Genomic DNA, 288,358 nt, shown 5'->3' with positions numbered 1-288,358 from the left:
TACCTGTGTTTTCTCTAAATAAGTGACTTTGCTTTCCTGTTAGCTTTCCTTCATGACCTGTTATGCTGCACAGTTCTTACAAAAAGAAAAAAAAGCAAGCTAAAATGCATAGTATACCAGGCAAGTCAAATATTCCAAGTTGTGGAGAGTCATTGGGATATTTCTACATATCTATGTCTTTACTTGCCTTGCTCTGAAATGGCTGTTTCTCCTTGAAGCTGCAGGAGCTTGTGAAGTGGCTGTTAATAAAGGTGATGTTGAAGGTGAAGAGAGACTGCTAGTAAATCTACTCCAGTCTCCTAACCAAAAGCTGTATCTGTTTCCCCACTGTGTGTCACAGGTTTTGGCTAAATCAGATTTTCTGGTAAGACATCCTGTCTTGATGTGAGGATAACAAGAGACTGGGAACCTTACGCTTCTTTTTCATGCTTCGGTAGCTTTATTTGGATAGGGTTAACCTGGTGCTGATACTGTGCAAGTGTCCTACATTTCTAAGGCTGGTATCCTGACTGTAACTCCCAGCTGTTATATTGTGATATTTTCCCTCTGAAGATGTATTTACATTGTAATTGTCACCTCACAATGTTTTCACAGACTGAACCATTTAAACACCTTAAGGGCATATCAGTACAGAAGAGTAGATGTGGTCTCCTGGCACAATTACACCAGTAAAATGAAGTGCCAGGCACCAACAGAGCTCCCTACAAGGACACTGTTGTTTTGCGGTAGAACTAGTTCTTTTGCTTTTTTTTTAAACTTCTTCCAAAGGGATCTTGGAAGGTCTCCCTGTGCTCTCTTCTGCCTGGGGGAGGATTTGGAGGCGGGTGAGGAGCACCTGAGCCTCAGAGGCAGCTTCACCTCAGCTGCCACATGTAAATCAGGAGATGCCCCAGGTCCACAACCCTCTTGGCTGTGGGACATGAGCTTTCATGAGTACTAAGGAAAGCTCATGACGGTCCCTGGCGCTTCTTATCCTTCTAGGTAAGCCCAGCACCCTGAGCCCCATTGACACCCCACTTAGCCCTCATAGCTCATGAGACTCATTAATTGAACTGCTATAACATTTTTTCAATCACTTATACAGAATAGCCATTTCTGATTTAAAACTTAAGGATAGAGCTGCCTCAGAGGTTTGGGGTTTTTTTGGTAAGTTAAAAGCAACCTGAATATACAGGCATGACAGTTCACCAGAGCCTGTTTCAGCCTGTAAGTGGGTCACAAGACACCAAAGCGCTGAGTGAATAACACCCACACAAATCAAATAAGAGAGTAGCTAAACTGTATTAAAAAGAATAATCTTTCTGGATGCCTTAGTCATAGATGTCTTAGCCATGAAAAATTCAAGACACCAAGCACTTAGTGGGGAAACAGCCATAAAGGATGCCTCCAAACCTAGGCACAAAATTATCAGACTGACATTAGCAGGTAAATCACCTCCCCTTGATGCTCCAGGGACCTGAGATACATGCAATTTCCACCGGAAATAATGAAATTCATGAGTATGAACCTTGGAAGTGGTGTCTAGTGAGGGCTTTAGTGGAGAAAATCTTACCAAAATATCTCATACAGAAGTCCGCCTTAAAAAACAAATAAACAAAAAACTTGAAGAACTGGTGAGCAGGTAAAACTGTGTGAAGCCCTGCACAGACGGATGCTGCTGCAGAGAGTGCTGCTAAGCTGAGCGGACTTGTAATCTAAATAGCTTGAGAGCCTGCTCAGAGGTTTTATCTTTGCTGCTGGTAATTACAGCACAGACCCAACCAGCACCTCAGTTTGTCTGCAATTACTGTGGGCCTACAGGGTTCCTATAGGAAATTTTACATATTCTGGTGACTGGGTCTGACTGTTAAGAGTCTGTAGGCAGACAGACAGCCGTGGGTGTGTGAGGCTGAGCAGTGTGGAAGGATGGGGATGCTTGCAGGATGCTTGCAAGCATGTCTGCTTGCAGGGGTCAGGCATGAAGGAGGAGATTGGGAAGGGAGAGATGGGAGGTGGTGAGCCCCATCCCAAATGCCCAGAGGGATTAGCTAATATGATAACAGCCTCACCCTTTCTGGGGATGGCAGTTGGTAAACCCTTGGCACACCTGGCCCAACCTTGCACCCTTTGCTTATGCTGCGTTCTTATGGGTTTGCCCACCAGATGCCTGTGGTCTCTCCATTGGTATTTTCCCCAGTCGTGCTGCCCTGGGTGAGGAGGACTGGCTGCCTCCAGCTGTTGTGTTGCAGTACACCTTTTGGGTTAGGACTTCCCTGTGTTACTTCTCTCAGTTTTGACCAACAAAGATGGGACAGCCTCTGGAGTGAGCTCCCCTGCTTGAGCAGAGTTTGGCTTTCTCTTACCAAACCTGCTGAGTTCCTGTTTACCTCTGCAGCAGTGGGATGTCAATCAGGGCAGTGAGTTGCTTGGTTTTAACTTACCTCTGCTGGGAAATGGACGTAAATGGAGATAATGCAGTTATTCTTCTGCTCTGGGCTTGCCCTGTCATCATCCTGTGGTTTCGCGGTGAAAGAGAGGAGAGAAGGGTACCTCTCCTCTTGTACAAATACATTGTACCTGGGCACATCTACAGACTTCTGGGTGTTTGACAGAAAGGAATACTGTCCTCCCATCAGCACTACCCCTGATTTAATTTTTTTTTAATTAACAGTAAAAACCAGAATGGAATAATTTCACAGTAAGTGAAAATGACGATAAAATGGTAACAACTCATGTATAAGACAGCAGGGATGTAAGATTATTTGCACCTATTGTAACATTCTGCATGCATTGTGGCAACAGAAGTGGACCTTCCTCAGAGAGAGAGAGAGAGATGGTTTCCCACCATCTGTTTGAGCCTGAGCTTCAATGTGTCCTGATGCAGCAGCCCATGAGCAAACCCAGGGTCAGGGCCCCCCACCTGCACCATCTAATCCAGCTCCCCACACACTGATGGTATAAAAGACCAGGGTACAGACTGGGTAAAGAAGACAATGCTCTGTATCCAAAATCTGGAACACCAAAAGAAAAACCAACAACATGTTATAGAAATGTTTTTTGTATTTGTCAAAATAGCTTCATGTTTGGCATCAGCTTATTGACGTGCAGAAACAGACTCCACAATCAGTGAGATTGTAAAGTAGGTATGTTCATTCAGCACTGGGCAGCACAGGGGGTAGTCCCACCAAAGTCGTGCGTGCCTGACTCGGCAGTTCGCTTCAAATTTATACAGTCAAGTGTTACATATACATAGAGTTTCGCAATACGCCTATACATAGGCATGACCTATCCCCGCTTCATATTAAAATTAGTTCCAAGAAGTCATTTCCCTAAGTTCTTCCCAACTGCGCCTGCGCAGTGCCTCCTTGCGGTGGTCGTTGGGGGTCGTGAAGATGAAGGGTGTATGTCTTCTTCACGGTGAACTCTTAACCTTCTGTCCCTGCGCAGACTCAGTCGCTCTTTGGCATTTATCCAAATCACAAGGCCGGTCTTGGCTGGTTCTTGGGGTTGACTTCTGCTTCTTATCAGGGACTATCTCTTGCCCCAGCCAGCCTCAACAATGCAAACGTTAAACATCACCTCTCATCCCCTTGGGCCAATGTCTACCTCTACTGAAATTTCTTTAACTTCATTATAAGCTAGATAATTATTAAACAGTTCCTATCTACATCCATATATCTACTATGTTCTTTTGGCTCCCCGTCTCATTATGGTCAATGCTTTCATGGTCCCTCAATGCATGAAGGATGTGTGACTGTGGAAGTGCAATTAGTGGGGCTTCTCTCATCAAGCTGTGGTTCAGCTCTGGTTTTGGATGCTGATGAGAGCACAAAATACCTTTATTGCCTATAAATATGGACCCTGAAATCTGTAGGAAGCCCACTTTACCAGCTGAAAACCCACTTTAGGAAGAAAACTAAACCTCTTGACCTTGAAATAGCTTCCAAATTCTAAAAGCAGCACATCTAGCTGGCTAGCTGCCTTAGTTACAGACATTAATCACTTCTGTATTTTACACAGATGTCCCATCCCACTTGGTGGGCTCGGGGGAGGTGATCTTTTAGATAGTCCATTGCCGCACACAGGAGTCACGACAATGACTCAGGAGGGACAGGGAAAATTTCAACACCCCGTTTCGCTCAGCGAATCCCAGGGCAGGAGTCACGACAATGGCTCCTAAATGCTCGAAATATGTTTTATTTAACATTGACTTATAACATAAATGTGGCTAAATTTGGTGTAGCAGATATTTTGAATAAAAAACTTGACACCTAACAGCCATAGCAAAATATTCCTAACAACAAGGTAGGAGGAAAAGAAGAGATAAGGGAGAGAGAAAAGAAAGAGAAAAAAGGAGAGGTAAGTATCACAACCCTTGGATCCAGAGAGGAAAGAGTCTCAGTAGTAGCTGTCTGGATTCCTCAGGCAGTGGGTGAGTGTGCCTGGGGGTTGGTCTCTCCCCCCTCCCTTTTATACCCTCCTCTGAGAGCCCTTCCTGCATGTGTTGGGGTTTTCTCAAAAGTTCTTTGAGGGGGGGGGGGAAGGGGGTCACTGATGCTCCCTTATCCCATTTAACTTGTTTACACAACTGCTGTGGTAAGGGCCTGGGGCAAAACTCTGAACCTGTGACAAAATGTCTGAAGCGCAACCGCTAGAAAGCCTCCCAGAAACAGTTCACTACCCCACCTCTGCAGGGCATGTCCTGTTTCGGCTGCTTGCAGCTACCTGCTTGGTTGTTTGAGACAAAATGGTTGCCAGTTTCTCACAGTCTCTTGGTCCCTCACAACAGCATGTAAAATTTAAGTAATAGAATCACTGTCCCCATCACCATATTTGCAACTAAAAGCTGATAAATAGAAGTACTGACCTCAGCTGGTTGATTTAACCTGATGAGTCATGGTCTTGGGGCCACATATGCTTCCTCTGCTAATATTCTTGTTCCTATTTATTTTTTAAAGTGCACTGGCATGCTGTGTACCACAGAATAGCTTCTCTAATGGGCAATTCCAGAAATAGAAATATCCCATTTGTTCCCTCTCCTTTGTCAGGGTTTCACAGTCACCACTTATTCTATAGAGTCGCAGCATCTCAAAGAGATAAGGGCAGGAGCTCTGCTGGGAGAGAGGGAGAATAGGCAGTTAGGCTGTTGAGCAGTGAATTCCTCTTGAAGTTCTCCATCTGAGAAGCACCCTGGTATCTTCTTGCTTTTTGCATTACGGGGAGCTAAGCTGTAGAGAAAGATGCAGCAGATGCAGGCTCCTCCACTTCAGCTGCTCTGGGTAGCTATTGTACATGCCACAACAGAGGGATCTGCCCACAGCAATAGCTTTAGTATTGCTCTTGATAAGATTTTTTTTTTTTTTCTCTGCAAAAAGCTGGCTTTTTTTATCACAGCTGATAAAGAGAGAGAGAATTGAATCACAGTCAGTATGGTGTTTCAGTCAGCAGGGGTGGCCTATAGCAGACCACTTGCCTTGGACTGGGATCCCCCTGGGCTGTGTGCTGTGCAGAAATACAGAGCAGAAAAGCCCTCTTACTCTCCCAACCAGATGTTGTTTGCAGCTTAGCTTCCTAACTTTGCAAGTTAATATCCACATGTATAATATTTAAATGAATGCCAGCTGATCTCATCATCATATCTCTGTTGATCTAAGCTGGCGAATCATGGTCTTGGGACCATGTGTGCTTTCTCCACCACCATTTGGATGGGTACAGGCAGGGGTGACTGTACAGGGAAAGGATGAGACAAGGCTGGGCAGAGACAGGTGCTCAGCACCCCTGGCCATGCAGATGCCCCGCAGCAGATGGGCCGCCAGGGTAAGAAGGGATGTGAAGGAGGACTGTGGTACTTTGCAGATTGCTCTGCATTAAGGAGCATCAAGGGGAGAAATACAGAAGTGACTGATGAAAGGTGTACTACTAGTGCGTAATCTGGCACCATCAGAAATGGCATTTGCTCAGTGACCTTCCATCAACTCCATAATTACGACCTCAACAATACTGCAATCAATATAGTTACCAAATGTTGTATCTGTATCCAGCCATGGGCCATGCTCCAGAGGTCTCCTTCACACAGGCAGGCCCCTGTCTGGTTTGCAAGACAAAGACTTTGCAGATCCCAAGCTGTCACACAAGGCCCCAAAGGCCATTGCTTTCATCAGCCTGTACATGCTCCCATGCAAATCTGGCTCCTTGCAATAAAGATCTGATGGGGACTATTTCTCTGCTGGCCTCCAGCTGAGAAACCAAGCAAAAGGCAGGTAGCTCACATGCCTCCACTCCATCCCCAGCTCACAAAGTGGGTACATGGGACCTAGCCTGGGAGTCTACATCACTGCATTGCCTTTTCCTCTCCTGCAGGCAGATCCATGGTGCTGCAGCTCCCCAAAGGAGTGAAGCAAAAGTAGCCACTTGCACCCAGCTCCATCTCCCCCCAGAGCAGCATCGTGCTGGCAGGGAATGGTGGGTTTGTACCTGGGTGCCCCTGCAGCCCTTTGGCCCAGGATACCTGTTCATATTGCAAATCAGCAATGAAGTATTTTTAAAAGGCAAAATTCTTTGGCTACCTGCATAACAGTCCCTTGTATTACACAAGTTTCATTTAGACCCCTTTGGTATTCATGGTGTTTATGGCCTCAGACTTCTTTGCTCCAAGAAAATTAACTCAAAATCAGGCTAGGCCTTCCATTAAACCCAACAGATTCACAATAGGGAGAAGGCTTGTTCATTTACTGCTCTTGCAAAGAAATAGGAGTATAAACAGGTATTGTACTGACTCGCTTCCATCTGCAAATTCACCAGGCTGGAGAGCATAATGGGCTGCTAATTCTGGCTGTTAGCTGGATCCTTGTCTCTTCAGGCATATCTCCATTTTCTTCCCTCTCCTGCTCAGCTCCCTGGATGGTAATTCTCTGTCTTCTGTCTCTTTAATGTCACTGAAATGGGATTAATATGGGGAATATTTAGCAGAATTGCATTAGTATTTGGCATTTCAGCTCCTGGAAATTTTCAATGATGTTATTTGCAAGGATGTTTTTTATTGCTATGAATTGCAATTCTTCAAGAGTGGTATAGCAGTTTAGTTTTCTAGGTCTGTCTCTGCCTCTCCCTCTCTAACAGGACTTCTGGTGATTTATTTGATTCACTGATCCTTTGGATTTCTTATGCTTGTTACAACACACCTGTGTCTCAATGATATAGAAAAATGTTCATTTGAAGTAACAGCTCTGACTTACATTGCTTTGGATTTGATACAAAAATAGAACTGTTTAGAAAAGTTCTTTAATAGCTTTTTCGGAATTCTAGACCCCAGGTAGTTCAAGCTGAATAACAGCATGTTTTACTTAAAAAAGGAAAACAGATATTGGTTGCTTGAAATGGCCACTGAAGCAAGATCTGGGAGCACTTTTGCTGCTTCACAAGACTTCACATCACATACTCTGAGGAATACAAAAATTCAAGTGTTCAGCTTTTTCCATTAGCCAGTTCATATTTTGTTAGCCTTGGATCTCTCTCTCTCTTTTTTTTTTTTTTTTTGAGTAAGTACAAGAAATACAAAAGGAAATATTACACTGCAAAACCCTAAATGAAAAGATGTTCAGAACAGGCTGCTGTGGATATGCAATGTGTGTGTGATAAAGAAATACTAACAGCAGCCCGGGTAGTTAGTGGTAGGTTTCAGGTTTTTTTTAGAAAACTCTTCTGATGAAGAATTTCCAGCTGTAACAAATATAATTTGAGGAGGAACACAGCCAACTCTAAGAACAACAACAACAAAAAGATGCTGCACTGTTGTGGTTTAACCCCAGCCAGCGACTAAGCACCACGCAGCTGCTCGCTCACTCACTCCCCCCCCCCCCCCCCCCCCCCCGCCCAGTAGGATGGGGGAGAGAATCGGGAAAAAAAAAAAAAGGTAAACTCGTGGGGTGAAATAAGAACAGTTTAGTAGAACAGAAAGGAAGAAACTGATAAGGATAATAATAACAGGATTGGAATATACAAAACAAGTGATGCATAGTGCAATTGCTCACCACTTGCCGACCGACACCCAGTTAGTTCCCGAGCAGCAATCTGTGCCCCCCAGGCCAACTCCCCTCAGTTTATATACTAGGCATGACTTCACATGGAATGGAATACCCCTTTGGCCACTTTGGGTCAGCTGCCCTGGCTGTGTCCCTTCCCAACTTCTTGTACCCCTCCAGCTTTCTTGCTGGCTGGGCATGAGAAGCTGAAAAATCCTTGACTTGAGACTAAACACTACTTAGCAACAACTGAAAACATCAGTGTGTTATCAACATTCTTCTCATACTGAACTCAAAAACATAGCACTATATCAGCTACTAGAAAGAAAATTAACTCTGTCCCAGCTGAAACCAAGACATGCACATACCATAGTGCATTTCATTTCTGCCTTGCCTTCATTTAACAAGATTATTTTGCCTTTCTTTAGCACTTTACATCTAAGATTCCAAAAGTCTTGGAAAGCACTTGCCATATGGACCCTGGCTAGATAAAGATGTATTATTGTCCTTATTTGACATGGTAGAATACTAAGACATCAAGTTATGGAGAATTCAGAAACCTGTTAAATATGACCTGCCTTTGGAAACGGTACGTATCTTTCAGAGCTGCTGAAATTGCTGTTGTTTTGAGCAAAAGGATTAAAATATGTCTCCCTCCTTTTTTTCCAAGCTTAGAAATACAGTTACTGGCAGATGGCCTTTGATGCTCAGTGCTCATTCAAATAGTACTGAAATATTAGGAATTTCTTTCCATGTGTACAGGTACACACAGACCCACATGCACACAGAAACAATTCTAGGCAGAGTTTTAACATAATTTTCAAATCAAAGCATACTTCAAGGCAGACGCCAGACCAAATCCAAGCTAAATTTCTAAGCTGAGCTCATCAGATGAACAGTACTGTCTGACGCAAAAAATTATAATGAATAACGTGTGACAAGTATTTTATTGAACAACAAGTAGACTGTTTATGGGCTTTGTCCATGGCAAGTGCTTGCTGCTCCAGCGAGGAGAGGACATCAGACTGGTGGTTTATGTTATGAAATCAGGCTAATCCCCTCAGTCCTGGTGGGCTACGAACGTGGTCGTTTTGGGGAAAGCAGGAGTGCTGCCAGTACCTGGGAACAGGGCAGTGCTGGCAGCTGGCTAGCTATGGGGCAGTGCTTCTCCAAAACTTGGCTAATCTCTTAAAACACTTCTCTTTGCAGAGCCCTTGATTAATATAATACTGGTAAGGCACTGACTCTACTATCTGTGCATTAAATATATGGACATTTCCCTGGTGACAGATTACTTTTTGGCAATGTTTAAGCAGGACTTAGTTATCTATTGCACAGAGTTATTTTACAACTCCTTGGTGCTGGTTCCATGCAAGAAAGGGTTTTGTCAGTGCATTTCTTACTATCCTGTCAAGACAGCACACGCTCAACAGCTATTGTGAATAAAATATTCTGGTTTCTCCTACAGGTATGTGCAGATACGGATTTTCATGCAAAGATAATGTTCAAATTGAAGAAGGTGCTTTGAAACAGTAAATGACTCTGTATGCGCCCACATATTTAACAATGAAATCTAATAAATCCTAAAACACACAGGAGCACTACTGTAGACAAAGGGAGGAATGATGAGTTGATCACCTGAGAATAGAAATCAAAGACATCTAAACTTTATTACTTCAAAGAAAAATAAACACAGCATCAGAGCAGGTTTGATAACCACTGCACAATATAAAGAGGATGACTAGTTTGCTGAAGAAATTAGGAAAAAATCTTATCCTGTTGAGAAGTTGTATTGGGTCTGGCTGAGATGGAGTTAATACTCCCCATAGCAGCCCTCATAGCACTGTGCTCTGCATCAGTAGCTAGAAAGGTGTTGATAGCACACCAGTGTTTTGGCTACTGCTGAGCAGTGCTAGCACAGCATCAAGGCTGTCTCTCCAACATTTTTGCCCTCCCCTCAATGGCAGGCTGGGGCAGGGCAACATCTTGGGAGGGGACATAAGCAGGACAGCTGACCTAAACTAACCAAACAGATATTCCATACCATATGACGTCAGCTCAGATATAAAAGCTAAGTGAAGGGAGACGGAAAGGGGGGGGCATTTTGTCTTCCGGAGCAACCACTACGTGTACTGAAGCCCTGCTTCCCGAGAAGCGGCTAGACATCGCCTGCTGATGGGAAGTAGAGAATAACATCATTTGTTTTTTCTTTGATTTCGCGCGCGACCTTTGCTATCACTTTATTAAACTGTCCTTATCTTGTGTTGGAGCGGCGGAGGAATGCACATAAGTCGACCCAATATGAGTGATAGAAGTGATTCAACTTTATTTGCACGGATAGCTCATATTTATACAGTTTGCGATAATTATGCCTACTAGTCCTAATATGATTGGTACATTGCTAATGTTTATTCATTACTAAAACACACCCACTTGTGGTTGGCAGCTACGCGTGTTCAGTAACTTTCTCATGAGAACTTCTTCAAAAGTTACTTGTGAAGTTATGCCAAGGTCACACCGTCCCTGTCTTTCTCCTGATAACAGCGAGACCAGCTGTTGTTTTTCTCCCAATATCAGTAAAGCCAGCTATTTTCGGCCAAGGCCTAGTCTTGCTGCTCAAACTGACATTCTTTCACACAGAACTCTGCTCGCACAACTTTTCCACAGGCCCATGTCCTTTTTCAGCAAGCCACTTCCCAACAATTCCCCCTTTTTCTTTTTGTGCGAGTAGAGCTTGGTGTGTCAGCTTTGAGACTCCTCTCATCATGTTCCCATATGCAATTTTAACTATTACACAGATTAATATCAATATACCCAACCATCGTAAGGCTTCCTTAATCAATGACATTAGCCGTGGTGTTATCCCACCAAATATTGACTCTAACACCCCATCAAACCAACTAGTTTCTTGCTGGATCTTTGTGTATGTTTCTTCAGCCAATTTATCTGTTTGTGAATAGATTGAGGTAAAGTTTTAACACCTGCTGTATTGCCCTTTGCAAAGATCTGTGAACACAATTAATTAAACACAGTAAAAACAACATTATACCTAATAAAATACATAAGCACACAAAAACAGATTTGATTAATAGCTTTAGCTAGTGACACCCAAACATTCTTACTGTCCCACGGCATTAACCGATGTGGATCAATCACCGGTGTCACTGTCATGCTGCTTAAAACAGTCAGTGTGTTCCATATCAATCTCAGCATAAGGTTTCAAATTTATGGGTAAATCAGGAACGTATCTGCCAGACATGGAGGATGTGACTTCTTTTTTTTGTCCAATTGCTGCCAAGGCTTGCCATCCCGGTGCACTTAGTTGTCTTGTAGAAGTTAAGCTATCGCTGCCCCTCAATAAATCCAGCAGCGGCTGTAAGTCTGTATTTGTAATACCAAAACAAGGTTGAATCCACTGTAGGTCTCTGTTTAAATCTTTCTCCCTCTTTTTGTTTTTGAGCAATCCAGGCTTGCTTAATCACTTGGGATGCCATTTTCCTTAATAAGCTGAACAAGGTAAAACTATTACAATAGCTACAATCACAGTAACTACAATAATGCCCATAATTCTTTGAGCCAACCTGTTACCCCTAATGACCCAGACCATGAGGACTATGAGGAAAATGAACCATCCATACATTCTTGTGCCATCTTGCTCCACGAACTCAGCCCAGCAATCGGTAGGTGCCAGCTTTCCGTGGGCGTCCCCACAGAGGCAACGATGGCCTCACCGTACACCAGCCCGATGCTCTTCGGAAAATCCCGGTATTTATACATTTGCAGAGGAACGGGTTTTAGCACACGTGGCCAGCGGGTGCCAAAAGTCCGCCTCGGTTGCAATCTATGACGCATGTGCTTGCTGGCCAGGCGCGCTGCACGAGTCATAGCCATCTTGTCTAATTGGTTCGTGGGCTTTACGATACAGTTGCGATGCACAGAGAATCTTGACCTGTTATGTTAGCCAAGGTGACCTATACATTAGTTTTTGGCTGAGGTGGTATTCATATTGCCACATCATCTATGATGCTCCAGATGATGATGGTCGTGCAAATCGAACAGGAGTCCATCGTGGGCCTGTATCTGTGGAAACACAATCAAACTCGTTCCCAGGTTATTAATGGAAATAGACCTTACCCCTAATTTTGGCTTTAACTAACTTTTACATTTACCACACACTGTCTTCCCGTAATCACGCTATGTTTAATCAAATTATGCTTAACACACTTTTTACCTAAAGCAAGTTCTATATACAATAAGGCACGCTGTTCTAAAAACCTCTCTGAAGGACTCAGTGTCCGCTAATAATACTCTATTAGTTAGAATCTGTCGGATCAGTGGCTTCAGCACCCGCCAGTGCCGTGCCAGTTGCCATTGGGACAATTCTGGGTCCAGCATCAGTGCGAAGCCATGGCTTGACCCACTTAGCCAGGATCTCCCAGTAAGTTTTACTTCTGCTGATCCGCACCATTTCCCGGATTCTGGGTCCTTATACATTACCATGATTCCTGTACTTTGTTGCGTCCTTTCTGCCTGTAAAAGAACATGATGCACTACCATTGGTGGGTCTTTGTGATCACCTGTCAATCTAAGATAATTTAGCACAAATCAGTCTTTGGCCAATCGTTCCTCTGGGAGTAAGCCCTGGGTTCCCCCTTTTTGTTTTTGCAGCATGTTCTTTTAGGGTTTGGTTGGCCCATCCGACAATAGCCTGTCCTGTGGGAAGATGTGGAATACCAGTACCATGATGAATTCCCCACAAATTACAAAATCGAGCAAATCATGTAGAACCATAGGCTGGGCCGTTGTCCGTCTTAATTTCTTTAGGCACACCCAGCACTGCAAAAGAAGCATGAAGATGTCATTCAATACGTAAGGCCTTTTCTCCAGTTCATGCCGTGGCCCACATGGCAGCAGGATAGGTATCAATACACACGTGCACAGAACGCTTTGCACCAAACCACGTGACATGGGTGACATCCATTTGCCACAACTGCAATGGCAAAAGACCTCATCGGTTAACCCCACAGCCCAAGCCGAGCCCCTCCTTTTGACAATCAGGGCATGCTTTAAAGATACGTTGGGCGTCAGTAAGTGGTAAGTCAAATTGCTTTGCTAACATCCTAGCGGGTTGGTGCAAGAGCGCATGTGATTGCCGTGCTTTGTTGAAAACGATTCCCTGGAGGAGGCTTCCGTGGCGCTGCAACCAATTGGTCAGCTCTGTCATTTCCCGTTTCTCATCTGCACAGTGTTCTCATACCCAAGAGTTCTACCAGAGGGGTCATATCGCAATTAGTGATACCGCAAAGATTCCGCACCCACTGGATATCTCCCACAAGCTTCTGGACATCATGTAATGTTGAAATTTCTCATGTTATTTGAACCTTCTGAGGTTTAACACTGCTTACATCTATGTGCCACCCCAAATACTTCCAAGGTGCTGCCTTTTGCACCTTTTCAGGAGCGATTATTACTCCGCAATGGCTTAAGATGTCCTGCAATTGAGTTAAAATTTCATCCTGTGGCAAGTTACTGAGGTAACTGCTTTCTTACAGGCTCTGATGCCCAGGCCACATACACCTGACGCATTGTGGGGGAATTGCGCATTCATTGCGGTAACACGACCCAATGGTATCTCTTATAGGGTTCTGCCTTGTTAATTGATGGTACCGAAAAGGCGAACCGTTCAGCGCCATCTGGGTGCAATCTTTTAAATTTATAATTAACAAATCCCATTCTTCTGGAAGCATAACTGGAGATGGCAAACCTGGCTGCAGGGCTCCCATACTGTGCGTCACCACATTCACAGCTCTGAGATCATGTAACAGTCTCCGCTTCCCACTTTTCTTGGGAATGGTAAATATTGATGTATTCCATGGACTAGTAGAAGGAACAACTTGTCCCGCTCTCAACTGGTCCTCAACTAACCCTTGTATTTTTAGTAGCCTTTCAGAATTTAGCAGCTACTGATAAATCCAAACAGGTTCATCTGTTTTCCAGTTAATTTTCAGAATCGGCTACCCCTCAGTGACCGCTCCTAAAAAGGATGCGTCACTAACATTGCCTTCATTTGGCTCAATAAATCATGGCCTACGAGGCCAAACAATTCAGTTGGGGTAGTCATGACATACGGACACGTCGTAATGTGTTCACCATCGGGGAACACAAATGTAATCGGTAGCTGATTTACTAAGGTGGCTTGTGTGCCCCCTATCCCTGCAATACCAAAGTTTGGATTGATCGATGGCCATGATGGAGGCCAAATGCATCATAAAATAATCGTAACATCAGCTCCTGTATTGATTGTCATTGGTTTCTTGACAACAACTCCATCAGGCCCTTCCAATTGCACTACCTTTTCTGGTTTACCTCTTGTTGTGTCCATGGCAAAGTATACCTGCGGTTTCCCTGTGGAGCCGAATCCACCATCTCCACGTTGTACTTCACCCAGGTTCGGAACACACGACCTGAATGGAACTAATTGTGCTATTCTGGTACCTTTAGGAATAGAAACAGGAGGGATTACAACATGAATCATAATTTTCACAGTCCCACAATAATCTGCATCAATAAGCCCTGGGAGCACCAGAATTCCTTCTAGAGCTGTTGAAGATTGCCCCATTAAAAATGCACTAAGTCCAAACCCCAATGGTCCCTTTATGTTGACTGCGGTTTCCACATCCACTCCGGAGCTTCCTGCGGTGGCGGATCTGGTGGTTGCGAGGCTGCCTGAGGGCTGGCAGCTCAAGCCCCTTGCATTCGTGTCGCCGCGTGAGGGGCCTTCGCAGTCGGTGTAAAGTTTCCCTTCTTCCTGTATTCTTGGTGGTATGGTTATCTTTCTTACACTTGTTGCAGCACTTACTGTTAGCAGGAACTGTACATTTGCTCCTAATGTGTCCACATTTGCCACAGTTAGAACACTTGACCAAGGGTGTCTTACTGGCCTTGTGTTTCTTTGTAGCTCCTTGGAGAGCTGTGGCAGCATAGGCTACTTTCTGTGAGTCCACTGATCGATCCGTGTATTCTATCATATCAACGACGTCTGAATTTTTCGTCAAACTACACAATGCTTTGCGTGTCTTTTCAGTAGCATTTTCAAAAGCGAGTATTGAGGTATCAGCGTATCAGCAGAAAAAATGAATTGCAGTATTTGGTGAGTTAACGCAAATTTGATTCCGTACTGACTCACAGCATTCCTTAATTTCTCAATGACCTTCCAGTCAAACACCTCCCATTTTTTCTGTCCATTTGATGCAATAACTGGGAATGCTTGGAGCATAGTCCCTTCTATAATGGCATCTTTTATTACTCCCCTCCAATGTCTCTGCCTTTCTTCTGCAGTGGCTATTACAAGCGGCTATTACAGGCGGCTCCGCGTCTATCACGGGTGCGGTTGGTTTCCCCGTCTCTTTTCTGCATTTCCTTTAACAATTCTAACATTGTCTCTTTTTGTTCTATTATTAGAGTAGACAAGTCCTTGTTTGCATTATTTGAATCAGGGTGTATGCTAGGTATAATTTGTTCATGTTGAACGGTGGTATCTGGGGGCTGTGTTTTCGTAGGCAGATTTTTACTCACTCCCTGATTCTGTAGGGTTTCCTTTAATCGTACGGTTAGGGAGGCTTAGGAACTGTCAGATGGCTGATTAATATCGGCAGTCCCAGGGAGTGGAGCAGAAGTCAAGGGCACAAGAGCAGGCGAACAAGCTCCAAAAAGTCTCTCTCGCTGCATTATGTTTTTCTCCCCGCTTTTCCCTTTCGCTTGCGGTTGGAGAGAGAGAGCAGCAAAAGCAGACGCAGACGCTTTACGATCTGCTTTCATTTCTTACAGAGTTGTCTTAATCAATTTCCATAAAGTTGCAAGACCTTTAACTTCTTTAGACCCGTCACTAATTTCATCCCATAGGGAGGTTCCGATAGCATTCCAGGTACTAAGCTCAAAAGCTGTACCCACACTAATTGAAAGGTTTCTGTCCTTGCTTCATTAGTTTTTTAGCTGATTTCTCATCGTCAGTTACCATATCCCATAATACGTCTCCTAATCTACGCCATGCACTCTCCTCAAATAATAAATCCGGATTCTTAAAGCATGCCTTAACACGACCTAAAGCAACTAATCCCGAAACTTGCTTAACGCAATTTACCCCCCGCTTTTCTAAAAAGCACTGTAATAATTTTAGGGCTACCTCTTGATCCATTGCCGGCCGGCTTCTTGATACTCCTTGGTGCTACCTTGATTAAGGCACCTCGGTTAAAAAGTCTTTGCAGCCTTTTTCCAGTAGCCCTCACTGACGGCGAACCCCTTTTGGACGGTCCAGGCACGAGAGTTAACACACCAACCAAGACGATCAGCGTTCGGTTAATCTTTTGCCCCCCGGTCGCTGCTACCGGTGCTTCTCAGTGTCCGTCGCTCCAATTCCCCTTTCTTCGGTCCCCGTTCGGGCGCCATTTGTTGGAGCGGCGGAGGAATGCACATAAGTCGACCCAATATGAGTGATAGAAGTGATTCAACTTTATTTGCACGGATAGCTCATATTTATACAGTTTGCGATAATCATGCCTACTAGTCCTAATATGATTGGTACATTGCTAATGTTTATTCATTACTAAAACACACCCACTTGTGGTTGGCAGCTACGCGTGTTCAGTAACTTTCTCATGAGAACTTCTTCAAAAGTTACTTGTGAAGTTACGCCAAGGTCACACCGTCCCTGTCTTTCTCCTGATAACAGCGAGACCAGCTGTTGTTTTTCTCCCAATATCAGTAAAGCCAGCTATTTTCGGCCAAGGCCTAGTCTTGCTGCTCAAACTGACATTCTTTCACACAGAACTCTGCTCGCACAACTTTTCCACAGGCCCATGTCCTTTTTCAGCAAGCCACTTCCCAACAATCTTGAGCCACGAGCCTTTTGTTATATTTTCTCTCCCCCGTCCAGCTGAGGAGGGGGAGTGATAGAGCAGCTTTGGTGGGCACCTGGCATCCAACCAGGGTCAACCCACCACAGAAGTTCTAAGATGATCTTTAGTACCTGATTTATTTTTAACCTTAGACTTTTCGTATATACTTCTTTGGTCTCTGCAAATATTCTATCTACAGTCAAGTTCATCCAATGGATGAATTTGACCTATGATATACCACTGAAATCAAAACAAGTGTTGATCTTGGAATTATATGGAAGAGTCTTTAGAGAACTGTATCTTATATATATAGTAAAATAATTTTAAAGAGGCTTTTACCCTCAGGAGCTTGGAAAATGAATGTTTCTATGAAGATTTGTAGCTGAGTGTTTGAATCTGAGACACTTTGACCATTATTGACATATTGACTTATTTTGGTCTGTTAAGGGTAGTATTTATATAGAGTACATATCTTAGACTTTTGCAGCAAATGAATAATTTAATGGATGGTATCCACAAACAACTTCTACTAAACGTATCTAAGAGTATATTTTCTCACTTTAAAGTTTAGATCTTGTTGATAGCAGTATTTATGTTTGAGGCAGTTATGCTTCTGTTTCATGCTAATTTAAGTAATTCTTAAGGGTTGCCCACTTTTGTGCTCTGGGGGAAACCCATTGCATCTGGGGAACTACCTGAAAGGAGGTTGTGGAGAGGTGGGTGTCGGTCTCTTTTCCCAAGTAACAAGTTATAGGACAGGAGGAAATGGCCTCAAGTTGTGCCAAGGGAGGTTTAGACTGGATATTAGGAAAAAATTCTTCACTGAAAGGGTTGTCAAGCATTGGAACAGGCTGCCCAGGGAAGTGGTTGAGTCACCATCCCTGGAGGTATTTAAAAGACTTGTAGACGTGGCACTTGGGGACATGGTTTAGTGGTGGATTTGGCAGTGTTAGGTTTATGGTTGGACTAGATGATCTTAAGGGTCTTTTCCAACCTAAATGATTCTATGAACTTTACATCATAGTAAGGCTTGCAGTTAGTCTATGAAAATACAGGAGGAAAGACATAAATGGAGAGAAATCCCTGCTGATGAATTCACAGCTATTAGCTTTTTTCCCCCCCTTTCTGTAAAGATGTAATAGGATTTCAAAAGGCAATAAAAAAGTATTGGATCAGAATAATTATTTTTTTTTTGTTGCTCCCATTTGTAGTGGGTGATCCAAATTAAAGCTGGGACAAAGTGGAGTGTCATTGTTACAGATGATATAAGGCTGTGTAGAGCCAAACTGGCTGTGGCTCTGAACCTGGCTTGACTGTTCACTTTCTGTGTGCGGCTCCATCCAACTTCCAAGATTTTTCTTATTCAGCCCTTTTAGTCTCATATTTACTGCAGCATGTTATGGAGGAGACATATGTAATGTGTTCTCTCTCTTGGGCTTTGCTTATGCAAAGCAAATCATTGTCACTGCTGCTACAGTGGAAGCTGTACTGATATGCTCTTTCAGAGTAAGACACTGTCCTGGAAAAATTACTCTGCTTTTGAAGTAATTATTTCCAAATAAAATTGGAACAGTGTCCACCTGAGGACCAAGATAACGCTAGGTTATTACTGTAATCATGCTGGTTAACTTTTCCATATAGACAAGGAAATCAACAGGACAGTTCATTTTAGTCTCCTTGCAAATGGAAATTATAATAGCACAGCCAGTGGTGGCTTGTCCTTGGTCTATTTTATACCAGCTATATACACGGGAGAGTGTGTGTGTCTGTGTAAAGGGCAGAGAGAGGAGCAATATTAAAGATGAAGGGTCCTAGTTTTGTTCCATAAACACAGGAAAACACAAGTCTTGCTAGTGGAGCTCACAACGTGTCTGGAGTCATGCTGCAGTTTTAAAATCACAGCCTGAATTTTGGAAGCTGCTGGGTAGAACTCACAATTCAGGTTAATCAGCCCCAGATACTTAGCAAATATTGCCCTGTTTTGTACTGTCAGTGATGGCAGTGTTCCATACATCCCACCTGGATATGAAGACATTGTGTTTTTTCATTTGCAGTTTCTGCTCTACCTACTGCCAGACAGTCTGTCCCCAAGCCACTAAACTATACCTGAGCAGCATCAAATCATCTACAGAAAAACTTCAGAATAATGTGAACCCCTGCGTCTGGGGATTTCAGGGAGACCCAAGGGCAGGTGATAGCTCAGCAGATCTGCCTGGATTGCTGGATGTTGTCCAGCCATCCCCAGAGTGCAGCAGAAGATGGACACTGTCAGGGAGGCACGGGTCAGGGCAGAGAATCCTGCTTGCACTTGGAAAATGTGACAAAATTACAGATTGCTGAAGCTGGCATTGGGATAAAATGTTGTTAGGATGACTAAAATCTGCTGTGTAGCAACTCTGAAAGTACTCCAGGTTTCTGAAAATACACTACTGAAATTTGATCCTGTTGATACAGCCACACGAGGTTATATGATCTGAGCAGTGTTTGAATCCCAAAAGCTGAATATTACTCCATCACCTTAATCTGATCTTTCTCCCTGCTTTCTGGTTTCTCCCCTTTTTCTTGGGCTCCAGCTCCTCTTCCAGGCTCCTCTGGGGTCCAGATAACTGTTTTACTTTCAGCATCCTTCTCTTATCTAAAGCAAAATAAAATGAGATTTTGGGCGCTCTCTGGGAGGTGAAGTGTGGAAAACACTAAAGGATATACTTAATCTCTACGCAGCTGGTGTCCAAGAAAAACACAGAATGCTATTGATCCTTCGACATCTGACCAGGTTGCAAAATACAAGTATTGCAAATCCTATATATCAATGTTGGGAGATCCATACTCATGAAACCACATTTAATTAGGATTTTGATGTTCACATTGCAGAAGAGGTGCATAACCTTCAGGAAGAGCAGTAGAAAAATAATATTTCTCTCAGATGTGTAAGGAAAATGTAAAATATTGCTGGCAGCCTCCAAAATTACTGATTCCAGTTGTAGATAAAGTTGACCATTCCATAGAGATCTGTGGAATAAACCCAACACATATAGGACAGTATCTTTTCCACCTTTTGGCCTGATATCAGAAGATATAAGCAACAATTGATTTACATTACAAAACTGAATGTCAACAGCTGCCTATGAAAGTACTTAGCAAAAGACGTGTATTGGCTTTGTGTGGCAAGGTTTTTGGTAGCGGGGGGGGGGTTACAGGGGTGGCTTCTGTGAGAAGTTGCTGGAAGTTTCCCCTGTATCTGACAGAGCCAATACCAGCCAGCTCTAAGACAGACCCACTGCCAGCCAAGGCTGAGCCAATCAGCGATAATGGTAGCGCCTCTATGATAACATATTTAAGAAGGAAAAAAGTTGCTGGGACACAGAAACGGCAGCTGGAGAGAGAGTGAGAACATGTAAGAGAAACAACCCCGCAGACACCAAGGTCAGTGAAGAAGGAGGGGGAGGAGACGCTCCAGGTGCCAGAGCAGAGATTCCCCTGCAGCCTGTGGTAAAGACCATGGTGAGGCAGGTTGTCCCCCTGCAGCCCATGGAGGTCCACGGTGGAGCAGAGGTCCATGGTAGAGCAGATATCCACCTGCAGCCTGTGGAGGACCCCACGCCAGAGCACGTGGATGCCCAAAGGAGGCTGTGACCCCATGGGAACCCCGCGCTGGAGCAGGTTCCTGGCAGGACCTGCGGATCTGTGGAGAGAGGAGCCCACGGAGCAGGTTTTCTGGCAGGACTTCTGACCCTGTGTGGGACCCACGCTGGAGCAGTGTGCTCCTGAAGGACTGCACACTATAGAAAGGACCCATGCTGGAGCAGTTCGTGAAGAACTGCAGCCTATGGGAAGGACCCATGTTGGAGAAGTTCATGGAGGACTGTCTCCCATGGGAGGGACCCCACGCTGGAGCAGGGGAAGAGTGTGATGAGTCCTCCCCCTGAGGAGGATGAAGCGGCAGAAATAACATGTGATGAACTGACTGTAAACCCCATTCCCCATCCCCCTGCACTGCTGTGGGGGGTAGGTAGAGAATCTGGGAGTGAAGTTGTGCCCAGGAAGAAGGGAGGGGTGGAGGGAAGGTATTCTGAGATTTGGTTTTATTTCTCATTACCCTACTCTGGTTGATTGGTAATAAATTGAGTTAATTTTCCCCAAGCTGAGTCTGTTTTGCCCATGATGGTAATTGGTTGAGTGATCTCTCCTGTCCTTATCTCAACCCATGAGCCCTTTGTTATATTTTCTCTCCCCTGTCCAGCTGAGGAGGGGGGAGTGATAGAGAGGCTTTGGTGGGCACCTGGCATCCAGCCAGGGTCAATGCACCACAACATGGTTTATGAGTTTTCCATAGTATAATCCTGCCAGAAGCCAAATGCTCTGCAGCAGGAGCACCAAACCTTCAGCACTTTATAATGTTATCTTACAGCTGATGTAGAAAATGGGGGAAACGCATATGACTGATTTTAGAGAGTTTTAAATGATATTGTTACGTGGGGGGATAAGAAAGATTAAGCGAAGTCCCTTTTCATGCCATTTCTACTTTAGTGTAACCCCTGAAATGAATAGAATTGCTCTGATTTGAATGAGAAGGGGTTCAGGCATAATCTGCTCCCTTGTCTTAGTGACAAGCTGTACAAATAGGCTGGACCTGTGGACCTTTAAAAATGAAGATAATGGATAATCAGAAGTTAGTGCATGTATTATTTTTTTTGTGATTCTGATCCATATGCTGTTGCTACTGAAGTTAATCATCACATTTGCATGGCTATTGGCTATTATTTCCTGCCAGAATTGATCACAGGGAACAGCCATGCTCTGAAATAAGGGCTCAGCACTTTAGGCTGCTATCCTGAGGTGTGCCACTTGTTTCTGCTGTGGGATGTCTGGGGATTTTTTTGTGTCCTACTGGGAGATAATCACATTTTTGAACTTGGGAGTCAAAGGGAATAATTCTCAGAAGTTCTCTTGCTTCACCCCATCATCCATCTTGCTGTTGTTTTCAACTGTTTTCAGAGAGCTACCTGGTAGCATGGAGGAATCGTTAGCAAGCATGGCTGTTCTCATGCAGATAAATAATGAAAAGAGCATTGTTCAAAGGCAGGTCCCTAGAAACAGGGTGGAAAAATCACAGACAGAATCAGTCTGATAATTCAGTGCTTCTGGAGGGGCCTTGATCCCCTGTGACCTGAAACTGGCAGGGGCACAGGGCAGCATTAATCACCTGGGATCTTGACTGGTGGCAGAACTCCATACACCCCCAAATCTGTTTTCATTGAAATTTCATTTAATTGTGTGCTGGATTAACCCTGTCCCTGCGGGGAACCACCTAACGGGATCGTACTTCAGCATGAAGACACGGGGAAAACCACAGTGGGACATGGTCCTCCTGAGTGCTGCTTGGTTAACTGTGACCTAGCATGGTGTCAGCGTTTGCTGTCAGCACTGGTGGAAAACTCGGCGCGCTGCTTGCCGGGAGCTGCTCTCCCACCAGCCCCAGCAGTCCCAGCAGTTATTACTTGCTCCATGTCCCTGAGATTTCCTCAATGAAACAAGGTCACTGGCAGGAATCACACACCTATTTTTTTTGCACCTCATCCCAGAGTTCAGCAGCATGGAAGTGGTTGGTTGTTTTTTTTTCATCGTGTGATATGGCCTGGCTGATACCACTGAAAAGCTCCCTGCTCTTCATGGAGGGTGGTTGTGAGTGCACTCTGTGATTACTGTTTTGTTTGCATGGAAGTATTCTGCATTCACAGAACAATTCAGCTCAACTAACAGCATCATTTGAGTGTTGAAGAGTCCTAAGGCACTACCTGGTACCTTGTGCCAAGCCTGTTACTGCCAACAAGTGCCTCTAGACAACCCTCCACCTTAAATGCTGGGCTTGATTTAGTTATCAGCACAGACACTGTAGTCATGAGCAATCTTCAAAGGAGTGATAGGTAGAGCATTTGGGGCAAATTGTAAAGTGATTACCTGACAGAGCCTTTAAAGACAATACTTTAGAGACACTTCAGTTGATTTGAATACTTTTTTTTTAATTTTTTTAATTTTAGAACAGCAGTACTGGAAACGCATCCCTGACCCTTGTATGGGGGCATGAGTCAGTAAGGGACTCTGGCTTGAAAGAAAACAGAGCTGCTGACCATTTCCTTTTGCAGTGCCTAGGAAAAGTGAACCTGAAAAAGCAACCAAACATTTTAAAATGTACTTTCATTTTAATAATCTTAAGTTTCTAGTAAAAAAGGAAACTTTTTTAAAAATAAAAAAAAGGATTCTTTTAGCTCTTTTTTTAAAAAATGGGTAACATGTCCAAAAATATTAAAAACCTGCACAGAACAACGCCTGCTCCTCGAGGGCTGGAGATTTTAAGCAACTCTTCGAGCGCCAGGCGACACCCCGCAGCACGCTTACTTCCCCCGGCTCGCCGGCAGCCCGAGGTGCTGTCGGTGCCGCCCGGTCGGTCCCTCCGGATCCCAGGGAGGTGGGGGAACCCCGCCCGGGCAGGTTTCGCGGTATCGCCCCGTGTTATAGACGCTCGTGACAAATTGGAGGAGCCAATTTGTAGTGAATAAAAAAGGTCGAATTTATTAGCAAGTGATAAAAGAGCAAACCAGCGCTGGGCGGCCGGGGAGGCAGTGCTCTGCCACAAGCTCGCAACTTTAGGTTATAGTTACATTCCTTATATACATTCCATGTATCTCTTTCTTGCAAGTCTCCACCTTGTCCTGCTGCTTCTTTCTTCATTTGTGCAGGTCTGTCACTAGGCAGATTCGGTCTATCTTCTCAAGGACGGGTGTCTTTTGATATAGAATGTCCTTTGATGTAGAAAGGTGCAGTCTTGGTGGAGTCCATCCCGTTACCTGGTAGATTATAGTTGTTGTTCTTTTCCCTCCTTAGCTAGTAAGTTATAGCCGTTGCCCTCTTCCCGTGACCTTTACGCACCAATTAAGCAAGTTTTGTTATTTACACAAGGCATCTGCTAACTCTCAATATGCCTCTTCTCCCTTCCCGATTTCATGAACAAAGTTAACTCGTTCATTACACCCTGCACAGGGCTTCCGCGCCGTCTGCCCTGTCGGGCCGCCCCTTGCAGGATTCCTGCGCCGCCCCTCCCGTTGGGTCGTGCCGGGCCGGGCGGGCGGTGCGGCACGTGGCGTGGGAGCGGCGCCGGGCCGGGGGCCGCCCTGCCCCGGGGCCGCCGGGAGGTGTCGGGGCGCTGGGTTCCCTGTCACCGCCGAGGTGAGTGAGGAGCGCGGCGACGGTGGCGCGGGGCTGCGGGCCGGGGGGGATGGCGAGAGTCCGGTGCGTGCCCCGCGGCGGCGGGGCTGGGCTGGGCTCTGCGGCCCTCCCCGCGCTGTCGCAGCGGGGCAAGCACGCAGCGGGCCGGGGGAGCCTCCATCCCCGGCGATTGGTGGGAGTCATCCCCCCGCCCTCGGCACCGGGGGGGCTTCATCCTTCGGCGGTCGGTGAGGTGCAGCCCCCACCCGGGTGCCAGCAAGGCTTCATCTCCTGGGGGTCAGTGGCGGCCTCCCCCATTACCCTGGAGGCTCCATCTCCTGGAGTCGGCAAGGGTGCATTCTTCCAGCCTGGGACTGGGGCACTTCATCTTCCCCCCGGGGGTTGGTGGGGTGCAAACCCTCTTCCCCGGGTGTCAGTGGGGTGCCTTCCCCATGACCTTTGGGGCTACATCCCCAGAAGGCCAGAGGGGTGCATCCACCCTGCAGGGGGTCATTGAGGTGGATACCCCATAATCCTGGGGGCTTTATCCCCAGGGGGTTGGTGGGGTGCATCCCTTTGTAGGTCAATGGAGCAGGTGGCAATAGGGTTCACCCCTGTTATAGATGCTCGTGACAAATTGGAGGAGCCAATTTGTATTAAATAAAGGATTGAATTTATTAGCAAGTGATAAGAGAGCAAAACAGCGCTGGGCGGCCAGGGAGGCAGTGCTCCGCCACAAGCTCGCAACTTTCTGTTATAGTTACATTCCTTTTATACAGTTTATGCACCTCTCCCTTGTCAATCTTCACCTTGTCTTGTTTCTCTATTTTTTTTTTCTTTGTTCGCGTAGGTTCATTATTGGGCGGATTCGGTCCATCTTCTCAAGGGGAAGTGTCTTTTTGATGTAGAATGTCTTTTGTTGTGGAGATGTGCAGTCCTGGTAGAGTTAATCCCCTTATCTAGTAAATTATAGCTGTTGTCTTTCCCCTCCTTATCTAGTAAGTTATATTTGTTATTTTTTTTTTTCCCTCGTGACTTTTACGCAACATATAAGCAAGCCCTGCTTTTCTTTTTTTTTTTTTACACAAAGCATTCGTTTAATCACAATGTGTGTCTTCCCCCTTCCCGATTAGTATGTAAGTAAATTATCATATTGTTGTTTTAACACCATTAGCTGAATTGATTCTATTCTGTTTTGAACAAGGGTTACAACTTTTATCTAAAATACACGGACCAAAGGTCAAGATTAGCAGTAAGACTTTTAGGGGTAATTGTGGAGAATGTCTCTACCCCCATGTGCGATTTCATGAACAAAGTTAACCCGTTCATTACAACCCCCCCCCAGGGTCGGTGGGGTTTCATACCCCTGGGGGTCAGTGGGGTGCATCTCCTGGTCTGGGAGTGCTTGCAGGGGCCCCTGCCCTGCCCTTGCTCTGCTGACCCTGGTGTGTATGGGTGGAGGGCAAGGGGCAGCTCCATTGCCTGCTGTGACACTGTGCCACCTCCCTGAGCTGTGGATTAGGCTGTGTTGTGACAGTGTGTGTTACTGTCTTGCAGAGCAGCAGGGCCTGGGGATATGAGCAAGAGGGGAGGCAGTCACATAAAAACAACCACCACCCCCTTCCCTGTATGCAACAGTCTAATAAAATCAAACAGCATGAAACATCCAGTTGATTTCCCCCCCCCCCCAATCATCAGAAGTAGTTCTCTGTGTCATTATATACTCTTGTCTGCACAAAGCAGGCTGTGATATATGCAATGTTGTAAGCCCGGGAGCAGTTGTGGATGAGATACGCAAGAGGAAAACATCAAGAGCTGACCTCAAACTCTGAAGTTAACTGTGCTGCCTCTCCTTCAGGTGGCCTAGGGTACTCTGATAAACCTATCTCAGTTTGTAACTATCTGACCATTATACTTTGCTGCAGAAAGCTTTGATGCCCCTTTGAAGCTGCTATAAAGCTATAAATTGGCTTAATATAGCCCATCCTGTTAACCTCAGTACTTTCCCTCAGTAGCCTTTTAATGAACTGCAACGTTTATGAATTTCTCTCAACTGGCTGTCAGATCTTCTCTGCTTCTGTCTGGACAGAGCACGGTGGGGCCATGCAGGAGGAGTCATCCCCAAGCTACCTTTACTCCCTCATCCCTGGGAGCTGTGGGACTTGGTGGGGGATTGACACAAGGGGTTGGTGCACTCTGGCCAACGCAGCAGCAGTGGGTTCAAGCACCATTCCTGGCATCCCTTCATTAGCCTCTCAGTTTCAGTGGAGCCATCAGGGCTCAGGCTTCATTTTGCTCCTGGCAAAAGGAACGGCTGTGAGCAGATCTTCTTGTTAGAGCACTCATGCTCTATCGCTTTGGTCCAAATACCTCTACCTTCATTTTAAGGCAAATGGTGATGCCTGTACACCCTCTGCAACCCTCACTTTCATATCCAGGATGCCTTTCCTTGCAAATATAGTGCTAATCCCTTGAGATGACTCACAAACTTTGCCATTTGTCGAGTTGCTTCTCCCTCTCTTGCATGGGTCTTGCACTGGACAAATTATCTTCTGGGTAGCCAAAGCTCACAGTGCATGGAAGAATAGCATGAAATATTACCAAGGTAATAATTTTCTGAAAAACAAAATGCCTGAATGCAAATAGAATGTAAAATGTGTCTTTGAAGGTGTTTTTTTTTCCCTTTAAAATTATTCAGTGCCTAGCCTGGAGTAAACCTATTTTTTCACTTTTATAAAACTCACGAACACTTTACAGAAGTGGGATGTGAATTTTTTTCTTTTTGTGTATTGGGTCTGGCTGAGATGGAGTTAATTTTCCCCATAGCAGCCCTCATAGTGCTGTGCTCTGTATTGGTAGCTAGAAAGGTGTTGATAACACACCAGTGTTTTGGCTACTGCTGAGCAGTACTGGCACAGCAGCAAGGCTGTCTCTCCAACATTTTTGCCCCCCCCCCCCCCCCCCCAATGGCAGGCTGGGGCTGGGCAAGATCTTGGGAGGGGACATAGCCAGGACAGCTGACCTAAACTAACCAAACAGATATTCCATACCATATGACATCAGCTCAGCAATAAAAGCTAAGTAAAGTGTCATGGTTTCAGCCCAGCTGGTAACAAAGGACCACGCAGCCGCTCGCTCACTTCTCCCGCCCCCCTCCAGAGGGATAGGGAGAAGACGGAGGAGAGAAAAGGGAAAAAAAACCAAACCAAAAAATGGAACCTCGAGGGTTGAGATAAAGGCAGTTTACTGGCCAAATATGAGTGGTCTTTTTCCAGATTCCTGAGTTGGATTCAGTAACACTAGGCCCCGGGCCAAGAGCCCTGGGGTCAAACACAATAAATGTAGACAGCTGCCGGAGGCTGGATACAGCGTGACATTGGTGTGGAACCACCGCGTCTCTTGGCTAGCCATGGTTATATCTGTAGTGCTTTGCACGGTGTATCCACCGCCTTGGGGTGTAGCTGTGAAGGCCATTCCTTGTAGGACAGATATTCCTGGATTTGCAACCTTTGTGGTTCTGATCTGCTCTTGCTTCATGCATAGGATGGGGGTCGAGCTCTGGCCAATGATACGGTTATTCAAGATGCGTACTGCTTCAGTTAGATGGTCTACCCACCCAGTGAATGTACCACCACCCAAGCGCTTCAGCTGCTCTTTCAATAATCCATTAGTGCACTCTACTAATCCTGCCCCCTGGGGGTGGTAAAGAAGATGCCATGTCCACGCAACTCCTCGGTCACTGGCCCACTGTGCTACTCTGGTGTTTTTGAAATGCGGCCCATTGTCAGATTGGATCTCTACAGGGGTACCATAATAGAGCTCTATCATTTCTAAGCATTTAATTGTGGTACGTGCATAACTATAGCGGCTGAGAACTCATACTACTACTCCCGAATATGTGTCCACAGCTACGCAGATATAGGGCTGTCGCCTATGTTCCCGCAAAGGTCCAATATAGTCAATCTGCCATACTTCACCCCCAGTTGTGCTGCGCCGTATGCGCCCTACTGGTTGATCTAAATAAGGATGTCTTTTTAGCAGTTGGCAAGTTTCACATTGAGCAATACATGTTTGAACGTCTTTTACTGAAAGTTGTACACCCCGGGCCTTGGCCCATGCTATGGTGGCATCCCTTCCTCCATGACCGGCTTTCTCATGGGCCCACCGTGCTAATGCGGCGTTACTCTGTTCCTCTAGCTTTACTGATTGAATCTTTGCGAGGGCATTGGCTTGTGCATTCCCCAAATGTGTTTCAGATTGTTCTTTTGTGTGTGCGTCCACATGAAATACACAGACGTCCCTGCCTGGAGGAGAGCCCAAATACACTCCCAGCAACTTTTTTTCTTTTTTTTTTTTTCTTTCCTTCTTAAATATGTTATCACAGAGGTGCTACCACTATCGCTGATTGGCTCGGCCTTGACTGGTGGCGGGTCTGTCTTAAAGCCAGCTGGTATGGGCTCGCTCTCTCTCGAACACAGGGGAAGCTTCCAGCAGCTTCTCACAGAAGTCTTTCTGTAACCCCCTCCCACTACCAAAACCTTGTCACACAAAGCCAATACATTCCACCCCTGGCCTCTGTGCATCACATATTTAAGAATTATCATTAAAATCTACATTCATCACACAAAATCTTCACAGTTTTCACAAACTTGACTCACATCAACAAATAAGAATTCTCCACATCATAATCAAAATAATATCATCACCACACCGACAAAATGTGGACAATTTATGCACAATCCACCCCTCATCCCTTCACCACAATTACAACAACAAAAATTCCCTACTTGTCATGCAGCTCTTCACACTCTAGCTGTGTTCAGTCCATGTTTTGCCTGTTACCTCACTCGGTTACTATCCTTATCTTGAATTCCTCACATTCCCAGGTTTCAGCACTAAAAAAGACTGTGGAGGGTTGACCCTGGCTGGATGCCAGGTGTCCACCAAAGCCGTTCTATCACTCCCCCTCCTCAGCTGGACAGGGGAGAGAAAATACAACAAACGGTTCGTGGGTTGAGATAAGGACAGGAGAGATCACTCACCAGTTACTGTCACGGGCAAAACAGACTCAACTTGGGGAGAATTAACTCAATTTATTACCAATCAACCAGAGTAGGGTAATGAGAAATAAAACCAAATCTCAGAACACCTTTCCTCCAACCCTCCCCTCTTCCCAGGCACAACTTCACCCCCAGATTCTCTACCTACCCCTCCCCAGCGGCGCAGGGGGACGGGGAATGGGGTTTACGGTTGGTTTGTTGTTGTATGACTGTAGTTGCTTTAAGCTCCCACAACTGATTCTCCAGCTGCTCGACTTTTGCTTCCAGTTTCAAGCAACAAGGACTCCGTCCCGTGGTAGACCTTGTTATCGGATTTCTCTCTAATCCTTCATGCGGAGAGCCTCCCATTCACTCCCTCCGCAACCGAGTGGCGCAACTGACAGATAGCTACCAGCTCCACTATCTGTGTCCCACCCACTTGTGTCTGTGTGCCTCCTTCTTTATGGGAATCCCATCCTCGTCGCCAATTATGTTTTAGGGTGGTTTCGAGGATTCCCGAGAAGGTGAACAAACACACACTGACTATAAGGGGAAAAAAGCAAGCATTTATTAACTACAGATGTGCATTATGCTAAGGGTATCTTGTAAAGCAAATTAACATAACGACCCGAGGACTGTGAGGAAGATGGACCATCCATACATTCTTGTGCCATCTTGCTCTGCGAACTCAGCCCAGCAATCGGTAGGTGCCAGCTTTCCGTGGGCGTCCCCACAGAGGCAACGATGGCCTCACCGTACACCAGCCCGATGCTCTTCGGAAAATCCCGGTATTTATACATTTGCAGAGGAACGGGTTTTAGCACACGTGGCCAGCGGGTGCCAAAAGTCCGCCTCGGTTGCAATCTATGACGCATGTGCTTGCTGGCCAGGCGCGCTGCACGCGTCATAGCCATCTTGTCTATTGGTTCATGGGCTTTACGATACAGTTGCGATGCACAGAGAATCTTGACCTGTTATGTTAGCCAAGGTGACCTATACATTAGTTTTCGGCTGAGGTAGTATTCATATTGCCACATCATCTATGATGCTCCAGATGATGATGGTCGTGCAAATTGAACAGGAGTCCATCGTGGGCCTGTATCTGTGGAAACACAATCAACCTCATTCCCAGGTTATTAATGGAAATAGACCTTACCCCTGATTATGGCTTTAACTAACTTTTACATTTACCCCACACCGTCTTCCCGTAATCACAGTATGTTTAATCAAATTATGCTTAACACACTTTTTACCTAAAGCAAGTTCTATATACAATAAGGCACGCTGTTCTAAAAACCTATCTGAAGGAGTCAATGTCCACTAGTCCTCTAAAGTGTAATACTCTATTAGTCAGAATCTGTCGGATCAGTGGCTCCAGCACCTGCCACTTGCCATTGGGACAATTCCGGGTCCAGCATCAGTGCGAAGCCATGGCTTGACCCACTTAGCCGGGATCTCCCAGTAAGTTTTACTTCCGCTGATCCGCACCATTTCCGAGATTCTGGGTCCTTATACATTACCATGATTCCTGTACTTTGTTGCGTCCTTTCTGCCTGTAGAAGAACATGATGCACTACCATTGGTGGGTCTTTGTGATCACCTGTCAATCTAAGATAATTTAGCACAAATAAGGCTTTGGCCAATCGTTCCTCTGGGAGTAAGCCCTGGGTTCCCCCCTTTTGTTTTTGCAGCATGTTCTTTAGGGTTTGGTTGGCCCATTCGACAATAGCCTGTCCTGTGGGAAGAAGTGGAATACCGGCACCATGGTGAATTCCCCACAAATTACAAAATTGAGCAAACTGTGTAGAACCATAGGCTGGGCCATTGTCCATCTTAATTTCTTTAGGCACACCCAGCACTGCAAAAGAAGCGTGAAGATGTCATTCAATATGTAAGGCCTTTTCTCCAGTTCATGCCGTGGCCCGCATGGCAGCAGGATAGGTATCAATACACACATGCACAGAACGCTTTGCACCAAACCACGTGACATGGGTGACATCCATTTACCACAACTGCCATGGCAAAAGACCTCATCGGTTAACCCCATGGCCCAAGCTCAGCCCTTCCTTTTGACAATCGGGGCATGCTTTAACGATACCTTGGGCATCAGTAAGTGGTAAGTTAAATTGCTTTGCTAACATCCTAGCGGGTTGGTGCAAGAACGCATGTGATTGCCGTGCTTTGTTGAAAACGATTCCCTGGAGGAGGCTCCCATGCCGCTGCAACCAATTGGTCAGCTCTGTCATTTCCCCTTTCTCATCTGCACGTGCGCTCGTACCCAAGAGTTCTACCAGAGGGGCCATATCGTCATTAGTGATACCGCAAAGATTCCGCACCCACTGGATATCTCCCACAAGCTTCTGGACATCATGTACCGTTGAAATTTCTCATGTTATTTGAACCTTCTGAGGTTGAACATTGCTAGCATCTATGTGCCACCCCAAATACTTCCAAGGTGCTGCCTTTTGCACCTTTTCAGGAGCGATTATTACTCCGCAATGGCTTAAGATGTCCTGCAATTGAGTTAAAATTTCATCCTGTGGCAAGTTCCTTCCCACTATCACAATGGCATCCATATAATGATAAATGATTAACTGAGGAAACTGCTTTCTTACAGGCTCTGATGCCCAGGCCACATACACCTGACACATCGTGGGGGAATTGCGCATTCCTTGTGGTAACACGACCCAATGGTATCTCTTATAGGGCTCTGCCTTGTTAATCGATGGTACCAAAAAGGCGAACCGTTCAGCGTCATCTGGGTGCAAGGGAATGGTGAAAAAACAATCTTTTAGATCTATAATTAACAAATCCCATTCTTCTGGAAGCATAACTGGAGACGGCAAACCTGGCTGCAGGGCTCCCATACTGTCCATCACTGTATTCATAGCTCTGAGATCATGTAACAGTCTCCATGTCCCACTTTTCTTGGGAATGGTAAATATTGGTGTATTCCATGGACTAGTAGAAGGAACAACATATCCTGCTCTCAATTGGTCCTCAACTAACCCTTGTATTTTTAGCAGCCTTTCAGAATTTAGCAGCTACTGGGTCACTAACATTGCCTTCATTTGGTTCAATAAATCACGGCCTATGAGGCCAAACAATTCAGTTGGGTTAGTCATGATATACGGACGCATCGTAACGTGTTCACTGTCGGGGAACACAAATGGGTAATCGGTAGCTGATTTACTAAGGTGGCCTGTGTGCCCCTATCCCTGCAATACCAAAATTTGGATTGATCAATGGCCATGATGGAGGCCAAATGCATCGTGAAATAATCGTAACATCAGCTCCTGTATTGATTTTCATTGGTTTCTTGACGATAACTCCATCAGGCCCTTCCAATTGCACTACCTTTTCTGGTTTACCTCTTGTTGTGTCCATGGCAAAGTATACCTGCGGTTTCCCTGTGGAGCCGAATCCACCATCTCCACGTTGTACTTCACCTGGGTTCGGAACACACGACCTGAATGGAACTAATTGTGCTATTCTGGTACCTTTAGGAATAGAAACAGGAGGGATTACAACATGAATCATAATTTTCACAGTCCCACAATAATCTGCATCAATAAGCCCTGGGACTACCAGGATTCCTTTTAGAGCTGTTGAAGATTGCCCCATTAAAAATGCACTAAGCCCAAACCCCAATGGTCCCTTTATGTTGAATGTGTACTGCGGTTTCCACATCCACTCCGGAGCTTCCTGCAGTGGCGGATCTGGTGGTTGCAAGGCTGCCTGAGGGCTGGCAGCCCAAGCCCCTTGCATTTGTGTCATTGCGTGAGGGGCCTTCGCGGTCGGTGTGAATTTTCCCTGCTTCCTGTATTCTTGGTGATATGGTTATCTTTCTTACACTTGTTGCAGCACTTACTGTTAGCAGGAACTGTACATTTGCTCCTAATGTGACCACGTGTGCCACAGTTAAAACACTTGACCAAGGGTGTCTTACTGGCCTTGTGCTTCTTTGTAGCTCCTTGGAGAGCTGTGGCAGCATAGGCTACTTTCTGTGAGTCCACTGATCGATCCATGTATTCTATCATATCAATGACGTCTGCATTTTTTGGCAAATTACACAATGCTTTGCGTGCCTTTTCAGTAGCATTTTCAAAGGAGAGTATTTTGAACATGTTTTCTTTCATGCCCTCGTTCATGTCAGGGTGGTCATAGATTGCCCTATGCAGTCTATTAATAAACTGTGCAAAAGGTTCGTTATACTCCTGTTTCACCTGGGTAAAAGCATGGCTGCGCATATTGTCTGGTATGGTAAGAAAAGCTTGATACGCCAAGAACTGTGATAGATGATGAACCTCAGTGATACATTGTAACTGGGCGTTCCCTCATGCGAAGGGTCCAGTACCCATCAGCATCTGCATGGTTACTCCCCATAAGGGATCTGTTTGTTGTCGTGGCATTGCTTGTTCCCTATCACAGAACGTCTCCCACTGCCGGAAAAACACTAACATTTGGGCGGGTGTCAAAACCAACTGTCCTAGCTGTTTAATATCTTGAGGTATCAGCGTATCAGCAGAAAAAATGAATTGCAGTATTTGGTGAGTTAACGCAGATTTGATTCCATACTGACTTACAGCATTCCTTAATTTCTCAATGACCTTCCAGTCAAACGCCTCCCATTTTTTCTGTCCATTTGATGCAATAACTGGGAATGCTTGGAGCATAGTCCCTTCTATAATGGCATCTTTTTTTACACGCCTCCAATGTCTCTGCCTTTCTTCTGCAGCGGCTATTACAAGCGGCTCCGCATCTATCGCGGGCGCAGTTGGTTTCACCGTCTCTGGTCCCGAGAGGCGGGATGGATGAACAGGCGGTGGCGGGGACGCGGACAGTTCTGCCCGGGAGCCGGCCGCGGCCGCGGCTGGCGGCGGCCACTCCATGGTCGGCTGACACGCGCCGCTGCAAACGGGCGGAGGGGGGGGCGGATAGGGAGGGGGGAGGGAGGGGGCGGGGGAGGGGAGGGGAGGGAAGGGGCGGGGAGAAGGGGGCGGGAGGGGGCGGGGGAGGGGGCGGGAGGGGAGGGGCCGAGGGAGGGGCCGGAGCGGGTGGCGAGAAGCGGGGGGGGAGGGAGCGGGACTGGTATACGGCCAGTATCTTCATTCTCTTGCCTTCTCGTTTCATCCTTTCGGGAGAGTGAACGTTTCTCCCTCACTTCTGGCTCTCCAGACCGTACTGTTGACGTGCGGAAAACAGACTCCACAATCAGTGAGATTGTAAAGTAGGTATGTTCATTCAGCGCTGGGCGGCACAGGGGGTAGTCCCACCAAAGTCGTGCGCACCCGACTCGGCAGTTCGCCTCAAGTTTATACAGTCAGGTATTACATATTTACAATACGCCTATACATATGCACGACCTATCCCCGCTCCATATTAAAATTAGCTCCAAGAGGTCATTTCCATAGTCCCCTCCCAACTGCGCCTGCGCAGGGCCTCTTTATGGTGGTCGTCTGGTGGTTGCAGAGATGAAGATAGATGACTCCTCTTCGTCACCGCTAGTAACCTTTTTCATTGCGCAGGCTCAGTGATTTCTTGGTATTCACCCAAGCCGCAAGACCAGTCTTAGCTGGCTCTTAGGGCCTGCTCCTGCTTCTTATCAAGGACTGTCTTTACCTCATTGGCTGGTTCTTGGCACCAACTCTTCTTACCAATGACTGTCTCTACCTCAGCTAATTTCAACAATGTAAGCACTAAACATCATCTTTCAGCCCCCTTTATTATGTCTACTAAGATTCTTTTGACTCCCCTTGTCTCACTGTCATTTTTTGTAATTGGTGCACCACCTCCCTTAGGAGCTCTTCCGACCGTACTGTCAGTTTTTGTAATTGGTTCACCACCTCCCTTAGCTCTTCCATCGCACTACCCGATGGAGATGGTTCCCTCACCCCCGCAATCTGTTTATCCGCATTAGTCACCCCTGAGTCTGTCGGGTGCGTATCTGTCGGGCGACAATCGCCCCCCCCCTAATTCCCCTGTTTCTTGTGGAGTAAAAGACGGGGGAATTTTTTCAGCGCCAACGGCCTGGCTGGGTATAGGCAAAGGCTGTGTCTGTGCAGGCGTCTCAGCGTTAACAGAAATGGATGTCGGGGGGGAGGGGGAGATAGTTGTGTAGAGAATGTCCCCCCAACTCCAGCGGGGTAGGCTGACGCGGCAGCCGTGGAGGCAGCAGAGGGGGTCACGGCCGGGCGGGCAGCGGCGGCTACCTCCCAGTCCGCCCTCATTGCCTCCAGCATGTCTCGAATTACTTTCCCGAGCGCTGCATATTTTTTCATCTCCTTTACCTTACCCCCCTTGCAGTTAGCAGTGTCCCACAGCGCCTTGCCTATATTATCCCAGGTCGCTTCTTCAAATGCGACATTTACATTCGGGATAAGTTCTTTCTCCCAGGCCCATAAAAGTAACCCCTTTAACACAGAATTATCGCATTTCAGTCCTCTCTCAGAGAGAAAATTATGAAGGAGCTTTAGGACTGCTTCCTGCCTTTTGTCCAACCCCATCTCCTTCTCTGACCGCTCACCTAATCAGGGCGAGATTCAAGCTTCCGCGCGTCTCCTCGTTTTCCCAGCTCAGGGCAAGATTCAAACTTACGTGCGTCCCAGCTCAGCTGAAGCTCATGTCGTGCTTCCCAGCTTAGCTGAAGCTCATGCCATCCTGCCGGGGCAGCAGGAACACTTTCGCCCGGCTCCTCCTCTTCCTCATCGGTTCAGCTGCACCAGAAATTCCCATAGAGACGATAAAGTGCTGATCTGAGGGTCCCTGTTCGGGCGCCAAATGTTGCGGAGGATTCACAGGGGAAATCACGCACAGACCAATGTGCTCAAGTGAAGCCCATTTACTACAACTTTTAGCACAGTTATATACCTTATGTTCTTGTGCACGCACCTTATACAATACTCTAATTGGTCCAATACCCCGGTTCACACGACACTATCTTATCTTCTATTGGCTGTGCAAGCTTCTTCACGAGGTGTCCAGCAGTTACTTATCTCATCCTTCGGCATCCAGGAGTTGCTTGTCAGGCTCTTATTATCTTCCTTTTTCCCAGCGTACAAGGACACAGGGTCCTTGTCTGCTCCAGCACTTTGTAAACTTATGCTTCGTTCCCACCTAACGGCTGGATTGCTCACATGCCCTCGCGCAGCCAAGAAATCCTCAACATAAAGTATCCATTTTGCACGATATATTATTTGTCGTGTCCATCTCTACCGCGACAAATGGTGACCCCGATGCGCCTGAGCGAACAGATCATCTAACAGCGATAAATCCAGCACTGGCGAGAAGTATACCAGCGGCAACGAGAGCTGCGAAAGAGTATACTGGCAGCGAGAAAAGCTGCGGAGACGGAGCCCGGTGAAGCTGAGAGCAGTGGAATCTGCCTGGTCCGGACCTGAGCCTAGACACCTAATAAGGTGAGCCACCGGGGACTAAACTGTTAGAATGGGGCAGCAATTAACTAAGGAAGAGGAGACAATTTTGTCTACCTGGAAAGCCCTATTAAAAAGAAAAGGGGTTAAAACCTCCGAACAAAACCTGAGAAGGATTTTATTATGGTGTAAGACCCAAGGCTTTCAAGCCACAACACTTACTGCGTTTAGTGTGGGTGCATGGCAATCTGTGGCCTTGAAAATGTTTGATGAGATCTCTAAAGGGCAGAAAGACCTGTGCGAGTTGGCTGTCATATGGCGTTTATTAACTGAGACTCTGAAAGAATGGAAAGCAGAATGTGATGCAAAAGATCAGCAAAAGAAAGATGAGAAATCAGTAAATGTTAACAAAGAAAAAGCTTCGGCTCAAGTAACAGCTGTGGCCGATGCTGCAATTTCAGCAGTTGCGGGCAGAAAACCCCTCACGAGCAAAATCAGATCATACCCTTATTCACCTCCTCCTCCTCCGCCATTAATTACTTTACCGGGAGATGAGGGGCCCTCCTCACCTACTGGTGCGGCAGCGGAAGGGGTGACTCCATCAGCCCCCCCCGAAGAGAAAAACGTGGCGATTAACGCTGAGCCGGAAAGCGCGGGGGGCCGTAATGAAATTGAGGGCCGAAAGGATGGTGAGAGTCAAACCGAATGTGAGGGCCGAACGGAAAGTGAGAGCCAAAATGAAACCGAGGCAGAAAAATCTCTAATTGACGCTATGCGATCCCTGTAGCTCGCAGATAAAACCATACCAAAAGAACCCCTGCCATGGACTCTCCCTCCGTCCACAGTAACTGTAGTCCCGAGATCCCCTGATCATTTTGGGAGGGAGTTAGAAGATATGCTACCGACTCCGGCAACTGGGATCTAGTAGAACACCTCAGCCTGTGCTCTCCAACACCTGCATTTTTAAAGCCTCTAGATAACGCAGCAGAGGCTCCTGTTACATTTCCTGTTTTCAAAGCTGCTGCAGGCACAAACCAGCACGATGAGCACAATCCAATCGGCTGGAGAGTAGTGCAGGACTTGCAGAATAAAGTACAAAAATATGGAATCAATTCTCCTGAGGTGATGCAACTTATTCGTATAATCAGCACAGATCTGCTGTGTCCATATGACATTATGCATCTAGCACAAGTGCTGTTTCAGCCTGTACAATTGCAAATGTTTCAATCCACCTGGAGGCAGATGGCATGTGCGGCGGCGCTGCATAATTCACGACTGCCACAGGGTGACCCGAGATTAGGCCTTGGAGAGGATGCCTTGCTTGGTGAAGGGCAGTATAGTAACCCTCAGCTACAGGCTACGTGGCCTCTGATGGCTCTTGAACAAGCACAAAATATAGGCCTTATGGCAATAAAGCGAACCATGGATATGGCAGCTCCGAAGCAAAAACGTGCCACTATCCGCCAAGGCCCCACAGAACCCTTTTTACAATTTGTAGAAAAAATATCTGCTGCCCTGGAAAAACAGGTAGAAGATGAGGTCTTACGGCAAATGCTATGCAAACAGTTGGCAAGAGATAATGCTAATGAGGACTGTCAAAAGATCATACAGGCTTTGCCAGGAGATCCTTCTGTCCCTGACATGGTAGCTGCATGTTCTAAAGTTGGGACACTGGAACACACAGTGACTACCCTAGCCAATGCTATGAGAAATTCTGGAAAGTGCTTTGGGTGTGGCAGTGAAGGGCACGTCGATGCAACTTCTCCACACAAACTTCACCACGTAAACAACCGGTGCACCACTCACCGGAGGTTATTTGCAAGAAATGCGGAAAATTAGGACATTTTGCCAAACAGTGTCGTTCCAAATTTCATGCTAACGGGCAGCCGCTACAGGGAAACCACAAAACGAGTGCGAGAGGGCGCGCGAGGAGAACAAATCCCCTTCCAACAACGAGCCAACTCCCCTCTGCGAACAATTGTCAGCCGCAACAGCTGGCTCAGCAGGGCTGGATGTATCCACCGCTGACACAGTAACTCTAGTCACGAAAGACATCGTTAAGGTCCCTCTTAATGCAAGGGGTCCTATCGGACGAGGACTGAGTGAGTGCATTACTATTGGGAAGATCAAGTAGCACGTTAAATGGTATAATTGTACATGTGGGAGTTATTGATGATGATTTTACAGGTCAAATTTGCGCGATGATTTCAACCCCCTACCCACCAGTAACAATCCCTAAAGGTACTCGTATTGCTCAACTTGTTCCTTTTTTGAGTTCTGTTTCAAAAGCAGAACAGCGACTGCGATGTGATGGAGGCTTCGGCTCTACAGGACCCCCTCAGGTCTGCTGGTCTCAAACTGTCTCATCATCCCAACCACATATGACGTGCACGCTGTTGAATCATCAAAGATTGCCGAATACAGTAAGGCTTGCAGGGCTCCTGGACACCGGAGCTGATGTGAGTATTATAGCCGACTATCTGTGGCCATCCACCTGGCCCACAGAGGAGGCTGGTATGGGAGTAGTGGGGCTGGGAGGGTCCACACGTGCAAAGATGGCAGCCACTCCAGTTCCGATTACCAATCCTGAGGGCCAACAGGCAGTTATTAAACCATATGTGACGGCAGCTCCCCTCAATTTATGGGGGAGGGATTGCTTGTCGCAGTGGGGGGTGAGAATTACCACGGATTTTTAACGGGGGCCACTGTGCTGCAGGGTGTTAGACAACCCACGGTTGTTTTAACTTGGTTAACAAATAACCCTGTGTGGGTGGATCAGTGGCCCCTACCAATTGAAAAATTAAACGCCCTGCAAGAATTGGTAGCGGAACAACTAGCTGCCGGACATATTGAACCATCTCATAGTCCGTGGAATGCTCCAGTGTTTGTGATAAAAAAGAAATCAGGAAAATGGCGATTTTTGCATGACCTGCGGCAAGTCAATGCTGTCATGGCCACGATGGGGGCTCTGCAACCAGGTATGCCTTCACCTGCCATGATCCCTCAAGATTGGGAAATCATTGTCATGGACCTTAAGGATTGTTTTTTTACAATTCCATTAGCTTCCCAAGACAAAGAAAAATTTGCATTCTCTGTGCCTTCTATCAATCATGCAGAACCAGCAAAAAGATATAAATGGAGAGTTCTGCTGCAGGGCATGAAAAATTCACCAACCATTTGTCAATGGTTTGTTGCACAAGCTTTGTCACCTGTACGGGAAAAATTCCCTACTAGTTATTGTTATCACTATATGGATGACATTCTGTTAGCATCAGACAACAAGGAGCAGGTGAATGACATGAAAAATTTGACCACGAATTCACTACGACAATATGGGTTAGTTATTGCCCCTGAAAAAGAGCAAGAAATAGCACCCTGGAAATACTTGGGAATGAAAATTACGAACAAGCAGGTTGTGCCCCAACCTGTGAAACTTAACCTTGCGGTTAAGACACTCAATGATGTACAGAAATTAATGGGATCCTTGAATTGGATCAGGCCCCCTGACTAATTCGCAGTTACAGCCTCTATTGGATTTATTTAAACATTCCAATGATCCAACAGAACCCAGAATATTAAATAAGGAAGTGTTAAATGTAATTCACAGGGTGGAACAATGTATACACCAGAAATTTGTTTCTCAAATTGATCTGTCTCAATTGATACAATTCTTTGTACTAATTGACAAAACTGTGCCATTTGGTGCTTTGGTGCAGTTGAACTCTGAGTGGGATGATCCATTACATATTTTAGAATGGATGTTTTTGTCATTCCGGCCACGAAAAACTGCTCCTGGCTTGTTTGAACTTATTGCTGATGTAATCATAAAAGCCAGAAAGCGATGTGTAGAACTAACAGGACGTGATCCGGCTACGATTGTTTTACCTGTTCAAAATTGGTACTTTGAATGGTGTCTGGCGAGCAATTACGAGCTACAAGCAGCTATGGCGGGTTTTCAAGGACAGATCTCGTATCATCTACCATCGCACCCGCTCCTGAAATTTGCTCGAGATATACCATTTGGTCAGAAAAACTTAAGCCAGCCGGAACCTGTGAAAGGCCCTACTGTCTTCACAGACGGTTCTGGAAAAATGGGTAAAGCAGCAGTAGTATGGTATGAGAACAACAATTGGAACAGCAAAGTAGTACATCAAAATGGTTCTCCACAAATAGTAGAGCTACGTGCAATGGCTGTTGCTTTTTCTATTTTTTCTACTCCTGTAAATATTGTAACTGAGTCAGCGTATGTAGCTAATCTAGTTTCTCGACTAGACAAAGTGGCTTTGACCATGTCAGACAATCAATTATTATTTGATGTGCTTTTAGAACTTTGGAAAAGTATTCAATTACGAACAGAACCTTATTTTATCATGCATATCCGGAGTCATACCACTTTACCAGGTTTTTACACGGAAGGTAATGCCAGAGCGGATGCTCTTGTTTCTGCTATGGCTCTGGCTACTGTTCCTAACATCAAGCAACAAGCTATATTATCACATCAATTTTTTCATCAAGGTTTTCGAGCTTTACGAAGGCAGTTTTGTTTGTCCCACGCTGAAGCTCGTTCTGTTGTAGCTGCTTGTCCTGATTGTCAAGGAATTCACACTCCAGTGTATTTTGGTAGTAATCCCATAGGTATACAAGCTTTACAGATTTGGCAATCTGATGTTACTCATATCAATGAATTTGGCAGACAAAAATATGTTCATGTTTCTATTGATACTTATTCTCATGCTTTGGTAGCAACAGCACATAATGGAGAAACAGGAAAAGATGTAATTCGGTATTTCCAGAAGGCTTTCGCTATGCTCGAGGTGCCTCGCCAAATTAAAACGGACAATGGCCCGGCATATGCTTCACGAAAAGTTCAAACATTTTTTAATGTCTGGGGTGTTACTCATGTCACAGGAATTCCCCATTCCCCAACAGGACAAGCAATTGTTGAGCGTGCACATGGCACACTGAAGCAGCAGCTTCAAAAACAAAAAGGGGGAATGGTTGGGGAACCACCACAGGCATGTTTAGATAAAGCAGTTTATGTTCTTTCTCCATTATGGGGATAATTCTTCCCTACCTCCTCTTTTTCAACACTTTTCTCTGTTCAACACAGAATTTACAAAAGGGTATCAAAGTACATGTTAAAGATTTAATTACTGGTCAGTGGAGTGGACCATGTGAGCTATTAACCTGGGGAAGGGGTTATGCTTGTGTTTCCACAGATGCTGGTCCTCGCTGGGTTCCTGCCCGGTGTGTTCGGCCTGTATTGGAACCTGCCTCAGGGTGAAGGATGGGTGATCTCACAACCTAAACAAAATGTCTGGATCACTTTAGCAAACATGACACAACAGGACACCTTGTGTCTCGCCACCGCAACCCCTGAAAATCCATTCTCTACATGCTTGGTAGGACTACCCGTGGACACCTGGCCGAACCCACTGCGGATCCCAAATCTCTGTGATTCTCCAAAAAGTTGTACAAAAAACTGGGATCATGTGTATGCGCATCTTTTGCCAGTCACCCAGGAACCCCAAGAGTTAGAATTATTAGGATCTGTAATGATGGATGCTTGTGTGTTCTTTAATTACTCTTATAGCAATATTTCTCACCAGGGTCAAAATGTTAATGCAACTAGTATTCTCTATCATAATGCAACTGCATGGTGTAATTATACTGCACCTAATGCTTCGCGATCTTCTGTTGTTCCTCTTGCGCTACCTCCTGGCGTGTTTCTAATCTGTGGAGACCGTGCCTGGGGAGGCATTCCATCTAAACTGAATGGAGGCCCGTGTAGCCTCGGATGCCTCACATTATTAACACCAAATATGTTAACGATTCTGAACATGACTCGAAAGCATAGACGAGTCCAAAGGTCTGTTCATCAGTTTAGTAGTTCCTGTCAAGATGACATCGAATTTTGGAATCGAGGCCAGATTTTAACAGCCTCCATATTGGCACCAGGAGTTGGCGTTGCAAATGCCTTAAGAACTTTAAATAAGTTAGGATGTTGGCTTAGTAAGCAATCTAAGGCTACCTCTTTAGCTTTAAGTAACCTTCTAATTGATGTTGGTAGCGTTAGACATGCTGCGTTACAAAATAGAGTTGTGATGAGTTTGAAGGGATGTGTTGTATGAATCTGTCCGACCATTCAGAATCCATCTTCAGTAGTATTCAACAATTAAAGAAGGGAGTCAGGAAGCTGACAGAAAGCGATGAATTAGATTGGCTAACAAAGATGTTCGAGGGTTGGGGATTGTCTGGATGGTTGGTATCTCTGCTCAAGACTGTGGGGGTAGTTATCTTGGTTGTGATAACTGTGCTCCTAATGTTGCCCTGTCTTTTCAGCCTTCTGCAAAGGGCCCTGCAGAGGGCAGCCAGGACAATATTTTTAGCACAAATACAAAAAGGGGGAATTGTCGGGGAATGTAACGAGTCTACGGAATTCCTGACAGTTCAAGAACAGCGCGACCTCGAGCAGCTTGTAGTATATCCTTGAAGAGTCTGGAAAGATCCGAGAAGACCGGTACAAAAACAAGATAGTGATAAGAAGAACTGTCCTAACGAACTCACCGATCATGAATTGTTGGTTACTAACCGAACCAATCATATACTAACACATACTCTAAAGAAGGGTATAAAAAGGTGTGTTAGAACAATAAAGTAGCCATTTTGCGTGATCTATTACTTGTCGTGTCCGTCTCTACCGCGACACAAATCCAATAAGCAAGGAAATAACCATAAAGATGAAGCCCTGGTTTCCATTCTGTCCATCAGCTCACTGCCTGATGGGGCAGCTTTGCACTAAAAGTTGGCTGTGGACCATATGTTAGAAGTATGAAGACTTCTTTTTTTCCTCTTTAAGCATGAATCTGTGAATAGATGCATTTTTTAATCTTATAGGAAAATCACATTATTTTCAGGGATGAGCTTTCAGGCAGTTTGGATTTTTTTTCTCTGTAATGGGATTAACAAACAGCAGCAAAACTTACACTTCTCTGTCTAAATCCCTGTTCAAAACAGAAGGGAGGTTGCCCAAGCTCAGGTTTTGTTATTTTGAGATATAACTGAAAGAGAGTTTCAGTGAGGGAGTTCTGATCATGTGTCGTGGTTTAACCCCAGCTAGCAACTAAGCACCATGCAGCCGCTCACTCACTCCCCCCCATCCAATGGGATGGGGGAGGAAATCGGGGAAAAAAAAGTAAAACTCCTGGGTTGAGATAAGAACGGTTTAATAGAACAGAAGAGAAGAAACTAATAATGATAATGATAACACTAATAAAATGACAACAGTAGTAATAAAAGGATTGGAATGTACAAATGATGCGCAGGGCAATAGCTCACCACCCGCCGACCGACACCCCGCCAGTCCCCGAGCAGCGATTCACTGCCCCCCCACTTCCCAGTTCCTAAACTAGATGGGACGTCACATGGTATGGAATACACCATTGGCCAGTTTGGATCAGGTGCCTTGGTTGTGTCCTGTGCCAACTTCTTGTGCCCTGGCTGGGCATGAGAAGCTGAAAAATCCTTGACTATAGTCTAAACAATACTGAGCAACAACTGAAAACATCAGTGTTATCAACATTCTTCACATGCTGAACTCAAAACAGCACTGTACCAGCTACTAGGAAGACAGTTAACTCTATCCCAGCTGAAACCAGGACATCATGCAAGGTATTGGCTTTCATGAAAATTAGCAGAACAATTTTGTAAAAAATATTTGCATTTTAAGTGAATGTAGATTAGTAAGACTTTTACAGTGAAAATGTTTTGTGAAGAAAACAGGTTCAATGATTTCTTATTTGTTCAGTTTGTGGGGAGAAGAGGACTTTGAAAAAAAAGCAAAAAAATACCAAACCCAAAAACATGGCTACTGTGAACATGGCTGTGGGGGCACATGATGTGATCCAAAAATAAAGGGTGTGGGGGATCCATCCACAGTGCCAGGAATGGGTGCTGGAAGCAGGGAGATACTTACTTCTGGAGAAGAAGGGAATGGGTGCTGGAAACTCTGTGGTCCCCTTAAATGGCAAAGCAATATTTCTCTTCTGCAAGGGCATCCCAAGGGAAAACTGTTCTTACAAGGTTTAATCAGGCAAATTTTAATTTTATTTTATTGAACAAAAAAATCTGGAAATTCACCAGTATGAGGAGGATTAAGTGTGGATAATCTGTTTTTGTGACTCATTCTGATAAGAAAAGAGGTCATCAGCTCCCTGTAGCCTTGCATCTGAAGACAATTGCTGACAGATTGCACAAAACATGTCTCTGCATTTTTAGGACTCTGAGACAGCATCTTGTGAGCAGATAAAACCAAATAAAACCTGACAAACCATCTTTGTAGTGGAGAGATAAGAAGGAAGATGCAGATAGGTTCTGTTGGAGGATTTGAATATGAAGCTATGAGGAAAGGCATTGAGTTATAACTTAAACTCCTTAAATGGTCTCTTAAACATGAAGGATCTCAGTTAATTAAAAGTTATTGCATAACTGTTGCTGGGGAGTGAAAAAATTATTTTTAATTATACTGTGTTACATAATGCTTGCAGGATGACAGAGGCAGCATGATGAAGTGATAGAGATTTAAGTATACCTTTTTTAATACACCAAAATTAAAAAGCAAGGTGTTGGTGCATTCATTCATCCTTGACTTATACCACCCACCTAGATCTGTTTCATGTCCTGTGCTTCAGCTCTAATTTTTTGAGGACAGTATCGGTTTGTTCTGTACTTGTACAGCCCACAGCTGTGGTGAAGACTTCTTGAACATGGTGTTCATCAAGATAATAAATATTCTAGTCTGTTTTCAGCTTCTCATTTGATCTTGAAGTGTTTTGGCCAGCAGACCTGTACACACGCATCTGTAACTAATATGCCAAGAAATCACTTCTATAATTTATCATAATTGTGGAAAACATATTTAAGTGGGATGATTTCTTAAGTAATTTATTTAACAGTGGTTCTAAAACTATATTTTCTGCCTTGATACAATGAACCATTGGTTTTAAAAGCTGAGTGTGCAACGGGGCAATGAAGTTTATTGGTTTTAACCAAAAAGAGCATCTACAGAAAAGTTGCTAACACAAAAAAGGAATGTGAGATAGATGGGAACTAAATTTTTGCTTATAACATAAGTAAAAGGCAAACTTCCTTTTTTGTCTCATTTAAAAATATCACCTATAAAATACTCCCTTCTTTCCCTACTTTGAAATCTCTGTGTGTCTACTCTGTATTTACCAGTGTTGGAGGTGTGTCAGTTTGGTGCTTTGGGTCATTAGAAAAACTTGCCCTCTTCCTGCACGCTTGGGGATGGGGACTGCTGGTGGCAGCAGGGCCCTGCACTGGTCCTCAGCCCCATCATCCAGCCCCCAGTGGGGGACACATTGGGGTCCTGATGGCTGAAATGGTGTGATTTGAAGTGCAATGTTCAAGTTCAATGTATATAGCCAAAATATTAACCTGGAGGAGTCACCAGGAGTTGATCAAGCGGAACAGAAAACCAGCCAGGAAAACAGGGGCTTGTAGAGTGGTCCTGACTTGACCTTTTTAGACTTAAAAAGACTTGTTTCTAGCTTGAGCAAACTACTGTCCATTTGCTTTTGCTTTGACAAGCAGCTTTCCTACAAAAGGACTGATGATGATGATGATTATTGTTGAGTTGTCCTATATTGTGAAGGGTTTTTAAGCTAAATGATGATAGACACTTGTAATAGCTCCAAGGAAATCTGGTGTGAGACTCCTCTTCTTTGTGACCTCAGTCTGCCCTTCCCCCTCTCCAAATTCTGTAATTTCTGTAAGTACCCAAGACTTTCTTGAGTTATAGAGGAAAAGCTGGAATTGATTTACAAGCTGACCTAATGAGGCTTTCATCAGAAACACCCAGTTATTGAGTATTTCTGGCAAAGTCTTGTTAGAGGTTTAGAGCTTGTTTTGTGAATACATTTATTAATTAATGTCTGCCTCTCTTTCATGGCTTTGATTATTTTTTTTAATGGAAATGGAAACCATCACAAAGGATTAAATTGTAGTAATTTTTTAATTCTTTTGTCTTAAAAGCATTTGTAAGCAAAAGGATATGAAATTGAATGGATGTAAAGATGAATAACGCCAGATCCTTTCAATAACAGGAAATTAATGTAAAGAAGATCTGCAATATCAGGTTGGATCTGTGGAGTCAGACATGCAGAGATCCCTATCTGAGGTACATGAAATTTTATAGCTGGGGCTAAATTTATTGGGAATGATGCGACTTTCTAACTATTTGTGATGTTATACATGAGCATGCTTTCATCCTGTTGTTTGATGGGGATGTTAACACTCGGAGCGGTACCGTGTGCCTGGTGTTAACATACACCTGCGTGGACAGCAAGCTTGGTGCACTGGCCTTCCTTTTTGTGCTTGTCTGTGATAAATGAATTTAGTCTCAAATAGGATTCCAATCAAAGTTTTAAAGGCAAGCAAACAGCACTGGGCACGCCGGGAGCTTCTGCTCTACCAAGACGCGCGCCGTGAAAAACAACCCAGCTTCTTTTATAATCTAACATTAGTTACATATTCATACTAGGCGTGTTCTTCCAAAAGACTCTCCACCTCCTGGTTGTGTGGGTGCAGTAGTTCTCCCAGAAACTTATCTCTGACCAGGCTCCCCACTGCTCGGGCCAGACAGCAGACATCCTGTTTAACAGCTGACACCTTGCACAACACCAGCTGCGATCACCAGAACCCAAACAAGTTCACAACAGACACCTCCCCCTATTGCCCATCAAGACCCTAAGTACTGCAATCTCTGAGGCTAAATAAATGCCTCAGTTCTCCCCTATGATCTCTTGTTTAACACTGTGCAGTTAACAACAAAACCGGTTTTGGGCTGGATACATATCATCTGTCTCCTCCCAGCCTGCGGTTATACAAGGACCGACAAAATGGTTAAAGATTACATATACAGTGAGGGTCACATTTTATTATGCGGCCCTAGCACTGTTTATATTGACACGAATCAGATGATTACATTTCACATTGTCCATATATCTTCGACTGTCACATAAGTATTACAAACAGAAAAGCAGTGTTTTAAATATTCATTTGTGAGCTATATAGTCTGGCTGCCAAAAGTATGTGCTTCTTGTTACTGTCCTTTTGAAGGACTTCATAAAATTCTTTTCAGGTACCTGGAAAAAGGACAGGAAGGCAGGGTGTCAGGTACTCTCTAAACCAGTCTGTTTTCCCATGGCCAGGGTAGGTATTGGGAACCCTTAACTGTCATTAGGATGCCCGTATGATTTTGAGGGCAGTATGCTACAATCCTGCATCCCTGTATTGGCAAGGAGTGTACTGTAGTATTAGGATTACATTGTGTACTGTTTATCTTAATTATTTTTCTTAAATATTACAGGGAAGTATGTGCCAGTTGTAAAACTGAAAGCAGAGGCTTAACAGAGAGGTGTTGAGGCCAGCAACATTGTTGGTGGTGGGGGAAGGACTTGATGGGAGGAATGGGTCAGCTCCACATCCTCAAACTCCAGAAATATGTTAGCAGGGAAAAGGACACTGAGGAGTTGCAAAAAGCAGCAAATAAGCCCATCCAGCTACGTACCCCAGGAATACATAACAGTGTGCATTTGGATGTGATGTTAGATGGAGTGTGTAGGCACAGACTTACAGGACAGGGTTGCAATAGAAGCCTGCAAAGAGTAAATAGTGCTTAGCCCTGACAAAACCCCATCAGTCCAGCCAGCGCACCAGAACCATTGCATCCTCTAAGGCACTAAAAACTTTTCTTTCCTCTTTGTGAATTAGTTGACTTTCCCCAGCAGTGAGGAAAAAAAAAAAGTCTCCGTTTTAAACTCTGGCTCACTAAGCTCAGCCCTGCAAATTAAAATCTGGTTGCAACTGTGACTAGTTGACTTCTGCTGTGTGCTTCTTTAGGGGAAGAGCCAATCACTCTCATGGCTGGTTTATCTGGGGTTTGGCTGAAAATACGCTGCTGCCGTCACCTTGTATGTGTGTGTGTGTGTGTATCCCTGTGGTGGGTAGTGCTCAGTGCCTTGCTGGCATTTTACATGGGAGGTTTATAAGTTTTAGATCAATTAAAAATCAAGACAAGGTAGAACTTAGGTTCATTTGAGAGCTTTTGTCAGGGTGCATTGCTGATCTTTAATGGTCTGTTTTAGCATTTGAAAGCCCTTTTTCTCAGGGGTAGGAGACCTTTTGTGGGATGGGAGTGACCAGTGATTTAGTCATTTGTTTTCCTAACAACTCATGAGTTTCCTTCCCCTAAAATGTAACCAGAAAGGAGGCGGCATCATTTGGCAAAGGAACATTTAGGTTAAGTTTCATTTTGCCAGTAACATTTTTGCTTAGTTTAAAAACAGGTGGAGGTTTTTGAACAGCACAATGCAGTGTCCAGCCCATGTGTGGGTGGCAGGGAAGACTTTGTAGGGGGGGGACAGATGTTTTCCTCTGCCTTGGGGAATTTCTTTGAAAATATTCACCCTTTTGGTGTGATCTGCTGCTGTGCAAACTGCAGAAACTTATGTGGATCCCAAGCATACACGCTGTCTGTGGACAGCAAGCCAGCATTCATATACACCAGGAGCTCAGTAGGAAGCCAGGAGATCTTCCCACTTGATTTGGAGCTCCAGGACCAGCTGGGTCTCTGAGTCATCATCTCCAGTGCATCGCTACTGCAAATGATATGAGTTTGATGTGGGTCAGTAACAAAGGTAATGTTGCTCGTGGTCGCTGGTGGGGTTGGCTGTCATGTTTCACTCATGGATTTTCTTGCCTCTGATGGTACTATGGGAATGGTTGTCTCTGGCTAAAATATATGATCCCTCCCAAGCCATTTTGCTTGGGGATTGGAATCATCTACTTTGCTCTTGCAGTCAGAGCAGAAACTTTTCTTCCACTGATGTTTGTTATACCCTGTTTTAGGGTGGTTTCGAGGATTCCCAAGAAGGTGAACACACACACGCTGACTATAAGGGGAAAAAGCAAGCATTTATTAACTACAGATGTGCATTATGCTAAGGGTATCTTGTAAAGCAAATTAACATACCGACCTGAGGACTGTGAGGAAGACAGACCATCCACCGCGAGCTCAGCCTAGCAATCGGTAGGTGCCAGCTTTACATGGGCGTCCCCACGGAGGCAACAGTGGCCTCGCTGTACACCAGCCCAATGCTCTTTGGAAAAATCCCAGTATTTATATATTTGCAGAGGAATGGGTTTTGGCACACGTGGCCAGCAGGTGCCAAAACACGCCTCGGTTGTAACATAGGGAGCCTATGACACATGTGCTTGCTGGCCAGGCGTGCTGCACGAGCCATAGCCGCCCTGTCTATTAGTTCATGGGCTTTGTAGACGTGGCATATTGTCATAATCCAGCAGTCACACGCCAGTCATGCTCACAGCTGTGCTGTGCAACAGCCTGCTGCCCGTCCTCCCCCAGTATTGCTCAGCTCTCATCTCTGTGGTCAGCATTCCAAGTAACGGGCAACAAACCATCCATTTTCTCTGCTGACTGCATTTTTTTCAGCTATCTACTTCTCCCCCAGTGTTCATCCACAGACCAAAATCCCATCTTTTAACCCCTCCGTATACATACCCATGCTTAGTTACCTTAAGATGGGTATTGAGTGCAACTACGTGAATATCTGTTTTCCCGCACTGAGCTTTGGGGTCAGTATAGAAAAATTATGTCTGTGTTCTTGGTGAGGACACAGCATTCAATAGCAGTGCGCTTGGCCATTGAGGTGAATTGTGTCTGTTTTCTGCGGGATATCTGATTTTGCTACAAGAAGGCATATGGACCAGACAGTTAACAAAATAAAGGACCAGAGGGATATTGGGAAATGTGAGATCCAACTGCCCATCTGTATTGGTTTTGTTTGGCAAGGTTTTGGTAGCGGGGGGGGGGTTACAGGGGTGGCTTCTGTAAGAAGTTGCTGGAAGCTTCCCCTGTGTTCGAGAGAGAGCGAGCCCATACTAGCCGGCTCTAAGACGGACCCGCCGCTGGCCAAGGCCGAGCCAATCAGTGATAGTGGTAACGCCTCTGTGATAACATTTTTAAGAAGGAAAAAAAGTTGGGACGGGGAGAAACTGCCGCCGGAGTGAGGAGTGAGAACATGTAAGAGAAACAAGCCTGCGGACACCAAGGTCAGTGAAGAAGGAGGGGGAGGAGATGCTCCAGGCGCCGGAGCGAAGATTCCCCTGCAGCCCGTGGTGAAGACCCTGGTGAGGCAGGCTGTCCCCCTGCAGTCCAGGGAGGTCCACGGTGGAGCAGATATCCACCTGTAGCCCGTGGAGGACCCCACGCCGGAGCAGGTGGGTTCCCGAAGGAGGCTGTGACCCCATGGGAACCCCGCGCTGGAGCAGGCTCCTGGCAGGACCTGCGGATCTGTGGAGAGAGGAGCCCACGGAGAAGGTTTTCTGGCAGGACTTGTGACCCCGTGGGGGACCCGCGCTGGAGCAGTGAGCTCCTGAAGGACTGCACACCGTGGAATGGACCCATGCTGGAGCAGTTCGTGAAGAACTGCAGCCCGTGGGAATGGCCCACGTTGGAGGAGTTCGTGGAGGACTGTCTCCCGTGGGTGGGACCCCACACTGGAGCAGGGGAAGAGTGTGATCAGCCCTCGTCCTGAGGAGGTGAAGTGGCAGAAAATAACGTGTGATGACCATAAACCCCATCCCTGTCCCCCTGTGCCGCTGGGGGGGCTTGGTGGTGAAATCCGGGAGGGTAGTTGTGCCCGGGAAGAAGGGAGGGGTGGTGGGAAGGTGTTCTGAGATTTCGTTTTATTTCTCATTACCTTGCCCTGGTTGATTTGTAATAAATTGAGTTAATTTTCCCAAACTGAGTCTGTTTTGCCCGTGACGGTAATAGTGAATGATCTCTCCTGTCCTTATCTCGACCCGCGAGCCTTTTGTTATATTTTCTCTCCCCTATCCAGCTGAGGATGGGGGAGTGATAGAACGGCTTTGGTGGGCACCTGGTGTTCAGCCAGGGTCAACCCATCACACCATCCTGGAGCAGGACCAATATACATGGGCCATCTCTGAATGAATGGATCCTAGCTTGCTTAGCCTGTTCTTTAAAAAATCTATGGAGAGGACATTATACAACATCTTTTAGTAGCTTATTCCTATGCACCCATCCTTGCAGGTTTTTTCTAATGCGTAGCCGAAATGTTCCTTGCAGGAAATTAAGCTGAATAATTTTTGGTTTACTCTCAATGGGCATGGAGTACAACTGACTGCTGTCCTTTTTATAATCTTACACAGCTTTGAAGACTATTACTGTGTTCAGACCTTGCTTTCTGAGAATAAATATTTTTTTCTTCTAAACTTTGCTCAGAGGGACACACAGCCTTGCAGTAAAATATCCAAAATCAGAAATATTTCTATTGGTCAATGTATTGGGTTCGCATGGCAAGGTTTTGGTAGCAGTGGGGGCTACAGGGGTGGCTTCTGTGAGAAGATGGGACTATTAAAGGGTGAGTGAGTCTTGCTGATCACTCCTTGGCTCTCCAGTTGGCGAATCAATTTGTGGATGGGAATCAGAGAGTCTCGGTTGGTGCGATATTGCCGCCAGTGCACCGTTGTGGTAGCAATTGGCACTTGTTGTTCTTCAACCTTCAGCAACCCCACAATCGAAGGGTCTTGAGAAAGACCAGGCAGGGTAGACAGCTGTTCAATGCCCTCCATCTCCAAGGCAGCTATACCAGAAGCCCATTGATACCCCTTTGGGTCCTTGACATACCCCCTCCTGAGATAGTCTATGCCAAGGATACATGGAGCCTCTGGACCAGTCACAATGGGGTGTTTCTGCCATTCATTCCCAGTTAGGCTTACTTCAGCTTCCAATACAGTTAGCTCTTGGGATCCCCCTGCCACACCAGAAATACAAATGGGTTCTGTCCCTTTATAACTTGATGGCATTAGAGTACACTGTGCACCGGTGTCTGCTAGAGCCCTATACTCCTGTGGGTCTAATGTGCCAGGCCATTGAATCCACACAGTCCAATAGACCCGGTTATCCCTTTCTTCCACCTGGCTGGAGGCAGGGCCCCTCTGATTCTGGTCAGAGTATCCAGTATTCACTTCTTGTAAAATTGGCTCAGAAGTCCCTTTGTGATGGGTTAACCCTGGCTGAACACCAGGTGCCCACTAAAGTCGTTCTATCACTCCCCCATCCTCAGCTGGACAGGGGAGAGAAAATATAACAAAAGGCTTGCGGGTCGAGATAAGGACAGGAGAGATCATTCACTATTACCGTCACGGGCAAAACAGACTCAGTTTGGGAAAATTAACTCAATTTATTACAAATCAACCAGGGCAAGGTAATGAGAAATAAAACAAAATCTCAGAACACCTTCCCACCACCCCTCCCTTCTTCCCGGGCACAACTACCCTCCCGGATTTCACCACCAAGCCCCCCCAGCGGCACAGGGGGACAGGGATGGGGTTTATGGTCATCACACGTTATTTTCTGCCGCTTCACCTCCTCAGGACGAGGGCTGATCACACTCTTCCCCTGCTCCAGTGTGGGGTCCCACCCACGGGAGACAGTCCTCCACGAACTCCTCCAACGTGGGCCATTCCCACGGGCTGCAGTTCTTCACGAACTGCTCCAGCATGGGTCCATTCCGCGGTGTGAAGTCCTTCAGGAGCACACTGCTCCAGCGTGGGTCCCCCACGGGGTCACAAGTCCTGCCAGAAAAACGTGCTCCGTGGGCTCCTCTCTCCACAGATTCGCAGGTCCTGCCAGGAACCTGCTCCAGCGCAGGGTTCCCATGGGAACACAGCCTCCTTCGGGAACCCACCTGCTCCAGTGTGGGGTCCTCCACGGTCTGCAGGTGGATATCTGCTCCACCGTGGACCTCCCTGGACTGCAGGGGGACAGCCTGCCTCACCAGGGTCTTCACCACGGGCTGCAGGGGAATCTTCGCTCCGGTGCCTGGAGCATCTCCTCCCCCTCCTTCTTCACTGACCTTGCTGTCCGCAGGCTTGTTTCTCTTACATGTTCTCACTCCTCACTCCGGCGGCAGTTTCTCCCCGTCCCAACTTTTTTTTCCTTCTTAAAAATTGTTATCACAGAGGCGTTACCACTATCACTGATTGGCTCAGCCTTGGCCAGCGGCGGGTCCGTCTTAGAGCCGGCTCGTATGGGCTCGCTCTCTCTCGAACACAGGGGAAGCTTCCAGCAGCTTCTTACAGAAGCCACCCCTGTAACCCCCCCCCCCCGCTACCAAAACCTTGCCAGACAAAACCAATACACCCTTCAAGAGGATCAGAAATAAGATCAGCCCTTCTACTCTGTTTGGAAACTGGAGTGGCATTTTTCCTGGTAGAATCCCCTTTTGTGGTTGCTTTTCCTCGCAACTCACCTACCCGTGCATCTAGGGTCAAGGTCGGTCTTCCATCTGACTTCCTCATGTCCTGTCCGTGGTGCTGCAGGTAAAACCACAGGGTACCCCGTGGTGTGTACCTGTATTGGGTTTGTGTAGCAAGGTTTTGGTATCGGGAGGGCTACAGGGATGGCTTCTGTGAGAAGCTGCTAGAAGCTTCCCCGATGTCTGATACAGCCAATGCCAGCCTGCTCCAAGACAGACCCACCACTGGCCAAGGCCAAGCCAATCAGCAACAGTGGTAGCACCTCTGTGATAACATATTTATGAAGGGAAAAAATGTTGCTGTGAAACAGAAACTGCAGCCGGAGAGAGGAGTGAGAACATGTAAGAGAAACAACCCTGCAGACACCAAGGTCAGTGAAGAAGGAAGGGGAGGAGGCGCTCCAGGCTCCAGAGCAGAGATTTCCCTGAGATGAAACATCCAGAGATGTCCCTAAGCACCATGTCTACACATCTTTTAAATACCTCCAGGGATGGTGACTCAACCACTTCCCTGGGCAGCCTGTTCCAATGCTTGACAACCCATTCGGTGAAGAAATTTTTTCTAATATCCAATCTAAACCTCCCCGGCGCAACTTGAGGCCATTTGCTCTTGTCCTATTGCTTGTTACTTGGGAGAAGAGACCGACACCCACCTTGCTACAACCTCCTTTCAGGTAGTTGTAGAGAGCCATAAGGTCTCCCCTCAGCCTCCTCCAGACTAAACAACCCCAGTTCCCTCAGCTGCTCCTCCTAAGACATGTTCTTTGGACCCTTCACCAGCTTCATTTATCTTCTTTGGACACACTCCAGCACCTCAATGTCTGTCTTGTAGTGAGGGGCCCAAAACTGAACACAGTATTCGAGGTGCGGCCTCACCAGGGCTGAGTACAGGGGGACGATCACTTCCCTAGTCCTGCTGGCCACACTATTTCTGATAGAGGCCAGGATGCCATTGGCCTTCTTGGCCACCTGGGCACACTGCTGGCTCAGATTCAGCTGGCTGTCGACCAACACCCCCAGGTCCTTTTTCACCATGCAGTTTTCCAGCCACTCTACCCCAAGCCTGTAGCGCTGCGTGGGGTTGTTGTGAACCAAGTACAGGACCCGGCACTTAGCCTTGTTGAACCTCATACAATTGGCCTCGGCCCATCAACCCAGCCTGTCCAGATCCCTCTGGAGAGCCTTCCTTCCCTCAAGCAGATCAACACTCCCACCCATTTTGGTGTCATCTGCAAATTTACTGAGGGTGCACTCGATCCCCTCGTCCAGATCATCGATAAAGATATTAAACAGAACTGGCCCCAATACTGAGCCCTGGGGAACACCACTTGTGACTGGCCGCCAGCTGGATTTAACTCCATTCACCACAACTCTTTGGGCCCAGCCATCCAGCCAGTTTTTTACTCAGCAAAGAGTATGCCCATCCAAGCCATGAGCAGCCAGTTTCTCCAAGAGAATGCTGTGGGAAATGGTGTCAAAGGCTTTACTAAAGTCTAGGTAGACAACATCCACAGCCTTTCCTTCATCCCTAAATTGGGTCACCTTGTCGTAGAAGGAGATCAGGTTAGCCAAGCAGGACCTGCCTTTCATAAACCCATGCTGACTGAGTCTGATCACCTGGTTGTTCTGTACATGCCACGTGATGGCACTCAAGATGATCTGCTCCATAACCTTCCCTGGCACCGAGGTCAGAGTGACAGGCCTGTAGTTCCCTGGATCCTCCTTCTGGCCCTTCTTGTAGATGGGAGTCACATTTGCTAACCTCCAGTCAACTGGGACCTCCCCGGTTAGCCAGGACTGCTGATAAATGATTGAAAGTGGCTTGGTGGGCACTTCCACCAGCTCCCTCCATACCCTTGGGTGTATCCCATCCAGCCCCATAGACCTGTGTGTGTCTAAGTGGTGTAGCAGGTCGCTAACCATTTCCCCTTGGATTATGGGGGCTTCATTCTGCTCCCCTTCCCTGTCTTCCAGCTCAGGGGGCTGGGTACCTGGAGAACAACTGGTCTTACTATTAAAGACTGAGGCAAAGAAGGCATTAAGTACCTCAGCCTTTTCCTCATCCTTTGTGACTATGTTTCCCCCCACATCCAATAAAGGATGGAGATTCTCTTTAGTCCTCCTTTTGTTGTTAATGTATTTATAGAAACATTTTTTATTGTCTTTTACGGCAGTAGCCAGATTAAGTTCTAGTTGAGCTTTGGCCCTTCTAATTTTCTCCCTGTATAACCTCACGACATCCCTATAGTCCTCCTGAGTTGCCTGCCCCTTCTTCCAAAGGTCTCTTTTTTTCCTGAGTTCCAGCCAAAGCTGTCTCTTCTGCCACGCTGGTCTTCTTCCCTGCCCACTCGTCTTTCAGCACATGGGGACGGCCTGCTCCTGCGCCTTTAAGATTTCCTTCCTGGAGAATGTCCAGGCTTCTTGGACTCCTTTGCCCTTCAGGACTGCCTCCCAAGAGACTCTGTCAACCAGGCTCCTAAACAGGACAAAGTCTGCCCTTTGGAATTCCAAGGTGGCAGTTCTGCTGACTTACTTCTCCAAGAATCGAAAACTCTATCATTTTATGGTCACTATGCCCAAGATGGCCTCCATCCATCACATCACCCACAAGTCCAAATGTTACATGGAAGCCCAGTCCTTTTCTTTAGAAAACCTTGCAACTGAGAAATTTGGTTTTGTGGCTATCAAGGTGCAGATGAATGCTTATTTCAAGATCATATAGGAGCAGGTGATAATTTTTATGGCCCTCCTCTGGACCCGCTCCAACAGGTTCATGTCTTTCCTGTACTGAGGACTCCAGAACTGGACGTAATACTCCAGGTGGATTGTCAGCAGTGTGGAGTGGGGGGGGGGGGGGGAATCACCTCCCTTGACCTGCTGGGCATGCTTCTTTTGATGCAGCCCAAGATGCGATTGGCTTTCTGGGCTGTGAGTGCACATTGCTGGCTCATGTCCAGCTTTTCATCTAACAGTACTATGTCTAATTCTAAGGGTCCAGCTGTGGAGACATACTGACAAAGTTCTTAAAAAGAATTTCTTAAAGGAATCATAACACCTTTTAAAAACATATTTCCAAAGGCACTCAAAATATTCAAAACATAAGACTCTTGATATGGTCTTTCATATAACATTTTATAATGATTTAAATTTTCTTTCTCTTCTGGTTATAGTCTGATTCTTAATAGAGCCATGGGTAATGTGAGTGAGGTTTCCTGACAAATTTTGCTCAACTGTTGCTTAAGGGTATAGTTCATTCTTTCTTTTTTTTTTTTCTTCACTTGCTTGTGGTCTATATGGGGTGTGATAGTCTCAATCTATAGGTAATGCTTTGCTCAACTTGTCTCATAATCTTTGCTATAAAATGAGGGCCATTGTCAGATGACATTCTTACAGGCACACCAAATTTTGGTATTATCTCTTTGAGCAAGACTTTAACTACATTTCTTGCTTTGTTGGTGTGACAAGGGAAAGCCTCAGGCCACCCAATAAAATATCAACTAAAACTAGGATATATCCTTCTTTTCAAGGCAATTCTATAAAATCAATTTGCTAATATTGTCTTTAAAAATTTCCTTATTTAATAATTCCAAAGATAATCTTATTACTCATTTGGGGATAATTTTATATATAAATTCACATCCGCTTCTAATTGTTTAAACAATCTTTGTCATATTTTACTTTCTGTTCCCCAATATACTTTGTTATGTTCAGCTCAGGCAATTTCTCTCATTATTGCGGGTGGGACTATTATTTGACTCATCGGTGTTACGGCCTATCCTGTTTCATTTTGTTAGTCTATAATTTAATAATAAAGTCTTCATCTTTTTCATTATAATTTGGAGTTTCTTTAGACAATTTTACACCTTTCTCTGAATCTAGTGTTAGGATATCTTTTTCTGCAGCCTCTTTAGCAGCTTTATTAGCCAATCGGTTACCTCTTTCAGGAAGTCTTACTTAACTGATGTGTTTTACAGTATATTATCGTGACTGTTATTGGTTTTCGGATGGCTTCTAACAATTTCAGTATTTGTTCTTGTCCTGGTTTCAGCTGGGATAGAGTTAACTGTCTTCCTAGTAGCTGGTACAGTGCTATGTTTTGAGTTCAGTATGCGAAGAATGTTGATAACACTGATGTTTTCAGTTGTTGCTCAGTAGTGTTTAGACTATAGTCAAGGATTTTTCAGCTTCTCATGCCCAGCCAGGGCACAAGAAGTTGGCACAGGACACAGCCAGGGCACCTGACCCAAACCGGCCAATGGTGTATTCCATACCATGTGACGTCCCATCTAGTATAGGAACTGGGAAGTGGGGGCAGGGAATTGCCACTCGGGGACTAGCTGGGTGTTGGTCGGCAGGTGGTGAGCAATTGCCCTGCGCATCATTTGTACATTCCAATCCTTTTATTACTACTGTTGTAATTTTATTAGTGTTATCATTATCATTATTAGTTTCTTCTTTTCTGTTCTATTAAACCATTCTTATCTCAACCCATGAGTTTTACTTCTTTTTCCCGATTTTCTCCCTCATCCCACTGGGTAGGTGGGGAGTGAGTGAGCGGCTGCGTGGTGCTTAGTTGCTGGCTGGGGTTAAACCACGACAGTTCTGCATGTTGAATGGTGGCTCCTTGTGCAGATAACAGTCCTCTTCCTCTCCATATTGTTCCATGTGTATTTATTACTCCAAAAGCACTTCGAGTCTGTCCAAATGTTGACTTGTTTTTCTTGACTTAGTTCCAGTGCTCGAGCAAGAGCTATCAATTCAGTCTTTTGGGCAGATATTTGAAGGCAAAGCTCACGATTCAATTACCTCCTCAGTAGTAGTTATTGCATATCTTGATAAACGCTTTCCTTCATGGATGAAACTGCTTCCATCAGTATATAGTTCCCAATCTGTTTCTTTCAGTGGCGCATCGCAGAGATCCGGTCGGCTGGAGTAAACTCCTTCGATTGTCTGCAAGCAGTCATGTTCCAGTTCTTTAACTTGATCAGTTGTTGAAAACACAGCAGGGTTAACAATGGTAGTAGTTTTTAAGTAAATATCACCTTGTTCCAGCAACACCACTTGGTATTTCAGCATTCTATTAGGGGATAACCAATGCCCCCTTTCTGTTTTAACACAATAGTTATCATATCGGGAACATACACAGTAATCCTTTGCCTTCAGGTGAACTTACGAGCTTTCTGGATCAGTAGCACAGTTGCAGTGATAGCTCTCAGACAACCAGGCCATCTCAGACTCACATTGTCTAATTGCTTCGAGAAGTAGGCTACAGCTCACCAACTTGTCCCTAAATATTGGGTCAGGACACCCAGAGCTATACGTCTTCTTTCACGAATAAAAGGTTCAAATACCTTTGTGAGATCTGGCAGGGCTAGGGCTGGTGCCCCTATTACAGCCTGTTTCAATTCTTTGAAAGTAGCTTTCTCGGCATCAGTCCAATCCATTGTTTGAGGTTTTGAGCTGCTTATATAAAAGTCAGACCAGCAAGCCACAATTTATTATTTACAGGTGACACCACTCAACCATTCCCAGAAATGCTCATAATTAATTTTTTGAGCCTTAGGTTCAGGGAGATGACAAATTGTCTCTTTTCTCTCAGTTCCTAATGGTCTCTGTCCTTTTAGGATTTCAAAACTCAAATAAGTTTCTTCTTTCTGGGTTATTTGGGTTTTCTCTTTTGACACTCGACATCCACTGTTTCCCCAAAAGTTCAAAAAGTTAATAGTTAACTTTGTGCATTGTTCTTCTATCTCAGCTGCAATTAACAGATCATCCATATATTTCAACAAAATTTCTTGATTATTTTCTTTCTTCCAAATTTCTAATTCTCATGCCAATTGATTTCCAAAAAAGGTAAGACTATTCTTAAAGCCTTGAGGCAAGACTGTCCATGGATATTGTGTTTTTCTCCCAGTCTCAGGATTTTCCCATTCAAAAGCAAAAAGCTCTTGACTATTGGGATCCAAGGGAATACAGAAAAAGGCATCTTTTAAGTCTAACACTGTGAACCATTCTTGTTTCTCTGTTAGGGTTGTTAACAAAATATAAAGATTTGCTATTACCAGATGAATATCTTGTACTATTTGATTTATTGCTCTGAGGTTTTAAACTAACCTGTAATCTTTTCCATTAGCCTTTTTAACAGGCAAGATTGGGGTGTTATATTTGGATTCACATTCTATTAACAATTTATATCATAGAAATTTTTATATTATTGATACAAACCCTTTCCGACTTTCCAGTTTTAGGGGGTATTGTTTAATTCTTACCAGATTCGATCCTGGCTTTAAATCAATTCTCATAGGTTCTGCTTTTTGGATTTACCAGGAACTTCCCAGTCCAGATGATTGGAATTACAGCATTATTTACTTTGACTGGTATAATCTTCTGCTTTCGGTAATTGTCCTGTAACAACAAAGCCACTGCTTCGATATGTTTAGTTTCTGGAATTAAAATTTTAATCTCTCCATTTTTAAAATTTACTTTCTGCCTCTAAATTCTCAAATAAATCTCTCCTTAGCAGGAGTTTAAGAGAATTTGGCACATACAAAAACTGATGAGTGACACATTGCTTTCCTAATTTCATTGTTAAAGATTTAAAAAAAGGGTCTACTTTCTTGTTCATTTGTTGCACCACCACCACCAATTTCTTCAAAACTTAACTCTCCCTCTAAGGTATTTAAAACTGAAAAGGTGACTCTAGTGTCAATTCAAATTCAATTTTCTGTTCTCCCAGTTTAGCTGTAACCAGAGGTTCTACTGGGAGACTCCCCTCCGGTCCTTGTCAGATACTTTCACTTAAAAGAAAAAAAGAAATCTACATATGGCACTTTATTCCATTTACTCTCTCTCCTAAAAAACAACATTAATTGCAATATAGTATTATAACTCAAAGTTCTGTTTGTTTACCATTTTTCCTGCAATTCACCCCAATGTGCCAATAAACATCCCAATGGTGATGGTTTTGGTATCTTTTCATCAGCAGTTATATTTCCTACACTCTTATTCTTAAACAATTTTGCTAATGCCATTATACTTATATACATTTAAATATCAAATACCAAATATCAAATACCAAATACCAAACAAATGCAAATGACAATTATCCCAAATACACAAATGTCCAACCCAGCAATAGCTTTTGTTTATGACTTATGGGCAGACGCCTAAGCTTCCAATGCAAACGGGTACCCTCTGAGCCCCAACCCTGTGAAGCTTTCGCCGCGCCTTACGGGCAGGCTATCCAAACAAATTCCAAAGAAGAAGTGCCTTACCTTTTCTCCAGGGAAAGTTGCGAGGAGCTTTGTGAGTCCAGAGTGATGGTTCTCCCCGAGAATACCTTGGTGCTGGCTGGAGTTCGATCAACACTCAATCTCGTCCAGTCTCATTCTCAAGGTCCCATCTGGGTTGCCAAAACTGTTACCGAAATCCAGAATAAAACTCCTTAACAGCAATGAGAAGTTAAGAAGCAGGCACTTTATTATTGCACACGCTGGGCAACGCATCCCTTCTGACCAGGAGATTGAATATATAAAATCACTAAGTAGAAAGGACTGTATCAAGTCATTTTAACAACACTTATAACAATTAAGGTCTGGGAGAAGAACCTTGGCTTCATTATTGTATTGGTTTTGTCTGGCAAGGTTTTGGTAGCGGGGGGGGGGGGGGGGGGGGGGGGGTTACAGGGGTGGCTTCTGTAAGAAGCTGCTGGAAGCTTCCCCTGTGTTCAAGAGACAGCGAGCCCATACCAGCTGGCTCTAAGATGGACCCGCCGCTGGCCAAGGCCAAGCCAATCAGTGATAGTGGTAACGCCTCTGTGATAACATTTTTAAGAAGGAAAAAAAGTTGGGACGGGGAGAAACAGCCACCGGAGTGAGGAGTGAGAACATGTAAGAGAAACAAGCCTGCGGACACCAAGGTCAGTGAAGAAGGAGGGGGAGGAGATGCTCCAGGCACCGGAGCGAAGATTCCCCTGCAGCCCGTGGTGAAGACCCTGGTGAGGCAGGCTGTCCCCCTGCAGTCCAGGGAGGTCCACGGTGGAGCAGATATCCACCTGTAGCCCGTGGAGGACCCCACGCCGGAGCAGGTGGGTTCCCGAAGGAGGCTGTGACCCCGTGGGAACCCCGCGCTGGAGCAGGTTCCTGGCAGGACCTGCGGATCTGTGGAGAGACGAGCCCATGTTGGAGCAGGTTTTCTGGCAGGACTTGTGACCCCGTAGGGGACCCACGCTGGAGCAGTGTGCTCCTGAAGGACTGCACACCGCGGAATGGACCCATGCTGGAGCAGTTCGTGAAGAACTGCAGCCCATGGGAATGGCCCATGTTGGAGGAGTTCGTGGAGGACTGTCTCCCGTGGGTGGGACCCCACGCTGGAGCAGGGCAAGAATGTGATCAGCCCTCCCCCTGAGGTGGATGAAGCGGCAGAAAATAACGTGTGATGACCATAAACCCCATCCCTATCCCCCTGTGCCGCTGGGGGGGGCTTGGTGGTGAAATCCGGGAGTGAAGTTGTGCCCGGGAAGAAGGGAGGGGTGGTGGGAAGGTGTTCTGAGATTTCGTTTTATTTCTCATTGCCTTGATCTGGTAATTTGTAATAAATTGAGTTAATTTTCCCAAACTGAGTCTGTTTTGCCTGTGACGGTAATAGTGAATGATTTCTCCTGTCCTTATCTCGACCCGCAAGCCTTTTATTATATTTTCTCTCCCCTGTCCAGCTGAGGATGGGGGAGTGATAGAACGGCTTTGGTGGGCACCTGGTGTTCAGCCAGGGTCAACCCATCACAATTATTCAAGAATAAAGAAAGTACCAACAGTTAATTAAAAGTCTAAAGAAACTGGCCCTTTGAAATTGTAAATCTATAAATAAATTTCATGTTATCTATTTGGGAAAACAACTGTGTAAATTTTATAATATTGGGGTTGCTATTAGGAATATTGTTAAGGGCAGTAATCTTTTTGTGTGTTATAGGGTTTAAGTATTTTTTAAGGGGTTCTAAACATAAGATAAACAAAATGAAAGAATTATTGTTAGAGCTATTAATTTTGATATTAACCGGTTTTGTAATTTTGATTTAAAAGAAAATAAATCTAGTTTTAAAATTGATTTAAAGTTTTGTAAAGACACAAAATTTATCCTCAATAACAGCCTGTCTTCTGATTCCAAAGTCAAATGAAAATCTAGTTCCATCAAGAATACTGACGTTGAATTTAACCAAAACTTGAAAAAAGATGTAGAACAATGAGAATCATTTTAGCAAATTAAATTAGATGGATTTAAAAGGCAAATTTTTTTAAAAATTTGAAAGAAGGAATTATAGCATTTTGAATTATAACATTACCAAACTATCTACCTCATGGACAAAAGAATTAATTTATCGCCCTTCGGGAGAAACTTGTACAAATATCCCTTGGGGCTGCTAATTGCCAAAACCATAGAGACAAGTACAAAAAGGAACTTGGGATCATATTTAAAATATAAAATGATGTTTAGAATTTACTGGAGTTCCAGGATCCTTGTTAGATCCACCCGGAGTCAGGACCATCTATGAAAATTTAGATTGATTTAAACAAACAGAAAAAAATCACACATCCTAAATAGAACTGTATGAAAGTTTATACTCCTAGTAGTTGGTATAGTGTTATGTTTTGGGTTCAGTATAAGAATGTTGATAACACACTGATGTTTTCAGTTGTTGCTAAGCAGTGTTTAGACTAAGTCAAGGATTTTTCAGCTTCTCATGCCCAGCCAGCAAGAAGGCTGGAGGGGCACAAGAAGTTGGGAGGGGACACAGCCAGGGCAGCTGACCCAAAGTGGCCAACGGGGTATTCCATACCATGTGATGTCACATCTAGTACATAAAATGGGGGGAGTAGGGGGATTGCTGCTCGGGGACTAACTGGGCATCAGTTGGCGGGTGGTGAGCAATTGCACTGTGCATCACTTGTATATTCCAATCCTTTTATTATTATTATTGTCATTTTATTAGTGTTATCATTAGCATTATTAGTTTCTTCTTTTCTGTTCTATTAAACCGTTCTTATCTCAACCTACAAGTTTTACTTCTCTTCCTGATTCTCTCCCCCATCCCACTGGGTGTGGGGGGGAATGAGTTGAACGGCTGCGTGGTGCTTAGTTGCTTGCTGGGGTTAAACCACGACAGCACTTCTAACTGTGCTGTTTCCTTGCAGGACACGCTGGTATGGTGACCATGGTGGAAAAGAGACACTGTTCCCAGTGGAGCATGGGGACCCTGACAGCAGGCATATCTGGACAACTACAGATCCTCCCCACTGCTTCATCCACCAACCTCTATGTGGGGCCAGCTGTGATGTGTTCACACCAAATGTCCTGCCTTGGTTGTGCTTTTGGTTAATTGGTGCCCAAAAAAACGTCCCCATGAGATCAGATGGGGCTTGCTTTGGACCTGCAGCCCCACTCCAGCATAGTCCCAGGGGCTGCAGGAGGCTGCGGCAGGCAGCAGAGCCGAGGTCTGGGGAGCCAATTGGGGCCGGGGCTGCTGCCATGTGGGGATGCACAGGGATGGTGATGCCCATCACACAGGACAATGTAGGGGTCTTTGTGGGAGCAGCTTGGAACATCTGGCATTTGTTTTCAAGAGTGACCGTTAGAATTTGTTGTGCTGCATGTTTGCCAAGCCTTCGAAGAACTAGTTTCACAAGGTCAGGTTGGAGGATGGCCTTGTGTAGGCCTGGGAAGATGTGGCTGAAGACAGTCACGGGTATGTGTATGGAATGTTTTTATCTTTAACTGTTCTGAGGACTGGCAAACATCCCAGCTGAGCCAGCTATGCCCTCCTGTGTTGGTAGTATTGGCTGTATGCTGTTAGTTCTTTCTAGATCTTTGTTGAAACATATATAAGTTTGATCTTTTAGTGAAATAAGGGGAATCTTGCACAGAGAGCTTGAGCGCTTGATTCAGTTGCTGCAGATGGTGACCCCAACGTGATCAAGAGAAGACAACGACGTGATGGAGAGAAGAAGCTGGAGCGATTAAGAGAAGAAAACAACATGATCAAGAGAAGAAGAAAAGGGGTGATTCCCCTCCACTGTGGAGACCACACAATCTAACAGGGAGAGTTCTGAAGAAGTGGCCACGAGTCTGAGAAAATACAAGACAGCAACCCCTGTGGAATGGGTGAGTTGCGAGATTGCGGTAGCATGGGGCAATCAGCTTCCCAGGAGCATAAGCTCTACTTAAACACTTTGCAGCAGATTTTATGGGCCTCTGGGTATAAAATAACAGAGGGACAAATTGCTTCGCTTTTAATATGGGTAAAGGATAATTGTAACTGGTTTCCCACAAAGGGAAATTTTGATAGCAAGGTTTGGGAAAGAGTCAGGGAACATTTACAAACACGAAAAACTTTGGCATTTGGTGTATCAGAAAATTTAATTGTGACATGGAAGTTTATTTATACTGTGCTGGTGCATTTACAGCCGGCAGAGAAAAATCATACCAATGCAACCTGATACTGCTTTTGAGGAGACAGTCTGTAAGCAGGCCACTAATGAGCAGGATTCTGATTCCGATAATAATTTTTTTGAATCAGGTAGGGTGGACTCTGAAAAAGAGCTGGATTTATACCCCTCATTTCCTCCACCACCGCCCGCACCAACACCGTTAATGCACACACCCCGCTGGCAGTCAGCGGGCGGGCAGCATGGGCTCCGCGGGGTTGCTGACCCTCACCACTGCATACAGGTCCCCGCCGCCCCGCCGCTGCCTCCTGCCACTGTCACACCCACTTCGCCGCCGCTGCAGCCGCTGCACCCACCCCACCGCTGCCTCCCATGGCCTCTGCGCCCGACGCAGCCGCCATGGCCGCCATAGCACCACCGTCCTCCACCCACCCACCCACCCCAATTGCCTGGTACTACCTCTCCAGGGTTTGCAGAACTTAAAACAGAACCTGGCTTTGCTGCACTGCCTGTATTTCCTTTTCCTGCTAATCCCTCTAACTCTGCCTCTGTCGAATCCTGTGGCTCCTGCTTTACAGCCGTGCGGAGAAAAAACTGGTAGTGCCTTCAGCTCTGCCTTTAACAGACTTTGATGCTAAATGTGACGATTCACTTAATGATTTGGGAAAAAATACACATAGCTTAATGCAATGCTGTCGAGAAAAAGCTCTACAGCAAGGAGATGCCATGTTTACTTTTCCTGTTATATACAAACACCATAATCCCGCACAGTATGAGGGTTTACCTGCAGGAGCATAATAATGGACTCAACGACAGATCAATATGATCATAGTTGAAGACCCTTTACTAGAGCATCAGACATCATTTTTATACATTGGTTACATCCGTACATGCGTTTAGCTATTTTACTTTTTGTTACACACATTATTCATGCGCTGTCCACGCACCTAGTTACACTTAATGACTGGTTATATCAACACTGTACACGCGCATAAACATAAGACATAATTGGTTATACTAACTAAAACATGCGAAACTTGTCTCAGTCTAATTGGTCAAGATAAACTGCCGAATTGAGGTTCTTTGTGCCAAGTTCCCTTTATCGTGGAATGCGCACCTGTGTTCTTCTAATTGGCATCTTTCTTTTTTTGTTTTCTTGTTTATTCTGTTCAAGGCCTTCTAAAGGCATCTGGAATGCTCTTGCGACTGTTAGCTAAATATGTGTCCACATTTACCTTATGAAATTATAAAAGAACTACAGAAATCAATTTGTGAAAATGGGTTACACAATTCATTTACAATGGGACTAGTGGAAGCAATTGGAGGCACTTATACTATGACTCCTTGGGACTGGAAATTGCTTATGAAAATGGTGTTGACTTCTGCTCAGTATTCTGTATGGCAATTAGAATACAATGATTTGTCAGTGGAACAAATTATGGACAACTTGTCATCAGGGATACTTATAGATCAAAATATGCCACCACAAGAACAGCTAGATAATGCTATGTTTACTTTGAATTTTTTAAATCACTCACCGGACTTAATGGCCAGCACAGTGATAGATTGGCATTTTAAAACTCCTGATTCTATTTCACACAGACCCAAAGTACTGTATAAAGATCCTTTTAGTGGACCTGGTTGGAATGGACCTGTGGAACTAATCACTTGGGGGCGAGGGTATGCTTGTGTTCTTCTTCCTGTTGGGAATTGGCTTGATGAGAAAGGACATGGGTCTATGGAAAAGTTGTGCGAGCAGAGTTCTGTGTGAAGGAATGTCAGCGTGGGCAGCAAGACTAGGCCTTGGCCGAAGACTGCTGGCCTTGCTGATATCAGGAGAAAAACAACAGCTGGTCTCGCTGTTATCAGGAGAAAGACAGGGACGGTGTGACCTTGGCATAACTTCATAAGTAACTTTTGAAGAAGTTCCCATGAGAAAGTTACGCATAGCTGCAAATCACAAGTGGGTGTGTTTTAGTAATGAATAAACATTAGCAATGTACCAATCATATTAGGACTAGTAGGCATAATTATCGCAAACGGTATAAATATGAGCTATCCGTGCAAATAAAGTTGAATCACTTCTATCACTCATATTGGGTCGACTTATGTGCATTCCTCCGCCGCTCCAACACTTCCCACAGGAACCAAGTGGATTCCAGCTAAACATGTGAATCCATATCATGAGCTGGCAAAACCACTTGGACAACCCAATCCTGCAGATGAAGACTCTGAATTTGAAGGATGAGAGATGAATGAGGAGGAAGCAGCGCATCGAGAATGAAAAAGCTATCACATAGGGACATTTGAAGAGAATGCAACAAGCTAGAAAGATGATGCAATGTGTATCCTACTCCAAAGAATACCTTTTTAAGCATACCTGGCAATAGTGGCTAGCAACAGTATTGTAAGAATTCTGATCCTTTTTTCTTTGTGGGGTCACTGTGTCTCAGGTGCAGCATTTTTATTGGTCCCACTGGAGGTGTTGAGCCTAAGCCACGGTGACTATATAAAAAAACATTTCTTGTATAAGTTTAAACCTCACACAGAATCACAAAGATTCGGTGATGATATGTACTTCACATCCTTATATTTTTGTAGCAGCTCAATTTGTAGATATCGCTTTACGTAACCATGCTTTTGAAACTAATCTGAATTAACCTTATGTGATAGGGTTAACCCTGGCTGAACACCAGGTGCCCACCAAAGTCGTTCTATCACTCCCCCATGCTCAGCTGGACAGGGGAGAGAAAATATAACAAAAGGCTTGCGGGTCGAGATAAGGACAGGAGAGATCATTCACTATTACCGTCACGTGCAAAACAGACTCAGTTTGGGAAAATTAACTCAATTTATTACAAATCAACCAGATCAAGGTAATGAGAAATAAAACGAAATCTCAGAACACCTTCCCACCACCCCTCCCTTCTTCCCGGGCACAACTTCACTCCCGGATTTCACCACCAACCCCCCCCAGCGGCACAGGGGGACAGGGATGGGGTTTATGGTCATCACACGTTATTTTCTGCCGCTTCACCTCCTCAGGACGAGGGCTGATCACACTCTTCCCCTGCTCCAGCGTGGGGTCCCACCCACGGGAGACAGTCCTCCACGAACTCCTCCAACATGGGCCATTCCCACGGGCTGCAGTTCTTCACGAACTGCTCCAGCATGGGTCCATTCCACGGTGTGCAGTCCTTCAGGAGCTCAGTGCTCCAGCGTGGGTCCCCTACGGGGTCACAAGTCCTGCCAGAAAACCTGCTCCAACATGGGCTCGTCTCTCCACAGATCCGCAGGTCCTGCCAGGAACCTGCTCCAGCGCGGGGTTCCCACGGGGTCACAGCCTCCTTCGGGAACCCACCTGCTCCGGCGTGGGGTCCTCCACGGGCTACAGGTGGATATCTGCTCCACCGTGGACCTCCCTGGACTGCAGGGGGACAGCCTGCCTCACCAGGGTCTTCACCACGGGCTGCAGGGGAATCTTCGCTCCGGCGCCTGGAGCATCTCCCCCTCCTTCTTCACTGACCTTGGTGTCCGCAGGCTTGTTTCTCTTACATGTTCTCACTCCTCACTCCGGCGGCTGTTTCTCCCCTTCCCAACTTTTTTCCTTCTTAAAAATGTTATCACAGAGGCGTTACCACTATTTCTGATTGGCTCGGCCTTGGCCAGCGGCGGGTCCATCTTAGAGCCGGCTGGTATGGGCTCGCTGTCTTTTGAACACAGGGGAAGCTTCCAGCAGCTTCTTACAGAAGCCACCCCTGTAACCCCCCCCCCCCCGACTACTAAAACCTTGCCAGACAAAACCAATACACCTTACTCATAAGAATATGTCTGAATTAAGTCTTACAGTAATCATGCCAATGTGATGTCATGCTGAATTGTGGATCTGTGTAAATATGACCAAATCGTGGGAAAGGGAATAAGGATTAAGTCAATTATCAAGGCTTTTAAGGCGGACAATTAGTTACCCAAAACAATTTATAGGATGGCTCATTGCCTTTATAATATCAACTATCATTATTGCAGCTACTGCCGCCGTTGCTACCACAGCACTTGTGAAATCCCTTCAGACTGCTCACACAGTAGCTAATGTATTAGAAAATTTTACAGCTGAAATGAATACCCAGGTACAAATTGATCAACAATACTAGCATGATTGGATGCTTTAGAAGCAGTGGTAAATTGGCTTGGAGTGTATTGGGTTTGTGTGGCAAGGTTTTGGTAGTGGGGTGTTACAGGGGTGGCTTCTGTGGGGGCTACTGGAGGTTTTCCCCTGTGTCTCACAGAGCCAATGCTGGCCGGCTCTAAGACGAACCTGCCTCCGGCCAAAGCTGAGACAATCAGTGATAGTAGTAGCGACTCTGTATATTTTAAAAAAGAGAGAGAGAGGGAGGGAGGGAGGGAGAGACAGAAAAGAAGAAAAAAAACCCACCAGCTGGAGAGGGGGAAGAGAAATGCGGTTGCGGAACACACAGAAACGGCAGCTGAAGAGAAGAGTGAGAACATGTGAGAGAAATAACCCTGCAGACACCAAGGTCAGTGAAGAAGGAGGGGGAGGAAATGCTCCAGGCGCCATAGCAGAGATTCCCCCGCAGCCCCTGGTGAAGACCATGGTGAGACGGGTTGTTCCCCTGCGGTCCATGGAGGTCCACGGTGGAGCAGATATCCACCTGCAGCCCGTGGAGGACCCCACGCTGGAGCAGGTGGGTTCCCGAAGGAGGCTGTGACCCTGTGGGAAGCCCGTGCTGGAGCAGGATTCTGGCAGGACCTGCAGATCTGTGGAGAGAGGAGCCCACATTGGAGCAGGTTTTCTGGCAGAACCTATGACTCTGTGGGGGACCCACACTGGAGCCGTATGCTCCTGAAGGACTGCACGCTGCAGAAAGGACCCATGCTGAAGATCTTCATGGAGGACTGTCTCCCGTGGGAGAGATCCCACGCTAGAACAAGGGAAGAGTGTGATGAGTGCTGCCACTGAGGAGGATGAAGCAACAGAGATAATGTGTGATGAACTGACCGCAAACCTCATTTCCCGTTCCCCTGTCCAGCTCTGGAGGAGACAGTGATAGAATAGCTATGGTGGGTGCCTGGTGTCCAGCGAGGATCAACCCATCACATGGAGATAGACAAAGTGCATTGCAAAATAGAATGAAATTACATTGCAATTGGGAATTTCAAAAACAAGGGCTCTGTGTAACTCCTTTACAAGGGAATGAAAGTGTATAAGATTGGAATTAGGTGAAGGCGCATTTGCAAGGTGCATTTGCTACTAATATTGCAGGAGAGATCCAAGACCTTGCACAGATTTTACAAGATCAAATGGGAAATATACAAAATTAGCAGAATAAGGTGTTTTTCAAAGAACTGTCTAATAGTGTTAAATGGTTAAATCCAAAAACATGGTTTGAAGGTTTAAATCTGTGTATCTGAATTTGTATTGCTATTGGAGGGTTATTAATCATTTGTGTGTTTGCAGCAATCAGAATCATCTGAGGAGCAGTAAGAGGATTGCACCAGTTCGAAGCTAGAGTCCTCACTGCCTTCCTCATGAATCTGATGTTCCTAAACAAAAAAGGGAAAGATGTGGGAGCAGCTCAGAACACCTGGCATTTGTTTTCAAGAGTGACTGTTAGAATTTGTTGTGCTGCATGTTTGCCAAGCCTTTGAAGAACTAGTTTCACAAGGTCAGGTTGGAGGATGGCCTTGTGTAGGCCTGGGAAGATGTGACTGAGGACAGTCACGGGTATGTGTATGGAATGTTTTTATCTTTAACTGTTCTGAGGACTAGCAAACATCCCAGCTGGGCCAGATATGCCCTCCTGTGTTAGTAGTATTGGCTGTATGCCGTTAGTTCTTTCTAGATCTTTGTTGAAACATATATAAGTTTGATCTTTTAGTGAAATAAGGGTAATCTTGCACAGAGAACTTGAGCGTTTGATTCAGTCGCCACAGTCTTCCTCCCCCATCCTGTGCCAGTGGCTGCAGAACAGCTGGCGGTAGGGGGCTGAGGGCACCAAGCAGCAGCTGTGCCGCTTGGCTGTCCAGAAGCTGAGTGAGTACATCCAGCTCAACTTATCTGTGGATGAGAGCAAACTGCAGCCAGGGAGCTGTGGGACTTCAGATACAGAGATCTGCACCATGTACCTGGCCCAGGAGGTGCGAAAAAGCAAGGTTCTCGGTTTGAGCTTCGGGAACATCCCCACTCTGGGGGACTACAGGGAGAAGCAGCAGAGAGGGAAGAAGAGGAAGGGGCATAAGGGGCCAGTGCTTGATGTTGCATGCATCTGGGTGATGGACTTGAAGAAAAACATCCCAGCCAGGAAGTGTGGGAGAGTGCACCTGAAAGATGAGATCCTTTCCTTGAATGGCCAGTTAATGGTTGGCGTGGATGGCACCGGTGCGAGGTTAGGGTGGAAGAGCAGCCGTTGGCAGCTGCCTCTCATGGCATGTGGTGTAGGTCGCAGTCGGTGCTGATTTATGTCCAAGAGCAGAGGTTTTGACCTCTGCTTTTCAGCTCCCAGGAGAACTCTGGGTTCCTTCTTAAGGTCTGTAGAAAATAAGTAACAGAAGCAAATCAATAATTTGCTACTTGCACATCCACTGGAAAATTTTGAGGGGTCACTGTGTCAAAAAATAGCGCGTCATAAGCATCAGAGGGTCTCCACTAAAACAGGACTCTTCCTGGATTTGGAGAAAACTTTTTTTTTATTGAAAAGGAGCACACACTGAGCAGCATTGGAAGATTTTTTTGCAGGTGCATCTTATTTTTGTTGAATCATGTGAGTTAAGGGAAGCTTTTTTTGACAGCTAAATGTTGGCTGAGACTTTTTCAAAGCAAGACATTTTTGTGTTTTTTTCAATTGGAACAGCTTCATTTTAATAAATTCCTTTTGCTTTTATTGCATTTGCTCTCTTTTGCTGTCTCCTGTCCCAGAAAACTTGAAAACTTTAAGAGTTCAAATCAGAAATTAAGGTTCTTGCAATGATATAGATTATTCTTGCTTTTTTTATTTCAGTTGCTGCATACTGTAAAATTAGTTATTGGCTCAGCTTTGTTCTTTGTGGGCAAGAAAACTTGTTCACAGTTCCCTTTGCAAAGATGTCATGGCCCAAAAGGAGTCGTTTAGGATGACCTCCCTCCCCTTGGAACCAACAACCAAGTTCGTGATCCCCCTGGACTGAATTAAGGTGAAACGACACCAGCCAACCAGTTTAGCAATTTATTAATACAAAATGCAAGGCATGAGGTTAGATACAATAACTAAATGGCAACTACTTAACTGGACAACTCAACTAGACAAACAAGTCCTGTGCCACATGTATAAAGAGAGAAGGGGAGAGAGAGGCAGAGACAGGGACAGACAAAGAAGATATCACTACCCATGGATCCAGCGGCATCCCGTTGGTCCTCTTGATTGTTGGTGTCTTGGTGGTGGGGGATCCCACCCCTAGCTCCTGATGGCACCATTTTATATAGTCTGAGTCCCAAAGTCTCCGCCTGGCTCCACCAGTCCATTGCACATGCGGATATGTCGCCAGGCTGTGGGTTCTTGTGCAGGGCTCGGCAGTTATTGTGCCAGGCTGTGAGGTTTTGTGCAGGGCTCTGCCCTGTAAACCGGCATCTTGTGGTTTCTTCTGTGCCAAGAAATGTTTAAGACAAATGTCTGTCCCTCACAAAAGGCAAAGACCTTTCTCTGCTAAAGATGAGGATGCAAATGTTCATTCATACCTGAGGTTGCAACGTACCAGAGGGCATGAACTCCTCCCCCTCTTGCCATCTTGGGGATGGACAGTTCTGGAAACAAAACACAAGTGACCCTTCTTTAAAAGGAAACTCTCCCTCATCTTGATCTGCAGCCTGGGTAATCCAGCGCATTTTATGGGCCTTGGGAGCAATATGCCATTTTAGACCAGCTGAGAAAGTGCTCCAGCGAGTGAGATTTGCAACAGGGGCAAATAATGGGTTTTAGCTGAAATGAACTCTATACTGGAAAAAAAAAAAAAAGTTTAATTTTTACAGATTCCTCCAATGAGAATATAGCATTGATGGGAAGACTCATTGGTTATTTATCTGCTGCTTTAGCTGTTGGGCTTGCAAAGCCACAATGGCCTTGGGGTGGTAACATTTGCAAGTTATAATCCTGCAAAGTCCATGGCCTTTGCTCCCAAGAGGCAGTGAATGTGGCAGCAGTTTGGGGTGACCATTGCTCCCAATACTGCCATGTGGCAGAGTAAAAGCAAGTGACTCCTCTATCTGTGGGTGCGGGGAAGGTGAACCTGGCTGTGGTTTTCAAGTGTGATAACAGCCCTCTGTAATTTCAAGCCTGTAATTCAATGAGTGTATAAATATTGGTATTGTGGCAATATCAGTCAGTGGCACCCCCAAATTTGAGAGGTTTTTGTGGCAAAAAAGTAGTTAGTGTGCTGTTTCGCCTTTGCCAGATGTCACTGTTCCTAAAAATCCAAGGGGATCAGTTACAGAGGCCAGCAATAATGTTATATTATTATTAATGCAAAATGAAAGATAATACCTAACAGAGTCCAAAATGTTTGCATATCTGTTCTTATTATCCTATCCTTGAAGGTTTCATTTTGGGGTTGTTCCTTTCAGAAAGCTCTGTTATTAGACCAGCAAGCTGTGACTGTTGCTCCATTTTCCTTAGTTAAGATTATTTTTCGGCCATTATAAAGGCAGCGTTTTAGTGGTTTGGGGCCAGTGTTATTGTTTGAAATATCCTGGTTTAGAATCTTCTACATCCAATTTAGGCCAAAATTTAGGCCATCTCTTAGTCAAAACCTGATTTATTTTCAGCATCCAAAGCATCCTTGCCTAACTTGCTGTCAACTGCTATTTGACAAGGGTGATGTTGATGGATGACAGTTTGGGACCTTGAGGATGCTTTCAGTTTGGAGTGCTTGGTTTTACCTCTCAGGGAGCTGGCTGGTAGCCCCAACCCCATGCACCACCTTGTTCATCTGATCAGCTCCAGGATGCTTTGGGAGTCTTTCAATAGGTTTCTCTGTTGGGGTGCTCAGAAGGGATATTCTGCATAGGTTTATAAGAGGCTGAAAGGAAAAGTCAGCTTGCCTTTTGGGAAGACTGTTTCAAAGAAGCAGCTTTCCTAGAGTATTTCCATATTGCTGCTACAAACAGAGCCCCTTCCCCATGATTCTTCAAGGTGTTGGGGCAAGACAGCACACTGAATAGTAGTCCTGGCTTGATTTCTGTCTGCCTAATTATTCTCTGGCTGTGATTTGCGGTGTGACATACTTTGTGTAGCCTGACCTTTGTGTAGGTCAGAGAAATTAAAATTCTGCCTGTAGCTCCAGGCTGGATTGGGAAAGCTGTATTGGGTTTTGTGTGGCAAGGTTTTGGTAGCTGGGGGCTACAGGGGTGGCTTCTGTGAGAAGCTGCTAGAAGCTTCCCCTGTGTCTGACAGAGCCAATGCCAGCCATCTCCAAGACGGACCTGCCACTGGCCAAGGCCAAGCCACTCAGCAACAGTTATAGCACCTTTGTGATAACATATTTAAGAAGGGGGAAAAGTTGCTGCACAACGGAAACTGCAGCCAGAGAGAGGAGTGAGAACATGTAAGAGAAACAACCCTGCGGACATCAAGGTCAGTGAAGAAGGAGGGGGAGGAGGTGCTCCAGGCACCAGAGCGGAGATTCCCCTGCAGCCCATGGGTAAGACCATGGTGAGGCAGGCTGTCCCCCTGCAGTTCATGGAGGTCCACGGTGGAGCAGATATCCACCTGCAGCCCATGGAGGACCCCACACTGGAGCATGTGGATGCCTGAAGGAGGCTGTGACCCTGTGGGAAGCCTGCACTGGAGCAGGCTCCTGGCAGGACCTGTGGAGAGAGAAGCCCACATTAGAGCAGGTTTTCTGGCAGGACTTGTGACCCCATGGGGGACCCACGCTGGAGCAGTGTGCTCCTGAAGGACTGTACCCCGTGGAAGGGACCCATGCTGGAGCAGTTCGTGAAGAACTGCAGCCCGTGGGAAGGACCCACGTTGGAGAAGTTCGTGGAGGACTGTCTCCCGTGGGAGGGACCCCATGCTGGAGCAGGGGAAGAGTGTGATGAGTTCTCCCCCTGAGGAGGATGAAGCGGCAGAAAATAACGTGTGATGAACTGACCGTAAACCCCATTCCCCGTCCCCCTGTGCCGCTGGGGGGGCTTGGTAGAGAATCCGGGAGTGAAGTTGTGCCTGGGAAGAAGGGAGGGGTGGAGGGAAGGTGTTCTGAGATTTGGTTTTATTTCTCATTACCTTGCCCTGGTTGATTTGTAATAAATTGAGTTAATTTTCCCCAAGCTGAGTCTGTTTTGCCCGTGACGGTAATAGTGAATGATCTCTCCTGTCCTTATCTCGAGCCGCAAGCTTTTTGTTATATTTTTCTCTCCCCTGTCCAGCTGAGGAGGGGGAGTGATAGAACAGCTTTGGTGGGCACCTGGTGTCCAGCCAGGGTCAACCCACCACAGCAGGTTTCTGTGGGTTTAATCTCTGGATGCTCTTATGGCTTCCTGGGATGCTTTATGCTCATGTTTTTCAAGAAGAGGATCTATCCTACCATATTCAAAGTGAAGAGCCTATAACTTCTCTAATGTTTCAGTTAGACAGTGAAGTTCATTAAAGACCTTCTATAGGCTCACAGAATAGTATTAGCCCCACCAGTGTTTATTCTGGAAACAACATAGTTTAAACTGAAGTAGTTACATTTTGTATTTTGTTTAGACAATTGGACTCTGCCAAAATGCAAGGCGGTAGCCTCCATAAATTTGTCTTTAAAATTATTTGCCTGTTCATGTGATGACTGCATCAAAAATAGTCATCGTGAATAAGCTTTACAGCATAAAACTTCATGTTCCTGATCAGGCTTTGAATCTGTTTGGCCCATGCTCTGTGCACTTGGATAGTTTTCATGTCCCTGGGAGGAGGACTTGGAAAGGCAAGCAATGGTGAATCCAATCTGTGCCATGTTTCAGGTAGTCTCAGAAAAGGTGTAAATAAGTGAAGTGTTCCCCAGCAGCTCCCTCTGGGTGTTATTTGTTGGTATGGGAAAGCAGCCTTGCAATTTGGCCTGGTGAGTGCTCTGAACACAGGATTTGTTCTGAAAGTAATAAAATGAGAGTCTGTCTCGCTCTGCTTTTGGTTGATGCACATGTTTGTCTCCTGGAAAACGTGCTAAAGACTGGAAACAGATCCTGAAGCATTAGGACTGAGTTGGTAGAGGATCGGTGGGTCAGTTTTCATTTTGTTCTCCTAAGTAGTGTTGTTGGTTGATTATTCTTATGCATGTAGATAGATATACGTGTGAAGGGAACATCCACAGGGAGGGAGGGAGAGCACAAGTGTGATTTGGGATGTAATTAAATGAGCACTGAGGTCTGTAAACTCTTGAATCTGCTTGCAGTGACATTTAATAAACTCAGAGTGGGAAGGAGCAGGCTGCTGGGGAAGCATTTATTTTAAATTCTCCTTTATGAAATCTAAATGTTTTAGACGTGTATTGGCCTGTGTTTGCTATATATGCACTTTAAAACCAGGTCTTCTTTTTATAACTGGACCATTAAAGTTTGAGCACATGGAAGTGTGTAACGAGGGGAGGATTACTGGGGAGCTATCACTGGGCAGGTGAAATGGAGCAGTTTCACCATGACTTTGGTGGTTTTCTGTATGTGATGTAACATATTTTATTGTCTCTCGGGTAGGAATCTGCTGAAGGGGATTTTCTGAAGTACCCATCTACCAGTTTGTCAGACTTGCTTAGCATTTGCTCAGTCCAAGACTCTGTCCCTTGCACTGACAATAAAGAAAACGAAGAGCCGCCAGAAGAAGATGTGAAGGGAGTGAATGTGTCTCCTGAAACATTAGTTGCTGTAAGTGTGACTTGGGTGTGATATTTTTACTCTCTCCCTTGACACCCATTTGCATCTGTCACATTGTCCTACAGCCTGACACAGAGCAGGTCCTCAGGACAGGGCGATCCAACCCAGCCCTCCTTTGCATGGGAAGGGGGTGACAAGCTAAAATGGAGATGGCATCTACTGCAGCATCTGCTGTCTCTGCTACTGTGCTGTAGCAAAGCAGTGGCATGGGGAGCAGGAGCTCTTGTGTCCTCTAAGCTATGTGGCAATCATGTTTTTGGTTTTTCTCTCTGCCATTGGATTTTTTTCCACCCACTTCCAATGCTTTTGTTGGATCTGATGCAAAGTCTCTTGCAGTGCTTATGTGGTAACACTCTTTTTTCCCCTCCTTTTCTAACTAAACTTCTTCAAGAGTTTATGATCCAAGTCTTCAAGTTTTTATTTGTTCTGTTGAAGCCAACAGATGCTTTTAGGGGGAGGGATATGAATTTCTGTCTGTGAACTGTAACTGAAGTTCTGCTGAATAAATGTTGCCAGTTGATAATCTCACTTGCTTTCCTTTCAGAGCTGCATTAAGCAGAAATTAAGTGGATTACTGTTATTTATTTGTAATGTAGCAGCACTCTGAAAGTTCGTCAGTGTCCTGGGCCTCTGTTGTATTATACAGACAAAGAATAAAATTATGTTTGCTACTCTAAAGAGCTCGCAGGCTGGTTTTCCGGCAAGACAAAGCAGGTGGATTCACTTGAAGCTTTTTCTCTTTTTTTATTTTCTCTTCTTGACTTTTTTCCACTCTTTTCTGCAGCGATTTTAATAAATCTCTTAAACCTTTGGACGGCTCAGACATGATACTGGTTTGGTGATTTGGTTTGATTTTGTATTCTTATACTTTCCCTTTTCTGAGCAAAAGACTGCTCAGCAGGATGAGTCTCGCACTGCGGTCTAGCTGATGCGGGTGTTCACTTCATACCTGCATGTTATCTCCAACTTTCTTTGAGTCTATGCTTATAACAGTCCCCACTCTCACACATCTCTTTACTGTGACAAGTTTTGTTTTCTTGTTACTTATTTCTGCACTGTCCTCTCTTCTATGTGCCAGGATGCCTTTTTGGAGGGAGGAAGGGAAAAACAAATAAATCAAGCATGCTTAGTGCTGATGACGTCGTAATGGTTGTGTGCTAACTTGAGTGGGCACCTAAGCATTCTTTTCGCTATCAAAATACTTAAAATTCTTCTATATATCGTGTTTCAGATTCTGGTAATTTTTCATAAGACTGTGGCTCAGCAAAGCTTAAACATAAAATCAATTTTGTCAAAACTTAATTATGTGCAGCTTCAGGATGCAGCTCCCTGGCATTCCAGTGAATCTTTTGGCACATACTAAGAGTTATTTGTCACTTGGTATGCTCCTGAGTTTCCAGCAAGGCTCTGCCTGGTTTTCAGCGATGGCTTTTTTTGTTGGGTGTTTCCTTTCCAGATTAACATAATACTAGGGGAAACTCGAGGTAGATGAGATGAACACCACCGTGAAGACCCAGCCACATGAGCCTGCCCAGAGCCCTTCAGCATGGACCTGAGTTTGGAGCCTGACCTGAAGTCCATCCCAGTGCTGCTGCATCTGGCGGTGGTGGTATCCTGATGGAGACCCAGTTTGATTTGCCTGCCTATCTGGCACTCTTGCCTCTGATGGTAATAGCTCTGTGCTTTCATAATGCATCGCTGGGGGATGGAGGGGAAATCACAGAAATCTGAGTACAATAAACACGTTAGAAGAATGGCAGGAAGATATTTTTTTTTTCTCTTTTCTCTGTTTCTATTTTTGTTTGGTTTTGTTGGAGGGGGTGTAATTCAGAGGGATGTAATAAGTTATTAGTGACTCTCAGGACCTCTTCTTTTTTGCTTGAGCTGCACATGAAATCCTTCCTCTTCTAATACAAAGATGTCCTGGTTTCAGCTGGGATAGAGTTAACTGTCTTCCTAGTAGCTGGTACAGTGCTATGTTTTGAGTTCAGTATGTGAAGAATGTTGATAACACTGATGTTTTCATTTGGTGCTAAGTAGTGTTTAGACTATAGTTAAGGATTTTTCAGCTTGTGATGCCCAGCCAGCGAGAAAGCTGGAGGGGCACAAGAAGTTGGCACAGGACACAACCAGGGCACGTGACCCAAACTGGCCAACGGTGTATTCCATACCATGGGACGTCCCATCTAGTATAGGAACTGGGAAGTGGGGGCAGGGAATCACCACTCGGGGACTAACTTGGTGTCGGTCTGCGGGCGGTGAGCAATTACCCTGCGCATCATTTGTACATTCCAATCCTTTTATTACTACTGTTGTCATTTTATTAGTGTTATCATTATCATTATTAGTTTCTTCTTTTCTGTTCTATTAAACTGTTCTTCTCTCAACCCAGGAGTTTTACTTTTTTTCCCCTGATTTTCTCCCCCATCCCACTGGATGGGGGGGAGTGAGTGAGCGGCTGCGTGGTGCTTAGTTGCTGGCTGGGGTTAAACCACAACGAAAGCACAGGATTTCTTTGCATTCCCCACATAATTTATGTCTTGGCCTCAGGAGTGCACATGGGTATCTCTGCAGCTTGGGGTAGGCAGTCAGTACAGCGTAGACCCCTCAGCTCTACCTGCAGCCTGATCCATCCTCATCAGATCAGGGCAGCCAACTGGGAGAGCTGAGCCGGACTGTGCAAATCCTGCATGCCACCAGGCAAGATGTAGGAAGGTAAATGTATGGAAAAGATAAACTTCACACGTGGCTTTTTTCTGCCTGGAAAGATGGGGAGGATTTTTCATAGCAAGGCTTTGAAGCTGATTTCAAGGTCAGCATGAACATGAAGAATCACATGATTTAAAAAAAAAATATAAATGTTTATGTTGTGGTTTAACCCCAGCCAGCAACTAAGCACCACGCAGCCGCTCACTCACTCACTCCCCCCCACCCAGTGGGATGGGGGAGAAAATCGGGAAAAGAAGTAAAACTCGTGGGTTGAGATAAGAACAGTTTAATAGAACAGAAAAGAAGAAACTAATAATGATAATGATAACACTAATAAAATGACAATAGTAATAATAAAAGGATTGGAATATACAAAACAAGTGATGCACAATGCAATTGCTCACCACCCGCCGACTGCTGCCCAGTTAGTCCCCAAGCGGCAATCCCCCCACCCCTGCTCCCCCCAGTTTCTATACTAGATGTGATGTCACATGGTATGGAATACCCCATTGGCCACTTTGGGTCAGCCGCCCTGGCTGTGTCCCCTCCCAACTTCTTGTGCCCCTCCAGCCTTCTTGCTGGCTGGGCATCAGAAGCTGAAAAATCCTTGACTTAGTATAAACATTGCTTAGCGACAACTGAAACCATCAGTGTGTTATCAACATTCTTTTCATACTGAACCCAAAACATAGCAGATTACCAGCTGCTAGGAAGACAATTAACTTTATCCCAGCCAAAACCAGGACAGTATAATCATATAGATTATTGCAAAATTGCTTTGGAAATTACTGTTCTTTGCTGCTCCCACTCCCTTGATGATAATCCCGTGTCTTCTCTTTCTCTCATTTATATTCCATTATATTTGTACTGTAGATAAGGGATGGCAGTGTGACTGATGATTAAAGCAGGAACTAAGCTGGACCATTTTTTATCAGTGCAAATATAATTGTTTTAGACTTCCAGAGGGGATGCTACTCAATGTCTGGACCAGGTATACTGAGACTGTGGTCTCAGTTTAAGCATCAGACCTCTTAGATTTGAAACTGATTCTCTACCCAGCTCTGGCCAGGAGTTATCTTTCTTACCACCAGTTTCTCACCTCTGACAAGGGGTTAATGAATTTTCTTGTTTACTGTGCAGGGCTTTGTAGAGACTTAAAGGGATGCTGTCAGGTGCTGGGTGGTTAGGTAACAAAAAATAATTCAGATTGATTTATCATCAGCTGAAACTTTGCTGTCCCTTTTTGTAGTCCCAAAGCCTGACCCCACTTCTGTAGTTTCATCCCTTGTTGCTGTTTTGTGAAAGGCTGAGACAACAAGGAAAACTTCAAAACTACCTGAGTGCAACAAGCCATTGCAGACTTGTGAAGCTGAGAGGCAGGCTGCCTCCCATTTGTTTAGGGTCTCGTTACTATGGGAGATTTTGGAACAGTAACAGGAACATGTTTTCTGACCAGCATGGTGTATATCTAATTCTTGAGTCTAAGTGTAGAAGATACTACAAAATTTGCAGGAGCTCTTAGCATTGTCTAAGGTCTTATTTCATTAACCTTGGTAGGAATATAGTTCAGTGCTGAGTATTCAGAACCATAATTTATAGCCCTGATGAACTTGCTGTTAGTACCTTAGCACCTGATCACTTAAAGGCTGAACCAGGAAGAAAAAATAATCACTTGGAACTAAGGTGTATATTCAAATCTTCATCCTTGTAGTTATTCAGAACTCAGCTTTAATAAAACTTGTGCTACCAGGCAGAAAAAGGATTACATTAATATCCTTAAGGTGCATTTCTTTCAAAGCTACTTTGGCCAAAATGTTACTTAACTTCTGTCGTGGTTTAACCCCAGCCAGCAACTAAGCACCACGCATCTGCTCACTCACTCACTCCCCCCCCCAGTGGGATGGGGGAGAAAATCGGGAAAAGAAGTAAAACTCATGGGTTGAGATAACAATGGTTTAATAGAACAGAAAGGAAGAAACTAATAATGATAATGATAACACTAATAAAATGACAACAGTAGTAATAAAAGGATTGGAATGTACAAATGATGTGCAGTGCAATTGCTCACCACCCACTGATCGACACCCAGTTAGTCCCTGAGCGGCGATCCCCTGCCCCCACTCCCCCCAGTTTATACACTAGATGTGGTGTCACATGGTATGGAATACCCCATTGGCCAGTTTGGGTCAGCTGCCCTGGCTGTGTCGCCTCCCAACTTAGAATCATAGAATCATTTAGGTTGGAAAAGACCTTCAAGATCATCGAGTCCAACCATTAGCCATGCCCACTAAACCAGGTCCTGAAATACCCTGTCCACTCGCTTTTTTAATATCTCCAGGGATGGTGACTCAACCACTTCCCTGGGCAGCCTATTCCAATGTTTGACAACCCTCTCAGTAAAATTTTTTTCCTAATATCTAACCTAAATCTCCCTTGCCTCAACTTGAGGCCATTTCCTCTTGTCCTATCTCCAGCCACCTGACAGAAGAGACTAACACCCACCTCACTACAACCCCCTTTCAGGTAGTTGTAGAGAGCGATAACTTCTTGTGCCCCTCCAGCCTTCTTGCTGGCTGGGCATCACAAGCTGAAAAATCCTTGACTTTAGTCTAAACACTACTTAGCAACAACTGAAAACTTCAGTGTTATCAACATTCTTCTCATACTGAACTCAAAACATAGCACTGTACCAGCTACTAGGAAGACAATTAACTCTATCCCAGCTGAAACCAGGACAGCTTCAGATATGAAATACTGGATCACAGGGTCGTGTTGTGTTAAATTGTCCTGAGGCACTTTGGGGATTTTAACACCCCCCCCCCCCCAATCCATATTTTGCCTTGTGCAGTTGACATTTGCTATTATAAAATATCATTATTTATGTCCAAGTGAAATAGGATGATATGATAGTATTTGCCTTTGACAATTTATTTTTAATTCTAATTCACTTTTCCTAGTATTTCTATTGCTTGAAATTGAATCTGTCACTGTATTGTTGGATGGTGGAGCAACCTGGGAAATGAACTCTAAAGAAAAAGCGGGTTGGCCAAGAATTTGCAAAGCATCTAATGAATTTGGGGCATTTTGGGTCCCCAGACAGAGGTATGTGCCATTCTTAGTTGCTTCAAAAGTTTTTTGCCTTCATTTCTGGTGGTGCTATGTTGTTCAATATATGATGATCCGAGTACTTTCTTTTGGAAATGTTCAACTTCAGTGACCAGCTTCATATTAATGGGCTGTAATTCTAAAAAGTTTCTAAATACAAGAAGAGGGTGTCTGCCTCGGGAGGTTTGGATCTGTAATTGCTGGAAGCAGGGAGGGAAGGCTGGGCACTGTTCCTCTGTACTTCGCTTAATCTTGTGCTCTCCCCTGGGTATCTGCCACTTGTCACACTGGAGGCAGGACCCTGAGCCAAGTCTATTCTGTGCAGAATAGGATTATACAAAAGAGATATTTCCTATTTGGGAAAGGAGGCCAACATTATCCCTATCTGTTGGGGAGAGCTGGGAAGGGAGACTATTTGTCTCCCTGTGCCCAAGCCCACCACACAGGCAAACCCTAGGGAAGCAATCTCTGGCAGCATCCCCAGCTGTGTGACCCTCTGCTGTGGGGCAGCAAAACCTTTTTGCTCATGTTTAATCATTTTACGTTGACCTGAAGTGCTTGATGTGTACCTCCACGCGAGCTGTGGGTGCATTGCATACAGAGATGGCCATGACCCACCAAGGTCTTGATACTCCTACAAGTAGCAGAAATAGCATGTCTCCAGCTAAAGGTTTCTTGCATGAGCCAGTGTATTGGTTTTGTTTGGCAAGGTTTTGGTAGCGGGGGGGGGGGGGTGGGGGGGTTACAGGGGTGGCTTCTGTAAGAAGCTGCTGGAAGCTTCCCCTGTGTTCGAGAGAGAGCGAGCCCATACTAGCCAGCTCTAAGACGGACCCGCCGCTGGCCAAGGACGAGCCAATCAGTGATAGTGGTAACGCCTCTGTGATAACATTTTTAAGAAGGAAAAAAAGTTGGGACGGGGAGAAACTGCCGCCGGAGTGAGGAGTGAGAACATGTAAGAGAAACAAGCCTGCGGACACCAAGGTCAGTGAAGAAGGAGGGGGAGGAGATGCTCCAGGCGCCGGAGCGAAGATTCCCCTGCAGCCCGTGGTGAAGACCCTGGTGAGGCAGGCTGTCCCCCTGCAGTCCAGGGAGGTCCACGGTGGAGCAGATATCCACCTGCAGACCGTGGAGGACCCCACGCCGGAGCAGGTGGGTTCCCGAAGGAGGCTGTGACCCCGTGGGAACCCCGCGCTGGAGCAGGTTCCTGGCAGGACCTGCGGATCTGTGGAGAGACGAGCCCACGGAGCAGGTTTTCTGGCAGGACTTGTGACCCCGTAGGGGACCCACGCTGGAGCAGTGAGCTCCTGAAGGACTGCACACCGTGGAATGGACCCATGCTGGAGCAGTTCGTGAAGAACTGCAGCCCGTGGGAATGGCCCACGTTGGAGGAGTTCGTGGAGGACTGTCTCCCGTGGGTGGGACCCCACGCTGGAGCAGGGGAAGAGTGTGATCAGCCCTCGTCCTGAGGAGGTGAAGCGGCAGAAAATAACGTGTGATGACCATAAACCCCATCCCTGTCCCCCTGTGCCTCTGGGGGGGCTTGGTGGTGAAATCCGGGAGGGTAGTTGTGCCCGGGAAGAAGGGAGGGGTGGTGGGAAGGTGTTCTGAGATTTCATTTTATTTCTCATTACCTTGCTCTGGTTGATTTGTAATAAATTGAGTTAATTTTGCAAACTGAGTCTGTTTTGCCCGTGACGGTAATAGTGAATGATCTCTCCTGTCCTTATCTCGACCCGCGAGCCTTTTGTTATATTTTCTCTCCCCTATCCAGCTGAGGATGGGGGAGTGATAGAACAGCTTTGGTGGGCACCTGGTGTTCAGCCAGGGTCAACCCATCACAGCCAGGTTTCCTTATCCCTGCCAAAACCCACTTGTGTTTTTTGCAAGGCACGCAGCTGAAAGTGGATAAATAAACTTGTTTTGTGAATATGCAGAAATGCATTTGTTCCCCCCTCCCCCTTCATTTTTATATTTTATATGAGCTGTAGGACCAGTTAGTTATTTTCTGTGGTGAGCCTTTCTGTCTTACTGGGGAATCCATATGTAATTATCTGTAGCCATGCAAGCATAATAAGGAAGAGGAAAACAATGCCATATGTTTAAAAACACTCTTGGGGTCAAAAGTTCTTCTGGAAATACTGGGAGAGAATTTCAGAAAAAGCATTTAGCATTGAAAAGGAACAGGAAGCATAACTCAACAATTAAATGTGTGCAGAGCGCAGGGAGGGACCCTCATTACTTGGAAGACTTGAGCCCATTAGGGCACTGCAGTCTCGAAAGAGGCTACTGAAACACAACTCACTCCTGAAACAGCACTGCATGGCTGGAAAAGTGAGAAAGAGCTTTCGCTGTCAGAAATCTGTTTTGCAATGAAATACTTTACTTGAGGGGGGAAGAAGAAGAAGAGTCTGGTGTGAGGCTCCGTTGTGGCCAGCCCTTGTCCTGGAGAAGGATTTAATAACTCCTTTCCTCTTCATGGTGAGGGCTGGCAATGTTTGCAGATCCTGCCTCATGCCACATCTTCTGCGGCCCTTGGAAGGGGCAGTCGAGGGCAGGGTCCAGTCGCACCTTAGCATGGCTTGGAGCTGCTGCTTGGCTATAAATGCTGCATTTGTTGAAAGTCTGGCAGCACTGTACCTTTCTGAGATACAGTTTTGTCCAGCATATCCATTGGTCTGTGCCCGTGCAGTGCCCTTCATTCATGCTGTAGCTGAGCAGACACACTGGGTCCTACAGTGACTCCAGAGGACTGGGGAAATGCAAGTTTTTTTCGATTAAATGTAGTTAGGAATTCAGGCAAGAGAAAATGACAAAATATTTGGGGACCAAATCTTGTTCACCTAATGTGGCTGTTCCTCTTGTGTTGTTTCCAGAAGCTGTATCACATTAAAATAAGCTATTGCAATTCATCTTATTGCCGCAGGGATGTTCAATAATGGGTGCAATGGGCTGATGGTGGTGATGCAGGTGCAGGCAAGGGCTTGGGGAAGGTGTGGGCACACATCATATGAGTTTGGGGAGGAGGAAGAGTGATGAAAGGCCCCCAGGGGGCAGTATCATTGAATTACTATTTTTCACAGGTTCTAAAACCTCATCTGTCATGGAGACATTAACATGAATGTGTTCTTCAGGTCAGGAGGGAGTTTCTCAGCAGCAGTTGCACCCTTCCCTGTGCCTGATTCCCAGTCCTTCTGGACCACTTTCTACTGCTTTTGTGTTAAAGGCAAGCCCAGAGAAAATTGCTTTCACCCAGAAGCCAGTACTCTGAAGGGTTCCCTGTAGACTTGATGCAGACTACAAACTGTGAAATATCTCCTGTTGCTTGATCTGGTGGAAGATAACCTTTTTGACTTGACCATGAATATCAGTGTAGACAATGCCCAGAGTTAGAATTTTTGCTCTTCCGTGTGATATGTTTGAAAGCCAAGTAAGCAGAGTAATAGAAACACAAGTTTATCTATAGTACATGTTCTGCACGTTCTTTGTTTTTGTGAATGAGGGTTTTTCCCACAAAGCAACAGATACAGTACAGCCTGTCTCTCCTTTGGCTGTTTGGCTAACTGCCCACTTTTGAAGGAGATGAACTGGCTTTAACAAGCTAAAAATAACCCCCTCATGGCACTGGAACAAGAGAGATGCTGTCACAGCCATGCAGTTCACATACATTAACAGAAGGATGATAAAGGCTCTAGGATTTGAGAGTTAGTATGAACGTTGTATCATCACATCTGCAGTTTGTTTATCTGCAAATTCTTGAGCATGTACACAGTCCAGTCTTGGCTGGGCTCGGTTAAAACGTATTGTAGATGTGCTGTGCTTGAATAAATGTCGCCTATATAATATATGAGGCTTCAGATCTTTGATTCAGGTAAGCAAGACACTTAATGCTTACGTATTCCACATCCTCTCATGTACTTAGGACAATATAAAATGTGGTTTTGGAGCTAAAATCCAAAGCTCTCCACCAGCTGTGTCATGGGAACGCTCTCTGCAGCTGTGGGTTGACTTTGGTATTAGGAAGGTCTTGCTTTGTTCTCAGAAGAGTTGTTTATTTTGAGGATTGTTTATTGCTTGCTTTGTACCTCACCATGAGTAAAGGTTGTCAAAAAAAAAAAAAAGAAAAAAAGGACAGAAAAGACAGAAGCAATTTATTGTTTGTCATGATTCATAGGCTCTGTATTTGTGCTAAGCCATGAGCTGAGCGTTTATTAAAGAAAATAATGGAGGAGCAGGACCGGCTTTCACACAACTTGAGTTCCATGTTTGTCTCCTCTGTTTACCGGGACCAACCTTCTGGGACCTATCTGCAGCATCTGCAGCACATGGAAACAGCTCGTGGGCAACGATTAAACTGCATGCAAACGTGTCATGCTTTTTTGATGTTGGGGGGGGGGAAGGATAAAGCATAAAAAAGAAAACAGCAATGTTCTATTTGTGCACCATTTCAGAAATGTATGAATTTGATTTCCTTTAGCTTAGAAGATGTTTCTAGTGAAAATCATAGTATATTGCAGAAGATGAGTAATCTGCTCCAAAAAGGATTGGGAACTGTTTAGCTGGGAGCAGCTTACTATTTCCAAGGCATGTGTTGTCTGTGATATCTGTTTCTTGGAGAACATAGCTGCATTAGCCATTTCCTGCATTTCCTCCTATTTAAAAGGAGATTTTAAAAGATTTTTCTCTTCAAAACATTATTATTAATTTTAGCTACCATTTGGAAACCTGAAAATGAAATCTGCTTTAACTAACTGCAGCCCTGACTGTAAATATAACATTGTACCAGTGAGTCTTTGGAGCCAGCACAGTTGGGATCCAGCTACATCAAGAACCTGTAGACTGCCAACATCCTCTGGGCCATGGTCAACATGTTGGGGCTCCTGGTATCAAACACGTTGAAGAAGGTTTTGGGGTGTCTCATACAAAATAAATAAAGCGTTCTGGAATATGAGAGCAACTCAGCTCTGCTGTAGCATGTTTCCATTCTGTTTACTGAGGGTGCATGGACAGGTATTGCTGCTGACTTTGTGTTGGTGAGCGCTGGGTTATATTTCATGTGCAGGTTTGTGTGTGACTATTTTATAGAATTGGTAAAGAGCAATAAAAATAACTATTGGGGTTTTGTATCTCCTGAAGCTGACAGTAATGCCCTTTCTAGCAACTACTGCATTACAGTGAAGGCATAGGGTAGCTTTTAAATGCAGGCATTTGGTAGGGTCATAGACCAGGCATTCTTAGAGACCACTTTAAAGGCTTTTGTTTTGTTTATTTGGCATTTTCACCTATTCAAAAAATAGGGCAGCTCCAGTTCTTGACTGTTTATCAGACTTCCTGATCTCCTTGCTGCACACTAACCAGGAGTTTTCCTTATAATTAGGTAATGGAGGCCTCAGGTTCCCATCCCCTTTCCCCAGACAGGAGGAAGCACAGGCTGCACCTGGTGGTACCAGCACAGGCAGTTCCCAGATGTGCTGGTGGGGAAGATGGCCAGTGCTTTGTTTCACCAGTGGTGCTAAATATAGCCCAAGTCTGAGCCCTCCTGGAGCCTCGCTGGTGGAGCCTGCCTTGACTAACATGCAGAGCCGCTGTCTTCCTCAGCAGCTTCCTGTCTGGGGGAGAAACCAGGGCACCAGGTTTTTCTAAGATGCCAGTTAAGGCACTGAATTAGTGCTGACGTGGAGGTGATGTTCCTCCTCTTTTCCTCCATCCCTGGCTCCATTTGGCTCTGCATTTGTGCCATGACAGAGGGGAACAGCAATGTCCTTTGAAAGAGGGGAGTCCTGTAGCTTGCTCCAGAAAGTATTAAATCTGGGTTTAATTTGGCCTTGTTTTGAACCCCATGGTTCAGCTGAGGGTGCTCACTGATCATTGGGAGGTGCTTTGCTTTGGAAAGGTGTGCCTGGGTGCTGCAGCCCCTGATGTGGTGTGTCCTGGCTCATCAGGCTCTTTCCAGCATCTGGGAAGCTTTGTGCATGCCCTAAAATAGAGCAGTAAGGCATGGAAAACTCAGTGTTGACCAAGATTAGAAAATCCATGTCCTCTGCATCATTTGCAGTGTTCATTCCAGTAAATTATAGTGCTGCACTTTGTAATTTATCTGGGAGATGGATTCAATTAAATTGAAAAAGAGCTAATTTAAAAGTGAAGGTATTTTACTTTCTGTGCAAGGTAAAGGGGCCTGTGGAGCTCCCTGCCTACCAGGCACATTTAAGGCTTAAATCATGCTGTGCCCCAGAAAGCAATAAATAATTGCACAAATAACTGGAACAACTAGAATTATAACATATCTTTGAAGAAAATCTCCAAAACTTTTGGAAAGGTTAAAGCTTCTAAGGCATCAGCTAGTCTTGAGGTACTAGGAAGAAAGACTTTGTGTAGGGACCAGGTGAACTCGGGTTTGCATTAGGCATTTTGCACCTTTCTCTGAAGGAGCTGGTTCTAGCTGCTCTTGGAGACTTGTTGGGTTCATCCTGCTGGCTGCCCTACAGACAGCAGTGTTGGGGTGTTTAATGAAAAAATATGTTTGGTGTAGTGCTGCTTAAGAAAAAGCTGCTTTGGCTATGTCAGGACTGAAGAAGATCAGGAGTTATCCCATGGAGCTTGTGCAGGGTTGCTGTGTGCAGGGTTGCTGTGTGCAGGGGCACGGCCATTCCTCTTTCACATTGCTGTTTTAAAGGGCAGTGGACTTGCTAGTGGACTTGCTTTGCCAGTGAAGGTAGGACTGAATTTGATATGCCACAGACAGCTCAGTCTAATTCTCACTGTTTTGCTTCCTAACTATCAGGTTAAACTTGTCTATGTGCTGCTAGCGCTTTTCAATAAAGAAACCCAGCAGGCTCTGCCATGGGGAGTCAAATGGGCTCACTGATGGGAAAGACAGCAGCTTAGGAGCTCAGTGATGGCAGCAGTAAAGCAATTTGCTTATTAAATTGTATCATCTCAGGTGTGCCTCCTTGTTTTTGTAGATCAGAGAAGATTGCCAAGCTGTTTGAGTTAAACAATGGAGACTGTCATAATCCTGCTCCTCATCTCACCTAATTAAGGGCCTGGTCATGCTGGAGTTTTGCCTGAGCAAGGACTCTGGGGGCAGTTGTTCATTCTGGTGTAGTGCCAGGACTGCATGTTCATGATAGCGCTGTTTCCTTTGAAATCAATTGAGATGTCACCATCACTTGATCCTGTAGTTACTTAATGAACTGGCAAATGGGCTCTGTTTTTAGATCTCCCTCAAATCTGTTCAAACTACTGTGCATATTAAAGCTCCCCTTGTCCTTAACACAGGGACAGTATTGGGCAGGATTTATCGGTTTAGTTTAATAAGAGGCATACAGAACTGAAATAATAAGCTCCATTTCCTTGAAAGTGAGGAAAATTAAAATGGCATGGTTAAATCCAGGCAGCTGCCTGTGAGACAGTAAAGCGATACATTCGCATGTGGCCAGAAGGATAAGGTCGAGCTGGGGTTTTTTTCTTGTCTAAGTTGTGACAGAGCCAAAGATTACAGGCACATGACTTTGGGGAGTTCTCACAAACTTTGTGGATTGGATTTCTAAGTGTTTTCTGAGTAGGATAAAACTCTTGGTGGTTTTTTAGACAAGCTCAACAACTTTAAAAATATCTACTTCATTTGCGAATGCTAAAATGTCTTCCCTTACACATTTCTAAACAGTGTCAGAAAAGTATTTTTGCTAAAATAAGAAATAAACGGAGACATAGGTAATTTAGATGGTTTTACTTCTTATTGTAGTCTGAAGCCAAGTTGGATAAAATGTAATTTCAGGAAGCTGCTGAGAATGCCTTGAGGCTTTCCCTAGCATTGGTGTTTGCGCACACATGCCCTTCTACGAATCATACGTGGAGTTTGGAGGTTTGCTGTCTGTAGGTTCACAGCCTCCAGGATTGCGTAATGATGAGGTGAAGGGACGGGGAGTTTTAATGGGAGTGGTAATTGTTTCCTGTTCTTCCTCTCATCCCACTAGATGGAAATGTATGTAATTGCAGAATGCATCTATACTTGCTTCTGTTGCACAGTCAAAATAAATAAAAGTAAAAAAGCTCCAACCCAAACCCAAACCCCATGTAGTAGAAACACAAGATGTACCAAATGGATCACTCTTGAACCTGGGCTCGGGGTGGAAATTGGCCATGGTAGTGATGATTTCAGCATCTCTCTGTAGGCTACTGCAGACTAACCCAATTTTTTCCCCCCATACTCTGAGCTGCAGGAAGCAGTCTGGTTTTGGACTGGGAGTTGTGTGGTTTTATCAGGTGTAACTGCCCATGACCATGCATGCTGCAGAAACGAAACAGCTCTGCAGCTCTGGACCTGAGCTAGGTTGTGCTCAGTTCCAGAAAGGTGAGGTTGGGCCCATCCCTGTCTGCTAGGATAGTTAAACACCATGCGAGTGCAAGGCAGCACCATGCCTACTTCAGTTAGGCATCCCCTCTTGTTTTCATCTATCCCTATGCTTCAAATATTTATCCAACACAGAATTAACACTGCTCCTGAGTACTGTTTTGCACACCTTTAAAACCACCAGCTATGTGATTTTTTGTGTGTTTGTGCAAATGATTTCTACCTTTCTACAAGGGAGGCATTCCAACTTATAAAGGGTATTTTCACTTATATGGTAAATTCCAGCGTAACTTTGTGTGATCCATGAAGTCCCGGCTCACTTCTAAACACTTCTGCTGTCTTCTGGGTATGCTCTCAAGGAGACTGTAGGGAGAATTTGTGATACTTTGACTGTGGCCTATCATTGATGGTTTGCATCTCTTGGGTGGGTTTTTTGATCAGATTACTTACATCTTTTCTGGAATGAGTCTCTCGCTAGGATGGCCAAATTGTAAGCACTGGTTTTCTTAGACTGCTGTAGTTATTTTCTTCTTTAGATGAATCCTATTATACAGAGCTGAGAGCTGTAAAGCATTTGATACTATAAGTGGACTCTGAGGTAGTTGCTGCAATGCCTTGAAATAGAGCTCAGAGCTCAATTGGGAGGGATTCCATGGGAAGCTTCCATGGAGGATAAAGGAGCTAGCAAGTGCTGGGAGTTCTTCAAGAACGCTCTTCTGGAAGCACAAAACCAGTTCATCCCCTTTAAACGTAAGGGAAGTAGGCAGAGCAAGAGACCCCCTTGGCTTAACTGTGAGCTTCTGAGTCTGCTCAAAACCAGAAGAGAAGCATACCAGAGATGGAAAAATGGACAAATACCCATTAAGAACTACAAGGGCATTGCCAGGGTGTGCAGAGATGCAGTTAGAAAAGCAAAAGCTCAGCTCAAATTGAAATTGGCCAGAGATGTCAAAAACTACAAGAAAGGATTCTGCAGGTATGTAAACAACAAGCAGAAACAGAAGGAAAATATTGGCCCACTGTTAAACAGGAGAGGTGAATTAGTGACCAACAATGCTGAAAAGGCAGAGGTTCTCAACACTTTCTTCACCTGTCTTTACCAGCACTGTTGGGCCCCAGGCCTTGGGAACAGAAATCCAGGTTGATGCAAACACAGACCCACCGTCAGTGAAGGAAGAGTTGGTATGTGAACTATTACAGGAGCTTGACCCCTAGAAATCAATGGGCCCTGACAATATCCACTCAAGGGTGTTAAGAGAGCCGGTTGATGTCATTGTGAGGCCGCTCTCCATACTCTTTGAGAAGTTGTGGAGATCGGGGGACATCCCAGAAGACTGGAAGAAGGATAATGTCACCCCCATCTACAATAAGGGCTTAAAGGAGGATCCAGGAAAATATAGACCCATCAGTCTTACTTCAGTCCCTGCGAAAGTTATGGAACGAATCCTCCTGGGGGCTATCACAAATCAAATGAAGCACGTGATTGGGAAAAGCCAGCACGGATTCACCAAGGGCAAATCGTGCTTGACAAACCTGATCACATTCTACAACAAAGTAACCTGCTCAGTTGATGTGGGGCGAACAGTGGACATTGTCTACCTGGATTTCTCCAAGGCTTTTGTCCTGTCCCACTCAGCGGGCTTGGGGGAGGTGATCTTTTAGATAGTCCATTGCCGCACACAGGAGTCACGACAATGACTCAGGAGGGACAGGGAAAATTTCAACACCCCGTTTCGCTCAGCGAATCCCAGGGCAGGAGTCACGACAATGGCTCCTAAATGCTCGAAATATGTTTTATTTAACATTGACTTATAACATAAATGTGGCTAAATTTGGTGTAGCAGATATTTTGAATAAAAAACTTGACACCTAACAGCCGTAGCAAAATATTCCTAACAACAAGGTAGGAGGAAGAGAAGAGATAAGGGAGAGAGAAAAGAAAGAGAAAAAAGGAGAGGTAAGTATCACCACCCTTGGATCCAGCAAAGAAAGAGACTCAGTAGTAGCTGTCTCAGGAAGCGGGCGTACGCCTGGGGGTTGGTGTCTCCCTTCTCCCTTTTATACCCTGTCTGAGAGCTCTTCGCCCATGAGTTGTGGGATTTTCTCGAAAGTTCTTGAGGGGGGAGTGGGGGGGTCGCTGATGCTCCCTTATCCATTTAACTTGTTTACACAACTGCTGTGGTAAGGGCCTGGGGCAAAACTCTGAACCTGTGACAAAATGTCTGAAGCGCAACCGCTAGAAAACTTCCCAGAAAGACAATTGCCAGAAAGCCTTTTCAAGGCACAATCGCTAGAAAACCTCCCAGAAATAGTTCACTACGTGTCCTGGTTTCAGCTGGGATAGAGTTAATTGTCTTCCTAATAGCTGGTATAGTGCTATGTTTTGGATTTAGTATGAGAAAAATGTTGATAACACACTGTTGTGGTTTCAGCCCGGCCGGTAACAAAGGACCACGCAGCCGCTCGCTCACTCCCGCCCCCCTCCGGTGGGATAGGGAGGAGACGGAGGAGAGAAAAGGAAAAAAACCACACCTGGAACCTCGAGGGTTGAGATAAAGGCAGTTTACTGGGACAACACAAAGAAATTACAACAACAACAACGCTACTAATGAAAGAGTATACAAAAAGTGTGATGCACAGTGCAACTGCTCACCACCCGGAACCCGACGCTCCAACGCTTCCCCCCACCGAAAGTCGAGCCCACCCCCCCCAGCCCGCTCCCCATTTATATACTGAGCATGATGTCACATGGTATGGAATAGCTCCTTGGCTAGTTAAGGTCAGCTGCCCCGGCTATGCCCCCCACCTCCCCGGTTCCTGTAAAAATTAACTCTATCCCAGTTGAACCCAGGACACACTGATGTTTTCAGTCGTTGCTAAGCAGTGTTTAGTCTAAAGTCAAGGATTTTTCAGCTTCTCATGCCCAATCAGCAAGAAGGCTGGAGGGGCACAAGTAATTGGGAGGGGACACAGCCAGGGCAGCTGACCCAAAATGGCCAATAGGGTATTCCATACCATGTGATGTCATGTCTAGTATATAAACTGGGGGGAGCGGAGGTGGGGGGATTGCCGCTTGGGGACTAACTGGGCAGCGGTCGGTGGGTGGTGAGCAATAGCATTGTGCATCACTTGTATATTCTAATCCTTTTATTATTACTGTTTTCATTTTATTAGTGTTATCATTATTAGTTTCTTCTGTTCTGTTAAACCATTCTTATCTCAACCCACGAGTTTTACCTTTTTCCTTCTGATTTTCTCCCCCATCCCACTGGGTGGGGGGGAAGAGAGTGAGTGGGTGTGTGGTACTTAGTTGCTGGCTGAGGTTAAACCATGACACTGCCCCACCTCCACAGGGCACATCCTGTTTTGGCTGCTTGCGGCTACCTGCTTGGTTGTTTGAGACAAAATGGTTGCCAGTCTCTCGGTCCATCACAGCTTTCAATATGGTTTCCCACAGCCTCCTCCTAGAGGAACTGATGCATTATGGTCTAGAAAAGTGATCGGTGTGGTGGGGAACTGGCTGACAGCCCACACCCAGAGGGTGGTGGTAAATAGCTCCTTTTCAAACTGGCAACCTGGCACAAGTGGGGTCCCCCAGCGATCAATATTGGGCCCAACACTGTTTAATACCTTCATAAGTGATCTGGATGATGGGATCAAGTGTATCCTGATGAAGTTTGCCGATGATACCAAACTGAATGGGGAAGTGGATACTTCGGAAGGGAGAGCCACCCTGCAGGAAGACCTGGATAGGCTGGAAGAGTGGGTTAACAAGAACTTTATGAAGTTCAACAAGGACAAGTGTAAGGTCTTGCACCTGGGAAAACATAATCCAGGAGTGCAGCACAGGCTGGGACCTACCTGGCTGGGGAGCAGCTCTGTGGAAAGGGACCTGGGGATCCTGATGGACAACAAGCTCAGTATGAGTGAACAGTGTGCTGCTGTGGCAAAGCAAGCCAACAGGATGCTGGGTTGCATCAATGAGGGCATCAGCAGCAGAGATAAAGAAGTCATTATCCCACTCTACTCAATGCTTGTCAGGCCACACCTGGAATACTGTCTTCAGTTTTGGTCCCCGCTGTACAAAAAAGATGTGGACAGGCTGGAGGGGGTCCAGAGAAGGGCCACAAAGATGATCAAACACCTGGGAAGCCTGCCATATGAGGAAAGGCTGAGAGAACTGGGTTTGTTCAGCCTTGAGAAAAGAAGGCTTAGGGGACACCTTATCACCATGTTCCAGTATTTAAAGGGTGGCTACAAAGAAGATGGAGACTCCCTTTTTACAAGGAATCACATGGAAAAGATGAGGGGTAATGGGTACAAGTTACTCCTGGGGAGATTCTGATTGGACACAAGAGGAAAATTTTTCACAATGAGAACAATCAGCCATTGGAATAATCTCCCCAGGGAAGTGGTGGATTCCCCAACATTGGACACTTTTAAGATTTGGCTGGACAGGGTGCTGGGCCATCTTGTCTAGACCGTGCTTTTGACAAGAAAGGTTGGACCAGATGATCCTTGAGGTCCCTTCTAACCTGGTATTCTATAATTGATTCTATGAAAAATCAATAAGAACTAGCTAGGATGTGTAAACTATGTGTAGCTGTTCATGTTGAAGGGGGAGGAATAAAAAGCCAAAGTCAAATAGCAGTTTCCATTGCAGCTTCCTGTTATCTGCCAGTTTTATCTTTTCTTGAAGGTTTTACCCTTTGAACTGAAATCACGAAGTCTAGACTCTGTGCAAAAGATAAGTTTAGGCTTTCTTGGTTTTGGGAGAAGAGGGACTGGGGGATGGGAGGCAGGGTCTGGGGAATATCCTGCCATTTTTAAGCTTGAATAGTGGAAATAAGAATATCTGGTCATTTAGGTGGGATTTTTTTTAAACTGACTTGCAGCAATTCATATAGTATGTTAAAAGCATAATGCAAACAGTAAGTGGTTGTATTGTAAATTTTGTCATCCTTGCCATGAGCTGTCTGAATAATTGTGCAGAGGATGCATGATGGGTTGTCCTGGTTTCAGCTGGGATAGAGTTAACTGTCTTCCTAGTAGCTGGTACAGTGCTGTGTTTTGAGTTCAGTATGTGAAGAATGTTGATAACACTGATGTTTTCAGTTGGTGCTCGGTATTGTTTAGACTATAGTCAAGGATTTTCCAGCTTCTCATGCCCAGCCAGGGCACAAAAAGTTGGCACAGGACACAACCAGGGCACCTGACCCAAACTGGCCAACGGTGTATTCCATACCATGGGACGTCACGTCTAGTATAGGAACTGGGAAGTGGGGGCGGGGGATTGCCGCTCAGGGACTAGCTGGGTGTTGGTCGGCAGGTGGTGAGCAATTACCCTGCGCATCATTTGTACATTCCAATCCTTTTATTACTACTGTTGTCATTTTATTAGTGTTATCATTATCATTATTAGTTTCTTCTTTTCTGTTCTATTAAACCGTTCTTCTCTCAACCCAGGAGTTTTACTTTTTTTTCCCTGATTTTCTCCCCCATCCCACTGGATGGGGGGGAGTGAGTGAGCGGCTGCGTGGTGCTTAGTTGCTGGTTGGGGTTAAACCATGACAGTCTATTTTGGCGCCCAACGTGGGGCACGAAGGGTTGAGATAACGACAAACCTGACCAGAGCTTGTTAAAACAAATTTGTTCCAAGCGTTCATTATGTTGATTTATGTGTTCTTAGAGTTGTTGCTCTGGCTTTTAAAGCTCTGTTATGTATCACCTCGCTTGCTGTATATAGTTCCTCTTCTACTGCTTATCATCTGTGGGAGGTGGATTACGGTTTTCGCTTTGATGTATGGTATAACACTGGTTTATGGTATGAAAAAGTCATCGACTGTGGGATTAATCCGGTATTTGCACTTAGCATTGTCACCTTTATACAGTGGGAGCCATCTGTGGGAAAGTATTAATAATTATACCATTTACCTTTCCTCCATGGAAAACCAGTCTATGGGTGGGGTACCTTTCTTCCCCTCTCCTTTCTCCTTCAGTCCAGTTACAATGGTGTTTGAGAATTTTGAAGAATTTGAATACTCCTGGGGTGTTGGGACTAGCACAGTCCTAGCCCTACTGCTGGGAATTAGCATACTTCTGAATGTGGTTCAGCTCTCATTTAAGGTTAAACAACTATTTAAGAAGATCATGCAGAGATCTGCCCCAAGGCTGGATAATTATGAGTGGCAGGGTGTGTGGGGTAGTATGGGCAAGTACCTAGGACAGTGGGCACCTCCAATGTTTTGGAAATTCACCCCTGAACAAGTGCAGGATCCAGAAGAACTAGTAAAATATTTGGAAAAGGTATGCTGTCACCCTGGCAGCTCCAGAGAGATACAAATCACTGCAACGTGCTGGGGCCTGGCCCATGCCTATCGAGCCCTGTTCGACACCACTCAGTACCCTCAAGGTGAAGAGAAAGTCTCTAGACCTAACAACAAAACGATGAGCACCGCGGCCACCCAAACCTCGACAATGGGCACTGCGGCCCCTCCAGGCCTGGAAAGGATCATTGCAGGCATCCAGACCTTGGCAACAAGCACTGTGATCCCTCCAGCCCCGGCGACAAGAACTTGGGCTACCCAAACCTCAACAACAGGCACTGCAGCCCCTCCAGCCCCAGCAATGAGCACAGCAGCTACCCAAACCTTGGCAACAAGCACTGCGGTCCCTCCAGCCCCACCGATGAGCACTGCTGCTACCCAAACTTCGGCGAAAGACACTGCGGTTATGAAAAACCCAGCGAGCGATACTGCAACTGAACCAGAGGACCAACCTGGACGAGTATCGGTTGCCCCTGTACAGAAAAAGAAATATACAAAAAAATCAGTTCGCTTAGCGAAGGATGAAGGTGAACCAGGGTCATCACAGGAACCGGAGGAAGAGGCAGAACCAGAGGTAATAACCCGGTTCCTATCCTTGAGTGAGCTGCGGGATATGCGAAAAGATTTTGGCCGCCGTATAGGTGAGCATATTATCACCTGGCTCCTCCGATGCTGGGACAATGGGGCTAATAGCTTGGAATTAGAAGGTAGGGAAGCCAAGCAGCTGGGATCGCTTGCCAGGGAAGGTGGCATTGACAAGGCAATTGGACGAGGGACACAAGCCATCAGCCTCTGGAGGCGACTCCTGTCAAGTGTGAAGGAAAGGTACCCCTTCAAGGAAGATGTTATATGTCAATCAAGCAAGTGGACCACCATGGAAAAAGGTATCCAATATCTGAGGGAATTAGCTGTGCTAGAGACGATTCATCATGACCTGGACAACCCACAATTAACCAAAGATCCAGACAAAGTCCAATGCACACGACCCATGTGGCGGAAGTTTGTACGGAGCGCACCATCGTCCTATGCCAACGCATTGGCAGTAATGTCCTGGAAGGATGAAGAGGCACCAACAGTGGAGGAAGTGGCTCGCCAACTCTGTCAATATGAAGAAAATCTCTCCTCCTCCTGAGACAAGGGGAGTCAAAGAATCTCAGTAGACATAATAAAGGGGGGTGAAAGATGATGTTTAGTGCTTACATTGTTGAAATTAGCTGGGGTAGAGACAGTCCTTGATAAGAAGAGCTGGTCCCAAGAACCAGCCAATGAGGTAAAGACAGTCCTTGATAAGAAGCAGGAGCAGGCCCTAAGAGCCAGCTAAGGCTGGTCTTGCTGCTTGGGTGAATACCAAGAAATCACTGAGCCTGTGCAAGAAAAGAGGTTACTAGCGGTGACGAAGAGGAGTCACCTATCTTCATCTCTGCGACCACCAGACGACCACCATAAAGAGGCCCTGTGTGGGCGCAGTTGGGAGGGGACTATGGAAATGACCTCTCAGAGCTAATTTTAATATGGAGCGGGGATAGGTCATGCATATGTATAGGCTTATTGTAAATATGTAATACCTGACTGTATAAACTTGAGGTGAACTGCCGAGTCGCGTGCGCATGACTTTGGTGGGACTAACCCCCGTGCCGCCCAGCGCTGAATGAACATACCTACTTTACAATCTCACTGACTGTGGAGTCTGTTTTCCGCATGTCAGTTTGGCGAGCCAGGCAGGAGACTCTTTGCTTGGCTGCGGGACCAAATGCGGAGCGGATGCCCCTCGGCGCGCCCCGAGCGCTTTCATCGGAGGAGCCTCCGCTGCCAGCCGCTCACCACGGGAGCAGACAACAACCTCCTGCAGAGCCGCGGACCAAACGGTATGTTTTACAAGGGGAGCCTGTAAAAGTACGGGCCGGGGCAGCTGGTAAATCACACAGAGACATCTGGCGTGCAGCGTAGTCCCCGTATGGGAGGAGGGTACCCTGTATGGGGGGATTTGCTGACCGATAGAGGCGCCGCTAGCAATCTTGGGGGTAGATCGAGCAAATCCGGGGTGATCGCTGCATCCCAGTATCGGGAGCCAGGTCGGACCTGTCGATGACGGGTATATAAGAGGCAGGAGAAGGGTAAGCGCACCCCCTCGCAATTGCGCTTGGTTTATGGGGTAAGTGGACCCCCTCGCAATTGCACTTGGTTTATTTTTGCACCTGCTGAAGGTTGTCAACTGGAGCGATGAATGTATGATGTGAATGTTTGGAAATTTATGTTAAAGATTTTGTGTGGGTGTGTGGAAATGGTATGTTGAAATTTATAGGTGTATGTATGTTTGTTAATGTGTGAATGTCCTTACGTATCAATAGGGGTGATTCCTTGCTTTGTATGTGGGCTTGCAACTGGACTATACAATAATTGGCATCCGGCTTGGGTTTTGTTGAAGTGTAAATCTTGTGGGAGAAGCTGGTACTGTACATCTAGCAGACGGAAACCAGACTGCCTTGAGTGTTTTCTCCAAATTCCACACTTTTATGATTGGGAAAGACCCCACTAAGAATCCAAAACACTGAGATTGGTGTGTAAAGGAAAATTTAATTCCAGAAATTTGGGACGTGTGGGAGGAAAACTGGGGAAGACTGTAAAAGAAGTGTAAGAAACAATTTGCATGGAAGCTTATTAAAAGGAGAAGCCAAGATCAAACTTAAGAATCATTAGGAGGAGTTATAAAATGGGAAACAATCAAGGAGGAATATTGAGGAAAAGTCTTCTGGGCTGTGTAATTGCCCACTGGAAAGATATTGTTGGGACCGGAGGTACGGAAAGTAAAAAGAACCTTATTAAATACTGCAATCAATGGTGGCTGTTGTATAAGTTAGAAAGTGATGCTAAGTGGCCACTTAATGGGTCACTAGATTATACTCTATTACAACTAATGCTGTTTTTAAGAAGAGAAGGAAAATGGGATGAGGTTTCATATGCAGACATGTTTTTCACCCTCCGAAATCATCCGGAGTGGCAAAGGGACTGTGGAATGGTACCCCCACAGGACCCCATGGTGCTTGCACTTGAGCGAGAGAACAAGGAGCTTAGAGGTAAACTGAGGCAGTGTTGTTCGGCATGTAGTATTGGACAAAGATGTACAAAGACAAATAAAATTCATCAGGTACCAGAACAAGATCTAACTGATTTGTTTAAGCCTCCCCCTCGACCACAGGAACAGGATGCAGACTCGGATAGAACTCCAACCCCCCCGAGCAGTCCTGTATCTTCCCTTACTAGGAAGAAAATTGCCTCAACAGCTTTACAAGTACCTCTCTGAGAGGCAGTGGGGCCAGATGGTGGGACGATGTTAATCAAAGTACCCTTTTCTACTGCTGACCTAGGGGAATGGAAAAAGGTTGCAAAAGATTATAGGAGAGATCCGATAACGGTAGCTAAGCATTTCCAATTTATTGTAAAACAGCATAACCCTGATTGGAAGGATATACAGTTATTATTGGAATATATGACTGAGACAGAGAAACAGCTGATTTTAAAAACCACAGGAAACCTTGCTGAAGATCATTATAAGATCACAGGAGGGGACATTAAGGAATATTTCCCTCTCCAAGACCCAAAGTGGGATGTTAATAGATCTGCACGTATGGAAAGATTGCAGGGTTATCAGGAGTGGATTATAAAAGGAATGGAGAGAGCGATCCCCAAAACTATAAATTGGTCAGCTTTATATGCAGTTAAACAGAGTCCTTCCGAGTCTCCATCCAAATTCCTGGATCGACTGAGGGATGTAATGCGCCGCAGCACACCGCTGGATCCTGGGTCAGAGGTAGGAATACAACAATTAGTCTCCCTGTTTTTGGGTCAGTCTACAGGGGATATAAGGCACAAACTTCAGAAATTACACCCTACAGAGAGTAGGAATTTAGAAATATTGTTGGATGAAGCATGGAGTGTATTTAGTAACAGAAGAAGGACATAGGCAAGGGCAAAGGAAATTAATGGCTGTTATTCAGGAAGAAAGAGGAAGAGGGCCTAGACGAGACTTGCCCCGACTGGGCAAGGATCAATGCGCTTTGTGTAAGAAATTCGGACATTGGAAAAGGGAATGCCCAAGCAACAAGGAGGATCAGAGGGCTCAAACAGGAAGAACGGTAGCCCCTGTGAAGGGAGACTGACGGGAACCTGGGGAATCTACCCTAGCGGATCCACTGGTTATAATTAAGCTAGGGAAAACACAACAAGAGGTAGAATTTTTGGTAGATACAGGAGCAACATACTCGGTTTTGAATCAGGCTTTGATGCCCCTGGGAAATGATTATGTCATGGTGAAAGGAGCGATTGGCCAAAGTGAAAAGGTGTATTTTTGTAAACCTTTAGAATATAAATTAGGAAAACAGTGGGGCATTCATAAATTTTTATATATGCCCAAGTCCCCAAAGGCACTTTTGGGAAGGGACTTGTTGGAACAGTTGGGAGCAAAAATTGTATTCAAAAAGGGAGAAATTACTCTGGAGGTAAAAGATCAGCAATACATTCAAATATTGAGCCTAACCTTAACCAGTCTCCCCCTAGAAGGAAGCATTAACGAGGACATCTTAAACCAAGTGTACCTGGGGGTATGGGCTACCGATGCACCTGGAAGAGCGAAAAGTGCTCCAGCTGTTGAAGTTAGGATCAAGGAAGGCCAAAAGCCAGTAAGAATTAAAGAATAACCCCTAAAGAAAGTAGACAGAGAAGGAATCCGGCCGGTGATAGAAAAATTTTTGCAGTTGGGATTATTAAAAGAGTGTGAGTCTGAATTCAATACCCCTATATTACCTGTTCGGAAGCCCGATGGGTCATACCAGACAGTGAATAAGATAACTGAAGATCTTTACCCGGTAGTGGCGAACCCATATACCCTGTTAACCGTATTAACACCTGAACTGACATGGTTTACTGTTTTAGATTTGAAGGATGCCTTCTTTTGCCTCCCTCTCCATGAAGCCAGCCAAAAATTATTTGCATTTGAATGGGAAAACCCCAAGAGTGGTCGAAAGACCCAGCTCACTTGGACGGTGTTGCCACAAGGATTTAAGAATAGTCCTACCATTTTTGGCAATCAGCTTGCAAAAGACAGAATCCTGGGAAGCCCCGTCTGAGGAGGGAAAGCTGTTGCAGTATGTGGATGATATCCTGATCGCCACCAAAACAGAGAAAGATTGTACAACATGGACAGTGAGTCTGTTGAATTTCCTGGGACTCCAGGGGTACCGGGTATCCAAGAAAAAGGCACAGGTAATGCAACACAAAGTGAATTATTTGGGCTATGAAATTAGTGCAGGACAAAGGACTTTGTGACAGGCCCGTAAAGAGGCAATATGTCAAACTTGGAGACCTCAGACAGTAAAAGAGTTATGGACTTTTCTGGGAATGACAGGGTGGTGCTGATTGTGGATCTATAATTATGGATTGCTTGTTAAACCACTGTATGCGTTGACAGCCACTGAGCAGAAACACCTTGAGTGGAATAAGGAGACCAAACGAGCCTTTGAGCTACTGAAAAAGGCTTTGATGTCAGCCCCGGCCTTAGGACTCCCAGATGTGAGTAAGCCGTTTCTTCTTTACTCCCACGAGAAGCAGGGCATTGCCCTGAGAATATTAGCACAAAACCTGGCTCCATATCGACGGACTGTTGCCTACCTCTCTAAGCAGTTAGACACGACTGCAAAAGGTTGGCCTGGATGCCTGCGGGCAGTTGCGGCTGTGATACTAAATATACAGGAAGCCCGAAAGTTTACTCTGGGCCAGAAAATTACTGTTTTGGTGTCTCACACAGTATCAGCAGTACTGGAAGCAAAGGGTGGACACTGGCTCTCTCCACAAAGTTTCCTGAGATATCAAGCTATATTGGTAGAGCAGGATGATGTGGAGATTGTAGTCACTAAGATTGTCAACCCAGCTTCTTTTCTCAGCGGGAACACAGGAGAACCGGTACATCATGACTGTTTGGAAACCATCGAAGCAACATACGCCAGTCGTCCAGACCTGAAAGACAGCCCCATGGAAAACGGGGAAACTTGGTTCACAGACAGAAGCAGTTACGTCCTAAATGGTAATCGACATGCGGGATATGCCATCACCACCAGCCAAGAGGTATATAAAATCAGGGGCTTTGCCCATAAACACCTCCGCACAGAAGGCAGAAATAATTGCTCTAACCCACACCCTGGAATTAGCCCAGGGCAAAGTTGTGAACATTTATACAGACTCAAAATACGCCTCTGGAGTTGTACACGCACATGGAGCAATTTGGAAGGAGAGAGGACTATTGAGTTCTCAAGGGAAAAATATCAAACACGCAGAAGAAATTCTGAAGTTACTGGAAGCTGTCCAGCTCCCTAAGAAAGTAGCAATTATGCATATTAAGGCACACCAGAAAGTGAGCTCAGATTTGGAAAAAGGGAATGAGCTGCTGGACAGGGAGGCAAAACAAGTGGCCAAAACAAAGGTAAAAACAGAAGGGGCCTTAATTCCTGATAGGCAGATTTCCCTAGAAGGTAAGCCAGAATACACTAAGGAAGATCAAAAGCTCATTACAGATTTAGAAGGGTCATATAATGAAGAGGGGTGGGCTCACACCCCACAGGGAAAGCTAATCGTTCCCTCTTGCTTATTATAGCATTTGATACGGGAGGAACATAGGAAAAGACATTGGGGAACAGAGGCTCTGTATAATCATTTGATAAGAGAAATTGTGGCTAGAAATTTATACACCACGGTGAGACAGGTGACACAACAGTGTGATCTTTGCCTCCAGACTAATCCTAAGAATACCCCCAAGCTGGAAATGGGCCAGATTGGAAAAGGCAATAGGCCTGGACAACAATGGCAAATTGATTTTACAGAACTTCCAAGAAAAGGGGGGTATCGATATTTATTGGTATTAACTGATACCTTTTCAGGTTGGCCAGAAGCATACCCAACAAGAACGGCTAAAGCTCGGGAGGTAACTAAAATACTGGTACAAGAGAAAATACCATGTTTCGGGGTTCCAGCAACCATATCCTCTGACAGAGGACCACATTTTGTCTCAAGAATAGTACAACAAATTAGCCACCATTTGGGTATAGATTGGCAGCTTCATACTCCATATCACCCCCAGTCGAGTGGTCAAGTGGAAAAAATGAACCACTTAATCAAACAGCAAATTGTGAAATTAGGACAAGAAGCAAATTTGACATGGCCTCAGTCTCTCCCTTTAGCCCTTCTGCGTATACAAATAAGACCAAGTGCGAAAAAAGGACTGAGCCCCTTTGAAATTCTGTATGGGCAACCCTATGGGATACAGAGAGGGGTGTGTCTACAAGCAGGGGATGAAATTATGACTTCTTACATGGTGGCATTAGGTAAGCAACTTAATAAAATCAGGAAGCATGTGGTAGGGACTCGAGGGAGAGGTTTGGATGGGCCTGTGCATAATATACAACCAGGAGATTATGTGTATATAAAGTCTCTTACAGAAAAAACTCTGGAGCCGCAGTGGGAAGGACCATTTCAAGTACTACTTACCTCCTTCACCGCGATTAAGATCAAGGAACAGAATGCCTGGATCCATCACACTAGGGTGAAGAAGGCACCCAAAGGACAATGGACTTCACAAGACAAAGGACCTTTGAAGCTCAAATTTGTGAGACATTGATTGTTATGTTCCTGAGTTGGACCTTGCCCAAGGGGCAGGCTTGGAATCGAAATACTTATTTACAAATACTTTGAGAGGATGCTAGATAGGGAAACAACGTATTATAAGTACGAGGATTAAATATAGTAAAAGAATTTACTATTTTCTAGAAAAGGGGGGACTGAGACAAGGTGAGTCAAAAGAATCTCAGTAGACATAATAAAGGGGGGTGAAAGATGATGTTTAGTGCTTACATTGTTGAAATTAGCTGAGGTAGAGACAGTCCTCGATAAGAAGAGCTGGTCCCAAGAACCAGCCAATGAGGTAAAGACAGTCCTTGATAAGAAGCAGGAGCAGGCCCCAAGAGCCAGCTAAGACTGGTCTTGCAGCTTGGGTGAATACCAAGAAATCACTGAGCCTGTGCAAGAAAAGAGGTTACTAGCGGTGACGAAGAGGAGTCATCTATCTTCATCTCTGCGACCACCAGACGACCACCATAAAGAGGCCCTGTGCAGGCGCAGTTGGGAGGGGACTACGGAAATGACCTCTTGGAGCTAATTTTAATATGAAGCGGGGATAGGTCATGCATATGTATAGGCGTATTGTGACTGTATAAACTTGAGGCGAACTGCCGAGTCGCGCGCGCACGACTTTGGTGGGACTAACCCCCGTGCCGCCCAGCGCTGAATGAACATACCTACTTTACAATCTCACTGATTGTGGAGTCTGTTTTCCGCACGTCACTCCCTACAAGCCTGCATTTTGGCTGTGGAGATGCTGTCCCAGGATGTCCAAGAAATCAAAGAGGATATGTCCTACTCCACACTTGTAAGGACCAATGTCTCAGCTATTAGGAGTGAGTGTTCTTCTGCCCAAGAGAGAGAATATAGAAGGTACACACCGCAAGGTGCCGTGTGGTTTTACCTATGTGATCAGGGAGAGGACATGAGGAAATGGGATGGAAAACCTACCTTGGTCCTAAATGCACGGGCACGTGAACTGCGAGGAAAAACCACCACAAAAGGGGATTCTACCAGGAAAAATGCCGCTCCAGTTTCCAAACAGAGTAGAAGGGCTGACTTTATTTCCGATCCTCTTGAAGGGACTTCTGAGCCAATTTTACAAGAAGTGAATACTGAATACTCTAACCAGAATGAGAGGGGCCCTGCCTCAAGCCAGGTGGAAGAAAGGGGTAACTGGGTCTATTGGACTGTGAGGATTCGATGGCCTGGCACGTCAGACCCACAGGAGTATAAGGTTCTAGTAGACACCGGTGCACAGTGTACTCTAATGCCATGAAGTGATAAAGGGACAGAACCCATTTGTATTTCTGGTGTGACAGGGGGATCTCAAGAGTTAACTGTATTGGAAGCTGAAGTAAGCCTAACTGGAAATGAATGGCAGAAACACCCCATTATGACTGGTCCAGAGGATGCATGTATCCTTGACATAGACTATCTCAGGAGGGGGTATTTTAAGGACCCGAAGGGGTATCGATGGGCTTTTGGTATAGCTGCCTTGGAGACGGAGGGCACTGAACAGCTGTCTACCCTGCCTGGTCTCTCTCAAGACCCTTCGATTGTGGGGTTGCTGAAGGTTGAAGAACAACAAGTGCCAATTGCTACCACGACAGTGCACCAGCAGCAATATCGCACCAACCGAGACTCTCTGATTCCCATCCACAAATTGATTCACCAACTGGAGATCCAAGGAGTGATCAGCAAAACTCGCTCACCCTTTAATAGTTCCATATGGCCAGTGTGGAAGTCTAATGGGGAATGGAGATTAACAGTTGACTATCGTGGCCTGAATGAAGTTATGCCACTGCTGAGTGCTGCTGTTCCAGATATGCTAGAACTTCAATACGAGCTAGAGTCAAAGGCAGCCAAGCGGTATGCCACAATTGACATTGCTAATGCATTTTTCTCAATCCCTCTGGCAGCAGAGTGTCGTCCACAATTTGCTTTTACTTGGAGGGGTGTCCAGTACACTTGGAATCAATTGCCCCAGGGGTGGAAACACAGCCCCACCATTTGCATGGACTAATCCAGACTGCACTGGAGAAGGGTGAAGCTCCGGAACACCTGCAATACATTGATGACATCATCGTATGGGGCAACACGGCAGCAGAAGTCTTTCAGAAAGGGAAGAAAATAATCCAAATCCTTCTGAAAGCCGGTTTTGCCATAAAAGAAAGTAAGGTCAAGGGACCTGCACAGGAGATCCAGTTTTGGGGAATAAAATGGCAAGATGGATGTCGTCAGATCCCAATGGATGTGATTAGCAAAATAGCAGGTATGTCTCCCCCAACTAATAAAAAGGACACACAGGCCTTCTTAGGTGTCGTGGGGTTTTGGAGAATGCATATTCCAAATTACAGCTTGATTGTAAGCCCTCTCTATCAAGTGACCAGGAAGAAGAATGATTTTAAATGGGGCCCTGAACAACAACAAGCCTTTGAACAAATTAAACGGGAGATTGTTCATGCCGTAGCCCTTGGACCAGTCCGGATAGGACAAGATGTTAAAAATGTGCTCTATACTGCAGCTGGTGAGAATGGCCCTACCTGAACCCTTTGGCAGAAAGCACCTGGGGAAACCTGAGGCCAACCCCTGGGGTTTTGGAGTCGAGGATATCGAGGATCCGAGGCTCGCTATACTCCAACTGAAAAAGAGATCTTGGCAGCATATGAAGGAGTTTGAGCTGCCTCAGAAGTGGTTGGTACTGAGACACAGCTCTCCTTAGCACCCCAACTGCCAGTGCTGGGCTGGATGTTCAAAGGGAGCGTCTCCTCTACACATCACGCGACTGACGCCACGTGGAGTAAGTGGATCGCACTGATCACACAACGGGCTCGCATAGGAAACCCCAGTCGCCCAGGAATTGTGGAAGTGATCATGGACTGGCCAGAAGGCAAGGATTTTGGAATGTCACCAGAGGAGGAGGTGGCACGTGCTGAAGAAGCCCCACTGTATAATAAACTGCCAGAAAATGAAAGGAAATATGCCCTGTTCACTGATGGGTCCTGTCGCATTGTGGGAAAACATCGAAGGTGGAAAGCTGCTGTATGGAGTCCTACATGACAAGTTGCAGAAACTGCTGAAGGAGAAGGTGAATCGAGTCAGTTTGCAGAGGTGAAAGCCATCCAGCTAGCGTTAGACATTGCTGAAAGAGAAAAGTGGCCAGTGCTCTATCTCTATACTGACTCATGGATGGTGGCAAATGCCCTGTGGGGGTGGTTACAGCAATGGAAGCAGAGCAACTGGCAGCGCAGAGGTAAACCCATCTGGGCTGCCGCACTGTGGCAAGACATTGCGTCCCGGCTAGAGAATCTGGTTGTAAAAGTACGTCATGTAGATGCTCATGTACCCAAGGGTCGGGCCACTGAAGAACATTGAAACAACGAACAGGTGGATCAGGCTGCCAAGATTGAAGTGGCTCAGGTGGACCTGGACTGGCAACATAAGGGTGAGCTATTTATGGCTCAGTGGGCCCATGATACTTCAGGCCATCAGGGAAGAGATGCAACATATAGATGGGCTCATGATCGAGGGGTGGACCTGACCATGGACACTATCGCGCAGGTTATCCATGAATGTGAAACATGTGCTGCAATTAAGCAAGACAAGCGGTTAAAGCCCCTGCGGTATGGAGGGCGATGGCTGAAATACAAATTTGGGGAAGCCTGACAGATTGACTATATCACACTCCCACAAACTCGCCAAGGCAAGCGCTATGTGCTGACAATGGTGGAAGCAACCACCGGATGGCTGGAAACATATTCTGTACCCCATGCCACTGCCCGGAACACTATCCTGGGCCTTGAGAAGCAGGTCTTGTGGCGACATGGCACCCCAGAAAGAATTGAGTCAGACAACGGGACTCATTTCCGAAACAACCTCATAGACACCTGGGCCAAAAAGCATGGCATTGAGTGGGTGTATCATATCCCCTATCATGCACCAGCCTCTGGGAAAATTGAGCAATACAATGGACTGTTAAAGACTACATTGAGAGCAATGGGAGGTGGAACTTTCAAACATTGGGATACACATTTAGCAAAAGCTACCTGGTTAGTCAACACCAGAGGATCTGCCAATTGGAGTGGCCCTGCCCAATCAGAATTTTTACATACTGTAGAAGGGGATAAAGTCCCTGTAGTGCACATGAAAAATATGTTAGGGAAAACAGTCTGGGTTAGTCCTGCCTCAGGCAAAGGTAAACCCACTCGTGGGACTGCTTTTGCTCAAGGGCCTGGGTGCACTTGGTGGGTGATGCAAAAAGATGGAGAAGTCCGATGTGTGCCTCAAGGGGATTTGATTTTAGGTGAGAATAGCCAGAATTAAACTGTATGATATTAGCTGCTATATAACCCTGCTACTGTATGTTATCATTACTATAATTGTTATATGCTATATCCATAGTACTATAGTAACAATCATTTGGATCAAGCAAGAAAGAACTGTGATAAAACTGAGAAAAGCACAGTAGTGATGGAACCAGAACTGACTCCAGCACGCAACAATCCAACGGTGCACACCATCCTCCTGCTGCATCAGCTGTCATCTGCTCATCAAACCGTACTGAAGCCCAATTCTGCTCTACCGACTGAGAGGACTTTGCACCATCCCTCCTGCCCAGACAGACTGGTATGACAGATGGAGCCCAGAGTCGGAAACTAAATGAACTCAACAAATGTTTTAAAAACATAACTCATGAACTAAAGGAATGATATCTCTGTGTGTGTATACATATATATATCATTGTTCATATGTCTCGAAAGGATGGAAAGGTGGTGATGATTCATCAGGATGTAACTAAAGGTATGGGAACTGAGCATGATGTCAATGGTATAGAATAAGGTGTGGATACTGTCCTGGTTTCAGCTGGGATAGAGTTAACTGTCTTCCTAGTAGCTGGTACAGTGCTGTGTTTTGAGTTCAGTATGCGAAGAATGTTGATAACACTGATGTTTTCAGTTGGTGCTCAGTATTGTTTAGACTATAGTCAAGGATTTTCCAGCTTCTCATGCCCAGCCAGGGCACAAAAAGTTGGCACAGGACACAACCAGGGCACCTGACCCAAACTGGCCAACGGTGTATTCCATACCATGGAATGTCCCATCTAGTATAGGAACTGGGAAGTGGGGGCGGGGGATTGCCGCTCAGGGACTAGCTGGGTGTCAGTCGGCGGGTGGTGAGCAATTACCCTGCGCATCATTTGTACATTCCAATCCTTTTATTACTACTGTTGTCATTTTATTAGTGTTATCATTATCATTATTAGTTTCTTCTTTTCTGTTCTATTAAACCGTTCTTCTCTCAACCCAGGAGTTTTACTTTTTTTTCCTTGATTTTCTCCCCCATCCCACTGGATGGGGGGGAGTGAGTGAGCAGCTGCATGGTGCTTAGTTGCTGGCTGGGGTTAAACCACGAGAAGCTTGAATAGTGGAAATAAGAATATTTGGTCATTTGGGTGGGATTTTTTTTAAACTGACTTGCAGCAATTTATATAGTATGTTAAAAGCATAATGCAAACAGTAAGTGGTTGTATTGGAAATTTTGTCATCCTTTCCATGAGCTGTCTGAATAATTGTGCAGAGGATGCATGATGGGTGATGGGGTGAAAATGTAAAAGAAGTAGTGTGTGCATGGGGAGTGTGTCGAGGATCACTATGTAGTGGCGCATCTAGGAAAATATGACTGCTGTAGCTTGGTAAAGGAAGCAGCAAGTGGAGAAGGAAGTCACCAGGGTCTTCCACAACTCATGGGTTGAGAAGAGTCTTTGTGGGCACGTTGCACAGCTCTGCTCATCCCTGACCATGTGGGAGCATGTGGCCATGCTGCTGAAGGTGGCAGCCATGTACATTGTCACCTTGTATTGTCACCTGCATCTAGGCAAACAGACTCCTCCTGTCTCAGCACATTTACTCAGGGTAGCAGGGGTGCGATTCCACGTGTAAATTTAAGTTGAGAATTTCCAGGCTTTTTAGTAATTCTGTGCAATCCTCATAACCTTCTGTGAAATTAGCTTTTCATCCATTGTGCATTTATATTCAGCTCTGGACACTAACAATAAAATAACACTTTTAAAAAGTAATTTTCTCTATAAATATGTGATGTCTCTGGAAGTTTGCTGAGCTGAATAAATTGCAATAAAAGCTACATTAAAATTTTGGTAAAATGCATGTGGAAGCATCAGAACAAGGTGCTGTAGATGCTGGAGGCGCTCTGGGGGCATTAGTGTGGTACCCTGCAGAAGATCCCTGGCCATACTGAGCTGTAGGTGTATCCATCAGTAAGATATACAGTAATGTCCAAAGGCATTGCTGAAAATAACTTACAGAAACATGTGCTGGCTTAATACAATGACATGTTTTGGAAAAAAAATATGACGTGCAGTGGAATTTTCTGTCCCTTAGTAAAAATGAGAGGAATTCCATCAACTTCTCTGGATTACAAATAAATCAGGGTGGGTTTTTTAAATTTTTTTAGGTGATGGAATCTGAAAAGTCTCAAGATCCAGCTTGTACAGAAGTGTCCAAAGAAACAACCAGAGTCCACCTCTGGGAAGTAGCATACTGAAACACAAAAGTCGATCCCAAGGTAAAGCTGGGTTGATAAAAGATAGCAGTAGTAGAATTTTTATGGTGTGTATTTATTTCAGCTCTCTGAAGGTGAGATAGGTTTTCTTTCCTTTGGACACTGTAATAGTTTAATTCGGAAGGAATATCCCAGCTGTGAGGTGTTTGCATTCAGCCTCCTGAGTTGAACTATAATATGGACAGAAAGATGAAGCAAAATTTTGGAAGCTTCTTGCTTGCTTTTTTTTTAAAAAAACCAAAAAACATTTACCTTCCCTATATATTTCAGTGTGCTCTAATACTGAGGTGGGGGACATGTTTCAACATGCCATCACCAAAATACCCATTATGGTGAATACTCCCCAAATTTTCTATTGTTTTGTCCCCAAGTCTTAACAGTAACCTGTGTGCAGAGCTCAATATGTTCTCATCCCTAATACTCTCTGAGACTCCCCTCCTCCTATGTTCACCTTAATTTCCATATACTCAGATATTTTTAGCATCCTCCAGGGAGCTCCTCAACCTGTAGCTCCTGTGGCTGTGTGTTGGTGGCTCTATGGGGATCCAGCCCCAGTTCCTGTGAGGGATCATGCCCCTGGGCTGTGGGTGAGCCTGGAGCATCCCCAAGCCTGGACTGCAGCGTGGGAAGGGAAGCTGCATTCAGAGATGGGCAGAAAACACAGAAATATAACTGTTCTCCTAGAATCAGAGAGGGGGATGTGATGGAAAAGGGTTAGTTGTAGGTGCCTGGAGGGTCTGGGAGTAAAAGAAGTGCCAAGATGCCAGGTCCTGCCAAGATAGCTGTCCTGGCTGTGTGCATCAGCGGTGCCCTGCATGCCCAGGGAAGGGGAGCTTTAAAACCAGAGGTAATTTCACACCCCAAAGCAGAGAGTGGATTTAAATCGCACTCTGAGTGGTGGGTACAAGTTGTGCCTATGGATGTGGTTGCAGAATTGCTTTAATGTGGAGTGAAAACAAGTGGCTGCCCACAGCTCTGTGCTCCATCCCTCCCTAGTGCAAGCAGCAAGGCTTGCACAGCCTCCTGATGAGGAGGAGGTGGCAGAAAACAGGTTTGGGGCTCTCCTGGGCAAATTTGCAGCGGGTCTACCTCAGCCCATGGCTTGTGAGCCCCGTCCCCAGGGTAAGGACAGGGCAGTGAGGACAAAGGGAAAGCAGAGCTGCCCCTTTCTGTGGCAGCTCCAACTTACGTTGGTTTAAAGTAATATGGAAACCATGTCATGAAATCCAGCTTGTGAAAATTTGGCCTGTCTGTATCTTGGGGTTTCATCTGTAAAATAGGGGTTAATTGCCCTTCCCTGCATGGTGGGGAAATGGCAAGGATAAATGTGCAGAAACTGCTGTGACTGTGGGTCCTGTGGGGACCTTGAAAAAAATGAGAATTAGAGGAGCCCTGGTGCAAGGAGCGGGGTACTCTGTGGCTAATTACAGGATGTCCTTCAAGACAAATAATTCTATTTCGAATGTGAGCTCTGCACTCTTTAGGACAACTAGGATCGTTGCCAGAAGGAAAGAAAATAGCATTTGTTTGGCACATTTTTCCTATTTCCATTCCAGAAAAGTTTCCCTCAAAGTGACATGACACCTCCAGAAACAAATACTGCTACAGTGTCAGGTCTTTTAATTTTAAATAAATGAAGCTTGAGAGCTTAGTGCACTGGCAAGTGCCATTGGGTGAGAACAGCTGAATTTCTTTTCTGTCCCTGAGCTACCATCTCAATTATCTTCTGCTTTTTCTTACTACTATGAGCAACAGCGCTGAGGAGTTCAGCATCACTGAAAGATCATACAAAACCTGTGACAGGAGGAAAAGTTTTTAGTTGAAGATGATCAAACCTAGCTTGTAACTGCCTGTTTGGGAACTGCATAGCATTATTTTAAGGCACTGTTTAAGTTGGGATTTGCAGGACGTGATTATTGTGTGCTGGCAAGAGGATAAAGCAGCTCTGAGATGTTTGTGAGACTTATTTCTGTGGTTTTCCCTAGGTGCTGGATCCTGCTTATAGTCCATGGGAGAAGATGATGAGCTGACAGTGGAAAACAGTGAATTGAATTACAAAATAGCAGTGAAATATTCCTAGGGTGGGAGAAAGCACTCTCTGCCCCAGCAGCTGGAGTTGGCAGGAGCCAGGCAGGTGGGTGGAAAGGCAAGGCTGGCTCTGAGCACCTCGTTTCCCTCACTCAGGCTGTGCTCAATCCTTCAAGATCTGTCTGGAGCTTGTAGAAGCAACGGTAATGAAATGAGGCCGCATAGGTACATCACAGGGACTGAAACCAGGCCTGGACACCAAAATGGGATGCGTTGGCCACCTGTGGAGAACCTCTTTACTCTGGGGATGGTGAAAGGGGGTACTTCTTGCTATGGCCAGGAGGCCCTAAGGCTGATATTATACATTGCAGTTCTAGAGATCTGAGGACTTAAAAAAATCCTGCTTGTCTTTATTTTAATGACTTGATGATGTAGGATTTTTTTTTTAAACAGAGAAGGACTTCAGTATATCATGAGGCTACCCTTAATCTTTTTAATTTAAATTGTGACTGTTACATTACAAAATGATCCTACTGTGCAAAATGTGGGAAAATTACGGCAAGATTCACTTTGACTGTAGGATTTCATCCCTTGAACATTTTTCTGAATATATCTGTAATATTCCCCCCCAACACATGCAATTTTCCCAGTATGACATCCCAGTGCCTGTGCCAAGCAATCAGAGTGACTTCCCTTGTTTGCTGATGTTTATTAGGACTACCATATCGTGAAGAAATCCACCCATTCCTTCAGCGCCACCCAAGTGGAATCTCCATGGAGACTGACCCAGCTGTTCATCATTTCTAACATCGTCCTGATGAAAGGGCAAGGCAAGGTGAGGATTTCTGCATGTGGCTGGTTTCTTACATGTAGCAAGAGCTGGCATTTAAGAGGTGTCTCCAACGCCCAGGACTTCCAGCAGCTCTCAAGGTAGCCATTAATAATAATAACAATAATAATAAACAAATCCCATTTTCAAATGGAAATGTCAAAGTTACACTTGCAAATACAGGGGAAGCAATGTTCATGTCACGCACTTGACGTGGGGTGGCTTTCATTCTGATTTGGTGCATCTGGTCATTACTAAGATATCAAATATTAATAATGGATCTATAAATATGTATGTTTATGCAAAGTTGGTGCAGCTCTAGAATAGTACCTGTTTGCATGCATATTTATGGACCTGCATATTTTTATCTCTGTAGAATCTGGATACATTAAAAAAAAAAAATCACTGTAAATTAAGCATTAAACCCAAAGACAGGTTTCTGGTTTATTGTTTATCTGGGAGCACTGAATTCTCTGGTTCAGAGTCCTCTTTTCTCCCCCCAATAACGTGTTAGCACATTTGCTGGATACCAGCTGGCTGAATGCTAAGGGAAAATAGACAGGCATTAAACTAGATATATATTGTTTTCCCTAATCCAATCTACACTAGTATTGGAGCTGTCACTTAAATATGCTAAAAATATGCATGTCTTTTTATGAAATACTGTTTAAATTCATCAGATGGATGTGTTTTGGACTAAAAAGACTTGTTTTGACTTTCAAGCTCAAATACAAAACAAATTCCTTTTTTTGCTTTAAGTTTAGTAAAGAGTTAGAAATAGTGACTTCTCTGGGTAGTTTGACTCAAGGTTTTGGGAGCTGTAGGTCTTTCGTGACATTTCCAAGTGAATAGTTCTTCATTTTTCAGTTATTTTTTTGACCCCATTTTTCTCATAAGAATTAGCTTTTTTCTCCCTATGGGATAAGCCACCCTCTCCTGCCTTTCTGCAGTTAGCTGCAAGGTGTTATGAAGCAGTTGGGAGCATGCAAACTAGTGATCATGAACTACCTCAAACAGCTGCTGGTTTGGGTGCCTTCTACCCACCTTTTGAGTGATCACCTTTGTTAGGAGTTGCACTGCGTACAATTTATACAGTAGTATTTGCTTTATTATCTCTATGTGAACCTGGGACTTGAAAAGTATTTCCATAGAGTTGCCGTGTTGGTGGCTCAAAGCCAAGTGTGTCCCCTTGGTTTTTCATCTGTAGGTAGATCTGCAAGGGGTGTTTTTCTGTTAGGCAGTGGCAGTGCTTCTCCAGGAAGGTGGGCTAATGTGGGAACCACTGTACTTTGCACCTCCAAACCCTTCTCACAGAGCAGTGGGGAGAACTGCTGTGTCTGTGCAAGGGAATGCCAGGAGCCTTGTGTTTTCCCTAGGTTGCTTTGCAGTTGATAACTGCACAATAAACAATTAGTTATTTTGTGTTGCACGGAAGAGCTAGGATGCTTCCTTTCTAGAAATCAGTAATGTCTTATCAAATTACTAGAAACTCATAACAATGGTAGTCTACTTTTTATTCACAGAGTAAAACAAATGAGCTGGTGGTTGTATTGGGTTGTAAACACAGTGTTAGTGCCTGCTCTGGCAGCATCCCTCAGCTGGAGAGCACTGCCTGAGGCACTAATAACCATGGCTTCAGATCACTGAAGCACAACGGTTTTCCACTTCCCTTGTCCACCTGGTCAGTGACTTTTCTCTTTATTCTGTAAAATACATGTACAGCAGTGACAATAGGACAAATATAGGGGGGATGGATCAAGGAAGTGATTGGGCTAGGAAATAATTCAGCAGAAGGGGGAGAGGTTTGTTCTGCTGTGCTCATCCATTCCCTGATCAGCTTCGCAAGATGGTCCCACAGCCAGCTGGAGCAGTGCAGGGGCAAGAGCTAACAGATGGAGCCCTGGGGAATATATTGATCTAGGTTTATTTAAATACAATGTGGTACATGTCTCCAGAATAATTAAAAATGTACATGTGCATGGCAGCCCCCCCATGGCAGCCCCCTTCCAGCTACATTCCTGATGTTACATCACTGACCTTATGTCATGTTCTTAAGTTTTTCTTTTTCCTGAGGAAATGCAGGATCTGTGACAGCAGAGAAAACTACAGTTAATCCTGGATACAGATTTCAGGGGTGGGAATCTAATGTCTGTCAATTTAAGAGCAATGTGTTACAGTTTTTAAAATGGGAATGGGATAACATAAAGCCATTGATCGACCCAGTGTTTAAAAAAAATCTCGAAATAGCATTTTTGCCTTTTAGCTTAAGGTGCCTGCTGCTACTTTTTGGGCTGATAAGTGTGTTGATATTAGAGTGAAAGTAAATCGGGAAATGCAAGCAGAGGGTAAGATTGCAGTGCGATTCATCAGAAGCTATTAGGTTTTCATCTTTCCTTTGTCTTGTATGTTATCAGCAGTCTTTCTCACACAGGTGATAATAGAGTAAGGTGCCAGCTGTGTGTCTCCTCCTCCCTTTTCTGTAGGGTCTTGGATTCAGCATTGTGGGAGGTCAGGATTCTGCTCGTGGGCACGCGGGGATTTTTGTGAAGACTATATTCCCAAATGGAGCAGTGGCTGCTGATGGAAGGCTTAAAGAAGGTATAGTAGAGAGAATCCAACTGCATATAAAGGACTGCAGTGGGATATTATTTCAGTCCAGCAGAAAAATTCAAATACAGCTTTATTTAGGCACCTGTCCATCAGCAAGAGGCTGCGGAGCTGTAACACACCCTGTTTGTCCATCCTGGGGAAGATCATTCATAGCAGTTAATTTGATTATGTTGCATATTGAGATGGGAAAACTACAGCATGAAGGTTTTTTTTCCCTTCCTCTTCAGTGAACCTTATTTGCCCAAGCCATAAGCTGCGATTCTTCAGTTGGAGAGGGTCATTGATAGCAGTGAAACATATCTATCCATCCAACATCTGGCTTAAAGATGCTGGTCCAAGAAGGTGTTATACAGAAGGGCATGCTTGGGAGAGGCTGGTTTGGGCCCTTGTGCTGAATCTCTTGGTGTGATTTTTGATGTGAATCAACAAATAAGAGTCATAACCAGACAAAGAAAAGAGGAAGTGTCGGGGGATGCAACGAGTCTACGGAATGCCTGACAGTTCGAGAACAGCGCGACCTTGAGCAGCTTGTAGTGTATCCTTGAGAGTCTGGAAAGATCCGAGAAGACCAGTACAAAAACAAGATAGTGATAAAAAGAACCGTCCTAATGAACTCACCAATCATGAATTGTTAGTTACTAACCAAACCAATCATATACTAACACATACTCTGAAGAAGGGGATAAAAAAGGTGTGTTAGAACAATAAAGTAGCCATTTTGCATGATCTATTACTTGTTGTGTCCGTCTCTACTGCGACAAGGAAGGATGAGATTGGCAGTAAGATCACCTAGCTGGTTAGAGAAGCAGATATAGCCTGATTTTATTACTGCTTTTCCAGTCTTGATCTCTGAGCTGGATGTATAGCCTGCTCTGTATGTGTTTTCAGCCTCGTCTGAGCACTCCCATGCCAGACAGGCTCTTATGCACTGTTGAAAGTACAAAGTGACCATGAGTTTAGAGTGGTGGTTTACAACTCTTCTGCAGCAGTTGGGTTACTTCTCTTCTGCAGAAAGCTGTTCCTGTGTTATTTCTCTCCTTCTCATATCATCATTCCCCTCTCTACATTTCATCACTTGTATTTGAGGCTGCTTTTGGTGCTAACTCTCAAACTTACTGCCAGAGGGAAGCTCGCGTCCCTGCAGCATAGGTTGTGCACTTACCATGGGAAGCCAATAAGTAGCAGCTGTCCCATAAACCCAGCAAGCCTTTGCAGGCTATTCAGAGCTCACATACTCCTTTTTTCTTCTTTAGTTGTTTGGTTTTGTGGTGGGTTTGTTTGGTTTTTTTGGAGGGGGTTTGGGACTAGGAAAGGAGAGTATGGGTAGACTTGGTGGATGATGTTGCCCCATCTAATTTTGCACAGATGCAAGTAAGATTGCAGAAAGTGGATCTGGATCCTTCTCACTTCACCCTCCTTTTAATAACATGAAGGTAGATCAACACCACTGGGTGTAAGTAGTAAGACCCAGAGCCTGGAAGCAGGTAGAAATGTGACAGGACATGTTCATTGGGGTGAGAAGGGCATTTGCTATCACAGTGTGTGGGCCACTCACTTCTCTCTCTGTGGACACTTAGTAAGAGGAACATGTTTGCTTTCTGCATGTGGATGCAAGGCCAGTTTTCTCTGAACAGGCTTTGGCGTGATGTGCTGTAGTGTTTCACTTAGATTCTCATTTCTCCTGTTGATGCTCACAAAAGAAAGGGAGTTTTATAGTCCCTTTGGACTTCATGTTATCAGCATTTATTTTCAGACTTAAGTTAAAATCTGTAGTGTTTTCAGCTTGTTTGTTAGTATGAGAATGCCAATTTAAGGATCTCTGCTGAAGAACAGTCTTTACTCTGCTAATTCATCACTATTAACTTGTAAAGGCATTAGGACAAGTGAAAATAAACTGAGAATAGTAAAAGGCTTTTTACTGAGCAGATAATTGGAACCCACATAGTAGCAGGTTGCCTTATGTACAGGAAGGGGTTTTTACATCTCTATAGCCTCTATGTTGCTGGCTTCATTTTTTGTATCTGATTACCAGGGGATGAAAACCTAGAAGTTAAGGAGAGTCTCTGCAAGGGCTGACCCATCAGAAAGCCATTCAGAGGTTTAAGGTAACATGGATATAGTACGAGAGACATTCATGCTCCTCTTTATTCAGTGCCATTTAGCACCCTCGGCTTTATATTCTTTTGCTGCCACAAATTACTGTATGCAGGTTTACTGGCAAATGTTGGTGTATCACGTTGCCTTATTGGGGTTCTCTGATGTCTCTCCAGCAACTCAAGAAAGGTGTGGTGACCCTGACTGTGTGCACACAGCTGCACAGCCCAAGCCTCTCTCATGGTTTAACCCCAGCCAGCAACTAATCACCACGCAGCAGCTCACTCACTTCCCCCCCACCCAGTGGGATGGGGGAGGGAATCAGAAAAAAAAAGTAAAACTTGTGGATTGAGATAAGAACAATTTAATAGAACAGAAAAGAAGAAACTAATAATGATAATAGCAACACTAATCAAATGACAATAGTAATAATAAAAGCATTGGAATATGCAAGTGATGCACAATGCAATTGCTCACCACCTGCTGATTGACACCCAGTTAGTCCCTGAGTGGCGATCCCCCCACCCCCACTCCACACAGTTTATATACTAGGCATGACATCACATGGTATGGAATACCCCTTTGGCCAGTTTGGGGTCAGCTGTCCTGGCTGTGTCCCCTCCCAACTTCTTGTGCCCCTCCAGCCTTCTTGCTGGCTGGGCATGAGAAGCTGAAAAATCCTTGACTTTAGACTAAACATTACTTAGCAACAACTGAAAACATCGGTGTTACCAACATTCTTCTCATACTGAACTCAAAAACATAGCATTATACCAGCTACTAGGAAGACAATTAACTCTATCCCAGCTGAAACCAGGACAGCCTCACGCCCTGCGCAACTCCCACCTTGCTGAGCCACTCCAGCTCCCCCAGCTCCAGTGCCAGCGGTGGCACACCTGTCCCTGTCCCTGATGAGGTAGATGGTTCCTCCTCCAGCTGCAAAAGCCCTGACCCGAAAGACAGAATTGTCATGGATGTGATGCTCAATAAAGGTGAGGGTCCATTGAAATGGGCTTGGAGAATGAATCCCTGCTTCTTAGGGGAATTTTTGTGAATAGGCTAATGGCTCTAATATCCAGGGCACCTGCCCATGTCATTCTGATCTTGAACCATGGGATGGGGGAGAAACACATCCTCTAATGCAAAAACCTCTTCAGAGTTCCCCCTTCCACATTTTGCTGCCCCAGAGTCAGGAGGCTCTTATGGGTAGCAGGCAGTGTCCATGCTGCTGAAAGGGGGAGGCTGTGAGATACCAGGCAAAATGTGAATCAGCCTCTCAGCAGCCCAAATGGCCATGCCCTTCTTGTAAAGGGCAGCTCTGGGGAAGGCAAATCCACGCAGAATTGCCCAGATGAGCTGTTTGAACTCCTTCCTGAGGGTTGCTCTCATTATCAATAATTACACAAGATAAACTTAAAGCATATGTTATATGTGATGGGACAAATATGCCTATTTTAAAGGCTAGGGTGATGATTTTAAAGGTTGGATAAAAATCTGGAGAGAGAAGGTAGGATGTCCAGCAATTCCTACTTCAGGAATGCTGTTACCTGAAGGAAAGCAGAGGTGAAAGTGAACAGAAGAAATAACTGAACCAGAGAGAACTCCTTACCTTTCTTCATGTCTCTTTGCTGAGGGATACCATGCAGATATTTAACAAAAGAGAGCAGTACAGTTGGCAGCGTCTTCTGTGCTCACGTTTTCTGCAATAATTTTAAATGACATCTTTATTGGATTGCTGCCCCCAGTCCTTTGTGCCTCAGACCAGATCAGACCTTGTGTGACATTTCTGGGCTGTTCCCACGGCACATAGAAAATTTGCCGGGAGTAGAGCTAGTCCTCTCAATGATGGATCTCAGAAAACAGTCAGGATCAGATATTTTCAATCCTGATTTCTACTTTTGGTCTTGGATTCCTGACTGACTGCACCCAAGGACAGCCCTGAAAAAATATGAGTCTTGGTCTCAGATGGGATGTGGGAACACAAACACTAGTGTGTCCTGTGTGATTACAATCTGTGGGGAATAACAGTACTTTTCTTTGTACTTTTTGTTTTTCACAGAGCCAGGGGTTGGGCTTGGCATTGGTGCCTGTTGTCTCACGCTGGAAAACAGCTCTCCAGGGATATACATTCACAGCCTGGCCCCAGGATCAGTGGCTAAACTGGATGACAGATTAAGGTTAGTTAAAGCAGAAACATGTTGGGAATTGGCTTGATGAAAAAGGACATGGGTCTATAGAAAAGTTGTGCGAGCAGAGTTCTGTGTGAAGGAATGTCAGCCTGGGCAGCAAGATTAGGTCTTGGCCGAAAATAGCTGGCCTTGCTGATATCAGGAGAAAAATAAGGACGGTGTGACCTTGGCATAGTTTCATAAGCAACTTTTGAAGAAGTTCCCATGAGAAAGTTACGGAACACGCATAGCTGCGAACCACAAGTAGGTGTGTTTTAGTAATGAATAAACATTAGCAATGTACCAATCATATTAGGACTAGTAGGCATAATTATCGCAAACTGTATAAATATGAGCTATCCGTGCAAATAAAGTTGAATCACTTCTATCACTCATATTGAGTCGACTTATGTGCATTCCTCCGCCGCTCGCAGAAACATGCTGGAGTGGTTTTACAATAAAATCAATTGAGACTTTGTTTTCATCAATTGGTTGGTGTAGCAGGGAGGGGATTTATACTTAAGAGTTCACCAAAAAGAAAACATTTAAATAAAGACATTCCAAAGTGGTATTTATTACCCAGGAAACATTATTCTGTGTGCTGGAAGCAGCATGATCATTAAGGTTTGGTTGTTGGTTTGTGGTTTTTTTTTTAATTCTCTATACAGAAAGCTGAGCCTAATAGCACCCTTTGAGAAAGGGGAGCAGCAAGAAGTGCAGCCTCATGTCTTTTTATCAGACCTGCAGCCAGAGACCCCAGGTTGGGAGGAAATTTACAGACCTCTGCTAAAAGCTCAGTCACCTGAAACTCTCTTAAAAAGAGCTAGCGGAGATGTTCTTGCAGCTGATTGTGCCCATGCCTGCAGCAGCGCTTTTCTGCCCTTACTGTCTGCCTGGTAGGATTGCTGCAGACCAACCTGCCCACCTTGTGATGGCTTGACCCTGGCTGAACACCAGGTGCCCACCAAAGCCATTCTATCATTCCCCCATCCTCAGCTGGACAAGGGAGAGAAAAATATAACAAAAAGCTTGCGGGTCGAGATAAGGACAGGAGAGATCATTCACTAATTACCGTCACGGGCAAAACAGACTCAATTTGGGAAAATTAACTCAATTTATTACAAATCAACCAGAGCAAGGTAATGAGAAATAAAACTAAATCTCAGAACACCTTCCCACCACCCCTCCCTTCTTCCCAGGCACAACTTCACTGCCGGATGTCACCACCAAGCCCCCACAGCGGCACAGGGGGACAGGGATGGGGTTTATGGTCATCACACGTTATTTTCTGCTGCTTCACCTCCTCAGGGCGAGGGCTCATCACACTCTTCCCCTGCTCCAGCGTGGGGTCCCACCCACGGGAGACAGTCCTCCATGAACTTCTCCAACGTGGGCCATTCCCACGGGCTGCAGTTCTTCACGAACTGCTCCAGTGTTGGGAAGTGGCTTGCTGAAAAAGGACATGGGCCTGTGGAAAAGTTGTGTGAGCAGAGTTCTGTGTGAAAGAATGTCAGTTTGAGCAACAAGACTAGGCCTTGGCTGAAAATAGCTGGCTTTACTGATATCGGGAGAAAAACAACAGCTGGTCTCGCTGTTATCAGGAGAAAGACAGGGACGGTGTGACCTTGGCATAACTTCACAAGTAACTTTTGAAGAAGTTCCCATGAGAAAGTTACCGAACACGCATAGCTGCCAGCCACAAGTGGGTGTGTTTTAGTAATGAATAAACATTAGCAATGTACCAATCATATTAGGACTAGTAGGCATAATTATCGCAAACTGTATAAATATGAGCTATCCGTGCAAATAAAGTTGAATCACTTCTATCACTCATATTGGGTCGACTTATGTGCATTCCTCCGCCGCTCCAACAAATGGCGCCCGAACGGGGACCGAAGAAAGGGGAATTGGAGCGACAGACACTGAGAAGCACCGGTAGCAGCGACCGGGGGGCAAAAGATTAACCGAACGCTGATCATCTTGGTTGGTGTGTTAACTCTCGTGCCTGGACCGTCCAAAAGGGGTTCGCCGTCAATGAGGGCTACTGGAAAAAGGCTGCAAAGACTTTTTAACCGAGGTGCCTTAATCAAGGTAGCACCCAGGAGTATCAAGAAGCCGGCCGGCAATGGATCAAGAGGTAGCCCTAAAGTTATTACAGTGCTTTTTAGAAAAGCGGGGGGTAAATTGCGTTAAGCAAGTTTTGGGATTAGTTGCTTTAGGTCGTGTTAAGGGATGCTTTAAGAATCCGGATTTATTATTTGAGGAGAGTGAATGGCGTAGATTAGGAGACGTATTATGGGATATGGTAACTGACGATGAGAAATCAGCTAAAAAACTAATGAAGCAAGGACAGAAACCTTTCAATTAGTGTGGGTACAGCTTTTGAGCTTAGTACCTGGAATGCTATCGGAACCTCCCTATGGGATGAAATCAGTGATGGGTCTAAAGAAGTTAAAGATCTTGCAACTTTATGGAAATTGATTAAGACAACTCTGCAAAAAATGAAAGCAGATCGTAAAGCGTCTGCGTCTGCTTTTGCTGCTCTCTCTCTCCAACCGCCGAAAGGGAAAAGCGGGGAGAAAAACATAATGCAGCGAGAGAGACTTTTTGGAGCTTGTTCGCCTGCTCTTGTGCCCTTGACTTCTGCTCCACTCCCTGGGACTGCCGATATTAATCAGCCATCTGACAGTTCCTAAGCCTCCCTAACCGTACGATTAAAGGAAACCCTACAGAATCAGGGAGTGAGTAAAAATCTGCCTACGAAAACACAGCCCCCAGATACCACCGTTCAACATGAACAAATTATACCTAGCATACACCCTGATTCAAATAATGCAAACAAGGACTTGTCTACTCTAATAATAGAACAAAAAGAGACAATGTTAGAATTGTTAAAGGAAATGCAGAAAAGAGACGGGGAAACCAACCGCACCCGTGATAGACGCGGAGCCGCCTGTAATAGCCGCTTGTAATAGCCACTGCAGAAGAAAGGCAGAGACATTGGAGGGGTGTAATAAAAGATGCCATTATAGAAGGGACTATGTTCCAAGCATTCCCAGTTATTGCATCAAATGGACAGAAAAAATGGGAGGTGTTTGACTGGGAGGTCATTGAGAAATTAAGGAATGCTGTGAGTCAGTACGGAATCAAATCTGCGTTAACTCACCAAATACTGCAATTCATTTTTTCTGCTGATACGCTGATACCTCAAGATATTAAACAGCTAGCACAGTTGGTTTTGACTCCCGCCCGAATGTTAGTGTTTTTCTAGCAGTGGGAGAAGCTCTGTGATAGGGAACAAGCAACATCACGACAACAAACAGATCCCCTATGGGGAGTAACCCCGCAGATGCCGATGGGTACTGGACCCTTCGCATCAGGGAACGCTCAGTTACAATGTGTCACTGAGGTTCATCATCTATCACAGATCTTGGCGTATCAAGCTTTTCTTACCATACCAGACAATATGTACAGCCATGCTTTTACCCAGGTGAAACAGGAGAATATAATTTATGACCACCCTGACATGAACGAGGGCATGAAAGAAAACATGTTCAAAATATTCGCTTTTGAAAATGCTACTGAAAAGACACGCAAAGCATTGTGTAATTTGCTGAAAAATGCAGACGTCGTTGATATGATAGAATACACGGATTGATCAGTGGACTCACAGAAAGTAGCCTATGCTGCCACAGCTCTCCAAGGAGCTACAAAGAAACACAAGGCCAGTAAGACACCCTTGGTCAAGTGTTCTAACTGTGGCAAACATGGACACATTAGGAGCAAATGTACAGGTACTGTTAACAGTAAGTGCTGCAACAAGTGTAAGAAAGATAACCATACCACCAAGAATACAGGAAGAAGGGAAACTTTACACCGACCGCGAAGGCCCCTCGCACGACGACACGAATGCAAGAGGCTTGAGCTGCCAGCCCTCAGGCAGCCTCGCAACCACCAGATCCGCCACCGCAGGAAGCTCCGGAGTGGATGTGGAAACCGCAGTCAACATAAAGGGACCATTGGGGTTTGGACTTAGTGCATTTTTAATGGGGCAATCTTCAACAGCTCTAGAAGGAATTCTGGTGCTCCCAGGGCTTATTGATGCAGATTATTGTGGGACTGTGAAAATTATGATTCATGTTGTAATCCCTCCTGTTTCTATTCCTAAAGGTACCAGAATAGCACAATTAGTTCCATTCAGGTCGTGTGTTCCGAACCCAGGTGAAGTGCAACGTGGAGATGGTGGATTCGGCTCCACAGGGAAACCGCAGGTATACTTTGCCATGGACACAACAAGAGGTAAACCAGAAAAGGTAGTGCAATTGGAAGGGCCCAATGGAGTTGTTGTCAAGAAACCGATGACAATCAATACAGGAGCTGATGTTATGATTATTTCACGATGCATTTGGCCTCCATCAGAGCCATCGATGAATCCAAACTTTGGTATTGCAGGGATAGGGGGCACACAAGCCACCTTAGTAAGTCAGCTACCGATTACATTTGTGTTCCCCGATGGTGAACACATTACGACGTGTCCGTATGTCATGACTACCCCAACTGAATTGTTTGGCCTCGTAGGCCGTGATTTATTGAGCCAAATGAAGGCAATGTTAGTGACGCATCCTTTTTAGGAGCAGTCACTGAGGGGTAGCCGATTCTGAAAATTAACTGGAAAACAGATGACCCTGTTTGGATTGATCAGTAGCTACTAAATTCTGAAAGGCTGCTAAAAATACAAGGGTTAGTTGAGGACCAGTTGAGAGCGGGACATGTTGTTCCTTCTACTAGTCCATGGAATACATTAATATTTACCATTCCCAAGAAAAGTGGGAAATGGAGACTGTTACATGATTTCAGAGCTGTGAATGTGGTGATGCACAGTATGGGAGCCCTGCAGCCAGGTTTGCCATCTCCAGTTATGCTTCCAGAAGAATGGGATTTGTTAATTATAAATCTAAAAGATTACACCCAGATGGCGCTGAACGGTTCGCCTTTTCCCTACCATTGACTAACAAGGCAGATCCCTATAAGAGATACCATTGGGTCGTGTTACCGCAATGAATGCGCAATTCCCCCACGATGTGTCAGGTGTATGTGGCCTGGGCATCAGAGCCTGTAAGAAAGCAGTTACCTCAGTAACTTGCAACAGGATGAGATTTTAACTCAATTGCAGGACATCTTAAGCCATCGCGGAGTAATAATCACTCCTGAAAAGGTGCAAAAGGCAGCACCTTGGACGTATTTGGGGTGGCACATTGATGCTAGCAATGTTAAACCTCAGAAGGTTCAAATAACATGAGAAATTTCAACGTTACATGATGTCCAGAAGCTTGTGGGAGATATCCAGTGGGTGCGGAATCTTTGCGGTATCACTAATGGCAATATGACCCCTCTGGTAGAACTCTTGGGTATGAGAACACTGTGCAGATGAGAAACGGGAAATGACAGAGCTGACCAATTGGTTGCAGCGCCACGGGAGCCTCCTCCAGGGAATCGTTTTCAACAAAGCACGGCAATCATATGCGTTCTAGCACCAACCCGCTAGGATGTTAACAAAGCAATTTGACTTACCACTTACTGATGCCCAAGGTATCGTTAAAGCATGCCCTGATTGTCAAGAGGAGGGGCTCAGCTTGGGCCATGGGGTTAACCGATGAGGTCTTTTGACATTGCAGTTGTGGCAAATGGATGTCACCCATGTCACGTGGTTTGGTGCAAAGCGTTCTGTACACGTGTGTATTGATACCTATCCTGCTGCCATGTGGGCCACGGCACGAACTGGAGAAAAGGCCTTACATATTGAATGACATCTTCACGCTTCTTTTGCAGTGCTGGGTGTGCCTAAAGAAATTAAGACGGACAACGGCCCAGCCTATGGTTCTACACGATTTGCTCGATTTTGTAATTTGTGGGGAATTCATCATGGTACTGGTATTCCACATCTTCCCACAGGACAGGCTATTGTCGAATGGGCCAACCAAACCCTAAAAGAACATGCTGCAAAAACAAAAAGGGGGGAACCCAGGGCTTACTCCCAGAGGAACGATTGGCCAAAGCCTTATTTGTGCTAAATTATCTTAGACTGACAGGTGATCACAAAGACCCACCAATGGTAGTGCATCATGTTCTTTTACAAGCAGAAAGGACGCAACAAAGTACAGGAATCATGGTAATGTATAAGGACCCAGAATCTCGGAAATGGTGCGGATCAGCAGAAGTAAAACTTACTGGGAGATCCCGGCTAAGTGGGTCAAGCCATGGCTTCGCACTGATGCTGGACCCGGAATTGTCCCAGTGGCAACTGGCACGGCACCGGCGGGTGCTGGAGCCACTGATCCGACAGATTCTAACTAATAGAGTATTACTAGCAGACACCGAGTCCTTCAGAGAGGTTTTTAGAACAGCGTGCCTTATTGTATATAGAACTTGCTTTAGGTAAAAAGTGCGTTAAGCATAATTTGATTAAACATAGTGTGATTACGGGAAGACAGTGTGGGGTAAATGTAAAAGTTAGTTAAAGCCAAAATCAGGGGTAAGATCTATTTCCATTAATAACCTGGGAACGAGGTTGATTGTGTTTCCACAGACACAGGCCCACGATGGACTCCTGTTCGATTTGCACGACCATCATCATCTGGAGCATCATAGATGATGTGACAATATGAATACTACCTCAGCCGAAAACTAATGTATAGGTCACCTTGGCTAACATAACAGGTCAAGATTCTCTGTGCATCGCAACTGTATCGTAAAGCCCACGAACCAATAGACAAGATGGCTATGACTCGTGCAGCGCGCCTGGCCAGCGAGCGCATGTGTCATAGATTGCAACCGAGGTGGACTTTTGGCACCCGCTGGCCACGTGTGCTAAAACCCGTTCCTCTGCAAATGTATAAATACCGGGATTTTCGGAAGAGCATCGGGCTGGTGTACGGTGAGGCCGTCGTTGCCTCTGTGGGGACGCCCACGGAAAGCTGGCACCTACCGATTGCTGGGCTGAGTTCGTGGAGCAAGATGGCACAAGAATGTATGGATGGTTCATCTTCCTCATAGTCCTCATGGTCTGGGTCATTAGGGGTAACGGGTTGGCTCAAAGAATTATGGGCATTATTGTAGTTACTGTGATTTTAGCTATTGTAATACTTTTACCTTGTTCAGCTTATTAAGGAAAATGGCATCCCAAGTGATTAAGCAAGCCTGGATTGCTCAAAAATAAAAAGAGGGAGAAAGATTTAAACGGAGACCTACAGTGGATTCGGCCTTGTTTTGGTATTACAAATACAGACTTACAGCCGCTGCTGGATTTATTGAGGGGCAGAGATAGCTTAACTTCTACAAGACAACTAAGTGCACCGGGACGGCAAGCCTTGACAGCAATTGGACAAAAAGTCACATCCTCCATGTCTGGCAGATACATTCCTGATTTACCCATAAATTTGAAACCTTATGCTGAGATTGATATGGATCGGTTAACGCCATGGGACAGTAAGAATGTTTGGGTGTCACTAGCTAAAGCTATTAATCAAATCTCTTTTTGTGTGTCATTGGCATTACCTGAACAGTCTTTTATTCTTATGTGTTTTATTAGGTATAATGTTGTTTTTACTGTGTTTAATTAATTGTGTTCATAGATCTTTTCAAAGCGCAATACAGCAGGTGTTAAAATTTTACCTCAATCTATATACAAACAGATAAATTGGCTGAAAAAAACATACACAAAGATCCAGCAAGAAACTAATTGGTTTGATGGGGTGTTACAGTCAATATTCGGCGGGATAACACCACGTCTAATGTCATTGATTAAGGAAGCCTTACGATGGTTGGGTATATTGATATTAATCTGTGTAATAGTTAAAATTGCTTATGGGTGCATGATAAAAGGAGTCTCAAAGCTGACACACCAAGCTCTACTCGCACAAAAAGAAAAAGGGGGAATTGTTGGGAAGTGGCTTGCTGAAAAAGGACATGGGCCTGTGGAAAAGTTGTGCGAGCAGAGTTCTGTGTGAAAGAATGTCAGTTTGAGCAACAAGATTAGGCCTTGGCCGAAAATAGCTGGCTTTACTGATATCGGGAGAAAAACAACAGCTGGTCTCGCTGTTATCAGGAGAAAGACAGGGACGGTGTGACCTTGGCATAACTTCATAAGTAACTTTTGAAGAAGTTCCCATGAGAAAGTTACGGAACACGCATAGCTGCCAGCCACAAGTGGGTGTGTTTTAGTAATGAATAAACATTAGCAATGTACCAATCATATTAGGACTAGTAGGCATAATTATCGCAAACTGTATAAATATGAGCTAGCTGCGCAAATAAAGTTGAATCACTTCTATCACTCATATTGGGTCGACTTATGTGCATTCCTCCGCCGCTCCAACACTCCAGCATGGGTCCATTCCACGGTGTGCAGTCCTTCAGGAGCACACTGCTCCAGCGTGAGTCCCCCACGGGGTCACAAGTCCTGCCAGAAAACCTGCTCCGTGGGCTCCTCTCTCCACAGATCCGCAGGTCCTGCCAGGAACCTGCTCCAGCACGGGGTTCCCATGGGGTCACAGCCTCCTTCAGGAACCCACCTGCTCCAGTGTGGGGTCCTCCACGGTCTGCAGGTGGATATCTGCTCCACTGTGGACCTCCCTGGACTGTAGGGGGACAGCCTGCCTCACCAGGGTCTTCACCACGGGCTGCAGGGGAATCTTCACTCTGGCGCCTGGAGCATTTCCTCCCCCTCCTTCTTCACTGACCTTGGTGTCCGCAGGCTTGTTTCTCTTACATGTTCTCACTCCTCACTCCGTCGGCTGTTTCTCTCTCTGTCCCAACCTTTTTTTCCTTCTTAAAAATGTTATCACAGAGGCGTTACCACTATCACTGGCTCGGCCTTGGCTGGCGGTGGGTCCGTCTTAGAGCCGGCTGGTATGGGCTTGCTCTCTCTCGAACACAGGGGAAGCTTCCAGCAGCTTCTTACAGAAGCCACCCCCTGTAACCCCCCCCCCCCCCCCCCCCCGCTACCAAAACCTTGCCACACAAAACCAATACACCACCTCATTTATTCTGTTGTGCAGTTTGGATGACTTTAAGGAACCATAAGAGAGGCAGGCAATTATTCCTAGGGTTCCCTTGTGCTTTACATTGGATTAAGTGACAGAAAGTTATTTGCTGCTCCTCTCCTGGAGGCCTTGTTTTTAAAAACCATTGGAGGAAAACTTCCACCTTTCTGCGTTCCTGCATAATTGCTGGTGGGCACTGAGAGCATCACTTGGGAGGGGAGGCTGCACTGAAGACCTGCTGGGACCGCATGATCCACACTGAACTTGTGGTGTGAGCACTGGTGCAGAGAGGCTGAGCAACAGCCTTGCTTTTGTGTCAGCAGAGAGCGCTTTCTGTTTCCTTGCTTACTGGGAAAACTGTGATGGAGCAATTTGATTTTTTGAATAAGGGAAGAAGATAAAGTTATGGTGGCATCCCTGCCAAAAACCTTGAAAGTACCTACCATATAGAAATGTCTATAGGAGACAATACTTTAATGCTAACTTGCTTTCTTGTAAGCCTCTTTGGAAAAGATTGCAGTATTGGTTGCGTCTGTATGTAACAGCTGTATCATTTATTAGGTTTAAGTGATTGATTATATCCAGGCATGCTTCCCAGTTTTCTAGCTTGCTTCTTTGAGACATTGCTTCTGTTGTCCCATCAGCAGCTTATGGCTCCATAAGCCAAAACTTACAGGATGGTTTTGATTTTTTGAAAACTTCATTAATCAAATACTGGCTTTGCAATACCAGAAGGGGTCTAAATCCAGCTCCTCTGTATCTGAGCTCCCTCTCTGTGTGATTCCATTTGTGTAGTTTCTAATAGCTGTTTAAATCTAAAAGATAGGCAAAGCAGTGGCATGATTACACAACTGATAGGTCACCCTTTGCTTTTGTGAGCCTGTACCAGAAGTACAAGTTACTGAAGGCTACCACATGTAATTGCCATTTTGCCTTTGGTGTGTGGACTCACATGCAGACTCATTTCAAGTCACAAGTAGCCCAAGATAAATCAGCAGTAGTGGATTGTTTGAGAGTGTCTATTTAAGGCAAATGCTTTAGTAATTATGGAGAATGCTTTAATGATATCCCTAGTTGATGATCTTTTCTTTTGAGTAGTTCCAGATGTCTGAGCACCACGAGCAAAAGTTAAAAAATTGGAAAAACAAAACTAAAAAATCTATGCTTTCCTCTCAGAAGAATTAGGGTTTTTTTCGTTTTTTCTTTTAAATGGGTTCTATATGTTAATTTGAAGCAAATATAGGCTTATTGTGCTCAATTTTTTTCCTGGAGTCATTTCATAACCTCATATCTAAATCATTAATTTCTTATCAGTGTTTGTGTTAAGTAATTCAATATGATGGGAAGGAACAGCCCATCTGAATCTAATTTTTCCTCTTCTGTGCTCAACAAGTAGCTGAATGCAGAACTGGAATTTAAGTTTGCTTTCACCCTGGTCCAAATGCAGCCAATTTTCTGTTGATTTAATAGGGTTTGTAGCAGTGACGATAAGTGCAGAAAGGATCTCTGGACCTCCCTCCCGAAGTCAACAGGACTTAAAGCATTCACATCACTGGGAGCAAGAGCAAGACTGGCTTCTTTGCAAGTCAGATCTTTTCCAGATACTTGTGTCTTTGAAAAAGCTTGTTCATCAGTTGAAAGCACGAATGTTTCTGTAAAAGGCAGATGTGATTAACTGGCTCTATGTCTCTCTGCAGTCGGGGTGACCAGATCTTGGAGGCAGATTCAGTGAGTCTACGTCATGTGGCGTTAAGTGAAGCCTATACCATTCTGAGCAAATGTGGTCCAGGTCTGGTTAGCCTTATCATTAGTTGGCACCCTAACCCAAAGCTGAGGAGAAAATGTGTTAGTATATATCTGGGGTGTTTTCATCTGGTGCTGTAATTTGAGTCTTGCTGTTGGGAAAGCAGCAAATGAAGAATATTGGATTTTTCTCTCTCTGACATGTTGTGCAAGAAGTCAGGATTGTAATGATACCTTCCAGTTTTGTAAGTTGTAGCAATGCTGGACTGTCCCTGCTGCTTTTCACTTAGTCACCCACTGAACAAATACAATTTTCCTGGAACTACTTGAGTGAAGTGTTCCCATCTTTCTTTGTACTTGGACCAAGTGGCAATGGAAATATGGCACAAGTCCTCTTCCTCCTTAAAGTTATTTTGCAGTTAGTTTGCCTTTGAGTAGAATATAATTTAGGGCCAGGAATATAAATATCAACAGAGTGAACTGATCAACTATAATAAAAAGTAGTAGGAATACTGTTTTTTAAAAAGTAAAATCTGTCCAAAGATCAAAGTTTTCCTTCATGAATTAAAAAGTGAGAATCTGGAATATACTGCTACCATGAAATCTGCGAGGGCAATTTGAAAATAAGCCTGTGTTTGCAAAGTGAGTGATTATTTTCAAGCAATTTTTAAAAATTGATGATAGAAGATAAAACCCTCTTAACCAAGCTACAGGGAATAACAACTTCTTTTATTTCAATATTTCAAAGAATTTAATGAGTGTACAAAACCTTCCTGTTTAAACAGGAATGAAGCTATAAAAATGTTTGCATTAGTGGATCCAGAGAGCTCTGACTTTTGAACTCTTAACTACTAATGGAAGCCTTAATAAATCCATATCTAGGAGAACTCAGGTTTCTTATTTTATAATGAATTGTGTATTTTCTGCTAAATCAAATATACAAACAATAGACAAATAGAGATGTACTGCCCAGAGTTTATCATCATTGCTGTGAGGCCTTGTGCTGCTAAAAAGAAAGAGGCTGTGGTTCTGTTAGTTAAAGATAAGCATGGAAGGGGTAAGAATTGGGCTTATAGCCTAAGATAACAGTATTTCTAGGGAGTCTGTATGCTGTGCTGAACCAGCACGATGGTTCAATTTGATTGCATTATTAAAGCATATAGACTTTTTGGAGAGTCTATAAGTAGCATGAAATAACATGGAGTAGAGCCTGCCCTCTCTCCTCCGTCCTTCATCTCGCTGCAGTGGTGGCTTGAAAGCCGATGGGTGACCTAACCAGGTATCTGCTGAGAAGATGAACTGAGTTAAGCTAATTGCTTGCTATTACTCAGTAACAGAGGGAAACTATTAAGTGGCTCCTATTACAGTTTTCCATAAGTGATATTTACAATTACAACAAATCCTTTGCCAAGAAATGCTAAGAAAAGCTAAAAGTTGAGCTGGAGGGACCCTGAAGCATTCTCCCCCCCAGGCATTACTGAATCCACAATCCCTTATAGTTGGATCTCTGAAGGAATGCCCATATGGAGACCCATATTTATCATTATGTCACTGTCACCATTTTTCTGACAGCACTGGGGATCTACAGAAGTGTGTGTGGGGGGGTAATTTTATTTTATTCTATTTTATTAGCTCTTAATAATACCCCAACCTGCAGACTGTACTTAGGAATTAGCTTGTCCCTCTCCACAGAAGCAGTTTGATCTGCCTGAGGTACATAGGATGCTAAAACTCAAAATTGGCAGAGCTTGCAGAAATGTGGTTGTTACAGATGCACGACTAACCAAATCCAACAGGTGTTAAAACTCAGATTTATTCTTCAGCAAAAGTTAGTTAGAAGTCCAGTAACATTTTATAAAACCACAGGCTCAATGATGTAAAGAGAATTAATACTACACGGCCCACTTAAGAACCCCCAAGATTTAAAGCGATGGCTCAAAATGCGCATATCGCTCACCTAAAAGCTGAGGGCTCTCTCCCTTGAGGAGTTACCTTGGAGCAGTGCCCCAACCCAAGGGGGAGTCCCCAACTGCAGACCCACTACTTCAAGGAGGACTGATTCCAACATGTCCTCCAGCATGACCCCATTTATACCCCTGTCAAATCTGACCTGTGGTCATTTAATTCTATTGGCTAGGAGGGTCACCTTGGTGTACCTGGTGCATCTCGATTGGCCAGTTCAAATTTCAACCTGCAGCCTCCAGGGTTTCCTTCCCCTTCTCCCTTCCTGGAGAAGTTTTGTTTCCTGCTGGCTGTCGCGTCCCAAAGTTGGAGCAACTCAGGTGTGTGGATTTCCTTTGTCAAAATTAAGGTGAAACAACACCAGGGGAGTTCAAACAACAATCAACATTTATTCAACCTAGCTAACTTTGTCCAAGTACACATGAACTTATTAATATGAACCTTGCAACATGTCATTAAGCCGCTGGTTGAGAAGAGGAGGGAAGTATAGAAAAATGAAATGGAAAAAGGAACATGAAATGTATCAGAAGGAGAGCCCTCCCGTTGAGTCACAAGGTTCAGAGCAGACCCCCTTGCTTTCTGGACTCCTTCTCAGAGAGGAGCTCAGGGGCAGCTAGATGTACTCCTAGTCTCAGACTTGGTCAACGGTTTATGTTTAAAAGGATGAGGTGCAGGGACTGTGGAAAAGAGAGAAGGAAAAGAGGGAGAAAGAGAATGAGAGAAAGAAAGAAAGAGAGAGAGAAAGAAAGAAGAAAAGGGTTTCACCAGTCCTGGGTCCAGCATTGGTCCAGCCAGCGTAGAGATCCAGTTCCGGAGGGCACGCACTGAGGATTCATTCTCTCTTCTTTTATAGTGTGTTAGTTGATGATCTCAACATGCACAGTTCCCACACCTGGGGTTCACTGGAATCAGTCAGTGAGCTTTGGGGGGGGGGGGGGGGGGTGTCATTGTGGAGTTGCCTCTCTTTTCCTGCTGGCATGACCACTTAAGATAGAAGCACAGTCCCAACTTCTGTGGGGCCTTCTTCCTCCAGGAAGGCATGAATTGTGTTCCTTCTCTTGGTCACTTAAGATAAGGAATTGGGGCTTTGGAGAAGTGCGTTCCAACCCTCTGTGGGGCCCTCTGGCCACGTTGTCCTGTTCACAAAACTCCAGCATTTTTACAGAGGCCGTTTTCTCCAACAAAGCTCTTTAACGGATGTCTGAGACATTGAATTTGTCAGACGGTCACACTGGCGGGATGGGAGGGATACGTACTGCCACAATCCACCCTGTGACCACAGTCACGATTCAACTGGTTTCTTTGGAGTGGTGGTACAGTCACCTCTTGCCTCCAAAGTTAAAAGGGGGTGCAGTTTGGTGAGTTTGACACTCATTGTGGGTCATCGTTCCCTTCTGGTCTAGAACTAAAGTGGAATATCGTACACAGGAATATTCAGTGTATGGACAGTTTAAAGGAGTATACTTAACCGTTAGTACAGGCTTCACTACCAAACATTTGATAGAACTCATTGCAATATAGATTACAGTAGTCATAATTACAAGCATTATTAAAGACTAGTGAAGGCTGGTCGCCCACCCCATGAAAGAAAAAAATCCAAACATATCAAAAAGTTTCCCAACCAGTTGGTCCCTGGTGCAGAAACAACTGCCTCCGGGTCTCTTGCCGTATTCTCTCGTTGATTTAGTCTTGAAGCCACATTGACACATTTAGAGTGAACACAGCAGTTATCCATCGACATGTTCAAAACTTTACATATACCCTTCTCTTTCTTTAGAATCTAACCCAATACAGCCCACTTTTGATAGTCATTTTAACCAATTGTTTGAGAGTCCCTAAATTGTTAGATGTAGCATTGGCTAAGGTCGATAGTTGTAAATTCAGTTCTAGGGTGCTCTATCAGTGTTTCCTGAGTACCATACATAGTTGCCCCCATGGAATTTTAGGATGTAGTGTAATACCATTCCAATTCCACCCCGTGATCTCATGGGTTAGTTGGAGGATATAGTCACATCTGGTGACCAACTATAAACAACATGAGTATAACCTCCCCCATCCAATCTGAATCTCCAACTATAATTGTTACATTGCTCCCATGTGAGCTTAAGGACTTGTGATATATTAACATCCATCATTTTTGCCACGACATTATCATCCAGATCTTTACCATCCACGCCTGCCACCATCATCAGTACCAGTAGAAGCACTGGAATGGCTTGTTTCTTCATTGTCCTGTAAGAAAGCACAAAACTAGGCCTCGGTCTTAAAACCGGGTCACAGGGTTAGAAGTCCAGTATTATCCACCAGGCACTGATGTGGTGAGTCTTTCCACTCCCATAAGATGGTCTCAGAAGACCAATGTAATCAATCTGCCACGTGCTCCAAAGAGCCTTGCATTGTCAGATATGCTGGGCCGGAGTTTGGTTTGGGTGTGTTGTGGTTTTAGCCCAGCCGGTAACAAAGGACCACACAGCTGCTCGCTCACCCCTCCCGCCCCCCCTCCGGTGGGATAGGGAGGAGACAGAGAAGAGAAAAGAAAAAACCTGGAACCTCGAGGGCTGAGATAAAGGCAGTTTACTGGGACAACACAAAAAAACTACAACAACAATGGTATTGTTATAAGTTACGACAAAAAATTGTATGCTAGTTCGGGGATAATCCAATCAAGGTTTATTGTAGCAAGCAACAAGCAGGCAAAACAGCGCTGGGCAGCCGGGGAGTCTCCGCTCCACCAACAGCGTGCACCTGATGCAGTAACGTGTTTCACAGTTAAACAGTTAAGTGTTACATAAGTATGGGATTTCCCGGTACGCCTATACATATTCATGACCTATTCCCACTTCGTATTAAAATTAGTTCCAAGAGGTATTACAATTAGTTCCAAGGGGTATTACAATTAGTTCCAAGGGGACACTCCCTCAAGTTTATCTGTTCAAGCCATGGAATCTGCCTTGGCCAGTTTCTGGGATCAGTTCCTTATTTTCTCAGAAAACTGCTCTTGAGGAGTTATATGATAAGGTAATCAAGACTGGCACATCCTGCTTACTTAGCTCAATATCTAGTTTCTAGAGTTGTTACTGTGGTTATTGCCTAATAAGTTATTGTGGTTAAAAGCAGCTTAGTTACTAAGTTGTAGAGATCAATATATTTTAACAACCAACAGGTTTGATTAACAAAGTGGTTATGGAGAGTTTATTACAATTCCCCCTTTTTGTTTTTATTATTTTGTTCATCAAACTGGGCAAGAGTTTATCGAGCTAGGGAGAGAAGGGGAGTTTCTTTAACAATCTCGTCTTCTTCTAGGTGCTTATAGTGTCTTCTTATCAACATTAAGTGTACAGCTTCTAATCGATTTTTTACCAATCCAATAATTCTGTTCAATATACAAGGTCCAAAAGTTAATATCAACATTAATACAGCTATTGGTCCTATTATGGTTGACAGCAAAGTAGTTAACCAAGGGGATTTAGTAAACCAGGACTCATACCAGTTCTGTTGGGCTTCTCATTCTCTTTTCTGGTTTTCTAATCCCTCTCGTAATTTTGTCATGGTATCTCTAACTACTCCTGTGTGATCAGCATAAAAGCAACATTCCTCTCCTAGGGCTGCACAGAGCCCTCCTTGCTGTAGGAATAGGAGATCCATTCCTCTTCGGTTTTGTAGCACTACTTCTGATAGTGAGGTTAAAGATTTTTCTAATGCTGTTATTGATTATTCTAGTCTTTCTAAATCTTCATCTACAGCAGCCCTTAAAGAACTAAATCCTTGTTTCTGTTGGATGAGCAAGGCAATTCCCGTCCCTGCTCCTATTGTCCCAATACCTAGCAGTGTGGCTATTGTAATTGCAGTTATGGGTTCTCTCTTTACTCTTTTTTGTGTTTCAATATCCCAATAATCATAAATTACACTTTCTTGGTGATATAATATCCTCGGGATAATAGTGACTTGTATACAATATTCTTGAGAGGCATCAAACACACTTAGAGATACACACGGAGTAAGTCCCGTTTTTGAACATATCCATCGAGCTCCTTCCTGGGGAATAATCCACTTTTTGACAGGTTTTTTTTTTTTATGTTGGTATTAATGGAACCACACAGTGTTTGTTTTGCCTTAGGTACTGTACCTATACAAGCCCCTATTCCAGTAACATGTTGCATGGTTATTCCCTTCCTTCTATCTCTCCAAGAGCATTGGGAGGGGACAGTCTCTGTACTTAAATTATATGTGTCATTGACCCCAATTGCCTCATAAAAAGGTGGATTTACATCATAACAAAGCCAACAACTCCCTGTTAAGTTTGGTTTGGTATCATTTAAAGTTCGATACGTCGCTAACAGTACCTCCCACAGAGGGTTTGACTGGCTCCTCTCCTTTTTATTCTTTTTAGTAGAATTATCTACTTCCATACCTGCGTTATTAATTGGAGGCGAAGTTTCAGGTCTTTTAATTGGAGGCAAAGTTTTAGGTCTTTTAATTACTGAATTGGGGCCCACAGCTTGAGTCTGTCCTATTTCTTCCTTCTTAATAAAGATAAGACCTTCCCTATCAGTACCAGGTTCCCAATATCTTACTCCCCAGGTTTTTCCTGTTAACCAAGCAGGATCCATTGGGTTGGTTACATTAATATAAATATATGGGCAATTTCCACTCCATGGTCCTGTTTGGCTTCCATCCCAACCATGTGAAGCAGGTGTACATCCATGAGGTCCCCATCCTACGGATAGGAATTTATCTGGACCTCCCCCAGGAGTCCAATCAGAAGCTATAGTTTCGCAACCCCAATAAGAACAATAGTAAGAGTTGGGATAGTTGCAATACCCCTTTCCAGGGTTAGAACTAGGACAAAAATAAAAGCCTAAGTTATGTAGACATGGGTCTCTGGGTACGAGTTGACATAAAGATTGATTAAAGCTTGGGGCCCCGGTAGCAATTACCTGCTGTAATATCATTTGATCCTCCCACCTGTAGAGCGTCCATTTATAAGGTTGGTGGGGGTTCCCTTTACCTTGGGTTATCCCTATTAGCATTAGTAACAGTCTTATCATCCAAGTGCTTAATTTTAAGTTCGAGAAAAGTGGTGTACCCTTACCCTTGCGACAGGTATTCCGAGGGTGTTGATAATCATTTTGGTTTTTGTCTTTAGCCCTGGTGAGAGATGGGAGACTTCGGGGAAGCTCTGAGGACGTTTTGTTTGGGAGTAATAAGTCAAGAGGCTCTGTGAGCCTTCTCTGGAGGTGGTTCATCAACCTTAATCCCCACAGCAGTACGTCTCTGCTGCCTTCTCTGCCTACTCTGTTGCTTAGAGCAGCGAGGTGTACCATCTTCTCGGCAGCAGTCGTATTCTTCAGGGGAACCTCCTTTATATTTGATTTGCTTTGACTTATATGCATCCCAGTTTTTATCCTTCACTTTTGTCCTGTTTTCAGCTGGGATAGAGCTAACTGTCTTCCTAGTAGCTGGTACAGTGCTATGTTTTGAGTTCAGCATGCGAAGAATGTTGATAACACTGATGTTTTCAGTTGTTGCTCAGTATTGTTTAGACTATAGTCAAGGATTTTTCAGCTTCTCATGGCCAGCCAGGGCACAAGAAGTTGGCACAGGACACAACCAAGGCACCTGACCCAAACTGGCCAACGGTGTATTCCATACCATGTGACGTCCCATCTAGTTTTGGAACTGGGAAGTGGGGGGGGGCAGGGAATCGCTGCTCGGGGACTGGCGGGGTGTCGGTCGGCGGGTGGTGAGCTATTGCCCTGTGCATCATTTGTACATTCCAATCCTTTTATTACTACTGTTGTCATTTTATTAGTGTTATCATTATCATTATAGTTTCTTCTTTTCTGCTCTATTAAACCGTTCTTATCTCAACCCAGAAGTTTTACCTTTTTTCCCGATTTCCTCCCCCATCCCACTGGGTGGGGGAAGTGAGTGAGCGGCTGCGTGGTACTTAGTTGCTGGCTGGAGTTAAACCACGACAACTTTCCAAGCTCCCCACTCCACTCTGACCACTGTTCGTCTGCAAGATACTTGCACTATTTCAGCCTTCGTTGGACACGGCTCGTTTACGTAAAGACAACACCTCTCAGGGTTTATGCCTTTAGCAAAAATATCCCACCACTCTTTGGAGTCCTTTATAATTTTCCCGGTTGATACTCCCACACGTAATGCTTGCTCAGTTAATTCCCGTTCGTAATTATAACATTCGTGGCAAATACCACTAGGGGAATACCCATAGGAGCAATGTGTCCACCACTTTTCTCTACAGAGTTTACACCTGTAGCATACAAAGGGATAACATATACAGTGAGGATCTTTACAAAAGATAGTCTCACTCATCCACTTTTCTTCGGAACTTAATTTTCAAGCTGTCAGGGTCTCTGGTCGCCTTCCAGTGAGAACTCTGAATTGGTCCTTTGATTCTGCTTGCATGAGTCCATCCTCTTTTGGCAGTCCGGACTGCAGTGTCTGTAGTAAGCAAAACAAGAAACGGTCCCTCCCAACAGGGAGTTAGAGATGATTCTTTCCAGGTTTTGATCAATACCTTGTCTCCAGGCATAATTTTGTGTATTGCAATATCTAATGGTGGCCTCTGCACTATCAGCCCCTTCTTTATTAGTTCTTGCCGTCTCTTCATGAGTTCAATGATATACTCCTGTAAGAATTTTTCTTCTATCTTTGGGTGTTCAGTTGGCATTTAACAACTTGAAATGAGTATTACTTTTCAGATAGCTAGTAAAGTCTTTTAATTTTGCCTATAAACACAATTAGGTATTAACACAGGACTGTATAGTGTTTATATTCTTATTAACCTGCCAACAAGAATAGTTTATTGGCAACCTTAAATATTCAGAGGCAAAACACAATTCCCTGGCACAGAGGCTTTACAGCAGAGCAACATATTTTACTCTTAGAACCATTATATAGGAACACAAAGAAAATTAATATGCTACTTTTGGTGATCTGAGTCCTCAGGGCTGCTTCCTGGGCCTCTCTATCTGACAAATTATTCCCTCTGATTCGGTAATCTAATCTCTTTTGATGTCTTCTCATATGTACCGCTGCTATCTCCTTTGGTTTTCTTAATGCTCTTAAAATTTTTGCTATTAATTCCTGATGTATAAGATTCCTCCCTTGAGTATTAATTAAACCTTTTTATTTCCAAATTTTTCCAAAAGTGTGAACTACTCCATATGTATTTTTGTAATCTTTAAATATAGTCCCTTTTTTTTTTTTTTCTCCTTAATTAATTCTAGGGCCTTATATAGGGCATACAGCTCACAAGCCTGAGCTGACTATGATGGGCTTAGAGGTCCTGATTCCACAGGTTTTAGGTCCTTATTGATTATTGTCTCACTTTAGTCTGGGTCTCAATTACCTCTAAGCAGTTATGTTGTGATTTCTCCGATGGTTTTCCAAACAAAATGTGCTGGATTCTGAGCAGAGGTTACCATCAGTTCTAAATTAGGGGAGTCAATCAATATTGCTTCATATTTTAGGATCCGGCTATCTGTTAGCCATTTTTCCACTTTCTGTTGTAAACACTTCTGACATTATGTGGAGTATACACTTTTAAAGGGGTACTAAAGGTAATCTTTCTAACTTTTTCCATTAATAACGCCGTAGTGACCGAAGCTTGGAGACAAGTAGGCCATTCTCTACTTACTGGATCAAGTAACTTAGAACAATACCTCACGGGTTTCTTAATTCCTGCCCAGTCTTGAGCAAGGACTATTCTCAAAAAAAAAAGGGTGTTTATTTATTTTTTTTTTTTAGATCTGTGAGGCTTAATACAGGTGCCTGTATTAATGCCCTTTTTATTTCCTCTAATTTCTGATCATCTTCTGTAGACCATTTAAGTTGGTTATTAGTTAATTTCACCTTTTCACTGTAGCTTTTAAGCCATGGTCTACAATATCTTAGTAATTCCAATATTTGTCGAATTTCCTTTTTAGTTTGGGGGGGTGTGTAACAATTTAGTAGTGGTTTCTCGGGTTCTTTCTTTAGTTTCTCCCGCTACTAATAGATCGTCCACATATTGTAATAACTTTACTTCTCTGGGTAGAAAGAAATCTTGTAAAATTTTCTCTAAAGTTTGTCCAAATAGATTTGGTGACTCTGTGAACCCTTGTGGTAGCACAGTCCATCTTAATTGTTTTCATCGATAGCGATACAGCAGTCGCACAGAAAGCCCCACTCTCTTTGGCTGTTTACATAGTTGACTTCAATTGTAGCCCCGCGGCGCGAGGAGAGGCGGCGGCCGCTGCCGAGGGGGGACTGCCCCCCGCCGCTGCCGCCGCTGTTGCTGCTGCCGCGGCTGCAACAAAGGAGTTCGCCCGCTGCTGCTGCAGCGCCGGCTCCGCCGCGACCGCACGGAGCCGGACCCCTCTCCTCGACTTTGAATGCTTAAGTTTAATTTCAAAATCAAATCCCTTCTTAATAAATTGTATTCCGCCTCAGGGAGCAAGAGTAAATCATTAAGGACTTTAAAAGGTTTCCCTTTTGCACCTACAATATTTATGGTGTTTTTAGTAAGGGGTGCAACCGGAGGGTAGTTTTTGAACAGTGGATCTTTCGGCTCCTGTATCCACTAAAAATTCTACCTCCTCCTTTTGGGGACCTAATTTCAATTTTACTCGGGGCTCCGTAGATGTTTTAGTCCCCAATAAGTAAAGCCTCTGACCCCCCCTATTAATTTTTAAACATCTGTTCATCCTGTTGTTTCTTCCTAATGTCTACCCATGATTTCACCACAAACTGAGTTTTTAACAGGGCTTGCCCCACTGGAGTGGCAGGATCCAGCCCGGAATAGAGCTGCAGATTCTTTCTCAATCTCTCTAACCATTCAGTGGGGGTCTCATCTTTTTTCTGGTGTCCACTAAATGCTTTGTTAATATTCTGTCCTCGGGGAACAGATTCCTTAATGCCTTGAACAATTATAGTACGCAGATCTGCCATATGAGTTCTATGTTCTGCATTCTGGTTATCCCAGTTTGGCCGCTGTAGTGGCCATTTAATATCTGTGCCTGGACCGTGTTGGTGCTGCTGATCCCAAACTCTCATTCCTGCTCTTCGAATCATTTCCCTTTCCTCTATTGTGAATAGTATACCTAAAATTGCCTGCAACTCTTCCCAGGTATATATATTAGGACCCAAAAACTGGTCCAACCTCTCGGATACTCCCAAGGGGTCTTCTAAAAGGTTCCCCATCTCCTTCTTGAATTCCCTTACATCTCCGGAATTCAAGGGTACTGACACAAATCCCATGCCAGGCTGTGGACCCCCTATAGCTATTTCTCTCAAGGGGTATAATTTTTCTTCTGACTGCTTTTTCCTTCTGGTCTGACTCCTCGTTACTCTCCTGTTCTCTTCAGGGGAACTCGGAGGGTCTAAGTCTGGGGCTGTCGGGGAAGAGGAGGAAGAGGGGGTTGGGTCAGGTGCGAGTGTAGGGGGAACATAAGGGGGAGGAGGCATGGGAAGTTCGTTGGGGCTTTTAGGGGTTTTTTTTCTATGGTTCTTTTCACTTAGAGCAAATACATGGATTCGGGTATTTAAGTTTATCCATAAATTAGCATATTCACTCTCTTCTAAACTCAAGGGTTCCTTAGAATTTACATATATGTTTAAGGCTTGAAATGTCCCAAAACCAGGCCAAAATACCTGATCTCCTCTAATTTGTTTACCACCCCACACCTGTATGCAATAATATATCATTTTTTTCTCTGCTTTTGCCCTGTCTGGGCAGCCAGTCATCCCAATGGGCAATCATTACCCCTAAAGGACTATCTGGCGGTATCATAGGGAGACTGACCTTAGGATTCCCTATGGAGTCATCCCTCTTCCCAGGCGAACTACACCCCGGGGAACCCACCATGGAGTCAGAAGGCTTGCTTTTCTTCTGTCCCATCTTCCGAAGTGCGTCTCTCTCACACACACACTCGCGCCCCTCGTTCGTGGCTCACGCCCTTGCGGGCAATGAGAACCGCACTACAAGAGGGTCCGCACTCACTTCGCTCCTCTCAGGAGTGTCTCGTTCATGCGCACTTTGGGAAACCCACCCCGACCGAACGGGAACCGCTTTCAATACTCAACCTGGAATCTTCGTCCGGATCTTCATGCACGAAAATTACGGGGTACTGCAGTGTTCTTTTGCCTGCTTGCCAAATTTAGGGTTCGGAGGTAAGGGTCTTGGAAAGGATATCGTACACTCCGGGGCCATCCAAGGATGGGGCGCCTCCCCAGAGTTTAGATTCCAAACCAAGTTAACCTTATCCGAGTCATGGCACCAAATTGTTATAAGTTACGACAAAAAATTGTATGCTAGTTCGGGGATAATCCAATCAAGGTTTATTGTAGCAAGCAACAAGCAGGCAAAACAGCGCTGGGCAGCCGGGGAGTCTCCGCTCCACCAACGGCACGCACCTGATGCAGTAACGTGTTTCACAGTTAAACAGTTAAGTGTTACATATGTATGGAATTTCCCGGTATGCCTATACATATTCATGACCTATTCCCACTTCGTATTAAAATTAGTTCCAAGAGGTATTACAATTAGTTCCAAGGGGACACTCCCTCAAGTTTATCTGTTCAAGCCATGGAATCTGCCTTGGCCAGTTTCTGGGATCAGTTCCTTATTTTCTCAGAAAACTGCTCTTGAGGAGTTATATGATAAGGTAATCAAGACTGGCACATCCTGCTTACTTAGCTCAATATCTAGTTTCTAGAGTTGTTACTGTGGTTATTGCCTAATAAGTTATTGTGGTTAAAAACAGCTTAGTTACTAAGTTGTAGAGATCAATATATTTTAACAACCAACAGGTTTGATTAACAAAGTGGTTATGCAGAGTTTATTACAGTATTAATGAAAGAGTATACAAAAAGAGTGATACACATTGCAACCACTCACCACCCGGGACCCAACGCTCCAACACTTCCCCCACCAAAAGCCGAGAGCTCCCCCCTAGCCCGCTCCCCATTTATATACTGAGCATGATGTCACATGGTATGGAATAGCTCCTTGGCTAGTTCAGGTCAGCTGCCCCGGCTATGCCCCCCACCTCCCAGGTTCCTGTAAAAATTAACTCTATCCCAGCTGAACCCAGGACAGGGTGACTGGCTTTAAGCCTTCATTCAGCATTGTGGGCAAGCTGTAAGAATTGCTTCTAAGGGAATACTATTTGTGTGTGTGGTGGGAGGGTGTCCATATACTTATATATAAGACAAGGAAAGTGGTAGTGGTTGATTGGAAAAATGTAAGATCTGGGCATGATGTAGATGGTATAGAATAAGGAATGGATAATGTCCTGGGTTCAGCTGGGATAGAGTTAATTTTTACAGGAACCTGGGAGGTGGGGGGGCATAGCCGGGGCAGCTGACCTGAACTAGCCAAGGAGCTATTCCATACCATGTGACATCATGCTCAGTATATAAATGGGGAGCCAGCCAGGGGGGAGCTCTCGGCTTTTGGTGGAGGAAGCGTCAGAGCGTCGGGTCCCGGGTGGTGAGCAGTTGCACTGTACATTGCTTTTTGTATACTCTTTTGTTAGTACTGTTGTTGTAGTAACTTTTTTTTTGTGTTGTCCCAGTAAACTGCCTTTATCTCAATCCTCGAGGTTCCAGGTGTGTTGTTTTTTTCTTCTTTTCTCTCCTCCGTCTCCTCCCTATCCCACTGGAGGGGGGCGGGAGGAGTGAGCGAGCAGCTGCGTGGTCCTTTGTTACAGGCTGGGCTGAAACCACAACACACAGACACTGGCCAACCCCGAAAGCAGCATTTATAATAGAGATCTGCTTTCCCTGAGTGGCTTCATTTGATATGCAACCATTCTGCTAGTCTATCCCAATCTTCCTTCTCACTGGTGACCATCCTGATTTGGGACAGGTGGTCCACCTGTGATTCCATTTTGCAGCTGGGGTTCCATCCAAAGCATGTCCCTTCACCCATCCCACCTTTAAAGGTCAGGACCTCCCTATTGCCAGGAGACATTGCTAGTCCTCTGTCCTCCACACTTCCGCATGACCTACTTCCCACTTACTAGATTCCCACTGACATATCCACTCTGTAGCACCCTTAAAGGTTGCGTAAGAATCAGTATAGACAATGGTAGCGCCATCCTCTACGGCCAGTAATAAAGCCCATAGTTCTCCTACTTGTGCACTACCTTTGTTGCCGAAAAACTCGGAATAAAGAACTTATCAACACCAATTTAGTGTAGATAAGCAGACACTTCTTCATTGACGGCTGGGTGCGCAGGTGAGTCCTCTCAAAAAACCATGCACACCTGAACACCAAAATCATGTACCTTATATTAAACTTATTCATTTATATTCATTAGGTTTCCGAGAAAGGTTATACATATCCATTAGATTTCTGGGAAGTTATTAGCATATGCAAATGTCCTTCTGCGCAGGCGTGGTAAAGTCTCTGGTGGTCTTCAGAAGCCCTCTGGTGGTCTTCCGTAGTCTTTCTCATTTTGTCTGATAGTTGACCTTTCTTATGTGCTTCTGCACAGTATGATTTAACCATCATATATTAGATTTACATAAAAGTACATTCAATGTTAATTCTTGAATTTAATGTTTCTAGTGATTGCTCCTCAGTCACACCATCTTATTAATATTCTTATGTTCAAACAATCATTGGTTAATCTCACTTAACTCTACTGATTGGAATCCTTGATAATTAGATCAAGGTGGGAAGGGTAAGGGGTTTCCAAGCAGCAAACTGGTGTCCATAACGGTTTCCTTAGTTCCTTAAAACAAAACACTACCAATCAACTAATCTCTGTCCAAGTCTTGTTGGAGCGGCGGAGGAATGCACATAAGTCGACCCAATATGAGTGATAGAAGTGATTCAACTTTATTTGCACGGATAGCTCATATTTATACAGTTTGCGATAATTATGCCTACTAGTCCTAATATGATTGGTACATTGCTAATGTTTATTCATTACTAAAACACACCCACTTGTGATTTGCAGCTATGCGTGTTCCGTAACTTTCTCATGGGAACTTCTTCAAAAGTTACTTATGAAGTTATGCCAAGGTCACACCGTCCCTGTCTTTCTCCTGATAACAGCGAGACCAGCTGTTGTTTTTCTCCTGATATCAGCAAAGCCAGCTATTTTCGGCCAAGGCCTAATCTTGCTGCTCAAACTGACATTCCTTCACACGCAACTCTGCTCGCACAACTTTTCTATAGACCCATGTCCTTTTTCAGCAAGCCAATTCCCAACAATTCCCCCTTTTTCTTTTTGTGCGAGTAGAGCTTGGTGTGTCAGCTTTGAGACTCCTTTTATCATGCACCCATAAGCAATTTTAACTATTACACAGATTAATATCAATATACCTAACCATCATAAGGCTTCCTTAATCCATGACATTAGCCATGGTGTTATCCTGCCGAATATTGACTGTAACACTCCATCAAACCAACTAGTTTCTTGCTGGATCTTTGTGTATGTTTTTTCAGCCAATCTATTTGTTTGTGTATAGATTGAGGTAAAATTTTAACACCTGCTGTATTGCCTTTTGCAAAGATCTATGAACACAATTAATTAAACACAGTAAAAACAACATTATACCTAATAAAATACATAAGAATAAAAGACTGTTCAGGTAATGCCAATGACACACAAAAAGAGATTTGATTAATAGCTTTAGCTAGTGACACCCAAACATTCTTACTGTCCCACGGCATTAACCGATGTGGATCAATCACCGGTGTCACTGTCATGCTGCTTACTACAGTCAGTGTGTTCCATATCAATCTCAGCATAAGGTTTCAAATTTATGGGTAAATCAGGAACATATCTGCCAGACATGGATGATGTGATTTTTTTTTTGTCCAATTGCTGCCAAGGCTTGCCGTCCCGGTGCATAGTTGTCTTGTAGAAGTTAAGCTATCGCTGCCCCGCAATAAATCCAGCAGCGGCTGTAAGTCTGTATTTCTAATACCACAACAAGGTCGAATCCACTGTAGGTCTCCGTTTAAATCTTTTTCCCTCTTTTTGTTTTTGAGCAATCCAGGCTTGCTTAATAACTTGGGATGCCATTTTCCTTAATAAGCTGAACAATGTAAAACTATTACAATAGCTAAAATCACAGTAACTACAGTAATGCCCATAATTCTTTGAGCTAACCTGTTACCCCTAAAGACCCAGACCATGAGGACTATGAGGAAAATGAACCATCCATACATTCTTGTGCCATCTTGCTCCACGAACTCAGCCCAGCAATCGGTAGGTGCCAGCTTTCCGTGGGCGTCCCCACAGAGGCAACGACGGCCTCACCGTACACCAGCCCGATGCTCTTCGGAAAATCCCGGCATTTATACATTTGCAGAGGAACGGGTTTTAGCACACGTGGCCAGTGGGTGCCAAAAGTCCGCCTCGGTTGCAATCTATGACACATGCGCTCGCTGGCCAGGCGCGCTGCACGAGTCATAGCCATCTTGTCTATTGGTTCATGGGCTTTACGATACAGTTGCGATGCACAGAGAATCTTGACCTGTTATGTTAGCCAAGGTGACCTATACATTAGTTTTCGGCTGAGGTAGTATTCATATTGCCACATCATCTATGATGCTCCAGATGATGATGGTCGTGCAAATCGAACAGGAGTCCGTCGTGGGCCTGTATCTGTCGAAACACAATCAACCTCGTTCCCAGGTTATTAATGGAAATAGATCTTACCCCTGATTTTGGCTTTAACTAACTTTACATTTACCCCACACTGTCTTCCCGTAATCATACTATGTTTAATCAAATTATGCTTAACGCACTTTTTACCTAAAGCAAGTTCTATATACAATAAGGCACACTGTTCTAAGTCCTCTACAAGCGATACTGTATTAGTCGGAATCTGTCAGATCAACGGCTCCAGCACCCACTGGTGCCATACCACTTCTCACTGGGACAATTCCGGGTCCAGCATCAGTGCGAAGCCATGGCTTAACCCACTTAGCTGGGATCTCCCAGTAAGTTTTACTTCTGCTGATCCGCACCATTTCCCGGATTCTGGGTCCTTATACATTACCATGATTCCTGTACTTTGTTGCGTCCTTTCTGCCTGTAAAAGAACATGATGCACTACCATTGGTGGGTCTTTGTGATCACCTGTCAATCTAAAATAATTAAGCAAAAATAAGGCTTTGGCCAATTGTTCCTCTGGGAGTAAGCCCTGGGTTCCCCCCTTTTTGTTTTTGCAGCATGTTCTTTTAGGGTTTGGTTGGCCCATTCGACAATAGCCTGTCCTGTGGGAAGATGTGGAATACCGGTACCATGGTGAATTCCCCACAAATTACAAAATTGAGCAAATCGTGTAGAACCATAGGCTGGGCCGTTGTCCGTCTTAATTTCTTTAGGCACACCCAGCACTGCAAAAGAAGCATGAAGATGTCATTCAATATGTAAAGCCTTTTCTTCAGTTCATGCCGTGGCCCACATGGCAGCAGGATAGGTATCAATACACACATGCACAGAACGCTTTGCACCAAACCACATGACATGGGTGAAATCCATTTGCCACAACTGCAATGGCAAAAGACCTCGTTGGTTAACCCCACAGCCCAAGCCGAGCCCTTCCTTTTGACAATCGGGGCATGCTTTAACGATACCTTGGGCGTCAGTAAGTGGTAAGTCAAATTGCTTTGTTAACATCCTAGCGGGTTGGTGCAAGAACGCATGTGATTGCCGTGCTTTGTTGCAAACGATTCCCTGGAGGAGGCTCCCATGGCCCTGCAACCAATTGGTCAGCTCTGTCATTTCCCATTTCTCATCTGCACAGTGTTCTCATACCCAAGAGTTCTACCAGAGGGGTCATATCGCCATTAGTGATACCGCAAAGATTCCGCACCCACTGGATATCTCCCACAAGCTTCTGGACATCATGTAACATTGAAATTTCTCATGTTATTTGAACCTTCTGAGGTTTAACATTGCTAGCATCTATGTGCCACCCCAAATACTTCCAAGGTGCTGCCTTTTGCACCTTTTCAGGAGCGATTATTACTCCGCAATGGCTTAAGATGTCCTGCAATTGAGTTAAAATTTCATCCTGTTGCAAGTTACTGAGGAAACTGCTTTCTTACAGGCTCTGATGCCCAGGCCACATACACCTGACACATCGTGAGGGAATTGCGCATTCATTGCGGTAACATGACCCAATGGTATCTCTTATAGGGTTCTGCCTTGATAATCGATGGTACCGAAAAGGCGAACCGTTCAGCGCCATCTGGGTGCAATCTTTTAGATTTATAATTAACAAATTCCATTCTTCTGGAAGCATAACTGGAGATGGCAAACCTGGCTGCAGGGCTCCCATACTGTGCATCACCGCATTCACAGCTCTGAGATCATGTAACAGTCTCCATTTCCCACTTTTCTTGGGAATGGTAAATATTGGTGTATTCCATGGACTAGTAGAAGGAACAACATGTCCTGCTCTCAATTGGTCCTCAACTAACCCTTGCATTTTTAGCAGCCTTTCAGAATTTAGTAGCTACTGATCAATCCAAACAGGGTCATCTCTTTTCCAGCTAATTTTCAGGATTGGCTATCCCTCAGTGACCGCTCCTAAAAAGGATGGGTCACTAACATTGCCTTCATTTGGCTCAATAAATCACGGCCTACGAGGCCAAACAATTCAGTTGGGGTAGTCATGACATACGGACACGTCGTAATGTGTTCACCATCGGGGAACACAAATGTAATCAGTAGCTGACTTACTAAGGTGGCCTGTGTGCCCCTATCCCTGCAATACCAAAATTTGGATTGATCTATGGCCATGATGGAGGCCAAATGCATCGTGAAATAATCGTAACATCAGCTCCTGTATTGATTGCCATCGGTTTCTTGACGACAACTCCATCAGGCCCTTCCAATTGCACTACCTTTTCTGGTTTACCTCTTGTTGTGTCCATGGCAAAGTATACCTGCGGTTTCCCTGTGGAGCCGAATCCACCATCTCCACGTTGTACTTCACCTGGGTTCGGAACACACGACCTGAATGGAACTAATTGTGCTATTCTGGTACCTTTAGGAATAGAAACAGGAGGGATTAAAACATGAAGCATAATTTTCACAGTCCCACAATAATCTGCATCAATAAGCCCTGGGAGCACCAGAATTCCTTCTAGAGCTGTTGAAGATTGCCCCATTAAAAATGCACTAAGTCCAAACCCCAATGGTCCCTTTATGTTGACTGCGGTTTCCACATCCACTCCGGAGCTTCCTGCAGTGGCAGATCTGGTGGTTGCGAGGCTGCCTGAGGGCTGGCAGCTCAAGCCCCTTGCATTTTTGTCGTCGCACGAGGGGCCTTCGCGGTCGGTGTAAGTTTCCCTTCTTCCTGTATTCTTGGTGGTATGGTTATCTTTCTTACACTTGTTGCAGCACTTACTGTTAGCAGGAACTGTACATTTGCTCCTAATGTGTCCACGTTTGCCACAGTTAGAACACTTGACCAAGGGTGTCTTACTGGCCTTGTGTTTCTTTGTAGCTCCTTGGAGAGCTTTGGCAGCATAGGCTACTTTCTGTGAGTCCACTGATCAATCCATGTATTCTATCATATCAAGGACGTCTGCATTTTTCGACAAATTACACAATGCTTTGCGTATCTTTAAAGTAGCATTTTCAAAAGCGAGTATTTTCTTTCATGCCCTCGTTCATGTCAGGGTGGTCATAAATTATATTCTCCTGTTTCACCTGGGTAAAAGCATGGCTGTACATATTGTCTGGTATGGTAAGAAAAGCTTGATACGCCAAGATCTGTGATAGATGATGAACCTCAGCGAACTGAGCGTTCCCTGATGCGAAGGGTCCGGTACCCATCAGCATCTGCATGGTTACTCCCCATAGGGGATCTGTTTGTTGTCGTGATGTTGCTTGTTCCCTATCACAGAACGTCTCCCACTGCCCGAAAAACACTAACATTTGGGCGGGTGTCAAAACCAACTGTGCTAGCTGTTTAATATCTTGAGGTATCAGCGTATCAGCAGAAAAAATGAATTGCAGTATTTGGTGAGTTAACGCAGATTTGATTCCGTACTGACTCACAGCATTCCTTAATTTCTCAATGACCTCCCAGTCAAACACCTCCCATTTTTTCTGTCCATTTGATGCAATAACTGGGAATGCTTGGAGCATAGTCCCTTCTATAATGGCATCTTTTATTACTCCCCTCCAATGTCTCTGCCTTTCTTCTGCAGCAGCTATTACAAGCGGCTCCGCATCTATCGCGGGTGCGGTTGGTTTCCCCGTCTCTTTTCCACATTTCCTTTAACAATTCTAACATTGTCTCTTTTTGTTCTATTATTAGAGTAGCCAAATCCTTGTTTGCATTATTTGGATCAGGGTATATACTAGGTATAATTTGTTCATGTTGAACGGTGGTATCTGGGGGCTGTTTTTTCGTAGGCAGATTTTTACTCACTCCCTGATTCTGTAGGGTTTCCTTTAATCGTACGGTTAGGGAGGCTTGGGAACTGTCAGATGGCTGATTAATATCGGCAGTCCCAGGGAGTGGAGCAAAAGTCAAGGGCACAAGAGCAGGCAAACACGCTCCAAAAGGTCTCTCTTGCTGCATTATGTTTTTCTCCCCGCTTTTCCCTTCCGCTTGCGGTTGGAGAGAGAGAGCAGCAAAAGCAGACGCAGACGCTTTACGATCTGCTTTCATTTCTTACAGAGTTGTCTTAATCAATTTCCATAAAGTTGCAAGACCTTTAACTTCTTTAGACCCGTCACTAATTTCATCCCATAGGGAGGTTCCGGTAGCATTCCAGGTACTAAGCTCAAAAGCTGTACCCACACTAATTGAAAGGTTTCTGTCCTTGCTTCATTAGTTTTTTAGCTGATTTATCATCATCAATTACCATATCCCATAATAAGTCTCCTAATCTACGCCATTCACTCTCCTCAAATAATAAATCCGGATTCTTAAAGCATCCCTTAACACGACCTAAAGCAACTAATCCCAAAACTTGCTTAACGCAATTTACCCCCCGCTTTTCTAAAAAGCACTGTAATAATTTTAGGGCTACCTCTTGATCCATTGCCGGCCGGCTTCTTGATACTCCTTGATGCTCCTTGATTAAGGCACCTCGATTAAAAAGTCTTTGCAGCCTTTTTCCAGTAGCCCTCACTGACGGCGAACCCCTTTTGGACGGTCCAGGCACGAGAGTTAACACACCAACCAAGACGATCAGCGTTCGGTTAATCTTTTGCCCCCCGGTCGCTGCTACCGGTGCTTCTCAGTGTCCGTCGCTCCAATTCCCCTTTCTTCGGTCCCTGTTCGGGTGCCATTTGTTGGAGCGGCGGAGGAATGCACATAAGTCGACCCAATATGAGTGATAGAAGTGATTCAACTTTATTTGCACGGATAGCTCATATTTATACAGTTTGCGATAATTATGCCTACTAGTCCTAATATGATTGGTACATTGCTAATGTTTATTCATTACTAAAACACACCCACTTGTGATTTGCAGCTATGCGTGTTCCGTAACTTTCTCATGGGAACTTCTTCAAAAGTTACTTATGAAGTTATGCCAAGGTCACACCATCCCTGTCTTTCTCCTGATAACAGCGAGACCAGCTGTTGTTTTTCTCCTGATATCAGCAAAGCCAGCTATTTTCGGCCAAGGCCTAATCTTGCTGCTCAAACTGACATTCCTTCACACACAACTCTGCTCGCACAACTTTTCTATAGACCCATGTCCTTTTTCATCAAGCCAATTCCCAACAATGTCTCTGTGGTTACATGATTTTGGACAATACTCTAAAGTTCCTTTGTTCCTATGACTACATCTCGAACTTAACACTCCCATGGCCAAATGTATAAAATGCAATAGATATATATATATAGTTTTTGCTAAGGTATTTCTTATAATTCTACATTCCTATTAAAATTGAATATGATTTATTCTAACTAATAACAAATCAATACCAAATCAATAACAATAACACCTTCACCCTCTTCTTTGACTTTCTTCACAGTACCAATCTCCAGGGTCACTGCTTTATATTGCCATTTTGATCTCACTCAATAGGCAGATGCATCTGTGAACCACACTCCTTGCACATCTGAGCCTGCCACAAATTCAGGTGCCTCCTCAATCAGAGAAGGTTTATAAAGTTGACCCAGCAAGGTTGGATCAGGGTTTACAGGTGGCTGTACTTTGAAATCCTTAGTCAGACCCTCCTTTAGTGGGAGCAATTGGCTTATCCCTTCTAGGTATGCATACCATTTCCTAACTGTGGCCTTTTGGGTTACTCCCTCTGGAAGAGGTGACCCACTGAGGATTGAATTTAAGAGAGGGAAAGGACCCTGTACTATAACATCCTGTGAAGTACACAGCTTTTCAGCCTCTCTAACTGCTCTAGTGAGGGGAAGAATCCCTTTCTCCCAATCTGAATATCATCGCTCAGTCTCTTTAAATGCAGTGGAAGAGAATAATAAAGGCTTGGCTGGTTCCTGTGGCCCCTTTTTAAACATGCCACAGTATGAGGCATGTTCAGCAAATCCCCATTCCACCCTTAACAGATCTCATGGGTGCAATAGACCTAGTCTCTGATAAGCCTTAAGCTCATCTTTCGGAGTGTTAAGGGCTTCCGTATGTTGCAAAATCCAATCCCATTTTCTGGTTTTTCAGAGCAAGTCATAAAGAGGGCAGCCAATCACCAAAAACCCTGGTATATGTTTTCTCCAGTAGCCCAAAGTACCTAACAGCTGTTGTAATTCCGGTTTTGGCCCACAGGAATGTGTATATAAGGCTCTTCAACAGCAGACCATTCACCATGTAGCAGAGTATTCACCATGCGGATTGGGCGGCCTGAACCCCAAACCGCAGCTTCTAGTTTTTAGCCCTTCCAGTTCCTCTCGCAGTGCCGCGAAAGGGTCCCGTTTCTCTTCCCGAGGGTGCGGGGTTGCTGACGCTTCCCTTTGGTCTCTAGCTTTCCCCTCCAACAATTCCACTACCGGATGCCGCCAGCGGACTGCCCGTGCAGCACGGCTCGGGCTGCCCCCAGTGCCAATGCCTTCCGCCAGAGAGCGACCCTTCCGGGATCGTAGTTCCGACCCGACGACCCGCGAGTTCGAGACCGATCGGGGCGGGGTTTGCAACCGGCTGGGCGGACCTTCCTGCTGCCCTCCATTAATTCCGACAGTCCCTTTACCCGGATAGTAACAGATTCTCCTCTCTCCTTGAGGTTCATACCCCCAGCCCAGTAGGCTACTCGGGACGTTATCGACTGATCACCCGCTGGTCCAGCACTCAGAAATACTCCCGGTCCCCAGTAACCTCTCGCTTCACCATCACTCAACAGTATCCGATCCTCCCCCGTTAGAGAAACTCTCCACAAATACGCAGTTTCAGTTTCACCCGGCTTGTGCAAAAACTTAGCTTGTAACTCGCCAAGTTCGGGTCCCGACCAAGGGGTTGTGCAAATAGTGGTTCAGGGGCTCTCACCGTGCGGACCCATGTGCCTTTCTGTTTTAGTAAGGAGTCACACGTCCCTTTCCTCCAATTCCACCTTCACACAATCTATTTCCCCTTACCTTTTAACAGAATCACTCTTTCGGTTCTGTGCTTGAATCAAGCAGGCGCCCAGGAGGGCACACACACTGCCTTTGCTGGCTCGACTACTTCCGCGGCATAGTTCTACTCTCTCCACGACTGCTGCCGGGTCGGACCCCTTCTCCTTCACACAGTCCAGACCTGGGGGAGAAGGGCTGCAGCCGTGTTTCCGTAATAATTCCTCTATTAACACCATTCTGCCGACTACGCCAATTTAAAGTGTTACAGATGCACGACTAACCAAATCCAACAGGTGTTAAAACTCAGATTTATTCTTCAGCAAAAGTTAGTTAGAAGTCCGGTAACATTTTATAAAACCACAGGCTCAATGATGTAAAAAGAATTAATACTACACGGCCCACTTAAGAGCCCCCAAGATTTAAAGCGATGGCTCAAAATGCGCATATCGCTCACCTAAAAGCTGAGGGCTCTCTCCCTTGAGGAGTTACCTTGGAGCAGTGCCCCAACCCAAGGGGGAGTCCCCAACTGCAGACCCACTACTTCAAGGAGGACCGATTCCAACATGTCCTCCAGCATGACCCCATTTATACCCCTGTCGAATCTGACCTGTGGTCATTTAATTCTATTGGCTAGGAGGGTCACCTTGGTGTACCTGGTGCATCTTGATTGGCCAGTTCAAATTTCAACCTGCAGCCTCCAGGGTTTCCTTCCCCTTCTCCCTTCCTGGAGAAGTTTTGTTTTCTGCTGGCGGGATGAGGGGGGGGATATGTGCTGCCACAGTGGTTTTTTGGTTAGCTTTAAAAAAATACTGTAGTCTGCTCAGCACCTAGTTTTACCCTTGGGAGATTTTGTACCCAAAGGTTTGTATAAAGATCCTGGAGCATACTCTCAGGGCTTGGTCCATGTCCTGTAGGAACTCCGTGTGCCCCAGGAGCCTGGAGGATTTTGGTTTGCTGTAAGGTCATGCCACAGGCTGAAAACAGAGATGTATTTCTACAAAGGCTCATGTTTTAGACATTTTTATACTTAATGTCTCCTTTTATGACACAAAAGGTCCACAGTACATTTTGTTGCTGAATAAGTTCACTTCGGTGTTTTTATGTATTTCTAAGAGTGTTACTGAAATCCGGAACAAAACTCCTTAACAGCAACGAGAAGTTAAGAAGCAGGCACTCCTTTTTTGCAGCGCTAGGCACGCAGGGGATTGCTCCACCTATCGTGTGCACCTGTCTAGTCTAACTGTGCAGGTTAAATACACACCTGTTATACATATTCACTAAATTTCTAGAAAATATTATACATAATCATTAACTTTCTAATAAATCATTAGCATATGTAAATGTCTCTCACGCAGGCACAGTGAAGGTCTCTGGTGGTCTTCCAAAGCCCTCTGGTGGTCTTCCATAGTCTTCCTCACTTGTCCGCTTCTTGGCCTCTCTTAGGTGATTCTGCGCAGTACGATTCTCACCATCATCTATATTAATTTACATTAAAATGCATACTATGTCTATTCTTAAATATAACTTTTCTAATGATTGGTCCTTCAGTCACACCATCTTATTAATATCTTATGTTAAAACAATCATTGGTTAATCTCACTTAACTCTACTGATTAAAATCCTCGATAATTAGATCGAGGTGGGAAGGATAAGGGGCTTCCAAGCAGAAATTGGTGTCCATAACGGTTTCCTTAGTTTCCTAAAACAAAACACTACAAACTGATGCAGGGAATGACACTAGGCCTAGTAGATGTAGAAATAGAACGTATGTTTAGACTCAGTGTATTGCCAAATAAAAGACTCAAGAATTTGTTAGAAGGTTAACGACTGTCTCCATAAGTTGATTTACGTAGACAAGCCAAGGACATAAAGCACAAGATTCCTGTGTCTGTAAAGATAACATGCCCTGTTTGAGGAGGTATTCTGTTTGATAAGAAAACATGTTCTGTCTCTTGTGATGACTGAGCCAAAAGCTAGGTGATAAGCAGAGAAGTTGTTTGTGGGGCCCAGAAGGGGATCGTACTGCGCAAACTCATACAGCAAGGGTCAAGCAGCGGACAAGTGAGGAAGACTATGGAAGACCACCAGAGGACTCCAGAAGACCACCGAGGACCTTCAACACGCATGCGTAAAGGACATTTACATATGCTAATGACTTCTCGGAAAATCAATGAATATGTATATTATTTCTCGGAAACTCTATGAATATGTATGTAAGACATGTATTTAACCTATACAATTAGTCCCAGCCGGGAAGCACGTTTGGAGGAGCGATCCCCCGTGCTTCCAGCGCTGCAATAAAGAATACTTAACTCCATCACCGAATGCTCATTTCGAGAAACAAAACCAACAAATCTTTGTCAAAGTTTCTGTGGTTAACTGATTTTAGACAATACTTGAATTCTTATGGTCACACATAGTACATTTTCTAAAGTTCCTAAGTTCCTATGACTACATTTCAAACCCAACACTCCCATACCTATGCTTCACAAATTTCTACTTCTTAATCAAACCAAACTCTTTTATGTGATTAAATTTTTATTTCTTTACCAGAATATTTGCAACAAGAGCAATACCACAAAATTTTCTTTCTTCTTGTTATTCTGAGTGAATGTGGCATTTAAACTATGTTTAAACTGCTGAGTTCGCTTAGGAATCTTTCAAATCTTCATGGTTCAGAAAGATTCAAGTTTCTTGTCTCTATTTATGCTGAATTTTAATTCATGTAAAGCAATGTGTATAGAAATTACTTTCAACAGAAATAACTTGCTTTCTTTTTTTAAATATATATTCCTGTAGACTAGTTGTTCCTGTTATAAAATTATATGGAGTTTTCCAGTAATAAGAATTAAGTGCATGGCAGTAATTCAGGACAAAATTAGCAAATATGGTAAACCAGTATTTATTCTTAAACCATAGAAACATTAATTACCAATTACTGATTTAGGTTTTCTTTTTAAAAGCAAGGAGAAAAGAAAATTTAAAAAGACAGCTAATATCTTGGGAAGTCTGGTATTCTTCCAGTAGGTTAAGCATAGCATATCTTCTGTTGCTGATGTATGCTTGTACAAAGAAGTCTTTGTCTATTTTAAAGTAATATTTCCTCAATAAATCAATGTACAGCATTTAATTGAGTTAAAATTGTGCTGTAATGGTTTCATTTAATTCTTTAATTCTGCAGTTTTATTTGTTTGTGTAATGTGGCACTTAGACATGGTCTTCATGAAGTCGGCAGGCTTCTGCCTCCTGGTTTCTGCAGGAGAGTGGCATGGAGGGAGTCTGAATCACAGGACCAGGACTTAGGAACTCTCAACTAGTGTAGTGAACGGCGTTCGGAAAATCTCGCGATGTTACGGAAAGACGGAGGGTTAGTCGCAGCCCTATGACGTATATGTAACCCCGCCTACCCTTGTTAGTATAAAAGGAATTAACTGCGCAATAAAAGGTGGAAGTTGGTGCTCATACTGTGTGTTATTTGTCTCTTTCCATGGTCCGGGCCGACCAGTGATCTAATCACGGCACCTTGATATTTAGCGAACGCTACAATAGTGGTGACCCCGACGTGATCGGTCGCACAGGCGACGATGGAACTTGTGCAAGTGATTAAGTTATTGAAGGTATTAGCTGATGAGGTGGGTGCCTGAGGAACGATTAGGAAGGGCCCCACGGGCAACTGCATCCAACGGATGTTGCGCGGGGGAGGCATTGGTTCTCCTAGAGAAGTTTTAAGCCCCCCAAAGTGGGGAGAGATTCTGGAGTCTTTGCTCCAGTCTGCGCTAGCGGGCGAGCGCGGAGCTGCTGAACGATTACAAAGTTGGGGGAAGGCGGAGAAGGTGGTTACGGCGGGACGGGAGGCTGGGGCGTGCTGGTTGGCGGCGCGGGCTGCTTTGAGGATGAAGCGCTGCCTCAGAAACAGCGGGAGATAGTGCCCCCAGGGACAGTGAGTCAGACTCAGACGGAGTGGGCGGCCGTGGAGCGGGGTTCACAGAGCGGTCCATCTCTGACTGAGGGCATGGACGCGGAGGGTACGGCAGAGACGGAGGTTTTTCCTGTAGGGACGGCACCAGCGGGGATGAATGTGCCCCCTCCGCAGTATCCATGGGAGGAACGGCCACCCGCGGAGGTGATAACTGGGAGGCAGCGGGGGTTGGAGACTGTGGCAGAGGAGGAAACACCCATACCCCCCCGCGGGGGAAATCGGGCGCCCTTGCCGGGAGAGCGTACTGAGCCTCCTGAGCCTATGCCTGCTGAGCCGTCATCTGCACCCCCTCCGGCCCCTCCCTTTCCGCACCCCCCTCCGCCCTCTAGCAGCGGCGCGTGTCAGCCAGCCATGGAATGGCCGCCGCCAGCCGCGGCCGGCCCCCGGGCGGAGCCATCCGCGCCCCCGTCACCGCCCTTTAATCCATCCCGCCTCTCGGAACCAGAGACGGTGAACCCAACTGCGCCCGCGATAGACGCGGAGCCGCCTACATTAGCCGCTGCGGACGAGAGAGCGAGGCATTGGAGGGGAGTAATAAAAAATGCCATTGTGGAAGGGACTATGCTCCAAGCATTCCCAGTTGTTATACAAAAAAGATGGTAGGTGTTTCACTGGAAAGTCCTTGAGAAATTAAAGACTGCTGTGAGTCAGTACAGAATCCACTTATTGATAAAGCCAGTAAGAAACCCTCAGTCAAGTGTTTTAATTGTAGGAAACTTGGACACGTAAAGAGCCAATGTAGAGTTTCTGCTAACAAAAAGATGGTGCAACAGTTGTAAGAAAGATAACCATACCACCCAAGACTGCAGGAAGAAGGGAAACTTTACACAGAGCGCGAAGGCCCCTCGTGCGACGACAAAAATGCAAGGGGCTTGAGCTGCCAGCCCTCAGGCAGCCTCGCAACCACCAGATCTGCCACTGCAGGAAGCTCCGGAGTGGATGTGGAAACCGCAGTCAACATAAAGGGACCATTGGGGTTTGGACTTAGTGCATTTTTAATGGGGCAATCTTCAACAGCTCTAGAAGGAATTCTGGTGCTCCCAGGGCTTATTGATGCAGATTATTGTGGGACTGTGAAAATTATGCTTCATGTTTTAATCCCTCCTGTTTCTATTCCTAAAGGTACCAGAATAGCACAATTAGTTCCATTCAGGTCGTGTGTTCCGAACCCAGGTGAAGTACAACGTGGAGATGGTGGATTCGGCTCCACAGGGAAACCGCAGGTATACTTTGCCATGGACACAACAAGAGGTAAACCAGAAAAGGTAGTGCAATTGGAAGGGCCTGATGGAGTTGTCGTCAAGAAACCGATGGCAATCAATACAGGAGCTGATGTTACGATTATTTTATGATGCATTTGGCCTCCATCATGGCCACTGATCAATCCAAACTTTGGTATTGCAGGGATAGGGGGCACACAGGCCACCTTAGTAAGTCAGCTACTGATTACATTTGTGTTCCCCGATGGTGAACACATTATGACGTGTCCGTATGTCATGACTACCCCAACTGAATTGTTTGGCCTCGTAGGCCGTGATTTATTGAACCAAATGAAGGCAATGTTAGTGACCCATCTTTTTAGGAGCGGTCACTGAGAGGCAGCCAATCCTGAAAATTAGCTGGAAAAGAGATGAGCCTGTTTGGATTGATCAGTAGCCGCCAAATTCTGAAAGGCTGCTAAAAATACAAGGGTTAGTTGAGGACCAATTGAGAGCGGGACATGTTGTTCCTTCTACTAGTCCATGGAATACACCAATATTTACCATTCCCAAGAAAAGTGGGACATGGAGACTGTTACATGGCCTTAGAGCTGTGAATGCGGTGATGCACAGTATGGGAGCCCTGCAGCTGGTTTTGCCGTCTCCAGTTATGCTTCCAGAAGAATGGAATTTGTTAATTATAAATCTAAAAGATTGCACCCAGATGACGCTGAACGGTTCGCCTTTTCGGTACCATCGGTTAACAAGGCAGAGCCCTATAAGAGATACCATTGGGTCGTGTTACCGCAATGAATGCGCAATTCCCCCACGATGTGTCAGGTGTATGTGGCCTGGGCATTAGAGCCTGTAAGAAAGCAGTTTCCTCAGTCAATTATTTATCATTATATGGATGACATTTTGATAGCAGGAAGGAACTTGCCACAGGATGAAATTTTAACTCAATTGCAGGACATCTTAAGCCATTGCGGAGTAATAATTGCTCCTGAAAAGGTGCAAAAGGCAGCACCTTGGAAGTATTTGGGGTGGCACATAGATGCTAGCAATGTTAAACCTCAGAAGGTTCAAATAACATGAGAAATTTCAATGTTACATGATGTCCAGAAGCTTGTGGGAGATATCCAGTGGGTGTGGGATCTTTGCGGTATCACTAATGACAATATGGCCCCTCTGGTAGAACTCTTGGGTATGAGTGCACGTGCAGATGAGAAATGGGAAATGACAGAGCTGACCAATTGGTTGCAGCGGCATGGGAGCCACTGATCTGACAGATTCTGACTAATAGAGTATTACACTTTAGAGGACTAGCGGACATTGAGTCCTTCAGAGAGGTTTTTGGTTAAGGCATTATAAGGATTTATCGCTTGTAGAACACTTAGAACAGCATGCCTTATTGTATATAGAACTTGCTTTAGGTAAAATGTGTGTTAAGCATAATTTGATTAAACATAGTATGATTACAGGAAGAGAGTGTGGGGTAAACGTAAAAGTTAAAGCCAAAATTAGGGGTAAGGTCTATTTCCATTAGCAACCTGGGAACGAGGTTGATTGTGTTTCCACAGATACAGGCCCACGACGGACTCCTGTTGAAGTTGCACAACCATCATCATCTGGAGCATCATAGATGGTGTGACAATATGAATACTACCTCAGCCGAAAACTAATGTATAGGTCACCTTGGCTAACATAACAGGTCAAGATTCTCTGCATCGCAACCGCATCACAAAGCCCGTGAACCAATAGATAAGATGGCTATGACTCGTGCAGCGCGCCTGGCCAGCGAGCGCATGCGTCATAGATTGCAACCGAGGCGGACTTTTGGCACCCGCTGGCCACGTGTGCTAAAACCTGTTCCTCTGCAAATGTATAAATACCGGGATTTTCCAAAGAGCATCGGGCTGGTGTATGGTGAGGCCATTGTTGCCTCTGTGGGGACGCCCACAGAAAGCTGGCACCTACCGATTGCTGGGCTGAGTTCGTGGATCAAGATGGCACAAGAATGTATGGATGGTTCATCTTCCTCATAGTCCTCATGGTTTGGGTCATTAGGGGTAATGGGTTGGCTCAAAGAATTATGGGCATTGTTGTAGTTATTGTGATTTTAGCTATTGTAATAATTTTACCTTGTTCAGCTTGTTAGGAAAAAATGGCATCCCTTATAATAGCACCAGCTAGGCCATTGTAGAACGAGCACATCGAACCTTAAAGACCCTGCTCGATCGGCTTAGGTAGGGGGAGCACGCGGAGTCCTCTTGGTTATGGGATAACACACCTGTTCTCCATACACAGTGTCTTCTGTTAACTGTGTTAACTTCATTAAATCAGACAGTTCGAGGGGACCTGGAACAGACGGCAGTGCAACGACATTTTACGAGCACGGAAGAGAAAGGTCCCTACCCGTTGGTCTGCATGCGTGACCCTCAGACACACCAATGGGATGGGCCGTTTGAGCTGCGTTGTCTCGGGCGAGGGTACGCCTGTGTACAGACGCCTAAAGGGCTACTGAAATGGGTCCCTAGTTGTATGGTTCGTCCTGCCCTAACCTCGTAGCGTTTGAGTGTTTTTTTCTTACAGATCGCTGTCATCGTTTCCTGGCTTGTGACACCTTGGGTATCCACTACAAATTTCTGGCAGTGGATGCAAAACCAATTGGGGGGCCCTGATGTGTGTCCAGATGGCGTCCCTCTCAGAGCCCATCGGTGCGTGTCTTTGTGGGATCCAGCTGTCAGAGACGGAGCTGAAAACATTGTGTATGAACAAGTGTCAACAGAAGAGTTAGAATCGCTCACAGCCGGGAATCTGGATGCCCCAGACGGTAAGCCTTAACATCAGCATACCAATGTTAAACTTTATAAAGTAATAGAAGTAATTCTTTCCTAGCCTTAACTTTCCATTTACCACTTGTGTGAATTACATTTACGTGTGTTTAAGATACAGTGTTTCAACGTAGTTGTAGAAATATGCTTATGCTCGTAGTACTTTACACAGTTATTTCTTTGCGTGAAACTGTTCAAAACCATAGAAGCTAGCTAGTCATAGGGAGGGGGAGATGTAGGGAACGGCGTTCGGAAGATCTCACGATGTCACGGAAAGACGGAGGGTTAGTCGCAGCTCTATGACATATCTGTAACCCCACCTACCCTTGTTAGTATAAAAGGAAATGACTGCGCAATAAAAGGTGGAAGTTGGCGCTCACACTGTGTGTGTTATCTGTCTCTTTCCCTGGTCCGGGCCAACCAGTGATCTAATCGCGGCACCTTGATATGTAGCGAACGCTACAATGATCATCTGATTGATTACATTTAAATGAAAGTGTTTGTAGCAATCTCAAATACACAATTTCAAATTGTCACATATAGCAGTGTAAAAACAATCGAATGTTCAATTTGACATCAGATATTTCGCATATGTATCTTTCTCCTCATAGTAATTGACAAAAGACTCTTGCATTTCCTTACTGGCATGCACCTGATTTCAAACTCAAAGGATATTACATTTGTTCTCCCTTTCTTGTGCTTCTCAAGTAATGTCTTTGTCTACAGCTTATTTTTCTCTGCGAATTCATTATTTAATGCTGAAAAGTATTTTTATGTTTAAAAAAACCCACAAAAAGCAAAAGAAAAAAAACTTTCTACAAAATAAGATGCAGTTCTTTCTAAGAAGGATGTGGAAAGGGTTCTCAGGCTTATTCGTCTTTAATTTGAAACTGATTATCATGTGCTTGTGTCTTTGTTCAGGAAAGCATTTCTCACTCACTGTAAATTGATGCAGGTAATCATAAACATAGATTTAAGCAAGATGTGAAAGAAATTCTGTTGTTTAAAGTAAAATACACATGTGAATTTGCATTCCTTTCTTCTTTGGGTCATAGTCATAATTTAGAAATAAACTGAAAATAGTACCAGATCTGCCATGCACTGATTTCAGGAATTACCCATAAATTGTGGAGCTACCTGCTACCCCTCTTGCTGTTTACTGTAGTTAGAGGGAGGACATGAAAAACCTGCTTTTTGCTTTGTGAGGAGAGGTTTAAGCTTCCCCTACAGAGCCACATGTCCTCTGCTGCAGTCAGATGCATGGTATTAAAAATCACCTATGAATGCAATTAAAATATAAACTTTTGGGTTTTTTCTAGCTGCTAAAGTAGCAGCAGTGGCAGAAGCAAATGGTCTGGCTTCTCCAACTCGTGGGAAATCATCCGGCCTTCACAAGCACGTGGAGTCTGTCCAACCCAGCACCCCCAACAACAGCCCCAAATCTGCACGCAGCCCCTTTCATCGGCAAGAGGGTTGTTTTCTATGATGGTGTCATGGTTTAAGCCCAGCCAGTAACAAAGCACCATGCAGCTGCTCACTCACCCCCCCACACCCCCCAGCCATGGTGGGATGAGGAGAAGTATAAAGGCAGGCTCGTGGGTCGAGATAAGGACTGGGAGGGATCACTCCCCACTTATGGTCAAGGGCAAAAGACAGGCTCGACTTGGGGAAGAAACAAAATCAATTTAATTTACTACAAGTCAAATCAAAACAAGGATATTAGGAAGTAAAACCAAACCTTAGAACACCTTCCCCCTCCTTCCCGGCTCGACTCCACTCCCGGGTCTCTCTACCTCCTCCCCCCTGCATCACAGGGGATGGGGGTTGGGGTCAGGTCACCACATGTCTCTGCTGCTCCTTCCTCCTCAGGGGGAGGACTCCTCACTCGTCCCCTGCTCCACCGTGGGGTCCCTCCCACAGGAGACAGTCCTTCACGAACTTCTCCAAAGTAAGTCCTTTCCGCGGGCTGCATTTCCTCACAAACTTCCCTGGCGTGGGTCCTTTCCACGGGCTTCAGTTCTTCCTGAACTTCCCTGGCATGGGTCCTTTCCATGGGCCGATCTTCAGTCACAAACTGCTCTAGCACAGGCTTTCCCATGGAGTCACGGCCATCTTCGGGGGCCTCTGCTCTACCATTCACCTCCATGGGCTGCAGGGGGACAGCCTGCCATCTCACCACAGGCTGCAGGGGCATCACCCTCCTCAGGTGCCCCTCCTCCCCCTTCTTCATTGATCTCGGTATCTGCATAGGTGTTCCTCTCACATAGGAACCTCTACTGGTTCCCCTTCTTAAATCTGTTCTCCCAGAGGTGCTACCACTGTCACTGATTGGGTCAGCCTGGGCCAGAGGTGGGTCCGACTTGGAGCCGGGGGAGCTTCTAGCAGCTTCTCACAGGAGCCACCCCTGTGGCCCCTCCCCCGCTACCAAAAAAAACCTGCGCCACACAAACCCATAACAGATGGTGACATTAGTGATGATGAAAGTTCCCACTTGCAAAGTAGCCAAAGGGCGAAAAGCCAGGAGGACACTGGCATTGTCATTACAACCTTGTCTGTAAAAATTGATGATGAGAGCCAGGACAGCAAGTCACCTAGATATATTGGCATAGAGACATCTTCCCCTGTCTTCAGCAACTCCATGGAGTCTGCAGATAGCACACTGTAGCAAATTGACTCTCCTTTCTTCCCCATCATAGTGTTTGATTATTCAAGTGCGCCTGAAGTTTGTCTCAGCAGCCTGAGTTTGAAGGAGTTCTGGGAAGCACTACTCAGATCTAAGAGATTGCCAAAACTTGAGCACAGAGCAGTCACGAGAGTGAAAAGCATGATGAGCACTGAGTGCTGAAGCCTTCAGAGACAGAGGACTGAGGAGCATGGCTCTTATAACAAGCCTGTTGAGAGAACGCTCCTTAACAGAAAGAAGTGTGAAGCACCGGATGGGGCTGGGCAGGGCCAGGGTGAAATAGTCACTCTGGTTCACAATGAGCATGAGTCATTTGGCCTGGATTTCCAAATCCAGGTCATGCCCTTAAAGGTTGTTGTCACAGGGCTGCAGCCAGGTGGAGCAGCAGAAACAGTAATTTTTTAATTTGGGTTGCCTTGTGATTTGCTTTCGCTTTGCAGGGATGATTATTATTAGGCAAGTAATCTGTTGAGAGTAAGCGCAAGGGAGATGTTTGTCTCTACTGGGTAAAATGTCTCACCCCATATTGTTCTGAAGCTGCTGTTAAATGAAATGTTTCCAATTCAAAGTGCACTCTGGCTGATTCAAAACTGAGAAAGTCAAAAGGCAGATCTACTGAGATGGACTCATCCACACTCGCAGTTACAGTTTTGAGGGAATACTATTTTTCTGTTTCCTTTCATTTTACCAGAAGCAAAGACAAAATAAGTAAATCCTGGTGGTAAAAATGCTTATTAAGAGAGGAGCTATGTTGCAACTTAGAATGTGTTTTTTAAATCCCTCTCTATTATTTTATATGCATGTATTCCTGTATTACACAAATCTGGTACTGTTACTGATTTGTTATTAGTTAGAATTAATCATATTCAATTTTAATAGGAATGTAGAATTATAAGAAATATTTTATCAAAAACTATATATATATCTATTGCATTCTACACATTTAACCAACAGTTTGATTAAGAAGTAGAAAATTGTGAAGTATAGGTATGGGAGTGTTAAGTTTGAAATATAGTCATAGGAACTTAGGAACTTTAGAAAATGTATTATGTGTAACCATAAGAATTCAAGTATTGTCTAAAATCATTTAACCACAGAGACTTTGACAAAGATTTGTTGATTTGTAGTGTTTTGTTTTAAGAAACTAAGGAAACCATTATGGACACCAGTTTGCTGCTTGGAAACCCCTTACCCTTCCCACCTCAATCTAATTATCGAGGATTCCAATCAGTAGAGTTAAGTGAGATTAACCAATGATTGTTTGAACATAAGAATATTAATAAGATGGTGTGACTGAAGGACCAATTATTAGAAAGGTTATATTTAAGAATAGACATAGTATGCATTTTTATGTAAATGATGGTGAGAATCATACTGCGCAGAATCACCTGAGAGGTCAAGAAGCGGACAAGTGAGGAAGACTATGAAAGACCACCAGAGGACTCTAGAAGACCACCAGAGACCTTCAATGCGCCTGCGTAAAGGACATTTGTATATGCTAATAACTTCCCAGAAATCTAATGAATATGCATAACCTTTCTCGGAAATCTAATGAATATGAATGAATAAGTTTAATATAAGGTGTATGATTTTGGTGTTCAGGTGTGCGTGGTTCGTGAGAGGACTCGCCCGCGCACCCGGCCGTCAATAAAGAAGTGTCTGCTTATCTACACTAAATTGGTGTTGATAAGTTCTTTATTCCGAGTTTTTCGGCAACAGTACCAGGAGGCCTTACGTGCTGGCCAGGATTGCCAAGCACCATGGTAATACCAGTAATGCATCGCTCTTCTGCATCTCTTACGTGCACATACTACTGTGAATACTTGCTTCGTGCTGGGTGTGGAATTGCTGACCTAGATGCAAAGGTGCAGACAGAGGAAGGAAGATACTTTGGTGTACAAAACTGGATGTAGCATTTTTAATCTAGTTAGGGGCCACTAGAGTAAGAGGGGATATGTCGTAGCAGTTTGAATTAGGCTGAGAGCTGGGGATTTGAGTTCTGTTCCTGCCTCTTTCTCTGACTTATTACTCTATGTTTAAAAACATACTTAGGCTTTTACCTTAAGAGCTCAGTTCCTGTCCAATTAAGTTATTTAGGAGAGTCCAATTGGTCCAATGGGAGGTTGTGACCAGGGATATAATTCATACATTAAATGCAAAAATGATAGACTGTTCCAGTCCTGAAGAAACTATGGCTGATCTATCCCAATTCAATTAAATTAAGAGGGCTATGTCCTCCATCCTGAGACTGATCTCTCTGAGAACCCAGCAGCTCTTTTGACCTTCCTGTTTGACACTGATCATTAATTCCTCTCCTGGCAAAAGCACAGTCTGCTCTTTATTTACGTGTTGGCAAACTGACAGCAGCAGTACCTGTGCTCTGCAGTGATATGAAATAGGGAATGTTGCTCATAAGCCATTAATTGCTTCCCTGCAATCTTTGCCCCTGTGGCAGGGCTTCTGAGGTGTATTTATAATTCCCTTGGATCTGTCATTGCATCAGGGATCAACGGGCAAGATGGCTGTAGGAGATGAGATTACCACCATCAACAGTATCCCAGTCAGTAAGATGACATACAAGGAAATCTGCTTGCTTATGCAGTGTCTTCCCGCATCTGTAACCCTGGAGATCCAGAAAGCAGCATCAGGTGAGAGAGTAGTTTTGCTTTCATACCATTTATTCTGAGTACCAGTAAAGAAAACTCCCTTGGATCAGCTGGGTCTGATCCTCTGCTGCCCCAGCTTCCCATGTTGATTCAGAGAAAAAACAGGGGGTACATTGTGTCTGCATTGGTGAGCCAGGCAAAGCACTTCATCACCAAACCAGGCTTCAGGGTCCTCCCTAGCACCATGATGAGGGGAGCAAACCTACTTGTGTGAAGTGTTCAAAGCTCCCATTTATAGTATGTCCCTCCTGCCAACATTTGCAGAGGTCTGAGTCATTTCTTGCAGACCTCGAGCTAACTTGGCAGCGACCCTGTCCTGACAACCTGTTTTACTGCTGTGCCTGTTCAGTAAATATATTGACCCTTTATAATCACATCAGTCTCTTTTAAAAGCTGAAGTTTAAGTAGTGTTTTTGTGAATGGACAATAAGATAATAAACCCTTTTTCTTTCTTTCCCTTTCATGCATCAGAATTCTCTAATGTGCAGAAAGATGAAACAGAAAAGATAACTAGAATCTTATCAAAATGTTTATTTGCATGTTTCTTATGAAAAGTTTTCTAGTTTGAATTGAAACATTTGATACCACCTTAGTTTCTGCTCATGGTTGATTTATGCTGCTACAGCAATATATGCATCCCCACAGACTGTACAAATTACGTGGTGTGTAAATGAGTGTTTGAAAAAGAAAAACATGCTAACATACTTTTCAAATTCAGGAAGAACATAATATTTTGCTTTGTTTTAGCTTATGATCTTTGTTGTGGTTTAACCCGGCTGGTTTAACCCCAGCTGTCATCTAAGCACCACACAGCCACTCACTCACTCCCCCCATAGTGGGATGCGGGGGGAGAATCAGAAGAGTAAAAGTGAGAAAACTCATGGGTTGAGATAAAGACAGTTTAATAAGTAAAGCAAAAGCCGCACACGCAAGCAAAGCAAAACAAGGAATTCATTCACTCCTTCCCATCGGCAGGCAGGTGTTCAGCCATCTCCAGGAAAGCAGGGATCCATCACACCTAACAGTTACTTAGGAAGACAAACGTCATAACTCTGAACGTTCCCCCATTCCTCCTTCCCCCAGCTTTATATGCTGAGCATGACATCATATGGTCTGGAATATCCCTTTGGTCAGTTGGGGTCAGCTGTCCTGGCTGTGTCCCCTCCCAACTTCTTGTGCACACCCAGCCTACTTGCTGGTGGGGTGGTGCGAGAGGCAGAAAAGGCCTTGACTCTGTGTAAGCACTGCTCAGCAATAACAAAAACATCTCTCTATTATCAACACTGTTTTCATTACAAATCCAAAACATAGCCCCATACTAGCTACTATGAAGAAAATTAACTCTATCCCAGCCAAACCCAGCACAATCTTCTTCGTGTACCTATTAATATCTGGGAGCCTAAATTGCTTCCAGATGCTTCAGTTCCAGTTGTTCTTTAAGGAATTCCTGGCTTGGCAGAGAGTCCTGTTCTTGTTGCCTTAGATTGCTGTGGCTTTTGCAGAATAATAGCATTGGGGTAGGGGCACGTTGGCAGTCCTTTATCAGGCAAATCTGCTTTCCCCTTTTCCTCGCCCTGCCCCACTGGCAGAGAAGAGGGTATCTTCAGTGTGTGATCCAGCATGCTGAAGCAGGGCAGTACTTCAAAACCTAATCTGACTGCTTCAAATTGCTCTTCTGAGATGTCTTCCCCTTTGTTGACTCCAGGAGGAACCTGTACTTCTTAATATGGGTACCTAAGTTGTGTGGTGTGGATAATCCTGCAGGTTTGTACAAGGATTAGAGAGATGTGCTGGCATGTTTGAATAAGCAGGAAAGGATGCTGACTCTGTGATACACCCCTCCTTCTCCATGCACTTTCTGTACCTCATCTGGTAGTAACTGGCCTCTGGAAAGCAGCTTGAATGGGGATGAGTGTCCCAGAAGCAGTGTAGAAAGGTGCAAGCAGATGCTTAGGGTGAAGTTCTGAAAATTGAAGAGCTGGAGAAATGGGTGAGCTGGAATGTGTTGGAGTGCAGCAGTGACAGGGAGCTCAGTGTGTTGCCCAAGAGTGGGTTAAGCATGTATTGTAAGCCAGGAAAGGTCTGTGCCGGAAATCCTGTAAAGCCCATATGCTTAATGTGTGTATAACATCACCCATGCGTGTCACATTAAACACCTGCAGAAGTGCTGAGAGGATCAGAGTCAAGTTATTTATGCACAGCTCATCACTGTGTTATCTGTTCACCTTTGCTATGCCAGAGCTTTGTGTACTCTCTGCAATCTACTGGAGACATCTTCGATCAAACAAGTAATGAGAAATGGTACTGCTCAGCCTGACTTACTGCACACTGACACTTTGGTAGTTGGCTGCTTGACTGCTGAAATTTCAAAGATGAGAATTAAACAGATCATGACTATTCACCCTGGATGAGTGGATTTCTCCCTCCTGTGTGCTAATCAAATGCACAGGGTTGTTGGAGCGGCGGAGGAATGCACGTAAGTCGACCCAATATGAGTGATAGAAGTGATTCAACTTTATTTGCGCAGCTAGCTCATATTTATACAGTTTGCAATAATTATGCCTACTAGTCCTAATATGATTGGTACATTGCTAATGTTTATTCATTACTAAAACACACCCACTTGTGGCTGGCAGCTATGCGTGTTCAGTAACTTTCTCATGAGAACTTCTTCAAAAGTTACTTGTGAAGTTATGCCAAGGTCACACTGTTTTCACCTTTCTCCCGATAACGGCAAGACCAGCTGTTGTTTTTCTCCTGCTATCAGTAAAGCCAGCTATTTTCGGCCAAGGCCTAATCTTGTTGCTCAAACTGACATTCTTTCACACAGAACTCTGCTCGCACAACTTTTCCACAGGCCCATGTCCCTTTTCAGCAAGCCAGCTCCCAACAATTCCCCCTTTTTCTTTTTGTGCGAGTAGAGCTTGGTGTGTCAGCTTTGAGACTCCTTTCATCATGCACCCATATGCAATTTTAACTATTATACAGATTAATATCAATATACCCAACCACTGTAAGGCTTCCTTAATCAATGACATTAGCCATGGTGTTATCCCGCCGAATATTGATTGTAACACCCCATCAAACCAATTAATTTCTTGCTGGATTTTTTGTGTATGTTTTTTCAGCCAATTTATCTGTTTGTGAATAGATTGAGAATGATCACTTAAATTAAAGCAACACATCCCCTCAACATCTTCACACCCATGACCTTGTGCCAGCAATAGAAAATCAATAGCTGCTCTATTTTGTAACACTGCATGTCTTAAACTTGACATGTCCTGCATCATCTCTTCAAGGACCTCTGACGTGGCCCTAGCCTGCTTTACCGACCAACAAGCGAGTTTATTCAATTGATTCAAAGCACGAGCTGTCCCTACACTTGGGAACATAGATGCAAAAATTCTAGTTGTAACTGACCATAATTCAACATTATCATCACAATTTTGACTAAGTTGAGCTATACTCCTTTTGCTTCTGGGTGATGATCGTAATATTTTAAGCCAATTCCGGTGTGTTAATGTAAGTAAGGCCAATTTACCAATATAACAAGGTCCTCCAAGAGGATTCTTTGGGATTCCGCCCCATGCTCTATCTCCACAAATCAAAAATATTCCAGGTGGTAAAGCTTTAGCTGAACCTTTTACTTTCAACATTTCATTGGCATTATTCATACTCCATCCATAGGCTCCAAGTGTTGTAGTTTTATTAAATTTGCCACAATAATGATTCATATCGAAACTCGTACTGTAAGGAGAAACAATTGTCCCACTAGCTCCATTTATAAATGGATTGTCATCCCAACCAATTCGACTACTCTTTCCTAACCAGCGTGCCATGTGCATTGCTTGTACAGTGAATTTATTAAAGTTACCAAAAGTGATGCAAGTACGAGTTGTATTCTCATATGTACCATTGTCAATTGCTTCAGAGCCCAAAAGGTCTAGTTGCTGTGGATCCCAGGGTAGAGTATGATTTAATTGCATAATTAAACAAGCTGATTGACTTGCTACATCTATTCCATTACAACTTTTGCTATTATCTATCCATCCTAGAAAGTCAGAAGAGTCTAAATGAGGGTAACCTATCAAGCATGTTTTAAAGGGTTCTGTTGCAGTTGCCAAACTCAAACAAAAATCAGTCTGTCTCGTCCTATTCGCCCACACTATCCAGACGTTTGTCTGACCCGGTACTGGAACTGCTTTCAGTGGAACAAGAAGGGCGAACAGTAGCGGGAGCAGGCGCAGCTTTGGTCCATCTAGACGGCACCCATTGAGGTCCTGTAGGAGTAATAACACACATATAACCTTTCCCCATATATCGTACTTCAACGGGTCCCTTCCATTCACCCGTTGCCAAATCCCTATAATACACCTTCATTGGTTGCTTTTGTTCTAAAGTAGCAACTCCTGAATGAACTTTGACTGGTGGCTCATCATTCTCCCCAAATATGCATAGGTAATTCATAACAAATAATGTTTTAGCCAACTTTTCCTGAACATCACACACATCTTTAAATTTCTGCAAATATTCTTTCAATGTCTGGTTAACCCGTTCTACAATAGCCTGTCCTGTGGGAGAGTGTGGAATGCCTGTAATATGCGTCACCCCCCATTGTTGACAAAATTTTCTGATCTTTTCACCAGCATACGCTGGTCCATTGTCCGTCTTTAATTTCTGAGGCACTCCCATGACAGCAAAACTACTTGTCAAATGTCGGACAACATGCAGCGCCTTTTCCCCGGCTTGTGCCGTTGCCCAGATAAATTGACTGAATGTATCTACAGTCACATGTACATATTTCAAACGACCAAACTCAGATACATGGGTAACGTCCATTTGCCAAAGTTCGTTTGGGCCCAGTCCGCGTGGGTTAACTCCAGTCCCTAAACCTGGTCCATGATGGCTACACTCAGGGCACGCTCTCACGATTCCTCGGGCTTCTTCGATTGTAATACTAAATTACTTATATAAACCTCTTGCATTTTGATGAAATACGTTGTGAGTTTCTTTGGCTTTTACAAAGTCATTCATAGGTACAGTCACGGTAACTAATTGGTCAGCTTTATCATTTCCTTCTCCCAGTCCTTCCTTCCACATGTGACTTCTAATGTGAATAACTGCATAGCTTTTCTGTCTCTGTCGTAATGCCGATTGTAATTGATGAAACAATTCAAATAGGCGAGAATTCTTGATGTCTTTGATCCTCGCATCTTCAATCCTTTCCAAAACTCCAGCAACATATAATGAGTCTGTCACAAAATTCAATTCTGTATCATGCCATTGTAGAGCTGCCCACACCACTGCTGCTAATTCCAGTGTTTGCAGTGAGTCTCCTGGCACTGCTGCAAGGATATGATGATACCATTGATTATCTTGAAGCCATGTAATTGCTGCTGTACGTGACCTTTTTCCAGCATCGGTAAATACAGTAACTGCGTCTGACAATGGTCTCTCACTTCATTTTGATGGCATTATCCATGTATTTTGACTGACCCATTGCAGGACTGGTGCTTTACTTGAATCAATAGTTATATCATTTGCTGTTGACAATAGACTCATTTGTAAGTCCTCCGACTGTCGCAAACACCACTCTAAATTTTCCCTTTTAATAGGTATTCTGATAATTCCCGTCTCCGATCCAGTAATTTGTAATATTCTTGTCCTTCCTTTCATAATTAGTTCTGCTAAAGTCTCTAATTTCCTCTAAATCGTTTTTTGTGGTTGCAATCGCGTAAACAACCATTCCAACACTCGGACCCTCTCCCCCTTTTTCTTTTTGCACTGGGTCAGTGCACCAATTAATTGAGACGGTCCATGTATAATCGTTAAATCGACAGGAATACGCGGATCTCGACGATCTACCCACCTTTGTGTAATTTGTTCGACAATTGCCTTGATAACTTCCTGTTGTTTGGAAGAAAGGTGTACAGGTTTCGCTGGATCTGTTCCTTGTAATAATGGCCTAAGTTTTTCTAATTGTTCATTTGGTATACCCACTACTGGTCGCAACCATTGTAGGTCTCCCATCAATTTCTGTACATCGTTTAATGTCCGTAGTTCAGTGTGCAGGGTTAACTTTTGAGGGCGAATTTGAGATTCTGAAATGTTCCAGCCGAGGTATTTCCAAGGCGAAACCCTCTGTATTTTTTCTGGAGCAATGACTAAACCTTCCTTTCTTAAAGTCTGCGATAAAAATTGTTCTTGTTGTTTTGTAAAACAGTCCTTTTGAGCTATCAGGATGTCATCCATATAATGATAAATAAACGCTGTCGGCCAGGCCTCCCGGACAGGACGTAATGCATTGTCCACAAATAATTGACAAAGAGTTGGACTATTCTTCATACCTTGTGGTAACACTGTCCATTCATACCGTTGTGCAGGCGCCTCTCTATTAATCGAAGGCAGAGTAAATGCAAATCGCTGGGTGTCTCGCTGATGCAAATGTATGGTGAAGAAACAGTCCTTAAGATCAACTATCAATAGAGTCCATTGATCTGGTAACATAGCAGGATTGGGTAGTCCAGGTTGTAAAGCTCCCATTGGTTGCATTTGAGAATTTACTGCTCTTAAATCTTGTAGTAGTCTCCAGTTTCCTGATTTCTTTCTTATTACAAAGATTGGAGTATTCCATGGACTTGTTGATAACTGTAAATGTCCTTGTTGAAGCTGTTCTCGAACAAGGTTATGAGCTGCCTGTAGACTTTCCTTTTTCAATGGCCACTGCTCGATCCAGACTGGATCATCTGTCAGCCACTGTAATTGGATCAGGAAAGTCCATTCTGCAGTGACCGCCATTGAAAATGCTTGTCCGTCGTAAGGATCACTCCCATTTGATCTAAAACATCCCTTCCAACAAGAGCCTGTACTCCTTGTGGAAGCGACATCACAGTCACAAAGGCAGTTGTTGTTCTCCCGTCTATGATGATAGTAACTCTGTCTCTGCTACGCTGTACCAATGTAGATCTGCCAACCCCTTCAACCCTGGTAGTCGTAGGAACCAAGGGCCAACTCTCCGGCCAATGATCCTGTGACACGATGGTAAGGTCGGCTCCCGTATCAAATAGTGCTTCAATGTGAACAGAATGTCCATAATTTTCCATTGTAATCCTCATTACCGGTCGCTTGTTCATTGCCATGGTTAACATGGTTAGTCCTCCAGTAGATCCGAATCCATCATTTTGTCTTGCCTTCTCAGAACATGGATGTAAGTCCTTAGTTAGCTGCGGCACAGGGACCAATTGTGCAATCCGACTGCCGGCTGGCACATGGATTGGTGGAAAATTTGTTTGCAGTACAATTGATATCACGCCAGTGTAGTCAGCATCAATGACTCCTGGCAAAATAAACAGTCCTTGTATTCCACTCGATGATCGTCCGAGTAATAATGCTCCATAGGTTTGTCCATTAATAGTTATAGGTCCATGAATGTTTGTAGGAACTTTTTGTGGTCGTGAGTCCAGTAATGTAATATCTATTGCTGTTGCCAAGTCCAGCCCGAGGCTTCCTTTTGTGGCTGGTTGCAGGGACTCTGTAGAAATGGATTTGTATTGTTTTCCACCGGTAGATGGCTCTGCTTACCCGTCGATGGAGTCTGAAGGGCTGGGGCGGCTATTGTTGTCCTCGCGCGGCAACCCGACGCGCTCGCTGGTCCGTTTCCCGTCTGCTTGCAGACGCTGGTGCTATGATTATTCACTTGACAGTTCTCGCACCAAACTTGAGAAACTCTACAATGCCTTCTCATATGACCTTCTTGCCCGCAGCGGAAACATTTACTTCTTGATTGTATCGATGATCGGGGTCGCGTCTCAGGCTGGTGCAACGGAGCTAAGGCTGCGAATGCTTGCTGCTGTGCCTGAATCAAATCCTTCCCTAATTCCCGCACTGCTTCCACTAACATCGCTTGCCGACCCACTGGAACTCTAATTAACCTATCTAGCATCATTTCTACGGTTGCATCCCCCAGTAAAGACAGAATTATTGCTTTAGTTTCGGGATTAGTATTTTCATAAATGCACTGTCTTAATATAGCTCCCTTCATCCATTCAGGGACATCAGACTGATCGATTGCGGATGTCACTTGATCTACAAATTTCCCAAAAGGTTCGTCTCTATTCTGTTTCATTGACATATACGAAGGTGACACTGGCTGAGTTCTCACATTCCCTATTGCCATTCTGGCCGTTCGCATAGATTCCAAGCATACATCTGGACCTTGTTGGATTTGAACATCAATACTAGCGAATTGGCCTGATCCCATTAGTTGCTCAACAGTAACCCCATAAAGCGGGTCTCCCTGCTGACGCGGCTGATGCATTGAAACCTCACAATGCCGCTGCCAGTGAGCTTGCCATAATAACTGTTGTGACTGTGTCATTATCATTCGGATAACTCCTTTAATGTCCTCTGGACACAAGATTACACTTCCCCATATATAGTTCAACATTTGTTTAGCAGGCTCGGATTGTAATCCTGCTTCGTTAACTGTAGATCGTAATTGTGATAGTAATTTCCAGCCTAATGGCTGATGTAATCCTTCTAAATTTCCATCATCTCCTACATTGTAAACAACTGGGCAAGCAAGAACTTCCGAAATGCTGCCAGCCAGTTCATACTGTTTATCTTCTACTGCACCTTGTAATATTTTTTGCCAATTTACAGGTGTTATTTTCAGTCGATTTTTTAATGATTGATTACTCGGTATTCCCTCTTTCATTTCAATTTGCGGGATTTCCGATTCTGATTCTTTAGGACATGGTGGTGCAGTAGATTTTACCTCTGATTCATTAGATAAATTTGTAACATTACTGCGTGGTGGTACAGGAGGCGGCTGACTGGCCACTTTAGGATGTACTGTAACTGGTGGGCCAGTGGACGGAGTAGGAACGTACTCCTTACCATAAGTAAGTAAGCCTGCTGATTCCTTAGTACCCCCCAGCCGCTCTGTAGCCACTGCCGCAAAATTCTTTTCTAATTTATATCGCTTAATACTGTTAATAATTTCCCGCCAAGGTTTCATTAATTTTTTAGCTGATTTATCATCATCAATTACCAAGTCCCATAATACATCTCCTAACTTATGCCACTCACTCTCCTCAAACAATAAATCTGAATTCTTAAAACACCCCTTAACGCGACCCAGCGCAACTAACCCCGAAATTTGCTTAACGCAATTTACTCCCCGCTTTTCTAAAAAGCGCTGTAATAATTCTAGGGCTACCTCTTGATCCATTGCCGGCTGGCTTCTCGATACTCCTTGGTGCTACCTTGATTAAGGCACCTCGGTTAAAAAGTCTTTGCAGCCTTTTTCCAGTCGCCCTCACTGACGGCGAACCCCTTTTGGACGGTCCAGGCACGAGAGTTAACACACCAACCAAGACAATCAGCGTTCGGTTAATCTTTTGCTCCCCGGTCGCTGCTACCGGTGCTCCTCAGTGTCCGTCGCTCCAATTCCCCTTTCTTCGGCCCCACGTTTGGGCACCATTTGTTGGAGCGGCGGAGGAATGCACGTAAGTCGACCCAATATGAGTGATAGAAGTGATTCAACTTTATTTGCGCAGCTAGCTCATATTTATACAGTTTGCGATAATTATGCCTACTAGTCCTAATATGATTGGTACATTGCTAATATTTATTCATTACTAAAACACACCCACTTGTGGCTGGCAGCTACGCGTGTTCCGTAACTTTCTCATGAGAACTTCTTCAAAAGTTACTTGTGAAGTTATGCCAAGGTCACACTGTTTTCACCTTTCTCCCGATAACGGCAAGACCAGCTGTTGTTTTTCTCCTGCTATCAGTAAAGCCAGCTATTTTCGGCCAAGGCCTAATCTTGTTGCTCAAACTGACATTCTTTCACACAGAACTCTGCTCGCACAACTTTTCCACAGGCCCATGTCCCTTTTCAGCAAGCCAGCTCCCAACACAGGGTTATGATTAATTTGAGTTGTAAACATCATTACAGAAGAGGAGGAATGCAGAACAAAAGGAAAATGTTGTCTGACTGTGTGGATGTCTATTTTTGTAATAAAACCTGTTGTTTTGTGTATCACTTCCCATATCTGACAGGATTTCGTGCTTTTATTTTTATCATGATGCAGCTGTCAGCAGATTTACAAACCTCATCCTGTCACCAGGGGTAGACAGTCAAAATCAGGCCGACATCAAGAGCATCCTTGCAACTGAGGAGGAACCAAGTGCTGGGAAACAAGGAGCAGGTTTGCAAAATGCTGGTAGTGGCTGTGCAGTGGAGAGAACAACACTGCCACTTGATGCCACAAGCAAAGATGTGCAAAGAGGTACCATGAAAAGCAGCTGCGCCAAGGACAGCACTGCCATCCTTGTCACTGATATTGATGACTTGCTCAGCCAAATGGGTGCTCCCAAGAGCAGGTCTTCGTGCACTCCATCGCTAGCAGAAAGCCTCCTCCAAGATAAGTATACCACGATGTGCTGCTGTAGGACTGACAAAGGCTGTCCCAGTTCTGAGCCACAGCCAGCAAAGGAGGAGCTGCTGGAAAAAACTATGAATTGTGCAGTGAATGCACACGGGGTTTGGGGGCTGTCTGTGTTGGACTCCATTAACATAGGCAAACTTTTTACTGTGAATAAAAACTCTTTAAATAACTGTTCTAGGAATTTTAGCAGTTTAAGTGAGGATGAGTTGCCTGCAGCAAACTCTCTGGAAGGTAAGAGTGATAGCATATGTCCATACGTTCTGTATGGTATGTCTACATATTTTGATGGTTTTAATATTTTGTACCAGCCGTGGAAACTGGTTTGCTACTGGATGACTGTAAAAGTGAGATTTGGTAAATAATTATTAGAAATCTTATACTAACACTATGATTGAAACAATAGACAAAAGTGTGGCCAAGCAATTAACTAGTAGAGGTAGTTACTCCTAAGTTTTGCAGTTCTTGGCTCTTATGACTAGATGTTCCTGTATATTAGATAAGAACAATGTTGAAACTGACCATATGTGACTGAAACCATGTTAAGCTCCAAGATCAAAGAACAAGGATGATGAACAAAGACTTGAAGGTCAGCCAACAGAATTTCAAATGGGTCGGTGGTCACAAAAGCAGCCCTTCAATTAAAATGAAGAACCATTGTGCATGATCGGATGTAGGCAGTACTATGATAATCAGTTACAATAATTTTTATGTATACTAATCTGATTAATATGATGCCGGAAAGCCGGTCAAAGAAACTCTCTAAGACTCGTTTTGGAGTTTTAGAAAGCAGGCATTCTTTATTGCAGCGCTGGATGCACTGGGGATAATGCCACCTAGCGTGCATGCCACAGCTTCAGCACAAACAGGTTCTATGGAGTAACTAATTACATATTAATCATAAGTCATAAGAGCAAAGAACTGCAAAACTTATGAATAATTACTAGTTAATCACTTGATTACACTTTTGTAATTACCTCCCCAGCTACCCTTTGTCTATTGTTTCAACCATAATGTTAATCCATATAACCTGTTTGTGCTGAAGCTGTGGCATGCACGCTAGGTGGAAATATCCCCTGTGCATCCAGCGCTGCAATAAATAATGCCTGCTTTCTAAAACTCCAAAACGAGTCTTAGAGAGTATTTCTTTACAGGCCGTGAATTTCAGTATCAAGAGAAGTGACCCGTTTCCAAAGTTTATGTATGAGGCTGTGGAGGATTCTCACTCGGATGCAGAGTCTGTCATGGAAACCTTTGATAGTGCTAGTGATGTGTTGGTTGGACTGTGTGATGCTGCTAATGCCCCTGCAGTCTGTACTGTAATGGAGTCGGATGAGGAGCAAATTGAGATCTGTTGCATGAACAATGAGCCGCAGAAGACTGCACATGAGCAGCATCTCACATCTGTGACAAGCTCATCCTCTCTGTCCTCACTGCAGCCTTATGGCAGCTAAGTTTTGCAAACTGAGGGCTGTGCAATGTGTGGGTCACTGGAGACAAGCATCAACAAACTAGGCTTGCAAGATCATGGTTGTCCCACTCCATGTCTCTCTCAGTGTTCAGATGTGTCTTCTGCATCCTTGTGTTCTCCTTCCTTAGTTTTCCTGCCAGAAAAAGACATCCTAAAGAATTCAGTCAATATCCCTGAAGTTTACTCTTTCCATAACAATGGTGCCTTAAATACAGAAGAGCAGATGGATTTGGGGAACAGTAAAGGACATATGTGTGAGAGACTGAAAGAGTTAGTGTCTCAAACATTGTAGAGAGCCAAGTTCTGCATAACAACAAACTCTGCATAGCAAGGAACCACAGGTGAAAAGAAGCCAATCAGCACCTGTAGGGTTTAGGGTTATTCCATGCGGGGCCCGGACGATAGAACACCAATATGATGATTAAAGTCGCCACTTTATTGAGCCTAGCTGATCATTCTTATACAATTCTCTAAGTTGTTTAGAAGCTTTGATTGGCTGCTGCATGCAAGCATTTGGTGTCCACGCGCACAAGCATAAACTGTGATTGGTTACATCGATACTGTCCACGCGTATAAACATAAGATACAGTTAGTTATACCCACTCTGTACACGCGCATACACACAGGATATAATTGGCTATGTTAGCTAGAGCATGCAAAACTTGTCTCAGTCCAATTGGTTGAGATAAACTGCCGAATTGAGGTTGTTTGTGCCAAGTTCCCTTTATTGTGGAATGTGCACCTGTGTTTTTCTAACTGGGCTCTTTCTTTTTCTATCTTCTTGTTTATTCTGTTCAAGGCCTTCTAAAGGCGTCTGGAATGCTCTTGCAACCATGAGCTACTTTCAGGCCCAGTAACTAAGTTCCATATAATTGAACCCTACAAGCACCCATCAGCAACAGGACAGGTAAGGCATGCTATGCCAGAGGGTGCACAGCTCCCTGTTCTGATATGCTGAACAGGGCAACTCACCATGCATGGCAAAAGATCACATCTGCAGGGAAGGGGAAGTTACTCCCCAAACGACCCCCAAGCCAAACAACCCATTTCCCAAAGGCTCACAAACTGCTCATGACACCTAATTAGCCTAATAAATTTGAGTGCCTGCCCAAAGGAGGGGCAAAGGTGATAAAAGGACAGAAACTGAAGCCCCAGGTGCGCAAGCCCACCGGAACTGGTCCCCTTGGCTGACTGGACCAATGCTGAACCCAGCACTGGTGAAATCTTTCTCTTCTCTCTCTTTTTTCCGTAATCCCTACACCTTATCCCTTTAGACATAAAATGTTGACCAAGTCTGGGACTAGGAGTGGATCTAGCCTCCCCTAGGCTCCTTACTGAGAGGAGAAAGCAAGGGTGTCCACTCTGAACCTCATGACTCAACAGGAGGGCTCTCCTTATTGTCTTCCCTGAACTGATCCCCAAATAAGCAAGGCCTGTAGTATATGTTTGGTGATGTAGGGTTAGCACGTTACACAGTTTACTGATGTAGTTTCATGCCAATTTTTGTTGTGTGTGAATAAAAGTTGAGTTTTGTGAGTTAAGAGATCCCTGGTGTCATTTCACCTTATTCCTGACCTGGGAATCAGCAAACCTGAGTTATTGTCCTGAAAAATTGGGACGTGACAATATGAAATGCTGTGAATCCATCAAAGAGGAAGGGTCTCTGCACTGCAAAAAGATAAGTTTTTGCTCTGCTAGAAATGTCAATGGCTTGGAGAACAACTTGAGAAAGGATATCATGATGAACAGAGATCCAAATATGAAAGTGAAATGGTGGTTGATGAATGTAATCATGCTGTTAGTTATTGCTTAGTGAAGAAAGAAACCAACTGTTTGTCCAACTTGTCTAAAATAGACAGCAATCATGTGAATGCATCATCACCAAGAGCAATATCACTCAGGGCTCCCTTTCCCACTAGATCTAAAGATCCAAAGGCTAATACAACTCATGACTTGCCAGGGAAAAATGAGAAAATTAACTCAGTGACTTCAGGAAGGACTTCAAATGGAAACATCTAAAGCTCAGGGACAAATCACTGCAAAGGAGCTGCAGTACCACACAGCCCATCTTCACAGAAAAAAATCCTGTCAGGAGTCTAAGGGAATGGCACAAAAAAGTATAATGGAAACCCTTTTAAATAACCAGAAGGCCAAAGCAGAACCAAAGCTAAAAGACTTCATCATCAAAAGCAAGGCAAAGGCAAATTCAGATTCTTCTGGCATCAATCCTACCAAAGTCAGTGGGGCTGATCAGAAAAGGACTTCTGTTTCCCCACAGCTGTTCCCCAAACTCCTGGGGAAGAAAACACCATTGTCCCGTAACTCACCTACAAACCCAGATCCCGGCAAGAGCATTTCAGCAACCTCAAGGACTCTGAAGTCAGAGCTAGAAAACAAACCATCTCTGGTCATTTCTGAAGATTCACTTCTGCCTCTCCTGAGTGGCATTGGCAGCCTGACAGCAAGTGGTGAAATTAAATGTGGTGGTTGTGGGGGGCTAACAGACCTGCAGCAGGTGTGGGGAAAGCCAAAAGAAAAGCAAGTTTCCATGCAGCCTGCAGTGTGTCAGGGTAAGGATGTTAAGGTAGATGATTTCAGAGCCAGAGACAGACAGTCCAAAGTCACTTCATCTCCTCAGGGGATACAAATAGTTGAATATATGAAAGGGAGGACTGAGAACCCTGGAGCAGGCCTGAACGCGATCAAGAGCATCTATAGTGCAGATGACCTTAGGCAATTAGATCTGCAAAATGCAGGACCATCTGTTGGAGTCTCCTCTTCATTGAGATCCCCTGCAGTTCAGCAGGAGCAGCTGGAAGGGCAGGAGATTCAGCGCACTTTCATTGAAATGAAGCTTTCGTCCTCCTCCCCTTCCTCCTCCTCCTCTGCCTCTTCCTCACCAGTGTCATTTTGCAGTTGTCATTGCTGGAGAAAACAGAAGAGGTGAACACAGAAGTGCCTCAGCTGACTGAGGAGATAGGGACCATGCAGTATTTCTCGAAAGCAGATACTGCTGGAGACAAAAATCTCTATGGCTTGTTGAAACCTGTGACGAGGACTTACTTGATGCCAGCCCAGTTATCAGGTCACTTGAGGGAGGACTTCCATGTTGCAGAGTTTCATCCCATGCAAGGCCCACAGGCTGCAGAAGATAAATACTCCCAGGCAGCAATGGGGATGTTAAAGATGGTCCATCTCAACCTTCCGAATGGCCAGAGCAAGAAGGAGCAGGCATATGCCTCCAAAAGCAACCAGAGGGTGCATGACACATTCCCCACAGCTAGTGACATCAGCTGTCCCACTGCCAATAAGCTGAGGAGCTTCAGGAGGAATTACTACTACTACGAGCTGAACTGGCCACATGAACCTACCTCATTCTTCTCTGTCAGACAAAGGATCAAATCCTTTGAAAATCTGGCAAATTTTGACCAGCCCATCATGAAGGCCCTTGATATACATTCAGCTGCAAAGTCCCCCTGTGACAGTCTCACAAATTATAGTCAATGTCTCAAACATTCATTAAAGAACTTTGGTGGAGAAGATGGCCTCTGTAAAAGTGCTGGAGATGTGTGAACAGGACAATGTGTCTGGAGGAAGGGGCCCCATGGAGGATGGGACTGCACTTCTATCTTAAGTGGTCATGCCAGCAGGAAAAGAGAGGCAACTCCACAATGACCCCCCCAAGCTCACCGACCAATTCCAGAGAATCACGGGAATGGGAACTGCACATGTCGGGACCACCAACTATAAAAGAAGGGAGAACAAGTTCTTGGCGTGTGCCTTCCGGAAGTAGATCTCTACACTGGCTGGACCAACACTGGACCCAGGACTGGTGAAACCCTTTTCTTCCTTCTTTCTTTCTTTCTCTCTCTCTCTCTTTTTTCTCTCTTTTCCACAGTCCCTACGCCTCATCCTTTTAAACATAAACCATTGACCAAGTCTGAGACTAGGAGTGGATCTAACTGCCCCTGGGCTCCTCTTTGAGAAGGAGTCCAGAAAGCAAGGGGGTCCGCTCTGAACCTCGTGACTCAATGGGAGGACTCTCCTTCTGACACAGTTTCATGTTCCTTTTTCTACTTCTTTTTCTACACCTCCCTTCTCTTTTCAAACAGTGGCTTAATGACATGATGCAAGGTTCATATTGGTAAGTTCATTTGTACTTGGGCAAGGTTAGCTAGGTTGAATAAATGTTGATTGTTGTTTGAACTCCCCTGGTGTCATTTCACCTTAATTCTGACAAAGGAAATCCACGAACCTGAGTCACTCCAACCTTGGGATGCGACACCCCCTTCACCAGGAGGTCGTATGGTGGGATGGCTGCTGCAGCCAGCCCTGCCGAGATGCTGTGGGCCTTGCGGCACAACTTGAGCTCCTATGGCAGCAGCCCAAGCCCAGCTGATGACATGGCCAAGTCGCCCACCAGCATGGAGCTGACACATGTGGCAGAGGGCAGCAAGGGGGAAGGAAAGCCCCAGAGGAGCAAGGAGGGTGGCGCTGGGACAGGCCTGTCTGCCTTTCCCCTCTGGTCCTTGCAGGCATGCCGCAGCCGGTGCCTGGGGTGGCCACCACTGTCCCACTCCAGGCTGTGGGAGCTGAGGGCTTTAAAAGTCTGTTACTGGATGGGATCGGCTAGGTCTAAATCCTATTCATGTAAATAAAAATATGCATGCAGCTGCATGCACTCTGTGCAGCAAAGTTTTTGAATGTTTTTTTTCAAATCTTGAGAATGACTGTTTCAGACCTCAGCAAACATTCTGGATTTCACTTCACAAATTTGTTGTGGTGTTAAGATCTGTTGGTTGTCAGTAAATGAGGGTTGTTTTTTATTTAAAAAAAAAAGCCTTATACAGCATTCTGAACCAAAAATATTGTGTTCCATTAAGTGATGTTGGTGTGTAAAAAGTGATACCGAGCAATTGAAATACTGTTCAAAAACAGATCAGTGAGAAAAATCCAAGACAACTGGTGTTCTGTGTGACAATTTCTTTACACAAGACATGCATTTGAATTGTGCTCTGAAAGAGAGATCCATTAAGTGCTGAGATTAGAAGAAGGGTATTTCCTCAGTCTTTGGGGCCTGCAGCAGCCCTTGCAGGGATGTTCTGGTTTTTGCTCTTAGACAAGAGCAATATAAGTAAATGTATTTTACATTAAGCAGTCATTGAGTTAGAACATGGTCACAGTCTAGGGACCAGATTCTACTTCTCTCACTACAAAGGTTGTGTTCCCTGTCTCTTGCCCAAACACTCTCAGTGTCAGCTGTGAGCAAGGGGAAGGCTCAAGAGTGTCCCACCCCAGAGAGCTCCTCACCTAAAGACTGGGACACTACCTAAAAATATGATCTTGAGTGCTCTCAGGCTGAGTAGCTGATGAAGTTGTTTTCCTGAATGCTATTAGCCATGAGACCAAAAGAGCATCAGCTCCTGCTCTTTCCAGGTCCTCTTCGTTCAGTGTGTGTAAAGCATGCTCCTTGAGTGGGCCTCTTGGGGAACATTTTAATGTCCTTGACCTACTGGGTTTCTGGGTCCTAGCTGGATTTAGGGTTGGCGTTGGGTGCTGAGCTGCTTAGATGGGCTGTTCTGCCCACACTTGGGTGCAGAAATAAAAATGCCTAGTGAGCTTCAAGGTACTGAGGAGTTGGACATGTGAGGGAAGGCAGCAGATGTTTTGGACATGACCCCTGTAGTCCAATTACCTCTTGCATTTGGGTGTCTACATATGTCATTAAAGCTGTTATTCCAGCTTTGAATGCCTGCTTAGACTGGCTGGAAATTTATCATCTTGGACCTGTAGGGTTGTGCCAGGTGCCCATCTCAGCATGGCCCTGCAACGAGAGGGAACAGGAGCCAAAAGGCTTCTAATTCCTTGCTGTTGGTCTGGGTATTAGGAGAAACTCCTAGAGAAAATGCCATACAGTACTGTGTCCACAGATTTGTCGCCTTGAACCTTTGTCCAGTGGACCTAGAACTGTGTTCATGGGAAACCATATTCTGGCTGCTAAAATTACAGTGCCTGATAAGCAAGTCTTTAAATATTGGGTCTTGACTCTTTTAGTCAGTTCCTTTCTGTAAATGGCACTGATACAAATCTCAGCTGCACTCGCTGGAGTTTACTCAAAGTTTAATCCACTCTGAATAGAGTTGTTTTTTCCTCTGGAAAAGATGCATTTCGAGCCACTAAATCATCCTTTTGCATCTATTCACATGCTATTTGATCAGCCAAATTGAGATGGACAATTAAATACTTGTACAGTTGCAGTAAGTCAGAGCCTTTCTGTGCACAGATGCTGTGCACCACTTAGAAGTGTGTGTTTGAAAACAGCACAGGATGCATATCCCAGTCAGTGGGAATTTGGGAAGCAAATGTCACATATCGCAGTGTTGTTCTTGGTGACTTTGCTGTAGCATGGATGTGAAGTTAACCTTTCTGTCATTTGAAGTATGTTAATTGAAGACCTTTGAGGAGTTCAATGAAAGCATAAGTGATTTGTGATACTACATTCTCTAGCTGGTTTTGGTTGTCTTTGGCTTTAGAAATGACCATGCAATAATAGCATCTTTTCCTCTGCTTCCCCTCCTCATCCCTAACTGCAGTTCTCGTCCAGTCACTTAGGGCTTAGTATTTGAGGATGTTTGTTGGAGCAAATGTTGCGTGCTTGATATCCAGGCAGTGAGCACTGATTGCAAACTTTGGTAGGGACTTCATGTTCACCTTGGCCTGTAGAGCATTATGTGTAGTCATGAAGTAAAAGCATCCCTAAGTTGCAGTCTTTCTTGTAGGTCCACAGAGTGTTTTCAAAGGGAGTGGCATCTCAAGAAGGGACTATTCATCAAGGAGATCTTGTTCTGTCAATCAATGCCAAGTCTCTTGCGAGCTTGGTCCATGGGGATGTCCTGAATGTTCTCCATCAGGCAAGACTATACAAATAAACAGTCATTGTCATCCAGAAGGAAAAAGACAAAGCAAACAAGTCCTCCAGATTTGAGATATCAGCTACTGGCAGAAAATGTGTGGGGTCTGAAAAGGATGTTTCCATGGAAATAGGAACAGGTATGAATGATCTTTGTCCAAGAACAGTTGGAAGGATTCCCTTGCAGAGCAGACTGAATGTCCATGTGTTTTAGATTAAGAGCATTTGTGCCTTATGTGATTGAAGGGAGCAAATGAAATTATCTTTAAATTTTATTTGTTCTCTTTGGAGCCTAAATGCAGTTTGGGGTTTGTTTTTTTTTAAAAAATATCATAACTAGGCAGAAACTTAGAAGGATATTTGACCTCTGTACCAGGGAAAATTATGGAACAGTTTGTCTTGAGAGCACTCATATGGCAAGTCCAGGACAAGCAGGGGATCAGGCCCAGTCAGCATGGGTTTATGAAAGGCAGGTCCTGCTTGACCAACCTGATCTCCTTCTATGACCAGGTGACCCGCCTAGTGGATGAGGGAAAGGCTGTGGATGTTCTCTTCCTTGACTTCAGCAAGGCCTTTGACACTGTCTTTCATGGCATACTCCTTGAGAAGCTGGCGTCTCATGGCTTGGACAAGTGTACTCTTTGCTGGGTGAAAAACTGGCTGGATGGATGAGCCCAGAGGGTTGTGGTGAATGGGGTGAAATCTGGTTGGTGGTGGGTCACAGGTGGTGTTCCCCAGGGCTCAGTGTTGGGCCCCGTTCTGTTTAATATCTTTATCAATTATTTGGATGAGGGGATTGAGTGCACCCTCAGCAAGTTTGCAGACAACACCAAATTGGGAGGCAGGGTCGATCTACTTGAGGGTAGGAAGGCTCTACAGAGAGATCTGGACAGGCTGAATTGATGGGCTGAGGCCAATTGTATGAGGTTCAACAAGGCCAAGTGCTGGGTCCTGCACTTCAGTCACAGCAACCCCATGAAGCACTACAGGCTTGGGGAAGAGTGGCTGGAAAGCTGCCTGGCAGAGAAAGACCTGGGGGTGCTGGTTGACAGCTGGCTGAATATGAGCCAGCAGTGTGCCCAGGTGGCCAAGGCGGCCAACGGCATCCTGGCCTGCATCAGAAATAATATGGCCAGGAGGAGCAGGGAGGTGATCGTTCCCCTGTACTCAGCACTGGTGAGGCCGCACCTCGAGTACTGTGTTCAGTTTTGGGCCCCTCACTACAAGAAAGTCATTGAGTTGCCAGAACATGTCCAGAGAAGGGCAACCAAGTTGGTGAAGGGCCTGGAACATAAGTCTTATGAGGAGTGGCTGAGGGAGCTGGGGCTGTTTAGTCTAGAGAAGAGGAGGCTGAGGGGAGACCTTATCGCTCTCTACGACTACCTGAAGGGGGGTTGTAGTGAGGTGGGTGCTGGTCTCTTCTGTCAGGTGGCTGGAGATAAGACTAGAGGAAATGGCCTCAAGTTGCAGCAAGGGAGATTTAGGTTGGATATTAGGAAAAATTTCTTTACTAAAAGGGTTGTCAGACATTGGAATAGGCTGCACAGGGAAGTGGTTGAGTCACCATCCCTGGAGGTATTCAAAAAGCGCATAGACGGGGTATTCCAGAACATGGTTTAGTGGGCATGGATGATGGTTGGACTCGATGATCTTGAAGGTCTTTTCCAACCTAAATGATTCTATGATTCTATGATTTAGGGCCTAATCCAATTTCTGCTGAAGTTAGTGAGTCCACATATTCTTCCAATCCAGGATAAACTCCATTAAAGTAATAACAGTAGTCAGTGCAAGAAAACAAACAACCAAAAAAGAAAAAAACGCCACCAAACTCAAAGAAAACCCCAAGCCCTGCAGTTTGTTATTCATAGGGACTGAACTTGGTCTTTGTAATAGCAGATTCTATACTGTTTCTACTAAAAACATAGAAAAAATTCTTTTGATATTACAGTAAACAGAGCTAAGTCAAATTCAAGTCAGCCATCCCATAGGAAACTAGGGATAAATGGTTTAAGTGGAACTGTATCAGTGGAATAGTACGTTCCTGTTTGGGAACAAGGCAGCATTTCAGTGTAAAGGCTGCACTTGGGGAGTTACAAACAGATCTCAAATTTTTTTTAGACTTAAGACACAAAACCCTTTAGTACCTGTCTGACTGTATGCCACTGCTTAGGGAGCAGGAGGGTGGCCTGCTTCAGTCCTACACTGCTGCAGTGTCCCTGGGAGGGAGTAGGCAGTGGTTACAGCTTATTGCTCAGAGATTTAGTGATTTAGCTTCCCCTGCTTTCCTGGGCAATACCGGGCACTCAGCTCAGAGCACCCCAAAACCAGGACATGTTGCTGCCACTTACCATTTTTAACCCCTTGGCCATAGTAATTTCTGGGTGGGTTTTTTTCTGTAGCAAGTTTCATTGTCTTTGTGGTGGGTTGACCCTGGCTGGATGCCAGGTGCCCACCAAAGCCACTCTATCACTCCCCCTTCTCAGCTGGACAGGGGGGAGAAAAAATATAACAAAAGGCTCGTGGGTCAAGATAAGGACAGTTTAATAAAGTGATAGCAAAGGTCATGTGTGAAAGCAAAGAAAAACAAATGATGTTATTCTCTACTTCCCATCAGCAGGCGATGTCTAGCCACTTCCTGGGAAGCAGGGCTTCAGTACGCATAGTGGTTGCTCCGGAAGACAAAAGTGCCCTCCTTCCGTCTCCCTTCACTTAGCTTTTATATCTGAGCTGACGTCATATGGTATGGAATATTTTTTTGGTTAGTTTAGGTCAGCTGTCCTGGTTATGTCCCCTCCCAAGATCTTGCCCTGCCCCAGCCTGCCATCAAGGGGGGGTGGGCAAAAATGTTGGAGAGACAGCCTTGATGCTGTGCCAGCACTGCTCAGCAGTAGCCAAAACACTGGTGTGTTATCAACACCTTTCTAGCTACCAATGCAGAGAACAGCGCTATGAGGGCTGCTATGGGGAGTATTAACTCCATCTCAGCCAGACCCAATACAGTCTTATGCTTTCACTGGGTTTTATAGTATAGCTTTGTAATACAGCTTAAAAGGAATAGGAAGTACTCTGTAAATTAATGGATTGGCCTTTCTGCAATTGGTCCCATAGATGTAATATATGTAATTACTTCAGAATCCCTTTCTATCCTGAACTCCCTGCGTCCTGCACGTTAACAAATGCAGAATAGCTGCTGGCTGCAGGCACTAGGGGACAGCATTATCTCATAAACAAAATAGTATTGCGTTATTAAGAACGTCTCCATCTTGCAAGGCAAAGCTCATCTTCAACTGTTTTAGATAACATTTGAAGTTATTTGAGCTAACAGTAGCAGTAATTTGTGATAACGAAGACTGCATAATTTTTACGTTCATGCAGGGCAAAGATGGTCCTGTTTTCCAAAATTGTAGATTTACTTCCTCCTAAGCAAAATCATATTTTTTGTCAGCTACAGCAATATTGCATTCTAAGACCATCCAATACATAGGAGGCACATACAGGTAATTGTGGTTGTTTCCATAGATATGAGACCAGAAACAATTATTCACACTAGTGAGTGATTACAAACACTCCCTTGAGGATGGAACATATTTGTTTCATGTAATGTTCCATTCATTACTGTTATTTAAAAAGATGTTGTAATGAACGGGTTAACTTTGTTCATGAAATCGGGAAGGGGGAAGAGACATATTGAGAGTTAGCAGATGCCTTGTGTAAATAACAAGGCTTGCTTAAATGGTGCATAAAGGTCAAGGGAAGAGGGCAACAGCTATAACATACTAGGTAAGGAGGGAAAAGAACAACAGCTATAACTTACTAGATAAGGAGGGAAAAGAACAACAGCTATCATTTACCAGATAAGGGGATTGACTCTGCCAACACTGTACTTCTCCACATCAAAAGACATTCTATATCAAAAGACACTCGTCCTTGAGAAGATCGACTGAATCTGCCTAGTAACAGACCTGCACGAGTGAAGAAAGAAGAAGCAGGACAAGACGGAGACTTGCAAGAAAGCGGTACATGAAATGTATATAAGGACTGTAACTATAACCTAAAGTTGCGAACTTTTGGCAGAGCACTGTCTCCCCGGCCACCCAGCGCTGTTTTGCTCTCTTATCACTTGCTAATAAATTCGATCTTTTTATTCACTACAAATTGGCTACTCCAATTTGTCACGAGCATCTGTAACAATGTGACTCATTGAATAAGCAAGTGGGAACAAATGAAAGAAAGAGATGCTCTCCACTCACTAATTTTGTAATTTTTCAGATACTTTGTTGTTGTTTAGATAGAGTCTTTGCTAAGTTTGCTAAGCTTTAAATTTGCCAACAAAAATGCCTTGGCAGGTTTTTGTTGAACATGCAAAATGAAAATGTCTCTGTGTGTAATTGCATTTTGTACTGTCTCCCCTTCACAGCTGCAATAATATACATTCACTGCTGAGAAACTGGGTGACAACATGTTCTGGTTTGAATATGAACTTGTCCTGGGTTCAGCTGAGATAGAGTTAATTTTTACAGGAACCTGGGAGGTGGGGGCATAGCCGGGGCAGCTGACCTGAACTAGCCCAGGAGCTATTCCATACCATGTGACATCATGCTCAGTATGTAAATGGGAGCGGGCTAGGGGGGAGGGCTCTAGACTTTCCGTGGGGGAAGTGGCGGAGCGTCGGGTCCCGGGTGGTGAGCAGTTACACTGTGCATCACTTTTTTTTCGTATACTTTTTCATTAGTATCGTTGTTGTTGTTGTAATTTTTCTTTGTGTTTGTCCCAGTAAACTGTCTATATCTCAACCCTCGAGGTTCCAGGTTTTTTTTTCTTTTCTCTCCTCCGTCTCCTCCCCAACCCATCAGAGGGGGGCGGAGGAGTGAGCGAGCGGCTGCGTGGTCCTTTGTTACCGGCCGGGCTGAAACCACGACAAGTCCTTTTTGGCGCCCAACGTGGGGCACGAAGGGTTGAGATAACGACAGATCCGGCCAGAGCGTGTTGAAACAAATTTGCCAAACGCATTTCTTAGATAAATAGATGTTAGTCACAATGTTGTTTCATTTGTTTACATGGTGGCATTTTGTAAGCTCTTATATGCTCTATGTATTGCCTGTAGTTGCGTATCTCATCTCTGGGAGAGTGACTGGGATTATCATTTTGCTGTACTGGGCAATGTCGACTTGTGAAATGATTACATCACTGGTCATGAGGTTAAGCTGGTATCTGTATGAGGCAGTGATATCATTTCCATACTTTGGGCACCTTCTATGGGATTTTATTGGTAATTACACCCAATCCATGGGGAAATTAGGGGGGGATACCTCCCCCCGTCCATTCACCTCCCTTTTCTCCTTCCGACTAATTACAACAGCTTTTGAGAATTTTGAATATCCTTGGGATGCACAAGCCAGTGTGCTGTTAGTGCTATGCCTCCTGAATATGTTTCAGGTCTTCTTTAGGGCTACAAAAAGGCTCTTTAAGAGTACCACTCAGAGATCTCCCCCAAAGCTGGATACTCATGGGTGGCACGGCATGTGGGAGGATGTGGGCAGGTATTTAGAGAACTTCTCACCTCCAGTGACTTGGAAGTTCACTCCCGAACAACTACAGAACCCTCATGAAGTGATAGAATATTTGAAAGAAAAATGCTGTGGCTATCCCAGAGACACACAACTCACTACACTGTGCTGGGCCCTAGCCAGTATCTACCAAACACTGCTTGATACTAGGCAGCACCCTCAGGGAGAAAAGATGGAAAACAGGACAACAGGCCCCGTGGCTACCCCAACCCCGACAACAGGCACTGTGGCTGCTCCTACCATGACAACAGGTACCTTGGCTGCCCCTACTCCGGTGACAGATACTGCAGCTAAACCAGAGAACCAACCTGTGCCAGTATCAGTTGCCCCTGTACAGAAAAAGAAACACACAATGAAATCAGTTCGCTTAGCGAGAGATGAAGATGAACCAGGGTCATCGCGAGAACAGGAGGTAGAGGCAGAACCTGAAATAATTACCCGATCTCTATCCATGAGTGAGTTGCGTGACATGAGAAAAGATTTTAGCCGCCACCCAGGTGAGCACATTGTTACCTGGCTGCTCCGATGCTGGGATAGCGGGGCTAGTAGTGTGGAATTAGAGGGTAAGGAAGCCAAGCAGTTGGGATCTCTGTCTAGGGAAGGGGGCATCGACAAGGCGATTGGGAGAAAAACACAAGTCCTCAGCCTCTGGAGGTGACTTCTGTTAGGTGTAAAGGAAAGATACCCCTTCAGGGATGAAGTTACATGTCACCAAGGCAAGTGGACCACCATGGAGAGAGGTATCCAGTACCTGAGAGAATTAGCCGTGCTGGAGGTGATTTATAATGATCCAGAAAATGCGCAGTCACCCACAGATTCAGATGAAGTCCAATGCACACAACCCATGTGGCGGAAGTTTCTACGAAGTGCACCACCAACCTATGCCAACTCATTGGCAGTAATGTCCTGGAAAGATGTTGAGGATTTCTTGGCTGGGCAAGGGCATGTGAGCAATCCAGCCGTTAGGTGGGAACGAAGCATTAGTTTACAAAGTGCTGGAGCAGACAAGGACGCTGTGTCCTTGTACGCTGGGAAAAAGGAAGATAAGAAGAGCCTGACAAGCAACTCCTGGATACCGAAGAATGAGATAAGTAACTGCTGGACACCTCATGAAGAAGCTTGCACAGCCAATAGAGGATAAGATAGTGTCGCGTGATCCGGGGTATTGGACCAATTAGAGTATTGTATAAGGCGCGTGCACAAGCACATAAGGTATATAACTGCGCTAAAAGTTGTAGTAAATGGACTTCACTTGATCACATTGGTCTGTGCGTGATTTCCCTTTTGGATCCTCCGCAACATTTGGCGCCCGAACAGGGACCCTCAGATCAGCACTTTATCGTCTCTATGGGAATTTCTGGTGCAGCTGAACCAACGAGAAAGCGGAGGAGCCGGCCGAGAGTGTTCCTGCTGCCCCGGCAGGACGGCAGAAGCTTCAGACAAGCTGGGAAGCACGACGTGAGCTTCAGCTGAGCTGGGACGCACGTAAGTTTGAATCTCGCCCTGAGCTGGGAAAACGAGGAGACGCGCGGAAGCTTGAATCTCGCCCTGATTAGGTGAGCGGTCAGAGAAGGAGATGGGGTTGGACAAAAGGCAGGAAGCAGTCCTAAAGCTCCTTTGTAATTTTCTCTCTGAGAGAGGACTGAAATTCGATAATTCTGTGTTAAAGGGGTTACTTTTATGGGCCTGGGAGAAAGAACTTATCCCGAATGTAAATGTCGCATTTGAAGAAGCGACCTGGGATAATATAGGCAAGGCACTGTGGGACACTGCTAACTGCAAGGGGGGTAAGGTGAAGGAGATGAAAAAATACACAGCGCTTGGGAAAGTAATTCGAGACATGCTGGAGGCAATGAGGGCGGACTGGGAGGCAGCCGCCGCTGCCCGTGCGGCCGTGACCCCCTCTGCTGCCTCCACGACTGCCACGTCAGCCTACCCTGCTGGAGTTGGGGGGACATTCTCTACACAACTATCTCCACCCCCCCAACATCCGTTTCTGTTAACGCTGAGACGCCTGCACAGACGCAGCCTTTGCCTATACCCAGCCAGGCCGTTGGTGCCGAAAAAATTCCCCCGTCTGTTACTCCACAAGAAACAGGGGAATTAGGGGGGGGCCGATTGTCGCCCGACAGATCCGAACCCAAGAGATTCGGGGGTGACTAATGCGGATAAACAGATTGCGGGGGTGAGGGAACCATCTCCATCGGGTAGTGCGATGGAAGAGCTGAGGGAGGTGGTGAACCAATTACAAAAACTGACAGTACGGTCGGAAGAGCTCCTAAGGGAGGTGGTGCACCAATTACAAAAAATGGCAGTACGGTCGGGAGAGCCAGAAGTGAGGGAGAAACGTTCACCCTCCCGAAAGGATGAACCGAGAAGGCAAGAGAATGAAGATTCTGGCCGTTTACCAGTCCCGCTCCCTTCCCCCCCCTTCTCGCCACCCCTTCCGCCCCCTTCCTCGGCCCCTCCCTCTCCCCCCCCCCCCCCCCCCCCATTTGCAGCGGCTCGTGTCAGCCGGCCCTGGAGCGGCTGCCGCCAGCCGCGGCAGGCCCCCGGGCAGAAGCGTCCGTGCCCCTGCCACCACTTGTTCATCCATCCCGCCTCTCGGGGCCAGAGATGGTGAAACCAACCGCGCCCGCGATAGATGCGCAGCCGCTTGTAATAGCTGCTGCAGAAGAAAGGCAGAGACATTGGAGGGGTGTAATAAAAGATGCCATTATAGAAGGGACTATGCTCCAAGCATTCCCAGTTATTGCATCAAATGGACAGAAAAAATGGGAGGCGTTTGACTGGAAGGTCATTGAGAGATTAAGGAATGCTGTAAGTTAGTACGGAATCAAATCTGCGTTAACTCACCAAATACTGCAATTCATTTTTTCTGCTGATACGCTGATACCTCAAGATATTAAACAGCTAGCACAGTTGGTTTTGACACCCGCCCAAATGTTAGTGTTTTTCCGGCAGTGGGAGACGTTCTGTGATAGGGAACAAGCAATGCCACGACAACAAACAGATCCCTTATGGGGAGTAACCATGCAGATGCTGATGGGTACTGGACCCTTCGCATCAGGGAACGCCCAGTTACAATGTATCACTGAGGTTCATCATCTATCACAGATCTTGGCGTATCAAGATTTTCTTACCATACCAGACAATATGCGCAGCCATGCTTTTACCCAGGTGAAACAGGAGTATAACGAACCTTTTGCACAGTTTATTAATAGCCTGCATAGGGCAATCTATGACCACCCTGACATGAACGAGAGCATGAAAGAAAACATATTCAAAATACTCGCTTTTGAAAATGCTACTGAAAAGACACGCAAAGCATTGTGTAATTTGCCGAAAAATGCAGACGTCGTTGATATGATAGAATGCATGGATCGATCAGTGGACTCACAGGAAGTAGCCTATGCTGCCACAGTTCTACAAGGAGCTACAAAGAAGCACAATGCCAGTAAGACACCCTTGGTCAAGTGTTTTAACTGTGGCAAACGTGGTCACATTAGGAGCAAATGTACAGTTTCTGCTAACAGTAAGTGCTGCAACAAGTGTAAGAAAGATAACCATACCACCAAGAATACAGGAAGCAGGGAAAATTCACACCGACCGCGAAGGCCCATCACGCAATGACAGAAATGCAAGGGGCTTGGGCTGCCAGCCCTCAGGCAGCCTCGCAACCACCAGATCCGCCACTGCAGGAAGCTCTGGAGTGGATGTGGAAACTGCAGTACACATCCAACATAAAGGGACCATTGGGGTTTTGACTTAGTGCATTTTTAATGGTGTATTGGGTCTGGCTGAGATGGAGTTAATACTCCCCATAGCAGCCCTCATAGCACTGTGCTCTGCGTCAGTAGCTAGAAAAGGTGTTGATAGCACACCAGTGTTTTGGCTACTGCTGAGCAGTGCTAGCACAGCATCAAGGCTGTCTCTCCAACATTTTTGCCCTCCCCCCAACGGCAGGCTGGGGCAGGGCAAAATCTTGGGACGGGACATAGCCAGGACAGCTGACCTAAACTAACCAAAAAAATATTCCATACCATATGACGTCAGCTCAGATATAAAAGCTAAGTGAAGGGAGACGGAAGGGGGGGGCACTTTTGTCTTCCGGAGCAACCACTATGCGTACTGAAGCCCTGCTTCCCGGGAAGTGGCCAGACATCGCCTGCTGATGGGAAGTAGAGAGTAACATCATTTGTTTTTTCTTTGCTTTCGTGCGTGACCTTTGCTATCACTTTATTAAACTGTCCTTATCTTGAGCCACGAGCCTTTTGTTATATTTTCTCTACCCCGTCCAGATGAGGAGGGGAAGTGATAGAGCGGCTTTGGTGGGCACCTGGCATCCAACCAGGGTCAACCCACCACAAATGGGGCGATCTTCAACACCTCTAGAAGGAATTCTGGTAGTCCTAGGGCTTATTGATGCAGATTATTGTGGGACTGTGAAAAATTATGATTCATGTTTTAATCCCTCCTGTTTCTATTCCTAAAGGTACCAGAATAGCACAATTAGTTCCATTCAGGTCGTGTGTTCCAAACCCAGGTGAAGTACAACGTGGAGATGGTAGATTGGGCTCCACAGGGAAACGGCAGGTATACTTTGCCATGGACACAACAAGAGGTAAACCAGAAAAGGTAGTGCAATTGGAAGGGCCTGATGGAGTTATCGTCAAGAAACCAATGAAAATCAATACAGGAGCTGATGTTACGATTATTTCACGATGCATTTGTCCTCCATCATGGCCATTGATCAATCCAAACTTTGGTATTGCAGGGATAGGGGGCACACAGGCCACCTTAGTAAGTCAGCTACTGATTACATTTGTGTTCCCCGATGGTGAACACATTATGACGTGTCCGTATGTCATGACTACCCCAACTGAATTGTTTGGCCTCATACGCCGTGATTTATTGAACCAAATGAAGGCAATGTTAGTGACCCATCCTTTTTAGGAGCAGTCACTGAGGGGCAGCCAATCCTGAAAATTAGCTGGAAAAGAGATGAGCCTGTTTGGATTGATCAGTAGCTGCTAAATTCTGAAAGGCTGCTAAAAATACAAGGGTTAGTTGAGGACCAGTTGAGAGCGGGACATGTTGTTCCTTCTACTAGTCCATGGAATACACCAATATTTAATATTCCCAAGAAAAGTGGGACATGGAGACTGTTATATGATCTCAGAGCTGTGAATGCAGTGATGCACAGTATGGGAGCCCTGCAGCCAGGGTTGCCGTCTCCAGTTATGCTTCCAGAAGAATGGGATTTGTTAATTATAGATCTAAAAGATTGGTTTTTTCGCCATTCCCTTGCACCCAGATGACGCTGAACGGTTCGCCTTTTCGGTACCATCGATTAACAAGGCAGAGCCCTATAAGAGATACCATTGGGTCGTGTTACCGCAATGAATGCGCAATTCCCCCACGATGTGTCAGGTGTATGTGGCCTGGGCATTAAAGCCTGTAAGAAAGCAGTTTCCTCAGTCAATTATTTATCATTATATGGATGACATTTTGATAGCAGGAAGGAACTTGCCACAGGATGAAATTTTAACTCAATTGCAGCACATCTTAAGCCATCGCGGAGTAATAATCACTGCTGAAAAGGTGCAAAAGGCAGCACCTTGGAAGTATTTGGGGTGGCACATAGATGCTAGCAATGTTCAACCTCAGAAGGTTCAAATAACATGAGAAATTTCAATGTTACATGATGTCCAGAAGCTTGTGGGAGATATCCAGTGGGTGCGGAATCTTTGCGGTATCACTAATGACGATATGACCCCTCTGGTAGAACTCTTGGGTACGAGCGCACGTGCAGATGAGAAAGGGGAAATGACAGAGCTGACCAATGGGTTGCAGTGCCATGGGAGCCTCCTCCAGGGAACCGTTTTCAACAAAGCACGGCAATCACATGCTTTCTTGCACCAACCTGCTAGGATGTTAGCAAAGTAATTTGACTTACCACTTACTGATGCCCAAGGTATCATCAAAGCATGCCCCAATTGTCAAAAGGAGGGGCTCGGCTTGGGCTGTGGGGTTAACCAACGAGGTCGTTTGCCATTGCAGTTGTGGCAAATGGATTTCACCCATGTCATGTGGTTTGGTGCAAAGCGTTCTGTGCATGTGTGTATTGATACCTATCCTGCTGCCGTATGGGCCACGGCACGAACTGGAGAAAAGGCTTTACATATTGAATGACATCTTCACGCTTCTTTTGCAGTGCTGGGTGTGCCTAAAGAAATTAAGACGGACAACGGCCCAGCCTATGGTTCTACACGATTTGCTCAATTTTGTAATTTGTGGGGAATTCAGCAAGGTACCGGTATTCCACATCTTCCCACAGGACAGGCTATTGTCGAATGGGCCAACCAGACCGTAAAGAACATGCTGCAAAAACAAAAGGGGGGAACCCAGGGCTTACTCCCAGAGGAACGATTGGCCAAAGCCTTATTTGTGCTAAATTATCTTAGACTGACAGGTGATCACAAAGACCCACCAATGGTAGTGCATCATGTTCTTCTACAGGCAGAAAGGACGCAACAAAGTACAGGAATCATGGTAATGTATAAGGACCCAGAATCTGGGAAATGGTGCGGATCAGCAGAAGTAAAACTTACTGGGAGATCCCGGCTAAGTGGGTCAAGCCATGGCTTCGCACTGATGCTGGACCCGGAATTGTCCCAATGGCAAGTGGCAGGGCACCGGCGGGTGCTGGAGCCACTGATCTGACAGATTCTGACTAATAGAGTATTACAGTTTAGAGGACTAGTGGACATTGACTCCTTCAGATAGGTTTTTAGAACAGCGTGCCTTATTGTATATAGAACTTGCTTTAGGTAAAAAGTGTGTTAAGCATTGTGGTGGGTTGACCCTGGCTGGATACCAGGTGCCCACCAAAGCCGCTCTATCACTCCCCCTTCTCAGCTGGACGGGGGAGAGAAAAATATAACGAAAGGCTCGTGGGTCAAGATAAGGGCAGTTTAATAAAACGATAGCAAAGGTTGCGCGCGAAAGCAAAGAAAAAAACAAATGATGTTACTCTCTACTTCCCATCAGCAGGCGATGTCTGGCCACTTCCTGGGAAGCAGGGCTCCAGTACGCGTAGTGCTTGCTCCGGAAGACAAAAATGTCCCCACCCCCGTCTCCCTTCACTTAGCTTTTATATCTGAGCTGACGTCATATGGTATGGAATATCTGTTTGGTTAGTTTAGGTCAGCTGTCCTGGTTATGTCCCGTCCCAAGATCTTGCCCTGCCCCAGCCTGCCATTGAGGGGAGGGCAAAAATGTTGGAGAGACAGCCTTGATGCTGTGCCAGCGCTGCTCAGCAGTAGCCAAAACACTGGTGTGTTATCAACACCTTTCTAGCTACAGAGCTGCAGAGCACAGTGCTATGAGGGCTGCTATAGGGAGTACTAACTCCATCTCAGCCAGACCCAATACAATCTCCACCCCTTATTCCATACCATTTGCGTCCTGCTCAGGTCCCACATAATTTAATACAGATATCTTCTAACCATACTATTGTATTTAATTCTCATTACTGAAATCCTTTCTTACCAACACTTACAACTGAAACTACATACTTAAACAACTTTTATACCCAACGTACAGATTTATACATTCTTATTAATTACTATCCCTTGTCCTTTAAGAGATAGATATTCCAGGGGCTTCTTCCACTCCTTCAGATGTTCACACACAGGTTATGACTTGGGCCCCATCCATCAAGATGAGTGGTCAGGACAGGAGAAGCAGTACGTTCAATCGTTGGGCACCAACGTCGGCTTGGTTTGGGTCACCGATGCACTTGTCTGGTTCCTTGCGAAGTTCACTCCTCTGCAGTTCAGGTCATTCCTGCTACATTACTTCCTGCAACATACAACTCACATCACAGATTATTTTTCCCCCAAGGTTAAATGTCCTTGAGGCACACACTGGGTCTCCCCATCCTTCCGCATTACCCACCAAGTACACCCAGGTCCCTGAGCAAAGACAATCCCACGAATGGGTTTGCCTTTTCCCATGGGAGGTGCAATCCACACTGCCTTCCCCAGCCACTTCCCCATGTGCACCACGGGGACCTTATCTCCTCCCACAGTATGTAGGGGTTTTGTTTGGGCAGGACCAGGACGGTTAGCAGATCCTCTAGAGTTAACTAGCCAAGTGGCTTCTGCTAAATTTGCATCCCAATGCTTCCATGTCCCATTGCCTAGCGCTCTCAACATACTCTTCAACAGTCCATTATATCTCTCAATTTTTCCAGATGCCTGCGGGTGATAGGGTATGTGGTATACCCACTCAATGCCATGTTTCTTTGCCCAGGAGCTTATAAGGTTATTTCGGAAATGAGTCCCATTGTCTGATTCAATTCTTTCTGGGGTACCGTGTCGCCATAAAATTTGCCTTTCGAGGCCTAAGATGGTGTTTCGGGCAGTGGCATGGTTTACAGGATATGTTTCTAGCCAACCAGTAGTTGCTTCCACCATGGTGAGTACGTAGCACTTGCCTTGGCGTGTTCGTGGCAGTGGTCCAATGTAGTCAATTTGCCAGGCCTCGCCATATTGAAAACCCAACCACCGCCCTCTGTTCCAGGGAGACTTTACTCTGGTGGCTCTTTTGATTGCAGCACATGTTTCACATTCATGAGTGACCTGTGTGATGGCCTCCATGGTCAGGTCCACCCCTCGATCACGAGCCCACCTATATGTTGCATCTCTCCCTAGATGTCCCGATGTCTCATGGGCCCATCGAGCTACAAATAGCTCACCCTTACGCTCCCAGTCCAGGTCCACCTGAGCTATATCTATTTTGGCAGCCTTGTCTACCTGTTCATTGTTTCGATGTTCTTCAGTGGCACGGCTTTTGGGCACGTGAGCATCTACATGACGTACCTTTAGAGTCATGTGTTCTACACGGGCAGCAATGTCCTGCCACAATGCTGCTGCCCAGATGGGTTTACCCTTGCGTTGCCAATTGGTCTTCTTCCACTGCTGTAGCCACCCCCATAGGGCATTAGCCACCATCCAGGAGTCGGTATAGAGGTAGAGTACCGGCCACTTTTCTCGTTCAGCAATGTCTAGAGCCAGTTGGATGGCTTTCACTTCTGCAAACTGACTTGACTCGCCTTCTCCTTCAGTGGCCTCAATGACTTGTCGTGTGGGGCTCCACACAGCAGCTTTCCACTTCCGATGGTTCCCTACCACACGACAGGATCCATCAGTAAACAGAGCATAACACCTTTCATCTTCTGATAACTCATTATATGGTGGTGCCTCTTGGGCACGAGTCACCTCCTCAGGTGATGCTCCAAAATCTCTGCCTTCTGGCCATTCCATGATCTCTTCCAGAATTCCTGGGCGGTTAGATTTCCCCAGTCGAGCCCGTTGCGTGATCAATGCTATCCACTTACTCCATGTAGCGCTGGTTGCATGATGTGTAGAGGGGATGTTTCCTTTGAACATCCAGTGTAGCACGGGCAATCGTGGTGCCAAGAGGAGATATGTTTCTGTACCAACAACTTCTGAAGCGGCTCGAACCCCCTCATATGCTGCTAATATCTCTTTTTCAGTCGGGGTATAGTGAGCTTCTGATCCTCGGTACCCCCGGCTCCAAAACCCTAATGGTCGACCTCGGGTTTCTCCTGGTGTTTTCTGCCACAGGCTCCAGGTGAGACCATGTTCCCCAGCTGCAGTGTAGAGTACATTTTGTACATCTGGTCCTGTTCGGACGGGCCCAAGAGCTACTGCACGAGCTATTTCCTGTCTGATATGCTCAAAGGCTTGTTGTTGTTCAGGGCCCCATTCAAAATAGTTCTTTTTCCGCGTTACTCGATAGAGAGGGCTCACAAGCTGACTATAACCTGGAATATGCATTCTCCAGAACCCCACAAGGCCTAGGAAAGCTTGTGTTTCTTTCTTGTTAGCTGGTGGAGACATAGTTGCTATCTTGTTAACCACATCCATAGGGACATGACGGCGACCATCCTGCCATTTTATTCCCAAGAACTGAATCTCCTGTGCAGGTCCCTTGACCTTACTTTTCTTTATGGCGAAACCAGCTTTCAGAAGAATCTGAATTATTCTTTTTCCCTTCTCAAACACTTCTTCTGCCTTGTTGCCCCATACGATGATGTCATCTATGTATTGTAAATGTTCAGGGGCATCGCCTTGTTCCAGTGCCATTTGGATTAATCCGTGACAAATGGTAGGGCTGTGCTTCCACCCCTGGGGCAGCCGATTCCAGGTGTATTGGACACCTCTCCATGTGAAAGCAAACTGTGGCCTGCACTCTGCTGCCAAAGGAATGGAGAAAAATGCATTGGCAATATCAATTGTAGCATACCATGTGGCTGCCTTTGATGCCAGTTCATATTGAAGCTCTAACATGTCTGGTACAGCAGCACTCAATGGCGGTGTCACTTCATTCAGGCCGCGATAATCTACTGTTAACCTCCATCCTCCATCAGACTTCTGCACTGGCCATATAGGACTATTAAAAGGTGAATGAGTCTTGCTGATGACTCCTTGGCTCTCTAGGTGATGAATCAGCTCATGGATGGGAGCCAGGGAGTCTCGGTTTGTCCGGTATTGCCGACGGTGCACTGTCCTGGTAGCGATAGGCACCTGCTGTTCTTCAACTTGCAGCAATCCCACAGTAAAGGGATCTTCCGAGAGGCCAGGCAGGGTAGATAGCTGTTTGATCTTCTCTGCATTTACAGTGGCTACACCAAAAGCCCACCGGCACCCCTTTGGGTCCTTGAAGTACCCTCTCTTGAGGTAGTCTATGCCAAGGATACAAGGGGCCTCTGGACCGGTCACAATGGGGTGCTTTTCCCACTTGTCCCCTGTCAAGCTCACTTCAGCCTCCAGTATGGTCAATTCTTGGCATCCCCCTGTCACTCCAGAGATCCAGATGGATTCTGTGCCCCTGTATCCTGATGGCATCAGTGTACACTGTGCACCAGTGTCTACCAAAGCCTTATACTTCTGTGGGTCTGATGTGCCAGGCCATCGAATCCACACAGTCCAGTATATCCGATCATCCCTTTCCTTCTCCTGGCCGAAGGCAGGGACCCTCTATTGCTGTTCCTCATCAGAATATTCACTGTCCGATCCTTGCGGTACCAGACCAGAAGTCCCCTCACCAGAATCAAGGGAGGTGTTTTCAGTTCTTCTATGCCTGGAGGATCGCTGAGTGCCTTCTTGTGCCTCTACAGCAACTACGATGACAGCCTTCTTCTTGGGTGACCCCTTCTTAACAGCTGTCTTCCCTCTCAGTTCACGTACGCGGGCTTCCAGCTTAAAGGTGGGTTCACCATCCCACTTCCTCATGTCCTCCCCTTGGTCACGCAGGAAGAACCAGAGTGTACCACGTGGCATACGCCTAGGGCTCCCTTTCCCTCTGACTGGGGCAGGGGAGAACTGATTTCTTGGAGCATCCCTAACAGCCAAGGCACTGTCCTGTAGGGATGAGGAGACACAGAGATTTTCCTCAAAGTTTTGGAGCCAAGACGACACTTTCTCCACAGTTGGTGTTTCCATATCTGGACAATACATTGCTGCCAAGCTGTTAGAATACGACGCTGGGGCACCTTGAATCACCTTTCGCCACATGGCTCGTGTGCACAGGACATCCTCTGGGTCTTTGGAAACTTCCTCGTCATCTAGATCACTGTAGATGACTTCCACCACTGCTAACTCTCTCAGGTACTGAATGCCTTCATCTGCAGTAGTCCACTTTTCTGATGAATTTACAAGATCTTCCTTGAATGGATATCTTGCCTTCACACTTGAGAGGAGCCGGCTCCAGAGACTGCAAATTGCTGCCTCTTTCCCAATTCCTCTTTCAATTCCCCGGTTTCTAGCGAGGGATCCCAGCTGTTGCGCTTCCTTGCCTTCCAGTAGCTGACTATCAGCCCCGTTATCCCAGCATCGGAGCAGCCAGGCAGCAATCCGCTCACCTGGCTGGCGGCTGTAATCTTTCCGCAAGTCCCGAAGTTCTGAGGACGTCAGGGACCGGGTAGTTTCTGCTTCTTGTTTAAGTTCCCTCACTCCTTCCTCCAATTTCCTTATCGAAGGACCAGCTTCTAAATCAAGCCTTTCCTCTTCTTCTTCTTCCCTCACTAATCGATGGTATGGACCCGTTGATCTCCTTGTCCACTGTTTCCGTTTCACTACTGGGGCAATTACTGTAGTTGTTGTTTGGGTCCCTATCTCGAGCATCGTGTCCTTAGATGCAGTCTGGGTCCCTACCTCAACCATGGTCCTCTGAGAGTATTGAACTGTGGCTCGGTAGGCATAGGCCAGGCCCCAGTACAGTGCGAGAAGCTGCTGGTTTTCATTGGGATAGGCAAGGCACCCTTCTATCAGGTGACGTGTCAGTTTGCCAGGGTTACTTGTCTGTTCGGATGTAAAATCCCAGATTATGGGAGGTGATAACCGTCCTAGGAATCTGCCCAAATCCTTCCATATACCCTGCCACCCAGGGACTGGTCGCTTGAGGGCACATTTCAATATTGCCTCACCTAAAACTTGCCTCCTCTTATACCAGGAAGAGACCAGGTTCCACAATACCCATAATATGCCACCAGTATTAATTATTAGTATTGAACAGCTCACGTAAGGGTGAACAAGGACCTCAGGAGCCTGCATAATAAAACCATTCACATCAATGCCTGGTAGGGAGAGGGAGATGTGTTCCCTCATCTCCTCCACAAGATAGCTCCCACAACACAGCAAAGCCATCACTGCCAGGACAAAGCACATAGACACTATTTGTATTAGCACGTTCCCACGTTCCTTCATTCTCCACACAAGATAACTCCCACAGCACAACAAAGCCATCAGTGCCAGGACAAAGCACACAGCCATTATTTGCATTAACATGTTCCCAAACTCAGCAAGCTAGAGATAAGCAAGCAGCTAACAAGCTCTGTGACCTGCACAGGAGCTTGCCACTTAATAACTAGCTATAGAACGCTTAATGCAAAACTGCCGTTGTCGTGCCCCACGTTGGGCGCCAAAAAGGACTGTGGTGGGTTGACCCTGGCTGGATACCAGGTGCCCACCAAAGCCGCTCTATCACTCCCCCTTCTCAGCTGGACGGGGGAGAGAAAAATATAACGAAAGGCTCGTGGGTCAAGATAAGGGCAGTTTAATAAAACGATAGCAAAGGTTGCGCGCGAAAGCAAAGAAAAAAACAAATGATGTTACTCTCTACTTCCCATCAGCAGGCGATGTCTGGCCACTTCCTGGGAAGCAGGGCTCCAGTACGCGTAGTGCTTGCTCCGGAAGACAAAAATGTCCCCACCCCCGTCTCCCTTCACTTAGCTTTTATATCTGAGCTGACGTCATATGGTATGGAATATCTGTTTGGTTAGTTTAGGTCAGCTGTCCTGGTTATGTCCCGTCCCAAGATCTTGCCCTGCCCCAGCCTGCCATTGAGGGGAGGGCAAAAATGTTGGAGAGACAGCCTTGATGCTGTGCCAGCGCTGCTCAGCAGTAGCCAAAACACTGGTGTGTTATCAACACCTTTCTAGCTACAGAGCTGCAGAGCACAGTGCTATGAGGGCTGCTATAGGGAGTACTAACTCCATCTCAGCCAGACCCAATACAAGCATAATTTGATTAAACATAGTGTGATTACGGGAAGACAGTGTGGGTTAAATGTAAAAGTTAGTTAAAGCCAAAATCAGGGGTAAGGTCTATTTCCATTAATAACCTGGGAATGAGGTTGATTGTGTTTCGACAGACACAGGCCCACGACGGACTCCTGTACGATTTGCATAACCATCATCATCTGGAGCATCATAGATGATGTGGCAATATGAATACTACCTTAGCCAAAAAATAATGTATAGGTCACCTTGGCTAACATAACAGGTCAAGATTCTCTGTGCATCGCAACGGTATCGTAAAGCCCATGAACCAATAGACAAGATGGCTATGACGCGTGCAGCGCGCCTGGCCAGCGAGCGCATGCGTCATAGATTGCAACCGAGGCGGACTTTTGGCACCCACTGGCCACGTGTGCTAAAACCCATTCCGCTGCAAATGTATAAATATCAGGACTTTCCGAAGAGCATCGGGCTGGTGTACGGTGAGGCCATCGTTGCCTCTGTGGGGACGCCCACGGAAAGCTGGCACCTACCGATTGCTGGGCTGAGTTCGCAGAGCAAGATGGCACAAGAATGTATGGATGGTTCATCTTCCTCATAGTCCTCATGGTCTGGGTCACTAGGGGTAACAGGTTAGCTCAAAGAATTATGGGCATTGTTGTAGTTATTGTGATTTTAGCTATTGTAATAATTTTACCTTGTTCAGCTTGTTAGGAAAAAATGGCATCCCAAGTTATTACACAAGCCTAGATTGCTCAAAAAGAAAAAGGGGGAATTGTTGAGGATTTCTTGGCTGGGCAAGGGCATGTGAGCAATCCAGCCATTAGGTGGGAACGAAGCATAAGTTTACAAAGTGCTGGAGCAGACAAGGACGCTGTGTCCTTGTACGCTGAGAAAAAGGAAGATAAGAAGAGCCTGACAAGCAACTCCTGGATACCGAAGAATGAGATAAGTAACTGCTGGACACCTCGTGAAGAAGCTTGCACAGCCAATAGAGGATAAGATAGTGTTGCGTGTACGGGGGTATTGGACCAATTAGAGTATTGTATAAGGCGCGTGCACAAGCACATAAGGTATATAACTGTGCTAAAGTTGTAGTAAATGTACTTAACTTGATCACATTGGTCTGTGAGTGACGTCCCCTGTGGATACTCCGCAACAGATAGAAGGCTATGGACAAACGGTGGATGAACTGGCTGTCCAACTCCGGCAATACGAAGGGAGTCTCTCTTCCTCCCTATGGGCCTGTGTCTCAGCTGTAGAGGAATTGTACCAAGAGTTCCAGCAATTCAAAGTGGATCTGTCCTCCTCCTCACCTGTACAGGCCCGCATCGTAGTTATTGGGAGTAAGTGTTCCTCTGCCCAAGAGAGAGGAGAGAGAAAGTACACTCGATGGGCTAACCTGTGGTTTTACCTGCGTGACCATGGAGAGGACATGAGGAAGTGGGATGGAAAACCTACCTCAGTCTTGGATGCACGGGTACAGGAGTTGCGAGAAAAAGCAACCAGGAAAGAGAATCCTTCTTGGAAAACTGCTGCTCCAGTTTCCCGTGAGCAGTCCCCCAGGACGCAGTAGATGGGCTGATCTCATTTCTGATCCCCTTGAAGGGACTTCTGATTCACGTGTGCAGAAAGTGAGTAACGGATATTCTAACCAGGATTAGAGGGGCCCTGCCTCCAGCCACGTGGAGGAGAGGGACAACCGAGTCTACTGGACAGTGTGGATTCGATGGCCTGGCACATCAGACCCACAGGAATATAAGGCTCTAGTGGACACTGGTGCACAATGTACCCTAACACCATCAAGTTATAAAGGGGCAGAACCCATCTGTATCTCTGGTGTGACAGGGGGATCCCAAGAGCTAACCGTATTGGAAGCTGAAATGAGTCTAACCGGGAATGAGTGGCATAAACACCCCATTGCGACTGGCCCAGAGGCCCCGTGCATCCTTGGTATAGATTATCTCAGGAGGGGGTATTTCAAGGACCCAAAAGGGTACCGTTGGGCCTTTGGTATAGTTGCATTGGAGACGGAGGAGATTGAACAGCTGTCTACCCTGCCTGGTCTCTCCCAAGACCCTTCAGTTGTGGGGTTGATGAAGGTTGAAGAACAACAGGTGCCAATTGCTACCACGACGGTGCACCGGCGGCAATATCACACCAACCGAGACTCCCTGATCCCCATCCATAAGCTGATTTGCCAATTGGAGAGCCAAGGAGTGATCAGCAAGACTCGCTCACCCTTTAATAGTCCCATATGGCCCGTGCAGAAATCCGATGGGGAATGGCGACTAACAGTAGATTATCGTGGGCTGAATGAAGTCACTCCACCGCTGAGCGCTGCTGTGCCAGATATGTTAGAGCTTCAATATGAACTGGAATCAAAGGCAGCTAAGTGGTATGCCACAATTGACATTGCTAATGCATTTTTCTCCATTCCTTTGGCAGCGGAGTGCAGGCCTCAGTTTGCTTTCACTTGGAGGGGCGTCCAGTACACCTGGAATCGACTGCCCCAGGGGTGGAAACACAGCCCCACCATTTGCCATGGACTGATCCAGGCTGCACTAGAAAAATGTGAAGCTCCAGAGCACCTGCAATATATTGATGACATCATCGCATGGGGCAACACGGCAGAAGAAGTCTTTGAGAAAGGGAAGAAAATAATCCAAATCCTTTTGAAGGCTGGTTTTGCCATAAAAGAAAGTAAGGTCAAGGGACCTGCGCAGGAGATCCAGTTCTTAGGAGTAAAATGGCAAGATGGGCGTGATCAGATCCCTGTGGACGTCATCAACAAAATAGCAGCTATGTCCTCACCGACTAATAAAAAGGAAACACAGGCTTTCTTAGGTGTTGTGGGCTTTTGGAGAATGCATATTCCAAATTACAGTCAAATTGTAAGCCCTCTCTACCAAGTTACTCGGAAGAAGAACGATTTTAAATGGGGGCCTGAGCAACGACAAGCCTTTGAACAAATTAAACCGGAGATTGTTCATGCAGTAGCACTTGGGCCAGTCCGGACAAGACAAGATATTAAAAATGTGCTCTACACTGCAGCTGGGGAGAATGGCCCTACCTGGAGCCTTTGGCAGAAAGCACCTGGGGAGACCCAAGGCCGACCCCTGGGGTTTTGGAGTCGGGGATATCGAGGATCCGAGGCTCGCTATACTCCAACTGAAAAAGAGATCTTGGCAGCATATGAAGGAGTTCGAGCCGCCTCAGAAGTGGTTGGTACTGAAACACAGCTCTTCTTAGCACCCCAACTGCCAGTGCTAGGCTGGATGTTCAAATGGAGGGTCTCCTCTACACATCACGCGACTGACGCCACGTGGAGTAAGTGGATTGCACTGATCACACAGCGAGCTCGCATAGGAATCCCCAGTCGCCCAGGAATGTTAGAAGTGATCATGGACTGGCCAGAAGGCAAAGATTTTGGAATGTCGCCAGAGAAAGAGGTGACACGGGCTGAAGAGGCCCCGCTGTATAATAAACTGCCAGAAAATGAGAGGCAATATGCCCTGTTCACTGATGGGTCCTGTCACATTGTGGGAAAACATTGGAGGTGGAAGGCTGCTGTATGGAGTCCTACACGACTAGTCGCAGAAACTGCTGAAGGAGAAGGTGAATCGAGTCAGTTTGCAGAGGTGAAAGCCATCCAGCTAGCGTTAGACATTGCTGAAAGAGAAAAGTGGCCAGTGCTCTATCTCTATACTGACTCATGGATGGTGGCAAATGCCCTATGGGGGTGGCTACAGCAATGGAAGAAGGGCAATTGGCAACGCAGAGGTAAACCCATCTGGGCTGCCGCACTGTGGCAAGATATCGCTGTTCGGATAGAGAAGCTAGTGGTAAAAGTACGTCACGTAGATGCTCATGTACCCAAGAGTCGAGCCACTGAAGAACATCAAAACAACCAGCAGGCGAATCAAGCCGCCAAGATTGAAGTGTCTTAGGTGGACCTGGACTGGCAACGTAGGGGTGAGCTATTCATGGCTCAGTGGGCCCACGATACCTCAGGCCATCAGGGAAGAGATGCAACATATAGATGGGCTCGAGATCGAGGGGTGGACTTGACCATGGACACTATCGCACAGGTCATCCATGAATGTGAATCATGTGCTGCAATTAAGCAAGCCAAGTGGCAAAAACCCCTGTCGCATGTAGGGCGATGGCTGAAATATAAACAGTGGGAGGCCTGGCAGATTGACTATATCACACTCCCACGAACACGCCAAGGCAAGTGCCATGTGTTTAAAATGGTGGAAGCAACCACTGGATGGCTGGAAACATACCCTGTGTCCCATGCCACTGCCCAGAACACTATCCTGGGCCTTGAAGAGAAAATTTTATGGCAACACGGCACCCCAGAAAGAATCAAGTCGGACAACGGGACTCACTTCCGAAACAACCTCGTAGACACCTGGGCCAAAGAACATGGCATTGAGTGGGTGTATCATATCCCTTATCATGCACCGGCCTCCGGAACATTTGAACGATACAATGGACTGCTGAAAACTACATTGAGAGCGATGGGGGGTGGAACTTTCAAGCATTGGGATACACATTTAACAAAAGCCACCTGGTTAGTTAATACTAGAGGATCCGCCAATCGGGCTGGCCCCGCCCAACCAAGAGTTCCACATACTGTAGAAGGGGATAAAGTCCCTGTAGTGCGCATGAGGAGTATGTTAGGAAAGACAGTCTGGGTTAGTCCTGCCTCAAGAAGAGGCAAACCCATTCAAGGGGTTGTTTTTGCTCAAGGACCTGGGTACACCTGGTGGGTGATACAGAAGGATGGGGAGGTTTGATGTGTACCTCAGGGAGATTTGATTTTGGGAGAGAATAGCCAGTGAATTGGGCTGTATGATATCTAAATATGCTAAATAACCTGCCAATGCATGTCATTGTATCTATAGTGTCTATATGCCATATCAAGGGTATTATTGTGAGAATTATCCAAATGACTACAGGATGGACTTTTGAAACTGAGCCAAGTACAACAGCGATAGAACTTGAACTGGCACCCAGCAATTTCCTCAAGATCAACATCTCTGACCTGCAGACCAAGGGCATGAGTTGCACCAAATGTACTAGCCACAAGCTCCAGAGGCAGCATACAACAACCCAACATCTCACACCATCTCTCTTATCCTGAAGAACTGTTACAACAGATGGAGCCCCAAAATCGATGGACACATTAGAGGGATAGCCCATAGGCTAAAGGAGCACCATGTGTGTGTGTGTGCGAGGTCGGGGGGCGGGGGGGGGGAGTCCATATACTTATATATAAGACAAGGAAAGTGGTAGTGGTTGATTGGAAAAAAATGTAGGATCTGGGCATGATGTAGATGGTATAGAATAAGGGGTGGATAATGTCCTGGGTTCAGCTGGGATAGAGTTAATTTTTACAGGAACCTGGGAGGTGGGGGCATAGCCAGGGCAGCTGACCTGAACTAACCAAGGAGCTATTCCATACCATGTGACATCATGCTCAGTATATAAATGGGGAGCGGGGGGGGGGTGGGGGGGGGGTGGGGGGGGGGGTGGTGTCTCTCTCGACTTTCGGTGTGTGGAAGAGTCGGAGCAACGGGTCCCGGGTGGTGAGCAGTTGCACTGTGCATCACTCTTTTTGTATATTCTTTCATTAGTGCCCTTGTTGTTGTTGTAATTTCTTTGTGTTGTCCCAGTAAACTGCCTTTATCTCAACCCTCGAGGTTCCAGGGTTTGTTTTTTTCTTTTCTCTCCTTCGTCTCCTCCCCATCCCACCGGAGGGGGGCGGAGGAGTGAGCGAGGGGCTGCGTGGTCCTTTGTTACCGGCTGGGCTGAAACCAGGACAGAACTGAACTCTGAATTGCTTTGTCACTGCAGCAAAACCAAAACCAACTAAACACAACTTGCAAGTTACTGTTAACTGCATAAGAAGATGCTGTGTATATTCTGTCACAGATCCAAACCTGGATACGAATGATGTCATCTGTGTTGAATTATTGAAAGCCTCTGATGGCTTGGGATTCAGTCTTGATGGTGGAAAAGCTTCCATTGCTGGAGACAGGCCCTTGCTTGTACAAATATTTAAAGGTACTACAAGCATGCAAATGCAGTGGATATTATCCCAGTTTTCCTTCTGTGCATTGTACAAACATTTTAATTCTTGGACTCAATGTTTTTTGAAGCAAGGGTGGGGTTTGTGCCCCTCATTTATTACCACTTATTAGCCAAAGTGGTCATTAAAAAAATCCACTCCTGGGAACGGCTAGGGATTGCATCTGCTAGCAAATATTTGTGGAGCAATCTGATTTACTAAATATTGAGACAAGGGGAGCCAAAAGAGTCTTAGTAGACATAATAAAGGAGGGTGAAAGAAGATGTTTATTGCTTACATTGTTGAAATTAGCTGAGGTAGAGACAGTCCTTGATAAGAAGAGCTGGTCCCAAGAACCAGCCAATGAGGTAAAGACAGTCCTTGATAAGAAGCAGGAGCAGGCCCCAAGAGCCAGCTAAGACTGGTCTTGCGGCTTGAGTGAATACCAAGAAATCACTGAGCCTGCGCAAGGAAAAAGGTTACTAGCGGTGACGGAGTCGTCTATCTTCATCTCTGCGACCACCAGACGACCACCATAAAGAGGCACTGCGCAGGCGCAGTTGGGAGGGGACTATGGAAATGACCTCTCAGAGCTAATTTTAATATGGAGCAGGGATAGGTCATGCATATGTATAGGCGTATTGTAAATATGTAATACCTGACTGTATAAACTTGAGGCGAACTGCCGAGTCGCGTGCGCATGACTTTGGTGGGACTACCCCCCGTGCCGCCCAGCGCTGAATGAACATACCTACTTTACAATCTCACTGATTGTGAAGTCTGTTTTCCGCACGTCAATATGATGCAGTTCCTTCCTGGTCTTGTCTACTATTCTAGACCTTAAATTATAGTAGCAATATCATATATAACAGTTTGAGAAGTTCATGCATTATCCAATTCTCTTTTCTGAGAGAAGCACAGTGCAGATAATCAGTGTGGTTTCAAAGCACCGTCCTGCATTATACCCAATTATTAATTGGGGGGTGGGGGCAGGCTGTCTTTGTTAATTTTTTGATAGATATCAGTATTAGCTTTCACCAAGAATATGTGATGTTTGTATTCAAAAACTGCCATTCTTGGATGCTTTGTTTGTCAGCAGGTAGTTAAACTTGTATGAACCGTGTATAGAAAGGAAACCAATCCCAGAACTATGCTGTGATTTTAATATGTCTTAGTCTGGGATTCAGTTTGCTGAAAAATATAGCACTTTCTAAAGGAAGCTGAACCTCTCAATGAAGCTGTGGGTGCTTAGCATTTTTACAGGATTACTTTTCAGTGGTATATTCTCTCATCAAGGAAAAAAATCAAACTGATATTTCCTGAATTGCTTATCAATTTCTCTGTGTGTTTGTTTTCTCCTCTTTAGAAAGTGATTCTGAGAGTAAAGGGCATGTTTAATTTTTAAGCTCATTAATTTATATCCTTAGATACAGTCCTTTTCCTCTCCCCATGATGAATAATGTTGTCAGTTAAATTCTTACAGAAAACATACTTTCATCAGCAGTGAAGTGTGTGCCCCTCTCTAGGAGCTGTTTCTGTGTCTGGTGTGCTTGTCCTAAGTTTGCTACCCATGTTTGGTTTGTTTGTCCCTGTTATCCAGGTTTTACAATCTACTGCGTTATCTACTTATTACCATGTTAAAATTCTGTTTGAGAAAATACATCCATGCCTGTATGTTTACTTTATCACCCAGGTTTTCTTACAGCTACAGAGGTAACATACAGCATCTTTCATGCACTCATGCTGCTTCCTTCAAAAACAGACTTTTTTCTGAGAACAAAGATTTATCTTGGTTAAAATAACATCTTCTGTGAGATGCAGTGTGGGGTAGATTGCTAGAGTAGAGCTGAACATAAATGACTTGTACTGAAATTGGCACTGTTGGAAGAATGGTTAATTTGCTATTCATCACACTGGAAAGCAAATTTCTGTGGGTTTCATTTTTTTTTTTTTTACACTGACTTTTTTCCCCCCTTTTGCTCCTAGGTGGTGCTGCAGAGCAACCTGGAAACATAGAAACTGGAGATTAAATTCTTGCTGTTAGTGGAAAATCAGTACTTTGCCTCATGTATTACGATGCCTGGAACATAATTAAATCTGTGCCAGAGGGCCCTGTTCAGTTACTAATCAGAAAACACATAACTTCAGTATGATGGAAGCACTACATCTAATCACACTTTCTAAGACAAAACATTTAAAACAGGATAGAAGCTGTCTTTGTTTCTAAAGCCACACAGAAGCGTCTTAACGCTCTACAGATAGGTGCCAAGAGCCTTGGAGAACCACTGAGCAAGCATGTGAAGAGCATCATAAAATCTCAACTAATTATCAAGGATGAAGGAAGACAAATATCAGAGACATTATTATATTATGTGGTGGTTTTAATGGAAATTCAAGATCTTTACTGGGTTTAAAGTATTTTGACTGATAAAAATAACACTGTGCCTGTCCCTGATATTTTTAGTATCTGCAGAGCATTAGGAGTATAACTTGTTGGTTGCCATCCTGTTGAAAAGGTGTACTGGGTTTGCATGGCAAGGTTTTGATAGCTGGGTGGCTTCTGTGAGAAGCTCTATAGAAGCTACCCCTGTGTCTGACAGAGCCAATACCAGATGGCTCCAAGACCAACCTGCCATTGGCCAAGGCCAAGCCAATCAGCTGAGACAATGGGAGTCAAAAGAATCTCAGTAGACATAATAAAGGGGGGGTAAAAGATGATGTTTACTGCTTACATTGTTGAAATTAGCTGAGGTAGAGACAGTCCTTGATAAGAAGAGCTGGTCCCAAGAACCAGCCAATGAGGTAGAGACACTCCTTGATAAGAAGCAGAAGCAGGCCCCAAGAGCCAGCTAAGACTGGTCTTGCGGCTTGAGTGAATACCAAGAAATCACTGAGCCTGCGCAAGGAAAGAGGTTACTAGCGGTGACGGAGTCATCTATCTTCATCTCTGCGACCACCAGACGACCACCATAAAGAGGCCCTGCGCAGGCGCAGTTGAGAGGACACTATGGAAATAACCTCTTGGAGCTAATTTTAATATGAAGCGGGATAGGTCATGCATATGTATAGGCGTATCGTGAATATGTAGGGCGCGCGCACGACTTTGGTGGGACTACCCCCCGTGCCGCCCAGCGCTGAATGAACATACCTACTTTACAATCTCACTGATTGTGGAGTCTGTTTTCCACACGTCAGTTTGGCAAGCCAGCCAGGAGGGTCTCTGCTCAGCTGTGGGACCGACTGCAGAGCGGACGCCCCTCGGCGCGCCCCGAGCACTTTCCTCAGAGGAGCCTCCACTGCTAGCCGCTCACCATGGGAGCAGACAACAACCTCCTGAAGCCGCGGACCAAACGGTATGTTTTACAAGGGGAGCCTGTAAAAGTACGGGCCGGGGCAGCTGGTAAATCGCACAGAGACATCTGGCATGCAGCGTAGTCCCTGCATGGGAGGAGGGTACCCTGTATGGTAACAAGGGGGATTTGCTGACCAATAGAGCGACCGATAGCGATCTTGGGGGTAGATCGAGCAAATCCGGGGTGATTGCTGCATCCCAGTTTTGGGAACCAGGACGGACCTGTCGATGACTGGTATATAAGAGGCAGGAGAAGGGTAAGCGCACCCCCTTGCAATTGCGCTTGATTTATTTTTGCACCTGCTGAAAGGTTGTCAACTGGAGCGATGCTTGTATGATGTGAATGTTTGGAAATTTATGTTTAAGATTTTGTGTGGGTGTGTGGAAATGATATGTTGAAATATATAGGTGTATGTATGTATGTTAATGTGTGAATGTCTTTATGTATTAATAGGGGTGATTCCCAGCTTTGTATGTGGGCTTGCAACTGGACTATACAATAATTGGCATCTGGCTTGGGTTTTGTTGAAGTGTAAATCTTGTGGGAGAAGCTGGTACTGTACATCTAGCAGACGGAAACCAGACTGCCTTGAGTGTTTTCTCCAAATTCTACACTTTTATGATTGGGAAAGAGCTCACCAAGAATCCGAAATAGTGAGATTGGTGTGTAGGGGAAAATTTAATTCCAGAAATTTGGGACATGTGGGAGGAAAACTGGGGAAGACTATAAAGAAGTGTAAGAAACGATTTGCATGGAAGCTTATTAAAAGGAGAAGCCAAAATCAAACTTAAGAATCATTAGGAGTTATAAAATGGGAAACAATCAAGGAGGAATATTGAGGAAAAGTCCTCTGGGTTGTGTAATTGCACACTGGAAAGATATTGTTGGGACCGGAGGTACGGAAAGTAAAAAGAACCTTATTAAATACTGCAATCAGTGGTGGCTGTTGTATAAGTTAGAAGGTGGTTGTAAATGGCCACTTAATGGGTCACCAGATTATAATACTCTATTACAACTAATGCTGTTTTTAAGGAGAGAAGGAAAATGGGATGAGGTTTCGTATGCAGACATGTTTTTCACCCTCCGAAATCATCCGGAGTGGCAAAGGGATTGTGGAATATTACCCCCACAGGACCCCATGGTGCTTGCACTTGAGCGAGAGAACAACAAGGAGCTGTCGTGGATTCAGCCCGGCCGGTAACAAAGGACCACGCAGCCGCTCGCTCACTCCTCTGCCCCCCTCCGGTGGGATGGGGAGGAGACGGAGGAGAGAAAAGAAAAAGAAACTGGAACCTCGAGGGTTGAGATAAAGGCAGTTTACTGGGACAAACACAAAGAGACTACAACAACAACAACAGCACTAATGAAAAAGTATACAAAAAGAGTGATGCACAGTGCAACTGCTCACCACCCGGGACCCGACGCTCCGCCACTTCCCCCACCGAAAAAAAGAGAGCACCCCACCAAGCCCGCTCCCCATTTATATACTGAGCATGATGTCACATGGTATGGAATAGGTCCTTGGCTAGTTCAGGTCAGCTGCCCTGGCTATGCACCCACCTCCCAGGTTCCGGTAAAAATTAACTCTATCCCAGCTGAACCCAGGACATTATCCACCCCTTATTCTATACCATCTACATCATGCCCAGATCTTACATTTTTTTCCCAATCAACCACTACTACTTTCCTTGTCTTATATATAAGTATATGGACTCCACCCCCCGACCTCGCACACACACACATGGTGTTCCTTTAGCCTATGGGCTATCCCTCTAATGTGTCCATCGATTTTGGGGCTCTATCTGTTGTAACAGTTCTTCAGGATAAGAGAGAGATGGTGTGAGATGTTGGGTTGTTGTACGCTGCCTCTGGAACTTGTGGCTAGTACATTTGGTGCAACTCATGCCCTTGGTCTGCAGGTCGAAGATGTTGATCTTGAGGAAATTGCTGGGTGCCAGTTCAAGTTCTATCGCTGTTGTACTTGGCTCAGTTTCAAAAGTCCATCCTGTAGTCATTTGGATAATTCAAACAATAATACCCTTGATATGGCATATAGACACTATAGATACAATGACATGCATTGGCAGGTTATTTAGCAGTTAAATATCATACAGCCCAATTCACTGGCTATTCTCTCCCAAAATCAAATCTCCCTGAGGTACACATCAAACCTCCCCATCCTTCTGCATCACCCACCAGGTGTACCCAGGTCCTTGAGCAAAAACAACCCCTTGAATGGGTTTGCCTCTTCTTGAGGCAGGACTAACCCAGACTGTCTTTCCTAACATACTCCTCATGCGCACTACAGGGACTTTATCCCCTTCTACAGTATGTGGAACTCTTGGTTGGGCGGGGCCAGCCCGATTGGCGGATCCTCTAGTATTAACTAACCAGGTGGCTTTTGTTAAATGTGTATCCCAATGCTTGAAAGTTCCACCCCCCATCGCTCTCAATGTAGTTTTCAGCAGTCCATTGTATCGTTCAAATGTTCCGGAGGCCGGTGCATGATAAGGGATATGATACACCCACTCAATGCCATGTTCTTTGGCCCAGGTGTCTACGAGGTTGTTTCGGAAGTGAGTCCCGTTGTCCGACTCGATTCTTTCTGGGGTGCCGTGTTGCCATAAAATTTTCTCTTCAAGGCCCAGGATAGTGTTCTGGGCAGTGGCATGGGACACAGGGTATGTTTCCAGCCATCCAGTGGCTGCTTCCACTATTGTAAGCACATGGCACTTGCCTTGGCTGGTTCGTGGGAGTGTGATATAGTCAATCTGCCAGGCCTCCCACTGTTTATATTTCAGCCATCGCCCTCCATGCGACAGGGGTTTTTGCCGCTTGGCTTGCTTAATTGCAGCACATGTTTCACATTCATGGATGACCTGTGCGATAGTGTCCATGGTCAAGTCCACCCCTCGATCTCGAGCCCATCTATATGTTGCATCTCTTCCCTGATGGCCTGAGGTATCGTGGGCCCACTGAGCCATAAATAACTCACCCCTACGTTGCCAGTCCAGGTCCACCTAAGACACTTCAATCTTGGCGGCTTGATCTGCCTGCTGGTTGTTTTGATGTTCTTCAGTGGCTCGACTCTTGGGTACATCTACGTGACGTACTTTTACCACTAGCTTCTCTATCCGAACAGCGATATCTTGCCACAGTGCGGCAGCCCAGATGGGTTTACCTCTGCGTTGCCAATTGCCCTTCTTCCATTGCTGTAGCCACCCCCATAGGGCATTTGCCACCATCCATGAGTCAGTATAGAGATAGAGCACTGGCCACTTTTCTCTTTCAGCAATGTCTAACGCTAGCTGGATGGCTTTCACCTCTGCAAACTGACTCGATTCACCTTCTCCTTCAGCAGTTTCTGCGACTACTCATGTAGGACTCCATACAGCAGCCTTCCACCTCCGATGCTTTCCCACAATGTGACAGGACCCATCAGTGAACAGGGCATATTGCCTCTCATTTTCTGGCAGTTTATTATACAGCAGGGCTTCTTCAGCCCGTGTCACGTCTTTCTCTGGTGACATTCCAAGTTCTTTGCCTTCTGGCCAGTCTGTGATCACTTCTAACATTCCTGGGCGACTGGGGTTTCCTATGCGAGCTCGCTGTGTGATCAGTGCAATCCACTTACTCCACGTGGCGTCAGTCGCGTGATGCGTAGAGGAAACTTTCCCTTTGAACATCCAGCCTAGCACTGGCAGTTGGGGTGCTAAGAAGAGCTGTGTTTCAGTACCAACCACTTCTGAGGCGGCTCGAACTCCTTCATATGCTGCCAAGATCTCTTTTTCAGTTGGAGTATAGCGAGCCTCGGATCCTCGATATCCCCGACTCCAAAACCCCAGAGGTCGGCCACGGGTCTCCCCAGGTGCTTTCTGCCAAAGGGTCCAGGTAGGGCCATTCTCCCCAGCTGCAGTGTAGAGCATATTTTTAATATCTTGTCCTGTCCGGACTGGCCCAGGAGCTACTGTGTGAACAATCTCCTCCTTCATCTGTTCAAAGGCTTGTCGTTGCTCAGGCCCCCATTTAAAATCGTTCTTCTTCCGAGTAACTTGGTAGAGAGGGCTTACAATTTGACTGTAATTTGGAGTATGCATTCTCCAAAAACCCACAACACCTAAGAAACCTTGTGTTTCCTTTTTATTAGTCAGTGAGGACATAGCTGCTATTTTGTTGATGACGTCCACAGGGATCTGACGACGCCCATCTTGCCATTTTACTCCTAAGAACTGGATCTCCTGCGCAGGTCCCTTGACCTTACTTTCTTTTATGGCAAAACCAGCCTTCAAAAGGATTTGGATTATTTTCTTCCCTTTCTCAAAAACTTCTTCTGCCGTGTTGCCCCATGCGATGATGTCATCAATATATTGCAGGTGCTCTGGAGCTTCACCTTTTTCTAGTGCAGCCTGGATCAGTCCATGACAAATGCTGGGGCTGTGTTTCCACCCCTGGGGCAGTCGATTCCAGGTGTACTGGACGCCCCTCCAAGTGAAAGCAAACTGAGGCCTGCACTCCGCTGCCAAAGGAATGGAGAAAAATGCATTAGCAATGTCAATTGTGGCATACCACTTAGCTGCCTTTGATTCCAGTTCATATTGAAGCTCTAACATATCTGGCACAGCAGCGCTCAGTGGTGGCGTGACTTCATTCAGCCCACGATAATCTACTGTTAGTCGCCATTCCCCATTGGATTTCTGCACGGGCCATATGGGACTATTAAAGGGTGAGCGAGTCTTGCTGATCACTCCTTGGCTCTCCAATTGGCAAATCAGCTTATGGATGGGGATCAGGGAGTCTCGGTTGGTGTGATATTGTCGCCGGTGCACCGTCGTGGTAGCAATTGGCACCTGTTGTTCTTCAACCTTCAGCAACCCTACAACCGAAGGGTCTTGGGAGAGACCCGGCAGGGTAGACAGCTGTTCAGTCTCCTCCATCTCCAATGCAGCTATACCAAAGGCCCAATGGTACCCTTTTGGGTCCTTGAAATACCCCCTCCTGAGATAATCTATACCAAGGATGCACGGGGCCTCTGGGCCAGTCGCAATGGGGTGTTTATGCCACTCATTCCCGGTTAGACTCATTTCAGCTTCCAATACGGTTAGCTCTTGGGATCCCCCTGTCACACCAGAGATACAGATGGGTTCTGCCCCTTTATAACTTGATGGCATTAGGGTACATTGTGCACCAGTGTCCACTAGAGCCTTATATTCCTGTGGGTCTGATGTGCCAGGCCATCGAATCCACACTGTCCAGTAGACTCGGTTGTCCCTCTCCTCCACGTGGCTGGAGGCAGGGCCCCTCTAATCCTGGTTAGAATATCCATTACTCACTTTCTGCACACGTAAATCAGAAGTCCCTTCAAGGGGATCAGAAATGACATCAGCCCATCTACTGCGTCCTGGGGGACTGCTCACGGGAAACTGGAGCAGCAGTTTTCCAAGAAGGATTCTCTTTCCTGGTTGCTTTTTCTCGCAACTCCTGTACCCGTGCATCCAAGACTGAGGTAGGTTTTCCATCCCACTTCCTCATGTCCTCTCCATGGTCACGCAGGTAAAACCACAGGTTAGCCCGTCGAGTGTACTTTCTCTCTCCTTTCTCTTGGGCAGAGGAAGGCTTACTCCCAATAACTGCGATGCGGGCCTGTACAGGTGAGGAGGAGGACAGATCCACTTTGAATTGCTGGAACTCTCAGGACAACTCCTCTACAGCTGAGACACAGGCCCATAGGGAGGAAGAGAGACTCCCTTCGTATTGCCGGAGTTGGACAGCCAGTTCATCCACCGTTTGTCCATAGCCTTCTCTGCAGGACATTACTGCCGATGAGTTGACATAGGTTGGTGGTGCACTTCGTAGAAACTTCCGCCACATGGGTTGTGTGCATTGGACTTCATCTGGATCTGTGGGTGACTGCGCATTTTCTGGATCATTTTAAATCACCTCCAGCACGGCTAATTCTCTCAGGTACTGGATACCTCTCTCCATGGTGGTCCACTTGCCTTGGTGACATGTCACTTCATCCCTGAAGGGGTATCTTTCCTTTACACCTAACAGAAGTCGCCTCCAGAGGCTGAGGACTTGTGTTTTTCTCCCAATTGCCTTGTCGATGCCCCCTTCCCTAGACAGAGACCCCAACTGCTTGGCTTCCTTACCCTCTAATTCCACACTACTAGCCCCACTATCCCAGCATGGGAGCAGCCAGGTAACAATGTGCTCACCTGGGTGGTGGCTAAAATCTTTTCTCATGTCACGCAACTCACTCATGGATAGAGATCAGGTAATTATTTCAGGTTCTGCCTCTACCTCCTGTTCTCGCGATGACCCTGGTTCATCTTCATCTCTCACTAAGCGAACTGATTTCTTTGTGTGTTTCTTTTTCTGTACAGGGGCGACTGATACTGGCACAGGCTGGTTCTCTGGTTTAGCTGCAGTGTCTGTCACCGGGGTAGGGGTAGTCACGGTACCTGTTCTTAGGGTAGGGGCAGCCACGGTGCCTGTTGTCCTGTTTTCCATCTTTTCTCCCTGAGGGTGCTGCCTAGTATCAAGCAGTGTTTGGTAGATACTGGCTAGGGCCCAGCACAGTGAGGCGAGTTGTACGTCTTTGGAATAGCCACAGCATTTTTCTTTCAAATATTCTATCACTTCATGAGGGTTCTGTAGCTGTTCGGGAGTGAACTTCCAAGTCACTGGAGGTGAGACGTTCTCTAGATACTTGCCCATATCCTCCCACATGCCGTGCCACCCATGAATATCCAGCTTTGGGGGAGATCTCTGAGTGGTACTCTTAAAGAGCCTTTTTGTAGACCTAAACAAGACCTGAAACATATTCAGGAGGCACAGCACTAACAGCACACTGGCTTGCGCATCCCAAGGATATTCAAAATTCTCAAAAGCTGTTGTAATTAGTCGGAAGGAGAAAAGGGAGGTGAATGGACGGGGGGAGGTATCCCCCCCTAATTTCCCCATGGATTGGGTGTAATTACCAATAAAATCTGACAGAAGGTGCCCAAAGTATGGAAATGTTATCACTGCCTCATACAGATACCAGCTTAACCTCATGACCAGTGATGTAATCATTTCACAATTCGACATTGCCCAGTACAGCAAAATGATAATCCCAATCACTCTCCCAGAGATGAGTTACGCAACTACAGGCAATACATAGAGCATATAAGAGCTTACAAAACGCCACCGTGTAAACAAATGAAACAACATTGTGACTAACATCTATTTATCTAAGAAATGCGTTTGGCAAATTTGTTTCAACACGCTCTGGCCAGATCTGTCGTTATCTCAACCCTTCTGCCCCACGTCGGGCGCCAAAAAGGACTTGTCGTGGTTTCAGCCCGGCCGGTAACAAAGGACCACGCAGCCGCTCGCTCACTCCTCCGCCCCCCTCTGGTGGGATGGGGAGGAGACAGAGGAGAGAAAAAGAAAAAGAAACTGGAACCTCGAGGGTTGAGATAAAGGCAGTTTACTGGGACAAACACAAAGAGATTACCACAACAACAACGGCACTAATGAAAAAGTATACAAAAAGAGTGATGCACAGTGCAACTGCTCACCACCCGGGACCCGACGCTCCGCCACTTCCCCCACCGAAAAAGAGACCACCCCCCAGCCCGCTCCCCATTTATATACTGAGCATGATGGCACATCGTATGGAATAGCTCCTTGGCTAGTTCAGGTCAGCTGCCCTGTCTATGCCCCCACCTCCCAGGTTCCTGTAAAAATTAACTCTATCCCAGCTGAACCCAGGGCAGGAGCTTAGAGGTAAACTGAGGCGGTGTTGTTCGTCATGTAGTATTGGACAAAGATGTACAAAGACAAATAAAATCCATCAGGTACCAGAACAAGATCTAACTGATTTGTTTAAGCCTCCCCCTCGATCACAGGAACAGGATGCAGACTCAGATAGAACTCCAACCCCACCCCCCCCACCACCCCCCGGACAGCCCTGTATCTTCCCGTACTAGGAAGAAAACTACCTCAACAGCTTTACAAGCACCTCTCCGAGAGGCGGTGGGGCCGGATGGTCGGACGATGTTAATCAAAGTACCCTTTTCTACTGCTGACCTAGGGGAATGGAAAAAGGTTGCAAAAGATTATAGGAGACATCTGATAAGTGTAGCTAAGCATTTCCAATTTATTGTAAAACAGCATAATTTATTGTAAAACAGCATAACCCTGATTGGAACAGATGACTGAGACAGAGAAACAGCTGATTTTAAAAACAGCAGGGAACCTTGCTGAAGATCATTATAAGATTACAGTAGGGGACATTAAGGAATATTTCCCTCTCCAAAACCCAAAGTAGGATGTTAATAGATCTGCACATATGGAAAGATTGCAGGGGTATCAGGAGTGGATTACAAAAGGAATGGAGAGGGCAATTCCCAAAACTAAAAATTGGTCAGCTTTATATGCAGTTAAACAGAGTCCTTCCGAGTCTCCATCTGAATTCCTGGATCGACTGAGGGATGTAATGCGCCGAGGCACACCACTGGATCCTGGGTCAGAGGTAGGAATACAACAATTAGTCTCCCTGTTTTTGGGTCAGTCTACAGGGGATATAAGGCGCAAACTTCAGAAATTACGCCCTACAGAGGGTAGGAATTTAGAAATATTGTTGGATGAAGCATGGAGAGTATTTAGTAACAGAGAGGAAGGATATAGGCAAGGGCAAAGGAAATTAACAGCTGTTATCAAGGAAGTAAGAGGAAGAGGGCCTAGATGAGACTTGCCCCGACTGGGCAAGGATCAATGTGCTTTGTGTAAGAAATTTGGTCACTGGAAAAGGGAATGCCCAAGGAACAAGGAGGATCAGAGGGCTCAAACAGGAAAAATGGTAGCCCATGTGAAGGGAGACTGATGGGAACCTGGGGAATCTACCCTAGTGGATCCACTGGTTATAATTAAACTAGGGAAAACACAACAGGAGGTAGAATTTTTGGTAGATACAGGAGCAACATACTCGGTTTTGAATCAGGCTTTGATGCCCCTGGAAGATGATTGTGTCATGGTGAAAGGAGCGACTGGCCAAAGTGAAAAGGCATATTTTTGTAAACCTTTAGAATATAAATTAGGAAAACAGTGAGGCATTCATAAATTTTTATATATGCCCAACTCCCCAAAGGCACTTTTGGGAAGGGACTTGTTGGAACAGTTGGGAGCAAAAATTGTATTCAAAAAGGGAGAAATTACTCTGGAGGTAAAAGATCAGCAATATATTCAAATATTGAGCCTAACCTTTACCAGTTTCCCCTAGAAGGAAGCATTAACAAGGACATCTTAAACCAAGTGTACCCGGGGGTATGGGCTACCGATGTACCTGGAAGAACGAAAAGTGCTCCACCTGTTGAAGTTAGGATAAAGGAAGGCCAAAAGCCAGTAAGAATTAAACAATACCCCCTAAAGAAGGAAGACAGAGAAGGAAACCGGCCGGTGATAGAAAAATTTTTGCAGTTGGGATTACTAAAATAGTGTGAGTCTGAATTCAATACCCCTATATTACCTGTTCGGAAGCCCGATGGGTCATATCGGGTGGTCCAAGACTTACGGGCAGTGAATAAGATAACTGAAGATCTTTACCCGGTAGTGGCGAACCCATATACCCTGTTAACCGTATTAACACCTGAATTGACTTGGTTTACTGTTTTAGATTTGAAGGATGCTTTCTTTTGCCTCCCCCTCCATGAAGCCAGCCAAAAATTATTTGCATTTGAATGGGAAAACCCCAAGAGTGGTTGAAAGACCCAGCTCACTTGGACGGTGTTGCCACAAGGATTTAAGAATAGTCCTACCATTTTTGGCAATCAGCTTGCAAAAGACTTAGAATCCTGGGAAGCCCCGTCTGAGGAGGGGAAGCTGTTGCAGTATGTGGATGATATCCTGATCGCCACCAAAACAGAGAAAGATTGTATGACATGGACGGTGAGTCTGCTGAATTTCCTGGGACTCCAGGGGTACCAGGTATCCAAGAAAAAGGCACAGGTAATACAACGCAAAGTGAATTATTTGGGCTATGAAATTAGTGCAGGACAAAGAACTTTGGGACAGGCCCATGAAGAGGCAATGTGTCAAACTCGGAGACCTCAGACAGTAAAAGAGTTACGGACTTTTCTGGGAATGACAGGGTGGTGCCGATTGTGGATCTATAATTATGGATTGCTTGTTAAACCACTGTATGCATTGACAGCCACTGAGCAGAAACACCTTGAGTGGAATAAGGAGACTGAACGAGCCTTTGAGCTACTGAAAAAGGCTTTGATGTCGGCCCCGGCCTTAGGACTCCCAGATGTGAGTAAGCTGTTTCTTCTTTACTCCCACGAGAAGCAGGGCATTGCCCTGGGAATATTAGCACAAAACCTGGGCCCATATCGACGGGCAGTTGCCTACCTCTCTAAGCAGTTAGACACGACTGCAAAAAGTTGGCCTGGATGCCTGCGGGCGGTTGCGGCTGTGATACTGAACATACAGGAAGCCCAAAAGTTTACTCTGGGCCAGAAAATGACTGTTCTGGTGTCTCACACAGTATCAGCAGTACTGGAAGCAAAAGGTGGACACTGGCTCTCTCCACAAGGATTCCTGAGATATCAAGCTATATTGGTAGAGCAGGATGACGTGGAGATTGTAGTCACTAACATTGTCAACCCAGCTTCTTTTCTCAGCGGGAACACAGGAGAACCGGTACATCATGACTGTTTGGAAACCATCGAAGCAACATATGCCAGTCTCCCAGACCTGAAAGACAGCCCCATGGAAAACGGGGAAACTTGGTTCACAGACGGAAGCAGTTACGTCCTATATGGTAATCAAAACACACTGGGAACACAGGGTCTGTATAGTCATTTGATAAGAGAAATTGTGGCTAGAAATTTATACACCATGGTGAGACAGGTGACACAACAGTGTGATCTTTGCCTCCAGACTAATCCTAAGAATACGCCCAAGCTGGATATGGGCCAGATTGGAAAAGGCAATGGGCCTGGACAACAATGGCAAATTGATTTCACAGAACTTCCAAGAAAAGGGGAGTTTCGATATTTATTGGCATTGACTGATACCTTTTCAGGTTGGCCAGAAGCATTCCCAACAAGAACAGCTAAAGCTCGGGAGGTAACTAAAATACTGGTACAAGAGATAATACCACGTTTTGGGGTTCCAGCAACCATATCCTCTGACAGAGGACCACATTTTGTCTCAAGAATAGTACAACAAATTAGCTGCCATTTGGGTATAGATTGGCAGCTTCATACTCCATATCACCCCCAGTCGAGCGGTCAAGTGGAAAAAATGAACCACTTAATCAAACAGCAAATTGTGAAATTAGGACAAGAAGCGAATTTGACATGGCCTCAGTCTCTCCCTTTACCCCTTCTGTGTATATGAACAAGACCAAGGGCGAAAGAAGGACTGAGCCCCTTTGAAATTCTGTATGGGCAACCCTATGGGATACAGAGAGGGGTGTCTGTACAAGCGGGGATGAAATTATGACTTCTTACATGGTAGCATTAGGTAAGCAACTTAATAAAATCAGGAAGCATGTGGTAGGGACTCGAGGGAGAGTTTTGGATGGGCCTGTGCATAATATACAACCAGGAGATTATGTGTATGTAAAGTCTCTTACAGAAAAAACTCTGGAGCCGCAGTGCGAAGGACCATTTCAAGTACTACTTACCTCCTTCACCGCAATTAAGATCAAGGAACAGAACGCCTGGATCCATCACACTAGGGTGAAGAAGGCACCCAAAGGACAATGGACTTCACAAGAAAAAGGACCTTTGAAGCTCAAATTTGTAAGACATTGATTGTTATGTTCCTGAGTTGGACCTTGTCCAAGGGGCAGGCTTGGGATTGAAATACTTATTTAAATATGACAGAGAGTGCCTCAAAAGTACTAAATTTATCAGATTGTTGGGTATGTAATCCCCTTCCTCAGGGGAACATGGAACTCCCCTTTTTAGGAATCCTGACCACAAATGGACATCTCTTATTAAAGACGGGCCAGACAGGAATGGATCATGCCTTCATGGAAAGGGAAATACCCAGCGGGGACCCAGGTTTGATCTGGAGGTGCCCAATCCTAAAGAGGTCTTAATTACTGTCCATTGCTTAAATATTACTGATAATATTTGGGGAGACATGGATAATTGTAGCCTTGCAGAAAATCTGGGAACTTTTGATAAAGGAAAATTAGAACGTCTTGGGCTAAACTTAAGTATCAGTTTCTATTATATCCGGAAACCAAAGGGTGGGCCAGGAAAGAAGGGACGAGAACAAGACAGAAGGGAGACGCATCTCAGTCCAAGATGCAACATAGGGCCCAGATACTGGTGGCTCTGTGGGGATGGCAGGGCCAGAAAGAGTTTACCCCAGAACTGGAAGGGACACTGTGTTCGAGGGTTCCTTGCACCTCAGGCCAGTATATTCGAGGGAGCTTCGCCTCCCTGAGGGTTTTTGAGAACACCTTGGCTCCGTGTAAAACGGACTGAAAACCCACTAATTATTTGAAGTACTGGGTACCATATTTTTGTCCAATGGTTAATCCCCTCTTTAGGGGTAAGTGAGTTGGAGAAAGCTATCGTGAATATATCGGCTACATTAGAGATTATAGAAAGTGCTACAATTGATGCAATTCGAGGGCTGCAACTGGAAATACAATCCCTAAGTAAAGTAGTACTCCAAAATAGAATGGGATTGGACATGCTTTTAGCAAAAGAAGGGGGCTTATGTGTAGTTATAAACCAAACTTGCTGTACCTATATCAATCAAAACCAATGAATTGAAACAGATCTTGAGGAGATATGGGAAAGGACTAAAATACTACATGAAGTTTCCCAAGATGACACTTCTTGAGGCTTGACAGGCATATTAGAAAAATTAACCTCCTGGTTGCCAAATTTGACATGGTTAAAGCAATTGTTTGTCACTATAATAATCATCATTCTCTTGTCTGTGGTCCTTTGCATAGTGGTTCGATGTGGCCTTTTGTGCTGTAAGAGTACAGGAGACTCTTACAGTGAATGGAAAAGAATCAGTTACAACGAAAACTCGAGACCAACAAATACTTTGAGAGGATGCTAGATAGGGAAACAATGTATTAGAAGTACTAGGATTAGATATAGTAAAAGAATTTACTATTTTCTAGAAAAGGGGGGACTGAGACAAGGGGAGTCAAAAGAATCTCAGTAGACATAATAAAGGGGGATAAAAGATTCTATTCAGTGCTTACATTGTTGAAATTAGCTGAGGTAGAGACAGTCCTTGATAAGAAGCAGGAGCAGGCCCCAAGAGCCAGCTAAGACTGGTCTTGCGGCTTGAGTGAATACCAAGAAATCACTGAGCCTGCGCAAGGAAAGAGGTTACTAGCGGTGACGAAGAGGAGTCATCTATCTTCATCTCTGCGACCACCAGACGACCACCATAAAGAGGCACTGCACAGGCGCAGTTGAGAGGAGACTATGGAAATGACCTCTCAGAGCTAATTTTAATATGGAGTGGGGATAGGTCATGCATATGTATAGGCATATTGTAAATATGTAATACCTGACTGTATAAACTTGAGTCGAACTGCAGAGTTGGGCGTGCACGACTTTGGTGGGACTACCCCCCGTGCTGCCCAGCACTGAATGAACATACCTACTTTACAATCTCACTGATTGTGGAGTCTGTTTTCTGTACATCACAGCAACAGTGGTAGTGCTTCTATGATAAATATTTAAGAAGGGGAAAAAGTTGCTGCACAACAGAAACTGCAGCTGGAGAGAGGAGTGAAAACATGTAAGAGAAACAACCCTGCAGACACCAAGGTCAGTGAATAAGGAGGGGGAGGAGGTGCTCCAGGCGCCGGAGCAGAGATTCCCCTGCAGCCCATGGGGAATACCATGGTGAGGCAGGCTGTCCCCCTGCAGCCCATGGAGGTCCACGGTGGAGCAGATATCCACCTGCAGCCTGTGGAGGACCCCATGCTGGAGCAGGTGGGTGCCCGAAGGAGGTTGTGACCCCGTGGGAAGCCTGCGCTGGAGCAGGCTCCTGGCAGGACCTGCAGACCCATGGAGACAGAAGACAATGCTGGAACAGGATTTCTGGCAGGACTTATGACCCCACGGGGGACTCACGCTGGAGCAGTTCATGAAGAACTGTAGCCCATGGGAAGAACTCACGTTGGAGAAGCTCATGGAGAACTGTCTCCTGTGAGAGGGACCCCATGCTGGAGCAGGGGAAGAGTGTGATGAGTCCTGCCCCTGAAGAGGAAGGAGCAGCAGAGACAATATGTGATGAACTGACTGCAACCCCCATTCCCCATCTGACGTGCGAAAAACAGACTCCACAATCAGTGAGATTGTAAAGTAGGTATGTTCATTCAGCGCTGGGCAGCACGGGGGGTAGTCCCACCAAAGTCGTGTGCACCTGATTTGGCAGTTCACTTTAAATTTATACAGTCAAGTGTTACATATATAGAGAGTTTCGCAATACGCTTATACATAGGCATTACCTATCCCCGCTTCATATATAAAATTAGCTCTAGGAAGTTATTTCCATAGTCTCCTTTCAACTGCTCTTGCGCAGTGCCTCCTTATGGTGGTCGTGAAGATGAAGGCTGTATGTCTTCTTCACGGTGAACTCTTAACCTTCTGTCCCTGCGCAGACTCAGTTGTCCCTTGGCATTTGTCCAAATCCCAAGGCCGGTCTTGGCTGGTTCTTGGAGTCATCTGCTGCTTCTTATCAAGGACTATCTCGTGTCCCAGTCAGCCTCAACAATGCAAACGTTAAACATCACTTCTCATCCCCTTGGGCCATGTCTACCTCTATTGAAACTTCTTTAACTTCATTATAAGCTAGATAATTATTAAACAATTCCTATCTACATTCATAAATCTACTATATCTACTGTAATGAACGGGTTAACTTTGTCCATAAAATCGAAAAGGGAGAAGACACATATTGAGAGTTAGCAGATGCCTTGTGTAAATAACAAAACTTCCTTAATTGGTGCGTAAAGGTCATGGGAAGAGGGCAACGGCTATAACTTACTAGCTAAGGAGGGAAAAGAACAACAGCTATAATCTACCAGATAAGGGGATTAATTCTGCCAAGACCGTACTTCTCCACATTAAAACACATTTTACATCAAAAGACACTCGTCCTTGAGAAGATCAACCGAATCTGCCTAGTAACAAACCTGCATGAGTGAAGAAAGAAGAAGCAGGACAAGGCGGAGACTTGCAAGAAAGGGGTGCATGAACTGTATATAAGGAATGTAACTATAACATAAAGTTGCAAGCTTGTGGCGGAGCACTGCCTCCCTGGCCGCCCAGCGCTGTTTTGCTCTCTTATCGCTTGCTAATAAATTCGACCTTTTTTTATTCACTACAAATTGGCTCCTCCAATTTGTCACGAGCATCTATAACAAATTTGGTGCCGTGACTCGGATCCAGGTTCTTTGGTGCGGGCCTTCGCAAGCAGGGAGGCGCCCTATCCCCGGATAGCCCCGTCTTGAGGAGGTGCCGCCACCACACCCTGGACCTGCGAACCCCTTTAAATTACGATAACTGAGCAAAAAAACCTGCAGGACCCCTTAAATTTTATGCACAAAGACCAAGCGAAGACCCCAGGAGCGGGTGAGTATATAAGTTGTGAGCCGTTTGGTTGGGGTGGTTATCCCGAGGTGCGACTGTGTGAGAGGTCTCTCTGAGATCACGTGAGTGCGGACCCTCCAGTAGTGCAGTTCTCGTAGCCCGCGAGGGAGCGAGTCACGACCGAGAGGAAGTGAGTGTGTGTGTGGATAAGGGCACCTCGGAAGATGGGACAGAGGAAAAGCAAGTCCTCGGACCCATAAAAATAAAGAAAGAAAAAAAATATTACCAGGCATACCCCCTGATAGTCCCTTAAGCCTGATGATAAGATATTGGGACAGTTCACCAAAGAGAAAAGATAAGTCTAAGAAAAAGATGATTAATTATTGTATTGAGATTTGGGGTGGGAAACCTCTCAACAATCCTCATATACTCTGGCCTGTGTTCGGGTCTTCTGAGGATTGGGTATGTCAAGCTCTGAATGTATATGTGAACCAAAAAGAACCTTTTAGTTTAGAAGAAATTGAATATGCCAGCCTCTGGATAATATCCTCGGCTAGAAGTTATATTTTTGCCTTAACTGAAAAGAAAAAGACGAAGAGACCCCCACGCAAACAGTGGGACCCGACTAACCAACCCTCCCCACCCCCGTATGTCCCGGCTCCAAATCCCCCTCCATCCCCAAATCCATCACCCCCTCCATCCCCACCCCGAATATATCCTCAATTACCCACTCACCTGACCCCTTCTGCCCCAGTAAAAACAGAGGGGATGAAAAATCGAAGTAGGACTCGGAGAGACCAGGAAGCGACACATTTATTGCCCCTAAGAGAAGTTGCCATGAGGGGAAATCAAGGTGGAGTGGGATTTGTATCGGTACCCATAAATTCTGGGGACGTCCGAGAATTTAAGAAGGAAATGGGAAGTTTACTCGAGGACCCTCTAAGGGTCTCCGAAAGACTAGATCAATTTTTAGACTCTAGTGTTTACACCTGGGATGAAATTCAGGCTATCTTAAGAATAATCTTCACATCTGAGGAAAGGGATATGATTAGGAGGTCAGGGATGAGACACTGGGACCAAAGACATCAACATAGGCCCCAGGGAGATGTGAAATGGCCCCTACAGAGACAAAGTTGGGACCGTCAGGTTGCAGGAGATAGACAGAGCGTGAGTGATTTGAGAGACATGGTGATTCAGAGAGTGCGGGAAACAGTTCCCGGAGGTCAGGATGTAAATGGAGCCTTTGGTGAGTGTCAGAGGGGGGATGAAGCTCCGACTGACTAGTTGGAAAGATTGGAGAGAGGTTTGCAGTTGTGTTCTGGAGTTAGCCCTGGTGCAGCCGTGGGTCAAGCCCTGCTGAGGACACGGTTTGTGGCTGGATCGTAAGTGGACATAAGAAAGAAATTAGAGAAGTTAGAAGACTGGCAGGACAGAGGGTTGGACGAGTTGTTGAGAGAGACTCAGGGGGTTTATGTATGTGGAGATGAAGAAATCCGATTGGACCAGAAAGTAGAGAAGCAGGAGTTGAATGCTATTGTTGTGAGAAGAGAGGACACTTGAATCAGAGTTGTGGAAGGAAACAGTAGGATGAACACATGTTTGGAAGTGAATGGGGGAGTCAGGGGCTCTGCTTATTGGGGACTGGAACATCTACGGAGCCACGAGTGGAATTGAGGTTGAGTCCCCAAAGGGAGGGAGTGGAGTTTTTAGTGGATGCAGGGGCTGAGGGATCCACCGTTCAGGGGCTGCCCTCCAGTTACACTCTTGCTGGGAACACCGTGAATATTGTGGGTGCAAAAGGGAAACCTTTTGAGGTCAATGGTGATTTGCTCTTGCTCCCTGAGGCAGAATACGGTTTGTTAAGAAGGGATTTGATTTTGAAATTGGACTTGAGCGTTCAAAATCAAAAACAGGAGTCCGGATCCGTGCGGTCACGGCAGAGCCGGCGCTGCAGCAGCAGCAGACAAGGTCCTTTGTTGCAGCAGCAGCAGCGGTGGCAGCGGCGGGGACAGCCCCACCCCGTCCTCGGCAGCGGCCGCCGCCTCTCCTCGCGCCGCGGGGCTACAATTGAAGTCAACTCTGTAAACAGCCAAAGAGAGTGGGGCTTTCTGTGCGACTGCTGTATCGCTATCGATGAAAACAATTAAGATGGACTGTGCTACCACAAGGGTTCACAGAGTCACCAAATCTATCTGGACAAACTTTAGAGAAAATTTTACAAGATTTCATTTCTACCCAGAGAAGTAAAGTTATTACAATATGTGGACGATCTATTAATAGCGGGAGAAACTAAAGAAGGAACCCAAGAAACCACTATTAAATTCTTAAACCCCCCCAAACTAAAAAGGAAATTCGACAAATATTGGGATTACTAAAATATTGTAGACCATAGCTTGAAAGCTACAGTGAAAAGGTGAAATTAACTAATAACCAACTTAAATGGTCTACAGAAGATGATCAGAAATTAGAGGAAATAAAAAGGGCATTAATACAGGCACCTGTATTAAGCCTCACATATATAAAAAAAAAAAAAAAAACAACACCTTTTTTGTGTGTGCGTGTATGTGAATAGTCCTTGCTCAAGACTGGGCAGGAATTAAGAAACCCGTGAGGTATTGTTCTAAGTTACTTGATCCAGTAAATAGAGAATAGCCTACTTGTCTCCAAGCTTTAGTCAGTACGGCGTTATTAATGGAAAAAGTTAGAAAGATTACCTTTAGTACCCCTTTAAAAGTGTATACTCCACATAATGTCAGAAGTGTTTACAAAAGAAAGTGAAAAATGGCTAACAGATAGCTGGATCCTAAAATATGAAGCAATATTAATTGACTCCCCTAATTTAGAACTGAGAGTAATCTTGGCTCAGAGTCCAACACATTTTGTTTGAAAAACCATCAGAGAAATTGCAACATAACTGCTTAGAGGTAATTGAGACCCAGACTAAAGTGAGACAATAATTAATAAGGACCTAAAACCTGTGGAATCAGGACCTCTAAGCCCATCATAGTCAGCTCAGGCTTGTGAGCTGTATGCCCTATAAAAGGCCCTAGAAGTAATTAAAAAAAAAAAAAAAAAAAAAGGACTATATTTACAGATTACAAAAATACATATGGAGTAGTTCACACTTTTGGAAAAATTTGGAAAGAAAAAGATTTAATTAATACTCAAGGGAGGAATCTTATACATCAGGAATTAATAGCAAAAATTTTAAGAACATTAAGAAAACCAAAGGAGATAACAATAGTACACATGAGAGAACATCAAAAGCAATTAGATTGCCGAATCAGAGGGAATAATTTGTCAGATAGAGAGGCCCAGGAAGCAGCCCTGAGGACTCAGATCACCAGAAGTAACATAGTAATTTTCTTTGTGTTCCTATATAATGGTTCTAAGAGTAAAATATGTTGCTCTGCTGTAAAGCTTCTGTGCCAAAGAATTGTGTTCTGCCTCTGAATATTTAAGGTTGCCAATAAACTATTCTTGTTGGCAGGTTAATAAGAATATAAACACTATACAGTCCTCTATCCCAGCTGAACCCAGGACATTATCCACCCCTTATTCTATACCATCTACATCATGCCCAGATCATATTTTTTTTTTCCAATCAACCACTACTACTTTCCTTGTCTTATATATAAGTATATGGATTCCCCCCCGCCCCGACCACGCACACACACACACACAGTGTTCCTTTAGGATATGGGCTATCCCTCTAATGTGTCCATCGATTTTGGGGCTCTATCTGTTGTAACAGTTCTTCAAGATAATAGAGAGATGGTGAGATGTTGGGTCGTTGTATGTTGTCTCTGGATCTTGTAGCTAGTACAGTTGGTGCAACTCATGCCCTTGGTCTGTAGGTCAAAGATGTTGATCTTGAGGAAATTGCAGGGTGTGTCCTGGGTTCAGCTAGGATAGAGTTAATTTTTACAGGAACCTGGGAGGTGGGGGCATAGCCGGGGCAGCTGACCTGGACTAGCCAAGGAGCTATTCCATACCATGTGACATCCTGCCCAGTATATAAATGGGGAACGGGCCGGGAGGTGGTCTCTGTTTTCCAGGGGAAGCGTTGGAGCGTCGGGTCCCGGGTGGTGAGCAGTTGCACTGTACATCACTTTTTTTGTATACTTTTTCATTAGTACCGTTGCTGTTGTTGTAATCTCTTTGTGTTTGTCCCAGTAAACTGCCTTTATCTCAACCCTCGAGGTTCCAGTTTCTTTTTCTTTTCTCTCCTCTGTCTCCTCCCCATCCCACCGGAGGGGGGCGGAGGAGTGAGCGAGCGGCTGCGTGGTCCTTTGTTACCGGCCGGGCTGAAACCACGACAAGTGCCAGTTCAAGTTCTATCGCTGTTGTACTTGGCTCAGTTTCAAAAGTCCATCCTGCAGTCATTTGGGTAGTTCTTACAGTAATACCCTTGATATGGCATATAGACATTATAGATACAATCACATGCATTGGCAAGTTATTTAGCAGTTAAATATCATACAGCCCAATTCACTGGCTATTCTCTCCCAAAATCAAATCTCCCTGAGGTACACATCGAACTTCCCCATCCTTCTGCATCACCCACCAGGTATACCCAAGTCCTTGAGCAAAAACAACCCCTTGAATGGGTTTGCCTCTGCTTGAGGCAGGACTAACCCAGACTGTCTTTCCTAACATGCTCCTCATGCGCACTACAGGGACTTTATCACCTTCTACAGTATGTGGAACTCTTGGTTGGGCGGGGCCAGCCCGATTGGCAGATCCTCTAGTATTAACTAACCAGGTGGCTTTTGTTAAATGTGTATCCCAATGCTTGAAAGTTCCACCCCCCATCGCTCTCAATGTAGTTTTCAGCAGTCCATTGTATCGTTCAAATGTTCCGGAGGCCGGTGCATGATAAGGGATATGATACACCCACTCAATGCCATGTTCTTTGGCCCAGGTGTCTACGAGGTTGTTTCGGAAGTGAGTCCCGTTGTCTGACTCGATTCTTTCCGGGGTGCCGTGTTGCCATAAAATTTTCTCTTCAAGGCCCAGGATAGTGTTCTGGGCAGTGGCATGGGACACAGGGTATGTTTCCAGCCATCCAGTGTTTGCTTCCACCATTGTAAGCACATGGCACTTGCCTTGGCGTGTTCGTGGGAGTGTGATATAGTCAATCTGCCAGGCCTCCCACTGTTTATATTTCAGCCATCGCCCTCCATGCGACAGGGGTTTTTGCCGCTTGGCTTGCTGAATTGCAGCACATTTCACATTCATGGATGACCTGTGCGATAGTGTCCATGGTCAAGTCCACCCCTCGATCTCGAGCCCATCTATATGTTGCATCTCTTCCCTGATGGCCTGAGGTATCGTGGGCCCACTGAGCCATAAATAGCTCATCCCTACGTTGCCAAACCAGGTCCACCTGAGACACTTCAGTCTTGGCAGCCTGATTCGCCTGCTGGTTGTTTTGATGTTCTTCAGTGGCTTGACTCTTGGGTACATGAGCATCTACGTGACGTACTTTTACCACTAGCTTCTCTATCCGAACAGCGATATCTTGCCACAGTGCGGCAGCCCAAATAGCTTTACCTCTGCGCTGCCAATTGCCCTTCTTCCATTGCTGTAGCCACCCCCATAGGGCATTTGCCACCATCCATGAGTCAGTATAGAGATAGAGCACTGGCCACTTTTCTCTTTCAGCAATGTCTAACGCTAGCTGGATTGCTTTCACCTCTGCAAACTGACTCGATTTGCCTTCTCCTTCAGCAGTTTCTGCGACTAGTCGTGTAGGACTCCATACAGCAGCCTTCCACCTCCGATGCTTTCCCACAATGCGACAGGACCCATCAGTGAACAGGGCATATTGCCTCTCATTTTCTGGCAGTTTATTATACAGAGGGGCTTCTTCAGCCCGTGTCACCTCCTCCTCTGGTGACATTCCAAAATCTTTGCCTTCTGGCCAGTCCATGATCACTTCTAACATTCCTGGGCGACTGGGGTTTCCTATGCGAGCCCGCTGTGTGATCAGTGCAATCCACTTACTCCACGTGGCGTCAGTCGCGTGATGTGTAGAGGAAACTTTCCCTTTGAACATCCAGTCCAGCACTGGCAGTTGGGGTGCTAAGAAGAGCTGTGTTTCAGTACCAACCACTTCTGAGGTGGCTCGAACTCCTTCATATGCTGCCAAGATCTCTTTTTCAGTTGGAGTATAACGAGCCTCGGATCCTCGATATCCTCGACTCCAAAACCCCAGGGGTCGGCCTCGGGTCTCCCCAGGTGCTTTCTGCCAAAGGGTCCAGGTAGGGCCATTCTCCCCAGCTGCAGTGTAGAGCACATTTTTAATATCTTGTCTTGTCCAGACTGGCCCAAGTGCTACTGCATGAACAATCTCTGGTTTAATTTGTTCAAAGGCTTGTCGTTGCTCAGGCCCCCATTTAAAATCGTTCTTCTTCCGAGTAACTTGGTAGAGAGGGCTTACAATTTGATTGTAATTTGGAGTATGCATTCTCCAAAAGCCCACGACACCTAAGAAAGCCTGTGTTTCCTTTTTATTAGTCGGTGAGGACATAGCTGCTATTTTGTTGATGACGTCCACAGGGATCTGACGACGCCCATCTTGCCATTTTACTCCTAAGAACTGGATTTCCTGCGCAGGTCCCTTGACCTTACTTTCTTTTATGGCAAAAACAGCCTTCAAAAGGATTTGGATTATTTTCTTCCCTTTCTCAAAGACTTCTTCTGCCGTGTTGCCCCATGCGATGATGTCATCAATATATTGCAGGTGCTCTGGAGCTTCACCTTTTTCTAGTGCAGCCTGGATCAGTCCATGGCAAATGGTGGGGCTGTGTTTCCACCCCTGGGGCAGTCGATTCCAGGTGTACTGGACACCCCTCCAAGTGAAAGCAAACTGAGGCCTGCACTCCACTCCCAAAGGAATGGAGAAAAATGCATTAGCAATGTCAATTGTGGCATACCACTTAGCTGCCTTTGATTCCAGTTCATATTGAAGCTCTAACATATCTGGCACAGCAGCGCTCAGCGGTGGCGTGACTTCATTCAGCCCATGATAATCTACTGTTAGTCGCCATTCCCCATTGGATTTCTGCACTGGCCATATGGGACTATTAAAGGGTGAGTGAGTCTTGCTGATCACTCCTTGGCTCTCCAATTGGCAAATCAGCTTATGGATGGGGATCAGGGAGTCTCGGTTGGTGCGATATTGCCGCCGGTGCACCGTCGTGGTAGCAATTGGCACCTGTTGTTCTTCAACCTTCATCAACCCCACAACCAAAGAGTCTTGGGAGAGACCAGGAAGGGTAGACTACTGTTCAACCTCCTCCTTCTCCAATGCAGCTATACCAAAGGCCCAACGGTACCCTTTTGGGTCCTTGAAATACCCCCTCCTGAGATAATCTATACCAAGGATGCACGGGGCCTCTGGGCCAGTCGCAATGGGGTGTTTATGCCACTCATTCCCGGTTAGACTCATTTCAGCTTCCAATACAGTTAGCTCTTGGGATCCCCCTGTCACACCAGAGATACAGATGGGTTCTGCCCCTTTATAACTAGATGGCATTAGGGTACATTGTGCACCAGTGTCCACTAGAGCCTTATATTCCTGTGGGTCTGATGTGCCAGGCCATCGAATCCAGACTGTCCAGTAGACTCGGTTGTCCCTCTCCTCCACCTGGCTGGAGGCAGGGCCCCTCTAATCCTGGTTAGAATATCCATTACTCACTTTCTGCACACGTAAATCAGAAGTCCCTTCAAGGGGATCAGAAATGACATCAGCCCATCTACTGCGTCCTGGGGGACTGCTCACGGGAAACTGGAGCAGCAGTTTTCCAAGAAGAATTCTCTTTCCTGGTTGCTTTTTCTCGCAACTCCTGTACCCGTGCATCCAAGACTGAGGTAGGTTTTCCATCCCACTTCCTCATGTCCTCTCCATGGTCACGCAGGTAAAACCACAGGTTAGCCCGTCATGTGTACTTTCTCTGTTCTCTCTCTTGGGCAGAGGAACGCTTACTCCCAATAACTGCGATGCGGGCTTGTACAGGTGAGGAGGAGGACAGATCCACTTTGAATTGTTGTAACTCTCGGGACAACTCCTCTACAGCTGAGACACAGGCCCGTAGGGAGGAAGAGAGACTCCCTTCGTATTTCCGGAGTTGGACAGCCAGTTCATCCACCGTTTGTCCATAGCCTTCTCTCCAGGACATTACTGCCAATGAGTTGGCATAGGTTGGTGGTGCACTTCGTAGAAACTTCCGCCACATGTGTGCATTGGACTTCATCTGGATCTGTGGGTGACTGCGCATTTTCTGGATCATTTTAAATCACCTCCAGCACAGCTAATTCTCTCAGGTACTGGATACCTCTCTCCATGGTGGTCCACTTGCCTTGGTGACATGTAACTTCATCCCTGAAGGGGTATCTTTCCTTTACACCTAACAGAAGTTGCCTCCAGAGGCTGAGGACTTGTGTTTTTCTCCCAATTGCCTTGTCGATGCCCCCTTCCCTAGACAGAGACCCCAACTGCTTGGCTTCCTTACCCTCTAATTCCACACTACTAGCCCCACTATCCCAGCATGGGAGCAGCCAGGTAACAATGTGCTCACCTGGGTGGTGGCTAAAATCTTTTCGCATGTCACGCAACTCACTCATGGATAGAGATCGGGTAATTATTTCAGGTTCTGCCTCTTCCTCCTGTTCTCCCGACAACCCTGGTTCATCTTCATCTCTTGCTAAGCGAACTGATTTCTTTGTGTTTCTTTTTCTGTACAGGGGCGACTGATACTGGCACAGGTTGGTTCTCTGGTTTAGCTGAAGTGTCTGTCACCGGGGTAGGGGCAGCCACGGTACCTGTTGTCATGGTAGGGGCAGGTACGGTGTCTGTTGTCGGGGTTCGGGTAGTCACGGTGCCTGTTGTCCTGTTTTCCATCTTTTCTCCCTGAGGGTGCTGCCTAGTATCAAGCAGTGTTTGGTAGATACTAGCCAGGGCCCAGCACAGTGTAGTGAATTGTGTGTCTCTGGGACAGCCACAGCATTTTTCTTTCAAATATTCTATCACTTCATGAGGGTTCTGTAGTTGTTCAGGAGTGAACTTCCAAGTCACTGGCGGTGAGATGTTCTCTAGATACCTGCCCACATCCTCCCACATGCCGTGCCACCCATGAGTATCCAGCTTTGGGGGAGATCTCTGAGTGGTACTCTTAAAGAGCCTTTTTGTAGCCCTAAACAAGACCTGAAACATATTCATGAGGCATAGCACTAACAGCACACTGGCTTGTGCATCCCAAGGATATTCAAAATTCTCAAAAGCTGTTGTAATTAGTCGGAAGGAGAAAAGGGAGGTGAATGGACGGGGGGAGGTATCCCCCCCTAATTTCCTCATGGATGGGGTGTAATTACCAATAAAATCCGACAGAAGGTGCCCAAAGTATGGAAATGATATCACTGCCTCATACAGATACCAGCTTAACCTCATGACCAGTCATGTAATCATTTCATAAGTTGACATTGCCCAGTACAGCAAAATGATAATCCCAATCACTCTCCCAGAGATGAGGTAAGTAACTACAGGCAATACATAGAGCATATAAGAGCTTACAAAACGCCACCATGTAAACAAATGAAACAACATTGTGACTAACATCTATTTATCTAGTATAAGAAATGCGTATGACAAATTTGTTTCAACACGCTCTGGCCAGATCTGTCGTTATCTCAACCCTTCGTGCCCCACGTTGGGCGCCAAAAAGGACTTGTCGTGGTTTCAGCCCAGCCGGTAACAAAGGACCACGCAGCCGCTCGCTCACTCCTCCGCCCCCCTCTGGTGGGATGGGGAGGAGACAGAGGAGAGAAAAAGAAAAAGAAACTGGAACCTCGAGGGTTGAGATAAAGGCAGTTTACTGGCACAAACACAAAGAAATTAGAACAACAACAACGGTACTAATGAAAAAGTACACAAAAAGAGTGATGCGCAGTGCAACTGCTCACCACCCGGGACCTGACGCTCCGCCACTTCCCCTACCGAAAACAGAGACCACCCCCCGGCCCGCTCCCCATTTATATACTGAGCATGATGTCACATGGTATGGAATAGCTCCTTGGCTAGTTCAGGTCAGCTGCCCCGGCTATGCCCCCACCTCCCAGGTTCCTGTAAAAATTAACTCTATCCCAGCTGAACCCAGGACACCTTAGTTTCCTAAAACAAAACACTACTGATCAACAAATCTTTCTCAAAGTTTCTGTGCTTAAATGATTTTAGACAATACTTGAATTCTTATGGTTACACATAATACATTTTCTAAACTTCCTATGTTCCTATGACTATATCTCAAACCTAACACTCCCATGGCTAAATGAGTAAAATGAAATAGATATGTATAGTTTTGTTAAAATATTTCTTATAATTCTACATTCCTATTAAAATTAAATATGATTAATTCTAACTAATAACAAATCAATAACAAATCAGTAACATTTCCCCCCTTTGAAAGTGTTGAAAATCGTTTCAATACTTTCACATTACCTACATAACATTTATCCACTACTATGGTTGTGGACTGTATTCAGGTGGAATAATTGGAACCTCTCTCATTATCATGCAATTGACTGCAATTCTATTAGTAAATTGTCTCTTCATACAAGCATATGTCAGCATGATCATCAAAACACTATTAGTAACAGAAACAGAGTTTTGATTATAGATTATAACCAAGAGCTCAGATTCCATCCTAATCCGCTAAAAATTTTTCCCAGCCAATCTTTTGACATATCCTCTCAAACGGTTTCAGTTTCTTTTTCAATTTTGCTCAACAACTTCAAATCATGTTCTCTGTCCTTAGTGACATTAGGAATATGAATACAACAATGGTCCAATCTATCCTTGAGGTATCCACACCTGCCATGTTCTTTAAGTAAAAGTAGGTCTAAAGCCATTCTATTTTGAAGAGTCATCGTAGAAGTTGCCATTGTTTTCTGATGATCTTCACCTCTTCAGACCATTGAGTCACTGGCCTTTGTTTACAGTAAGTGGTTTTGTTTTTATGTTCCAGGGTGGTTAAATTCATAGTTAGAATTCCCCAAGGAATAGATTCCCCTACTGCTCTTGGTATTGGCAAACAAGCACTAATCTGGGTAACATTTTGCAAGCTGGTGAATCCCTTAATCAATCCCACATCAGATTTTCTTCAGACATTTTTTTTAGGAATACTAATCAGTTGTTCTGTTTCTACTTGTCTTTTGTTCCTAATCATCAAATCAGTCCAGATCCCCACCAACATCATCTGCCAAACTAGTATAAAGAAAACAATTACAATCTGATATGAAAAATTAAACATGGTTCAGAGTCAGTTTCAAAGTCTGTGGGTCACGGCTAATAATCTTCCATGGAGTAGGTGCCTTCTTCACTCGAGTGTAGTGTATCCAAGCATCCGATTCCACAGTCTTAATAGCCGTGAAGGTGGTTAACAGTATCTGGAAGGGTCCTTTCCAGCGTTCCTGCAGGGGTTCGGAAGCCCACGTTTTCACATAGACATAATCTCCTGGTTGAAAGTCATGCACCGGAGCTTCCAGGGATAATGGTCTATTCCACACCACTGCTCTCTGAATTACAGTCAAAGTTTTTCCTAAGGAAAACAAATAGTTATACACATCTTGTTTCCCTTTTACATGCTTGTTTGGGTTTGGTTCTGGGGACTCATAAGGTTTTCCATACAATAATTAATAAGGACTGACTGAGGTTCCACTCTTTGGCTGTATTCTGATTCGTAATAATGCCAATGGAAGTGCTTGAGGCCCCTTTAAATTAATCTCTTGACAAATGTTACTTATTTGCCTTTTTAAGGTTTGATTCATTCTTTCTACTTTCCCACTGGATTGTGGCCTCCATGGGGTATGCAAATCCCATGTGATACCCAGAATTTTGATAACATTCTGAACCACTTCTGCAACAAACTGTGGACCTCTGTCAGAAGAAATTCCAATAGGAACTCCAAACCTTGGAATTATTTCTTGTAGTAACCACTTTACTACTTCCTTTGCTTGTGTGGAATGACAGGGAAAAGCTTCTGGCCATCCTGTAAAAGTATCAACCCCCACAAGGATGTATCGATACCCATTTTGCCTAGGTAGTTCTGAAAAATCTACTTGCTAATAATCTCCAGGCTCTGTACCAGATTTTATTCGACCCATTTGAACCTTTTTCCTGATTACTGGATTATTTTCAAACATACTTCGCATTTTGCAGTTATTATTTTTGCCATTCCTAACATTTTGAGCGATACCACTTGTTTTTGCAAAGAAGTTACTAAGGCTTCTGCTCCCCAGTGACATTCCTGATGCTTTGTTTGAATTATTTCTCTCATCAGAAAGGGTGGAACTACTACCTGTCTGTGAAGGGTTAACCCTGGCTGAACACCAGGTGCCCACCAAAGCCGTTCTATCACTCCCCCATCCTCAGCTGGATAGGGGAGAGAAAATATAACAAAAGGCTCGCGGGTCGAGATAAGGACAGGAGAGATCATTCACTATTACCGTCACGGGCAAAACAGACTCAATTTGCAAAACATACTCAATTTATTACAAATCAACCAGAGCAAGGTAATGAGAAGTAAAATGAAATCTCAGAACACCTTCCCACCACCCCTCCCTTCTTCCCGGGCACAACTACCCTCCCGGATTTCACCACCAAGCCCCCCCAGCGGCACAGGGGGACAGGGATGGGGTTTATGGTCATCACACGTTATTTTCTGCTGCTTCACCTCCTCAGGACGAGGGCTGATCACACTCTTCCCCTGCTCCAGCGTGGGGTCCCACCCACGGGAGACAGTCCTCCACGAACTCCTCCAACGTGGGCCATTCCCACGGGCTGCAGTTCTTCACGAACTGCTCCAGCATGGGTCCATTCCACGGTGTGCAGTCCTTCAGGAGCACACTGCTCCAGCGTGGGTCCCCCACGGGGTCACAAGTCCTGCCAGAAAGCCTGCTCCGTGGGCTCCTCTCTCCACAGATCCGCAGGTCCTGCCAGGAGCCTGCTCCAGCGCGGGGTTCCCACAGGGTCACAGCCTCCTTCGGGAACCCACCTGCTCCGGCGTGGGGTCCTCCACGGGCTACAGGTGGATATCTGCTCCACCGTGGACCTCCCTGGACTGCAGGGGGACAGCCTGCCTCACCAGGGTCTTCACCACGGGCTGCAGGGGAATCTTCGCTCCGGCGCCTGGAGCATCTCCTCCCCCTCCTTCTTCACTGACCTTGGTGTCCGCAGGCTTGTTTCTCTTACATGTTCTCACTCCTCACTCCGGCGGCAGTTTCTCCTCCGTCCCAACTTTTTTCCTTCTTAAAAATGTTATCACAGAGGCGTTACCACTATCGCTGATTGGCTCGGCCTTGGCCAGCGGCGGGTCCGTCTCAGAGCCAGCTAATATGGGCTCGCTCTCTCTCTCGAACACAGGGGAAGCTTCCAGCAGTTTCTTACAGAAGCCACCCCTGTAACCCCCCCCCACTACCAAAACCTTGCCAAACAAAACCAATACACTGTCCTTTAGGTGTTACCCACCATCCGGCTAGGTTTTTCTTAGCATTTAATAATTGACCTAACTTATCATCCTCTTCTTTGTATTTTGGTTCTTCCCTAGGAAGAGTTACTGTTTTGGAGGGAATTAATGCCATTTGCAATGCTCATTCCTTTGCTACCTTTCTTGCTGTTCGGTCGGCTAAATTATTTCCAGCAATTTCTTTTGTGTTTCCAATTTGGTGTGCTTTACAGTGCATGATTGCTACCTGATCTGGGTTTTGAACTGCTTGTAATAATTGTAAAAATTCATCTTGGTGTTTAATATTTGATCCCTGAGAGGACAATAATCCTCTTTCTTTCCACAATGCTCCATGGACATGTACTACCCCAAAAGCATACTTTGAGTCTGTCCAGATATTTACTTTCTTCTTTTCGCTTAATTCTAAAGCTCGAATCAAGGCAATAAGTTCCGCTTTCTGAGCTGAGGTGGTACTTGCCAATGCTCCTGCTTCTATAACTGTGGTGTCTGTTGTTACCGCATATCCAGCGCATTGGACTTCTTGCTCCACAAAGCTGCTGCCATCTGTATACAATTCCCAGTCCGGTCGCTCCAATGGTACATCCTTCAAATCTTCACGACTGGAATAAACATACTCAATAGCAGCCAAGCAATCATGTTCCAATCGTCCTTCTTCCTGTATGGAACTTAAAAACACCGCTGGATTTACCAGGTTAGTTGTTTTTAAAATTACAGCATCTTGTTGAGTTAACATTACCTGGTACTTCATCATTCTGCTCGGAGATAGCCAGTGTCCCCCCTTTTGTTCTAGAACAGTTTTCACCATGTGTGGGACATAGACTGTTATTGTTTTTCCCAAAGTCAATTTCCGAGCTTCTTATATGATCATTACTGTTGCAGCCACTGCTTGAAGGCAAGTTGGCCACCCTTTACTCACTGTGTCCAGTTGTTTGGAAAAGTATCCGACTGGTTGTTTCCAGCTTCCCATCTTCTGGGTTAACACACCAAGTGCCAAGCGTTGTCTTTCATGAACAAACAGCTGAAAATCCTTAGTTAAATCAGGAAGGCCTAAAGCAGGTGCAGACATTAAAGCACGTTTTAACTCTGTAAAGGCCCTTTGCTGTTTTGGACCCCACTCAAAAGAAGAGTTCTTTTGGGCCTCATACAACAGTTTAGCTATTAGACCGTAGTTCATGATCCAAAGACGACACCACCCTGCCATTCCCAGGAATGCTCTAAGTTCATGGATATTTTTTCGGCTCAGGTATACTACAAATGGTTTCTTTGCGATCTTTTCCCAATTGTCGCTGCCCTTTTGAAATCTCAAAGCCCAGATATATCACTGTCTGACATGCTATTTGGGCCTTCTTCCTGGATACCTTGTACCCATTTAGTCCTAGAAAATTCAATGGTTACCTGTATGCAGGTAAATCTTTCTTCTGTAGCAATCAGTATGTCATCCACATATTGTAGAAGTAAATGTTCAGGCCTTGGTTTGTCCTGTTTCCAGATTTCAAGCTCTTTTGCCAGCTGGCTTCCAAAAATTGTCGGGCTATTTTTAAATCCTTGGGGTACTCTTGTCCATGTCAACTGCATCTTTCGTCCAGTTTGTGGATTTTCCCATTCAAAAGAAAACAACTTTCTGCTTTCCTTCTCCAAGGGTATGCAAAAGAAAGCATCTTTCAAATCAAGCACTGTAAACCACTGATGAGTCTCCTTTAACGCTGTTATCAACGTATAAGGATTTGCTACCACAGGATATATGTCCTTGGCTATTTGATTCACTGCTCTCAACTCTTGCACTATCCTGTATTCACCCGAGGGCCTTACTTCTGGTTTGATTGGGTATTGTTTAATTTTTACTATACCTGCATCTTCTTTTAAATCTATTTTTACAGGTGCTGCTAATTTTGATTTACCAGGAATATCTGTTTCCCATACTATAGGAATCACTGCAGAATCCACCTCTGGTGGAATTTCCTGCTCTTCCACCTTTTCTTGTATCATCAGGATTTCTCCTGTTTTTGAATCAGGTATCTTAAAAAAGAGTTCTCCTTCCTGAAAAACAATTTGTTCATTTAATTTAGATAACAAATCCCTTCCTAACAAGGGTATCGGGCATTCTGGTACATACAAAAATTCATGTGTAATTATTTTATTTCCAAATTTCAAATCCAGAGGCTGCAGGAATGGTCTGTTTTCTTCTTTCCCTGTTGCTCCTATTATATTTGCTGGTTTTGTTCCAATTTTTCCTTTACAAGTATTTAATACCGAAAATGTTGCTCCTGTATCCACTAGAAATTTAACTTCTTTTTCTCCCAGCATAATTATAACCAGAGGCTCAGCTGGATTCCCCTCCAGTCCCCTTCATTCATCCAAAGCCATCATTCTGGCTACCTTCTTCTGAATATTTCCTCCTGAACACTGCTCATTTTTAGGACAATCTCTTCTCCAATGTCCTTCCTCCCTACACAAAGCACACTGATTCACTCCTAAGGGGGTGTTAAAATTCTGATTTCTAAAATTCATAAATCCTTCCTGTCCAGAGGCACCTCGTCCTCTGCCTCCACCTCGTCCTCTACCTGTCGTTCCTGTTATTACGGCCAGTAATCTATTTTCTCTGGTTTTCCTCTCCTCTTTTTCCCTGTTATTATATACTTTCCATGCTGCCTTCAGCATTTTATTCAAACTCCTTGAATCCTCTCCCTCCAGCTTCTGAAGTTTCTTTCCTATGTCTGGTGCTGACTGTCCCATAAAAATCAAAGCCAACTGTATCTGAGCCGCCTCCGTATCTACTCTTAAATCAGTATATTTTCTGGCAGCTTCCTTCAGTCTTTCCAGAAATGCTGAGGGAGATTCATTCTTATCTTGTCTCACCTCATATAATTTAGACCAATTCAGAGATTTAGGCATAGCATGTTTAACTCCATATAAAATCCATTTCTGATACCGACTCAGCCTTTCTCTATGTTCCACGTTATTTGGATCCCACTCCGAATCCCCAGACAGAAAATTCTGCTCTAATGTTCCACCTGTTGTCCCACTCAGTACAGCCACTTCTGCCTGTGCTTTGCCAGTCTTTAGTACCATCTGCTTTTCTGTATCATCCAACAAATTATCCAAGATCACCTGTAAATCACTCCAGTCCGGATTCTGCGTTCTAATTATAGTATCCACCACTCTGCCTACTCTCTCAGGATCTTCTCTATATACTCCAGCTGCCTGCTTCCAAGCCATCAAGTCCGTAACCGAAAAGGGCACTTTTACATACACCAGCCCATCATTACCAACTCCCTGCTGCAGGGGAGCTATTGTTTGTGCCTACTAGTTAGCTTGCATTCATTCTGCCAATCCCATCTCTGCCTTAAGTAAAAGAATAAACCCACATATGGTATTTCACTCCATTTCCCTTCTCTTCTACAAAACAACATTAACTGCAGAATGGTGTTATAATTCAGTGTCCCATTCATGGGCCACCTTTCCTGATCTTCCAATGTATACAGAGGCCACCAATGATTACAGTATTCAATCATCTGACTTTTACGTAAATCATCATGCAATTCACCCCAATGTGCTAATAAACGGAGAAGTTTTGGGGATTTTTCCATCAGTGGACAAATTTCCCATACTCTTACTCTTAAATAATTTGGCCAATGCCATTATGTTTATACCCAACACCAAATATCTCTTAGATATATATCAAATATCAAATATCAGAAGTCAATAATCAATTATCAAATGTCAAATACCGAACCAAATATCAAATGCCAAGTATCAAGTACAAAATTTCAAATACCAAATGTATGCATCAAATATCAGATATCAAATGAATACAAATAACAATTGTTGCCAGGTAATGGAGTCCACCTGCTCGCCTAGGGCATGGACAAAGCCGACTTCCCTAGGCAAGAGTCATAACCACTATCCCCTGGCAAAATTATTAACCAACAAAATGTATTCACACTTTATAACTTCCAGCCTCAGTGAGAGCTGTACCATACAATATACAATCACTCAAATCTGTCACTTCATTCTTCCAAACTCCACACTCGCTTCGTGCACGTCTCACACTTACAGCACTCACACTCACACCTTTCTCACAAAAATACACATATATTCTTAAAGATTCCTTAAAATTGGGACTCAAACCCAAAGTTTCAAAAATGCTTTTGAAGCTGGGACTCTAACCCAGAATCCTCAAAAGTTGTGGGACTCTAACCCACTCCCAAATTGTCCAACCCAGCAATAGCTTTCACTTATGTCTTATGGGCAGACGCCTAGGCTTCCACTTCCTTCAGGATCCTTTAGTCCAACCCTGCGCAGCTTTCGCCGCGTCTGACAGGCAGACGATACGGTGGGACTCTAACCCACTCGGTGGGACTCTAACCCACTTAGTGGGACACTAACCCACTATCCCTAATATTTCAAAGAAAAGAAGTGTCTTACCAAAATCCAGGGGACGTTGCAAAGAACCTTATGGATCGGGGATCGATGGGTATCCCCGAGAAATCCTCGGTGCCTGCTGGAACCGATCAGGTCCCGGACTCCTCCGGTCTCTCTCAGTGAGGTCCCATCTGGGTCACCAGAAACTGTTGCCGAAAAACTCGGAATAAAGAACTTATCAACACCAATTTAGTGTAGATAAGCAGACACTTCTTCATTGACGGCTGGGTGCGCAGGTGAGTCCTCTCAAAAAACCATGCACACCTGAACACCAAAATCATGTACCTTATATTAAACTTATTCATTCATATTCATTAGTTTTCCGAGAAAGGTTATACATATCCATTAGATTTCTGGGAAGTTATTAGCATATGCAAATGTCCTTCTACACAGGCGTGGTGAAGCCTCTGGTGGTCTTCAGAAGCCCTCTGGTGGTCTTCTGTAGTCTTTCTCACTTTGTCCAATAGTTAACCTCTCAGGTGATTCTGCGCAGTACGATTCTCACCATCATTTACATAAAAATGCATACTATGTCTATTCTTAAATATAACCTTTCTAATGATTGGTCCTTCAGTCACACCATCTTATTAATATTCTTATGTTAAAACAATCATTGGTTAATCTCACTTAACTCTACTGATTGGAATCCTCGATAATTAGATCGAGGTGGGAAGGGTAAGGGGTTTCCAAGAAGCAAACTGGTGTCCATAACGGTTTCCTTAGTTTCCTAAAACAAAACACTACTGATCAACAAATCTTTGTCAAAGTTTCTGTGGTTAAATGATATTAAACAATACTTGAATTCTTATGGTTACACATAATACATTTTCTAAAGTTCCTAAGTTCCTATGACTATATCTCAAACCTAACACTCCTATGGTTAAATGAGTAAAATGAAATAGATATGTATAGTTTTGTTAAAATATTTCTTATAATTCTACATTCCTATTAAAATTAAATATGATTAATTCTAACTAATAACAAATCAATAACAAATCAGAAACACTGTGTTAATACCTAATTGTGTTTATAAGCAAAATTAAAAGACTTTACTAGCTATCTGAAAAGTAATACTCATTTCAAGTTGTTAAAAATGTATAACTATTTCAAACTAATTACTTCTTACTTGATTTGGAAAAGGACTGTAAGCGATTAGGGTAAAAAACAATTCATATGGCTTTTATAAGTTGTCTCACAGGTATTTCTAACAGCATCTTTTTCAAATACTTTGGTAGTTGTTGTAGTACATATCTTGAAAATATTTCATTAAATTTATTAACTTAAGAAAGACAAATGAAAATTTATATATACACAAGGCTGCTTAACTTGTCAATAATGAATGTGAGACAGTGTCTATTGAAGAGTTACTTATGGAATGTGACATATAGAATGCTAATATGCAGAGATATACTGAACCCTAGTAAACATTCATAACATTTTAAAAATCAATCGACAAGCAGCCACAGAAAAGAGAAAAACGGCTTATAGACCTTTTGAGAAAATACAAGTTGATTTCACTGAATTACCCAAATGTCCTGGTTTCAGCTGGGATAGAGTTAACTGTCTTCCTACTAGCTGATACAGTGCTGTGTTTTGAGTTCAGTATGCAAAGAATGTTGATGGCGCTGATGTTTTCAGTTGTTGCTCAGTAGTGTTTGGACTGTAGGATTTTTCAGCTTCTCATACCCGGCCGGCAAGAGGGCTGGAGGAGCGCGGGAGGTTGGCGCGGGATGCGGCTGGGGCGGGTGGCCCAGACCGGCCGACGGGGTGTTCCGTGCCATGGAACGTCCCATCTATTATAGGAACTGGGAAGGGGGGGGGGAATCGCCGCTTGGGGACTGGCTGGGTGTTGGTCGGCGGGTGGTGAGCAATTGCCCTGCGCATCATTTGTACATTCCAATCCTTTTATTACTACTGTTGTCATTTTATTAGTGTTATCATTATCATTATTAGTTACCTCTTTTCTGTTCTATTAAACCATCCTTATCTCAACCCACAAGTTTTACTTCTTTTTCCCGATTTTCTCCCCCATCCTACTGGATGGAGGGAGAGTGAGTGAGCAGCTGCGTAATGCTTAATTACTGGCTGGGGTTAAACCACGTCAGTCCATTTTGACACACAACGTGAGGTGCGAAGGGTTGAGATAACAACAAACCTGACCAGAGCTTGTTAAAACAAATGTTACCAATCCAACACCCCAAAGTTAAAGATGCATCTATCCATGCCTACATAACTACCTTAACAAAGGTCATGAGAAACAACTGCCAGAAAGGAATAATAGAACAAACACTCCACTTGGGATTTCCTGTTCATAAAATTGAGCCTAGGAACCACGTCCTGATAAAAACGTGGGGGAAAAAAAAACACAAACAAACAAACAAACAAAAAAACCAAAATAAAAAAAAAATAATCTCTAAACCCCCGCTGGGAAGGTCCGTTTCTTGTTCTTTTGACTACAGATACAGCCATCCGGACGACGGAAAAGGGGATGAACCCTTGCTACTCAGGTTAAAGGACCGATCCACACTTCTCATTGGGAAGTAACTAACAACTCAAAAGACTTGAAAGTTACTTTAAAGAGAAAGAACCGATAAGTAAACCTGTGATCATCAACTGTGTAAATCTAGATTGTAATTGCTATCCATTTGTATAAGTGTATACAAATGTGTCAGGGAAAGTGGTGGAGCCATTGCCGTTATGGGTATTCCCCCAGAGGAGTTTGTCAGGAGTGACACGATCAGGAAAAACAATTGACTAACAAGGCCTTATGCCTAGGGGTTTTAATAGGAAAAATTGAAAAGGATTCCACTGAGTGGTGGGAAATATTTGTAAAAGGAATACATCCCGAACAATATTGTTATCATTCAATGAACCTTATCCTAACATAACAATAATAACTGACATAAATTGTAGAAAACGGTCGTCAGAGTGAGTTGCTACTTGTGGCAAGTGAAAAGATAAAAATTGGAGCGCTTACAAAATAAAACAGGCCAAACAACCTAACAAGTGCTCCCCTGAAGAATACATTTGCTGCTGAGAAGATGGTACACCCCGTTGCTCGAAGCAACCGAGTAGACAGAAAAGGCAGAAATGTACTGCTGTGGGGACTGTTGATGACGAACTGCCTTAAATATAAAGCTACAGACCCATATAGTAAGCGCTACCAAGTTGAAAACACCCTAACGTTTCCCACTGACCCAACCTCACTCCACAATGACCTAAAGGATTTAAAAATTAAACATATAAAAACCCAAGGATCTTAGGGTATAAAAGAGACACCTTACGATAATATATTAAGTTGGAAAAATAATACCCATGATGGTCCATGGATACCACCACTGTTCCCTAGACGTTGGGATCAAGCTCTAATGTCTTTGCTTTATGTAATTTTAAGCCTTAGAAATGTAAAATTATTAGTTTTGGTATGGATGGGCTCAGTACAAGGAAAAAATCTCCATCAGCCATACGAATGGACTCTGTCAAGATGGGAAGATTCCACAATTACCCATAATAGTCTTACTGCTAACCTTAACTTTTAAACCATACATTTTTAATAAATTAATCGCTATTGTTAAAAGGCACTTAAAAACTTCACATTTAATGCTGCTATGAAAGCAATATGAACAAATCGGAGACGAAAGAATTACTCCTATCCTCGGTCGGGCAAAAGAAGTATTGGATCGATTTAATGAACAAAATCAGGATCAAATAGAAAAGGGGGGATTGTAATGAACGGGTTAACTTTGTTCATAAAATCGAGAAGGGAGAAGACACATATTGAGAGTTAGCAGATGCCTTGTGTAAATAACAAAACTTCCTTAATTGGTGCGTAAAGGTCATGGGAAGAGGGCAACGGCTATAACTTACTAGCTAAGGAGGGAAAAGAACAACAGCTATAATCTACCAGATAAGGGGATTAATTCTGCCAAGACCGTACTTCTCCACATTAAAACACATTTTACATCAAAAGACACTCGTCCTTGAGAAGATCAACCGAATCTGCCTAGTAACAAACCTGCACAAGTGAAGAAAGAAGCGGGACAAGGCGGAGACTTGCAAGAAAGGGGTGCATGAACTGTATATAAGGAATGTAACTATAACATAAAGTTGTGAGCTTGTGGCGGAGCACTGCCTCCCCGGCCGCCCAGCGCTGTTTTGCTCTCATATCGCTTGCTAATAAATTCGACCTTTTTTTATTCACTACAAATTGGCTCCTCCAATTTGTCACGAGCGTCTATAACATCTACTAAAGTTCCTTTGGTTCCCTATCTCACATCCCCCTGTGCCACTGTGGGGGAGGAGGTAGAGAAAATCGGGAGTGAAGTTGTGCCCATGAAGAAGGGAGGGGTGGGGGAAAGGTGTTTTAAGATTTGGTTTTATTTCTCATTACCCTGCTCTGATTTGATTGGTAATAAATTAAATTAATTTTCCCCAAACTGAGTCTGTTTTGCACGTGATGGTAATTGGTTGAGTGATTGTCGGGGGATGCAACAAGTCTACGGAATTCCTGACAGTTCGAGAACAGCGCGACCTTGAGCAGCTTGTAGTATATCCTTAAGAAGTCTGGAAAGATCCGAGAAGACCAGTACGAAAACAAGATAGTGATAAGAAGAACCGTCCTGACAAACTCACCAATCATGAATTGTTAGTTACTAACTAAGCCAATCATATACTAACACATACTCTGAAGAAGGGGATAAAAAGGTGTGTTAGAACAATAAAGTAGCCATTTTGCATGATCTATTACTTGTGTCCGTCTCTACCGCGACAAATGGTGACCCCGATGCAACTGAGCGAACAGATCATCTAACGGTGATAAATGCAGCACTAGCGAGAATTATACCAGCGGCGACGAGAGCTGCGAAAGAGTATACCGGCAGCGAGAAAAGCTGCGGAGACAGAGCCCGGTGAAGCTGAGAGCAGTGGAATCTGCCTGGTCCAGACCTGAGCCTAGACACCTAATAAGGTGAGCCACCGGGGACTAAACTGTTAGAATGGGGCAGAAATTAACAAAAGAAAAGGAGACGATTTTGTCTACCTGGAAAGCCCTATTAAAAAGAAAAGGGGTTAAAACCCCAGAACAAAGCCTGAAATGGATTTTAATACAGTGTAAGATGCAAGGCTTTACAGCCACAACAGTTACTGCATTCAGTGTGGATGCATGGCAAGCAGTGGGCTGGAATATGTTTGATGAGATCTCTAAAGGACAGAAAGAGCTCTGTAAGTTGGTGATCGTATGGCGTCTATTACGTGAGACCCTGAAGGAATGGAAAGCAGAATGTGATGCAAAAGCTCAGCAAAAGAAAGATGAGAAATCAGAAAATGTTAGCAAGGAAAAAGTTTCTGCTCAAGTAACAGCTGCGGTCGATGCTGCAATATCAGCAGTTGCGGGCAGAAAACACCTCTTGAGCAAAATCAGATCATACCCTTATTCACCTCCTCCTCCTACGCCATTAATTACTTTACCGGGCGATGAGGGGCCCTCCTCACCTACTGGTGCGGCGGCAGAAGGGGTGACTCCATCAGCCCCCCCCGAGGAGAAAAATGTGGCGATTAACACTGAGCCAGAAAGCCAGGGCCGTACTGAAAGCCAGGGCCGTACCGAAAGTGAGGGCCGAAAGGATGGTGAGACTCAAACCGAATGTGAGGGCCGCACGGAAAATGAGAGCAAAAATGCAGCTGAGGCAGAAAAATCTCTAATTGACGCTATGCGATCCCTGCAGCTCGCAGATAAAACCATACCAAAAGAACCCCTGCCATGGACTCTCCCTCCGTCCACAGTAACTGTAGTCCCGAGATCCCCTGATCAATTTTGGGAGGGAGTTAGAAGATATGCTGCCGACTCTGGCAACTGGGATCTAGTAGAACGCCTCAGCCCGTGCTTTCTAACACCTGCATTTCTAAAGCCTCTAGATAACGCAGCAGAGGCTCCTGTTACATTTCCTGTTTTCAAAGCTGCTGCAGGCACAAACCAGCACAATGAGCACAATCCCATAGGCTGGAGAGTAGTGCAGGATTTGCAGAATAAAGTACAAAAATTTGGAATCAATTCTCCTGAGGTAATGCAATTTATTCGTATAATCAGCACAGATCTGCTGTGTCCATATGATATTATGCATCTAGCACAAGTGCTGTTTCAGCCTGTACAATTGCAAGTATTTCAATCCACCTGGAGGCAGATGGCACGCGCGGCGGCGCTGCATAATTCACGACTGCCACAGGGTGACCCGAGATTAGGCCTTGGAGAGGATGCTTTGCTTGGTGAAGGGCAGTATAGTAACCCTCAGCTACAGGCTACATGGCCTCCGATGGCTCTCGAACAAGCACAAAATATAGGCCTTAGGGCAATAAAGCGAACCATGGATATGGCAGCTCCAAAGCAAAAATACATCACTATCCGCCAAGGCTCCACAGAACCCTTTTTACAATTTGTAGAAAAAATATCTGCTGCCCTGGAAAAACAGGTAGAAGATGAGGTCTTAAGACAAATGCTATGCAAACAGTTGGCAAAAGATAATGCTAATGAGGACTGTCAAAAGATCATACAGGCTCTGCCAGGAGATCCTTCTGTTCCCGACATGGTAGCTGCATGTTCTAAAGTTGGGACACTGGCACACACAGTGACCACCCTAGCCCATGCTATGAGAAATTCTGGAAAGTGCTTTGTGTGTGGCAGTGAAGGGCACATCATGGTAACTTCTCCACACAAAACATCACCAGGTAAACAACCGGTGCACCACTCACCGAAGATTACTTGCAAGAAATGTGGGAAATTAGGACACTTTGCAAAACAGTGTCATTCCAAATTTCATGCTAATGGACAGCCGCTACAGGGAAACCACAAAACGAGTGTGAGAGGGCGCGCAAGGAGAACAAATCCCCTCCTGACAGCCGGCCAATTCCTCTCTGCGAACAATTGTCAGCTGCAACAGCTGGCTTAGCAGGGTTGGATATATCCACCGCCGACACAGTAACTCTAGCCACGAAAGACATCGTTAAGGTCCCTCTTAATGCAAGGGGTCCTATAGGACGGGGACTGAGTGCATTGCTACCGGGAAGATCAGGTAGCACGTTGAATGGAATAATCGTGCATGTGGGAGTTATTGATGCTGCTTTTACAGGTCAAATTTGCGCGATGATTTCGACCCCCTACCCACCAGTACCAATTCCTAAAGGTACTCGCATTGCTCAACTTGTTCCTTTTTTGAGTTCTATTTCAAAAGCAGAACAGCGACTGCGATGCGATGGAGGCTTCAGCTCCACAGGACCCCCTCAGGTCTGCTCGTCTCAGACTGTCTCATCATCCTGACCACATATGACGTGCACACTGTCGAATCACGGAAGATCTCCGACTACAGTAAGGCTTGCAGGGCTCCTGGAAACCGGAGCTGTTGTGACTATTATTGCCGATTATCTGTGGCCGTCTACCTGGCCAACAGAGGAGGCTGGTATGGGAGTAGTGGGGCTGGGAGGATCCACACGTGCAAAGATAGCAGCCACTCCAGTTCCGATTGCCAATCCTGAGGGCCAACAAGCAGTTATTAAACCATATGTGATGGCAGCTCCCCTCAATTTATGGGGGAGGGATTGCTTGTCGCAGTGGGGGGTGAGAATTATCACAGATTTTTGACGGGGGCCACTGTGCTGCAGGGTGTTAGACAACCCATGCTTGTTTTAACTTGGTTAACAAATAACCCTGTGTGAGTGGATCAGTGGCCCCTACCAATTGAAAAAATTAAAGGCCCTGCAAGAATTGGTAGCAGAACAACTAGCTGCCGGACACATTGAACCATCTCACAGTCTGTGGAATGCTCCAGTGTTTGTGAAAAAAAAAAAAAAAAAAGAAATCAGGAAAATGGCGATTTTTGCATGACCTGTGGCAAGTCAATGCTGTCATGGCCACGATGGGGGCTCTGCAACCAGGCATGCCTTCACCTGCCATGATCCCTCAAGATTGGGAAATCATTGTCATGTGTAGGGTTTAGGGATTAATCCGTGCAGGGCCCGGACGACGGAACACCAATGTGATGATTAAAGTCGCCAGTTTATTGAGCTTAGCTAACCATTTTTATACAATTCTCTAAGTTGTTGAGAGACTTTGATTGGCTACTACATGCAAGCACTTGGTGTCCACACGCACAAGCATAAGCGGTGATTGGTTACATCGGTACTGTCCACGCGCACAAGCATAAGCGGTGATTGGTTACATCGGTACTGTCCACGCGCACAAACATAAGACATAATTGGTTGTGTTAATTAGAGCATACAAGACTTGTCTTAGTCCAATTGGTCAAGATAAGCCCCTGAATTGAGGTTGTTTGTGCCCAGTTCCCTTTATCGTGGAATGTGCACCTGTGTTTTCCTAATTGGGATCTTTCTTCTTCTATCTTCTTATTTATTCTGTTCAAGGCCTTCTAAAGGCGCCTGGAACAATCTTGTGACCATGAGCTATTTTCAGGTCCAATAACTAACTTCCATATAACTGAACCCTACATATCCCCCTCTCTCACTTTTTTTTTTTTTTTTTTTTTTTTGATAGCATATTGCTGTCTTGTTCCGCAAACTTAGCCCAGCAATCAGTAGGTGTCAGTTTTATGTGGGTGTCCCTACGGAGGCAACTATGGGTTTGCTGCACACCAGCCTGATGCTCTTCAGAAAATCCCGGTATTTATACATTTTCAGAGGAATGGATTTTAGCACACGTGGCCGGCGGGTGCCAAAATCCACCTCAATTGAAAACCTATGACGCATGCACTCGCTGGCCAGGCGCACTGCACAAGTCATAGTTATCTTATCAATTCGTTCATGGGCTTTGTGATGCGGCTGTAATGCACTGAGAATTTTAATCTGTTATGTTAGCTAAGATGACCTACGCATTAGTTTTTGGCTGAGGTGGAATTCGTATTGCCGCACCATCTATGATGCTTCGGGTGATGATGGTCGTAGAAATCAAACGGAAGTCCATCAGGGGCTTGCACCTGTGAAAACATAAGCATAATCTTGCCCCGAGGTTATTAATGAAAAATGGACTCTCCCATCACCCTATTTCTAGATTGTTAACTGAGTCTATGACCTTACTTCTAATTTCAGTTTTAACTAACTGTTAGCAAAAAAAAAAATTTTTTTTTTTTTTTTTTGATGATTAACTATCTTTTCTACCCACTCGCACTAAAATACGTATCCAAAACCGCTATCATATTCCATGTTTTTTACACACATTCTTAATCTCCACATTGACTGTTGGTCTCCGTCGTGATTTCTCTAGTCGGTCTATCTAGGGCTTCGGGACCTGCTGACGTCTCCGCTGCCTCTTGCTCTTGCTCTTCTGAGTTGTTTATGGCATCTGGTCGCTCGATCCATGGCTTGACCCATTTCGCCGGTATCCAATGGGGTTGTTCGTTACCTGTGGAAACACAAGCATACCCTCTTCCCCACGTAAATAATTTGCAAGGTCCTTGCCACTGCTGTAAAACCGGATCGAATACTGAAACTTGCGGCTGATTTTTATCAACATTTTTGTTCCCACACATATGCCTATTAATTGGGATCTGATCCTCAGTACCACGTGGCTGTAGCCAATTCAAAACATACAGTGCTTTACTTATTAACTCTTGGGGAGTACAGTGCCGCATATCTTCCCCCGTTTTTAAAATGTTTAAACGATCCTTTAAGGTCCGATGTGCACGTTCAACAATAGCTTGACCAGTGGAATTGTGGGGTACGCCAAAATTATGAGCTACCCCCCACATCTGTAAAAATGTTTCTAATGACTGTGCGCGATATCCCGGGCCATTGTCTGTTTTAATTTCTGTTGGCACTCCCATGGCGGCAAATGCTGCCAAAAGGTGCTTAATTACGGCTTTAGCATTGGTTGATATATGAACAGTAGCCCACGTAAGGTTCGAATATGTGTCAATAGATACATGAATAAATTTATATCTCCCAAAACTGGGATATTCCGTAACATCTGTTTGCCAAATTTGCAATGGTGATAATCCCCGGGGGTTCACCCCCTGTGGTTGTAAGTTTGGAATATTCGCACAGTCTGGGCAAGCAGCAAGAATAGCTCTGGTTTGCTGCAATGGAAGATTAAATTGTTTACTCAGCGCTTTTGCCGACTGATGATAAAATTTATGGGATAGCAGAGCTTGTCCAAAGAAATCAGGTTTGGGTGTATTAAAATAGATGTTTGCATTGGCTACCACCAGTTGATCCTCGCGCGCATTACCTTCCACAATGAATCCCGGCAGCGTTGTATGGCTACGAACATGATCGATAAAAAATAAGTCTGTCCGTTTTTCTAGTAACATCCATAATTTTAAAAGTGTCATAAACAGCTGCTTATTGTTTACAGTTTTTAGTAGGGACCTATGTATACATTTGACTATCCCCATGACATATTGAGAATCCGAAATAATGTTGACAGGTGTTTTATCCCACTTTTTAAAAACAGAGCATACGGCTAATAACTCGAGCACTTGTACTGACCCCTCTGACAGAATGACTTTGGATTTCCAGGATCCATCCTGTAAATATACAAATCCTGCTTTACCTGTCTTTCTGCTAGCATCAGTAAAAACGGTAATGGCCTCCAGCGGCTTATCGCTGCAAATAGAGTGTGGTTCCATTGTTAACATTGTTTTAAATAATGGGTGAGGGGGGTAGTGATTATCCACTTCCCCCTTGAAGTCCAGCAGAGCTACCGCAAGACAGTCATTTTTCGTCATGGCATTACTCACAATATCAAGTGACATAGGTAAAATGATTTTGTCCATTTGGCTCCCTGAAATTTGTATCGCCCTTACCCCTGCTTTTTGAATGCACATCCCCAGAGCTTCAATTCTAGTGACTACCGTTTTTGACATGCTAGCAGGCAAGAATATCCATTCTAGTATTACCAATGGGTTTTGTTTTTGTTGCTCATCCCACTGACGCAGAATTCCCGCAACTTCCTTGTCTGAGTTATATACATACAAATTTATGGGCAAATCAGGGATATATCTGCCAGACATAGATGATGTGATTTTCTGCTCAATCGCTGTCAAGGCTTGCTGCCCGGGCGCACTTAGATGTAGTACAGAAGTTAGGCTATTGCTGCCCCGCAATAAGTCCAACAGTGGTTGTAAGTCTGTATTGGTGATACCACAATAAGGCCGGATCCACTGCAGGTCTCCGACAAGTTTTTGTACATCATGTACATTTCGTATGTCTTTGTGTAGCGATAGCTTTTGGGGGCGTACAGAGGCTTCCGCAACCTGCAAACCCAGATATTTCCAGGGTGCTGTCAGCTGAACCTTTTCCGGGGCTATGACTAAACCAAATGCCCCAAGGTATAACGTCAGGTCAGCTAACACTTGTTCAGGTGAAAGTTGTTGTGCACAGACTAGCAGGTCGTCCATGTAATGATATATCAGAGCCTCCTTCCATTTCTTGCGAAATGGCTCGAGAGCGATGTCAACAAACCATTGACATATAGTCGGTGAATTTTTCATGCCTTGTGGCAAAACAACCCAGTGATACCTCTTAGCCGGCGCATGCCAATTTACGGTCGGGACGGTAAAAGCAAATTTCTCACAGTCATCTGGGTGTAACGGAATTGTAAAAAAACAGTCTTTAAGGTCAACAACAATTAAAGGCCAGTCTCTGGGGAGCATAGTAGGGGTTGGAATACCAGGTTGTAGGGATCCCATATCTTGTATTACTTTGTTCACTGCACGCAAGTCCTGCAGCAAACGCCACTTACCCGACTTTTTCAAGATGGTAAATACGGGAGTGTTCCATGGGCTTGTGGAAGGAACCAAATGTCCTGCTTCCATCTGTTCAGCCACGAGTTGCTCTAAAACAGCGACCTTTTCTGTTACCAGCGGCCATTGATCAACCCAAATGGGTCTGTCCATTAGCCATTTTAATTTTAGGGTTGGTCGCTTGTCAATGGCCGCTTCTAAAAATGCGTTGTCAATCTAACCCCCCATTGCACCAAAGCGTCCCAACCCAAAAGCCACACGGTAGCATTCAAAACATAAGGCCTTACATGTGCCGTCCTCTTGTCTTCACAGTCCTCAATCGTTATGAAATTTACGCTAATTTGTGTGGAACTCTGGCCTCCAATACCTGTTACCACGGTGCTGACATTTTGTAATTCCCAGCCCTCGAACCACTCTTCCTTTGGAACTATGGTCACATCAGACCCTGTGTCGAGGAGCATACGTTTACCGAGCAGTGATTTTCCCAAAGGTCCATATAGATTGAATTGACGAACGGGTTTGGCAGATCCAATTATTTCTGTGAAGGCCACGAATGGGGTGTCAGTAGATCCGAATCCCCCACTCCCTCGTTCGGCGTCTCTGACACAGGGGACGCTAGCCCTGAAGAGCACTAATTGAGCAATTCAGGTCCCAGCCATAATGGTTACAGGAGGAACAAACACTTTCACCATAATCGAAATAGTTCCTGTGAAGTCAGCATCAATAACTCCAGGCAAGACGAATATTCCTTGTTTAGAAACAGAAGAGCGTCCCAAAAGCAATGCACTTAGTCCAAGACCCAAAGGCCCAGTAGCATTCGATGGAACAACATGAACTTTGTCATCAGTTATTGTCGTGTCAGCGGCAACGGCCAGGTCGACTCCTGCACTTCCTTTGGTGGCTGCCTTAAGTTTTAAGAGACAACCGGGTACTCCATCACCCCCGTCTGAGAGGCACTTGATGTCTTGGCGCCCCTCATCTTGGCGCTCGTTATCCCGTTTCCCTGATTGCTGAATGTTAATGGTGTTCCGTCTTTCTTAAACTTTGACCGACAGTCACTGGCCTTGTGTCCGAACTTGTCACACCTCTCACAGACTCCAGGAAAGTTGGATCGGCTGCTGTTAGTCTGTGTCGGCACAGATCGAGGCTGCGTTGTTATACGTTGGGGGCACGCGCGTCTCAAATGCCTCAGCTGACCACACCGATGACACACAGGGGGGTCTTTGTGTGGACCGTAGTCTCCCTTCCCCTGTCGCACCATCGGTCGCAATGCTACCGCGAGTGCAGCAGCGTGAGTTTCTGCATGTATTTTAGCTTTTTCTTGTTCCTGTATCAGAAGCAAGCGATTACAAGCCTCTATAATATCCACTAACGTAGCTGTACGTGGAAGCGACGCAATGATTTGCCTGCATTTCACATTCGCGTTTTGAATAGCTAAGTCATTTCTGACTGCAGCTTTCGCTTCAGGGGTTAAAGTGGGTGACGCATCGACAGCAGCTTTCAAACGGTCAAGGAATTTCATGTACGGTTCCTCTTCCCCTTGTATGATTTGAGAATAGGGTGGAACCGGCTTACCCACTTGCAGCACCTCTGAAATAGCTTCCAGAGCTAGTTGTTGTGCCAATTGTAAAACCTCTGGTCTTAATGCAGCCTGAACGGGACCAGTAGCAAACTGTCCCGTGCCGAGTAACATATCAACACTGACAAACGCAAGTGGATTTTGTGCCCCAGCATCTAAATTTCTCACCTGGGCTTCCTCTGCTTTCTGCCTCCACCGATCGTGAAACAGCAACCTCTGAGTTGGTTCGAAGAACATCTCCACCAAAACCTTTATATCCGCGGGCACTAAGGTTTGTGCCTTGAAAAATTGTTGTATCATTTGTTGTACGTACTTATTGTCTATTCCATATTGCATGATGGCCTTTTGCAGTTCTCGAACTGTTTTCCAGTCCAGAGGCGCCCATTGTCGTTTCCCTCCTGGTTCAGTGAACACGGGAAATGAGCTGATAGTGGGTGGCAGTATGACTCCTTCTATAGTGGCTTGCTCGATAATCCCGCGCCAGCATTGTCCCGGCGAAAAAGACGGATCGCTGGGTGGTGGTGGGGGCGGTCCTGCCCGGGCTGGTTCCGTGTTTCGTGAGGGCAGGTCTGTTAGCCATCGCATTCCTTTGTATCTATCCTCGTATCTCCCTTCAGACCCTTTCCCCTCATCGGGCATTAATTCCCCCTTTTGTACACACAGGTCAATCAGTTCTTGCATTTTGTCCCTGGGGGAATTTTCTTCCCCATTGCCCACCACTTTAGCAAAAGAATCCATACTCTCTACGATCCCAGTTGCTGCTTTCTCATATGACTTCTTCGTCAATGGCTGCCCACCTTTACCCCCGTCTCTTTTCCTCATTTCCTTTAACAATTCTAACAATGTCTCTTTTTGTTCTATTATTAGAGTAGCCAAGTCCTTGTTTGCATTATTTGAATCAGGGTATATGCTAGGTATAATTTGTTCATGTTGAACAGCGGTATCTGGGGGCTGTTTTCTCGCAGGCGGATTTTTACTCACTCCCTGATTCTGTAGGGTTTCCTTTAATCGTACGTCTAGGGAGGCTTGGGAACTGTCAGATGGCTGATTAATATCGGCAGTCCCAGGCAGTGGAGCAGAAGTCAAGGGCACAGGAGCAGGCGGACAAGCTCCAAAAAGTCTCTCTTGCTGCATTATGTTTTTCTCCCCGCTTTTCCCTTTCGTTTGCGTTTGGAGAGAGAGAGCAGCAAAAGCAGACGCAGACGCTTTACGATCTGCTTTCATTTCTTGCAGAGTTGTCTTAATTTCCATAAAGTTGCAAGACCTTTAACTTCTTTAGACCCGTCACTAATTTCATCCCATAGGGAGGTTCCGATAGCTTTCCAGGTACTAAGCTCAAAAGCTGTACCCACACTAATTGAAAGGTTTCTGTCCTTTTTAATATTTGTCTCTGTTTTTTCAACCAGCCTCATAAATATCTTTCCGGCTGCCTTTTCCCTCGCAGATGTATTGGTTTTGTTTGGCAAGGTTTTGGTAGCGGGGGGGGGGTTACAGGGGTGGCTTCTGTAAGAAGCTGCTGGAAGCTTCCCCTGTGTTCGAGAGAGAGCGAGCCCAAACCAGCCGGCTCTAAGACGGACCCACCACTGGCCAAGGCCGAGCCAATCAGCGATAGTGGTAATGCCTCTGTGATAACATTTTTAAGAAGGAAAAAAAAGTGGGACGGGGAGAAACTGCCGCCGGAGTGAGGAGTGAGAACATGTAAGAGAAACAAGCCTGCGGACACCAAGGTCAGTGAAGAAGGAGGGGGAGGAGATGCTCCAGGCGCCGGAGCGAAGATTCCCCTGCAGCCCGTGGTGAAGACCCTGGTGAGGCAGGCTGTCCCCCTGCAGTCCAGAGAGGTCCACGGTGGAGCAGATATCCACCTGTAGCCCGTGGAGGACCCCACGCCGGAGCAGGTGGGTTCCCGAAGGAGGCTGTGACCCCGTGGGAACCCCGCGCTGGAGCAGGCTCCTGGCAGGACCTGCGGATCTGTGGAGAGAGGAGCCCACGGAGCAGGTTTTCTGGCAGGACTTGTGACCCCGTGGGGGACCCGCGCTGGAGCAGTGTGCTCCTGAAGGACTGCACACCGTGGAATGGACCCATGCTGGAGCAGTTCGTGAAGAACTGCAGCCCGTGGGAATGGCCCACGTTGGAGGAGTTCGTGGAGGACTGTCTCCCGTGGGTGGGACCCCACGCTGGAGCAGGGGAAGAGTGTGATCAGCCCTCGTCCTGAGGAGGTGAAGCGGCAGAAAATAACGTGTGATGACCATAAACCCCATCCCTGTCCCCCTGTGCCTCTGGGGGGGCTTGGTGGTGAAATCCGGGAGGGTAGTTGTGCCCGGGAAGAAGGGAGGGGTGGTGGGAAGGTGTTCTGAGATTTCATTTTATTTCTCATTACCTTGCTCTGGTTGATTTGTAATAAATTGAGTTAATTTTGCAAACTGAGTCTGTTTTGCCTGTGATGGTAATAGTGAATGATCTCTCCTGTCCTTATCTCGACCCGCGAGCCTTTTGTTATATTTTCTCTCCCCTATCCAGCTGAGGATGGGGGAGTGATAGAACGGCTTTGGTGGGCACCTGGTGTTCAGCCAGGGTCAACCCATCACAGATACCCATGCCACCCTTTTTATCAACGTAAGCTTACGACTTTACCTGCTTTTCCCAAGCAGTGTCCTGCCACTCTTGAGCAGTGCCGGTGCTGTCTTTCAAGCCACCGTGGTCCGCGGCAATTCCACCGCCTTTTCAGTAGCGTTGCCTCTTCTTCCTCTTCGGATCACGTCGGAGGTCACCAAATGTAGGGTTTACGGATTAATCCGTGCGGGGCCCGGACGACGGAACACCAATGTGATGATTAAAGTCGCCAGTTTATTGAGCTTAGCTAATCGTTTTTATACAATTCTCTAAGTTGTTGAGAGACTTTGATTGGCTACTACATGCAAGCACTTGGTGTCCACACGCACAAGCATAAGCGGTGATTGGTTACATCGGTACTGTCCATGCGCGCAAGCATAAGCGGTGATTGGTTACATCGGTACTGTCCACGCGCACAAACATAAGACATAATTGGTTGTGTTAATTAGAGCATACAAGACTTGTCTTAGTCCAGTTGGTCAAGATAAGCCCCTGAATTGAGGTTGTTTGTGCCCAGTTCCCTTTATCGTGGAATGTGCACCTGTGTTTTCCTAATTGGGATCTTTCTTCTTCTATCTTCTTATTTATTCTGTTCAAGGCCTTCTAAAGGCGCCTGGAACAATCTTGTGACCATGAGCTATTTTCAGGTCCAATAACTAACTTCCATATAACTGAACCCTACAGTCATGGACCTTAAGGGTTGGTTTTTTTACAATTCCACTTGCTTCCCAAGACAAAAAAAAAAAATTAAAAAAAAAAAAAAAAAAAATTTTTGCATTCTCTGTGCCTTCTATCAATCATGCAGAACCAGCAAAAAGATATCAATGGAGAGTTCTGCCACAGGGCATGAAAAATTCACCAACCATTTGTCAATCGTTTGTTGCACAAGCTCTGTCACCTGTAAGGGAAAAATTCCCTATTAGTTATAGTTATCACTATATGGATGACATTCTGTTAGCGTCAGACAACAAGGAGCAGTTGAATGGCATGAACAATTTGGCCACGAATTTGCTACAACAATATAAGTTATTTATTGCCCCTGAAAAAGAGCAAAAAATAGCACCTGCAAATATTTGGGAATGACAATTACAAATAAGCAAGTTGTGCCCCAACCTGTGAAACTTAACCTTGCAGTTAAGACACTCAGTGATGTACAGAAATTAATGGGATCCTTGAACTGGATCAGGCCCTATCTTGGACTGACCAATTCGCAGTTACAACCTCTATTGGACTTATTAAAAAATTCCAATGATCCAACAGAACCCAGAATATTGAATAAGGAAGCGTTAAATGTAATTCACAGGGTGGAACAATGTATACACAAGAAATTTGTTTCTCAAATTGATCTGTCTCAATTGGTACAATTCTTTGTACTAATTGACAAAACTGTGCCATTTGGTGCTTTGGTGCAGTGGAATTCTGAGTGGGATGACCCATTACATATTTTAGAATGGATGTTTTTGTCATTCTGGCCACGAAAAAATGCTCCTGGCTTGTTTGAACTTATTGCTGATGTAATCATAAAAGCCAGAAAACGATGTGTAGAACTAACAGGACGTGATCCAGCTACTATTGTTTTACCTGTTCAAAATTGGTACTTTGAATGGTGTCTGGCAAACAATTACAAGCTGCAAGTGGCTATGGTGGGTTTTCAAGGACAGATGTTGTATCATCTACCGTCGCACCCGCTCCTGAAATTTGCTCGAGAAATACCATTTGGTCAGAAAAGCTTAAGCCAGCCGGAACCTGTGAAAGGCCCTACTGTCTTCACAGATGGTTCTGGAAAAACAGGTAAAGCACCAGTAGTATGGTATGAAAACAACAATTGGAACAGCAAAGTAGTACATCAAAATGGTTCTCCACAAATAGTAGAGCTGCGTGCACATGGCACACTGAAGCAGCAGCTTCAAAAACAAAAAGGGGGAATGATTGGGGAACCACCACAGGCATGTTTAGATAACGTGGTTTATGTTCTTAGCTTTCTCTATTATGGGGATAATTCTTCTCTACCTCCTTTTTTCAACACTTCTCTTTTTTCAACACAGAATTTACAAAGAGGCATCAAAGTACATGTTAAAGATTTAGTTACTGGTCAGTGGAGTGGACCACGTGAGCTGTTAACCTGGGGGCGAGGTTATGCTTGCGTTTCTACAGATACAGGCCCACAATGGACTCCCGCTTGATTTGTACGACCATCATCATCTGGAACATCCCAGAGTGTGCGGCAATATGAATACAACCTCAACCAAAAACTAAGTGTAGGTCACCTTGACCAATATAACAGGTCAAGATTCTCTGTGCATTGCAACCGCATCACAAAGTCCATGAACCAATAGGGAGGATGGCTATGACTCATGCAGCGTGCCTGGCCAGCGAGCGCATGCGTCATAGGTTGCAACTGAGGTGGATTTTGGCACCCGCTGGCCACGTGTGCTGAAATCCGTTCCTCTACAAATGTATAAATACCGGGATTTTCCGAAGAGCATCGGGCTGGTGTACGGCAAGGCCATCGTTGCCTCCGTGGGGACGCCCACATAAAGCTGGCACCTACCGATTTCTGGGCTGAATTTGCAGAGCAAGACAGCACGAGAATGTACAGATGGTTCATCTACCTCACAGTCCTCGGATGGACGTAGTCATGGATACCACCGCAAACCAAAGAAAACATCTGGATGACCCTGGCTGACGTGACTGGACAAGATTTCTTATACCTTAGTACAACAACACCAAGCTATCCCTTTTTCACAGGTTTAATAGGGGGTTACACTGACATCGACAAAGTTTAAGAACTTATTGATGGAGACCCCTGTGCAGCAGGTCATGGACTCAATGGATGGGGATGCCTGGTTTTCACGGATCGGGCATTAACCCTCATTGCCACCCCAGGAATCACAAATTCTGGGGTCCCTGAATACAGACTGGTGTAGTATTATCAGATTTACTGCTAGACATTGATACTGTCAGACATGCTACGCTATAAAATAGAGCTGCAATTGATTTCTTGCTTTTAGCACAAGGACAAAGATAATTGAGGGTTGGGGATTGTCTGGATGGTTGATATCTCTGCTCAAGACTGTGGGGGTAGTGATCTTGATTGTGATAACTATGCTTCTGATGTTGCCCTGTCTTTTCGGCCTTCTGCAAAGGGCCCTGCAGAGGACAGCCGGGATGATATTTTTAGCACAAATACAAAAAGGGGGAATTGTCAGGGGATGCAACAAGTCTACGGAATTCCTGACAGTTCGAGAACAGCGCGACCTTGAGCAGCTTGTAGTGTATCCTTGAGAAGTCTGGAAAGATCCGAGAAGACCAGTATGAAAACAAGATAGTGATAAGAAGAACCGTCCTGACAAACTCACCAATCATGAATTGTTAGTTACTAAGCCAATCATATACTAACACATACTCTGAAGAAGGAGATAAAAAGGTGTGTTAGAACAATAAAGTAGGCATTTTGCATGATCTATTACTTGTCGTGTCCATCTCTACCGCGACAAATGATCTCTCCCTGTCCTTATCTCGACCCACGAACCTTTTGTTATATTTTCTCTCCCCTGTCCAGCTGAGGGGAGCGATAGAGCAGCTTTGGTGGGCACCTGGCATCCAGCCAGGGTCAACCCACCACACAAGGATGGGTATTTAGACTGTACTATATCACTTAACTGTAACATGACTTCAGAACACTTACTGTCTGGTCTTTTTTTGTTATAATAACAGAATGTATGGAACAATATCACTTTATTCTTCTAAGTGCAGTTTTGCTAAAAATGCACGACAGAAGGGGATAATTTTGCACAGCTTTTATGCCTAAAACATGAGCATTTTATCACAAAGCTGAAAAATCCTCTTAAAACTGATGAACTAACTCGGCATCCACCACAACTGAATCTGCTCTTAGTGCCAACTTGTATCTGAAAGCACTCGGCATTATGTGAGAGACTGAAAGAGTTAATGTCTCATTGTGGTGGGGCAAGTTCTGCTTAACAATGAACTCTGCATAACAATGAACCCTGCATAGCAACGAACCACAGGTGAAAAGAAGCCGATCAGCACAGGACATCAGCAACAGGACAGGGAGGTCATGCCGGAGGGTGCGTGTTCTGATGTGCTGTTCTGATATGCTGAGCAGGGCAGCCCACTGTGCATGGCCAAAGATCAAACAATGGTCATGTCTGCAGGGAAGGGGAAGTTACTCCCCACCAACCTGAAAGCACAAACCGCTCATGACACCTAATTAGCCTAATGAGTTCGAGTGCCTGCCCGATGTAGGGGCAAGGAGATGATAAAAGGACACAAACTGAAGCCCCACATATGACGTGCGGAAACAGACTCCACAATCAGTGAGATTGTAAAGTAGGTATGTTCATTCAGCGCTGGGCAGCATGGGGGGTAGTCCCACCAAAGTCGTGCACGCCTGACTCAGCAGTTCGTTTCAAATTTATACAGTCAAGTGTTACATATACATAGAGTTTCGCAATACGCCTATACATAGGCATGACCTATCCCCGCTTCATATTAAAATTAGTTCCAAGAAGTCATTTCCTTAAGTTCTTCCCAACTGCACCTGCGCAGTGCCTCCTTGTGGTGGTCGTTGGGGGTCGTGAAGATGAAGGCTGTATGTCTTCTTCACAGTAAACTCTTTCTGTCCCTGCTCAGACTCAGTCGCTCCTTGGCATTTATCCAAATCACAAGGCCGGTCTTGGCTGGTTCTTGGGGTGGACTTCTGCTTCTTATCAGGGACTATCTCTTGCTTTAGTTAGTTTCAACAATGTAAACAAACATTAAACATAATTTCTCATCCCCTTGGGCTATGTCTACCTCTATTGAAATTCCTTTAACTTCATTACAAGCTAGATAATTATTAAACAGTTCCAATCTACATCCATGTGAGATATGTTCATCTGATTCATGTCAATATAAACAATGCTAGGGCCGCATAATAAAATGTGACCCTCACTGTCTATGTAATCTTTAACCATTTTGTCGATCCTTGTATAACCCCAGGCCGGGAGGAGACAGATGATATGTACATAGTTCATTCTCTTTTTGCCAACCCAAAACCGGTTCTGTTGTTAACTATCCTAGAAGAGAACTGAGGCATTTGGATGTGTATTTGGCCTCAGGGATTGCAGTGCTTGGGATCTTGATGGGCCATTTGTTGTGTGTATTTGTTGGGGGGGGAGGTGTCTGTTGTGGACTTGTTTTGGTTCTGGTGATGGCGGCTGGTGCTGTGCAAGGTGTCGGCTGTTACACAGGATGTCTGCTGTCTGGCGCGAACAGTGGGGACCCTGGTCAGAGACAAGTTTCTAAGCACCCACACAACCAGGAGATGGAGAAGAACATGCCTAGTATGAATATGTAACGAACGTTAGACTATAAAAGAAGCTGTCTTGTTTTTCACGGCGCATGTCTTGGTAGAACAGAAGTTCCCGGCGTGCCCAGCGCTGTTTGCTTGCCTTTATTCATTTAATAAATTGTTAACTTTGTTTAGAATCCTGTTTGGGACAAAATTCATTTATAACAATCCATATCTACTAAGGTTCCTGTTATAAATCGACAGAGCCAATTCTATATAAAATTCATATATTTATTGAGAATAGCAAGCAAGCAGCACTGGGCGGCTGGGGAGTCCACGCTCCACCAACGGCTCGCAACTTTCTGTTATAGTTACATTCCTTTTATACAGTTCATGCACCCCTTTCTTGTAAATCTCCGCCTTGTCTTGCTGCTTCTTTCTTCACTCCTGCAGGTTTGTTAATGGGTAGATTCGGTCAATCTTCACAAGGGAGAGTGTCTTTTGATGTAGAATGTCTTTTGATGTGGAGAAATGCAGTCGTGGTAGAGTTAATCCCCTTATCTGGTAAATTATAGCCGTTGTCTTTTCCCTCCTTATCTAGTAAGTTGTAGTTGTTGTCTTTTCTCGTGACCTTTACGCAACATTTAGGCAAGCCTTGCTTATTTACATAAAGCATTGGTTCAATCACAATGTGTCCCTTCCCCCTTCCCAATTGGTATGTAAGCCTTATTGTCTTCTTTTACTTCAACACGAATTACACAATGTCAGGGAACAATTTGGTTCCCTGTCGATTACAGTTCCTTTGGCTCCCCATCTCACATATGCGAACCCACCAGAACTGGACCTCTAGGCTGACTGGACCAATGCTGAACCCAGGATGGTGACATCTTTCTCTTTTCTTTTTCCTCTGTCTGTCCTGCTCCCTCTTTCTCTCTCCTTTTTCATAATCCTTACACCTCATCCCTTTAAGACATAAAACCGCTGACCAAGTCTGGGACTAGGAGTGGATCCAGCCACCCCTAGGCCCTTCTCTGAGAAGGAGTCTAGAAAGCAAGGGGGTCTGATCTGAACCTCGTGACTCAACGGGAGGGCTCTCCTTATTCCCTGAATTGATGTATATGGTTACCACGGGTTACACGGTTTACTCAGGTAGTTTCATGCCAATTCCTTTTGAGAGAAACCCTGCCACCTACTGTTAACGCCTTCCAAGTTCAGTTTGTATTTGCCATGAATAAAAGGTTTGACTGATCATTTGGTGTCGTTTCACCTTAATTTAGCCTGAGGGAATTCCGAACTCAACACGACTCCCTGTCCAGCTGGGTCGTGACATGTTAATGCAATAGAAATCTGTGAGCAAGAAAATTGTGTCCAAATAATAGGTGATTGTCCACCAATGTGTAGATTGAGTTGTTAGTTGTGATTAAAATGGGAGTGATAAAAATTGGGGTCTGAATTTTCAAATTTAGGCTTCTAATGTTAGGCACCCTTAAAATATTTTTTTTTTTTCAAAAAAGAAGGATAATTTCAGGTGCTGAGTGTTATAGACGCTCATGACAAATTGGAGGAGCCAATTTGTATTAAATAAAAAGATTGAATTTATTAGCAAGCGATAAGAGAGCAAAACAGCACTGGGCGGCCAGGGAGACAGTGCTCCGCCAAAAGCTCGCAACTTTCTGTTATAGTTACATTCCTTATATACAGTTCATGCACCCCTTTCTTGTAAATCTCCTCCTTGTCTTGCTTCTTCTTTCTTCACTCCTGTAGGTTTGTTATTGGGCGGATTCGGTTAATCTTCTCAAGGGGGAGTGTCTTTTAATGTAGAATGTCTTTTGATGTGGAGAAGTATAGTCATGGTAGAGTTAATCCCCTTATCTGGTAAATTATAGCTGTTGGTTTTTTCCCTCCTTATCTAGTAAGTTATAGCCGTTGCCCTTTTCTCGTGACCTTTACGCAACATTTAAGCAAGCCTTGCTATTTACACAAAGCATTTGTTCAGTCACAATGTGTGTCTTCCCCCTTCCCGATTGGTATGTAAGTCTTATTGTCTTCTTTTAATTCAACACGAATTACACAATGTCAGGGAACAATTTGGTTCCCTGTCGATTACACTGAGCACTTGCAGATGACACAGACTTCATCGATTGCTAAGTATGACTGAAAGCCAGGCTGCTTTTATTTGGCTGCAAGAGGTTTAAGGATGCCTGACTTGAAACACTCAAGCTGGATAATGAAAGTCTAAGGATGTGGATTTTAACATATTAAATCTGAACTAACCATATTTGTGGTGGATTTTAATCACTCTTTTTTGACTTCTCCTGTCCAGTATTTATTTTTGCTTGTGTGAGAGTGGGTGAGTATTTTTGTGCAAGATATAAGTGTGCCCAGCTGTGTCAGGAACGTGCTGATGCTGAGGGTTCTGGATGGTGAAACTGTGTTGTGGTTTAACCCCAGCCAGCAACTAAGCACCATGCAGCTGCTCACTCACTCCCCCCCCCCCACCCAGTGAGATGGGGGAGAGAATCGGGGGGGGGAAAAAAACCCTAAAACTCATGGGTTGAGATAAGAATGGTTTAATAGAACAGAAAAGAACAAAATAATAATCATAATAGTAAAAATTACAATAATAATAATGATAGAATTAGAATATACAAAACAAGTGATGCACAATGCAATTGCTCACCACTCGCTGACTGATGCTCAGTTAGTTCCCAAGCAGTGATTTCCCCCCCCAGGCCAACTCCCCCAAGTTTATATGCAAGACATGACATCACATGGTATAGAATATCTCTTTGGCCAGTTTGGGTCAGCTGTCCTGGCTGTGTCCCCTTGTTACTGATTTGTTATTGATTTGTTATTAGTTAGAATTAATCATATTCAATTTTAATAGGAATATAGAATTATATACCTCTATTGCATTTTACACATTTAACCAACAACCAACAGCTGCTGTGAAATCCTCTGTATAACCCTGTACCAAGGCCGGAGGAATTGGCCAAAATCATCTAGTAGGAACATTTAGAACTTAGATAACAAGCTTAAGATTTAAGATAATTTGGATATAGTGTTTATTAGTAGGAGTATATTATAACCCAGAAGAATGTATAAGATGTCAGAATTTTAAATTAATGGAAACTGATAAGTTCTTTATGAAGCAACTTGTGGTTATCTGCCAAGAAACAGTTAGTTACCTGCCAAGGGCCAAACTGCGCAGAATCACCTAAAGGAGGTCAAGAAGTGGACAAGTGAGGAAGACTATGAAAGACCACCAGAGGACTCTAGAAGACCACCAGAGACCTTCAATGAGCTTGCATAAAGGACATTAACATATGCTAATAACTTCCCAGAAATCTAATGAATATGCATAACATTTCTCGGAAATCTAATTAATATGAATGAATAAGTTCAATATAAGGTGTATGATTTTGGTGTTCAGGTGTGCGTGGGTTTTTTGAGAGGACTCACCCACGCACCCGGCCGTCAATAAAGAAGTGTCTGCTTATCTACACTAAATTGGTGTTGATAAGTTCTTTATTCCGAGTTTTTCGACAACAAGAGGACCACACTGAGGTTGCAGGCCTGTGCTGGGATAAAAGAGGTTACCCCTGCATGTTTGCTGAAAACCAGGGAGAAGACATTTGACAATGATAATTAAATAGCGAGGCCTTGTTCAGGAATGACCAAAATCTGATTGTAATAGCATGTATAATAGATACATAAAATGCATGTGAAATTTAATGTAGTGTAGTGAATACATACCTGTATAGGTATAATACATTACAAGTGCAATACTGACTTTTTGCTACTTTAATGTCGTAAATCACAATTGTGTTTTAGGAAATGGTGCTTTTTTTAGTCCACAGTTTAAAATTTTGGAGGTTCCAATGCAGGGAGGCATATGGCTCCCTCACTACTAAACCAGTGTGAGTTCAAAGGTAAAGTCTTCATTTTGTAAATTAAACTTAATTAGTGGTGTCTTAAAATGATACGTGGTGAATATTTTCGGACACTTATTTGCAGGTACTGTTCATTGTGAGTGATTTAGAAGGCTTTCATTTTTCAGTAATCGAATACTGTTGGGTATTTTCTTTTACATGCACGTAGATATGTGTTGGCTGAGTAACAGTGAAGAGGTGGGGATTTTTGTGTGTGATTCAGTAGTGGCTATAATTTAAAAGATAGGTTTAATGTTTTAAGTCTGATAGTTACTATGGGTAGAATGATACACTTCTCTACTAACTTTACAGCAAGGAAAAGAATAGTATTTAACCCTGATTGTTTCTGTTCCTGAAAATACTTTTTTTTTTTCTCTCTCTTTTTTTTTCTTTTTTTTTTGTGAAGGAACAAGAAACATCTTTATTGATGCTACCAGTGTTGATATGATTACAGTAGCATTTCCTGGTGTCCCTATTGGGGTGGCATTCCTCATAAAAGCCCCAGGATTTATGGAACATGGGTCTGCTTTATTAAAAACAAGATGGATAGACCAAACAGATTTAGTAAACCTTTGGTTATCCACCTGGCAAAGTAGATGTTCCTTTTCTGAGAGCCTGGTCACACCAAAATGACAGAGGGAGTTGCATTAGTTCATCAGCATTCAGTAGGTTCACAAGCATTTTTGGCCTTGCTGTCTGCATATCAGTCCCCATGGTGATTCTTTGCCATGCCAGAGGGTTGGCCAAGCTCTAGGAGAGCAGTGACTCTCCAGAGACTCACAGCTGTGTCTTGGAAGACCAAAAATTAGGATGAAATTATGCACTTGGTCCACAACTCTTCACCAGAGACTTGAAGGCATGCCAGGTAAGGTGAATTTGCTCCTAGATGGAGAAGGTCTGTTGGAGGGGCTTTGCTGCTTCCAGGCCTGGGGCAGCTTAGGGTGTGATACTGTCATTGCATATTCTGCAGCCTTTTGTACCTGGAAGCTCTTTCCAGCTCCTGCAGGGACTGCATCTGTATTAAAAACTGTGAGATCAGGCCTAAATTAGGGAGGGAGCAATATCGGATCATTTTCTTGCTAAAAAAAAAATAAATTAAAAATTGAGAGCAGATAAGTATTAAGAAACTGTTGAGTGATTCATATTTTCTAATGAACCTCACTTAAAATTAACCCTAGTTAATGTTCTGCAGTGGTTCTTATCAAAATCTGAAGGAACCATTCCCAGATGGGAATGTTTACCTGCTGCTACGTTTACAGTATATAAATGTATATGTGAAAATATTGATGAGAAGTAGACTAGATCATGTGAGAAATTGGGATCCCACTCTAGGTAGGTTTTGTGTATTAGGCTGATACACTTCTTGTATGATATTGTATATTTACACTTCTATTTATATAAAGAAAACTTCTTTTAATGAAAACTTTAAAATGCCTTGTATATTATAAAAAGTCAGTGCGATAACATGAAATAGATTGTACATTTTTCAATTTTTTGTCTGTTATTTAAATCTGTATTGCCATAAATTGTTTTGTTTGGGGGTTTTTGTGATTTTGAAAATAAATGGTATCCTTAGTATTCCTCTAGGTATTTATTTCTGTTATGTTAAAGTCTGTCTAGTCAACAGTTGGAACTGGCATCACAGGGACAAGGTTGTCCTGGCGAGCACAGTCAAAGATTAAGTGTTAACACTGTCCAGATGTGCATCTAAGCTAGAAGTAAAATATCGCCTTCTAAGAACTGTCATTCAGTGTGAACAGTATTAAAGCATTTAAGAAGTGTTAGAAGGTATTGTACAGGACCTGCTTTGGTATCTTGGAAGATGTGGGTTTTTTTCCTGCCCCTTTGCAAGGAAAATGTGGATGACAAAGGTGAAATGTAGTTTTCATTAAGAGCAGCAGTCTCTGGAGTGGGTCACCTATAAACTGCTCTGTACCTCCTACCCAGCACCTGGGCTTTAAGGAAATGGGTTGTATGTGTAGGGAATATGTATATGCAACTAGTCTTAAACTGGTATTTGTTACCTTCAACCTACCCTGGGAATAAGCTCCCCTTCAACACCCCAGTAAGCTGGCAGTGTGGGCTGGGCTGGAGGTAACCTCTCTATGGATGGAGTGGAGCTGCAGTGGAGCTCATAGTGGGAGGTGGAAGCCATAACCTCCAAACTGGAAAAGTTTGCATCAAGTGGTCCACCTTTTTACAGACACAGCTGGCTTCACAGTCACTGCACAGCAACTTGAAGCAAGCCTCCCTCCCAGAAAGACGAGTCAGCCCAGAAAGCACAGTCTGGATGTCCTCCTTGGGAGCTGCTCTGATATGGGGAATGTCAGAGGTGCCCAGAATCCCATGCTGCCTGACAGCACACAGACACGTCAGCTAGTCGCTGCAGGGTAGACTGAGCTGGAGGAAGGACCTTGTGAGTTAAACGTTTATAACCACATTGCAAGCCCGTGTCTGAGTGCTGGGTTGGGTGCTCGCAGCAGCAGCACGGCTGGACCTTCCCACCCGGCTCGCCCACCCGCCTCTCCTTGGTGCACCCATGGCACTCGCCTGTGTCTCTCCTGCCTTGCAAACCTCACCACTTCTTCCAGTGCACAGTGCTACCCGAAAGGGCTGGGTGGGCTTTTCAGCGAGGGAGGGAAGGCATTTGCTTTCCTGTGCCAGTGGTGCGGAGAGTGTTTCCCTCGTCTCCCGGCTTGTGCCCTTGTCGTGGTTTAACCCCAGCCAGCAACTAAGCACCATGCAGCTGCTCACTCACTCCCCCCCCACCCAGTGGGATGGGGGAGAGAATTGGGAAAAAGAAGTAAAACTCATGGGTTGAGATAAGAATGGTTTAATAGAACAGAAAAGAAGAAAATAATAATCATAATAGTAAAAAATACAATAATAATAATAAAAGAATTAGAATATACAAAACAAGTAATGCACAATTCAATTGCTCACCACTCACTGACTGATGCCCAGTTAGTTCCCAAGCAGTGATTTTTCCCCCCCAGGCCAACTCCCCCAAGTTTATATACAAGACATGACATCACATGGTATGGAATATCCCTTTGGCCAGTTTGGGTCAGCTGTACTGGCTGTGTCCCCACCCAACTTCTTGTGCCCCTCCAGCCTTCTTGTTGGCTGGGCATGAGAAGCTGGGAAAATCCTTGACTTAGTCTAAACACTGCTTAGCAACAACTGAAAACATCAGTGTTATCAACATTCTTCTCATACTGAACCCAAAACATAACACTATACCAGCTACTAGTAATACCGAAAAGCCAGTCAAAGAAACTCTCTAAGACTCATTTTGGAGTTTTAGAAACCAGGCATTCTTTATTGCAGCGCTGGATGCACAGGGGATAATTCCACCTAGCGTACATGCCACAGCTTCAGCACAAACAGGTTATATGGAGTAACAATTACATATTAATCAGATTAGTATACATATACATAAAAATTATTGTAACTGATTATCGTAGTACTGCCTACAGCCGATCATGTGCAATGAAGGATCCATTTGAGTCGAAGGGCTGCTTTTGCGACCACCGACCTATTTGAAGTTCTTGTTGGCTGTCCTTGAAGTCTTTGTTCTTGTCCTTGTTCTTTGATTTTGAAGCTTAACGCAGCTTCAATCACATGTGGTCAGTTTCAACATTGTTCTCATCTAGCATACAGGAACATCTAGTCATAAGAGCTAAGAACTACAAAACTTAGGAGTAACTACCTCTACTAGTTAATTGCTTGGCTATACTTCTGTCTATTGTTTCAATCATAGTGTGTCCTGGGTTCAGCTGGGATAGAGTTAATTTTCACAGGAACCTGGGAGGGGGCACAGCCAGGGCAGCTGACCTGAACTAGCCAAGTAGCTATTCCATACCATGTGACATCATGCTTAGTATATAAATGGGGACGGGGCTGGGGGGTGGTCTCTTGGCTTTTGGTGGGGGAAGTGGCAGAGCGTCGGGTTCTGGGTGGTGAGCAGTTGCACTGTGCATCACTCGTTTTGTATATTCTTTTATTAGTACTGTTGTTGTTGTTGTAACTTCTCTTTTTGTATTGTCCCAGTAAACTGCCTTTATCTCAACCCTCGAGGTTCCAGGTTGTTTTTTTTTCTTTTCTCTCCTCCGTCTCCTCCCTATCCCACCGGAGGGTGGCGGGAGGAGTGAGCAAGCGGCTGCGTGGTCCTTTGTTACCGGCTGGGCTGAAACCACGACAGTCCTTTTTGGCGCCCAACGTGGGACACGAAGGGTTGAGATAACGACAGATCTGGCCAGAGCGTGTTGAAACAAATTTGTCATACGCATTTCTTATACTAGATAAATAGATGTTAGTCACAATGTTGTTTCATTTGTTTACATGGTGGCGTTTTGTAAGCTCTTATATGCTCTATGTATTGCCTGTAGTTACTTACCTCATCTCTGGGAGAGTGATTGGGATTATCATTTTGCTGTACTGGGCAATATCGACTTGTGAAATGATTACATGACTGGTCATGAGGTTAAGCTGGTATCTGTATGAGGCAGTGATATAATTTCCATACTTTGGGCACCTTCTATGGGATTTTATTGGTAATTACACCCAATCCATGGGGAAGTTAGGGGGGGATACTTCCCCCTGTCCGTTCACCTCCCTTTTCTCCTTCCGACTAATTACAACAGCTTTTGAGAATTTTGAATATCCTTGGGATGTGCAAGCCAGTGTGCTGTTAGTGCTATGCCTCCTGACTATGTTTCAGGTCTTGTTTAGGGCTACAAGAAGGCTCTTTAAGAGTACCACTCAGAGATCTCCCCCAAAGCTGGATATTCATGGGTGGCACGGCATGTGGGAGGATGTGGGCAGGTATCTAGAGAACTTCTCACCTCCAGTGACTTGGAAGTTCACTCCCAAACAACTACAGAACCCTCATGAAGTGATAGAATATTTGAAAGAAAAATGCTGTGGCTATTCCAAAGACGTACAACTCACTGCACTGTGTTGGACCCTGGCCCGTATCTACCAAACACTGCTTGATATTAGGCAGCACCCTCAGGGGGAAGAGAGGGAAAACAGAGTGACAGGCACTGTGGCTACCCCAACCCCAGCAACAGGTACTGCAGCTAAACCAGAGAACCAGCCTGTGCCAGTATCAGTTGCCCCTGTACAGGAAAAGAAACACACAAAGAAATCAGTTCGCTTAGTGAGAGATGAAAGTGAACCAGGGTTGTCGGGAGAACAGGAGGAAGAGGCAGAACCTGAAATAATTACCCGATCTCTATCCATGAGTGAGTTGCGTGACATGCGAAAAGATTTTAGCCACCACCCAGGTGAGCACATTGTTACCTGGCTGCTCGGATGCTGGGATAGTGGGGCTAGTAGTGTGGAATTAGACGGTAAAGAAGCTAAGCAGTTGGGATCTCTGTCTAGGGAAGGGGGCATCAACAAGGCGATTGGGAGAAAAACACAAGTCCTCAGCCTCTGGAGGCGACTTCTGTTAGGTGTGAAGGGAAGATACTCCTTCAAGGATGAAGTTACATGTCACCAAGGCAAGTGGACCACCATGGAGAGAGGTATCCAGTACCAGAGGGAATTAGCCGTGCTGGAGGTGATTCACAATGACCCAGAAAATGCACAGTCACCCGCAGATCCAGATGAAGTCCAATGCACACAACCCATGTGGCGGAAGTTTCTACAAAGTGTACCACCAACCTATGCCAATTCATTGGAAATAATGTCCTGGAAATAAGGCAATGGACAAATGGTGAACGAACTGGCTGTCCAACTCCAGCAATACGAAGGAAGTCTCTCTTCCTCCCTACGGGCCTGTGTCTCAGCTGTAGAGGAATTGTCCCGAGAGTTCCAGCAATTCAAAGTGGATATGTCCTCCTCCTCACCTGTACAGGCCTGCATCGCAGTTATTGGGAGTAAGCATTCCTCTGCCCAAGAGAGAGGAGAGAGAAAGTACACACGACGGGCTAACCTGTGGTTTTACCTGAGTGACCATGGAGAGGACATGAGGAAGTGGGATGGAAAACCTACCTCAGTCCTAGATGCATGGGTATGGGAGTTGCGAGAAAAAGTAATCAGAACAGAGGATTCTTCTTGGAAAACTGCTGCTCCAGTTTCCCATGTGCAGTCCCCCAGATAGAGTAGAAGGGCTGATCTCATTTCTGATCCCCTTGAAGGGACTTCTGATTCACGTGTGCAAAAAGAGAGTAATGGACATTCTAACCAGGATTAGAGGGGCCCTGCCTCCAGCCAGGTGGAGGAGAGGGACAACCGAGTCTACTGGACAGTGTGGATTCAATGGCCTGGCACATCAGACCCACAGGAATATAAGGCTCTAGTGGACACTGGTGCACAATGTACCCTAATGCCATCTAGTTATAAAGGGGCAGAACCCATCTGTATCTCTGGTGTGACAGGGGGATCCCAAGAGCTAACCGTATTGGAAGCTGAAATGAGTCTAACCGGGAATGAGTGGCATAAACACCCCATTGCGACTGGCCCAGAGGCCCCGTGCATCCTTGGTATAGACTATCTCAGGAGGGGGTATTTCAAGGACCCAAAGGGGTACCGTTGGGCCTTTGGTATAGCTGCATTGGAGACGGATGAAATTGAACGGCTGTCCACCTTGCCCAGCCTCTTTGAGGACCCTTTGATTGTGGGGTTGCTGATGGTAGAAGAACAACAGGTGCCAATTGCTACCACGACGGTGCACCGGCGGCAATATCGCACCAACCGAGACTCCCTGATCCCCATCCATAAGCTGATTTGCCAATTGGAGAGCCAAGGAGTGATCAGCAAGATTCACTCACCTTTTAATAGTCCCATAAGGCCCGTGCGGAAATCTAATGGGTAGTGGAGACTAACGGTAGACTATAGTGGGCTGAATGAAGTCATGCCACCACTGTGCCAGATATGTTACAACTTCAATACGAACTTGAATCAAAGGCAGCCAAGTGGTATGCCACAATTGACGTTGCTAATGTGTTTTTCTCAATCCCTTGGCAGCAGAGTGCCATCCACAATTTGCTTTCACTTGGAGGGGTGTCCAGTACACCTGGAATCGACTGCCCCAGGGGTGGAAACACAGCCCCACCATTTGCCATGGACTAATCCAGACTGCACTGGAAAAAGGTGAAGCTCTGGAACACCTTCAATACATTGATGACATCATCGTCTGGGGCAACACAGGAGAAGAAGTTTTTGAGAAAGGGAAGAAAATAATCCAAATCCTTTTGAAGGCTGGTTTTGCCATAAAAGAAAGTAAGGTCAAGGGACCTGTGGAGGACTTCGGCTGGACCGAGGAGCCTGGGGACGATATTGACCTTGACAAAATTGCAGTGTTCCCTTGAGAGAAGAAGAAAGGATGAGAAGCATGCTTGGTAAACTAAGCTTAAGGAATGTGTTGATCGTTTGCAGTTGTGATAAGGAACCTGAAAAAGTCACCCAATGAGGGGTGAGAAAAACAGCTTCTGACAACTTTCTGACCAATGAGGGACAGACATATGTACAAGGTAACAAGTATAATGGGTATAAATTTGCTGGCTTGTAGTAATAAAAAAAACCTTCTTTGCTTGTACTATAAGAATAAATACTTGTCGTTTGTCCGTCTCGACCACGACAAATGGTGACCCCGACGTGATCGGCAAAGTGATCATTTAAAGGCGACATATTCTGGCACTAGAGAGAAGTATAGCGGTGGCGGGAAATGCTGTGGAGACAGAGCCCGGCATAGCTTGAGAGCGGCAGGAAGAGCTGCTAGTCCAGACTGATACTTGACACCTGGAGATAAGCAGGTGAGCTGCCAGGAACATGGGCGGGACCGTCAGTAAAGAAGACGCCGGAATTGTAAATATGTGGAAAGTAATATTGCAAAAGAGAGGACTTAAAGTAGAAGAGTTAATGTTGTGGAAAATGCTCTTATGGGGCAAGCAACACGGATATAAAGCAGTTACAGTGACTGCATTTTGTGTGCCTGTGTGGCAAGGACTCGGGGACAAGCTGTTTGACAGTGCGTCCCGAGGGTCTAAGGAGGCAGCCAGCCTCCTGACGACGTGGCGCCTGCTCCTTGAAACCGTCAAAGACATTAAAGAACAAAGGGATAGGATGAAGGAGCCAGACGTCCCTATCGTGGGGGGAGGACAGTCCTCTTCCACAGAGGACGTGGGGTCTTGTTGCCCAGTCCTCTGACAAGCGCGCAGGGCGGCCAAAGCCACGGGGACGACAAAAGAACCCTTTCGTTGATGACTCTGATGATGAGCAGCCCTCAGGACATCCTCGGACTATTAAAGATAGAACATATAAGCGGCCACAGGACTTGCTTCCTGGTAGTGACGTATGCCCCGCTGAAACGGCAGAGGCGCCGGTTAACCCGTCCGCCCCCGCCCCTCCCTTGCCGCCTGATTCAGAGGATCAAGAAGGGATTAATAGCCCCCTCCGGGGGCGGGGAGGGGAACAGGGGACCTCATGCCTGTACCCCCCTCTGCCAGCCGAAACATCAGAGGGTTGGGATGATCCCATGGACAATAATATGGGGGATCCTGAACTTGGGGTGTCTGCGGGAACACCGAAGGAGGGACAATTACAGGGAGGCTCGCGTTGCAGAGGACAGCCCTGGGTCCTTCCGCCGGCTCGAATTACTGTCAGTCCCCACAACCCCCTGAAATTCTGGCAGCAGGGGAAAGCTCGAGCTCTGCAAGAAGGAAATTGGGACCTGTCCGAGCAAATTAACGTTCCTGTAACAGCAGGCAACTCCGGTAAAACGAATTTAAGGGGGACTGGGGCGATGGCTTTCCCGGTGGTACGGGGTGATCCAGGACAAGGAATTATGGATGAACATAGACCATATTCGTGGAAAGTTATACAGGATTTACAAAAGTCAACTGCGCAATATAGTCCCAACTCCCCCGCAGTTATGCAATTAATACGCCTATTAACTATGGAACAAATGACACCTTATGTTATTGCTCAAATTATTTTCCAACCTGTGCAATGCGCCGTTTTTCATAGTATCTGGACTCAGAGATGTCCTGGTTTCAGCTGGGATAGAGTTAACTGTCTTCCTAGTAGCTGGTACAGTGCTATGTTTTGAGTTCAGTATGCGAAGAATGTTGGTAACACTGATGTTTTCAGTTGTTGCTCAGTAGTGTTTAGACTCAAGTCAAGGATTTTTCAGCTTTTCATGCCCAGCCAGAGAGAAAGCTGGAGGGGCACAAGAAGTTGGCACAGGACACAACCAGGGCACCTGACCCAAACTGGCCAATGGTGTATTCCATACCATGGGACGTCCCATCTAGTATAGGAACTGGGAAGGGGGGGGGGGGGGGGGGGCGGGGAATCCCCACTTGCGGGACTAGCTGGGTGTCGGTCGGCGGGTGGTGAGCAATTGCCCTGCGCATCATTTGTACATTCCAATCCTTTTATTACTACTGTTGTCATTTTATTAGTGTTATCATTATCATTATTAGTTTCTTCTTTTCTGTTCTATTAAACCGTTCTTATCTCAACCCACGAGTTTTACTTTTTTTTCCCCTGATTTTCTCCCCCATCCCACTGGATGGGGGGGGAGTGAGTGAGCGGCTGCGTGGTGCTTAGTTGCTGGCTGGGGTTAAACCACGACAGTCCATTTTGGCACCCAACGTGGGGCACGAAGGGTTGAGATAACGACAAACCTGACCAGAGCTTGTTAAAACAAATTTGTTCCAAGCGTTCATTATGTTGATTTATGTGTTCTTAGAGTTGTTGCTCTGGCTTTTAAAGCTCTGTTATGTATCACCTCGCTTGCTGTATATAGTTCCTCTTCCACTGCTTATCATCCGTGGGAGGTGGATTAAGGTTTTCCCTTTGATGTATGGTATAACACTGGTTTATGGTATGAAAAAGTCATCGGCTGTGGGATTAATCCGGTATTTGCACTTAGCATTGTCACCTTTATACGGCGGGAGCCATCTGTGGGAAACTATTAATAATTATACCATTTACCTTTCCTCCATGGAAAACCAGTCTATGGGTGGGGTACCTTTCTTCCCCTCTCCTTTCTCCTTCAGTCCAGTTACAATGGTGTTTGAGAATTTTGAAAAATTTGAATACTCCTGGGGTGTTGGGACTAGCACGGTCCTAGCCCTACTGCTAGGAATTAGCATACTTCTGAATGTGGTTCAGCTCTCATTTAAGGTTAAACAGCTATTTAAGAAGATCACCCAGAGATGTGCCCCAAGGCTGGATAATTATGAGTGGCAGGGTGTGTGGGGTAGTATGGGCAAGTACCTAGAAAAGTGGGCACCTCCAATGTTTCGGAAATTCACCCCTGAACAAGTGCAGGATCCAGAAGAACTAGTAAAATATTTGGAAAAGGTATGCTGTCACCCTGGCAGCTCCAGAGAGATACAAATCACTGCAACGTGCTGGGGCCTGGCCCATGCCTATCGAGCCCTGTTCGACACCACTCAGTACCCTCAAGGGGAAGAGAAAGTCTCTAGACCTAACAACAAAACAATGAGCACTGCGGCCACCCAAACCTCGACAATGGGCACTGCGGCCCCTCCAGGCCTGGCAAGGAGCATTGCAGGCACCCAGACCTTGGCGAAAGGGACCGTGACCCCTCCAGCCCCAGCGACGAGAACTCAGGCTACCCAAACCTCAACAACAGGGACTGCAGCCCCTCCAGCCCCGGCAATGAGCACAGCAGCTACCCAAACCTCAACAACAAGCACTGCGGTCCCTCCAGCCCCACCGACGAGCACTGCTGCTACCCAAACCTCAGCGACAGACACTGCGGTTATGAAAAACCCAGCGAGCGATACTGCAACTGAACCAGAGGACCAACCTGGACCAGTATCGGTTGCCCCCATACAGAAAAAGAAATATACAAAAAAATCAGTTCACTTAGCGAAGGATGAAGATGAACCAGGGTCATCACGGGAACCAGAGGAAGAGGCAGAACCAGAGGTAATAACCCGGTCCCTATCCTTGAGTGAGCTGCGGGATATGCGAAAAGATTTTGGCCGCCGTATAGGTGAGCATATTATCACCTGGCTCCCCTGATACTGGGACTATGGGGCCAATAGCTTGGAATTAGAAGGTAAGGAAGCCAAGCAGCTGGGATCACTTGCCAGGAAAGGTGGCATTGACAAGGCAATTGGAAGAGGGACACAAGCCATCAGCCTCTGGAGATGACTCCTGTCAAGTGTGAAGGAAAGGTACCCCTTTAAGGAAGATGTTATATGTCAATCAAGCAAGTGGACCACCATGGAAAAAGGTATCCAATATCTGAGGGAATTAGCTGTGCTAGAGACGATTCATCATGACCCGGACAACCAACAATTACCCAAAGATCCAGACGAAGTCCAATGCACACGACCCATGTGGCGGAAGTTTGTACGGAGCGCACCATTGTCCTATGCCAACGCATTGGCAGTAATGTCCTGGAAGGATGAAGAGGCACCAACAGTGGAGGAAGTGGCTCGCCAACTCCGTCAATACGAAGAAAATCTCTCCTCCTCCCTACAAGCCTGCATTTTGGCTGTGGAGAAGCTGTCCCAGGATGTCCAACAAATCAAAGAGGATATGTCCTACTCCACACTTGTAAGGACCAATGTCTCAGCTATTAGGAGTGAGCAGTCTTCTGTCCAAGAGAGAGAATATAGAAGGTACACACCATAAGGTGCCCTGTGGTTTTACCTATGTGATCAGGGAGAGGACATGAGGAAATGAGACGGAAAACCTACCTCGGTCCTAAATGCACAGGTACGTGAGCTGCGAGGAAAAACCACCACAAAAGGGGATTCTCCCAGGAAAAATGCCACTCCAGTTTCCAAACAGAGTAGAAGGGCTGATCTTTATATCTGATCCTCTTGAAGGGACTTCTGAGCCAATTCTACGAGAAGTGAATACTGAATACTCTAACCAGAATTAGAGGGGCCCTGCCTCCAGCCAGGTGGAGGAAAGGGATAACCGGGTCTATTGGACTGTGTGGATTCAATGGCCTGGCACGTCAGACCCACAAGAGTATAAGGTTCTAGTAGACACCGGTGCACAGTGCACTCTAATGCCATCAAGTTATAAAGGGACAGAACCCATTTGTATTTCTGGTGTGACAGGGGGATCTCAAGAGTTAACTGTATTGGAAGCTGAAGTAAGCTTAACTGGAAATGAATGGCAGAAACACCCCATTGTGACTGGCCCAGAGGCTCCGTGTATCCTTGGCATAGACTATCTCAGGAGGGGGTATTTTAAGGACTCAAAGGGGTATCGATGGGCTTTTGGTATAGCTGCCTTGGAGACAGAGGGCACTGAACAGTTGTCTACCCTGCCTGGTCTCTCTCAAGACCCTTTGATTGTGGGGTTGCTGAAGGTTGAAGAACAACAAGTGTCAATTGCTACCACGACAGTGCACCGGCGGCAATATCACACCAACCGAGACTCTCTGATTCCCATCCACAAATTGATTCGCCAACTGGAGACCCAAGGAGTGATCAGCAAAGCTCGCTCACCCTTTCATAGTCCCATATGGCCAGTGCGGAAGTCTAATGGGGAATGGAGATTAACAGTTGACTATCGCGGCCTGAATGAAGATACGCCACCACTGCGTGGTGCCATTCCAGATATGTTAGAACTTCAATACGAGCTAAAGTCAAAGGCAGCTAAGTGGTATGCCACAATTGACATTGCTAATGCGTTTTTCTCAATCCCTCTGGCAGCAGAGTGTTGCCCACAATTTGCCTTTACTTGGAGGGGTGTCCAGTACACTTGGAATCGATTGCCCCAGGGGTGGAAACACAGCCCCACCATTGGCCATGGACTAATACAGACTGCACTGGAAAAAGGTGAAGCTCCGGAACACCTGCAATACATTGATGACATCATCGTATGGGGCAACACAGCAGAAGAAGTCTTTGAGAAAGGGAAGAGAATAATCCAAATCCTTCTGAA

The 288,358-nt window shown here is 45.1% G+C and overlaps 1 protein-coding gene across 1 annotated transcript; it reads left to right on the top strand.

Moving 5' to 3' along the window:
• Positions 1 to 58,378: 58,378 nt before the first annotated feature.
• LOC126035309 (uncharacterized) lies at positions 58,379 to 288,059 on the top strand. Its single transcript, XM_049793786.1, has 2 exons — positions 58,379 to 58,435; positions 284,997 to 288,059. Exon 2 carries the CDS (start codon positions 285,143 to 285,145, stop codon positions 286,469 to 286,471), a length of 1,329 nt encoding a protein of 442 aa, XP_049649743.1. The 5' UTR covers positions 58,379 to 58,435; positions 284,997 to 285,142; the 3' UTR covers positions 286,472 to 288,059.
• Positions 288,060 to 288,358: the final 299 nt, after the last annotated feature.

Source organism: Accipiter gentilis, chromosome W (assembly GCF_929443795.1).
Source record: "Accipiter gentilis chromosome W, bAccGen1.1, whole genome shotgun sequence".
Classification (NCBI taxonomy): domain Eukaryota; kingdom Metazoa; phylum Chordata; class Aves; order Accipitriformes; family Accipitridae; genus Astur; species Astur gentilis.
This window is presented reverse-complemented; position numbering and strand designations above follow the sequence as displayed.

Bases quoted from the DNA above. Each gene is read 5' to 3' on its own strand.
- LOC126035309 (XM_049793786.1), top strand. From the start codon at position 285,143: ATGTTGATTTATGTGTTCTTAGAGTTGTTGCTCTGGCTTTTAAAGCTC.